Source organism: Neovison vison, chromosome 2 (assembly GCF_020171115.1).
Source record: "Neovison vison isolate M4711 chromosome 2, ASM_NN_V1, whole genome shotgun sequence".
Classification (NCBI taxonomy): Eukaryota; Metazoa; Chordata; class Mammalia; order Carnivora; family Mustelidae; genus Neogale; species Neogale vison.
The window spans coordinates 103,938,447-104,226,804 of NC_058092.1; the positions used below are offsets into that span (position 1 = coordinate 103,938,447).

Below are 288,358 nucleotides of genomic sequence, written 5' to 3' on the forward strand. Positions count from 1 at the left end.
TATTTAGAATGTCCATCTGTTTTTAATAAGTTCCAATTCTATAAATTACTTATCTTTTAGTATTTTCCCATCTTTTCCTCTTTTTTCTTAAGCCTACTAGTTATAGTTATTTAAAGTCATGTCCATTCTAAAGTCTGGGTCTGTTTCTATTAATTTTTCTTCTCATGGCAGGTGTCTGCCTGCATGGATCAGTTGGTTAAACATCTGCCTTCCACTCAGGTCATGATCCCAGGTTTCTGGGATAGAGCCCTGCATAGGGCTCTCTGCTCAGTAGGGAGTCTGCTCCCCCCGCTTGTGCTTTCTTATGTGCCACCTCTTTCTCCCCCCTCAAATAAAATATTAAAAACACACACACACACACAACTTTTTCCCTCATGTTTAGTCATTTGAATTTGGTTTTAGCATGCCTCTTAATTATATATATATAGGATCTTTAACACTGGGGAGGAAATAATTGTAGATGTTGTGGATGATGTTATCTACCTCCAGAATTAAGTTTTGTTCTAGTAAGCATAAAGATTACCAATGGATCACTTTGATCCTGTAAAGACTTGGCTTCAAGCTTTGTTAGATCTATCCTTTTTCAGGACTGTATTGTCCTTACTCTTTTTTTTTTCTTACAGCCTTTTTGGGTCTCAAATGAAAGCCACAGATATCTCTTTACCTTGGAGAGGCTTGAAGTCCAAGTTGTATTAGTGTTATAGGATTTTTCTTTCTTTTTTTTTTTTTTAAAGATTTTATTTATTTATTTGACACACAGAGAAAGATCACAAGTAGGCAGAGAGGCAGGCCGGGGTGGGGGGAAGCAGGCTCCCTGTTGAGCAGAGAGCCCAATGTGGGACTTGATCCCAGGACCCTGAGATCATGACCTGATCTGAAGGCAGAGACTTAACCCACTGAGCCACCCAGGCGCCCCAGGATTTTTTCTTTTCCTATGTGTTGGTGGCCTCAATTCTTGGACACGCTGCTTCAAAGAATGAAGAAGTAGACTGGACAGAGTGGTGGACAGCAAAGGAAGGCTTATTGAGAGATAACAAAATGACAATTCAAAGCCCCCACCAACGAAAGAGTTGCCACTGGAGTTTCTAAGTATAAGGGTTTTTATGGGCTTGTTGGTGGGCCGTTTTGATAATGATAAACCTTCCATGTGCCTGTCATCCTATCAGATTTTTGCCATCTATCTATCACATCGGAAAGGGTGGAGGGCTCCTTCAAGGGCGGTGTAAAATCCTTCTAAGGGTGGTTTCCTCCTAGGTTGGGGGCCTCTTATCCTTGCTTTGCCAGCCTTCCAACTATCCTTCATCTTTAGGTGCTGAAATCTCTACTTAGTTCATTAGCCTCTAAACTGCTGTTTTCTGGTGTGTGTGTGTTTAATCTTGCTTTGTGCATTTTGGGCTTCTGGCCACTACTCTGAGGACAATTTGCTCTAGATTTTTTTTTTACACTTGATTTTTTTTTTTTTAAAGATTTTATTTGTCAGAGAGAGAGAGAGAGAGAGCGCGCACAAGAAAGGGGAGTGGCAGACACAGGGAGAAGCAGTTCCTTGGGAGCCCGATGTGGGGCTCAAGTTTAGGACCCTGGGATCATGATCTGAGCCAAAGGGAGATCCAGCTGAGCCACCCAGATGTCTCTGCACTAGATTACTGAACTGCATCTTTGCCATTCTTCTTGCTCTGGAAGTTCTCCCTCAAGTTCCGGCCACCTTAGCAGCTCTGAGTTTTGATCTTTGGCTCTTCAGCCCAGCAATACTGCTAGCTTTTACTTTGCCTTTATATTCTAGCACTTGATGTGGAAAACTCCCTCAGGAGATAAATTTCAGGGTGAATATGGAACTCACTTCATGTTCTTCTCCTCTTTCAGGATCATAGATTCAAGCCCTGCCTGCTTTGGTTACTCTTCAGTTTCTTCAAAGAGTTGTTTTAATGTTATTTATAAATATTTATATATTCTATTCTATTATATTCTATTCTATCTTACCCTCCACCCAGGGGCTTAGTCTGAGGCATACTCTTTCGTCCTGGAGGGAAATGGAAGCTTCAGCACTTTTTGCCGCTTGAGTCTGCAGTAATTTCACTGACCTATTTATTCGCCTGAACAAATGAAGATGGCATAGTCTCTTCAAATTAAGGAACCTCAAAAAATTAATTTAGGAACCTCATTCCTTTTATTTTGTATATTAGATTAAGTCTACTACTTTGGGCAAAGCCAAAGTCAGTGGACTGTGAGACCAGCTTCTAATAGGATTAGAAGACTTAGAACAGAGAGACATGGTAAAGAATGAATGGAGGAGCACTTGGGGGGCTTGGTCAGTTAAGCATCTGCCTTTGGCTCAGGTTCTGATCCTGGGGTCCTGAGATGGAGCCTACCCTCCCCCGCCATTGGGATGCCTGCTCAGTGAGAGTCTGCTTCTCCCTCTGTCTCTGCCCCTCCACCTGGTGGTGCTCTCTCACTCATTCTCTCAAATAAATAAATAAAATCTTTTTTTAAAAAAGAATGAATGGAAGTCAAGAAGTATAGCTATGGGATATATACAGTGCATTTAAGCAAATTGGTTAATCCAGAGATATGAGGGCAATTAGGGGTGGAAGGACGTTTGAGTTGAGGAGACTTGAATATGTTTATAAGAGCTAGTGTGGGCCATGGGGCACCTGGATGGCTCAGTCAGTTAAGCGTATGTCTTCGGTTCAGGTCATGATCCCAGGACCCTGCTTGGTGGGGGTCAGGCTCCCTTCTTGGTGGAGAGCTTGAGTCTCTCTCCGTCTGCCCCTCCTCACAGCTCAGCTCTCTCTCTTGCTCTTGCTCTCGCTCTTTTATTTATTTAAGTAAGTAAATAAATAAATAAAATCTTAAAAAAAAAAAAAGAGGGGGCTGGACCTAAAGGAGAAGGTGAGGCTGAAGATACAACAAGAACAACAAAAGATAATTAAGAATCTCTAGAAGATGGGCACCTGGGTGGCTCAATTGGTTAAGCGACTGCCTTCAGCTCAGGTCATGATCCTGGAGTCCCAGGATTGAGTCCCGCTTTGGGCTCCCAGCTCCATGAGGACTCTGCTTCTCCTTATGTCCTTCTCCCATTTCATGATCTTACTCTCTCTTTTAGATAAATAAATAAAATCTTTAAAAAAATCTCTAGAAGAGATGGGAGTGGTAGGGTAAATTGCCCCGGTAGAATATACTGGCTTTCAGAATGAGCATTAAGTGGAGAATTTATTTGACCTATGAACTTTTACTTAACCTTGAATTTATCCCCTTTACATGATATTGGATACCAAGCTGTATATACTTTACTATGAATTCTTCATGAAAAATGAAAGAAAGTCTTAATGGAAAGGAAAACTGAGGTTATTTAGGAGAAAGGTTTTTGTTTTTGTTTTTGTTTTACAACTAAAGGGAAAATTTGGGGTGGGATATTTTAAGAGGGGAAAGGGTTAGCCAGCTGCCTGGAGTAGTAGTGATTCTGAGCAAAGAATAATGTAAAATAGAAGAGGGTGGTTGAGTTGGAGGGAGGAGGAAGACAAAACCCAGGAAAATACCGGGAGAGGGAGGGAGAAAAGGAGAAACTTTTTAAGGTTAGAAACGGAGGACAGTGACAATGGAGAGGCTAGGAAGACAAAAAAAAAAAAAAAAAGGAGTGCTGTCTAGGAATGAAAAGGTTTCCAGGTTGAGAGAGAATGGGTTGAGGAGAGGGTGAAGAGGCGGCGGCGGGTGTCTGTGAGCGAGGGACAGAAGCAATCTGGGCGGAGCAGGTGGCAGAGGCAGCCGCGGAGGAGGCCTGGTCCTTCCGGGTTTCCGCCACCATCCGTGCCCGGAGGATGCTCCTTGGCAGTACGGGAAGACCGTAGGAAAGCCAAGCAGGCACGGTAACCGGGACTAGTGAGGCCGGGCCCAGAAAATCCATGAAGAGGACCGACAGCGGGTCCTGCTGCCACCGCCGCTGCGATTGCAGCTGTTGCTGCCGCGCGCCCAGCTGGGCGCACCACGCACCTTACTGGTCCGGGGACGCGGCGCGAGCCCCACAGCCCTCGCGGCAGTCTCCTGGCCGGGAGCGACGGCAGCCGGAGCCGGCCAGGAGCTGGGCAGCGGCGGCGGAGGAGGAAGAGGCAGCCGCGGCGGCCGCACCCTGGATGAGGTAAGAGCACCGCAGGAGCACTGTGGGAGCCAGGGAGGCTGCGGTCTGCGCCGGGAGCTGCGGCGCGCGGTGCGCTGGGCAGGAGCACCGCTCCGGGAGCTGGGACCTAGGGGGCTGGAATCCCCAGGCGCCTGAGAGGGTTGGCGCCGAGTGTCCTTAGTTTGGAGAGCGTTGGAGGGCACCGGGGAGACTGCGTGGGATGATGCGGATGGTGGTGGGGGAGGGAGGGAGAAGAGCCAGAGGCGGACTTGCCTAGAAATAAAGGTGTGACGCTGGATTGTACGGCGCTAAGGCTTGGGAAACGCGTCTCTCTCCCAAGGTCTTTGCTTGGTGTGTGTAGACACCCGCTTTGTTGGTGCAGATGAGGTTGAGGCCATGCTTGTTGGGTTGAGTCAAAGGAGAGATGAACACATGATGCAGAAGGCCATACCAGGGTGGAAGCCTAAGGGAAAGCAGAAGAGGACAGAGGATCAGGAAATGCGCGCGGGTGTCCAGTTGAAGGAGTACCCATGGCTTTCTCTTACACACACCCACCCCTTTTTCTATAGGTATAGTTTTTATTTATCCAAGATACACACAAGGGGGGCCAGGGGGAGGCATTGGTGATGGTTCTTTCTTCCTAGGCTACCTCTCTTGCCCTGCAGAGCTGGAGCCATGCCTGTTGGCCAATGAGGCGGTGCAGGACAAGCTCCTCTTAAACCCTGCCCCTCCCTTTGCGCAGAGATGGAAGACTGGGTAGATTAGGCCTGCATTTTCTTCATGTAGCCTCGGTAGGACAAAAATCTGCCATGCATATGATTTTTTGGAGAAGAGACAGATTGTGCTACTGCCTTCTTTGAAATAAGCCTTTCTTGGCTTAGCATTTTCAGCTTACTCTTTTATGGGAACCCAGTACTCATAAATCATACTACAAGGCAATGATGTCTTCGGTCTCTAAGCTGCTGTTAACCAACTGGGATGTGAAAAAGTAACTTCATTTCTCTAGACCTCAGTTTCCTATGCATAAAATCACAATCTTTTTTTTAAAGAATTTATTTGACAGAGAACAGTGAGAGAGGAAACACATGTAGTGGGAGTGGGAGAGGGAGAAGCAGGCTTCACGTTGAGCAGGGAGCTGGATGTGGGGTTCAATCCCAGGACCCTAAGATCATGACTTTGAGTCGAAGGCAGATGCTTAACTGACTGAGCCACCCAGGCACCCCTAAAAATCACAATTTTTTGAGGATTACAGAACTAAATATTAATGAAAACTCTTTTCTATGTTTAGGACTCTGTTATTTGTGGACTAGGAAACTAGTTTATTCACACTTAATTGTATTTATTCATTACACTGTCCACTGTGAGAAAACTGAGTCAAAGGCAATCAGTTAGTAGTGCTTAAAGAAATTAGATTTCTATTAAGAAACATAAAAAAGGGTGGCTGGGTGGCCCAGTGGGTTAAGCCGCTGCCTTCGGCTCAGGTCATGATCTCAGGGTCCTGGGATCGAGCCCCACATAGGGCTCTCTGCTCAGTAGGGAGCCTGCTTCCTCCTCTCTCTCTCTGCCTGCCTCTGTCTACTTGTGATCTCTGTCTGTCAAGTAAATAAATAAAATCTTTAAAAAAAAAAAAGAAACTCGTAAAAAAATTACTGCTTTTAAGAAGGAATTGAGGCAACACGTAAAACTAATATAACATTGTCTTTTAATCAGAATTAAAATAAAAACTTAAAAAAGGGGCGGTGTCTGAGGGATGCCTGGGTGGCTCAGTCACTGAACGTTAGCCTTCAGCATGGGGTCATGTCAGGCTCCCTGCTCAGTGGGGAGTCTGCTTGTCCCTCTCCCCTTTCCCTTCCCCCATGCGCATGCTCATGCTCAACCTCTCGCTCTCTCTCAAATAAATAAAGTCTTTTTTTAAAAAAACTATTTATTTATTTATTTGACAGACAGAGATCACAAGTAGGCAGAGAGGCAGGCAGAGAGAGAGAGAGAGAGAGGAGGAAGCAGACTCCCCACTGAGCAGAGAGCCCAATGTGGAGCTTGATCCCAGGATCCTGGGATCATGACCTGAGCTGAAGGCAAAGGCTTCACTGAGCCACCCAGGCGCCCCTAAATAAAGTCTTAAAAAATAAAGTCTTAATAAAGTCTTAAAAAACAAACAAACAAACAAACGAACGAACGAACAACTGGGGCACCTGGGTCCCTCAGTTGTTTAAGCATCTGCTTTTGGCTCAGATCAAGATCTTGGGGTCCTGGGATCTTGCCTGGCCCTGGGTTCCCTGCTCAGTGGAGAGCCTGCTTCTCCCTCTCTCTCTGCAGCTCCCCCTGCTTGTGCTTTCTCTCTCGTACACTCTCTCTCTCTCTCAAATAAATAAAGTCTTTTTAAAAAAAGTTTTTTTTAAAAGATTTTATTTATTTATTTATTTTTTCAATTTATTTATTTTCAGAAAAACATTATTCATTATTTTTTCACCACACCCAGTGCTCCATGCAAGCCGTGCCCTCTATAATACCCACCACCTGGTACCCCAACCTCCCCGCCCCCCGCCACTTTAAACCCCTCAGATTGTTTCTCAGGACAAGGGGCGTTAGAGAGGAGTAGGGAATTTGGGTAAATTGGAAGGGGAGGTGAACCATGAGAGACTATGGACTCTAAAAAAAGTTTTTTAATTAAAAAAAAAAACAAAAAAAAGAAGGAATAATGAGGCAAGAATTATTCATTATTTGATTTTTTATAATATGGAATTTTAGCTCAACAATTACTTTTTTTTTAAACATGTATACCTCTGTGGTATTGAATATTTTCTACAGACTACTTTGGACTTTTTTTTTAAGCTTGAAACAAAAAAATTTCATCTGCATATGAATTTATGACATAAAGTCTTAACTGCTTTATATGCACTGAAGTGAATTCTTTTCATCAAAAGGAGCATTGCTATTGCAAATTTAAAATGGATTAGGGCTGTGCTCGCTTCGGCAGCACATATACTAAAATGGATTAGGGCTCTTTTATAAAGATGTGATTTTTCTTACTATCTTTGGTAACAAAAAGTTTATAGGGTTAGCATTTGGTTCTCTACATTGTGGTTTAATTGTTAAAGTACATAGCACACTTTCATTATTTCCTTAGTGGTTATTCATCTGACAAACCTCTACATTCTCCCTAGCTGATATAGTGACAAGCCTTGAAATGTTTTTAAATATTTCAGGAATTCCCAAACATAAACAGTGTCAAGAACTTCATTGAGGTTGGTGCTACTCTGGCCCTCATTTAAAAAATCAGTTCTTTGGGGGCGTCTGGATAGCTCAGTTGGTTAAGCATTGGACTCATGATTTCGGCTCAGGTCGTGATCCCAGGGTCTTGAGCTTGAGCCCTGTGTCAGCTCTGCATTGCCCCTACCTATTTATTTATCTATAGGCTCCACACCCATTGAAAATGGGGCTTGAGATCAAGAGCTGCATGCTCTACCAACTGTGTCAGCAGGGCACACTTTTAAAACTTTCAAAAACATACCTGTGTTATCTATATTATTAGAGGTTTATGAATCTAAGAGGCTTGTACTGGGGAAGGTCTGGTTTTGGTGTCCAGTTTTGTAACTATCAAATCAACTAAAAAATGGAAGAAAGCACCTCTACACATTATCTGGATTCAGATAGTTCTGTGATTGATTGAACAGCATGGTGGACACCTGTACAGAACTGGATAAAACTACCCTCAGGTAGCTCAGAATCTAGAGCTTGTAAACTGTGCTCTTCTAACTGTAGTATGGAGTAAATGTAGCAGAAAGATAATGGTGGAAATGATAAATAAATAAACAAATAAATGAAAGGAAATTAAACTTCAGGCAAAGCAGACTGTGTCCCAAGAGGTCAGACAAAGTGACATTATCTTGGAAAATATGTCAGAATCTGGTCTTTACCTTGTTGAGTCTGTTTTTTAGGCTGGTATTAAATTCACAAGACCACAATATAAATCCAGAATGGCAAATTATTATAATGAGGATTTATTATCAAAAATTAAAATGAGGATCCCTCACATCTCAGGGAAATAGACCCTATTCTGTTACTTAGTGAGTTCTCTTGGCGTACACGCTGTGTTTGAAAAACAAATTATAAGCAAAAGGCTGTTTGTAAAATGAATTAAGAACAAGGGAAAGTAATCAGTGCATTCCAGATTTTAAAAAATTTAAAGCTTTAAACAGAGTTAACAGGGTATACACACAGGTTCTTTCTTCCCTGGATGGTGATTGTCATTCATGATCAACCTCTCTTCTTACGTACTTCTTTTTTTCTATTGCTGACACGCTAGTATTTTCAGTTAGGTAATGATAATTTGTTTGACCTGGGAATCGTGTCCATTTCAAGTGATGGTGCATCTTTTCTCTGAATCAGTTTGTCTTAATGGTAAAGTTTACATTTCAGACATCTAAGCTCACTTTCTTTTAGGTAAAATTCATGATAGGAGTAGGTAAGTGGGGTGGGCATTTTGTTAGAGCCCCTACGTGCTGGCATTATGAGCCAGGTAATTAATGGCTACTGAATGTGATACTAAGAAGAAGAGGACCAGCGAGAGCTTCACATATACACAAGAGGCAAATTCTGTCTGGCCCAACAAAACAGTGAATCCAGGGTTGGATGGGAGGCAAATTTTAGCAGAAGGACAAAAACAAATGTACCGCCCTGGGAAAATGCTTTCTCGAAATGTGGCCCATGCTGTGATAGAATTCAATGAGGATTTAATTCATAAGTGATTTTCTTTTAAGTATGCAGTTGTTTAAAAGGAGGAATTAAGTGATTGCTAGCTGATGGCAACCTGCTTCAGGTGCATTTTTGAACCCTAGCAGATTTCATGTTCTAGGTAGATAGCCTAGAACCAGCAGACAACTGTGGGGAGGAATCATGTCAGAGAAGGTTACATTTCTAACATCAGACTTCAACCAGTATGCCATTAGCCATCTCTCTTTTTGTCATTATTATTTTATTGAGAGAGAGAGGAAGAAGCAGACTCCTTTGCTTTATTGAGATATAGTTGACATAAAACAAACTGGGCAAATTTATAGTGTACAATTTGAAAATTTTTGACATATGTCTCTATCTGTGAAATTATCACATGCTCATCATCCCCAAAAGTTTCCTTCTTTTCTAATATAATCCTCCCTCCTGGCTTTTCTTGCCCCCACTAACACACAGGTAATAAACCACTGAATTGCTTTCTGTCACTATATGTTAGTTTGCATTTTCTAGAAATTTATGTAAATGGAATCATATAGTAGGTACTCCTTGTTTTTGTCTAGCTTCTTTCACTCAGTATAATTATTTTGAGATTTATCCATGATGTCATGGGTATCAATAGTTCATTTTCTTTTGTTGCTGAGTGGTATTCCCTTGTATGAATATGCACAGTTTATTAATTCACCAGCTGTCTTGTTGTTTCCAGTTTTTGGCTATGAGGCTTCTAGGTGCCAAAGACCTTGAAGTACATCACAGGTGAATGTGACAACGGCAATCTCTTCTTTTGTAGAGGATGGGGGAGGGGACACGCAAGGCAAACTCTGGAGACTCAATACTGAGGTTAGGAATTGGGGGCCCATCCAGAGAGCCTCAGGACGAGGCCTTGCAGCACTCTCAGAAGCAGTCCCTGGACTGCTTGGCGTTGGCACCACATGTGTCCTTCAGCCATTTGCAGGAAAGATCTTCATCTTTCTTTAGCATCAGAAACTGGCCAAGGACTACATAGCCACATAGGACCATAAGCCCATTTCCTCCAGCTTCTTGCCCAGAACTTCACCAATCCTGGCCAGGCTCCCCACTGGCTTTCCTCTGTGGGCTTTCCCACAAAGTCACGGTGCTCTGGGGAAGTTGTTATCTTGACAGCTTAATTAGCAGCTCCTGATTCTGTATGGATGGCTCCTCCTGCCACCCGAGTGCTCCCACAGATACCTCTTCCCACTCTATACTGCCTTGATCACAGCTGTTCTTTTTAAGTTTTAAGATCATGTAGTGTAAGTCCTCCAGTTTTGTCCTTCTTATTTAAAATCATTTTGGCTCTTCTAGATCCTTTGTATTCTCATACACATTTTAGAATCCACTCGTCAGTATAGACAAAAATCCTGTTGGTAGTTTGAGAGGAAGTATATTGAGCCTCTAGATTAATTTGGAAAGAACTGATATATTTTTTCAAAGATTTTGCTTATTTGACAGAGAGAGTGAGAGAGCATAAGCAGGGGGAGCAGAAGGAGAGGGAGAAGCAGGCTCTTTGCCGAGAAGGAAACCCAATGTGGGGCTCCATCCCAGGACCCTGGGATCATGACCTGAGGCGAAGGCAGACACTTAACCATCTGAGCCACCCAGACGCCCCGAGAATTGATATCTTAACAATATTGAAGAGCTCCTGGATGACTCAGTTGGCTTAGCAACTGCCTTCACCTCAGGTTATGATCTTGGAGTCCCGGGATCAAGTCCCACATCAGGATCCCTGCCCAGCAGGGAGTCTTCTTCTCTCTTCCCTTCTCATGCTTTCTCTCGCTCTCAAATAAAAAACAATATTGAGTCTCCTGATCCATAAACATGGCACATATCTCCATTTATTTAGGTTAGTGGTTCTCAATTGTGCCTCACAAGGGACATATGACAGTATCTGGACACATTTTTGTTTATTGTAACTCAGGGCAAGGGTAATGGGGCATCTAGCAGATGGAGGTAAAGAATGCTGGTAAGCATTCTACAGTGCACAATAATGGTTCCCACAATGAAGAATTATCCAATCCAATTGGGTATTTGAAATTATCCAATCCAAAATAATAATGATAATAATAAATAATAAATAATATACTATATTACATATATTAATAATAAATTATATAATATAGTATAATATATTATATGTGATATACTATATTATATATTATAATTATAACTAATTATTATTATGTCTTTAATTTCTCTCACCAATGTTCTATGTTTTTAGTGTACACTATTTATGTATCTTAGAGACACTTACGCCTAAATTCTTGATATTTTTAATTCTGTTATAAGTGATAACATCTTAAAAATTTCAATTTCTGATTATTCATTGCTGCTTTATATTGCTCTTTTTATATTGATTTTGTATCCTTTAGCTTTGCTAAATCCACTGTTTAGTTCTAATAGATTTTTTTAATAGATCCATAGAATTTTCTACATGATGATGTCATCCCTCCATAAAAGAGATAAAATCTTATTCCTCTTTCCAATCTTTATGTCTGTATTTATTTATTTGTTTGTTTGTTTTTCCTTGTCATACTAGCTAGAACCTCCAGCACAAAATTAAGCTGAAATAGTAAGAGCAAAGATCTTTGTCTTGTTCCTGATCTTAGGAGGAAGGCATTCATTCAGTCTTTTACCATTATGAATGATGTAAAAACCTGTAGGTTTTTCATAGGTACCTTTTATCAGGTTGAGGAAGTTCCCTTATATTCCTAGTTTCCTGAGAGTTTTCATTAGGAATCAATGCCTAATTACACATCTGTTGAGATTACTGTATCATTTTTCTTTTCTTATATTGTTGATTTGGTGAATTACACAGATTGACTTAAGAATGTTAAAATCAACATTGGGCACCTGGGATAAATCCCACTTAGTTATGATATACTATACTTTCTATATATTGCTGGATTAGATCTGCTAAAATTTTGTTAAGAAGATCTGCATCTCTGTTCATGAGCAATATTGGTTTGTGTTTATATCTTCATTTATATCTTTGCCAAATTTTGAATAAGGATAATGTTGACCTCCAAAGCTGAGTTGGGAAGTATTCCCATCCCTTCAATATTGGGAGAGAGTTTGGGTAGAAATTGCATTATTTCTTCCTTAAATCTTTGATTATATTCACTAGGAAAGACTTTTAAGCCTAGTTTTTCTTTGTGCGAAGGTTTTAAACTACAAATTCAATTTCCCTTATATTTATATTTACTTATTTATTTGTCAGAGAGAGAAAGAACACAAGCAGGGGAAGTGGGAGGCAGAAGAAGAAACAGGCTTCCTGCTGAGCAGGGAGCCTGAGATGGGCTCAATCCCAGCACCCTGGGATCACAACCTGAGCCGAAGGCAGATGCTTAACTGACTGAGCCACCCAGGCATCCCCAAATTCAATTTCCTTAATAAATATAGGATGATTTGGTTTATATCTTTCTTCGGGGAAAAGTTTTGCTAATTTGTGTAGTCCAATAAATTTATTCAATTTTTAAAAGATTTATTTATTTTAGAGAGAGTACTTGAATAGGGTGAGGGGTAGGGGAGAGGGGGAAGCAGACTCCCTGCTGAGCATGGAGCCCAATTTGGGGCTCAATTCCAGGACCCTGAGATCGTGACCTGGGCTGAAACCGCGAGTTGGATGCTTAACCAACCTAGCCACCACGGTACCCTGAAATGTGTTAATTTTATCTAAGTTGTCAACTTTATTGCCATAAACTCTTCAGTTTTGAAAATTGAAATATGAATTTATATGTTTTTTTAAAAAGATTTTATTTATTTATTTGACAGACAGAGATCACAAGTAGGCAGAGAGAGAGAAAGGAGGAAGTAGGCTCCCTGCTGAGGAGAAAGCTTGATGCAGGGGTCATGAACTGAGCCGAAGGCAGAGCTTTAACCCACTGAGCCACCCAGGCACCCCACGAATTTGTCTTTTTTTTTTTTAAGATTTTATTTATTTGCTGGGACGCCTGGGTGGCTCAGTTGGTTAAGCCGTTGCCTTCCGCTCCGGTCATGATCCCAGCTCCCTGGGATCGCATCCTGCATCAGGCTCCTCGCTCGGTGGGAAGCCTGCTTCTCTCTCCGATTCTGCCTGCCACTCTCTGCCTGCTTGTGCACGCTCTTTCTCTCTCTCTCTCTCTGACAAATAAATAAATAAATAAAATCCTTTTAAAAAAAAGAAACTTATAAAAAAGAGATTTTATTTATTTGAGAGAGAAATCGAGAGAGCACAAGAGGAGGAGGAGGGAGAGAGGGAGAGGGAAAAGCAGACTCCCTGCTGAACAGTGTCACAGGGGCTCCTTCTCACAACCTTGGGATCATGACCTGAGTGGAAGGCAGACACAGCTGACTGAACCACCCATGCACACCAAAAATACAGTTTTCTTATTAGTCCTTCGATATTTGTAGACTCTGTAGTGATATAATCTTTCTCATTCCCAATAGTGTTTGTGTCTTCTCATTTTGTTTTGAAAAATTTGACTAGAAGTTTACTAGTTTTATTTACCTTTTCAGAAAACCGGCTTTGCTTTATTAATTTCTCTAATGTTTTTCTGTTTTTAGTTTATTTGCTTTGCCCCTGATCTTTATTGTTTTCTTTCTTCTACTTACCTTGAATTTCATTTGCTCCTCCACTTCCAGTTTCTTAAAGTGGATGCTTGGATCATTGATTTAAGAACTTTCTTTTCCAATACTGGTGTTTTAGTGCCATGAATTTCATTCCAAGTACTGCATTAACTCTAACCCACAAATTTTGATATATCATGAATTCATCTTCATTCAGTTTAAAATGCTTTCCCATTTCACTTTTATTTTTTTCCTTGCTCTTTGGGTTAGAAGAGTGTTTAATTTTAAGACATTTGAGGATTTTTCAGACTTCTTTCTGCTGTTGATTTTTAATTTAATTCTGTCGTGGTCTCATATGATTTAAATTCTTCTTCTTTTTTTTTTTTTAGATTTCATTTATTTATTTATTTGTCGGGGGCGGGAGAGAGAGAGAGAGAGAGATCATGCAGAAGCAGGGAGAGTGGCAGGCAGAGGCAGAGAGAGAAGCTGGCTTCCTGCAGAGCAAGGAGCCCAATGCGGGACTTGATCCCTGGACCCTGGGATCATGGCCTGAGCCGAAGGCAGTGGCTTAACCAACTGAGCCACCCAGATGTCCTGTATGATTTGAATTCTTTTAAATTTGTTGAGAGTTGTTTTATGGCCCCGATTATGATCTATCTTGGTAAATGTTCCTTGTGCACTGGAAAAGAATATGTGTCCTGCTGCTGTTGAGGGGTGTGTTTTATAAAAATCAGTTAGATCAAGTAGATTCATTATGTTATTCAAGTTTTCCATATCATGTGTCTATTTTTTAAAAATCATTATTGAGAGAGATATATTGAAATTCATTAATACGAATTTTGAATTTATTTCTCTTTGATTCATGTCTTTTGCTTCTTGTATCAAGCGAGATTTACTAGGTACATAGCTTCTCAGTGAGTTACTATTCTCCTTTTTTATTTTTTATTTATTTTTTTAAAGATTTTATTTATTTGACAGATATATATAGAGAGAGAGTGAGAGAAGGAACACAAGCAAGGGGATTATGAGAGGGAGAAGCAGGCTTCCCACCCAGCAGGGAGCCCAATGCAGGTCTTGAACCCAGGATCCTGGGATCATGCCCTGAGCAGAATGCAGCCGCTTAAACATCTGAGCCACCTCGGCACACTTCTCCTTTTTATTTTAATTTTTTTCTTTAAAATGCTAAACTCAATGACTTTATCTTAAGTTGTGTGAATTATTATATTCAAGAATGATGAAACTTGGGCAATCCTGTTGGGACCCCTCTCACTCTTGAGAGCTTTTTCTGTATCATCACTTAATAAACTTCTATCACTTTACTAAAAAAAAAAAACAAAAAAAAAAAACAAGAACACTGAAACTTTTTTTTATGTCACTCAACTGTTAATTGAAACATCTGAGGGCGCCTGGGTGGCTCAGTGGGTTAAGCCACTGCCTTCGGCTTAGGTCATGATCTCAGGGTCCTGGGATCGAGTCCCGCATCCTGCTCTCTGCTCAGCGGGGGGCCTGCTTCCCTTCCCCTCTCTCTGCCTGCCTCTCTGCCTACTGTGATCTCTCTGTCAAATAAATAAATAAAAACTTAAAAAAAAAAGAAACATCTGAAAGGAATTGATATTATAAAAACATTAAAATATTAATTGTTACAGAGCAAATAGATTTTTACTTTATATTATATTATGGAATATAATATATTTTATATTAGCTTATTATATTTCCATTTTGAAAATAAAATGTAACCAGAAGAGTCAAAGTAGGTGGTTTTGGCATTTCTAAAGCACAAAAAGTTTTTTAATGAACACATCCCAATACTGTGTTAGAGGCAGAGTTAATCCATTTCTAGATAAGCTGGTGTCCTCCTTAAACTTTGTGGCAAACAACTAGGGCACCACCCACAGTTTTGAATTCAATCTGTAATACCATATTCTTCCAGAAGGTTGGCTCGTAGAACTGGTGATGTAAAGAAAAGAAGTAGCTGTATGAACCTTTGGAGGACTAAGCCTTGGGAAGATAAGCAATAAGATAATAATACTTGTCTAAATTGGATCAGCATCATTTGACCTGCCATGGACATGAGTTTAAAATGGTTTTTTGGCCCTGTTCCTGCAATGTGGTGATTCCATTTATATTTTACCAAATGCAGCTACCATGGGTCATATCTCCAGTGCCCATTGTGGTTTATAAATCCTAATATTTTCATTAATCTGAAAGGAAAATCTTTTAACTTTGAAGGATACCCAAGAGAGCTTTATTACACTTTAGAATTTGAAAATGCCCTGAAATTTGTCCTTTAAAAACTTTTCTGTACTTTTTCTGTACTATAAGATTCTTTGAGGTGTTATTCTGTGATTAAATCTCCAGCTTAATAGAAATGATACTTAAATTTTAAAGAACCAACTCTAGTTAATACCAATATGACATTAAGGAAAAGTGAAGATATAAACTTTTTTTTTTTTTTTGCCTATTTGCTCGAGTGAAGGAAGATAGAAAGTAAAGAAAAAGTCCTAAAGCTTTCCAAAATGGAAAATTAATTTTAAGTATATAATCATGTTACTATCTCCTATTACTGATACTGTTTTTGTGTAAATGAATACTGCTGCTACCTGTAAACTCTCTTTGGACAATAAGCAAGGGCTCATTTTGATTCTCTTGTCTCTGGGATCACTGTCTATGTTGCCTGATCACCTAAAAATCATTGTTTAATATATTGTTTGATTTTTTAGTTATTTCTGTCGAGAGTGAGGGGAAATAAATATGACTTCATGCTGTTACTTCATGCTGTCTGGATGTAGCAGTATCTCTTTAGGTATTTTTCAGATTAGTAGTTTTCAACCCTGACTACACATTAGAATTACCTGTGGTTGGGGAGGAAGTTTTAAAAATGGATGTACAAGCTCTATTCCAGAGCAATTCAATAAGATTCTTTTAGATTGAGGGGTGCCTGGGTGGCTCAGTTGGTTAAGCAACTGCCTTCGGCTCAGGTCATGGTCCTGGAGTCCTAGGATTGAGTTCTGAATCAGGCTCCCTGCTCAGCAGGGAGTCTGCTTCTCCCTCTGACCGCACCCCCCACCCCATGCTTGCTCACTCTCTCTCTCAAGTAAATAAATAAAATCTTAAAAAAAAAAAGGTTCTTTTAGATTAAGACCCTAGCATCAGTATGCCTTAAAAACACTGATTTTTCTTATGTACAGCAGGGTTAAAGAACACTGCATTTTAAAAAAACTATTGCATTTAGGGACCTGGGCAGCTCAGTTGGTTAAGCCTCCGACTCTCCATTTTGGCTCAGGTCACGATCTCAGGGTTGCGAGATCGAGCCCCACATTGGGCTCCACACAGTGCTTGAAACCTGCTTAAGATGCTCTCTTCCTCTCCCTCTGCCCATCCCCCCAGCTAGCACACACACACACACACACACACTCTCTCTCTCTCCTTCTAAAAAAAAAAAAAGGAAGAAAGAAAGAAAAAAAGAACTATTGCATTTATAAACAATTCTGAAAGACGTTTGTGTTCTGTCACTCCAACCAATACATGTGGTGGGGGGGGCAGTTTGGTGCTATAGAAACTTTTAAAGCAGAGAACTGTCATATTTAGATCTTTGCTTTAGAATTGTAAGTGTAAAAAAAGATAATAATAAAAATATAAAAATAAATAGAGTTGTAAGTGTGACAACTGTATGGGAGATGGGGTTAGGTGTGTTGAGTGAAGACACAGGGCATCATTGAGAATCTACTCAGGGTCAGAAGCAATGATGGCCTATCTGACCTTGGGCAGTGGTAGTGGGAAAGGTGAAGAAGGGATGCATTTGAGAATTTCTAAAGTAGAATTGATAGGACTTGCTGATCAAAAGGGAGGAAACAAGAGTTACTCTTAAATTTCTAGGTCATCATGGCAGGAATAATAATATCATTAACTGAGATAGATAATATGGTAGGAGAAGCAGGTATCAGGGAAATGAATTACTCCAGTTTGGGACATCCAAAAGGAGGTGACTTGTAAAACCATCTCTGACGTTTAAGTTTTTCTGAGCCTTAGGAGAGAGAAAACATTCAGAAGCAAATCTTCTGAATGTGCTGTGTGATTTTTACTCTTTTATTTGATGTAGGTTAATATTAAAATCTATTTACATTTCTTGTAAATGCATCAGTTAACATTACAATAAAGTAGATGTAGATGACAAGGTCAAGGATTTTTGCAAAGATTTGTTAATGCCTTTTTTTTTTTTTTTTGCCTTTGGGGACATTCATTTCTCCCCTTTATGGACAATAACCCTATATTTCTTTTAGAGAATTACCTTTTTCCCATTGTTTATTAAAGGAAAAGGCAATTAAGATCTCCTAACTACATAATGCTGACGAGACCCAGACTAAGACAATCTGACTCTCTTCATAAGATCGTGTCTTCAGTGAAGCCCATAACGTGGAAAAATGGCAAGAACCAGGTATTCCCTGGGTCCTTATTGTTTCTTCTGCCCTTTCTGAGCCTATTCTTTTGAGTCTTCAACCCTCTCTTTGATTCTGTGGGACTTCCCTTCCAGTAATCTTTTTTTTTTTTTTAAAGATTTTATGTATTTATTTGACAGAAATCACAAGTAGATGGAGAGGCAGGCAGAGAGAGAGAGGGAAGCAGGCTCCCCGCCGAGCAGAGAGCCCGACGCGGGACTCGATCTCAGGACCCTGAGATCACGACCTGAGCCGAAGGCAGTGGCTTAACCCACTGAGCCACCCAGGCGCTCCCCAGTAATCTTTTTTAAAGGAAAAACAAAACAAACAAAAAAACAGGGTTCTGGGTGGCTCACTCAGTTTAGCATCTGCCTTTGGCTCAGATCATGACCCAGCCCCTTGTGGGGCTCCCTGCTCAGCGGGAAGCTGCTTCTCCCTCTCCCTCTGCTGCTCCCCCTGCTTATGCTCTCTGGCTCTCTCTATGTCTCCATCAAGTGAATACATAAAAATCTTTAAAAAAATAAATTTAATTTAGCCAAAGTTGGCCCATTCATCTTTTCAAAAAAGTATGTCTGGAATTCCAGGAATACTTTTGGGTTTTGAATGAGAATGAAGAGCAAGGTTCCCAGATAAAGGCTCCACCCTCACAAGCTCAAGTCTAGTGAAGTCGTAGGAATGGTGAGGAGATACACAGTAAACAAGTGAATATAAATACAACAAAGTGATTTCTCAAGGAAAATTTTAAAAAATCATTAATTGGTGAGGGATCGAGCAAGTGGTAAGAGAACTGCCATTGTGAACCCCTAAGTCCAAAGAAGCTGGGGGTGTTTGAGCAACACAAGGAAGACCAGAGCAGCAGAAGCATGCTGAACAGAGGGAGAGTGGCAGGGGATGAAGGCAAGAGGTGAGCTGAGATCTTGTAGGCAATGGTAGGAAGGTGGTTTTATTCTAAGGACATTGGGAAAGCATTGTAGGGTTTGAAGCATAAGCATAATGTGATCTAGAAAATGTTTAAAAATACCCCTCTGCTATTGTAGAAGAGACTTTAGGAGGCCCAGAGCGGAAGCAGAGGAGGCTGCTTTGAAGATTGTTGCAGGAAGTAGACCAGATATGAGATAGTGGTGATTCATATTGTGGTGGTAACAGTCAGGCTGGCAAGAAGTGAACAGGGTCAAAGTAAGTTTTGGAAGTGGAGCCAACAGAATTCGATGGTGTATTGGATGAGGGGAATGAAGTTTAAAAAGGAGGTATCGCAGAGTACCTGGGTGGCTCAGTTGGTTAAGTGTCTGCCTTCTGCTCAGGTCATGATCCCAGGGTTCTGATATCTTGAATCCCACATCGGGCTCCCTGCTCAGTGGGGAGCCTGCTTCTCCCACCCCTCTGCCTGTTGTCCCCACCCCCCAACTTGTGCTCTCTTTCTGTGTCAAATAAATGGATAAAACTTTTTTTAAAAATCTTTAAAAATTTTTGTTTAAAAAAAAAGGAGATATCACAGACCTTTTTAAAAAGAATAATTTAAACCTAAAATTGCTCTAAGAATATTAAGTCTATTTAAACAAATAATTTTTTTATGTTGATGAAAGAAAAGATTAGTTTTCCCCCATGGTGTCAGGAATTAGTTCGGAGATAGGCATGCACTTGGCTCAAACAGGATTTTTTGGGGGCCTCCTGAAAGACACAGCCTCTCTTCTAATGCATGACAGCCTCAGAGAGAATGTAGGGTCTCCTGGAAGGTAATTCACTACCTTGCAGATGCTGAAAATAAAACCAGAACAGAAAACGATGGAGATGGAGGAAGACGACTTCACTGTTGGAGTCTCTGGATTAAGCTGTATTTGAAACCTCTGGTTGAAGTTTTTTGCTTAATCTTAATTGAAGTTTTCCCCCCACTCGTTATGGGGGTGGCAGTGGTTAGGTGATGTGGACAGGGATGGAGTTCTCTTCAACAATGAGGACTCTGGATGGTAGAAAAAATACCTTCTCAGAGGATTGCATACGATGACCAGATGGAGAGCCTCATAAATAAAGGGGATTAATACTAGATCTCACAAGAGTTCTGAACAGAATTCTGTGAGTTAGATTTTGATCACCGACATTCATGGCAGCTGCAGTATCATTGTTATGATTATTGTGTATATAATTTACATCTCTAATAATTTTTATCACTCACTTGCTACATGCCAAACCATATCTGAAGTAATTTATCAGCATAATCTCAGTTTGTCCTCAGTACAACTCTGTGAGAAAGATATTATTATTATCCCTGTTTTTTATAGAAAGTTTAAATACTGAGACACCATGACACAGTGAGAAAATGGTAGAAGGGCTGCTTAACTAGGTGCTCAATGTATGTTTCATTTGCATTGCTGTAATTATTTTTGTCCATCTTGCTTTTAAAATGCTTATTTTCAATGACCCTAGATTTTGTTTTTCTTCAAAAACAAACCAAAACAATAACAAAAAGCCTTTGCTAGAGTTTTGACAAAAATGGTCTGGTCTCCAAATTAGCGTTAAGTGTAAAATGTCATCTGTTTTGATATAATAAACTCCATTATTAACATTTGACCTTGTGAGGATTTGCTTTCTAATTCATATGGTATAAGTCCTGAAAGCAACGAGAAATGAAGGACCTGTTTAAAACAACAAAGGAGCATACCTGGACGTGACTGAAAATCTATCAAAAAATCATCAGAGTTCCATATTCAGGTTAATAAAAATGGGTGAATTGTACATTTCAAAGGAGAATCTGGGACACTGTTCAAATAACAAAGACTTAAAGCAAACTGGGCTCCCTGCCCAGAACAATAGGCACATGAATTCACAGAGCGGGGTGGGGAGGGCATTTTGTCCACTGTGTATGTCATTCAACTGTACAACATTAGCTCACAGAAAGTGGAACCAATAAAAGAAATGTCAACATGAACCAGTGACCTTTGTGTACAAACAGAAACAGGACCATATTTTAGCATCCTTCTTGTCTCCATAATATTCAAATCTGCATAGCATCTTTTTGCCTCCAAGTTACGTAAATCTTGACTTTGGAATCTCCAACTGCAACTCAAATGTACAGCTTTATTATAATCTCACCAAGAAAGGTTTTCATAGGGGCACCTGGGTGGCTCAGCCGGTTAAGTGTCTGCCTGTTTTCGGCTCAGGTCATGAGCTAGGGATCTTGGGATCCAGCACCTGCATAGAGCTCCCTGCTCAGCGGAGTGTGCCTCTTCCTTTGATCCTCCCTGCCCCCCACCCCTGCTGTGTGCTCTTGCTCTCTCTCTCCAATAAAATAAAGTAAAATAAAATTAAATAGAAAGGTTTTTATGAATTGCATCTATCTTCTAAAAGAAAAAATATATTCTTCATCATAATTAAAAGCACATTCTGGAAAGAGAATGCTTAGGCAATGTATTATACAGAATGGTCTTATACACGTACTATTTATTGCTCCCTTAATTTTCACCATAAATCTAGGCCCTACTGTGCAGCCTTAAATAAGTGCTCCAAGAATAATAACTTCTTTGTGAATGGGAGGGCTGGGTCTCTAACTCTGTAGCATCACCTTGGATTGAGGGTAAGTTTAGGAGTCTGTGTATCAGTTGTCCATTGCTGCATAGCAAATTACCTCAAAACTTAGTGGCTGTGATGGTGAATTGTATGTGTCAACTTGACTGTCACTTCCTGGGGTGCCCAGATATTTGGTGAAACATTATTCCTGGGTGAGTTGGTGAGGTATTTCCAGAAGAGATTAGCAATTAAAATTGGCAGATTGAGTAAGGCAGATTGCCTTCTCCACTGTAAATGGGCACCATCCAATCCCTTGAGGGCTTAAATAGAACAAAAAGATGGAGGTAGGGAGAATTTGCTTCCCCTGCCTGAGTTCAGGAGTGGGCACCCTGGGTTTTATACCATGGGCACCCTGGTTCTGAGAACAGCATCAGTTTTCCTGGGTCTTCAGCTTGTAGACAGCAGATAATGGGATTTCCCAGGCTCCACAGTTGCATGAGCCAACTCCTTATAGTAAATCTGTTTCCAATACCAAGAGTGTGATTACCAGGGATCAGTAGGGGCTACCCTAGAAAGTGCCTACACATTGTACATCCATTAAAGAAACTCCTGGACATTAGAGGAACATCAGGATTTATTCCTTTCCTTCCTTCCTTTTTTAAAATATTTTATTTATTTATTTGACAGAGATCACAAGTAGGCAGAGAGGCAGGCGGGGAGAGAGAGGAGGAATCAGGCTCCCTGCTAAGCAGAGATCCCCATGCGGGGCTCGATCCCAGGACCCTGGGATTATGACCTGAGTCGAAGGCAGAGGCTTTAACCCACTGAGCCACCCAGGTGCCCCTCTTCCTTCCTTTTGTAAGGAAGCCTATTACAAATCAAGCACAAAAAAAGAAAGGATGAATGGAACCAGAGCTGAGGCCAAAGACTATATCAAGCTATTTCCATCTGTATCCACAGTATAAAAAACATCAGACTCTGCTTGCTCAGTCAGCCCTCCAAGCATCCCTGGAAGACATTGCCAGCAAGGACTGCTTCTGGCTATCTTCTTGGATGGCTTAAGGATTGAGGAGGTCAATGTCTGGACAGTGTAACCTGTTTGCAGCACAAGAGGTACACTGATCGGAAAGCTCTGCCTTAGATAAACTATTGGGAAACCACCTTGTATTTTTGAAATTTATTTTTATTTTTTATTTAATTTTTCTATTTTTAAATATTTTATTTATTTGAGAGAGACAGCAAGTGAGAGAGAGAGAGCATGAGCTGGTGGGGGTGGCAGAGGGAGAAGCAGGCTCCCTACTGAGCGGAATCCTGATGTGGGACTCCATCCCAGGACCCTGAGATCATGACCTGAACCAAAGGCAGACGTTTAACTGACTAAGTCATCCAGGCACCCCAGGAGACCATCCTGTATATGTAGTTTATAGTGATGGTTCCCATTCCCAACCACTATTTGTTTATCAAAGTTGGACCAAGAAAAGATCCCAACTGGTGTATACATTGTCTCTCCTATGTATTACCATGTAGCAGTACTTGCCACCGAATTGGAGTACGTTTCTAATATAAATCATCAAAACAGGGCTCATCCTAGTCAGAGCTTAATAGAGCCAGAAACTGGGGGCATATATGCCTTTAAAATAACTATGAATAATGTTGCTTATGTTATTAATAAAACTAATAACTCTGGATTTTTAAATTCAAAGTTTCCATAATTATTTTTCAGTATTGCATCATTTCACTTTTGAAGTAATACTTAAACTTTTATACTTTGAAGGATTGACAGAATTGCTACCTATAAAACATATAAGAAGATTTTTCACTCCAAATTGCACTTAGAAAACTTGCCTGTATTTGAAGGTGAGTGTTCCGATAGTAACATGCATCTAAGTAGCACACTCTACTTGTATCATGGATGGTAGGCTCATCCGATATTATGGTACCCACGTAAACACAAGTTCAGGGTGTAAGAAACCACATGAAGTCAGTGTTCAGCTATTAGGTTTTCTAAAACCGAAGCCAGGTGGCAGATTTTGGCTCACTGGCAATGCTGAACTTTGGTGCATCTCTCAATTTTTTACCCTCTTTTTACTCTTCTGGTTTGACACAGAGGCTAGTTTTTCTTGGCCTTCACCTTAGCTCTTCAGTGGCTGCAACTTTTTTTCACTCTTCCTTGTTTCAGGGAGACCTTACCTTTTGCGTCTTTTAAGACTTTTGTGTATATTACCTCCCTTCTGTCTCAGCTGGCCCCCAGGACATCCTTTCCCTGTCTTCTCAGGACTTGGTCTGTTCTCATCTGCTAGGCAGAAATTGGATGTCGTGGAAGACCAGGATGAGGGCCCAGTTCCTGAAAATAAAGATGTCAGAAACTGAGGTAGACACCTGGGGCTCTGCTTTCAACTGGACTGGGTCCTTACAACAGTACACTGGGTTATACTGGGTATACTGGGTATACTGGGTAAGAGAACACGGGACACCGAGTCTGGCCTGAGGTGAAGGGACTGTCAAGAGCCTGGCAAATGGGTCAGCTCTTCCGGCTGAGGTTCTGAGCTGTGATTCCCCTGACTTGTCCAGAGGGTGGATTAAGAAAAAGGTAGCACAAAGGACTCAAGTTTCGAAAGGCGGACTGATCCTGTGAGACAGATTTAGGTACAGAGGCAGAAAGCAGGCCTCGGGTGCCCCACCACTAGGAACCAGGCAAGTCCTGAAGGGATATGCAAATGCCTAGGGCCTGCAGACAACCAGGCAGGTAACATAAATGAATGCAGTAGGTCAGGTGTAAGACCATATGGGGTTGTGTTGGTGACTGTGAGTACCCGGAGCAGGGATGACCCATCTAAGGGCCAACCTACATCTGTGAGCACAATTCTATAAGGTTCTGCCAGCAAGGGGGACCTCTAGATGGTTAGCACTAGCACAAGGTCAGGTTCATGGTCTTATGGCCAGGCAGCTCTTGCCAAAGGAGAGGCTCCCGTCTGATGAAATCTCCTAAGCAGCTGAATACAGTAGAACCTGCATGGAGGATATAGCATGGCTACTTTGATTTTCAGAGCCAAGTGTAGCCCAAATCATGCGAAGGCTAATGGTGAAGTGGATTTCACCTTTGAGTTGAATGGATAGGCGCTACAAACTGAGAGTTAGGGCTCAGGGTTTTCTTCAAAGGACAGGTTCTTGAAAATTTGCATTCTGGTGTAATTGCCTTAGCAGCAATTTGTAAGATAAATTGTTCTTTTTACCTTCTCCCACCATCTCCCCTTCCCACCCTCTTCAGCATCTTCCCAGTGCCCTATAAATCACAGTGACTTGCTTTTGAGCCTTGCAGCTGCTTGGGAAGGAGTTTGGGAGGAGGTTGGATAGTCAATATTGCCTTGTGGTATCTTCGAGGTGCCACTAATATGTGGCAGTTCATGATACACAGAGAGCTCTTGCCAACAAGGTCAGCAGAATGCCACACTAGAGAATACCAGCAGACGCATCTAAGAATTTGGCTTTTGTCACACCATCTGGAACGAGTAACCAGGCCCCCGACCGGAGGGCAAATAAGGCACTCACTCCCCAGGTCTTGCAAGTGCAGAGACAGATCCTGCCTTTACTTAAAATTTTGATATTTCATTTATCATGGATTTTTCACAATAATTTTGTTTTTGAAAAATATTGCCATAAGATGGACACCTGGGTGGCTCAGTGGGATAGGCCTCTGCCTTCGGCTTGGGTCATGATCTCAGGGTCCTGAGATCAAGCCCTGCATTGGGCTCTCTGCTTGGTGGGGAGCCTGCTTCCTCCTCTCTCTCTCTGCCTGCCTCTCTGCCTACTTGTGATCTCTGTCAAATAAATAAATAGAATCTTTTAAAAAAATATTGCTGTAAGATATCAGTTATCTTGATTACTGAATCTTTGGTGTCCCTCAAATTTTGCACCACAGCTAAGATGGTACCCTTCTCCCCTTACCTGAGGCCCAGTCTTGAACAACTTCACAGTTGAATCAAAAGCTTGATGGAGCACCTGGGTGACTCAGTCGGTTAAGCATCTGACTCTTGATTTCAGCTCAGGTCATGATCTCAGGGTCCTGGGATCAAGCCCTGCTGTTGGGCTCTGTGTTCAGCAAGGAGTCTGCTTGAGATTCCCTCCCTCTCTCTCTCTGCTCCTCCCTTCATTCCGGCTCTCTCCATCTCTCTCTAAAACAAAATAAAATAGTCTTTAAAAAAAAAGAAAAGCTTGGACTCTAAAAAACAATCTGAGGGGTTTGAATTGGCGGGTGGGTGGCAGGTACCAGGTGGTGGGTATTATAGAGGGCACGGATTGCATGGAGCACTGGGTGTGGTGAAAAAATAATGAATACTGTTATGCCGAAAATAAATAAAAAATAAATTAAAAAAAAAAGAAAGAAAAGAAAAGCTTGAATCAGCACCAGGATCACCTGGGTTTGGTTTTTCCCTCTATCTCCTGAGAACTTACCAAAGCCAATAAATATAGGATGCAATCATTCTTCTCTGTATATCACAACTCCCACTTTAGAGCCAGCTAGTATTTCTGTGTCTGTTGCTGTATCACAAACGTAGCCTAAAATGGGGATACTTTCATCTCATAAAAGATTATTTTAGTTAAAATGAATCATAGTGGTTGAACTACGCAAGTGTGGGACTTTGCAAGGGTGAAAGACTATTGAAGTATGCTAATTTTTTTGTCTAGGATTGCCAGATGTTTGATACTGAAAACCACAGCTCAGTATTTCGGCTTCTTATATGCTAAAATAGAAATTAAGACAAAAGTGAATACACACATGTGGATCTTTTCTCATTAAAATTTTTTCTTGTTTGTGTGAGTCTTTCTGAGGCTACATGTCAGTATGCATGAATCCTTGCCAGCTGGAAGACAGGACAAAACAGCTGTTCGAAATTGGCAAGAAATTGGCTTCCAGTAATTCTAAGTGTAGGAGAGGGAATTTATCTTTCTTGTATATTTACCTTTGTCCTGGGAGTGATTACTTTGATGAGCCCCATTAGTTGTGCAGATTTGAGCCAGAAATCTACCAGGGATAGCTCCTGATATTAGTTAAGTAATTCAGTACAAATAATTCAGATTCTATTTAATAGTGACAAAAGTGGACCTGAGAGAGGTGATGTATTCTTTTACATAATCACAATAATTTAGTGATTTTAATTATTCTTAGGCGATGCACACTGAAATATAGGGGTCTGCGTCTTACTTTCAAATGGTTCATCAATAATTGTGTGTGTGTGTGTGTGTGTGTGTGTGTGTGTAGAGAGAGAGGGAAAGAAATGTGGCAAAATGTTAGTGACTGGTGAATCAAATGAAGAATTTACAGGACTTCATTGTACTATTTTTGGAGCTTTTTCATATGTATAAAATTTTTACATTTTTGGGACCCCTGGGTGGCTCAGTCAGTTAATCGTCTGTCTTCATCTCAGGTCATGATCCCAGGGTTCTGGGATTGAGCCCCACATTGGGCTCCTTGCTCAGCAGGGAGCCTGCTTCTCCCTCTGCCTGCTGCTTCCCCTGCTTGTGCTCTCTCTTTATTTCTCTGACAAACAAATAAATAAAATCTTTAAAAATAAATAAAATAAAATTTTTACATTTTTTCAAGATGGCAAGTTTTAAAAACTGATTTATGTTCTTAATAAACAAATCTATATACATATACTTATATATAAATGAAAATATATATACATATATATGAAGTATAACACTGAAGTTTTTTAACTTTAAATATAATATCTATATATCCTTAGGTCCAATCTGTAGAGGGAACAGAATACCAGGGATTTTCAGTATCTGCCAGAATTTTAAATCCAGAGAAATCCATCTTGGTCGATCTGAGGACAAGCTAGTAGGTGGCATGATACAAGAAACAAAAGCGGAGACCATAGCTGGCTGGCTGCCTTCTCCTAAGCAATATGTTTTCTAATTCAGAATCTAACCCAAGCTCTAAGCCAGGATCATGAGCTGTGTTTAGTTACCATCTCTATGGGTCTTTGGAAAGGCGTGGATTTCCTGAAACATGCTCCATGGCCTCGGACTGGAAGTGCTTGTCCCTTTGCTGGAAAATGACTCAAGTTTTAGTGACGGTGCAATTGTCATAAGTGCCTTCAAAGCTATTTGTCAATTTATTCCCATACTGTTTCTGGTTCCAAAAATTTATTTATTAACCCTCACATCAATCACTTTAATTTTTAAGGCTCAGTTTCTATGTTTAAAGCAAGGAGAGTTATCCATGTAATTTCACACACATCCCTCCTCACTGTTCCTAGAAATTTGCATACCACAGTTCTTGCATGATTCCCCCTCCCCCAGCATCAGATACACATAAATAGTGGGTGTTGAAAGAATGAGGGGGTTTGTAGGAGTAAATTACCACCAGCTGTCTGAAGGCTTGGTCATAATTTCTTTCCTTGTGGTTTTTGTTACAGCTGACAGACAAGGCTAACTAATGATCTGAATAAACACACACACACACACACACACACAGTCCACAAGACAGGGGAAGAAGGTTGGGAGACAAAGGGAAGAATACATGATGGAGGAAATAGCCACTTTCCCCCCCTAGTTCTCCAGCCAGGGAGTGAAGGAAGCAGCTTATCCAACTTGCTTGTCAGTGCTTTGGTCTCATATGATAAATCAGAGAGCTGAAAAATGGAAAATCTGGGTCACTGGCCTAGCCCTAGAGTGCAATTTGGAGCAGAACTGAAATTAAAATTCACAACTCCTATGGGGGGTTGGAATCCTGCCTGGTATGCAAACATTAATAAAAACCAGCTATGATTTATTGAATGCTTAAAATGTGCTGGGCAATGAATTAAGCACTTGTCATATATTACCTCACTCTGTTCTCACAACTACCCTATTAGGTAGTTATTATGATTGACCTTATTTTACAAACAAGGAAGCCAAAGCATAGAGTTTGACTTGTCAAAATCACAGGGCTAGAAACTGATGGGGGAGGGGAGATTTTCAAATTTCCTTGATTCTAGAGTTAGGAATCTAAAGTTGTGACGCCTGTCAGTGACAGGCTTTTCCAGATGAAGGGGACCCCAAGCAGCCAGTCAGGGGAGGCTGAGGCTATTTCTTCTACCAGTGGAAATTTATTTTTTAAAAAATATTTATTTATTTGAGAGAGAGAGAGAGAGAGAGCACTCATGTGCAAGTATGAGGCAGGGGAGGGTGAGAGGGAGAAGCAGGATCTCCACTGAGTAGGGAGCTGGACGAGAGACTCTCCATCCTGGGACCCTGAGATTATGACCTGAGCTGAAGACAGACGCTTATCTGACTTAACCACCCAGGCGCTCCTACCAGTGAAAATTTAAATTTTTAAATAAAAGCACTGCAATCCTAATGTATGATAAAGTTTTGAATTACTAGCATCCTTGTAATGGAAGAAGTAACAAAGAATTTTCCACTACCCTTAATATAGCACAGTCCTGCACCTTTTGGTCACAAATGTTACCACATGCATAACTCCTTCCCTCCCAAAGTTCCCCAAAGTTTCATAACATTTACTGTAGCAGTTGAGAAATCCAGAATCTTACCATGTAAATCAAGTTCAGGAGATGAGATTTCTAGGGTATAGCTCCTTGAGTTCGGTTCCTTTTTATCTGAAGACCTCTTGACTTGCCTTCTGGGGTTTTGGTTTCAATTCTTTGAGTTATTCTTCTTTTTCCGTAAGAAAAAGTCCTTGTTTGCAGTTCGGTGACTTTCTCAACTTGTTTACTCTCGTTGACAGATTAAGGGTCCAAAAATATTGTTTCATTCTGTCCTGTCTTAATCCCTTTCAGTCCATGCTGGTACAATTTGCGTAAAAACATCGAAGGCATCTTTTGTACTAATTATAATCAACTCCTCTAGGCAAAAGCTATGCCCACATTTCATTCCGGAACAAGCTCTGCTCTACCTTGGGCATCTGTGAGGCTGCTGTGAGACAAAGGGCCCTTCAGATTCTTAGAAGCTTCTTTGTCTAGTAGAGAGGCACACCCTCAAAATTCTTACAGGCCTTTTTGTGTAACTGAAATGATACATGAGGCTCCTTAAATATTTTGAGGTATTAACCATGGGTCTAACAGTCACATCTTGGATTGGTTTTTTTGCCCTGAAACTACTTGTTAATTTGAAAACTTTTGCTATCTGGAGAGATTCAGGTAAGAGGCAGCTTAATTTTTGAACATAGCAAGTCCTGACTCTATATTTCCCCTAAAGTCTGCTTAAAAACTGCAGTTTTTAACCCAGCTTTTTCTATTCCCAATCCAGCTTTTTCTATCCATACCTTGTCATATGTGGTTACAAAAAGCCAGTTAAGCACTTTTAAAATTCTGTTTAGAAATTTCCTTGGCCAGATCCACCCATTCATTAGGGATATTTTCTTTTTTCCACATTCCCAAAAGTGGCTAAATTTCTGCCATGACATAACACAGGTCATTTTTTTTTTAAAGCCGCTAGTATTTTCTACACTGTCCGCAGTCTCCGTAGTAGTTCCCTCAGTGTCCTTCCAGCTTTCACTAACTGTCTCCGTAAGGCCTTTCCAGGTTCTGCTGTATCCAGGTCTCAAAATCATTGCCACTTGTTTTACGTTTTTGTTATAGCAATACCCCATTTACAGGGACCAAACTGTCTTGGTTAACTACTCCCCCTTAGTAAACTACTCCAAAACTTATGGCTTAACACAAGAAAATCATGTTTTTATATCTCATGATTTGGGGGTCAGTAATCCTAGCATGACTCAGCAGGGCAAATCTACTCCATATAGCCAGAGTCGGGGCTGCTCAATTAGGGCCAGTAGATGATGGGACTGATCTCGAAGCTCCAACACTTCATTCACATGCCTGGCACCTTTATGGTAAATGCCAGGTGGCAGGTTCAGTTAGGCACCTCCCTTTCTCTGTCTAGGCTCAGGGCCTGTCTCCACAAGGTTTTGAAAGAAGACGTCATCTATTTCCATTCTGACCTCAGTTTTTCTTTTCTTTTCTTTTTTAAAGATTTTATTTATTTATTTGACAGAGAGAAATCACAAGTAGATGGAGAGGCAGGCAGAGAGAGAGAGGGAAGCAGGCTCCCTGCTGAGCAGAGAGCCCGATGCGGGACTCGATCCCAGGACCCTGAGATCATGACCTGAGCCGAAGGCAGCGGCTTAACCCACTGAGCCACCCAGGCGCCCTCAGTTTTTATTTTCTAATTGGTTGGGTTCTTCTTACCAGCTTGTCTCCCTCTTTTTAAAAAAATTTTTATTTATTTATTTGTCAGAGAGAGAACAAGAGAGCATAAGCAAGGGAAGTGCAGCAGGCAGAGGGAGAGAAGGAAGCCCAATCAATGCCAGACTCCATCCCACAACTCTGGGATCATGACCTGAGCCAAAGGCAGGCACTTAATTGACTGAGCCACCCAGGTATCCCCAGGCATATCTTAACTCAGTTAAAAGACCCTGCAGGTGGGACACCTACAAGGCTTCTTAATGACTTAACCTTGCAAGTTCCAGAACATCTCTTACTACTACACTCTATCAGTCAAGTAAATCTCCAAGGCAGACCCAGATTAAAGGGAGGAGAATTAGATCCCATCTCTCAATGGAAGAAGGAGGAAAGAATTCCTGGCCATCTTTAAGACACTCTTATCCTTAATATTGGAATGATTCCTCTCTGTCTGGAAAGGACATTTAAAAACAACAAAATAAAACCCCAAGGTGAGAGAGATGGATGTGGAGCGATGAGGGACAGAGGGGACATCTGTTGACTGACCAAGTCAGCTGAATCAACTGCAATGATCACTGGAGTGAAAGAGTCCCAGACAGAGTGTCCTCTTCCCTAAGTCTCAGTGACTTCTGGGTGTCAGAATTAGGGGAGCAGTGTGCATAGTGAGTGGGTGGGTGTGACATTCTGGAGTGAAGCTGTTTTACATCTCAGCTTTGTGAAGGGAGGCAGTATATTCATCTCCCTGTGCTCCACGTTAGTCATTTACAAAACAGAGGTAACTAGAGCCCAGCTCGTCAGGTTTTGGGGAAGACGAAAGGAGTCAGTAGCTATAGAACTCTTAGAATCTGGAGAAAGTATGTTAGACATGTGTATGCGATCCATAATCTTCTCTAACCCAAAATGGAAGTAAGAAATGTGTCAAGGTAGGCAAGGCTACACTGCAGTTATTATTTCCAAATCTCAGTAACTTAATACAACAAAAATGTATTTCTTGGTCAGTCCACATGTTCAGTTTGGGCCAGTAGGAACCCTTGGATCATCAGAATCACTCCGAGACCCAAGTGGATGAACTCTTCTTCTTGACACCTCTTAATCTTCAAAGGTCCATACAAGTGTGGAAACTGACAGTTGCTGATTGTGTACCGACAATTGATTGTGTAAGTTTTTTAAACTTTTACATTCTGCTTAGAAGTGGACACATGAGACTTCCTTTCATATTTCAGTGACCAAAACAAGTTACCTTTCATTGACCAAAAGCCACACCTAACTTTAAATGGGGTGGGGAAGGGTGAAGTGACCATTCATGCACCAGGAGAAAAGTTGAACAAAAAGCCAGAAAGCACAGCATACAGGGACTGGGAGATTGTAAACTGCATTATTGTTCTATAGCTACTCACCTTCCTGCAGTCTGTGGGCAGAGTGCACTTTTCTGCACCAATGACTTTGGATTTAGCCACGTAACTTATTTGGGGAATGAAATATTACAGAAAGGGCAAGGTCTCAGTTCTGAGAGCAGACATTAAGAGTCTGTGCCAACTCTCCTACAACCTACCTCTCCTGCAACCGACCATGAGAAGAATGTTCCCCAGGTAGCCACTGCTTCTTCAGTGTGGGTTCTGAAATGAGAGCTACTTGGAATAGTCTTGAACCCATGCTCAACCAATCCATCCCTGAAGTCCAGATCCTTGAGTAAGGAGTGGATGTTTGCGGTATGATACTGAGATTTAGCAGGTCTTTGTTAAACAGCATTGTTGCAACAAAAAGATGACTAATACAATGACAACACAAGATGGATTTTAGAATGACTAGCTACTAGAGATAATGGTTTGCAAGAAAGCCTATGAAAGGGGCTCTTGGAGGCTCAGTCAATTAAGCATCTGACGCTTGATCTCAGCTCAGGTCTTGATCTCAGGGTCATGAGTTGGAGGACTGTGTTGGGCTCTGCTCTGGCCTTGGAGCCTACTTTTTTAAAAAAAGAAAGAAAGCCTATGAAATAGGATTTTACTAGTTAGTATTCTAAGAAATATAAAGTAAAATGAGATTATGTTTAATTAGTTATATACCATATAGATAAGCGTATATATATATATATATATATATATATATAAAACTATTAAATAATTTCTTACCTATTAAAGAGAACAGTTAAAGTGATAAACCCTAGTGTTACTCAGGCTGTGTAAAATGATAAATTTGGAAAGTCCTTTCTTTCTTTTTTTTTTGAAAGTCCTTTCTTTTTAAAGATTTTACTTTATTTTTTAAAAATGTATTTATTTACTTTAGAGAGAGGGAAAGAGAGCAGGGGGGAGGGGCAGAGGGAGAGGGAGGGAATCCTAAGCAGACTCCCCACCAAGCACGAAGAGTTGGTGGGAAGTCTGTCCTACAACCCTGAGATCATGACCCAAGCCAAAACCCAAAGTCAGAAGCTCAACCACCTGAGCCACCCAGGAGGAGCCCTAAAGATTTTATTTTTTTTAAGTAATTTCTACACCCAATGTGGGGCTTGAATTTATGACCCCAAGATTAAGAGTCATATACTCAACTTACTGAGCCAGCCAGGCATCCCTGGAAAGTGCTTTTATCCTCGCATTCCTTTGTCTTAAGAAGTTACCCTAGGGAAACAATTCAAAAGAATAAAATAATGGAGGCATTGTTTATGAGTCTAATATTAGAAACAGTATAACTATTTCTAGTAGAAATAGTTACTGTTAACAGTAACAAAATATTATTAAGTAAACTATAGTTTTTTTTTAAAGATTTTATTTTTTTTAAAAGATTTTATTTATTTATCAGCGCCCTGAGACCGAAGGCAGGCAGAGGCAGAGGGAGAAGCAAGCTCCCTGCTGAGCAAGGAGCCCGATGTGGGACTTGATCTCAGAATGCTGGGATCACGACCTGAGCTGAAGGCAGCTGCTTAACCAACTGAGCCACCCAGGCGTCCCAAACTATAGTTTTATCATTACTACATAGTATTATACAATATTAGGATAATAAATAATAAACACTCTCTAACAACATGGACAGATATCTAATAATGAGAAAAGGAGGGCATAAATTTATGTCTAGGCTGTAATTATAATTCTAGAAATAGATACGTAATATGTGCAGATAATGAGGAGATGGAGTGTAGAGAAATTTAAAGTTGTGTTGGCAGAGTGGATATATAGCTGTTTTTTTTTTTTTTAACAATCTAACACAAAAACTTTGTTCTTTTGACAATAAATATAATCCAGAAAACAACAATGAAATCCCTTTACAAGAATATATTCTTGGGTGTGTAAGAAAGAGTCGGTATTTTGGGTTAAAAGATACATTTTAAAGAGACCGGAAAGAAATTTCAACAAATGTTTAACATTGATTGTCTCTGGGTATTATGGGTAGTTTACTTTCTACATACTTCTTTTTGTATTTTTCAACTGTTTACAAAGAATGTACTATGCTTTGTAAAATAAACTACCGTATTTTCTTGCCTCACTTCTGAAACCCCATAGCTCATCCAGTTAATGCTATCACTTCTTGGATGCAGTGTATGTCTTGCTGTAAATACAGTTCCTCTCCAGACTCAGTAGCCCATAATTTGATTTGAGACAAAACTAAATATAGCACCAACTTTGGTATGGAGGGTGGAAATCTGACTCTTCTCACCCTTTTTTGCTTATTGTGTTTGCAGTACTAGATTCTTTTCAAGACAAGTGGCCTGTAAGCCTTGTCACAGGTGAAACTGGGCCTTAATATGTTTCCTAGAAACATGCTAAGCTCAGGAACAGTGTGGCCTTAGATCCAAGCTTAGTGCTTGGGTTCGGGAATTCTAGATTAAGGGCCTATTAGACAGTTCCTCTGAACCCGCAGATGTTTTATTATTATACTGCCCTCCCCAACCCTATTCTGTGCTGATAACTAGAGGAAATCATCCAAAACATAGTAAGCTCAATGACAGCTCCAAGAATATGGGTTCCGCACAGTTTCGCCAATTCTCAGGCATGCTGGGCCCTTCCTGAGTTAGTCCTAGGTATCCTAGGATACCTAAAAGAATCAGTTCTCTGTAGAGACATTTTGTTGGCTTTATTTTCAGAAATTTAGAGAGTAACTATCTGGGGTCACACCATGGAGAAGATAACCTGTATCAGAGCCTTAGCAGAGACTTTGAGCTTTTTAAGATCTCAATTCTATCATTTGTGAAATAAGTATAACTAAACCAACATTGCCACATGTGGGCACTATAAAGCTTTCTGCAAATTAAAAAAAGGTCATTGGTAACACTAATAATAACGGTGATCATGTCACTTAATAAAAAGGTTTTATTTTAGAGCTAAGAAGGGGCTTGGGGCTGTAAGCCCTTTAATTATAGCATGTCTGACTTGTTTAAACCTCATCACATAAATAGATGGTACAGAGTCTCAGGCAGTGCCGTCATCAAAGGGCCCTTTTCCATGATCTTAGAATAATTAAGGAGGAGATTCTAGCCCTGTCCGCTACTGTCTTGAAAATTTTCTAGAGTTCTGGGAAGTTCAGGAACCCCCTGCCCTCCTCTGAAGCTAGAGCCCAGCTGCCTCTGTGCTTGGGATACTCAAGGTAGAACAGTATCAAATCAGGGGCTGGCCGAGATGGAGGCAGCTAATAAGGCTGCAAGGTTCCGTTAGGATGCTGCTTCCCTTTCCGAGGAAGGTTCATGTCCCCCAATCAATTCTGAGACTGACGTGTCAGATCTCTAGGAAAATATCATCATGGCCGATGACCATCTAGTGTTGCGCATCTGCCTTCAGCCAGGACTGACACCTCCGACCCTCCTAGAGCCCAGCTCTGGTGCCGGGTTTACCTGTGGGTGGGGTCGTGCAGGCACACACGAGGATCTTCGCTCCAAATTCTACCGACAGTTAGTTGTTTTTTGTTTTGTTTTGTTCTGTTTTTACAGCGCCCTCAGTGGCACAGGGGAGGAACTCGGTCCAGCGCCCTGGGAGCCCTCTGCCCTTCCGCCACCATCACCGCGGCGGGGAGGCGTGTCACCTGGGCTGGCTGCCGGGAGCCCCGCCTCCGCTCGCGGTTGACAGCTCAGCTGGCGCGGAGCAACTCGTGCCAGCCAGTCGTGTCTCAGCCTGGGAGTGTGTGCGCGCCCTGCCGGGCCGCCTCGGGCCCCAGTTCCCCAAACAGCTCCGGGCGCCTCTCAGCTCGGCTCGGCTCCGCGTCCCGCTTCCTACCAAGAACAGTCCCTCCCTTGTTGCCCGTCGCCCGGTTAGCTGGGGGGAGGTTCGGCCACGTCAACTCGGTCTTCTCAAAATACAGGGAGCCGAGCCCTCTCTTCGCCAACACAGAAAGAAGAAGCTGGGGAGGGAAAAGCTGCCGCTCTTTGCACTGGAGATTCGTGGGCAAGGGTTCTCGTTTTCCCAGGCTGCTTCCACTCCCGGGTGAGGAGCGCCCTGAGAGTCAGGGAAGCGCCTGGAAAATGGAGCAGACGTGGATGAGGTAGGTGAGCTGCCGCTTTTCCCCCGCATTCCGGATACGCCCCACCCTCCCACCGCGCCCCCCCACCCCCGCGCCCTTAAGGAGAGGTCGCCCCTCACCTAGGGGCCTGGGATATCTTCTCTTTTTTAAAAAATACCCTTCTAATTCCAACTTCTCTCGATCCTTCCGCACATGTTCTGTTCTCTGGCGTTTTCCTTGCTGAATGTGTCTCTCTTCCACCTAGTCTTGATAGTAAAAATACCCATTGGGGCTTACCTGGAAGTTTTTGTAGAAATGGTTCTCTGTCTTTTCTCAATGAGAGAGATTGGTGTAAGTCATTCTTCAGAGATACCTAGGATTTCAGATACCTTGAAGAATATCAGATTCCTCCTCCTCACCCTGCCACGTTTTCCTTAGCCTCATCCTCTACCAGTCACACAAAAGGCAAAGCCCTGAGTGAGCAGAGCCTAGCATTGCTCATCTCCAGAGTCTCCAGTTGGAGTGACTTTGGAGAGGGAAGAAGGAAGAAAGAGACCACGGTGCCCTTCGTTGCCCAGGCTTTGTTGAGACCCCGGTGGCAGTGAGGTTTTAGGTCAGATTTTGGAGATGCCCAGCGGAATTGTGTTTTCTCCTTCCCCTAATCCTTCCCCTCAGTGTGCTTTAAAACAGACCCATTCAGGGATAAAAGATAATGTGTTAGGATAAAGACTTCATTTTTGTCAGTGGGAGGGTGGATGGAGAGGCTGTATTCCAGAGGTGTCTCTATAATATCACTCCATCTCCAGGATTTAGCTTTGGAGATTGGAGTAAGGCCAAATGTGTGTTGACTCCTAATAGAAGGCAGACTATACAGACACAGAAAGGAAATTAGGCCGTGTGAAAAAGATCTGAGGGACTTCAGCTGATTGTTCAACAGAAGTGATCTACAACGTGTCGGTTTTTAAAAAATGGAAGCTTTGGGTGTGTTGGTAGACACATGCTTTCTAGGTTTACAAATAGTGATTCTACTTTTTGCTCTTTTCTGCTCTTCTGAGGCCTCTCCTACAGAGCAATGCTGTTGTGGGCATCACTAGATAGAGGAATGCAATCAAGAGACAGCAGGGGACTGAAGACCACACCTTGGGGGGTCACCAAAGGATCTGTGGTTCTTTAGTCTGAGGAAGTGAAGATGGGGCTGGGGTGGTGGTGGATATGGTGGTTTCCTTCAAATATTTGAAGAGCAATTGGTGGAGTGGGACTAGATGGATTTGGAATCCCTTAGGAGGACAGAATACATTATGGAGGAGGCAAGTTATGGCTTTGTGTAAGGGAAAAGCTTTTTTTCTTTCTTTTTTTAATTTTTTAAGATTTTTATTTATTTGACAGAAAGAGAAAGAGAGAGAGATCACAAGTAGGCAGAGCAGCAGGCAGAGAGAGAGAGGGAAGCAGGCTCCCTGCTGAGCAGAGAGTCCAAAGTGGGGCTCGATCCCAGGACCCTGAGACCATGACCTGAGCTGAAGGCAGAGGCTTAACCCACCGAGCAACCCAGGCGCCCCAGGGAAAAACTTTCTAACAAGTGACCTACCTGGTACTAAATTGATTCTGGTCCCTGACATTATTTGAGCAGAGGCTAGATGACCACTTGATGGTAACAAGAGTGAGCAGTGTTGTTCACTGTATCTTAAAAAAAAAAAAAAGATTATTTTTTTTCTGAACTGTATATTTACACGTGTATTTAGACTTCAGATAAATTCAGAAATAATTTAGAAAACCACAAATAATATGTTCATTGTTCTATTAATGTCACAAACTGAGTATATCCATATTTTAGACATTCATATCAAAAAGAGGACATAACCAGCACCCCTGAAGCCCTGGTGACCCAAGAATAACCATTATCCTAATTTCTCACACCACAGATCAGTTTTGCCTGTCTTTGACCCCTTATGTCAGTGCAATTATCCACTGTGTACTCTTGTATATCTGGCTTCTTTCATTCCATCTGATGCCTGTGGGATTCTCCCATATTGTTGTGTGTAGTTGTAGTCCATTCATTCTTGCTTCTGCGTGGGATTCTATTGTGTGTAAATATATCAAATTTATTTATCCAGTCGATTGTTAATGAACATTTGGGCAATTTCTGGTTTGGAGCTATTACAAATAGGTTGTTATCTATGAACATTCTTGGGCATGTCTTTTGGTGAACATATGTACATATTGCTGTTGGGGAAATGCGTAGACGTAAAATTTCTGAGTAATAGGAAATGCATGTTCAGCTTCAGTAGATACTGCCAAATAGTTTTCTAAAGTGGTTATAAAGAGGATAGACAATGGACTGAGATATAGTGAAAAAGTGCTCCACATCACTAGTCATCAGGGAAATGCAAATTAGAACCACAGTGCCATACACTGTATACCTACTGGAATAGCCGAAATGAAAAAGACAGAATATACCAAATGTTGGTGAGGTGGAAGAATCAGGATGTTCTTTTTTTTTTTTCTTTTGCCATTACTCACAGTGAGAAATGTATTTACATTACAACCAGGCGTACTCCCATGTATAAATGAAACAAGAGTATCACCTTACTGTGTGTTTTGTACTCTGATCTTTTCTGCCCTGCTTCTTTTCTTCAAAAAAGAAAAAATGCTAGTGTAACTCAATTTACTTCACCGCCTAGTGGATCATAGATGGAAAAATCCTATAATCATATATCATAACTGATGTCTCAGTTGTTTCCTAATGCACAGTTAAGATCAGTTCCTAACCATTTATTTTAAATGTGAAAGCCCACTACAGGCAAAACACTGTGCTAAATGCTAAGGGTGAAGCAGTGAATGAGACTGGGCTTCTGCCTTCCAACATTGTACTTTCTCTTTGCCTATAATTCTAAGAGAGGCTAAAGCAGACATATGCGTGAGAGCACAGGGGAGAAGCACAACTTGAGAAATTCAAAGAGTAAATATTAAGTGTAAAGCAACTGTTTATGAGGGTTGCATCCATTAATTTGTGTGTTGACCCCTTCGCAGACTTCATGTCACCTAATCCTCACAACCCTTTGAGGGACGAGGGAAATGTTATTAGAGTCATAATTTTTAAGACAAGAAAAATTGAACTTCAGGGATTAAATAATGTGCCCTGGGAACACACACAACTGAGAAAAAAATACTGAGAAGAAAATGAGGTTGAGTTTGGCTGGTGATTCAGTTTCTGAGTTGGTTCTGGAGCTGTCTCCTTATCCTGATAACTCAGGCTTATGAATAAGTTGAAGACTGTGGTTCTACTCCCAAGTTTCATTCTTGGCAGCTCTGGAAACCTCCTGTCTGAAAGGTTTTTCACATGAGCCTCCATACTCTTTATCTTGCTCAGCCTATCCACAAAGAACAGGGTGCTGAGTATTTGAGTTCTCACAGCAGAATACCCCTACTGCTAACTGTGCACCATCTGCCCTGCTAGAGGTTAACAGGAGTGTTTTTCCTCAATGATGTGTCCTGACCTTTGCCAAGACTATTTGGTTAAATCCTTTGGGGAGAACATCGTTGGTTCTGGAATAGCAAATTTCCTATGAATACCCTGGCCTTACAAAAAAGCTGGTTTGGTCACTAATCAAGCTAATGGCCATGAATAAGGTAAGAGTTATCAAAGGAGTAAGCTCACGGAAATGATGAGGATAATTTTGCTCACCTTGCAAGTCTTGTATCTATCAGGCAAATGGCTTCTACAACTCTGAATTTTTAGCATTCACTTATCAGAGCTAGCAGCTCACTAAAGAAGGTTGTGAACATATTTCAAATTCCTTATCTGGACTAACAACTCCCTGAAGAGTGTGTATTTCAGATTCCTTAGATTGTATTAGTTTCTTTCTGCTGCTAAAACAAATTACCATGAATTCAGTGACAGAAAAAACCACAAATTTATTATTTTGAAGTCCTGGAGGTCAAAAGTCTGGAAATTGGTCTTCTAGGCTAAAGTGAAGATGTCTGCAGGAGTGTGTTCCTCCTGGAGGCTCTAGGGAAGAATCTAGTCCTTGCCTTTTTGGGCTTTAGGGGCTGTCCATATTGCTTGATTCTTGGACCCTTTCCAGCAATGGCAGCACTCTAGTCTCTGCCCCATTATTTCATCTCCTCTTCTAATTCTGACTCTCGGGTATATCTCTTACAAAGACCCTTGTAATTACCTTGGGCCCAACTGGATAATCTAGGATAATTCTGCTATCTCAGAATCCTTAATCCCATCTGAAAGTCCCTTTTGCTATGTCAAGTGGCACTTTGACAGGTCTCAGAGATTAGGGATGTGGACTTCTTTGGAGGGCAATTATCCAGTCTATCACACTATGAAATGCTGGAAAAGTCATTACTAATTCTCTTCCCCTTTTGGGTGGAAATGCTCTTGTTTGTAGTATATGGAAAAGCTGAGCAAAAGTCGGGCAAATCATATGTGAACCTTAGTCAACTTCCCTAAACAAATAACTCGAGGAAAAGTGAACTTGAACTATGTGAGGGCTACCTATAAGATTAAAGGTTAGGAAAGGAATTTAATAGTCTGTTTTATTTTGTTTTATGTAACCTTGTGATTTAATTTAACACAGTGCAAGCATTGATTGTATTTGCCTGCTGTGGCTGTGCAAACTTGAAGAAGGGAAGTAACATCCAAGGAAAATAGTGGTTCAGTCTCAAAATTCAAAAATTTGATTTTGTTTCTTCTCCCCCACATAAAGTTCAGCCTTCAAGTAGGACAAGAAGCCCATTTACCATGGTTATATTGCACTAAAATGATCCCCATTGATAGCTATTTGCATTTATTCTGCTCTATATTAACTCTTAGCTTAACTCTACATTCACTCCTTCTTAACTGTAGAGAAAGCAAGACATTTATTTCTCTTTGAATTCATAGTAAGTTGGCAGAGAGTCCCATTTACTACCACATAGTAACAACCAGAAATCTCAAATTTCTTTCTATTTTGCAGGTGAGGCAACTGAGGCCAGAGAGGTTGATTAAGCATTGGAGCATGAAGTCCTGGTTGATTCCAGTACCTTTGCCCACTGTGCTGCTGCTGCTTTGTATATAGCATTTTTTAAAATTAGGAAAATGCTCTTTCTCATAATCCTATTACTGAAACATCTTTGGTCTTTGAATTTCTCTTTTAACATTCAGCATCTTTGGCAATTAATTTTCTGCATTTGGGGAAGGAAAAATCTCTGCCCTTGAAACTCTGAGCTACTTTTAAATAGGCCTGTACTTGGTTTTTGGCTTGAGGAATTTATCTCAATCAGTGCTTTCATCCCCACTTGCTTATTTCTGGCATACTAGATCAGACCGGATACCCCTGTAGTTCTTTCAGCTTACATGCTAAGGTGGATTTCAAATACAGGAAGACTAGGAAGGGGTCGTTTTGTCTCTGAAAGGATAAATTGGGTGACTGTCATCATTGTGCCCTCTCCTTTCAAATAGCTCAGGGATAATTTATACAAAGCTGTGTAGAGCATCCATCCATTCAGTGGATGCCCTGGGACACTACTCCTGTTGAAGTTGATCCTATTTTATAAATAAAATTCCAAAATAAGCCCAGAACATTCCACAAGTTGTCTCTGGCAAAAATCCAAATAGCATTTAAAGTTAGAAGAAAGTCCAGAATAAAAGAGATGTCATGATGACCCAAGGTGGCTCTATCCAAATTCTATTTAAAAACATTCAGACATACCGAGGACTTGTTTTCCTTAGTCTCAGAACATCTTCTGAGTTCTGTGGTCAGCAAGACAAGCATGATCTGAATTTTTTTTTCTCATGGCTGAAGCACTTTATTATCCATAGACTATGCACCATCATTGTTGTCATCAGCATCATCAGCATCACAATTGTATTTTCATGGCACTTTAATAGTTTCCAATACATTTTCCCTTAATGAGCCTCATTATCTCCAGTCCTCCTCTGTTTGTTCCACTCTCCAGAAACTTCTTTCTCCTTTGTCTTCTCCAATGCCAACTAGGGACAGTAGCTACTTGTATCTTCATTATGGGCAAGATGGAAGGAGTATGAAGAAGCAATAACTGCTGACATATAGAAAGCATTGACTGACAAAAAAAACTGAGTAATTTCTAGCATTTTACACAGGGGAAAAATGTATTTATTTTCCATGTCATAATGTGGAATACTGTTATTTATGATGTAGAATATGTGGAAATAAAAACCTTTACTCCATAATTCCCTTATAATGAAGACTTTAGGGTTCCAGTTTTTAACTATTATAAATAATCAGTGATAAACGTCTTGGTACATAAAGCATTTTCTTCCATAGGATTATTTTTGAATGATAGATGTTCAGAAGTAGAATAATTATATCAAACATTTGTAGTTGTTGAATATATGTTGCAGATTGCTTAGCATTTAGACTCGTATAACTCATAAATATATAGAGGATATTTCAGTTCAATTTAAACATCTTTTTCAAGACCTGAGTCCCTATACTGTAGAAGGGGAAGTAGAGGTACAGTGACCTCTACTGTAGAGTAGAGGTGTTGTATCCTAGGTGAATGTAGTGATGTATCCTAGGTGAATCAGTAGCAACATTCCCAACTTCTACTCCGCTCTGGAGTAAAGTGCTTTGCTCTTGCTAATAATATCTGTTACAATCTTGAAATGTTTCCTGAAATGGTAATAGACAGAAAATTTTAATGTAATAAAGTAAAAGTGGATATAAAATACATCAAAATTATGCATCCTGGGGAGCCTGGGTGGCTCTGTTTGTTAAGCGTCTGGCTCTTGATTTCAGCTCAGGTCATGATCTCAGTGTCCTGAGATTGAGCCCCACATGGGGCTCTGTGTTCAGTGGGGAGTCTGCTTGCAGATCCTGCCTCTCCCTCTGTCTCTCTCCCCCCACGCACATGCTCTCTCTCTAAAATAGATAAATAAATCTTTAAGAAAAAACTCCCTCTCTCCCTGACCCTCCCCCCCCCAAAAAAGAAGAAACCTCAAACCAATAAAACAATTTTTAAAAATTATCTATACATGTTGGGATATCTATTGCAAGGAGAGGAGAAAAGAAAATAGATGCTGTATTTGGTAGTGGGATTATGGGCAATATCATTTACATGGTGCCTTAAAACTCAGTCAATATATGTTTTTATAGCAGGAAGGAATTTACATCTATGTGTATCAAGTGACAACATATAAAGCTTGGAACTGAGTTGGTCTGACAATGCTTCTTCCTATATTACTTAAAGATTTCCAGGTTATTGCCACCATGGGAACAGCACTATTGCCAGACCACCTAAGGAGCTGATTGTAGAGTGTCATTTTACTCTTCCTGAGCTAAACTTATTATGTGGGCCTTCCTATACCAGCTGTTCCCACCTACACATGTAGCCTTGCCTTTGCTAGGATAGCTTTACTCTTCAAAGATTAGTTTCAGCATTACCTCCTTTTGCAATTATTTTTGGAACCTAATTCTGGGTGTTCTGCTGTCTATCCTGTTGTTGCTTGCAGCTAGTTAATTGGTTTACATGGTATTCTCCATTCTCTAAGCTTATTGGAAGAAAGGACTTTTGTTTTCTCTAAATCTTCAGCATCTAACATTGTTTCTAGCACTTAGAAGATCCTCAATGTAGAACTTTCTAGAGAACACTCCCCACAAGGCTGATATGAACATCTGTTTGGTAGGTGTCTCCCTATTATGGAATGGACACAGCAGGTTACCAAAGCTTGATGACACTATAGATTCAAATTGCATTTATTTGTAGTTTAAGTTATATGCATCAAGTTCCTGCTATGATCTAGGCTTTTTAAATGCTGGCTATATAATAGTGAATGATATAAAAACTCTGCCTGCAAGTGACTGATATTCCAGAAGGGTCACTAGGCATGAATATATATTACTATTCTGCCTGGGCTTCACAATTCCCTTCTGCCAATCCACTGCCATACACCCTGAGCAAGCCAGCTTTGCAGCTCATCCTCAGTCCAAATTCCCCTTAGGATCCTTAACTCTGAGTTTATGTTTCCTGACCACAAGGTCAAGTCCCCCCATCTTCTCATTCTTTCTGAATGTTCAGTTCACCTTATTGCATACTCCAGTTCCTCTATCTTCCAGGCTACCTGCTCTTTGTCCATCTCCCTCCTGAGCCTGGACCTCGGGGGCAGCTCCTTCAATCACTCTCAGCACCGCTTCAGAGTCTCTTACTGCCTTAATAACCCCTAAACCTTGGTAACCCTCTGTCAGTTTTATTATCCTCTAGGAGTCTATAATCTTTGTTTTATTTTTTTAAAATTTATTTTCTTTGGTTGAAGTGAAATTGACATACTATCATGTTAGTTTCAGGTGTACATCATAGTGATTCAATATTTTTATACATTATGAAATGATCCCCATGGTAAGTCTACTTATCATCTGTCACCATATGGAATTATTTCTGTATCACTGACTATATTTTTTATGCTGTACCTTATGTCTCCATGACTTATTTATTTTATGTAAGATTTTATAAATTTTGTGCTTCCTAAATCTCTTCATTTGTTTCACCCATACCTTCAACCCCTCCCTACCTCTGGTAACCCACCAGTTTATCTTCTGGATATATGAGTCTGTTTCTGTTTTGTTTTGTGTGTTTGTTTTATTTTTTGGATTTCACCTATAAAGGAAATCATATGATATTTGTCTTTCTCTGCTTGACTTATTTCCCTTAGCATAATACGCTCTAGGTTCACCCATGTTGTCATGAATGGCAAGATTTCATTCTCTTTTTTTTTTTATAGCTGAGAAATATCCATTGTGTATATATGCCACATCTTCTTTACTCACTCATCTATTGATGAATACTTAATTTGCTTCCATATCTTGGCTATTGTAAATAATGCTACAATGAACACAGGGGTGCATATATCTCTTCAAATTATCTTGAGGTAACTACCCAGTAGTGGGAATCCTGGTAGCTCTAGTTTTTTTTTTGTTGTTGTTGTTTTTTTTAAGTAGAGCTTTAAAAAAGTAGTGCTCCAGGATGGAGCTCAACATGGGGTCTGAACTCATGACCCTGAGATCCTGAGCTGAGATCAAGAGTAGAAGTCTTAACTGACTGAGCCACCCAGGTACCCTAGTAGCTCTATTTTTAATTTTGTAAGGAACCTCCATACTCTCATCCATAGTGGCTACACCAATTATATTCCCACCAACAGTGCACAAGGTATAAGCTTTTTTTAATATAAGCTTTAATATAAAGCTTTAATATAAACTTCTTTTTAAAATACATCATGAAACTATACTGAAAAAGAAGACTCTAGATACATTCTACAGATCTTTAATATTAAGAAATATAATATTAAGAAATTCTCCTCCTCCTCCTCTTATGTGCCTCCTCCACTCTCTTCCCCTAAAAATGCACTCCTCAAAACCTTTGAGTTCAATAATATAAATAAAATCAAGATACAAAGTTGCACATGCAGTATTATTTCTATTTTGTAGAATTCTCATGAGCATATGAACTAAAGAACAACTGGAAGTAAATACGTTAAATATCTTCATGGATGTGGTCTTTAAGTGGTAACATTTTTTATTACTTTTCTATGTACATTTTTTTTCCTTTCCACAATTTTCTAGAAGGAGCATGTCATTCTTTTTAAATCATTAAAAATAGATGTGATAAAGATAGGAAACAACAAAGGATTATGTGAATAAAAAGGTAGATAGAAACAGGAAAAAAAATATCTATCTCCTGGTGCTTGGGCTAGGGCTCCAAGATGGACTTTGTGACAGCTGCCTTGGCATACCATAGTGCCTAGTGAGTAGTGGTTGTTAATGAAGACTGAGGACTACAGAATGCATCGTCAGGGCCAAAATTTGAAAGCACAAGCTAAGTTTGAGAAGTGGGTGGAGAGACCATACGCCATCCCCCAGTGGATGTGACTGAATCTGAAGCAGATCATTTTTCACATCTCTTATGAAAGAGTGCTATCAGTGTCCTGGCTGATTCGGGGTGAAGGGAAGAGAATTTATTAGCTATTTGGGTGTCTGATGAGAAAAAATTACTTGAACTTCCTTTACCTTTTTATGTCATGAAGTGGTTTCTCTGAGCCTTGATGGCTAAGAGCAAGAAATAGAATGTTTGTTCCTTTTAGGCCAAAGACTTAGTACAAGGGTGAGAAAGGTCATAAAACGTGGATCAGTTGTTGCAGGTGCACAGTGATTCCTGTAGCTCCCAGTTGCTGTTGAGGACTTAGTAGCACTACGGAAACCTGTCTCAAGAGTTCCCATTTGGCCGTGGTCACTCACAGTGAATAGAGTCTGTTGAGTGAAGGGTGTAATTTCAGGATGTACTGGAGAAAAGTGGATGTTGCTGAAGCAGTGCCAAGTCAGCCCACACTTGGTCAGCATGCAGAGGGGGTCTCACGAGCGAGGCTCTGTCTGTTCTGAGGGGGCTTTGCCAATTAAGTATCCTAGCTTGCAGAGGTTATAATGATAGGTCTTGAGATGAGAAAAAATTATAATCTCTTGGTATTTGTGCTCTGCATCTATGACTTCTACCCTATTTGCATTCAAATATGTTTTTGCCGTTCTGGTGCCAGATGGGGGTGGGATTTGGCAACGTGTGGAACGTAGACCACACACTCAATGTCTCTGTTGGCGAGAGCAAAAGATCTGAGGAGAAGTCTCATAGTTTGTTCACTATTGGCCTGTCCTGTTTTGATTGTGTCTATCCCATCACTTTCTCTGCCTTTTAGTTTCTTCCCTTTATCCATTGGGGATGGTGGCAAGGGTTGGCAACAAAGAGGTTCAGGGAGGGTTTGAACAGTTAGAGAGATTTGGGTAGAGTTGGGAAGTGTAAAATTATGGATGACTCACTTTTCAGGATAGAACCTATTTTAAAAAAAAGTCATACCAGGCACTTCCCTTTTAGGATTTTACTCATTTGTCACATGTCATCTATTACACCAGTATTTGAATACTCAAGTGTGAGCTATGTCCAGCGGGGATGAGTTGGCATCTCAAAGAACATATCTGTGTCTGGATTTGAGTCTAAATCCAGTCTTGACACAGCATCACTGTCCACCCTTCCTTGCCCTTCAGATTCTCAGGGGGTCACTTCCCAGGAGTCAAGCCAGATACAGAGGAAGATTCTGGTAAAGGTGTAGGTGGGAAGAGTAAAGGTTTGGAGTCAAGTGGCATTTTCAAGTTCAGGCTTGACACTAACAAGCTGTATGATCTTGGGCAAGTCACTTCATTCTTTAGGGCCCCTGTTTCCTTATCTGTGAACAGGATCTACTGGACAGGATTTTGTGAGGACTGAATGAGATGCTGCCTGGAATGCATCGGGCACTTAATGAATTGGGGCGGCATTGGTGGTGGCTGGTGGTGGTTGTCCACAGTAAAGAGGATATTTAATGTGAGATTAGTGCTGAGGAGAATTCCACTGGGAGAGAATGTGAACTGTGAAGTTGGGCCCAGGCAGTCCGGAGACAGTCGCCTGTAGATGTCTCTGTTCCTAGGCCGCCTCTGCTTGTGAAACCTTACCATTTAAAAGTTCTCAGAGCCAAAGCTTCACACATTAGAGAAAGTAGGCCATAGTTGTTCTCCTTCCAACCCTTTTCAATTTGCAAGTGTTGAATATGGATACAAATAAAAAATATTAAAAAAATGATCTCTGAACATCAGAAAGATTGCTTTTATTTGAACCAGAATTTAGTTACTTATGTCAAATGTGCTTTAAGAATATAGGAATTAGGGGCACCTGGGTGACTCAGTCGGTTAAGCCCCTGCCTTCAACTCAGGTCATGATCCCAGGGTCCTGGGATCAAGCCCCACAATGGGGCTGCTTAGTGGGAGCCTGTTTCTCTCTCTCCAACCCCCTCCCCAAACCCCTGCTCATGCTTTCTCTTGCTATCTTTCTCTCTCTCTCAAATAAATAAATGAAATTTTAAAAATATATATATATAAATATATATATATAGGAATTAGAATGGAATGTGAATTTGGTTCAGTGTCTAGTGCTAAGCAAACTTCCAACAATCTTCCTGTCACACCACATAATCCGCACTGTTTGAGGAGGTCAGACCAAGCCTAATCTCTTACACTGTTTATCTTTTATTGAGGGCTTCATTAGAAGGGCAGTGTAAATTGGATCAAAATAATTATCTTCTTTAAAAAACAAAAATTAACCTTTAGGGGCGCTTGGGTGGCTCAGTTGGTTAAGTGATCTTGATCTCGGTTCAGGTATTGGTCTTGGGGTCATGATTTCAAGCCTTGCATTAAGCCCCATGCTAGGTGTGGAGCCTAGTTTAAAAAAAAAAAAATAACCCTTTAGTATAAAATAGTAAAAAAAGAAAAAAGGGAGATTCACATGTATTTTCCACCATCCTAAACCTCCAGTCTTTTTTTTTTTAAGATTTTATTTATTCATTTGACAGACAGAGATCACAAGCAGGCAGAGAGGCAAGCAGAGAGAGGAGGAAGCAGGCTCCCTGCCGAGCAGAGAGCCTGATGTGGGGCTCAATGCCAGGACCCTGGAATCATGACCTGAGCCGAAGGCAGGGGCTTTAACCCACTGAGCCACCCAGGTGCCCCCTAAACCTCCAGTTTTATCTCTTGTGCAGATTCTCTTCTAGTCCATATCTATAGGCATTTTTACTATAGTACAAATCTTAGTCCTGATCCTTCCTTGCTTGACATTTTAAATCATCTTTGGAGGTTCTAAGTAGTTAGATAAAGCTAATGGGTTTGAGGAAGAATAGGCAAATGAAGAACCAGTTTCCACCCTTAACTTCCCCTAATACTCTTACCTGAGGGTTAGAACTTAGAGAAGGAAGGTTTGAGAAGAGGGAAAGGTAAAAACATTGCCAGGGGATAGGGTGGGGGTCATGGGGGCAGTTTATGCTTACTAAGATGGACAAAAATAACTGCTATCACATTTATGTTCTGAAATATGTTTTATTTAATTATTTATTTTTTGAGTTGTAAAAGTTCTTGAATTCGGTCCTCTCTCCAAATCTCTGTTTTAAATCTCATTTTTCTTACGGTTATCTCATTGAGTGCTAGCTGCCTTCCCCAGTAGACTCTGAACACCTTCATGATGGAGTATATTTCTTTTTCATCTTCTTGTTTCCAGGGCTTATCATATAAGTCACTTTTCAATAAATGTTTATGAAAAGGAATGAAAAAACTTAAAAATGTCAATCATGGCCCAGTTTTCGCTCTAAGTACTGCGATAGCAGATTGTTTTTCCCCTTTCTGAGTTTTTGTTTATGAACAAAAAAACTACGTAAAAAGATAGAAAAATGAAAGATAGAAAATGCCTCCAAGAGATGGCCTTTGTCCACAGGCTTAGAGATCTTCAGCAAGAATGGTGGTAGGTGTGAAGAGGTGTGAAGGAGGGGACCCAGACTTGTGGCCTCCAACAACCTCCATAGATTTGATTGCCCTGGGGAGAGGACTTGCAAATAACCATCCCTTCGGGAGTTTGGACACTCATATGGGTAGAAATATCCCTCCGTTAAAATTGTTAATAGGTGAGACCAAGAAGAAGGAAGTACTGGGGACTGAGCTCCCTAGAAATAATTTGAAGATGTGGGGTACCTGAGTGGCTCAGTCAGTTAAGCAGCTGTCCTCCTCTCAAGTCATGATCTCAGGGTCCTGGGATGGAGCCCCATGTTGGACTCCCTGCACAGTGGGGAGCCTGCTTCTCTCTTTCCCTCTGCCTCTGCTTGTCACTCCCCTTGCTTGTGCTCTGTCTCTGTGCCAAATGAATAAATTAAATCTTTTTTAAAAAATAATTTGGGATGACTTCGGTCCTGGGATGCCACTATCTCATAACTGTTCAGATTTGTTGCACAACCCGTTTGTAATATAAAGTTGTGTGGTTACCACCTTGCCATTGCTCGTGAATAACACGGTCTGATAACACGGTCTGATATAAGACAGTAACACCAAATGTGCATTTTGCAGAAGAAGGCCAATGGCTGCTTTGTAGAAACTGTCTCTCTGCAGGCGCCATCGTGGTGTTGCCGTTTGGTAAGGAAGGGGGTTTCTACCCTCTCCACAATGTTAGGAGAAAAGAGACAAGTGGCACCACTGAACTGCATACATTTTGGAAAAGAGCTACATCAGTGTAGCCATTTTCAAGCAAAGCAAAATTGAATGCTTGGATATTCCTGACATAATTGGAACTACTAAAGTTAGGAAGTTACTGGAAAAAAATCATCAGAGCACAGTCTGACAGCAGCACAGTATGAGAGTGTAGCAGATGGCTTTGGGGAAGTCAATTATTTTCTGATTAGTCTCAACCTAATCACCCTGGAAAACTGTAGGAAAAGCTAGTAATATGGGATATTGAATGTCGATGTGTTGTTTGAGTCCAATATCTTCTTAGCTACTTATCAGCAAATCAAGAAATCGTGGGCAAGATCTCATGCAGCAATAAGTGGGCAAGCAGCTTGTGGGTGGATTGTACTTGGAAAACGCTTGGTTCCTCAAATTAGGCCAGAGAGTGGTTTGGCAAAATTTAGTAAGTGTAACTTTAGTGGAAGTCGTATCGGTACCGACAGATTGATGAGGCCAAGGGAAAAAGAATAATAAGGCCCCTTGAGGTATAGTTCATTTATACAGGAAAAGCAGCATTTTAAGGTAAAAGTATCTTGCGAGAAAGATTATATATGTACATCTAGCGGGAGAGCTGTTGCCTGCCCTGGTGAACCATATACTAGCGGAGCATGAGTCATTCATGGACTGATATTAAAAAATAAATCTATAAACACTTCAGTTTCAGAAACTAGGACAAGGTCGTACGAGTGTTTTCTGATCTTGGATAATATGGAAGAATTTACCAACCTATATTACTGCTTCACAAGGCCATGTGCATGTGTGTGTGTATGTGTGTGTGTGTGTGTGTGTGTGTGTGTCTGTAGGGCCTAGCTTGGAATATGTCTCTCAGATACCTCAATTCTCTTTGCACTTTGGTTTATCAGACGTTGTTGCGAATTGCAATCCCCTAGACATATGCCCTGTGTTTCTTCACTATGAGCCCCTTCCCTGGGGGAGCATCAAATTCCTTCTCAACCTTTTGGAGCAGATGATGAGCCCACTCTTGGGCAATAAGAGAGGGAACTTGAGCTGTTAATAGAGTTAAAGTGATTTTTAAAAAATCTCCCGAGACTGTATAAGTATGTCCATTGACTCGGTACCCATCCAAAGTGACCTCTCTATCCTTCCATTTATTGATTCCTAGTGGGAAGACAGCTGGCTCAGCGTGGGTGTGGTTGGGCTTCCAAGGTGAAGTATCTCATGGGGTGTATGTAGCCTGTGTTGTAACCGGCTCTGGATCTATACTGTAGAATCTTCAGAGCAAAGAGGATTGAATGAGGTCATGTCTGGAAAGTTCCCTGGATCCTTGGAAGGTATCAAAATGAGTTTTATGGTTCAATGTTTGTTGGAGTAGAATGGCACAGTTACTGCGAGGGACCTTAGAAAAATCCATGTACTTCTTCTACAAACATTTGAGGAAACTGAAGCTGAAGAGTGATTTATGAACCAGTTTTAGTAGTTTATCATCATAGATTAGTGAGTTGCATGCTGAAGCAATTAGGTTACTCAAGACTGTGGGGTTTTTTTTCTTTTATTTGAGTATGGTTGATACACAATGTTATGTTAGCTTCAGGTATACAACAGTGATTCCACAAGTGTAGGTATTATGCTGTGTTTATCGCGAGTGTAGCTACTGTCTGTCACCACACATCACTGCTATAATGTCATCGATGATGACATGCTGTACCTTCCCTAAGCTGTACCTTCTCTCCCCCTGACTTATTCATTCTGTATCAGGAAGCCTGGGTCTGCCACTCCTTATCACCCATTTTGCCCAACCCTCCTCCCTCTCCTCTGGCAACCATCAGTTTGTTCTCTGTATTTATAGGTCTGACTCTGCATTTTGTTTCTCTATTCATTTGGGTTTGTTTTTTGTTTTTTTGTTTTTTTTTTTTAGGTTGCACATGTGAGTGCAATCATGTGGTATTTGTCTTTCCCAGTCTGTCTTATTTCATTTAACACAATATCCTCTAGGTCCTTCCCTGTTGTCTCAAATGGCATGATCTCATCTTTGTATGGCTGCATAATATTCTGTTGTGTATATATACCACATATTCCTTATCTGTTCTCCAGACTATGCATTAAAACAGAAATGAAATTTTGTCTGCCCTGGATCTGTACCAGGGTAACAGCCTCAGAGACCTACATGGAGTCAGGTGGGTATCATAAGTGAGTGTGTGAGCTGGGACTACAAAGATGGGGAGGACAGGGACTGTGATGAACTGGAGATCACGTGTCTGTTCTGTTGAAAGGAGGCAGGTTATCCCCCTAGGCGGAAAGGCAGGCCCAGTGGTGTTAGACCCATTCATTTTCTTTCTTTCTTTCTTTTTTTTAAATTTATTTGACAGACTGAGATCACAAGTAGGCAGAGAAGCAGGCAGAGAGAGAGGAGGAAGCAGGCTTCCCACTGAGCAGAGAGCCTGATGTGGGGCTCAATCCCAGGACCCTGGGATCATGACCTGAGCTGAAGGCAGAGGCTTTAACCCACTGAGCCACCCCGGTGCCCCGACCCATTCATTTTCTAAGAGAAGTGGGTCAGCCTTGTGCCAACCAAAAAAAAAAAAAAATTCATGTTGGCTGGGCTGAATTTGGCCTAAGGAGTGGCCCATGTTGCTGATGGCAGATGCACAGTCACCTACCCAAGTCTACAGGCTGAGTCTAAGGGAATCCATCCAATAGCTGAATAGCAGCAGCTAAATGTAAGTTTTCTCACCACAAATTTTTCAATACATTGGTCTGGCTGATAGCTTCAACATCCTTCCCCTACTTTAGCTCAACAGAGGATTCGTGAGTGCTACCTTCCTCTCTTTAATTGCTCTACTCTCAGGGAAAGTTTTTAATGGGAAGTAAAGAAGGGAGAGAGGCAGATGACCTGGAAGAACCACAGGTTGGTGATCTGCTTTTGAATAATAAAAAACCACCAGGTGGTGTGTGTAGTCCAATGTGCCTTGTCTGCTACTTTGATGTCCATCTGGAACTTAACAAAGTGAAGATTCATGCCAGCAGCCAGCCCTGCGGCCCAGAAGGAAAAACAACAATTTCTAAACAAATGCCAGTCTCTCTTCCGCTTCCCTGTGAATGGGTTCTGGTTTTTAAAAAGAGAAGCCCTGTAAACCTCTGACTACAGAACCCTTTTTGGAACAATAAACCGGGTGTACCCAAGTGTTTAAGGAATAAACTAAATGTTGAAAGCATCTCTCTGTAGGATTCTTGCTGTCTGCTCTCTGTGTTGCCTTCCCTGCCCAGATAGTCTGTTGTCAAAACAGTAGCCGGTCCTTTTAAAACATTCATCACTCGGTTCAACCCTCTTTTTGACTCACAAGATTCCAGTAGCTCAATGCTTCTCAGTGGCCTGAAAGGCCTTGTGCCATCTGATTCTTGCCCAGCCTTCCCATTACTTCTTTGACCTTACCTCCTACGACTTCCTCACCATGTGCTCACCCTCTCTGCCCAGCAGACTGGCCTCCTTTTTGCTCCCAAACACTCTGCATGCTCCCTCCTGTGAGCCTTTGTGTTTGATGTTCTCTGCTTAGAAGACTCTTTCCCAAATACCCTCATGATTACGCCATTGCTTCTCAGAGAAATGGTAACCTACTGAAAACTGCAATCCCTTCCTCCTCCCCATACCTCCAACACTCCCTCTCCCCATTCCCTACTTCAATTTTTTATAGTCCTTGTTTACTTACTTGTTTCCCCTTTATCTAAGTTCCATGTGTGTAGGCATTTCTGTCTGTTTTATTCACTGCTGTATTTGTGGTGCTTAAAACAATGCCTAAAAACATAGTAGATGCTTGACAAGTATTTGTTGAATATATTTTGAAAATTTTTTCCCTTCTGTGCTAGGGACAGTGACTTTTACTGTGCTGGGCAAACATACCTCTTGCTACTGAGCTGTGGTATTTTTAACGTTACCATTAATAGACTTTATCTGGTTTCCAAGTTTTCTGAGTCAGTTCTACTTCCTACACATATCTTGAACTTTTTTGCTTATCTCCATCTCCTCTGTCTTTTCTCTTAGTTAAAACCATCACAACTTCTTCTTGCTTTTCCCATCCACTTGTATTCCCCTCCACACTGTCTCACTCAGCAGCTGGAATCACCTATTTAACATCTAATCTGGTCATTTACTACACTCCCCCATTTAAAATCCTTCAGTAGTTTCCCACTCTCCTCCACATAAAACTCAGTCTCCTTACCCCATCCCACAAGGTCCTGCATGGTTGGTTGGCAACACTGGTTTTCTGTTCTTCTAAGAGATGAATTTCCTCCCCAATTCGGGGTCTTTGCTGTTCCCTCATGATGGCATTGTTTGTTCAATAGTTATCTTTATATGTCCTTATTGAGGATGGGGACCCTTCCTGTGGTGTTTGTCTTTGTATCTCCCACACTTAACACTGCCTTTGATACATAGTAGGAGCTTAATGAGTACTTGTGGAGAAAAAAAAGAAAACAGAACATGGTGTCTTGCTGCCGCAGGGATGGGGGACCATGTGGGGTGGTATCTCGTTAATTAACAATATGTTTCTTTCCACAGAGATTATTTTGCAGAAGATGAAGGGGAGATGGTACCTAGAACAAGTCATGCAGCAGGTAAGAAGGCCATGGGCCTTACCTTGAAAAATTATCGAGTGCTTGCTGATCATAATTCCCTTAAATTATGACCCCTTTAAAGTCATTATGGCAATATTCTCAGACAGTCTGTGAATTTCCAGACTTGCATGTATCACTGTAACATATAACTCCCCACCTTTCCAGCATAGTGCTGTAAATCATAATTGAAATACTATGTGAACTCTTCATGCTTTTAATGATTCTGTAATTGCAAGGTTAAAGTCACTTGTAAAAGGATTAAAATAGACTTTGACACCAAAACGAAATTTCTACTCATATACCATTAAAATGGGTACAATAATAGTGTCAACCTCATAAGTGAAATTAAGTGAGAGAAGCGCTTAGTACAGTTTATCGAGGAATAAAGCACCCAGTAAGTATTATTGTTATTAATATTGTAGTTATAATACTATCGTATCATTACTGAACTAACATTAGCCAGGGATCTACCTGAATTATGAAACCAAGGTGAAGATAGTTCTCCTTTGGGGAGCATTTTTCACAAAAACTTTTAATCACTTAAGGGTTTTAGTTACTTTGCTGAGTGATTTGCCTTTTTCATACCAGCCTTGAGCACAGATGGTTCATATGCACAACATGAAAAAAGGTTTTAATTTGAATGTGTTAAGGATTTCAGTCACTTAAAATTAGCATTTATAATTGTGTATGTTAAGTCTCCAAATTCCAAGGGTCTACCATACTTATTCTGAACTTCAAGATCCTCCATTTTGAGGTAAAAATCAAAGGACTAGGGCAAAAATGGAAGAAGGGTAGAGATGATATGTACCATAGGCAAGATATTAGGTTGAGTACTTCAGTTTTTATTTCCATTAATTCATATAGAAGCTCTGGGAGGTAAGTATTGTTATTTCCATTTTTACTAGGCAGTGAGGCTCAACCAAATTAAGAGATTTGCCTTGGGGCATCTGGGTGGCTCAGTCTGTTAAATCTCTGCCTTCCGCTCAGGTCATGATGGGGAGGGGGGGTCCTGGGATAGAGCTCCCCACCCATTCCGCTGCTCAGTGGGGAGCCTGCTTTCCCCTCCCTACTCCTGGTCTCTCTTGCTCTCTCTGTCTGTCCATCTCAATGTCAAATAAATAAATACAATCTTTTTTTAAAAAGAGAGATTTACATTAGTGTCGCCAATGGTTTATCGATCTTATTGATTCTTTCAAAAAACCAGCTTCTAGTTTCATTGATACGTTCTACTGTATCTCTGGTTTCTACCTCATCGATCTCAGCTCTAATCTTGATGATTTCCCTTCTTATGTGTGGAGTTGGTTTGATTTGTTGTTGATTCTCCAGTTCTTTAAGGTGTAGAGACAGCTGCTGTGTTCTGGATTTTTCAATTTTTTTGAGGGAGGCTTGGATGGCTATGTATTTCCCCCTTAGGACCGCTTTTGCTGTATCCCATAGGTTTTGGACCAAAGTGTCTTCATTGTCATTGGTTTCCATGAATTGTTTCAGTTCTTCCTTGATCTTCTGGTTGATCCAAGCATTCTTGAGCAAGGTGGTCTTTAGCTTCCAGGTGTTTGAGTTCCTTCGGAACTTTTCCTTGTGATTGAGCTCCAGTTTCAAAGCATTGTGATCTGAGAATGTGCAGGGAATAATCTCAATCTTTTGGTATCAGTTGAGTCCTGATTTGTGACCCAGTATGTGGTCTATTGATATCCAGGATCTATAATGAACTCCTCAAACTCAACACACACAAAACAGACAATCATATCAAAAAATGGGCAGAAGATATGGACAGACACTTCTCCAATAAAGACATACAAATGGCTATCAGACACATGAAAAAATGTTCATTATCACTAGCCATCAGGGAGATTCAATTTAAAACTACATTGAGATATCACCTTACACCAGTTAGAATGGCCAAAATTAGCAAGACAGGAAACAACATGTGTTGGAGAGGATGTGGAGAAAAGGGAACCCTTTTACCCTGTTGGTGGGAATGCAAGTTGGTGCAGCCTCTTTGGAGAACAGTGTGGAGATTCCTCAAGAAATTAAAAATAGAACTTCCCTATGACCCTGACATTGCACTCCTGGGTATTTACCCCAAAGATACAGATGTAGTGAAAAGAAGGGCCCTCTGTGCCCCAGTGTTTATAGCAGCAATGACCACGGTCGCCAAACTGTGGAAAGAACCAAGATGCCCTTCAATGGATGAATGGATAAGGAAGATGTGGTCCATATACACTATGGAGTATTATGCCTCCATCAGAAAGGACGAATACCCAACTTTTGTAGCAACATGGACGGGACTGGAAGAGATTATGCTGAGTGAAATAAGTCAAGCAGAGAGAGTCAATTATCATATGGTTTCACTTATTTGTGGAGCATAACAAAAAGCATGGAGGACATGGGGAGTTAGAGAGAAGGGGGTTGGGGTAAATTGGAAGAGAGACTATGGACTCTGAAAAACAATCTGAGGGGTTTGAAGTGGCGGGGTTTGTGGGAGGTCGGGGCACCAGGTGGTGGGTATTATAGAGGGCACAGATTGCATGGAGCTCTGGGTGTGGTGAAAAAATAATGATACTGTTATGCTGAAAATAAATAAATTTAAAAAATTATATAAAAAAAAGAAAAATAAATTTTCTTTCTTTTTTTTTTTTTTTAAAAAGAGAGATTTGCCTAAATTCCCACAATTTGCAAGTGGTCAGGATTCATATCCAAGTTTCAAAGGCTCTTATCTTCTATCACATCCCACTAATTTAACTATAGTGTATTGTTCTGTTTCATCAAATCACCTTCCATTCAATAGCCCGTTTAATTTCATCTAGATGTGGGAGAAATAATTCTTTCCAATTTCTCTTTAGTAAAGCATTTACATTTACTTAGAAATAAACATCAACAAAACAGGTGCAACATTACTGTATTATTATTAATTTACAATCACAGAGTAGTATACAATTAACAGAACAACAGTTATTTGTACAAGCTGAATCAAAGACAGCTGAATATGGAAAAAAATACCACCTCTATCCATAACTAATTTGTGCTGTGCACCAGTAAAACCTGCTTTAAATTTCTGTTCTAATTTAAACCTCTATCTTCCACCAGGCAAGTTTTGTGGCTTCTGAAAATACCATTAAGGCATGCCTGATACTGTGTTAATTTTACACAATTGAAGACACTGTACAATGTGCAGCTTAAAAACAAATTATATGGCCTTACATTTCAACATTTTTTTTCTTTAAAATCAGTGGCGTAATGGGGAGTTAAATACGTTTAGACAAGGGAAACAAAGCTATAGTAGAATCATCTTATTTCTCATGATTATTTTCTTCATCATATTTTATCTTCTGCATTTTTCTCCTTACCATCATCTTGCTGATTCTTTCTGTCTTCCTCCTCTTTTTCTTTCTTAGCAGAGAAAAAAGTCTGAGTTGATTGCAATATCTGGAGACTTCTTGTGTTCATTCTGGCAAGTCTGCCCAAAGAAAAGGAGGGAGGGAGGGAAGGATGTTTGCTCCATCCCGTGGCTTGCCTTTTCATTCTTAATGGTTTCCTTTGTGAGCAGAAGCTTTTTAGTTTGATGTAGCCCCACTTGTTTATCTTTGCTCTTGGTGCCTTTGCTTCTGGTGCCCATGCGTATATGGTCAATTAAGTTTTGACAAAGGAGACCAGAATGTACAAGGGAGGAAGGAAAGAAAAAAGAGAAAGAAAAATAAGGAAAGGATAGAAAAAGTATATGATGACATGTTGCTTCTTGGCTCCTTTGTTCATAAGCACATGTCGAGTTAATCTTTCCTTCGTGAGGCACACTGACCCTTTTGCTCTTACACTGGTGCTGGCTATGGAGCTCAGTGGATTGCAATGGCTGTGATTTTTTCTGACTTAAAAAAAAAAATACATAGTAATAAGGGGTCATTGATTCCTTCTGTCAACCAAGAAAATGTGTATTTTTTTATATCTTCTACCTGAATCTACAACCCTAAGCCCACCTCACTCGGATGTCTCCGAAGACTAGAGAAAGAGACTCTACTTCTCGGTGGAGTAGCAAGAGGATCAAACCACAGAGGGGCACAGAAATAAACCAGTGCATTCACTGAGGACCATTATTATTATTATTTTTTAGATCTTGTTTCCTTGACCGAGAAAGCGAGTGCAAAAGCAGGGGGAGTGGCAGGCAGAAGCAGAGGAAGAAGCAGTCTCCTTCAGCAAGGAGCCTGATGTAGGGGATGTGGGGCTCGTGGGGCTCGACACTGGGACTCTGGGATCATGACCTGAGCTGAAGGCAAATGCTTAACCAACTGAGCCACCCAGGCATCCCTCTGGGGACCATTATTTGTAAGGGCTTACTTAGCCAGAGCGACCCCATCTCAGTAGAACAGCCATTTTGTTGTTTATGCAGTGATCTTAGATTGACCCTGCCCCCTCCAGAGGAACTTACTTAAAAACAAGTCTGGGAAACCAGTAAAATATGGCCGACCAGTCCCTGATAAAAGTGCCCAGATACCAGGAGGTGTCAGGCCAGGCGGAGATAACAGAGCCCAGATGCAAGGACAAGTCAGGCCAGGTGGAGGCATCCAATCAGTAAAGCGCACCTACTATCTTCCTAACCACCAAAGAATGTAATCCCCGCGTTTTGGGCACTAATTCTGACCAGAGGGCTAGGCTAGTTCAAACAGCTACTATAGGGTAAATTGTAATTCAATTGGCCACCTGCGTGTGACCTAGCATGACTATGCAACTTTCTCTGTGTGTTACAATCTCATTGGCCACCTGTGTTTGGCCAGGCTCAACCACATGGCCTTTGCCCTATAAAAGTTGGTCTGTAAGGCTGGGAGGGGTCGCACTCTCTGTGAGAGGCAGCCCTGAACGGTTGGTTTGATTCTCGGAGCTGGCGTGAAATAAAGCTTTGCTTGACCTTCCCTTTGTATCAGTCTTGCTGCTTTGATCACGGACCCCAACATTATTAATATGATCAACAACAGGCTACTTTATGCAGACTGTTTCCATGTGGCCCAGAATTGGTCTGTAATTTGAGGAAACGGAATTCTGCTGGATTGTGCCAGCTAGAATGATCATAGTGCTACTGTTATAGAAAATGTTTTTGTTGTTCTCTTTTCCTGGTAGCTTTTCTTAGTGACACTAAAGATCGAGGCCCTCCAGTGCAATCACAGGTCTGGAGAAGTGGTGAAAAGACCCTCTTTGGACAGCCGCCTTCCTTGAGAGCATTTGAAAACCCCCCTCAGGTGCAGACCCAGGCTCTTCGAGACTTTGAAAAGGTAAGTCATGTGAATGGATAATTGTTATGTTGATTAGAAGGAGCACCAAGGGATAGTGATGTCTCACAAAAATATGACTCATGGCTTAGTTTGGACTGTGGGAATTCTTCCATAATGATGTCTCTTTTAAGAGTTTTTACCCCAATAAATGTATATATGCTGAGCACTTTGATTCATGGACAATTGCCTGTACCAATGATTCTGTCTTTCCATTTTTACCCCTGGTTAACTTCTTGAATAAATTAGGGAGTCTTGTTGTTGTTGTTTGGGCGGGGGCGCACAGAAGGAGAGAGAAAAATCTTAAGCAGGCTCCATGCCCAGCATAGAGCCCAACGCAGGGCTTGGTCTCATGACCTGAGCTGAAATCAAGAGTTGGACACTTAACAGACTAAGCCACCCAGGTGCCCAAATTATCGAGTTTAAATGGCACCCTGAGAATCTGTAACTGGACCACAGTGGGTCCAGGTGACCTAAGCATTATATTCTCGGTGGCTGTAGAGATCTGGGTACTGTCTGCAGTATAACGTATAAAGATCTGGGTACTGTCTGCAGTATAAAGTATAAAGATCTGGGTACTGTCTGCAGTATAAAGTGGCCTCAGCCACAACCATTTGTTTCTCAAAAAGAATCTGGCCTTGTTGCCTGAAACTTCTGATTGGACTCTTGAAGTACTCAGTGTCTTGATAGGTTTATTCTTAGATTTGGCCAAGAACCAAATTACTGATAATGTAATTCAAGTCCCTACCTCCCTGCGCCCTGGATTGATCCCAGGAAGTCTGCACAATAGAACCCATCTACTGGGATTTATATGGCCTGGAAAGTGTACCCGGATTTCTTACATCCCAGTGTGCTAAAAAAAGAAACGGCTCTTTGGTGCCCCCTGGGGGTTGCCCACGAATCAGGCCACACACATGAGTAGTGTGTAAATATGCCTTCAGATATGTGGCTTTCTTTCATTCTTCGATTCATAGCTTTTGATGTAAAAGAATGAAATTCCATGTCCAAAAAAAGATGAATAAAGCACTGTTGACATGGGCTTACTCTTAATTTGTGAATAGAAATGTTTCACATGGACCTAATGTACATCCTACCAGATAATCCTGTGGACAAAAAACAGGCTCCATATATAAACCATGGCTGAGAATTAAACAGCCTACTTTTTTTTTTTTCTCAGTTGTCATGGATACTGTTGTGGGTTTCCCCCCCCTCTTTTTTTTTTTTTTTTTTTAAGATGCAGAGAGCTTGCAGGAGTATTAAGTGGTTTTGAAGACTAAACCTCTGAACAGCTGTGTGGTGCTGGTGGTGGGAAGAGGGGTGCTAACAACCCCTCCTCTTTTTTTCACCTTTTGCATCTGCTGCCATGCAGAATGGGTGAGCCGAGCTGCAGTGCTCCTCAGTGCAGTGCGGGGTGCTTTCTGAAAGACAGTCTGCAGACCTGTTCCTTTTGGTCAAGAGGTAATTTGTAACAGAGAAATGAGGGAGTCACTTCCCCCTGATAGAATGAACGGCCAGAGACCCCTGGGTGGCTCAGCCAGTTCGGTTAGCCTCTGCCTCCAGCTCAGGTCATGATCCCAGTGTCCTGGAACCCAGCGCCACATCAGTCTCCTTGCTTAGCAGGGAGCCTGCTTCTCCCTCTGCCTGCCACTCCCCCGCTGCTTGTGCTCTCTCTCTACCTCTCTCTCTCTCTCTGACAAATAAATAAAATCTTTAAAAAAAAAGAATGAGTGAGGGTTATGGACATTGGGGAGGGTATGTGCTTTTGGGTAAATTGGAAGGGGAAGTGAACCATGAGAGACTATGGACTCTGAAAAACAATCTGAGGGGTTTGAAGTGGCGGGGGGGTGGGAGGTTGGGGTACCAGGTGGTGGGTATTACAGAGGGCACGGCTTGCATGGAGCACTGGGTGTGGTGCAAAAATAATGAATACTGTTTTTCTGAAAATAAATAAATTGGAAAAAAAAAAAAAAGAATGAGTGGCCAGAGGTGGAGGGCAGAGGGAAATGAACAGGCTGAGTTGGTCCTCAGGCAGAAGTTCGCTGACTTCTCAGGTGTGGCCTTCCAAGTCCTTCCTCTCCACAGCCTGGTCTAAGATTGAGAATTGGTCCTCCCTTCTCAGGGCTAGAAACCACTGACAGCAACCAAGAGAGAACACAGAGAAAAGACCAGTAATTTCTCCCCCTCTGTGTCAAGTAATAAATAAATAAAAACAAGGTGACCACACACTTTTTTGGGTGAGAAAGGAGATTGCCAGGGCTCATAGAAATTATGACTTTTTTAGTGTCATAGACTTTATGTACTATAATCATAAACCCTGGACAGGCTATTGAGTCAGAATTATTTTCGCTTATAGGCTCCTTGCCATGTGCTTTCTTGTGGGTCCTCGCAAACTGGCCCCCCGCCCCGCCCCCAGCATATCTGGGATGAGTGAGACCACAGCAGCACGTGGATAAGACCTGCTAGCATATGCCAGGCAATTTCTACCTTGTGTAATGCTCACCACAGCCCTATGAAAAAATATAACTACCATCCCGATTTAAAAGTGAGGAAATAAAGGCTCAAAGAGTAACAAAGGAACTTAACCAATGTCACCTAATGTGGGCCTTAAAAAAACTCCTTATTTTTGTGACTTAAAAGAGTGAGTCCCGGGGCGCCTTGGTGGCTCAGTGGGTTGAGCCGCTGCCTTCGGCTCAGGTCATGATCTCAGGGTCCTGGGATCGAGTTCCACGTCGGGCTCTCTGCTCAGCAGGGAGCCTGCTTCCTGCTCTCTCTCTCTCTGCCTGCCTCTCTGCCTACTTGTGACCTCTTTCTCTGTCAAATAAATAAAATCTTAAAAAAAAAAAAAAAAGAGTGAGTACTTTCTAGGCTGGGGAGCTCCCCTGGTAAGAGTGTGGTGGCCAGAGGACTGGAAACATTAGCTCCTCCTGCTTAGCTGGGCAGAGTGTGGTACCCATCTTCTCTAAGTAAACTGTGAATCTTCTTTATTTCCCAATGTTTTCCATCACATGCTTTTTGCTCCATTAATTCTGAACTGCTTGTAATTTGAAGCTATTTTATCCTTCTGAGGTTTTGTTCTGGTGGTTCCCTTTGCCTAGAATACCCTTCCTCTCCTCTTCCCTACCAGCCAGCCTACTCATCCTTCAAGTTTCAGTTCAAGTACCATTTCCTTTTTTTTTTTTTTTAAGGTGCCTTCCCTGATTCTTCAGTCTCAAAATATGACCCTGACTATAAGCTCTTGAAGGGCAGAAAACACCACGTGTTCATGCTTTTCTAGTTTCTAGCATTTAGTGTAATATCAATATGCAGTAAGGGCTCAATAAATGCTCACCAACTAAACTAAACTTGTTGGACTTGGATTTGGATTTTCCCGACCCTATTTTCCTCCAGCCAATTCAAGTGAATTTGTGTTTCCGCCAGCCTCCACTCAGTAGTCACTGGATGTATTCATGGTAAATTGAATGATTCTAGGGAGGCTACTAGTGTATTAACTGACTGGTTAGGATAGGAAATTGAGAAGTCAAGAAAAACATGTTTGTTTTTAATGATGATTTAAAAAACATTTTTTTTTAATTTGACAGAGAGAGAGAGAGATCACAAGTAGGCAGAAAGGCAGGCAGAGAGAGAGAGGGGAGGAAGCAGGCTCCCTGCGGAGCAGAGAGCCCGATGCGGGGCTTGATCCCAGGACACTGGGATCGTGACCAGAGCCAAAGGCAGAGGCTCTAACCCACTGAGCCACCCAGGCGCCCCTTTAATGATGAGTTTAAAAGAAGACAATTTTTCCCCTAAACTGGGATGATAAAATTATAAATGTAAAGTAAAAGACCTTTTCTAATATTTGACCAGACTTATTAAGATCATGGTACTAGCTGATAATAATAAATAATAAATAATATTTATTATTTATTATTATTTATTATTAGTGTTTATTACATACTGAACACCCTTTTAGATGCTTAACATATTTTATTTCAGCTGTTTTTCAGTTCATTTTTCTAACTGATGAGATGGGTATTATTATATCCATTAGGCCTGTGAGGAGACCAAGACTCAAATAACTTGTGTAAAGCTGTGCAGATAGAAAGTAGCAGCCAGGATGACTCCAGGGATTCTCAAGATTCTTGGGAAATGAAAGGACCATTCAGAGAAGGAGAGGTTACATTGGTGGAACGTCTACAGTTTGGTTTTATAGATACAATCAAAATGGCAGATCCTACACAAAATCCGTGGAGGGGTGGGGGTGTGTGACTGCCAGGTGTAGAGGGGTCCTCCACTGCCTTCTCCTATCTGCACATTTTCTAATAATGTCGTCTGTAGCACATTGCTGAAAATGCAAGCAAAACCAGCTGCGGTGTTTGCCTAGTGATAGTCTGAAGCCAGCTTTCTTGGGCAGTGTCAACCTAGTCACAGTGATTCAGCCTGTTGAGGCCCCACCCATGCTGGCAAATTTTCCCACTTGGATCTTGAAGTCTGTGGAGAGGGAGTAGGGGAGAAAGCCCTAAAAGGGTTTTTTTCTGCCTTTATGGAACTCTGAGTTAGCACAGTCTGTGTTTCCTAGCCTAGATGAGGTGACTCTTTGCCACGTCACGGTTGCCTTTAGGTCCAGCCATTCCCAGAGCCTCTGCAGTGTTTCTCTGTCCTTACGGCCTGGGGAAAGGAATGCTCCCAGAGAAGTATGCTCTCACTTAAAAAAAGAAAAGGAAAGGAAAGGGAAAAAGTGACATCTATGCTCCCCAAACCACAGTGCCCAAGCTTACTGGTTTTGTTTTCCCTGGTGTCTTCAGACATTCAAAAAGTTGTTAGATGAACAACAAAAGGCAGGGGCAATCCTAAACTTTGAGCAATCATAAGCCTGAAATTTTTTTTTCTTTTTCATTATTTATTTATTTGAGAGAGAGAAAACAGGCACCCAAGGAAGGGGGGAAGGGCAGAGGGAGAGGGAGGGGGGAAAGGCAGAGGGAGAGTGAGAGAGAAAATCTTAAGCAGTCTCCACACTAGCAGGGAGCCCCATGTGGGCTCCATCTCAGGACCCTGAGATCATGACCTGAGTGGAAATCAAAGAGTTGGAGGCTTAATTGACTGAACCACCCAGGCATTTTCTCTTTTCTTTTCTTTTTAAAGAAACTTTAAACTTTTTCTCTTTTCTTTTTAAAGATTTATTTATTTATTTGACAGAGAGAACACAGTCTGGGGAGTGGCAGGCAGAGAGAGGGAGAAACAGACTCCGCACTGTGCAGAGAGGCTGATACAGGGCTGGATCCCAGCACCCTGGGATCATGACCTGAGCTGAAGGCAGACACTTAACCAACTGAGCCACCCAGGTGCCCTTTCTTTTGTTTTAAAGATTTTATTTTTATTTTTATTTATTTATTTTTAAAGATTTTATTTATTTATTTGTCAGAGAGAGAGAGAGAGAAAGCACGCAAGCAGGCAGAGAGGCAGGCAGAGGCAGAGAGAGAGGCAGGCTCCCCGCTGAGCAAGGAGCCCAATGTGGGACTCGATCCCAGGGTCCTGATCCACCCGAGCCGAAGGCAGCAGCCCAACCCACTGAGCCACCCAGGCGTCCCATAAAGATTTTATTTTTAAATAATCTTTTTATCCAATGTGGGACTCAAACTCATAACGCTAAGGTCAGGAGACATGCTCAACGGACTGAGCCAGCTAGGTACCCTGATTCAGCTTAGAAAGAACCTCACTAAGTTAATGCACCCTAGGGAGTGGGTTCAAGGAATGCAGAGAAGTGTTAAGATTGGAGAAAGAGAGAAGCCAACATGCTGGGCCTTACAATTTTGTAAAGGCTTTTAAATGTTAACAGAGCTCAGTGGGAAACTGTGGAAAGTTTGTGAACAGGGTGGTGACTTGACCAGATTTTCCTTGTAGAATATTCCCTTTGGCTTCTGCAGGGACTCTGGATTGGAGGAGGGAAGTCTAAGGCAGAGAGGGCAGTCAGGAGGCTGTGGCAGTGTTCTGGGCAACGGCTGGTGGTGCTGACAGTGTAGGAGCGGGAGAGATGGACAGATGAAAGCGAGCAGGTGATTTTAGAAGCAGAAGTGACAGGGCTAAGCTGTGGATTGAATGCCGAGCCAGTGAGGGAGAAGAAGCCAGCAGATGACCTCCCACCAACTCATCTCTCCATTCCCATCTCAGCTAGGCTTCCACCCTTGTAAACTTCCCACTACCTTGCACTTTTCGCTTTAACATTATGAGTTCTTTGTTCAAGGTCTGCCTTTTCTTTAGCATTGGAGCTCTGTGATAGCAGAAACAGGGTTGTCTTATTCACTACTAGATGTAGTGATTAGTATAGTGTCTGATAGAGACTAGGTATGCCTCTTTCTTTTTTATTATGTTTTGGTTGAATGAATGAGACCAGGCTTTCTTGTTTGGGCGACTTTTGGGTGATGCCATCCTTGGGGAAAAGGAGCAACTGGTATAATCACACGTAGTACTTGTATGATTACTAAAACAGCAACAAAAACCATTAAGATGATTTTCATTCTAGGGGGAAAAAAATGAGAGCCTTCCTCTTCTTGAAAAATCCTAACTCTAGTTGTCAAGACAGTCAAACAGATAATTCCAATAATAAGAGGAGGTCCCCAGGGGTGCCTGGATGGCTCAGTGGGTTAAAGATCTGCCTTCGGCTCAGGTCATGATCTCAGGGTCCTGGGATCAAGCCCCGAATTGGGCTCTCTGCTCAGCAGGGAGCCTGCTCCCTCCGCTTTCTCTGTCTGCCTCTGCCTACCTGTGATCTCTCTCTCTCTGTCAAATTAAAAAAAAAAAAAAGGAGGTCCCCAATATGCTGTGGAAGCACTTGGGAGGGGCCCTGACCCATGCCTTGGGTCAGATAGGCTTCCTTTACTAGGTGATACCCAAGTCAAGTCCCAAGGGCAAGTTGGAGATAGTTCAGTTAGAGCTGAGTGTGAGGTGAAGAACAGTGACTTTCCAGGCTAATGCTGCCACTCAAGAAATGTCCCAGAGGCAGCAGAGAGCATAGTGAGTTCAGAAATGGGCTTTTTGTCATGGCTGGAGCACTAGAGTGTCAACGTTTGAGTTGGCTGTGTCTTCCCCCACCCACCCTTCCTCATGGTCAAAGCCTTCTTGTTACAACCACAATCATTCATGGTATCCCTGTAAACTCTCAGCTCTTGTGAATTTGAAATCACCTTCTTTCCTAGAGAAGGATGGAGGAAGAATTATTGAAAAGCTAGAAAAAGAACTGAGGCCACAAACTGATGTCACCCCCTGAATCCTAGGACCTCAGCAAATAATCTCTCTGGGTTGAACCAGTTGTGAACAAAGAGCACCAAGGCCCACTGGTGTTGGTTGAGCCAGATGAATAGAGGAGCGAGTCTGGAGCCTAGGAGTCCTTGGGATCTCCTAGTATATGTGCAGTTCAACTGTCCTTTCTGCCATGGAGCTCATCTCAGTGTCTCTGACAGCACTATTTCTGGCTGGCCCATTTATTTTTGGTGTCCAAGGGAGTTGTTATTTGTTTTGTTTTGGTTTTATATAGTTCACAGTGCTCTAATGTGATGGTGACCATGACACCTTGTTATTCTAGGATCGGGGGTGGTGTGGGTGTGTATCTATGATGGGGGAAGACAGCAGGAACATCGTCTGAATCCCTGTCCTTTATCCACATGCTGCTGCCGCCAAAGATAGGGTTTATTTATCAACCTGACGTAGTGACCCTGTTGTTAGCTCTCTTGCCATCACGTCAGTTATATCAAGAAAAAGCTCTGTGGACGGTGGGTCTCAGTATGCTTCTGAGTTTTAGGGGAGAAAATGGAATGATGTTATTAATATTTTAGCATTTAAAAGACTTGCAGACTTCAGGTTGAAATTTTAGAAGCAGAGTTTTAGAAGAAAGATTTGGTTATTGTGGAACTCAAAACAAACAAACAAACAAACAAACAAACAAAACAACCAGGTCTCTATAGCATTTGCTGTCTGCTCTCTGAGGCGGGTACGAATAGTTAACTTCTGGACGATTAGGCAGAAACCCTGTGCAGAAGAGAAAGTGAAAGCTGATGAGTGGAAAACTAAGTTTTGATTGACTTTTTAAAAAAGATTTTATTTATTTATTTATTTATTTGAGAGAGATTTATTGAGAGAGATCACAAGCAGGCAGAGAGAGAGAGAGGAGGAAGCAGGCTCCCTGCTGAGCAGAGAGCCCGATGCGGGGCTTGATCCGAGGACTCGGAGTTCATGACCTGAGCCGAAGGCAGTGGCTTAACCCGCTGAGCCACCCAGGCGCTCCTTGATTGACTTTGATTGGCATTTTCCTTGTTAAAATGGTGTGCAAAAGTTATGCATGTTCTTTAGGATAGCCTAATGAATATGTTTTTCCTGTGTCAAAATATGGAGTGGATTACATTTCTGTTTTATCTAAAGGTTATGTAAAACATTAACTTCATAAAACATGGGAACCCATGAGTTTCTGGTAGTGAGGGCTACTGATAGGGTACTTCCTCAAGCCTTCATGTTAGGGCCTCATAATCTAAGAAAGATTAATGTAAAGAACATTTAGAAATGATCAGTTCTAAACCATTGGCTTTTAACTGAGTTGAGCTGAATTGAACTTTGAATCTCCATCATTAAAAATCCTTTGTAGGGCACCTGGGTGGCTCAGTCAGTTAAGTGTCTGACATCGACTCAGGTCATGATCTCTGAGTCCTGGGATTGAGCCCCGAGAATTGAGAATCAATCGAGAATTGAGATCTCAGAATCTTAGATCCCTGCTCCTCGGGGAGTCTGCTTCTCCCTCTGTCCCTCCTCCCACTCATGCTTCTCTCTCTCTCTCTCTCTCTCTCTCACTCTCAAATAAATAGATAAACAAATCCTTAAAAAAAAGTCCTTATAAAAGGCAAAGCACTGAGCAAGTTACCTCTTCCAGCTTGGGTTTTTTTCTTCCTCTTTTTAAAGTAACAGCTTTATTGAAATTTAATTTGCACACAGTGAAATTCACCCTTTTAAAGTGTACAATTCCATGATTTTAGTATATTCACTAAGTTGAGCAACAATTACCATTACCTCGTTCAACAGCATTTTTATCTCCTCCCACAAAAAGCCTCGTACCTCTTAGCAGTCTAGCAGTCACTCCCCATTTGCTCTCTCTCCAGCCCTGGAAACCATTCATCCACTTTCTGTCTCTGTGTATTTGCCTTTCCCAAACATTTCATCTAAAGAATCATATTATATGACTTTTTTGTGCCTGGCTTCTTTCACATTAATATAGTGTTTTCACGGTTCATCCATGTTGTACAAGGTATCACTATTTCATTCCTTTTTATGGCTGAAAAATACTCTCTTGTATGGTTATACTCAACTTTGTCCTTAGCATTCATCAGTTGATGGAGATTTGAGATGTTTCTACTTTTTTGGCTCTTATTAATAATGCTTTTATTAACATTCTTATACAAGACCTTGTGTGGACACACACTTTCAATTTCCTTGGGTGTATAATGAGGAATAGAATTGCTGGGTCATATGGTAACTCTGTTTAACCTTTTGAGGTTCATCTTGAAAATGGGGAAAACTATGTTTTATATAGGTTCAGGGAGTCCAATCACGAGGAAGATTATTTATAGTGAGGAATACTTAAAATGTAGGAACGTGAGGTAGAAGTGGAAGTACTTTATCAGTCACAGGGATTCTCAGGTTCACAGGGGTCATCTAGTGTTGTGATTAAGATCCTGTTTAGTATACAACATGGGTCAGACTCTTGGATGACTTAGTCTGTGTTTCTCTTCTTTCTCAACAAGCAAGGCAGCTAACTTCTTGATGTTTCTTTGTCTTGGATAGTAATGGAGATAAAAGTATCTAATCTGCTTACTTTTTCACAAAATAAAATGAAATCATAAAGGATCATGGACATCCTTTGTACATTGTCAGAGTCTATGCAGGGGATTGTCATTATGAAGACAGCTTAATTGTATCCAATTAATTTTGTAATACAAGTTCAAGTCATTCAAAACAGCCAGGAATTAAACTTTTTTATTTCTTCAGCTTTGATTTTATCAGAAAAGCATAGGAATTCCCAGGCACATAAATATTTTACAAAGAAAATATTTATATGTGATAAAAACCTACCCTCCTCCTTCTCCCTGCCATGTCTCTCCTGTCTACTCCTAACCTCCAATCCAAAACAAGCTAGACTCCTGGAATGAATTCCACTGGATGTTAAAAAGCAGGAAATGGTCTCCAGCTATTTGTATGCCCCTCCCATGGGGCTGTCTCGGAAAATATGACAGTCAGAAAAGTTATAGGTTAAATCATCTATTGGGGATCATCCTTGGGTCCCAGCCATTGTTGCTGCTTTTGTCTTGGAAATTTGATGTCCTTTATGCTCATTTCTCCTTTACACCTTGCTGTGAAGGCAGCCTGAGCTCTGTTGGAACAGGTCGACTCCCACCACATTTTAGGGTTCTACTCCCAGAGAGCTAGTGGCGTGTTCTGAGATTTCTTCAGAAACTTGTAGCTTGGGGTGCCTGATGTGTGAAAACTCTTAACAAAATCCCTGACAAGTGGTCCTTTAATTTCAGTTGTGTCCCTTTGGTGACAGTAAATATACTGTCCCTTATAATGTAAGTGCTCAATATATATCTGACGAATGAATGTATGGATGGTGTATGCCAATGAGTTCATTATATCCAACTCTACTAGAGAATTTATCCTTCTATCTAATTCATAGCTGCCTCCCTATAATTCCTAGTTTCATTCCTTTTGAAATAGTTTTTAAAGATTATGACCTATTTCACAAACAACAGGAATATACAAAGAACAATAAAATACTTACCATGTACCTAATATCTAAAAGTTTTTTAAAGAGTCATTTACTTATTTTAGAGGGAGAATGGGAGAGCGTAAGTGGGGAAGAGGGGCAGAGAGAGTGAGAGAGAGAGAATCTCAAGCAGACTCCCCGATGAGCACAGAACCCCATCTCACCACCCACGAATCATGACTTGAATGGAAACCAAAAGTTGGAAGTTTAAGTGACTGAGCCACCCAGGGGCACCCTTCTCATATCTAAATTTTAACAAACACTATTTTCACATTATTTGTCTCAGATTAAAAAACATACAGTTGCAACCCTCTTAGTACCCTACCCAGATCCCAGTCTCCTAGCTTAATTACTACTAAGAATCTTTCCCAGAGATACACAATTAAAAAAAAAATTGCAGAACTGGGATTTGAACCTAGATCTCTTTAGTTCAAAATCTATTGCTTTTTCCATAATGCCATGCTATCCCATCTGGATAAATATGTATAATATTGATAATATTTATTACCTATTTTGTCAAGGATTACTGAAAACACTACTCCTCTATTTGCCATATTAAGTTACTAAAGAATAATTTTATTTTCATGAATTTTAGATATGAATTATCATAGATATCAAGCTAACAGAGCTTGTTGCAGAAGTATTATATTTGAAAAGAATGTCAATAAAAATGATTAATCATTTTGAGTGGAGTGGACCTTTATTTTTAGGAGAGAGATTGGAGGGCCATTAATATGTCTTTAGCCATTTCCATTCTGAGAACAATCTGGGGGGTCTGAATATGATTAAGGAAATGTGAAGCTGAGTTTTTTTAAAGTCCGGCTTGCCAGTTGGTTATGTTAATGGGGCATGACATACAACAGCTGGCTTGTAATCCTCCTACTATTGTTGGCATTGATTGAGTCCTTATTAAAGTCTTATTTCCACAGTGAACTAATACATTAAGAAACGGTGGGAAGAAGAAATTTAAAAAAGAACAGGGAAGAGCCATTAATGTTTGAAAAAAGTATTTTGAGAGAAGAGAAAAGATTTTCCATGTTCTGTGTAAGAAAGGAGGAACAAAGACAATCCTGCTGTCCTTGCTTGGGAACCTGCAGTGTCTCTTTATTTCCCCAGAGACGCAGAGTTTATAAAAACATACAGACCTGGGGACTGCCCGCAAGAGGCCAGGTAGAGTAGTAGGTGGGTCTAGCGTGAAGCCCAGGGATGCACACTTTTGTTTGTTAAAGCTACAAGATGCAAACAAGTAAAAACAGAAACAACAAACCAACCAACCAGTCTTTCTAATAAGCAGCCCCTGGCCCTCCTCCATTGCCTTTTTTTTTCACTCGTGCAAATCGAGAGCCAGGATCTGCCTGTAGGAAAAATTCAGGCTCCTCACCCTGGCTTTTAAGATCTTCCTAAAATGGGGACACTTGGGTGTCTCATTCTGTTACGTGACTGCCTTTGGCTCAGGTCACGTTCCCAGGGTCTTGGGATCAAGCCCCCCACCAGGCCCCACATGGGGCTCCACATCAGGCTCTCCTCTTGGTGGGGACCCTGCTTCTCCTTCTCCCTCTGCCTACCACTCCCCCTGCTTGTGCTGTCTCTCTCTGTCAAATAAATAAATACAATCTTCCAAAAAAAAAAAAATAAAAAAGATCTTCTGAAAATCATTGTGTACTTCTGAAAACGGTTGTGTATTTCCGAAAATGGCTGTGTACTTTCCCCCAGTTCTGTGACATCATGGGCTCTTTGTTTTAGTCCATTTGGCCTTCTGCCCTTCTGCTTCTGTTCTACCTTCCTGGATTGCCTTATGTTCTCCCTGGAGCCTAGCCAAACCTGATTCATCCTTTCAGGAGAGCTATAATGCCTGTTCTCTGTGGAACCTTCTCTGACAGCCTATCTTTCCTATTTTCTATAGTTTTTACTATTTGTATAGTTCATATTGTCCTTTGGTAGTAATGTGTCATTCTCCATTTGCTCAGAACTCTTATTCAAAGTTCACATTCTCTCCTGTATGTTGAAGTTAGTTTGAAAAGTTTATTTTAATTATAAAAATAACATTCTAGGGGCACCTGGGTAGCTTAGTCAGTTAAGTGTTTGCCTCCAGCTCAGATCATGATGTCAGGGTCCTAGGAATCAAACCCTTCACCCAGCTCCCCACTCAGCAGAGAGTCTGCCTCTCCCTCTCTCTCTGCCCCTCCCTACCCTCTTGTGCATTCTAGCATGCCCCCACCTTCACTCTCTCACAAATAAATGAATAAAATCTTTTTTAAAAAATGACATAAAGAGGAATGACTTTAGATAAGCTCTTCATCCTGAAACACCTGTGTTATGTTGTATACAGATTGAGTTCTGTTAGAATTAAATCCAGAGTGACGCCTGGGTGGCTCCGTTGGTTAAGCATACATCTCTTGGTTTCCATTTAGGTCATGATTTCAGGGTGGTGAGATTGAGCCCACTTTTGGGGGGAGCGGTGCTCTCTCTCCTTCTCACTCAAATAAATAAAATCTTTTAAAAAGAAAAAGAATTGAGTCCAGAGAGGTCAAAGTCAGCAGGTTAATTATTCATCAATTTTTTAAAAAAAAATATTTTATTTATTTATTTTAGAGGGGGAGAGCACACAAGCAGAGGGAGGGATAGGGGCAAGCAGACTCCACACTGAGCGCAGAGCTCCATCCCACTATCCCGAGATCATGACTTGAGCCAGAATCAAGAATTGGATGTTTAACCCAATGAGGCGCCCAGGTGCCCTAATTCCTCAATTCTTTTGTTCAACAGATATTTATTGAGCACCTACTGTATCCCAGGCTCCGTTCTTGGTACTAGTGACATATAGCCGTGAACAAAATGGGAAAAAATCCTGCCTTACTTATGGGGTTCACATGCTAGTGGGCAGAGACAGATAAGTAACAAAATAAACAAGGAAATACAATATTTTAAGCACTGAAAGTGTACAGATTAAAAAAAAACAATGAAGGGATTGCTGAGGTGAGGTCTAGGGAGAGTTACACTTTTAAATAGGGTGGTCACTTCCTTGAGGGCATGATATCTGATCAAAGGCCTAAAGAAGGTGAGGAACAGAATCTGCTAGAGAGAGAGCATACCATACAGGAGCATCACCAAGCCTCAAGACCCCGAGGAAAGAAGGTGCTGGCTGTTGGTGAGAAGGAGCAAAGGGAAGCCTATGGCTGGGGAAAAGTGTGTAGGGGGAGAGTAGTAAGAAAAAGGGAAAAGACAGGGCGAGGAGCCTGGCTCCAGATTAGGGCCTTGGGCCTTAATGGGCTGGTGAAATGACTTAGCATTTCACTTTTAATTTGATGGAAAAATTAAAAAGTTAAATTAAACAGTGGGGGTTTCCAGCAAAGGAGTAACCTGATGTATTTTAAAGGGTCCCTGTGGCTGCCGTGCTAAGAATACATTATAGGGGAGCTATGGTGGGAGCAGGGAGACCAGTTACCGGGACTATTCAAGTAATTTAGGGGAGCATTCAATCGTAGCCTCTTGGGCCAGAGTTGGGGAAATGACCATGCAATGGTAGTAGATGGATTCTCTCTCTGTAGAAAGTAGAAATAATAAGATTTACGGACAGATGCAATGATGTATATGAGAAAGAAGAGACAAGAATAACTCAAAAGGTTTTGGCCCAAACAACTGCACATACTGGGTTGTTACCAATTGAAATGGGATCCACTGGGGTAGGAACACGTGTGCTGGGAAAGATCAGGACTCCAGTTTCAGATGCCACAAGGATGACAGGTCTCTATTCAAGTCGACATTTCTACTGGGAGGTTAGGTGCAGACTGGAGTCCAAGAGGAAGGTTTAGATAGGTATGTAAACTTAGAAATTTTCTACAGGAACCATTCCAGCAAATGTAGTCTCTTTGGAGCTATTAAAATAAACTTTTCTGTATCATTGGAAAATTGTGAGAATAATATAAGCAAGCTAGATCCGGTCAGATCAGCAAAAAGTAAAGTATATGTGGAATACTTATCTATTCATTAATTCAACAAATATTTAGGGAGTGCTTCCTAAATACTACTCAGTGAGAGTGCTAAGACTCCAAATATGCCTTGTCAGCCCATAGAAAAACTCTCCAGTGTGGTGGAGGTGGTTGTAAGCCCGCTGTGTGTCACTGGGGAGGGCTTCTTGGCTGTTGTGGAGGAGGAGAGAAAGATGTGTGCGTCATTGACCCTTTCCTTGGGCAGCTCACAGACTAGCTGGAGAGACATAAACACAGGAAAAGTTCAATAGCTCTAAGAGGCATAAGTAATCTCCCCCCAGACAACATATAAACATTGTCATGAGGCCCCCTAAGAACACTTGCCCAATGTTGTATTTGCCTGAGGAGTTCAAGAGAGAGAGACATCTTTCCTTTCTGGGCTGGGATACCAGAGAAGGCTTTGTTTGGGTGGGATTGGAATTCAGGACTTGAAAAAAAGAGGCGGTGTTTCTTGAGGGGATATGATGGCATTTTTCTTTATTCTAAGAGTGATGAGGTACCTGTAAAGAGTTTTAAGTAAGGGAGATGTCAGGATAAGATCTGAGTTTTAAAAACATTACTGTGCCTATAATATGAGAACAGATGACTGGAATGAAGTCTGGCAGACATGACAGGCTGTCGTAATCTTTGCTGTGAGGTTTGCTGTGAGAAGGTCATATTCAAGTTGAGCTATCTAGCAAGAACCTGGATATGGAGGGCTAGATCTTGGGGGAGAAGGCTCAGGTGAAGGTTTGGGGGTTGTTTGGGAGGCTACAGTGACAGCTCTAAAAGTGGATAAAATCTCAAGGGAGAAAGTATGGAGAGAAAAACATGAGAAGGGGGTGAACTAACAACCATTGTTTAAGCACTCACTTTAAGGAGCTGGCAAACAAACAAACAAACAAAAACAAACCAGATAAAGGGCCAGAGAGATAAAAAAGCAAGGTATCACTGGGAGTAAGATGAAACAGGCATTTATATGTAGAAAGAAATATCTAGGTTACGTAAGAATCCCTGCATTCATTTGCAGTTTTACTTTCCATGAACTTTTATTAAACAATCTTATGTGACTTTTATGTGAAAAGAATCTAAGTAGACATCGAAATGATGATTAAACACTAATCTAGAATCTGGCAGCCCAGTTCCCCTTGTGCAAAATGGTAGTAGTAGATAATAAGGAGATAGTTAAGTAGGTTATTTCCTCTAGGAGCTTAGGCCAAAAAAGGGCCTTAAAAATCACCTACTTTCCAACCACTTCATTTTATAAATGAGGACACTTAGGCCTCTGGAGAGGTGCATTTCCAAGGTCATACAGTTATTTTAGTAACAGAGCTCAGACCAGAAAAGGATCTTTTGAGTTTTTATTTAGACTTTCCTCTTCCTCACTCTCTCTCAGCCTAAATGATACTCTTTAATTTCAAGAGCACAGATTTAATGAAAACAGATAAATGAGTTTTAAATGTGTACTTTTTTTTTAGAAAGGAGGAATATTTTGTCTTTGATTACAGTTGACAGTAAGAAACGTGTTGCCCACGTATAATCCAAATCTATTTGAGCGAATGCTCAGTTCCAATTATGCCCGCCTGAGGCCATTTTATTCATTTCAACTTTTTCCATCTTTCAAAGGGCCATGCAAGTCTTAGCGAAGCTTTTTTCTCATCATTCCAGTAAGAATGAATCACTCTTTCTTCTGGGTTCTCATACATGCAGTGTTTTTCAAACTTACGTGTGAAACGTCTTAGTGGATCATGAAATCAATTCAGCGGGTCACTCCCAGGAAGAATAATAGAATAGAAAAACACCAGTATATACATACATAGTGCTCCAACTGTACCTGTGTACAAACTAAAGCTACTGCTCATTCATCCGCTGTCCAGGAAAGCATTCCTGCCTTTCTACACACTCAAAAAAAAAAAAAAAAAGTACAACTTTTGGAATTTTCTGTAATGAAAAAACAAGGCATATTCATGTACTACATACCATTCTTAGCACTAAGAGGTGGCCTTTTCACTTTAGATCTATGTAAGAAAGTGGTAAATATTTTCTCCTTTTGTGCAGTTGAACCCATCCTACATTCAAATGCTCTCAAGCACTGATAGAAAAATACTTATTTGGTTGAGGAAGATTTAAGGCAAGTTCTGGCCCTTTCCAAAGGCACTGTGAGACTACTTTGACAGAAGTAGGTTTTTGAATGTAACAAGATAAGTCAACTTGAGTTGTAATATATTTTGGGGAATCAGTTCACTACAAATTGTGACTGTAAACATTGTACTGTAAATGTTTTGAAGTCTTCCCCCAATAAAATTTTTGGGAAAAAACAAACAAAGAAAAACAACAACAACAACAAAAAAAAAAAAAAAGAAAAGAAAACACCAGCATAGAATAGAAAATCACACGTAGTGATAACACTACTTTGTGAAACTTTTACTTTAGTTATGTCTGTGTGCGTATGTGTGTGTGTTTGTACTGGATTACAGTATAAAATGTAAAACGTTTGACTAACACAAACCTGGAGGATTGCAGTGGAAACCACATCTCTTCATCTGTACGGTCACCCAGCTCTTTGAGAGTTGGGAATGCCTTCATCTTTGTATCTGTCATGCCCAACATATTACCTGGTGGATACTCAGGAGATGTTGAGTAGAATTATTATGAAGAATTAAGATAGAATTAAAAGAGTGAAGAGCTGGTAGGTTAGGGAAGAAGTAAGTACTTGATTTAAGTATAAAGGTTTTAGTTTTCTTTACTTTACCTGCCAAGATTAACATTTTTTTCAACCCCGTTTTACTGGAACTAAGAACTGGTGTTTCATATATGTGCTGTGCGATGGTCTCCCCGTCACCTTCAATGTTCCGGGTGATATGGTATAAATAATACTTCCTGCTCATGTTGCAGCTGCTATTCAAGGATCTTAAATTGCTCTGTGAGCAGGATCTGGTGATGAGTGCCTGGCAGGTGCCAGAGTTAAGAACCAGTGACTGGCTGAAATCTCTGGGCTCCAGACTGACGCCTCCCCACCCCCCTCAGCCCTCTCTTTCCCTCATCCCTTGGAGGAAGGAGTCTTTGGCCCAGCCTCTTTGTGAGCTTGTCCACCCTGGGAACTAGATTTACTCTTACTTTGGGGGTGGCTTTGGTGTGTGTGTGGCTGGGAGGCACATGGTAGGGAAGGCATTTATGTAAGTGCTTTAGGACTTGAGAAGTCCAGGGAGGAAAACTAGGAAGGAATTGGCTAGAGATGAGTTCTGGATCATCAGAGAAACATTGGAGAGGCCTCCTGTTATAGGTTTTTTAAAATCTGCACCTGATGGAAAGGGGATATTTGACATGTGCTCTTTCCTATAGCAATCGATTTCTTGCTCTTGGCCACACTCCTTTGGTTTATTTTTTGTTTGTTCGTTTGCTTATTATTTATTTATTTATTTATTTATTTATTTTTAAGTAAACTCTATCCCTAGTGTGGGGCTGAAACTCGGGATCCTGAGACCAAGAGGCTCAAGCTCTACCTGCTGAGCCAGCCAGGTTCCCCCTTAGGTTTTTTACTGTGCAGCTCGCCACTGGAGACTTAAGTGCCCACTCACACGCATGCACAGCCCTTCATTTTCCTCCCTTTTGTGCAAGCCCCCCAGCACCTTGAAGTATTCCTGTTCTTCATTTCCTGGAAGTGTGTGGCTGGGGGGTGGGGGGAGTCAGTTCTCTCTCTTTTCCAAGAAACTGTGAACTGCCTACTGTTGGGCCCAGGAGGCTTGGGCAGGGTGACAGCCCGGTCCCGGCTTGGAGTCGGGTTACACCACTTGTGTCTGAGTTCACGCAGCATGTTCCTCTGTCAGGGATTCCGCAAATATCTCCCAGAGGTAAAAAAGGAAAGTGCACTGCACTCCAGCACCCAGAGCAGTGAGCCCAGTCCCAGGTCCCCGAGAGAGCGCCAGCCCCGGGGGTCATGTCGCCATAGCCCCAGCAGCATCCCAGCGGCTCGCTTCATGCCGCGGTGCAGCCGCACTATGTTCCTAGGGTGAGGGGGCAGCTGGGCATGCTGCTCCCCATGGGTTGCCCACCATGTCTAATGGATATCGCACTCTGTCCCAGCATCTCAATGACCTGAAGAAGGAGAACTTCAGCCTCAAGCTGCGCATCTACTTCCTGGAGGAGCGCATGCAACAGAAGTATGAGGCCAGCCGGGATGACATCTACAAGCGGGTGAGTGCAGGAGCGGCGTGCTCCGGGGGGCCGCGGGCTGGTGGCCCACTCTCAGATCCTCAGGCTCTTCCTACCCGCTAAGGTGCTAACTAGGGAGGGAGGCAGGTTCCACACCAGGTCTGGCCCCCGGAATGTGGGGTGACCTTGGACCAGCCCACTTTGCCTCTTTAGTGCCTGTTTTGTGCTCTCCTTGTGTGTAAGGAGAGGGAGCTGGGTTAAATCAGAGTCTGCTTTGCAGCGGAACTGTTCAGAACAGTCACCTTGGGGAACTGGTTTGAAATGTAGATTCCCTGCCTTACCCCCCAGGGATTCTGACTGAGTAATGCAAGGGAAGGTGTGCTTGAAAATTTGCATTTTTTAAAAATTTATTTAATTTTTTTTTTTTTGGTCATCTCTGCAGCCAGCATGGGCGGGAACTCAGGACCCCAGGAGGCACATGCTCTTATGACTGAGCCCGCCAAGGCACCCTCTGGAAATCTGCATTTTTTAAAAGCCACAGAAGTGACTGAAGCAGGCTATTTCCAGGGTAAATGTTCAGCTAGAGAAGGGCCCCTTCTAGCTCTGGCTCAGTGACCGCAGGGAATGAGCCGTACGGAGCAAAGGGCAGGGCTGCCCAGGGTTCTGCCCCTGAGAACTTCGTGTTTGTTTTTGAAGATGATGCAGATAAGATTGAACGGCGAATCTTCGGTGTCTTAGGTGTTTTCAGGTTTAGGACTAGTTCACCTAAGAATGAAGAAAAGGGTGCTGCTGGCCTGAGGGGTGGGAGGGAGTGGTGCTTCTCTGAGAGGGAGGGTGGTCTGGGTTGATGCAGGAGTGACTGGGGTAGGGAAGGAAGAGGGAGGGGGATTGTTTGAGGGGAGGGTGAGAAGAGAAAGCGCCTTGGTAAGAGGATTCAGGGCTTTTGGGTTAAGTTTCCTAACTGGTTACCATAATGTTGGCTTCCTTAGCCTTCTTAGTGTCTGGACAATCTCTAAAGGGGCCCGAGTGACCCGGAGCTGGTGGCTTCTGAGTTTTTCAGAGTTTCTAAATCTCTTACCTGTTTACACCAGCAGACTATACTTTGTCAATGTGTGCCCTGTCCTGTCGAGAAGAAGGTTTGGGAAGCTTTTGCAGGTTGCTAGATAATAGGTTGGATCAGAGGAATAACTGGTGTCTTTGAAATCCAAACAGTTATTTGGTAAATTAATGTGGGCAGCTAAATCTGGGGGATTAAGCCCTGTTTTCTGTCTTTCCTGGATTTTCATTATTTAACCTGCATCTTCCTGCAATTCGTCCAGACTTATCTGTCATCTCTTATGTGGCTATAGAGTAAGCATGCCTGAATAGAGTGGCCAGGGGTGATGTCAAGGAAGCTGTTCTCAAGGGAGGGTTGGTAATGCAGTGGGATGGAGAGGAGGTGGGGAGGAGGAATGGCAGTCTTTGTCTTAGGGTAGAAATAGTGAATGAGTTTGCTCATTGTACAGAAGGAGGAGCATTTTTCATTAGCTGTCTCCAAAGCAAGGCAGAAGGAATGGGCAGTGTCTTGGATTATTTAAGGGAAGGGAATTTTTAAAGCTTTAATCAACTGACTGCTTTAATCATTTGGTCTCACCTTGTGCTCTACTAACAAGACTGTCCTTAGGCAACGTTTTGGGTGGGGTGTGGGAGGGCACGTTACATTCCTAGAGAAGTGTGGTTAAGAAGGTTGGGGTACCAGGTGGTGGGTATTATAGAGGGCACGGCTTACATGGAGCACTGGGTGTGGTGAAAAAATAATGAATAATGTTTTTCTGAAAATAAATAAATTGAAAAAAAAAAAAGAAGATTCTTTAAAAAAAAAAAAGATTCTAGAGGGGCAGTTTGGGAGAGCAGTCACAGGACATTGTCACATGCCAAGGTGCTAACCCTTTTATTAGCCTAGTGTTGCCACTAAGCCCTATCTGTTCTGGTCTTAAGCCAGAGTCATCAGGCACCCACTGGCATCCTATGATTTGAGGAATCGCAGACTACTGTGTCCCCTCCTTTCCCTTCTTACCAAGTCTTTATTCAATCCATCTGTCATATTACTCATCCCATTTGGCTGTGATTTTTTTGGGAAGCTCTGAAGGTTTAAGTTAAAATGCTCTTCTTATTTGGGAAGCAAAACCCATAAAGCCATGATTGATCATTAACATCATAGTTGAAATGAATTTATCATACTATGCAGTGATGAGGGATTGATAGGAACAAGGGCAGTTCCACTTTGATGGAAGGATGAGGCATCAGAAAACCATCCCAGCCCAAGCCCTGGACAACCAGGGGATCTAGGCAAATTATTTAACCTTTCTGAGTCTGTGCCAGCCCCTGTAGAATTGGCATGCAGAATACCACACAAGTTCCTGAGCACTGAAGATTATTTGCTGAGAGTATGAATAAATAGCAGTCATAAGGCTTAAATGAGAAGACTTCTATCACAGCACATTGTAAACTTCATAGCTTATTATGTAAATGAGGGGGTAGTAGTTATACGTTTACCAATGGTAGTAGTTATTATGAGATTTTAAAATGAGAAAGAGGCTCTTTTAATCTCACCTGCAGATATTCCCATGAATATGCCTTACTGAGGTTCCACAAGGTTAAGACAATGGATTAGTAGCAATGTGGGTGAAGAGACACCGAGGTGACAATGCAGGGCATCACCTGGTAAGTCAAGTGGTTCAGATGTGAATTTAGAGCCCTGTTGTGTAAGCAAACTTAGCTTGATTTTTCTTCAGCGTTGAAAGTTCACTTCTTTTTTTTTTTTTTAAAGATTGTATTTATTTACTTGACAGAGATTACAAGTAGGCAGAGAGGCAGGCAGAGAGAGGAAGGGAAGCAGGCTCCCTGCTGAGAAGAGAGCCTGATGGGGAGCTCAATCCTAGGACCCTGGGATCATGACCTGAGCTGAAGGCAGAGGCTTTAACCCACTGAGCCACCCAGGTGTCCCAGAAGGTCACTTCTTTAAATAAAGTAAATATATTAAATCACACCCAGCCAAGTCAGAACCCACACTAACTTGGGTGATGGATGCATGATTTTTTTTTTAAGATTTTATTTATTTATTTGACTGAGAAAGAGAGCACAAGCAGGGGGAGCAGCTGAGGGAGAGGGCGAAGTAGAGTGCCCACTGAGCAGGGATCTAGATGTGGGGATTGATCCCAGGACTCTGGGTTCATGACGTGAGCTGAAGACAGATGCTTAACCGACTAAGCCACCCAAGCACCCCTGTGCATGATTCTTTTCAATAAAACACTGTAAAACTTACATAATGTAAGTCTTTTGTGAATAGTAATTATTTTATCATTTTACATATTTTTGCAACAGCAGATTCTTGTTAAATATATGTACCAAAGAGTAAAATACTACTATCTTAGTGAGAGACAATCAAGTATTTTGCCATGACTGCAGGTAAGGGAAATATGGGAAACTTTAGGAGAAAAGGACTGGAAAAGGGTTCAATCTTTCTCTCACCAAGTGGCAAGTCCTTAGTTAGGTAGCTGAGTGAGGGAGAGACTAACCTAAATTAGACATAATCCTTAATTGTAATGGCAGCTATAAGGATGTTTAATTGTATGAGAAGTTAATAAAAGTTAGAGGACTATGTAAAAACCTAGAAGAATCAACTTCAAAGCAAATAAATTAAAGGAGTTTAGGGTTTCTGTCTTTTGAGATGTTCAGAGAATTCAAAAATAATCTTAAAACTCATGCTAGCTACAGATTAATAAAATAGTATTAAAGTATACATAAAAATTGGTTCTGTGAGACTGGAGGCTTTTCTGTTGTGTGTTTCTCCTTTAATCTTCAAATTCTGTAAGCAATTTAAAAAGAAACAACAGAAGAGGCTGCTTACCTTCAGCCCAAATAAACTGGGGCATAATCAGGTACCACTGCCCCCTGTTGGTAGCAAATATTAATTGTAGGTTCAGGTTTTGTGGGAACACAGTTTTGAAGGTCTAAGCACTAAGGGGAGAAACCACTGCAGTACATAAGGCTCCTGATCATGGAGCAAAGTTAAGTGAAAAAATGCCATAAGTGGTCCACAGCTGAGTATGGCCCACTCCTAGGGAGACTGGCTGGGAGCATTTCTGGACTGCAGCTGCTCTGGTAAATAGTTTCTGGATGGCCACTTGGCTGACTTCCTGGTTGTTGTTGATTATCTAATCCTGCATCTTCTTATGATTGCTGAGTGTGCTGCCACTAGAAATATGCCCAACCCTGGAATTTATGAAATCCACTGCTATGTGGTAAACATCCAGTCCACAAAGAGCATGCGAAACCACTATCAACTGTTTCTGCCCCATGATGACTACTTACTTGTTCAACTTGTGTGAATTTATTATTATCTAAGGTTTCTTTCTTTTTTTTTTAAATATTTGTTTTGTTTGAGAGAGAAAGAGAGAGAGAGTAGGGGAGGGGCATAGGGAGAGACTCTTTAGATAGACTCCCAGCTGAGCACAGGACCTGATGCAGGGCTCGATCTCATGACCCATGAGATCATGACCTGAGCAGAACCAAGAGCTGGACCCTTAGCAAACTGAGCTACCCAGGCGTGCCCCTCCCCACTAAGATTGCTTTAAAAAAAATTTAGGGTTCCCTTTTAGGAACAGAATTTAAAATCTGGCCAGATCAGATAAAAACACCATCAGGAAAAATTGAATGGTGTCTTCCTGGACCAGATAGAGTCAATGTTTAAGTGAGACATTATTGATATTAGAAGGTTAAATTGGTTTTGGCCTTTATATAGGAACTGAAAGCATTATATTTCCTTATATGTCAGCGTCTTAAACTGCCTGACTTCTCTAAGCTGTGCTTTCTCATCTTTGAGACTGGATGATACTTCTCCTGAGCAAACTTTGGAGTTTATACATAGCATAATACGTCTGTAGCAGGTTTTAAAAATCACGATAAACATAAGCCTATTGACTTTACTTGCATCTGAAATTTTCATCATTTCTTCTATTCTGTGATCACTGGAAGTAGTGGTTAAGAGATGAACCCGGGGCGCCTGGGTGGCTCAGTGGCTTGAGCCGCTGCCTTCGGCTCAGGTCATGATCTCAGGGTCCTGGGATCGAGTCCCACATCAGGCTCTCTGCTCGGCGGGGAGCCTGCTTCCCTCTCTCTCTCTGCCTGCCTCTCTATCTACTTGTGATTTCTCTCTGTCAAATAAATACACAAAATCTTTAAAAAAAAAAAAAAAGAGATGAACCCAACAGACCCAAGAAAGAATCTTGGTTCTACTACTCACTACCTGTGTTAATTTGGGAAAATACTGTAATTTCTCTGAGCTGAGATTGGTGATAGCACCAATCTTTTAGGATCTGAGGGAGGATTAAATGAGCTGATTAGTTGAAATCAGCAGAATTCCTGTTATATAGTAAGCCCTTAAGAAATATTTGCCATTATCGTGGTAAATTGAGGGATGACAAAATTGCCCATATAAATCCAATTATTTTTTATTTCAAGTTAGTTTTTTTCCTCAGTAGTGGATTTGGGACCATTTGTCCTTTTTGTCTTAATTCTCCATTTTAGTTTGCTCATAAATAAATAACATAATACAATCGAAGTGCCCGTATTGCAGCAAATCTGTCACCCTCAAATACGAATGTTCCTTCAAAGAGAATAAAGAAGAAAGGCTGGGTTTGTTAAATTTCTGGGTTTTTTAAAGAAAATATTTTATTTAGTTATAGTACAAAGTCCTTTATTTTCACAAAAATTATTGACTGTGATTGGCTTTAATTCAAAAATTTTTATCATTTTGATTTAATACTTTGTAATATAGCTTGGTCTGGTTCTTAATTCATTTTATTTTTTTAAAAAGTTTTTATTGTATTTTTAAATTTTTTAAAAAATATTTATCTGCTTATTATAGAGAGAGAGAGTACAGGCAGGGTTGGGGGCAGAGGGAGAGGAAGCGTCTCAAGCAACGACATGCTGAACGTGGAGTCGGATGTGGGGCTCAATCTCACGACCCCAAGATCACAACCTAAGCCCAAACCAAGAGCTGGACGCTTAACCGATGGCGCCACCCAGGCCCCCCTTATTTTTTCACTTTTTAAGAACTATCTTTTTTTGGGATGCCTGCGTGGCTCAGTGGGTTAAAGCCTTTGCCTTTGACTCAGGTCATGATCCCAGAGTCCTGGGATCGAGCCCTACATCGGGCTGTCTGCTCATTAGGGAGCCTGCTTTTTCCTCCTCTCTCTCTGCCTGCTTCTCTGCCTATTTGTGATCTCTGTCTGTCAAATAAATAAATAAAGTCTTAAAAAAAAAAGAACTATCCTTTTTTAAAATTGAGATGTAGTTGACATATAACATTAAATTCATTTTAGGCGTACAACATAATGATCTGCTATGTGCGTATGTTGCAAACGCAATCACCACAATAAGTTTAGTTAACATCTATCACCACACATGGTTACTAAAATATTTTTTTCTTGCAACAAGAAATCTTAAGATCTGTTCTCTTTGTTAAATTGCTCTTTGGTTCACCAACTGATTTTCTTTAGTTCTAGCCTGAGTTTCTCAGGCTTTGGACAATATAATGAGAACAGCCCACGTGCAGCGTTACTGTGCTAAGCACCCAAAAGTTCAGTGAAGTCCCAAGGAAATCTGTCAGGCTATACAGTTTAGGAACTTTGACTTAAACCAATGGAAAGCAATTAGAGAAAGACCTTTATCTTTGAGGGATAGAAAAATGGACTCAATCATAAGACCTGAATTCTGAATATTCCTTGCTACGTGACCTTGGCCATATCCACAACTCCTTTGAGCCTTTGTTTCCTAAAATAGGGGCCCGAATTCCGGCCCTGCCGTCCTCCCCACAGGCAAACCTGTTTTAAAGTGTTAGGTGTTAAATCAGTGTGAAGGACTGTTTTATCCTGCATATCTGGGGACACATCCTGGAGCCCGGATACACCTTTTGGATTATTGCATATGGGATGCAGTGAATGGTTTTCTTCTTATATTTAACAGAGTTGACTCTTGTTGCAGTGAATGGTTTTCTTCTTATATTTAACAGAGTTGACTCTTGTTTTCTTTGTACAGTTTAGTAAACCTTTAAACCCTTGTTTAGTTAGATGCTAAGGTTTTTCTCTCCTTCTGTGTTTCACTTTCGGGAAGTCTAAGAAATGTGCATAGTAGGGAAGGGAGAAATACAAGTAGAGAGAAGGGAAATCAGGACGACTTTGGCCAAACTAATTTTAAAATAGTTCTCTGGAAGCCTGGGGTGAACATAGGCCATGTCTGTGCACACTGCGTGTGTGATTCCTCATTCTCACCTTCCTGAGATCTGCAAAGGCATGCTTGCCTATTTCCTCTTCTTTTCGGAATAGAAGTAGGAAGAAAGTAGGGAGACCCTGTCCTTAAATCGTTGTAAATGGTATTTGTGTTCTTGGTTTAAAAAACGTTTAATCTTCACAGCTATTATATGATTGCTATAAAAACAAAACAAAGAAATAAAAAACTGGAAAATAACATATGTTGTTCAGGGTGTGAAAAAACTGTAAACCCAGTATATACCTATGAAGCTTCTGTGGAAAACGGCATGATGATTCCTAAAAAAATTAAACATAGAATTGTTGTATGATCCAGCATGTCCTCTTCTAGGTATATACCTGAAAGAAGAGAAATCAGGAACTCAAGCAGGTATTTGTACACCCATGTTCATAACAAAGTTATTCATAGTAGGCAAAGGGTGGAAGCAGCCTGAATATCCATTGACAGGTGGACAGACAAAATGTGATACACACATGCAATGGAATATTGTTCAGCCTGAAAAAGGAAGGAAATTCTGAGACATATTATAACATGGATGAACTTTGAGGACATTATGCTAAGTAAAATAAACTAGCCACAAAGAACAACTATTATATGAGGTACCTAGAATAGCCTAATTCATAGAGACAAAGAGTAGAATGGGGGTGGCCAGGGGCTGGGGGAGGATTTGGAAGGGGAGTTGTTTGTTTGTTTCTTCCTCTCTCCCTCCCTCCCTCCTTCTTTCTTCCTTCCTTTTTCTTTTTTCTTATTTCTCTCCCTCTCTGCTTCCCTCCCTTCCTTCTTTCTTTCCTTTCAAATATTTTATCTATTTATTTGTCAGAGAGAGAGAGCACAAGTTGGGGAGCGGTGGGCAGAGGGAGAAGCAGGCTCCCCGCTGAGCAGGGAGCCAATGCAGGCTCCATTCACTGACTGAGCCACCCAGGTATCTTGGGAAGTTATTGTTTAATGGGTACAGTAGGTTGGGGAAAGCGCTCTGGAGATGGATGGTGGCACAACAATATGAATGTATTTAATGTCACTGAACTGCATGCTTAAAAATGATTAAAATGGTAAATTTTGTATTATGTATATTTTACTACAGGAAAAAAATTCTTAAGCAACTTTCTCATAACTGTTATAGTTACTTTAAAATGTTGTGGAAGCTTCGACCAAAAACAACTTGTTTTCTGTTTTTGCTTGATACAGCATTTCTCATTTAAACATTTTTCTTACTTATTTGAGAGAGAGAGAATGCATGTGTGAGAGAGGGAAGGAAGAGGAAGAGAAGAATCCCAAGCAGACTCTGTGCTGAGCATGGAGCCCTATGTGGGGCTCCGAAACCAAGAGTCTGATGCCCAACAAACTGAGCCACCCAGAGAGAAAAGCCACCCACTTTTCTCATTTTTAAGAGCTTTTAATTAGAAGTCATAATACTTGCCTGTTGGAAAGAAGAAATTTTTTTCTTTGAATATTTAAGACCTTTTCTTCCAATCACTAGAAAATAAATCTAAAACTTAATTCTGAAGTCTAATTTAATTCTAATCCATTTCTGATTATCTCCTTAACTATGTCTACAAAATTTGTATTGTTGTATAAACTTATTATAAAGCTATTTCCTCTTTTTATTGGGTATATACATCGAAGTTTACACACTGATAGAAATAACATGATATTATTGAAAGAGTTGGCATTCTCAATATTTCCCTTGTTTGCATTATCACCTTGGCCATTCAATTACTCAGGTTTGTACACATGCATTCATTCACTGAAGCAGCTGTTGACTATCTGCTACATGCCAGAGACTGTGCCAGATGCTAGTGGAGAAAGATATAGAATAAATAAAAATGGCATAATAAAGGTTACCATGGGGGCATCTTGGTGGCTCAGTCTGTTAAGCAACTGCCTTTGGCTCAGATCAGGTCTGGGGGTCCTGGGTTTGGCCCTCTGTGGGGCTCCCTTCTCAGCAGAGAGTCTGCTTCTCCCTCTCCCTCTGTCCCTTTTCCCTCTACCCCCATTTGTGTGCTCTCTGTCTCAAATAAGTAAATAAAATCTTAAAAAAAAAAAAAGAGACATGTAAGATTGCTCTCAAGTCCTAAGGAGAATGACAAAATCCACCAGAAAAGGCTTTGCAAGTGAGTGAAGTTTGAACTGAATCTTAAAAGGACACAACAAGGAATGGGAGACCATGTTAGACAGTAGGAACAGCATATACAAGGGCACAAAGTCATGAGAAATCATGTTGTGTTGGCATGCTTTGAATCATTCTATTGGGCTAGAACATGGTCTCAGGGGCTTGTGGCAGCTGTAAGCTGAGAACTGGAAAGATAAGCAGGGATAGATCACAGAGGGCTTTGGATTTATCCATTTGCTCATTCATCAACATTTATTGGGTACCTACTGTATTCTGAGTACTGTGCTGGAAGTTGGGGCTTCAAAGATGAGTAAAGCACGAGTGATAGAGTGTGGTAAAAAGCAGTAAAAAAGTAAAAAGGATGTGTACAGAGAATAAGTGAACTCAAATGAGGCAACTCTAATCCAACTGAATAGACTAGAGGGAAGGAAAATCCACAAAGGATTCTTTGAGGAGATGATGCCTGAGTTTTGTCTTCAAAGGAGAGTAATCATTAGTTAGTCAGTGGATGGTGAGGTGGAAAGAAAAGGCTTTTGCCAGAAGCAAATGCCAAAGACAAGAAACCACATGGAATGCGTGGAGAATTATAAGTGGTTTTGTGTTGCTAAATTTAAGTGCTAGACACAGAATGAGGCTGTAGAGTATGCGGGCCATAATTCTTTGTGCCATTAAAAAAAAAACACTGTAAACTTTATCCTGAGGATGATAAGGAGCCACTGATGGGTTTCAAGCAGCAGGGAAAGTGCTAGATCCTTCTGGTGGGTGGGGAGGGTGGATTCCAGAAAGATAAGGCAGGAAGTCTGCAGGACAGGCCAGACAAGAGATGATGAGGGCCAAGGGAATAGGAATAGAGGGGAGGGATCTGATCTGCGAAATATGGAGGTAAAATATCTGTAGGACTGGGTGATAGATGGGGTGGGAAGATTAAGAGAAAGACCTCAGAAGACTGCTAGATTCCTGACAAAGACAAGTCACTTTTTCTGGGCCTCTGGTTACTTATGTATGAAATGAGAGGGCTGGACCGGGGTGGTCACTAGCATCCCTCCCGGCGCTGAAGTTCTGTGTTTCTGAGCAGCCTCTGCATTCTCTCTCCTAGCACAGGTCTCTGCATCTCCCGGCTCCTCTGATACTTTCTCAGTAAAGGAGGTGCCAACAGAGCTGAGACAGCTTTAAAACTGCCAGCCAGTGTCAGGGAAATCTAGTGCTGTTACCAGGTAGCTGGAGTTATAATTAGCCCAGTTGCTAGGGAAAAACTGAGATTCGGTAAACATGGACTGCCAGAAACAGCTTTTCCCAACTTGATGAATTCGCTTGTTTACAGGAACAAAGTGGATATGGATGGAGTGTTTTTAATGTGCTTTTGGAGAATTCAGGTTTTGCCTAGACTGTAGGATATGTTAAAAGCAAAAAAATAGATTTGAGCTGGGGCTAATCAATATCTTGTCTGCGGTAGGAAGAGTGGGCACAAATATATTTGGATAGATGGAAAGAGACTTACTTTCACCTGAATGGGTGTAAACAAGAACACAGAATGACAGGTTGGAGCTAGAGGAGATCTTGGAGATAATTTATATAACCCCTTTCCTTTTTTTTTTTCAAGTTATATTTTATTTGCTAGAGAATCAAAAAATCTATTCATACTTTATAAAAGTAAATCATTTTTTCAATAAAAACAAAATAAATAAATAATCTACATATAATAGAGAAAGCTTATTAGTATGCAATGTGCTAGAGAGCAGTTTTTCTTGTTTCTTTTTTTTTTATTTATTTTTATTTTTTATTTTTTTTAAAGATTTTATTTATTTATTTGAGAGAGAGACAGTGAGAAAGAGCATGAGCGAGGAGAAGGTCAGAGAGTGAAACAGACTCCCCATGGAGCTGGGAGCCTGATGTGGGACTCGATCCTGGGACTCCAGGATCACGCCCTGAGCCGAAGGCAGTCGTCCAACCAACTGCGCCACCCAGGCGTCCCTTGTTTCTATTTTTTTTTAATTCCCTCCCCCGCAGCCTCTTAGAGCAGTTTTTCAGTTGCTACTATGGATGAGACACTGCATGTAAGAAATTACAGAAAAATTAGAAGATTATCAGCATAACCAATCACAAAACATTTTGTTGATAAGAATAATTTTTAATAGCAAAAATAGATTGTTCTATACTTTGAAACTAATAGTGGTATGATTAATCAAAAGTTTTTGGATACTATGATACATCTCCCCAGATATATTTATCTGTAAATTCAGTGTGATTCCAAGAATAATTTTTTTTATTCAAGTGTAACTAACATACGGTGTTATATTACTTTTAGGAGTACAATATGATGATTGATTTATGCATTTCTCAGTGCTTTTCATGATAAATGTACTCTTAATCCCCTTTATCTCTTTCACCTATCCGTCCACCTACCTCTCCTCTGGCAACTACATTTTCCCTCTGTATTTAAGAGTTTGTTTTTATCTCTTTTTTCTTTCTTTGTTTTATTTCTTAAATTCCACATATGAGTGAAGTCATTTGGTATTTGTCTTTCTCTGACTGACTTATTTCACATAGAATTATATCGTTTAGATCCATCCATATTGTTGCAAATGGCAAGATTTCATTCTTTTTTATGGTTGAGTAATATTTCAGTGTGTGTGTGTGTGTGTACTGCATCTTTTTTTTTTATCTTTTTATTTATTTATTTGACAGAGAGAGAGAGAGAGATCACAAGCAGGCAGAGAGGCAGGCAGAGAGAGAAAGAGAGGAGGAAGCAGGCTCCCTGCTGAGCAGACACCCCCCCCCCCATAAGGAGCTCAATCCCAGGACCTGAGCCGATGGCAGAGGTTTTAACCCATTGAGCCCCCAGGCACCCCGTGCACTGCATCCTTTTATCTGTTCGTCTATAAATGGATGTTTGGGCTGCTTCCATATCTTAGCTATTGTAAATAATGCTACAATAAGTAAACATAGGAATGCATATATCTTTTTGAATTAGTGTTTTCATTTCCTTTGGGTAAATACCGTTGATGGAATTATTGGATCATATGGTAACTCCTTTACTTTTTTTTTTTTTTTAAGATTTTATTTATTTATTTGACAGACAGAGATCCCAAGTAGGCAGAGAGGCAGGCCGAGAGAGAGGAGGAAGCGGGGCTCGACGAAGGGCTTGATCCCAGGATACTGGGATCATGACCTGAGCCAAAGGCAGAGGCTTTAACCCACTGAGCCACCCAGGCGCCCCAGCCCCTTTACTTTTTAAGAAAGATTTTATTTTAGAATAATTGTAGATTCACAGAAAAGTTGCAAAAATAATATAGTTTCTATATACCATTCACTTAGCTTTCCCTAATTTATTTTCAAGATAAGGAAATTGAGGTCCAGAATAGTAAAGTCACTTGCCTAAGGTCACAGAACAAGCTAATGGTCTATCTATTTCTAGATAGAGGCCTTGCTGCCTGTCTCCATATTTGCAGTGACTTCCTTGGTCTTCCGCAGAAGTTCAAGGGATTTATATACTTGTCAGATGCTTTCTTCCCCTTTGCACTACTGAGCTAAAATAGAATATTATACAGCAGGAGCTAGAGCAATTCCCAGATAAGTGATTCTCTACTCTGTGTGTGCTTCCAAAAGAAAATATATATTTCCTCAGCCTACATACCCCTTCTCCCAGGAGTTTCATTTATGTCATTTATATTTCCAAAAGCCATTATGAACTTCTCTCTCTCTCGCTCTCTTTTTTTTTTAATTTTTTTAATTTTTTTTTTTTTATTTTGGTTCTGCTTCCTGCTCCTGGCCTTTGCTGTCTCAGGTAAGCAAGTTCAACTTCACAGAAAAATGCAGCTCTGTTATACACAGAGAAGGTGCATACTGAGGGCTGGTGCAAACTGGAAAGGAGCCCACCCTATCATGTTAAATAGCAGCTAATCCACCCACACATCAAAAGACAGTGCTCCAACTTGGTACATGCTGTTCTGTGGAAAGCTAGTAATAGTCAGGTGGCCCTTTGCCAAACAGCTTGAGAGCGGACTTTGGGCTGCACTGGGCAGTTACTGTCCCTGTTATTTGGAAACTTGGCTTGGAGAGGTTGGGAGCAAATGAAAGGCACTGGCTGTCTTGTAATGCCAGTTTTTCATCTCCAGACCTCAGGAAAGGCCCTGCTGCTGTGAAGGGTAGGAAACCATCTCTCTGAGCACAGAGCGCTCTAGAAAGCCTGCATGGAGGCCTGAGGGGGAAGCCCTCCTCCAACCCGCTGTGAAAGTGGAAGGAGACTGCCAGAGGGGGACCATGGCCTGGAGCTGCAAACAGAGAGTCTAGGTCCTGGCTGAGGGCCAGAAGGAAGCAAATCCTTCTGGGCACTTTTCTTGACAGATTTCAGAGCTTCTGTCTGAGGCTGTCCCTTTCAGAGACAGGGCCACAGGCCTCCCTATCCAGATCCTCCCTAGTCAAGCTGAGTAAATGCTCAATACAAACCGTCTCGTCCCGCCCACCGGCACAACTTGGTTGATGACAAGTGGTGCTGCCGTCAGTCCACTCCGAAGTCGGGAACGTCTGTGTCCACAGCTGGAGCCTAGGGTCTTCTCACACAGAAATCAAATGAAGATAGCAGACCTCAGAGCTCAGGGGAGCAGATCTCTTAAAGGTGGGGAGCAGTGTCCATTCGAAGTCTTCTTTCTTGCTGATCCCTTCTAGGCTGTGGGACTGTGGAGAAACTCACCTCGCTGCCAAACCCGTTAGAGCCTCAGAGGACCCAGGGAGAGTCAGGATAGTAGTAACTGGGGTGAGAGCAAGCAGTTAGTTCAGCTGGAGAAAGGTTGGTCATGCAGAGGCCATATGGGGGGGGCTGGTGTGAATCACTGCAGTTAGTGATTGAACTGGAACTCCTTCTGAGGTGTTCTCTACTCTCAAGGGCTAGCTTCCTCCTTTCCCTCTCCCTTCTTTCCTGTGTTTCCCCTGCTTCTTCAAGGTGCCAGAGTATGTCCCCAGGGCCTACGGTGCCTCGATATAAGTGGGAGGAAAATAAGCGGTCGTGAGAAAAACAGCCTGATAACTCCTCCTCTATCTATTTCTAGATAGAGTTTCTAGACCCAGGTCTGGTCCTGTCTCTGGTGTCAGTGTTTTCCCCTCGTGTAGGCCGTTTCTGTCCTTCTTTGTCCCACCTTCTCTCTGCCCTTTCCCCAAACTCACACAGACACGTGGAAAATAGATGCTAAATGCTTCCCATTTAAGCTTAATGTCCATTTAGCGTTCACTACATGCCGGGCACCATTCTCCGCATTTTACACATATTTTAATCTCAGCCATGTTATAGATCCAGGAAGTTGATGTCTTGTCCCCATTTTTCACAGGACCAGATGTGCCATGAATAGCCTGAGGGCGTGTACCTGGTAGACCAGAAGCTACATGGCCTGATTCCTCAGTTAATAAGCAAGGCCGTGGCACATTCTTTAGAATTTAAAGTTAGTCACTCTTTCAGATGCAAATGATGCCTTTTAGTGAAGAACTCTACATTGTGTTAAGGACTGACCAATGAGAAAAGAAGGAGTTCCAATAAAATGCTATCTACTTTCATAGTGGCTTTCACCAAGATTGTGGCAGGAAGAGGTGGCATTGTCTCATGGGCATATCTACACTGAGAGGCAGAATCAACCTCTATTTTTACTTGTGAAACAGGTGCAGATTGCTGTGTGGAATGTAATAGAAACCAGACTGTCCTTTTGTCTGTACACTGCCCTGTCAGAGTTATGTGGAAGTACAGAGAAGTACCAGTAGTACAGAGGAAATCAGAAGAATGAAGCTTAAAAATCAGAAAAAGGAGTTTTATGAGAAAAAGGCAATGGAATTGGATTTTTTAACTTGGGGAAGAACAGACTCAGAGGTGACCTAACAGTAGATTTGAGATATCTCCGTTTGTGACTGTTGGTGATTAGTAGTACTCTGTTTCTGCTAACAATGAGAATAGATTGATCCTCACTGAAACCCAAGCATTAGGCTTCATTCATTTAAAACTATTTATTGAACACATACTATGTTCCAGATGCTATTGGAGGTGGTTTGATTATATATCAATGAGCAGAACAGACTAGCATTCCTACCCTCATGGAATTTGTATTCCGGCATGAGCAAACAGACAATGAGTAGTAAATATTATAGTAAGTTATAATAGTAAATATAAGTAAATATGTACAATATTTGAAAGTAATAAACCTTCTTGGGGAAAAAGAGAAAAAGATAGAGCAGGGTGAGGGAGTCAAAAAGTGTAAGAGGAGAGGGAGGTTTGCAGTATTAAAAAGTGGTCAAGGGGGGCACCTGGGTGGCTCAGTTATTGAGTATCTGCCTTTGGCTCAGGTTGCAATCCCAGGGTCCTGGGATCAAGCCCCACATTGGGCTCCCTGCTCACTGGGAAGCCTTCTTCTCCCTCTCCCACTCCCCCTGCTTGTGTTCCCTCTCTCACTGTGTCTCTCTCTGTCAAATAATAAATAAAATCTTAAAAAAAAAACCAAAAAACAACTGGTCAAGAAGTTGCTTGGGTGGCTCAGTGGGTTAAGCACCTACCTTCAGCTCAGGTCATGATCCCAGAGTCCTGGGATCAAGCTGCGCATCCGGCTCCCTGCTCAGTGGGGAGCCTCCTTCTTCCTCTGCCCCTCCTCTGCCACCCTGCTTGTGCTCTCTCTCTGTCAAATAAATAAATAAAATCTTTGGGGAAAAAAAAAAGTAGTCAGGAGGCCATTTTTTAGAAAGTGATTTTATTTATTTATTTTTAAAGATTTTTATTTATTTATTTGACAGGCAGATCACAAGTAGGCAAAGAGGCAGGCAGAGCGAGAAAGGAGGAAGCAGGCTCCCTGCTGAGCAGACTGCCTGAGGCGGGGCTTGATCCCAGCACTCTGGGATCATGACCTGAGCGGAAGGCAGAGGCTTTAATCTACTGAGCCACCTAGGCGCCCCAAAAGTAATTTCAAAAAACACATATGTATTTATTATCTCACCATTCATTTGTGAGCAGTAAAGGCAGGACTTCACTGAGTTCTATGCTGAGAGTTTCACTAGGCTACAACCAAAATATTGGCCAGGCCAAGTTCTCATCTGAAGGCTTGACTAGGGAAGAATCAGCTTCTGAAGTCATGTGGGTTGTTGGCAGAATTCATTTCCTTGTGGTAGTAGGATGGAGGGTACTGGCTTCTTGCTGGGTGTTAGCTAGAGGCTGTCCGCAGTTCCCTGAAGCCACCTCTGTTCCTTGGCATGTGAGCTTGCCCCATATGGCCACTTATCTCATCAAGTCAGCAGGCTCTAGAGCGAGTCTGCTAGCAAAAAGGAGTCTCAAAACTTAACATAAACATAGGAGTGACATTCTGTCACCTTTGCCATGTTCTGTTGGTTAGAAGTAAGTTATGCAAGGGGCATCTGGGTGACTCAGTTAAGCGTCTGTCTTCAGCTCAGGTCATGATCCCAGGGTCCTTGATTCAAGCCCCCATTGGGCTCCCTGCTCAGCGGAAAGCCTGCTTCTCCCTCTCCCACTCCCCCTGCTTGTATTCCCTCTTGCTGTGTCTCTCTCTGTCAAATAAATAAATAAAATCTTAAAAAAAAAAGAAGTAAGTTATGTGTCCTGCCAGTGCTCAAGGGGGAGGGATTACACAAAGGTGTGAACACCGAGAGGCAAAGATCATGGGGAACCATGTGAGAGTCTGTCCAAACCTCCCACTTATTTTGCAGAAAGAAGATGGAAAGGGAAGTTAGTGGCCAACAGAGGAAGACTCATTACTGGGTTTTACCCTCACAATATTTATAGTCCTCGAGGCTGACCTGACCCTGAAGGCATCCCAGACTGGTGGTCTCTGCTGAGCTCCGTGCTTACCCTTTGCACTTGGTTGTTTGCGTTGCCACTTGCTTTTTATCATTTCTGTTTCCCTTTGATCTTTTTGTTTAAATCTATTGTATTAAGTGTACAGTTTGGTGAATTTGAACAAATGTTTATAACCATGCCACAACCAGCACGCAATTGAGAGGTGAAACATTTCCATCATCCAAAAAAGTTTCTGCATGTCCCATGGGTGCCAATTCTCTCACACCATTGGCTCCAGGAAACCATTGATCTACTTTTTGTCTGTAGCTTAGTTTTGCTATTCTAGAATTTCACATAAATGGAGTAATATGGTATAGATTCTGGTATTTAACTTTTTGACTTACCATGATTTTGAGGTTTATCCATGTTGTCATGTCAGTAGTTCATCCCTTTTTATTGCTGAATAATATAATAATATTCCATCATAGGAATACAGTGCGATTTGTTTTTCCATACACCTGTTGATGAGCATATGGGTTGTGTCCAGTGATTGGCTGTTGTGAATTAAGCTGCTGTGAATTTTCATGTCCAAGTCTTTGTTTTATCTCTCCTGGGTAAATACCCAGTAGTGGAATTGTTAGGACATATAATCATCATGTATTTCAACTTAGAGGATGCTGCCAAATGTTTTCCAGAGTAGCTATGCCATAGGAAACTATTTTTTAAGAGTGACTTGAAGGAAATGAGGAAGTTAGCCAAACAGATAACTGGCAGAAGAACATTCCAGGCAGAGAAAGTGCAGGAAAACCATTGTGGCCAAACCAACATGAGAAATGATGAGAATGTTGGGAGGTGAGGCCTTAGAGGTAAAGGGGCTGGTGTAGATCAGAATTGCCCTTGTAGATAATTTTAGAGACTTCAGTTTTTACTCCAAGTGACAAGGGAAGCCATTAAAGGGTTTTAAGCAGGGGAATGATCTGATGAATAACAGTCCTATCTGACTTTTGAAAAGATCGTTGTGGCTCTGGTATTGAGAATAGGCTGTAGAAGGAAGGACAAGAGTACAGACCAGGACAGTGACTAGGAAGCCATTGTAGTAGTTAACATAGGAGCCGGTGGTGATCAGACTAGGGTAATAGCAGTCAATGACGCTGGGATAAGCAGTGAGGGGAACATCAATGAAACTGCTGATGGATTGGCTGTGAAAGGAGCCAATGAGAGAAAGAAAGGAATCAAGGAAGACCCCAGGGCTTTTGGCTTAAGAAGATGGAAGGATGGAGTTGTCATACTTGAGATAGGGAAGGCTATATACAGAATAGGTTTGAGGGTGGAGAGTGGGAGTTAATTTGGGGCATTTTGTGTTTGAGATATTTGTTGAACATTGCCAGTGGCAATATCAAGTAAACAGTTGAGTATGTAAGTCTGGAGTTCTGGAAAAGCATTGTGCTGGAGATATAAATATTGAAGGTATCGGCATATAGTTGGTATTTAAAGCCATGAGACTGGATGAGATCACCAAGAGAGTTTGACCTACCAAGGGGGAGGAGAAATGGACCAAAGGCTAAGCCCTGGGTCATTCTAACATGAACAGTTGGGGGAAAGGAGGGAGAACCAGCGAAAGAGAAAGGGATTGATACAACCAGTGAAGTAAGAGGAAAACCAAGAGAATCTGGAGTTGTGGAGGTCAAATGAAGGAAGGGTGTAATGGAAGGGGAGGGGATCAACCTTTTGAAATGCCAGATCATAGTCAAGTAATATGATGACTAAGAACTGACCTTTGGATTTAACAACACAAATGCCCTTCGTGATCTTTTTGAGTCATTTTGGTGGACTGGTAGAGGCAAAAGCCTGATTGCAATAGTTTAACAGCAACCAGGAGGAGGAGTTGAATCAGTGAGTATGACCCAGTATGTTGAGGACTTTTGTTGCAGAGAGCAAAGAAACAGGAAAGTAACTAGCAGCAGTGTGGGGTCCGTAGAATATTATTTTTTAAAAGACAGATGAATGATAGCGCATTTATATAGCAACAGAATCTTCCAGTAGAAAGTGAAATATTAGTAGAGGAGAGAGGGGAGACTTTCTGGACATTATTTTTTTTTAAGATTTTATTTATTTATTTGAGAGAGAGCACAAGTGGGGGAGTGGCAGGCATGAAGAAGTAGGCTCCCCTCTGAGCAAGGAGTCCAATGTGGGACTCTTTCCTAGGACCCTGGGATCATGACCTGAGCCGAAGGCAGCCACTTAACCAATTGAGCCACTCAGGTGTCCTTGGATTTTTTTTTTTTTTTTTTTTTTGAGCAGTAGAGAGAATGAGACCTAGTGCATAGGTGGGAGGTTTGGCTTTAGACAGGAGCATGGACAGTTGATCTGTGGTCACAAGTAGAAAGACAGTGTATGAGCACAGATGCTGGTGAATGGATTGATGTGGCAGAAGGAGACTGTCAGTTTTCTTCCAGATATTTCAATAATCTTAATGAAGTTGGAAGCAAGCTTTAGTCTCACACTGTGTATTTGCAAACATGTTCCTGGAGTGAGTCACTCCTCCTCATGTGTGCTCATTCCTGCCGACATATCCTTGTTCATACCTGGAACGCCTGTATCCTTTTTCTCTGCCTATCTGAACCCTACGTGGGTTTCAGAGTCCAACTCAGAATGCATCTGCTCGGGTGAGCCTTTTCTCATCACTACTGCCTGAAATCATCTTTCATTCTGCTCTTCCCGCAATTATAGTTCAGATGCATTATTTGGCACCAGTTATTTATTTATTTATTTATTTATTAAAATATTTTATTTACTCATTTGTCAGAGAGATAGAGAGAGTACACACAAGCAGGTAGAGTGGCAGGCAGAGGCAACAAGAGAAGCAGGCTCCCCGCCGAGCAAGGAGCCCAATGCGGGACACTATCCCAGAACCCTGGGATCATGACCCAAGCTGAAGGTAGCAGCCTAACCAACTGAGCCACCCAGGAGTCCCGTGGCACCCATTATTTAACCCCCAGTTGGCAATCATCTTTCCATGATTGTATTTCTTATCTCCTTCTAGATTAGAAACACTCTGTGGGTTGGATTGATCTCAAACTTCCTCTGTAGCTCCAACGTAATCTTCAACAGGGTTGAGCCCATCATGGAAACTTAGTAAGTTTGCTGATCAATTTCAAATGCCCAGAAGTTGCCAGTGAGGGCCATCTCATCTGTACAGAAAAGGTGGAAAGGGGACTTCCTTTGCTGCTTCCTCTACCTGAGAGATCCAGAAGCTGGTGTTGCAGGTGAACATTTTAGAACTGAGCAGTCTCTCCAAGGATTGCCCGAAGTGGAAATCCAGTGAACTGAGAAAAGAGGGTATAAGACAAGGAAATTCTTGACAGTGAGAATTGAGTGGGTTGTATTTCTATTTTGAACATCTTTTCATTTGCTAAATATATAATATTCTTCTGTGTATGGGCACTGTGCTAATGATGGGTGAGAAGACAGAGGGGGTCCTCCTTCCTGACATGTGTTGTTCACTGTCTGAACATAGTTTGAGTAGTACTGTGATCTGCCCTTTTTTTTTTTAAGGTTTTACTTATTTATTTGAGAGAGAGAGATAGTGAGGGGGAGCACAAGTTGGGGGCAGAGGGGGAGAGGGAGGGGCACAAGAGTAAGGAGCAGAGGAAGAGGGGGAGGGTGAATCAGGCTCCCCACTGACCAGAGAGCCCAACTCGGCTGGATTCCAGGACCCTGGGATAATGCCCTGAGCCAAAGATGCTTGACTGACTGAGCCACCCAAGCGCTCTGCGATCTGACTTTTGTTCAGTCATCTGGTATCACCTCTTATCAACTCCCTAGATAGTTTTGCTACACTTATAATTATCTGGAGTCACTTGTATTACGTTGGTTGATGAATGCCATAAGCCCATGAAAACCTTGAAAAGTGCTCTTACACTGCTGAGCTAACCGTGATGCAGGTCAGAGCATGTCTTTGTGCAATGTACTTGAAACTAGTATTCCTTTCACTAGAATAGCTCTAACAGAAATGTAAAAGGAGCCACAGATGTACTTTACAGTTTTCTAGTGGCCACATTACAAAAAAAAGTAAAAAGAAACACATGAAATGAGTGTTAATAATATGCTTAAAATATTATTAACATGAAGTCAATATTTAAAAATTATTGAGATTTTATATATTCTTCAGTTGTGGTTAGTTTTTGCAACCCACTGTGTATTACGTCTTTGAAATCCTTACAGCACATTTCAGTTTGGACTAGTTGCATCTTAAGGGGTCAGTAGCTCCATGTGGCTCGTGGTTGCTATCCTGGACCACACAGCTTGGAGTCTACAGTCCAAGCACTGTCCCTGGCCGCAAGCAGAGGTATTAATTCAGAAGAGTTGCCTGACCAGAGCGCCCGGCTTCAGGGCACAGTGAAACTTTGGAGAAGTGACTCAGGTTGTTTGAACTTTGATTCCAGTTTGTAATGCAAGCTCCAGGGTGAGAAATGGACTCTGTCCTGCACTTTGCAGAACACTGACGAGTGGCTTTGTCCTTTTTGGAGAATGCACTGAAGCAAGTGTCAATCCAGAATTGAGAGCTGAATTTGGACATGAATGTCAGATCATGTTAGATTAAATGCCACAGGTAACTTTAGAATATTTAGTAAGCCGTCGGTGTCCTGTGCACCAGTGTAGCTACAGAAAAATTAATATAGATTTTATAATTTTAACTCCAGAGTAAATTTTTACTTATCCCAATTCTCCCCCCCCTTCTTGTTTTTTAGTTAGTGAGATTTTATTTATTTATTTGACAGGGAGAGAGATAGGGAGAGGGGGACACAAGCAGCAGGCAGAGGAAGAGGGAGAAACAGGTTCTCCGCTGAGCAGGGATCCTGATGCAGGGCTCCCCAGAGCGCTGGGATCATGACCTGAGCCGAAGGCAGACGCTGAATGACTGAGCCACCCAAACAACCCTACTTATCCCAATTCTATACTTGCTGGCCGAAGAGAAGAGCTGAAGGAAACAGATCATTCTGGGTAATCCTTTCAGTCCCTTCGGTGGGGCTACATTCCTGTCTCTATACAAGGTGTCCTGGGGATTGCAGGGGCGCTAGCCTCAGCCCTGGCTCTCACAAGGAGGCCTGCACTTCGCTAAATTAAGCCCAGCCGAGCCTATTTGTGAACAGAGAGGCTCCAGCTAAAGTGAGAGAGATTTCGTCCTGCTAAGGAATGTGCTGGGAGGGGGAGAGAATCACTGAGATCATTGGTATTTCTGTGTATGTTTTCTCACTTGCCAGCTCAGTTGGGCCACATCAACAGAGGCTTCTGGGACTCCACCAAGATTTTTAAAGGGTGGCTGAGAAGGGTTTAAGTTACAGATCAGTGTGAACACCAAGACAGTGTATATATCGGGATCTCTGAGCTCAGAGTCTAAATAAAACAAGCCCGAGACACCTCTCCTATTTCCCCCCATATTTTAAAATAGACTTTGTCTTTTAGTGCAGTTTTAGGTGTAGAGCAAAAATGAGCAGAAGGTACAACGGTTTCTTGTATACTCTCCCTCTTCCCTCCCCCACAGGGCCTGCACCATCAAAATCCAAAAACACCTTTTTTTTTTTTTTTTTAAAAGTAGGCTCCATGCCCCGTGTGAAGCGCAGTGCAGGGTTTGAACTCACAACCCTGAGATCAAGACCTGAGCTGAAATCAAAAGTTAAACACTTAACCAATTGAGCCACCCAGGTGTCCTAAGACATCTCATTTTCATCTATCTTTTCTTAGGTTCCTAAACTCAGGGTTGGCCAGAAAGAGTATTCTCTCTTTTCTATGATTCATGCATCTTACTCCCTTTGGGGAAACTAATGCTTATTGAACACCCACCGTATGTTAAATATTTTCACTTACGTCTTTTCCTTTAATTTCTCAATATCTCTGAAGTGCTGTTAGCAACGAAAACTTAGATTACATGTTTTAACTCTAGAATGCAGAGGATGAGCTATGTGAAACTGTAAAAAATGGCTGAATATTTGCACTTTCATGTGATTCAACCTAATAGAATGTGAGAGAGTTTCCATTTGAACCCAGGACAGTTTCGTTCTAAAGTCCAAACAGTAGTATCTAAATGGGTGTCTCTTGACCGGACAGGGGCTTCCAAATGTGGGGCAATGATTGGGCGGAAGCCGGTGGCACAGATGGTGTTAGAGTTCACTTGAGGCAGAACAAAGTAGATAGTAGCTTATTGAATACACCACAAGGGAGCAGTGGGCGGGACAGCAGAGGAGAGACTGTCCGCAGGGAGGCAGTGGGTGGGGGCTGATTTAAAGTGGGAAGGTGAGGAAGGATGGCCACAAATGGAATCTTCCCTTTTTTGGTAACTGTGCCTGGTTGTAAGCAGCCCATTGGTCAGTGAGGGCCTATGGCTGTGTTGAGGGGGCTTCTTTAAGGGTCTGTCTGTATCCAGCCAGGGAGTCCCCATGGGTCCTTTCTACATTCCATCCCTTAAGCCTACAAGAGGCCTCTACAGACATTGCATTGTACCCCACGCTGCCCTGAGTACCCTCTTCCTTTATGTTCCCTCAGCAGCTCTGTGGTTTCTGATTTATAGGTCTTCTTCCTGAAAGATTAGAATGAGGGAGCTGAGAGGAGGGGCAACCCAAGGTGGGGCATACCTGAGTTGAGTCTAGGAGTTATTTCTTTGGAGGTTAAAGCTAGAAGTTACAGGATTTATCTATGTGCTGCCATTTATACCTCCCACCTGCATGCATTTCCATTCAGCTGTCTGGTGCTAGGTTTCCTCAGTTTCTGTTTTGTTTTTTAAGATGTCATTGGGGCTCGAACTCACAACCCTGAGATCAAGCATGCATGCTCCACAGACTGAGCCAGCCCAGTCCTGTTAGGTCTCCTCTGCTTACCACACTCTGTTATAATTGTCTGGTTAATGGCCCCTATAGGCAGCAAGTTCCCTAAGGACTGTGGTTGGGACTGCCTTGCTCTTTCTAGTACCTATTAGAGTACTAGAATTAGGTGAAAATACAAATCTCACAAGTCAGCTACCCTGTCTTCTTTCTAGTGAGCACCCTTTCTGTCTCTGTCTCTCTCTCTCTCTCTCTCTTTCTCACACACACACACACACACACACACACACACGAACCCTAGCTGCATCTGTCCAAATACCCAGTCACCTGAGAACCCATCCACGGCCTCCATGTGGATTCAGTCTGTGTTTGTCTAACCAAGGTAAACTGGGCTAGGAAGGAAATGGTGTAGTTTTCAGGCCTCTGCTAAGGACTGAAAGTGTAGGGCTTGAAAGAGTGATCTGAATAGAGGAGTTTTGTTATTTGAATGTGGATCCTTGTATTTTGTACTGTATAAGTCGAAACTTTTCCACTTGGTTTTTTCCATCTCTTTGGGGGACTGGACGCTAAGGCAGTCTCTGGCAGAAGAGTGCCCTTGTCTTGTAGTCTTCTGGTTACTGAAGTTGAAGACACTGCCGTATTGTCCTTTCCAGGACAATGAAGGACACTTGTCACATGTTGGGACAACGTATGTTTCTAATTTGGGGCTTCACTGTGCTAGTAGATGACAGGAGAAAGAATAAAGTCTGTCCTCTACCCTAGGGTCTAACAACTTTATGTTTTGCATTTGAACACATTCTGGCTAAGTGTCTCACATCAACTGAAATGAGCAATGGGGGTTGTATTATAATTCTTATGGGCAAGAGGGGGAGGCTCTGATTTATTATTTTTTTTTAAAGACTTTATTTATTTATTTGACAGAGAGAGATCACAAGTAGACAGAGAGGCAGGCAGAGAGAGGGAGGGAAGCAGGCTCCCTGCTGAGCAGAGAGCCCGTTGCGGGACTCGATCCCAGGACCCTGAGATCATGACCTGAGCCGAAGGCAGCAGCTTAACCCACTGAGCCACCCAGGCGCCCCGGAGGCTCTGATTTAAATTAATTGTATAAAAACAGAAAATTTGGAGGATGATTAGTTCAGCGTCGCACGGTTAGTTAATGACAGAACCAGATATTTAGACCCACTAGAGTTCTATTTTTGCTTTAAAACTGGGTGAATGGAAAGTAACTTCATCTACAAATAACTCACTTGGAAGCTACTCAAATGTATTTCTAGGGATTTGTAGGGACCAGTCATTTTTCCCTTGGTCAGGACACATAGAACCCCTTATGAAAATAGTCAATACTTCACCCTGTTTTATAGAACTATGGCTTTGCCCCAGTGGTATCAGAGAGGTCTGGAAAAGAAATTTACTCTGTATGCAAAGGTATTTATGAGCTACACTTTTTCTTGAATGTTACAATTCTAAAAAGAAAAAAATTTAAAATAAAACCCATCCACTTAGAGTTAGTTTTCACTTTGAATAATTACACATTACAAGAGGGTCTGCTCATAAGATCTGGAGACTCTTTCCTGCTAACCTATTTCTTCTTGAATCATTTTAGTTTACAGAATTGATTTAAAGTGAGATCTGGCCATATTTATTTTTGTCACAAATAAGGATTCTTCTGTGGAAGGCTGTGCTCCTCTCTGGCATCTAACCTACTGTCTTGCAAAGATGTGATATCCATTTCCTTCACTCACTGATCCCAATTCACATCTTGTGACACAGAGAACTTCCTGAGGTCAAGAACGGCAATGGGAAGAACTTTGGTTCCAGCAACCTTTAATCTCTAACACATACTTTGCTTGCTGGTTTTATCAAGGACTGTATGTGGTCAAGCTTTTTTTTTTTTTTTTCTCTTTTGTTTTAAGTGTCTGCTCTTACCCCAGCAGCAAATTATGAGAGATATAAAATAAGACATAGTCCCTGTTCTCAAGGTGCTTGAAGAGTAATTGAAACACACACACACACACACTTGCATGAATATGAAGTTATGAGCAGTGGATCGATTTGTAGAGTTAAAATGGAAGTCTTGGGGTGCCAGGGTGGCTCAGTTGGTTGGGCAACTGCCTTCAGTTCAGGTCATTATCCTGGAATCCTGGGATCGAGGCCTAAATCGGGCTCCCAGCTCCATGGGGAGTCTGCTTCTCCCTCTGACCTTGCTTCTCATGCTCTCTCACTCTGTCTCTCTCTCTCTCTCTCAAATAAGTAAATAAAATCTTTATTTTTTTTTTTAAGTGGAAGCCTTGGAGAGGAATTAGGTAATTAGTTACCATTGGTTGCTTTTAACCCAGTTCTGTGTTGGACCCTGCAGTAAACACCACGGTGGAAATCAGTTCAGGAGAATCCTGTATTTAACACAAATTGCTGTCAAGACTCTGGTCATGCAGTTTTTCTGGAAACAAGACAAGTTGTGACACAGAGAAAGTCTGATTAAACACAGTTGATCTACAAGCTCATCATTAGCCCAGTTCTCAAGCTCTAGGTACTAACGTTATAAGGAAGGTTTATTGTATTTCCAATCATTTAATTTTAGCTTCATCAGTGAAATTTTTCTTCACTTAGATGGGTGAATACTCCTCTGGGGACATGTAGAAAAAGAAGCTCTCTCCCCTCGCCAGCCCAGCTGCGCCTTTCTTGAGTACAAAAATTTCCTCAGCTATTGTAACCAAAAGCTGACAAGACTTAGTGATAAGACAAGCAAGCAGATGGGGTTAATTTGGAATCCACTCCAGCTGTACTTAGAATTGGACAATTTACATATGAATATTTGCTAATGGAGAATGAATAAATGGGATAAATCACACAGAGATTTTTCTGCAGAAAGAGGTTACAAGGGTGAGACCATAATGCTGTCAGTTGGTTATGAACTCAAATTTCCATGTGGTAGATTTTGTTAACACCCGTGAAAGTACTTTGATCCCCTGGAATAACTGATAGAAGATTCAGGCTCTCATCTTGTGGAGATGAAACTCTTTTATTATTATTTTTTTAAAGACTTTATTTATTTGGCACACAGAGGGAGAGATACAGTGAGAGAGGGAGCAAAAGCAGGGGGAGAGGGAAAGGGAGAAGCAGGATTCCCACCCAGCAGAGAGCCCGATGTGGGGCTAGATCCCAGGACTCTGGGATCATGACCTAAGTCAAAGGCAGACGCTTAACAACTGAGCCACCCAGGCACCCTGAGATGAAACTATTATAGCAGTTCTATCTGAACTTTATAAACTTGATTGTCTGTTTGATTCAGTGGACTCAATACCAAAGCCTGGAGAAGTAGCTCTATTTTTCATCTTCCCTCTTTCTTCTTTTCTTTCCCTGTTTTTCTTTTGTCTTTTCTACTTATCACAGGAGGATAAAGCTCATGGGAAGGCTGTTCAGATTGGGTGTGTATTCATGTACAGGTGTCTGGGATAGCCTAACTTTGGCGTAGTAACTTTCTTTCCTTTCCATGACATAATGTTAGTTTAGCACAGGATTGGTTGAGAAGTTCAGCTGTCCCAGTCAGAGAGGGTGAATTTTTGTTTTTATGGATAATAATAGCTAACATTTTCTGAATGCTTACTGCATGCCATGGATTGTGTAATGTTCGTTTTGTGCATTATTTCATTTAATCTTCTTAACACCCTAGTAAGATTTATGGTCCTCCTTGGATAGATGAGAAGGTTGAGGTTTTTCTCACCTTCAGGGCCTGTGTTCTTGACCACTATACTTACACTTAACTGCCTAATGTAGCACATTCCCTAATTCTATAATTTACCACATTCTACTAAATCAAGCAAAAATTGGCAGTGTTTCCTGGGCTGGTCTCTGGCTGAAATGCTGGAGCAAAAGTTGAATGCTACATTCTATTATTATTTTTATCTTAGAGGAAGTCTTCAAGTTTCAGTTTCCTTATCTTTAAAATGAGGGACCTGGAATCTTTTGCCGAATTAATTCAAGTAGTGGCTTCATTTTCTTATCTAGGATTTGGAACAGAGAAAGCCCACAGAATTTGCATCCTCCATTTTTTCCCCTTTTTTCTTTTTTTCTCTATTAATTCCAGGGTAGTTAACATTCCATTTTTTCTTCCTTCAGATTTAGATATTTTTCCTGGTGGGGCAGAGATCTCTTGACTGGCACCTGTTAGCCAGTGAACATAAGGTTGTTGAGCAGCCGTGTGCAAGGCAGAGTTCTAGGTGTATTATGTCCCTTATCCCATTGACTCTGCACAAAGCCCCCTGTGGAATAGACTTCATTATCTTCATTTTTTAAAGAAAAGCAACCGCACTATACCTGTGGGAAAACCGAGGTGCATGTGATGGAGTCCATAACATACACTGATGAAATGCTTCCAGCTTCATATTATGTATTCAGGGAAGGGACTAACTTTGTGTACACTCTCTTGTGTGTGTACTAGTGTATACACTCTCTAGTGAGTACATTCTCTGTATACGCTGCTCTAAGCCTTAATAAAGCAAAGCCCTGACTAGTATTTTTAGACTCCTCATTAGGTTCCCCGACAAACCTGCTCCTTTTTTTCTGTTCCCTATTTTAGTTAATAGTATGCATTACCACCCACATGCTAGAAATCTCAGCATTGTCTTTGCTCCTCTCTCTCTCTCTCTCTCACACACACACACACACACACACACACACACACACACCAGCAAGCCCCATGGATTTCCCCTTGGAAATGCCTTTTGAGTCTTGCTCCCTCTACGTCTTTGACCCCAGACAGTCCCTATCTCTATTCTGAGCAGTTGCTTCCTGACTCATTCACCTTTTTTACATCTACTGTAAACTCCTCCCTCAACTCAGACCTGATCATGGCAATATTTTGCCTAAAGCTCCCTGATGAGTTCTTGTTGTCTACTGACTACTATTCAGTTGTCTTAGCATGGCTTTCACAAATTAGTTGTAAACATTTCCTGCACTGATTTCCCACTCTTCACCATTCACCAGGCCATTCAAGCTGCATTGGACATTCTGTGGACAACATTACACCAAATCTCTGTTCATACTTTACTTCTCCTGGGATGTTATTTCCCTTTTGTGTTTGTCAAGTTGTAATTTGTTGCTGTTTCACCTCAACAAAAATGGTCTCCTTCATAGATTTACCATCAGACTCCCTTACCACCTTAGGCAATTGCAATTTTTCAAAATCCAATTTAATGGTAAGGGCAGTGTATTGTTTTCAAAAACGTTTGCAACATAATTTCTTTAAATAATTAAGTCCCCAGTTATATTTAAGTTATAATTCTATATATAGCAATTTGGCATTCAGAAGCAGATTTACATGGGTAAGAAAAATTATTTTTAATATACACGCTACCCTCTGATGCTTCAGAGAACAGACTTTGGTGGTGTTCTTCATCCAGGGGCAAGAATGAATGGCTTGTGAGAACAGATAAGTAGCTCCAGGGATATCCTAAAGCTGCATAGTCCATTCATCCTTGACTGGGTTACTGATCCATCTGAATCTCGTTTATGTCATGGGTTGTGAAGAGGGCTGGGTTAAGATGAGAAGCTGTAGACCAAGGCAAGACTCAAGTAGGAACCTGGTTCCAGGACAGAGGGTGTGGGACAGTCAATGACAATTAATACCTGTGTGCTTTTCAGAACATCGAGCTGAAGGTTGAAGTAGAGAGCCTGAAACGAGAACTCGCGGACAAGAAACAGCATCTAGATAAAACATGGTGAGTTGCAGTTTAAAGCAGTTGAACTCTTGGTACTTTCAAGAGTCTGGTTTATTAATCTGAAAACAGTAGATTTGGAACCAAATTCCTTCATCTTAACTCTGGTATGTGATTGTTGTGGACAATTTAGAAACTCAGACAATGTGCTTTCTTTCCCTTTCGCTTTCCCTGTTACTAGATCTGACAGACCTTGAGGTAGATTGGGAATTTACCTGGTTTAAGATTATAAACTTCATATTCAACAGTCAGCTGATAACATCAAGGGCTGGCATAGATTTGGGGAAAAGTGGACACTCTCATACACTGCTGGTGAGAGTGAATTATGGCAACATTTTTGGTCCGTAGCACTACCTACCAAAGGGAAAAATACACATTACCTTTGACCAGATAATCTCTAAAATGATTCTATCCCTCAAAAATAAAAGCACGAAGAAAAATAAAACAAAATAAAAGCATGATTATGAAAGAATAAATGCAGAAGGATGTTTACTACAAAAACATTATATGGCAAAAAACTAGAAATAGCTATCCATTACCAGGGCAATGGTTGAATACATTTTGATATAACCATACTGTGGAATATTTTTCAATCATTTAAAAGAAAGAGTTAGTACTATATTATTGTCTTGGTGGGAGGTCCCTGGTAGACTAAGCAATGTGGGCAACAGTGCTGGGTGATATTTACGATATAAGCCCCTTTGTGTAAAGATAGTCTCCTCTGTGTCTACATGTGTTTGCTTGATTATGCTTAAAAACAAACAAACAAACAAACAAAAAAACAAACTAACAAAAAACCTAGAGGTTTACATACCAAACTCTTAACATTACTTGTATCAGGGATATGGGATTAAGAGTTTTTGTTGGCCATCTGTACCCCAATGTTTATAGCAGCAATGGCCACAGTCGCCAAACTATGGAAAGAACCAAGATGCCCTTCAACGGATGAATGGATAAGGAAGATGTGGTCCATATACACTATGGAGTATTATGCCTCCATCAGAAAGGACGAATATCCAACTTTTGTAGCAACATGGATGGGACTGGAAGAGATTATGCTGAGTGAAATCAGTCAAGCAGAGAGAGTCAATTATCATATGGTTTCACTCATTTGTGGAGCATAACCAATAGCATGGAGGACAAGGGGCGTTAGAAAGGAGTAGGGAATTTGGGTAAATTGGAAGGGGAGGTGAACCATGAGAGACTATGGACTCTGAAAAACAGTCTGAGGGGTTTGAAGTGGCGGGGGGGTGGGAGGTTGGGGTACCAGGTGGTGGGTATTATAGAGGGCACAGCTTGCATGGAGCACTGGGTGTGGTGAAAAAATAATGAATACTGTTTTTCTGAAAATAAATAAATTGGGAAAAAAAAAGAGTTTTTGTTGGGGAGAAGACTTGTTCATTTTTTTCTTTATATTTTTTTGTATTGTTAAAATGGTTACTTTTATAATTTATTGATTTTGTCATTAAAACCCCCTTAGTTTTCAATAACAAGTATTGTTAAAATTGCTATTAAAATTCTATTCTGGGATCTGTATGCATTAATCTCATCTGGCATTCCTTCTGTCTCTACAGTATTGCTTTTTTTTTTTTCTAAGATTCTGTTTATTGATTTGACAGAGAGAGAGAGAGAGACAGTGAGAGAGGGAACACAAGCAGGGGGAGCAGGAGAGGGAGAAGCAGACTCCCGGCTGAGCAGGGAGCCTGATGCAGGGCTCGATCCCAGGACACTGGGATCATGACCTGAGCTGAAGGCAGATGCTTAACAGCTGAGCTACTGAGGTGCTCCTCTGTAGTATTTCTTGATATTTAGAATGACAGTCAATCAAGATCAGAATACTCAAAATCAGACTCAATTGTACACATGATGCTGGTATTACTAAAGATTTACTAAGTCATTAAATGAGCTAACAGACTTTAGGAAAACTTACAACCGAGAAATTAATTTTGAGATTTGTATAATTTTTTTAAAACATGTTTTATGTCAGTTTAACTTCTAATTGGATGGCATTATCCTATTTTTAGAAATAAGAAAACTAAGGTACATTAAAGTCTTCTCAAATGAGTGGCAGAGCCCACATTTCTGGCATCAAGTTCAACGCCCTTGTGAATTTACAACAGCTGTAGCCTATTAAATCAGGCATTCCCTGCCAAGTTACTCTGAAAATATGTAACTTCTATCCTCAAGATATTGTAGTTAGCTGTCATCCGTTGCATTTATCAAGGAATATGAAGTCAAAGTTAAAGTTGATGATTCTTGAAGTCTGCCTTTTTTGCAGGTCTCGAGTTATTTTCTTGAGTTGTGTCCCTTACAACCAAGATCCTCTACTCCCACCCCCAATCTGTATAATGATGTATGAACTCCAGAAAATAGAGCCTCTGAGATGGTACCGAGTAGTGTCCATTATCAACCAAAGAATCCCATAATTTGGGAAAGCCCCCTTTGGTTTTTATAGACACAGACTTGTGGGTCAAACATTAAAGAACCACTGGGCTTGGTTAGAGCAACTTTGATTTATCATGAACCTATGAAGGCATAATATTGTTCTCTGCTTTGAGAACAAGAAGATGGTCCATGGTTCTCAACAAATGGCTTAAAACAGGAATACAACCAAACCGGAATTAAGATCATTCAGCACCTGATATTGCCTCCAAATTGTTAATCCTCAAATATCCAAGGGCAGCTGTCGTTAGCTATAAATAAGCTTGTGACACCTTACCCGCTTCATGCTAGTGCCTGGACATTCATTCCTAAGGACATCAGAGAAGCAAAGCTGGGTCAGAGCCCTGAGCTTCATAGATTAAATGTCTGTTCTCTGCATGGGACCATGGGGAAACTGGATAGGTAACCCAAATTCAGGACAGCCTGTAGGTTACTGTTTGTAAAGGAAGAGAGCATTTCTGTGCCTGTCCAAATGGATATTCTGTCCCAGCACCCTAAATGGAAGACACACTTTAAATTCAAATAGCAAGAAAGACAGGGAATTAGCAAAGCACTCTGGGAGAACAGTCTAAATGGAAGAGACCAGGGACAGAGGAACATGGATGTTGAATTCTGAACCATTTGATGCCTGCCTAGCTCCCAAATGAAAGATTCTCCTCTTGAAGTGATAGCGATAATGAAGCCTCTAGGAAGTCAAGTGTGTTCTGATTGACAAGCAACAAAAAAATTAGAGTTCCTGAAAGATTACCTGAAAAGTTTGAAAAAAGTTCCACAAGTAATTGCAGAGGGAAAAACGCTCCATTTTTTTTTTTTTTCTCATCAGTGTGACTCTGAATTGCTGAAACAACCTAAATGGGTCCATTAGGTAAATTATATGACTAGATCTGACTGGCAAATGCTCTGTGGTTTCAGGGCTGATGTGGAGAATCTCAACAGCCATAATGAAGCTGAGCTCCGGCGCCAGTTTGAGGAGAGACAGCAGGAGACGGAGCATGTTCACGAGCTCCTGGAGAATAAGATTCAGCTGCTGCAGGAGGTGAGCCAGACTTTCAGAGATCCATGGCTCCGGACCCCTTTTCATCCATTTCCTGACTGCTCTGCCTCCCGGCACTCACCTTTTCTTTCCTTCCTTTCCTTCCCAGACTCATCCAAGTGTCCACAGTCTTGGGTTCCTAACCTGGGTGGGACTTCGCAGCCTCTGCAAAAAAGTTTTCATTCTTTTTTGCAGGAATCCAGGCTAGCAAAGAATGAGGCCACGCGCATGGCAGCTCTGGTGGAAGCAGAGAAAGAGTGTAACCTGGAGCTCTCTGAGAAACTGAAGGGAGTCACCAAGGACAGGGACGAGGTACCAACGGACCGGGTTGATCCTGACCAATACACTGAGACGCTGGCCCAGCGGGACAAGTAAGTGCCTCTGGTGCTCTGTTTGTCACTTGTCTTTTGCTTGTTTTTGAGGTGACAAAAGCATATATCAGCTGTGCTGGTCCATTTTAAGGCCCTAGAATAGACCTTCATAATGTCCAGGATTTTATGGCCACCACAACCAAGGATTTTCTTTTTAGTGTTGAGTCTTCCACAGTATCCATTAACAGAACTCACTTCTTAGCTGTCAAGTATTAGTAGAACAATGGTCAGATGGTGGCAAAAAAGAGACATGGACTCACTTAGTTACGTTTATTGAGCACCTCCTACATGCCAGACACTGGCCTAAACACAAAAGTTATAGAGATGAAAGACCCAGGTCCTCTCGGTGAAAAACATGCTATGTGATTTTAAGAAGTTCTCTGATAGAAGTAGCATGGGATGCTCTTGGAACATAGAGGATTCTCATCTGTTCCAGACTAAAAGAGTAAGGTGCCATTGAAAGTTTCCTGGGGGCAATGAAATCTGAGCTGGGTTTTGAAGAATGAATAGGAGTTCAAAGAAATAATATAGGAAAGGGGTAGAAAGGGAACAACTCTGTGCCAATGAGAAATTACACAAGGGAGGCAGAGGGAACGGCATGTTTCAAGACCAGCAAATAGTTCTACATAACTAGAGCAGAGGGTCTGGGAAAGACTAGCTTCACTGGGAATAAGGTCTGATTGTGCTGGCTTTGTATGCCATAAGGAAGTTGAGTTTTCTTCTAAAAGTAACTGGGCAATTATTGAGTTCACCTCTGTGTAGGTTAATGCAGCAACTTCCCAATTATTTCTTTACTTCCTGTCCTGTCACTCTCTATTTTATTATAATCTAACAATTCAGAAAAGTTCTGAAGTGGAAAATTCAACAGTATCAAACTGACACATAATTTAGGCCCTTAGATACATGGTACTATGTGGCATAAAAAGCATTCAGTAGTTTTTACTGGATGGGTGAAAAACACACAGTGTACCTACAATGAGTAATGTGATCTTTTTGAGCCACAGATCTGAATACTGACATGACAGAGTCATTTAAAATGCTCTCCAGAGGTGCCTGGGTGGCTGAGTCAGTTAAGTGTCCAACTCTTGGTTTTGGCCTAGGTCATGATCTCATGGGGTCATGAGATCGAGTCCTGTGTCAGGCTCTGCGCTCAGCAGGGAGTCCACTTGAAGACTCTGTCTCTCTGCCTTTTATCCCACTTACTCTCTCTCCCTCAAATAAATAAATATTTAAAAAAATTAAAATAAAATGCTCTCCAACACCTTCAGGAGGTAAGATCCATTCTTCTTAGCATGGTTGTCAAAGCCTTTTATGATCTGACCCCTGATTTTTCCCAGACTCATCCCCACCATGAACCCTTCACACTTCACTAGTTCATGACTAGTAATAACAATGATGATTAAAGTTTGGTTCACTCTTACAATACTGAGCTGAGCACTATAATGTTGTTTAATTCTCCTAACAACCCTAGAGGTAGGGATTATTATACTTTATAAATGAAGAAACTGGCATTGAGAAAGTTGTGTAACATGGCCGCAAGCATTGTAGGCATCTAAATCCTGAATTCACACATTGCCTCCAGAAGCAAATATTGCTATGTCAGGTCTCCTGAATTTTGCTTATGCTCTTCCTTCTGTGGAAAGCATCTGCTGTGTTTTTCCTTCCTGGTGAACTTCTATTCATACTTCAAAACTCACACAGGCATCACTTTTGTGAGTGCTTTTGTGACAGCAGAATTAAGTCTCTATATTTATGCCTTGTTTTATGTACACAACCATTATTGTACAGTTCTCAGTGTCACATTATATTTGATTTCAGATTTTCCCTGCTAGGTTCCCTGAAATTCATGTCTCATGTTCGTGTCCCAACAAACACTTGTTAAACAAACAAAACATGTGACCAATAAGTTAGGGAGTTTATATCAAATGGCCTTATCAACTTTGTACTGTAAAATAGGAGAATAGATCATCTATAGAGACTGAGGGTCAAAGGGATAAGTAAGGTTGGAGGCTTGAGAAAAAAAGGAATGTTCTAGCATAGATACCATGGGGAATTTGATATGGAATCCATATTCATCATCATAATTATTCTTTTTTATTTACCTATTTATTTTATTTACCTACCTAGAGAGAGAGACACTGAGAGACAGCATGAGAGGGAAGAAGGTCACAGGGAGAAGCAGACTCCCCGTGGAGGTGGGAGCCTAATGTGGTACTCGATCCCAGGATTCTGGGATCATTACCTGAGCTGAAGGTAGTTGGTTAACTGAGCCACCCAGATGCCCTACTTTTTTTTTTTTTTTTTTTTTTTTTTGAGAGAGAGAGCGAGAGAGAGCACAAGCAGGTGGGAAGGGTAAGGAGGAGAGAGGAAGAAGGAGAGAGGGAATCCTAAGCATGCTCTACACCCAGTATGGACCCTGACTCAGGGCTTGATCTCACCCCTGAGATCACCCTTGATCTCACCCCTGGAGCCAAAATGAAGAGTCGGGTGCTTAGCTGACTGAGCCATCCAGGTGCCCCTCATCATCATAATTACTATTATAGCTTGCATTTGCATGATATTTTTAAGTTTTTAAAGTTCTTTTAAAGTTCCTACACAAATCTTAGCTAATCCTCAAGCCTTAATTAATTTATAATTTATAAATTATAGCTAATCCTCAAGCCTTAATTAATTTATAATTTATAAATTAATTTATAAATTTTAAATTTTAAATAAATTATAAAATTTAAATAAATTTATAATTTGTCTATGTGCTCCCTATTTGACTTTTGGGCACCTCTCACAAATCTTAGCTAATCCTCAAGCCTTAATTAATTTATAATTTATAAATTAATTTATAAATTTTAAATTTTAAATAAATTATAAAATTTAAATAAATTTATAATTTGTCTATGTGCTCCCTATTTGACTTTTGGGCACCTCTCACATTTCTCCCAACTATTTCCCTCCCAAGGTATTATCCCTACCTTACACACCTACATAAGAATAATAATGACAATTGGAAATATTTCGTTTAGTACCAGTGTGTTTTCCAAGGACAGGTATCTCTAGTACTCTAAGACTCAAGAGAAACAGCAAGATATACTTTGCACATAGCAAATGAGGAATAGCTGTTGATTGGAAGCTGTAGTTTGTATACTTCAGCACGCTGTGCGTGGTCTGATAATCTAAATCCAAGTCTGAATTTCCAGCCTCTTCTTTAGCCCTCACCTCTCCCCTGCAGCCTTTGTTTCAGTGACTCTTCCCCCAAAATATCTTGTATCTTTATGACTTCGTTCCTTGATTCAAGTTCCTCCCTGTACCTGGAAAACAGTGCAGTTTTCCAAATCTTGTCTCCTGAAGTCCCACAGACTATTTCAAGTTCAGTGACTCACTCTTTCTTCCTACAGTTCCATGCCAGCGCTCAGTGTACTCTATATAAGATGGGCACCTGTGTCATGGTAGCACTCCTTACATTCTGTTCCTGTTATTTGTTTTTGTAGCTGTGTCTCCCCACTCCCCAAACCCCTGACATAACACACACACACCAAAAGAATTTAAGTTTCGACAGGACAGAGGGTTGTCTGGGTGGCTCAGTCAGTTGAGCATCCGACTCTTGATTTGGCTCAGGTTATGAGATCTCAGGATTGTGGGACTGACCCCTGCATCAGGCTCTGTGCTCAGCTGGGAGTCTGCTTGAGATTCTCTCTCCCTCTTTCTTTGCCTCTCCCTCCTGCTCTCTTTCTAAAATAATAAATAAATAAATCTTGTAAAAAGTTTCTACAAAGCAGAGATTGTATGCTTTCCAACTTTATATTCCCGGTATTGGGTAGGGTATGTGAGTTTATATAATGGTTATCCAGAAATTATTTCTTGAATGGAACAATAACAACCAGAAACATGGCTTCTGGGCTCTTATTATAAGAGTTACACACCTATGGTCTGTAGATCCATGGGTCAGCTTCAGGAGGTCTGTGAACCTAGTGAATATGTAAGCAGAAGGTCATGTGTGTACATAGTAGGGGGCTACAGCAGAGAATATGTGGCCTTCTGAGAAAAAGTATGAGTTCCGTGACCCACAAAGGTAAAAACTGACTGGACTCGATTATGCTGTCTTTGGAATGGGCTGAATAATAAAGGCAATAATAGTATCATGACTGTAAGTGTTGTTCTGACTTTTTCTTTGCTCCAGAAGAATTGAAGAACTGAATCAGAGCCTGGCTGCCCAGAAGCAGCTCGTAGAACAGCTGTCTCAAGAGAAACAACAACTGCTCCATCTGTTGGAGGAGCCAACTAGCATGGATGTGCAGGTGAGGTGTGGGCAGAGCTTTTTGCCTCCATGTTCATCATCTCTTGCTGCGTAAGAAATGACTACAGATTTAGTGGATTAACATGACATACATTCATCATCCCACAGTTTCTGTGGGTCAGGGGTCCAGGCATGGCTTTGCTGGGTTTTCTTTGCCAGCATTTCACAAATCTGAAATCAAGGTATGAGCAAACTGCTTTCTTATCGGGAGAGTCACTTAGGGAAGGATTGTCTTCTAAGTCCCCTAAGATTGTTGGAAGAATTTATTTCTGAGTGGCTGTAGGGGTTGTGGCAGCTTGTTTCTTCACAGCCAGCAGCAGAGAGAAAAGGGGTTCCTTTGCTTCTCTACCTCTACACAGTCTTTTAAGAGACTTACCTGATTGGGTCAGGTCCACAGTTATAACCCTTTTGGTTAACTGAAAATCAACTGAGTAGGGACCTCAGCTGTATGTACAAGATCCATTCACTTTTGCCATGTAACGTAGCACAACTATGCAACTATATTCCCTCATCTTTGCCATGTTCTATTCCTTAGAAATAAGTTGTCGGTCTCACCCACACTCAAGAAGTAGGGATTATGTGAAGATGTGGTACCTACCAGGGGTGGGAAGCACTGGGGCCATTAGAATTTTGCCCACCACCCTGAGTGATTTATAATTGTACAGAATGTTTAATGTGGGTTCTTTCTCAGTTAATGTTGTTTTTATTTATTTATCATTTTAATTCCAGTATCATTAACCAACAGTATTATATTAGTTTCAAGTGTGCATAATGCATAATGCTGTTTTAATATTGAAGAATTCTTACTGTGGTATAAAAATTGTGTTAGTATATATTGTTGCCCTTGAAGTTACCTCAGAGTAAACTCTCCTCTTCCCCTCAACTTTTAATTTTGTAAAAAGGTATTTCCTAAAAGAACCCTAGAATATATCTTTGCACAAGCAGCATAAACAATTACTGAGTATTCTTACAGGTCTTAGAGCAGTGGGGTTTAACTTCTTGGTTCACATCTAGAGAGCTGGGAGTCAGGATGAAAGGAGCAGGGAGAAGAACTAGGCTAAAGCAGTGCTTCCTATCTTTTCTGTGTCATGGCACAAACAGGAAATGATAATATTTGTAAGGTACAGTGGTAAGTGGATGGAGCTTCTTACTTGGAGGTCGTCAGTCTGGGCACTTGGGCCATGACAAGGCCAGAAGAAATCACTATTTCAGCTATACTTATAAACTTCTTGGACTGTGACTCCACTTTGGTTAGAAATCTCTGGTTAACAAATTCGGGAAATGATGCGTATACATGTAATTATGGTTCAGCACATATTGTAGCATTTTCTGCGGGCTCAGTGCTGCTCTACCAACCTTATATATTAACTCAAATTAATATAAGCCCTTAACATATGAGATATAATAAGAATAATTTATAATAAAATGGTGTTTATTTAAAAATATACATTGCACATGTATATATATACACACACATGAGTATATACATATGTATAGTATGTATATGCATACACACACATACACACACATACATGAGCACAATTATATTAGCAGACATAAAGAAAGAGTCAGGTGTTTGTATCTGTAGGGAAAACTAAGCGACTGTCATAGCTTCAAATGTAGCCTGATGCAGTCATGTTATACTGGTGATTCAAAAACAGCAAGGGGAATGCGATTAGTAAATGAGGGTGACAATGCCAAGGTGCAAAACTCTTGGTAAATTTCCAAACAGTAGAAAAATCAACTCTTTCTTCATTTTCACAGCAGTTCCAGTCATGGAAAACTCACTGTATATTAACATTGTGTATATATATATATAAATATATATAGCAGAATTCCATTGTAGGTTCAGGGGATTATATAAAGTTGTATTACCTCACCAGTGCCCCCATGGAACATTTAAAAGTCATTCAGTAATGAAAGCACAAAACAAAACTTCACATTTTAATCCTACAGAGTTACCAATAATACTAATACTGTTTCTACTACAATCAAAATGGTAACATGTTGGTAATGGAAAGCAACATAATTTTATTGGAAGTGGAAAAAAAATTTTTTAAGAGTGAGAAAATGCATGGGTATGCATGTGTGCATACTTAAGTGTGCAAGCAGGGGAGAGAGGGAGAGGCAGAGAGGGAGAGAGAGAGAGAGAATCTTAAGCAGACTCCATATCCAGCATGAGCAGGTCACAGGGCTCCATCTCACAACCCTGAGATCATGACCTGATCTGAAATCAAGAGTCAGACGCTCAACCCAGGGACCCCTATAGTGAAAATACATTTTTAAAAGATTTTATTCATTTATTTGAGAGAGAGAGAGAAAGAAAGTGTGTGCAAGATTGGGGGAGAGGCCATGAGGGGAGGGGAGAAGCAGACTCCCCACTGAGCATGGAGCAAGATGTGGGGCTTGACATGGGACTTGATCCCAGGACCCTGAGATCATGACCTGAGCTAAAGGCAGACGCTGAACCAATTGAGCCATCCAGGTGCCCCTGGAAACCCAGCTTTTATTGAGTGTCCATGAAACCGTGTGATGCTGCTAGCCAGTGAAGGGAAAGAGGAATGGAAAAGAGGAAGGATCCATTTTTGAGTCCTGATCCTGCTCTAAGCACCATGTGGAGGCCTGAACATTCAGTTTTTTTCCAGCTTTCATTACAACCTGTGAACTAGGTAGGATAAAGCTCCCTTTGCAAGTAGGGAAACAAATATTTAGATTAAGTGATGTAACCCAAGTTATTAAGGCAGTAGGTGGTGAGGTAAGAATTTGAACATAGGTTTATGTGGGTTCATACCCATATTCACACTGCTGTTCTGAAGAGCTAGTCTCACAAATGTACATGTGTGTGACTGACCAAAAGAGATCTATTGACAAAGTTCAAAACCAGCTCTCAGAATATCAGTGAACCAAAATTTCTGGGATTTTTCAGTGAAACTACCCATAAAACAATAATTCCTCATTCTTCCCTTTCCTAGTTCCTGATAACCTCTGTTATAATGAATTAATGAATTTGCCTTAATGAATTTGCTTGTGTTATGCATTTCATACAGACTGGAATCAGGTAGATGATAGATAGATAGACAGATAGATAGGTAGACAGCTGTCATTAAGAATTTGGAACAATGCTTTGCCCGGCTCATTGCAAATTACATAGCACCCATTGCTCCAGTCATCATGGTGATGACAATAAAAACAAGAAACACCCCATGAATTTGCAAAATGCAGTTTAGGAGATGGTATAGTCACTCAGTAAGAACCACTAGTCTGGGGGCTGTAGCTTCCAAAGGGTTTATCGTCCAATAAGAGATTGGCATGTAAACAAAGAACAAAATACAGAATGATAAATGAAGAGATAGAAATATATGTATAGTGGGAAAGGAACCCACAGATGGCAGGGATTAACTCTACCTTTGAAAGTCAAAGAAGCCTCACCTGGAAGTTGCTCTTGACCTGGACCTTAAAGGCGGAGTACTCCAGGCAGAAAATAGAAATACATCATAGGCAGGTACAGTATATACAGTGATATGGAACATAGTGAAGGAATTGGGAGAAACTGATATTACCAGGTATATACTAAGTGTTATAGAATGATAGAAGACATAACTGGGACATTCCGTAAGTGTCAAGCTAAGGACTTCCTGTTATAAGAAACAGAGAGTTAAAGAAAAAAAAAAAAAAGCTAAGCTGGGGGAATAAAAGCATATGATTTGCATTTTAGAAAGACAATCTTTTGGGCTCTTTAGAAGGAGGACTAACTGAGCAGATAATTGATGTCATCTCATGAGAGCAAATCATGGTTTGACGCTGCTATTAACTGCTTGATCTAATCCATTCTTGAATTAGGGGCCAAGAACATTAGAAAACCAGTTATAAAGTACTTTGTCTCCCCCCTCTGTCTACAGTCATGTGTGACAACTCTTGCTATCTGTGACAACTGAAGCCTGCGTTGTAGGCGTCATCCTTGTCTGCCAGGAGTAGCAGCATCTTACTCCCACTGTATCCTCAACCTTTGTCTGCCAGGCCATCTCTCACCACAGAAGCCACACCCCCACGATGTGGAAGGCCCAAGTTCATTTTCTAGGCTCTGGGCCTGCTCTGCAAAGACTTAAGAATTCCCTCATCTCCAGCAAAGCCATCCCTAGAGTTCTGGAGACTGACTCATTTCCTCTACCTCCTCTGACCCCTCACAGCTGAGAATACCACAGTTGGGCTTTAGAAGAAGGGAAGCTCACAGACGTTACACATCTAGGTTTGAGTTGTCCAAGTGAAAACTCTTCTCTTAGGCCATTTCCCATAGATGAGTACTTCTCATGTAATCTCAAATCTGAAAGTCTGGACTGAGTATAATCTCTAAGTACAGGAAGTTTCATTTCAGAGCCTTCCATCCCTCCAAAAGAGACAGTTTTGATCAAGATTATTTAATTTAATTGATTTTACTATCCCTCTAGTTGTTTTCTTTTTCCATTCCACCATAATATTGTACATTCATTTTAGCATACTTCTACAGTAGTATGACCTTCTATCATATAATTAACCCCACAGAACAGCAACAAAGAAAGCCATAAACTTGACACGCCACCAATTGACATCATTCCATGTTTGCTTCCAGTCACCCCTTGTCCATTCAGATCGAGAGCATGTCATTGTGAGCAGAGAACTCAGGAGTTTTTGGATATAGCTGCCATGCTGAAGCAACACGTCCACATCTTTTTTAGTAAAAAGAAAAGCTAACAAAGTGAAGTTTTACAAAGCATTTTTCTCTTCCTTCGTGAGTATATTCACAAAGTTGCAGATGAAAGACCTGCACTCTGAAAAGCTGGTGATAGTTCCAGTTACTGACATGATTCCCTTTTTTGGGAGAGTAGAAGCTTCATTTCAAAGAACCCTTTAAATGAAACCAGACCTACAGGGTATGAATGCAAGGAGCAATGATGTACTTGCAAAGGAAGGTCTGGAAAAATTCTTGTTTTATTTCATTTTTCCATTCTCCAGTGTTCCCCCAGTGTAATATTTATTAACATGTAAATAAATGTTGCCTTACAAAATGAAAGAGGACAACAGAATTAGGGTAAGCAATCCAGTAAACAATCAGGACCTCCCACTCATACAAATCAGCAGACACTCAAGCCATTGCATTTATGCCTTGTTTAGAACCTAATGCAAATAACACTGCATGCAGTGAGGCGTATTCTTAAAATAGCAAACATTCCAGTGTTACCATGGAGAGATCTGATGTGGAGGTTAAGGCAAGAACACTCACTGCTCAAGGCAGAGACTGAAAACCTTGCAGGGATTAGGAGCTTGGGCAGCTCCAACTAACTTCATATAAGGAGATCTTTCAAAGCAGTTTTACAGTATCTTCTTCTTAAAACTGATGAATGTTGAAGGTGGAGACTCTTATAAATCCTCATTCAACCTCACTGTCTCCCAGACATAACCTTTACTGGTAACGTGTCTCAGCAAAAGGCCTCATCATCTAAGACAATTATAGTCCTGACCCTTTAGAGCAGCAAAGGTGGTGGAAAAATAAGGGATTTTATTACTGCTTCATGAAAATTATTAACTGAGAATTTACAATGCACAAACTACTGTAACATGAAGGAATAAAGAACACAAAGATGCATAAGGTTTAGTCTCTGCCTTTAGAGATGATAGTCTGATTGGAAGGTAAGGAAGCCACTGATGGAAACAAAATATAAAGCAGTAGAGAAAGAACAAAAGGTCATGAGCTGGGGTAGGCAGTGAAGATTTTGATCTGTAAGAAATGAGTAGAATTTTAATAAGAGATGAAAAGGAAAGGCATTGATTTACTCATTTAGTCATTCAATGACTATTTATTGATATCTAGAAACATACTGTCCAAAGTACCTCAAAAAAAAAAAAAAACAATAGATGGATGAAACCAGGAGCTGGTTCTTTGAAAAAGTAAACAAAATTGATAAACACTTAGACTCATTAAAAGAAAAAGAAAAAGAAGACAGAGAGAGCAAGAGCAAGAGTTGGGGGAGGGAGAGGAAGAGAGAGAGGACTCAAATAAACAACTGATACCACAGAAATACAAAGGATTATAAGAAAATATTGAGGGGTGCCTGGGTGGCTCAGAGGGTTAAAGCCTCTGCCTTTGGCTCAGGTCATGATCCCAGAGTCCTGGGATCAAGCCCCGCATTGGGCTCTCTCCTTGGTGGGGAGCCTGCTTCCACCTCTCTCTCTGCCTGTCTCTCTGCCTACTTGTGATCCCTCTGTCAAATAAATAAATAAAATCTTAAAAAAATATATTGAAAATTTATGCCAAGAAATTGGATAACCTGTAAGAAATGGATAAATTTCTAGAAACATATAATCTTCCAAAACTGAATCAGGAAGAAATAGAAAATTTGAACAGACCAATTACTAACAATGAAATTGAAAATACTGTAACGCTGAAAAGAAATTTAAAAAATAAAATAAATAAATAAAATTCATAAAAAAGACACTGATGAAAGAAATTGAAGATGACACAAATGAAAACATACTCTATGCTCATAGATTGAAAGAACCAATATTTTTAATTTATTAATTAACAATTAATTAATAATTACTATTAATTTATTAAATTCACAGTAATTTATTTTTATTGTGTTATGTTAGTCATCATTAGTTTTTGATGTAGTGTTTCATGATTCATTGTTTGTATATATGGGCTCCATGCAATCCATGCCCTCCTTAATACCCATCACCAGGCTCACCCATTCCTCCCACTACCCTTCCTTCTAAAACCCTCAGTTTGTTTCCTGGTAAGATATAGTCTGGCAGGTACAATCTCTCATGAAGAAGAATAAATATGGTTAAAATATCCATACAACCCAAACCAGTCTACACATTTAATGCAGTGTCTATCAAAATACCAACAACATTTTTCACAGAACTAGAACAAATAATCTTAAAATTTGTATGGAATCACAAAACACCCTGAATAGCCAAAGCAGACTGGAAAAAGAAAAGCAAAGCTGGAAGGATCACAATCACAAATTTCAAGATATGTTACAAAGGTGTAATGATCAAAACAGTATGATGCTGGCACAAAAACAGACACCTAGGTCATCATTGGAATAGAATAGAGTCCAGGTAATCTGTGACAAAGTAGGCAAGAATATACAGTGGGGAAAAGATAGTCTCTTCAGTAAATGATGCTTGGAAAACTGGATAGCTATATGTAAAAGAATGAAACTGAACCACTTCGTTACACCATACACAAAAATAAACACAAACTGGATTAAAGACTGACATGTGAGACCTGAAACCATAAAAATCCTAGAAGAAAACATAGGCAGTTATCTCTTTGACATTGGTCGTAGAAATATTTTCCTAGATATGTCTTCTTACTCAAGGGAAAAGAAAAGGAAAATTAAACTATTGGGACTATACCAAAATAGAAAGCTTTTGCATAACAAAAGAAACCATCAACAAAATAAAAATATCAACCAACTGAAGGGGCAAAGATACTTGCAAATAATATATTTAATAAGGGGTTAATATCTAAAATATATGAAGATAGTATACAACTTAACACCAAACCCCCCAAATAATCCAATTTTAAAAAATGGGCAGAAGACCCGAATAGAGATTTTCCAAAGAAGATAGACAGATGGCCAATAGACACATGAAAAGATGCTCTATATCACTGATCATCAGGAAAATGCAAATCAAAACCACAATCAGATATCACTTCACATTTGTTAGAATGTCTAAAATCAAAAACACAAGAAATAACAAGGGTTGGTGAGTAAGAATTTGGAAATAAAGGAACCCTTGTGCACTGCTGGTAGGGATGCAAGCTGGCAGCCCTTGTGGAAAACAGTTTGGAGGTTCCTTGAAAAATTAAAAATAGAATTACCTTGGGTTATGAACATTGGGGAGGTATGTGCTATGGTGAGTGCTGTGAAGTGTGTAAGCCTGATGATTCACAGACCTGTACCCCTGGGACCAATAATACATTATATGTTAATTAAAAAAACATTTTATTAAAAAAAAATCATCATATGACCCAGTAATTCCGTTACTGGGTATTTATCCAAAGAAAACAAAAACACTAATTTGAAAAGATAAATCACTTCTTTATTTATGGTAGCATTATTTACACTAGGCCAGATGTGGAAGCAGCGCTTGGGTCCATTGATAGATGAATGGGTAAAGAGAATGCAGTATATATATACAATGGAATATTACTCAGCCATAATAGGAGTGAAATCTTGTCATGCAACAACATGGTGGACCTAGAGCATTTTATACTGCATGAAATAAGTCAGACAGAGAAAGACAAATACCATATTATTTTGTATATATGTGGAATCTCAAAAACAAAACAAAACAAAACAAACAGACTCATAAATACAGAGAACAAACTGGTGGTTGCCAAATAAGGGTGGTGAGGGGAGGGCAAAGTAGGTGAAAGGGATTTTGAAGTACAAATTTCCAGTTATAAAATAAGTAAGTCACAGAGATGAAAAGTTTGGCGTAGGGAATATAGTCGATAATACTATAATAATCGTATGGTGACAGATGGTGACTGTACATATTGTGAACATTGAATAATGTATAGAATTGTTGACTCATTATGTTATGTACCTGGAACTAATAGACTATTACATGTCAACTATATTTCAATAATAAATACTTTAAAAATACTTAAAAGAAGAAAGGCAAGAGCCTTTCCCCTTAAGGAGCTTGTATCTAATAAGGAAGATAAATAGCCAAGTGATCAAACAAATAACTAATTGCAAATTATAATAAGTACTTTGAAGAAAACAAAGAGCAGGGATTAGCCAACTGTTTCTGTAAAAGGACAGATGGCAAATAATTTAGACCTTGCAGGCCATAAGGTTTCTGCCACTGTAGCACAAACATAGCCATACACAATACATAAATGAGTTGGCATGGATGTTCCAATAAAACTTTATTTACAAAAATAGGTCGGGGAGAAATTTAGTCCACAGTTCATAGTTTGCTGACCCCTACCAGAGAATTAGGGAGAATGAGTGTGGGGTATTATAGGTAAGGAAGATGGTAAATTTTTTTTTTTTAAGATTTTATTTATTTATGACAGCGAGAGAGGTAACACAAGCACAGGGGAGCTGGAAAGGGAGAAGCGGGTTCCCTGATGAGCAGGGAGCCTGATATGGGGCTCAGTCCCAGGATGCTGGGGTCATGACCTGGGCCAAAGGCAGATGCTTAACAACTGAGCCACCCAGGTGCCCTGGAAGATGGTAATTTTGAGATGTCTCTGACCTATCATATGCAGATATGAATAGGTAGTTGGCTATTTCAGATTTGAGCTCAGAGGAAATTCTGGGATAAAGATATAAATGGAAAGTTACTGGTATAAAGATGGGAAAGGATAAGATGATATGGAAAGAAAATAAAAATAGGTAAAAAGGTCTAGGACTGCGCCTTAGTGAACACCTACCAAAAGTTCGAAGTGGGTATGACTCTTAGTTCACAAATTCAGTTGTGCAGGAAATACCACATTTCTTCACTTTCTTTCAATCGATTGAATGTTACCCTGAGTCCTTATCTTAATCAGGCTAGCAGGAAGTTCAAAATCATCCATTTGGTACATATATTCCTCCCTATTCTCTCAGTTACATGAAAGTGAAGGTTTTTATCAGGTGCCAAAGAATCAAGGGATTACTCTTACCATTGGTCTGCCCTGGAAGTACCCTTCCCCAACAAGCATGGTTCTGCCAACTCTAACAGCTTGCTTTATTAGAGTCTTTTATGAAGCCAGAACCCCATGATATAGAGTCCAGCCTCTCCAAGTCACCCACTGCCTTCTCACCCCAGGTCCTGCTGCTTCTCTGCAGCACTAATATGGAATGGAGGTGGCTCCCTGTTATTCTCTGATCCCCAGTCTCTTTCTGAAATGAGTGAAATCTAACCCCCTCCTTTTCTGTTGACCTCAAAGACCCTTTCTCCTCTTCCCCACTGGGACATCTGGCTTAATCTTCTCACTTGGTTTAGAATTTTTATTAAAGTCAGGAAATGCATTTGACTTCAGCTTCTGCTCTTTGCTCTGCAAAAATTTCCAAGTTAAGGGCCTGACCATCAGATTATAAAAGAGGAAGGTGGGGCATACAGTTAATAAAGCAGTTTAATATCCTGTCATCACGCCATAGGATTAGGGAAGGAGTATGTAGTTGAAAGATGAGATGTAGTTGAAAAGTAGATTAGGATCTTGCTGTAGAGAGATTGAAATGCCATGCTGATGAAGTTTTGGACTTCATCCTATAGTGGATAATGATGAATCTTTACTATAAATATTCTGGAAATAGTATGGAGGATGATTAGAGGGTAAGCTTCTAAGCCTAGTGACATGGTTCAGGTTTTAGGTTTCAAGAACCTGAAATAGAAATGTAGTGAAAATGTGAAGCAACATTTCTGAACATGCTAGAGATGTTCAGAGAAAAAAATCCCAAATTTAGTGTTTAACTTGATAGGGAAGGATTCTGAGGAGTTAAAGGTAACAACTCTAAAATTTACAAGTCACAAGTTTATAAGTTACAGTTACAGAAAGTGATATGCCTGACCTTCTCTTTCCTGCTAATCTCTCCCTAGCTTTTGACAAATGTTAACCGTCTCTCTCATTCTTGAAACTCTGTCCCCATCTCACCTGTGCTTTGATTGTAGAAGAGTCTCACTTGGTTTTTTTTTTTCCACTTAGTTTTCTCAGTCACCTAAACTCAGCATGTTCCTGATCAAATTTTTCATTGTCTTTTTGTAGATGGACTCAACTCTCACATTTCTGCTCATTTAGACCATGTTTTCTACCAGTCTTTGAGACCAAAAACCTAATCTTCATCTTTTTTTTTTCTAATCTTCATCTTTAATCCTTTTCCTTCATCCTCTATAGTGTTGTCAAGTCCTGCTGTTCATTCCTTCAAAATAATTCTCATATTTACCACTTTCTATTTATACACAAGACTAATTTTTTTAACTTAAATTCAAATATTTAACATATAGTGTATTATTTGTTTCAGGGGTACAGGTGATTCATCAGTCTTATAAAATACCCAGTGGTCATTACAACACATACCTTCCCCAATGTCCGTCACCCAGTTACCTCATCCCTATACCCCCACCCCTTCAGCAACCCTCAGTTTGTTCCCTTTGATTAAGAGTTTCTTATGGTTTGTCTCCCTCTCTGTTTCATCTTGTTTCATTTTTTCCTCTCTTCTTCTATGATCCTCTGCATTATTTCTTAAATTCCACATATTAGTGAGATCATATATTATCTTTCTCTGACTTATTTCACTTAGTGTAATACCTTCTAGTTCCATCCACATCATTGCAAATGGCAAGAGTTCATTTTTTGATAGCTGCGTAATATTCCATTGTGTGTATATATGTGTGTGTGTATGTATGTATGTGTGTGTATATATATATGTATATATACACATCTTCTTTACCCATTCATCTATTGATGGACATCTGGACTCTTTCCATAGTTTGGCTATTGTGGACATTGCTGCTATGAACATTGGGGTGCAGTTGCCTCTTCGGATCATTACATTTGTATCTTTGGGGTAAATAGCCAATAGTGCAATAGCTGGGTCACAGGGTAGCTCTATTTTCAACTTATTGAGGAATCTCCATATTGTTTTCTAGAGTGGCTGCATTAACTTGCATTCCCACAGACTTTTTTTTTATTACCCCACATATGAATAACTACAATGACTTTTTAGCAGGTTTTCTTATAACCATTCCAAAGTCTTTCCCTGAAATTCCAGTTCATCCTGTTCTCTGGCTAATCTTTCCAAGGTGAAGTTTTCACCATGCCATTCTTTGTTCAAGTTCATAACATTAAGTCCAAAATCTTTTGTCTTTTCTGAATATTAAATTCTAGTTGCCAAAACTTCCATAGCACCACAGCATAGCATCTGGCTTACAGTTGGCTCTCCGTATGTATTCTCTGAATGAGCAATTATAGAGGATAGGTTTTATAAAGTAGGATGAACCAGGCCATTCAGATGCTCCTCAAAATCCCCAACATCTGCCTTTACCTACAGGCTAGCACTGTATCTAACCCACTTCTAAGAGTATTGATGATGCCCTTTTCTTTTAATGGAGTCCCTTTCTTTGTTTCCATCATCCTAAGACCCATCTCAAGTGTCACTCTTGCCCTTTCAACTATTTCTCAATTTTTTCTGCACTCATACTGACTTCATCAGTACCATTTCACTTACCAATCAATTGTACTAATTTTAGCATGCATATTTTCTCCCTTCAACTAAACTAAAAGTTCACTAAAGACAGAGAAATGACATACTGAATTCGTGCAAATTCTTGCTCCTTGGTTGATTGACTTACATGTGCTTTAAAATTCACTTGGGGTGCCTGGGTGGCTCAGTCAGTTGAGCTTTGGAGTCTGGCTTTCCGCTCAGGTCATGATCTTGGGTCCTGGGGTGGATGGGGTCATGGAGTCCCATTCAGTGGGGGAGTCTGTTTGTCTCCCTCTCTCTCTGCTCCTCACCCCACTCTCTCTCTCTCTGAAATAAATAAATCTTAAAAAAAATAAAAGTATAAAATTCACTTAAGCAGCTACTGGTATTTAGCAACTTTACTTGAAAGACTCTTTACTATTTTAAGATGGATTCTGCTGATGTGGTCATCACATGGCAATCTGCAGCTAAACTGGTAATCTCCTGGTTTTAAACAAGTCTTTCAAAATGCTGTGTTATTAATTAATGCAAAGCATGATTGCTTCTGGCTTCTTAAAAATTTCCAGCCATCACAGGGGAGTCATGCATATGCTTGTGTTTCCATAAAGCCTAACTGGCTTTACTTTGATATTCTTGCATTTCCTCATCTGTTTTAGCTTCTCTGCCAAAATCACTTTTTTTTTTTTTCATTTTTGGCATAGTTTTTAGTAATTAGAACAGCTATTTCCAATGTCATAACTAGGGCAGTGAAACCTAACACAACTGTTCGGGACGTGGGGATTTTCCATCTCTAATTCTCTTGGAAACGCCTTGCCAGCCCAGAATTAGGTCTTAGGAGCACTACAAGATAGTGGTTACAAAAGTGGCTTTGGTTCTAAGAGATACTTCCCAGGCCCCAAAATCTAGAGGTCAAAATAGAGATAGTGCAAAATGTCTTTAACATAACACTACTTAGGAATTTTGATTCAAATGAGAATATAGTTCTCTAAATTCAACAATCTGTAAGTAGTTCTTCACTGAAGGGTTTTTCTGTTTATCTGCAGTACTTTTAATCTTTAATCTTTTGACTGAGATTTTTCAGAATAGTTTAGGACAGCTCTAATTCAATGGTTTTCGAAGTGTGATTGCCCAGACAGCAGCATCAGCATGATCTAGGAATTTGTTAGGAATGCAAATTCTTGGGCTCCACCCCAGAGGACCTGAATCAGAAACTCCAGGAGGTAGGTCCCAGCAATCTGTTTTATCAAGCCCTCCCGGGGATTCTGATGCCTGGTAAAGGTTGAAAACTACTGTTTAAATTCAACATGTTTACTTTGTAGATGAGAAAATTAAGGGCCAGATATAAATGATTTAACTAGCACATATAGCTAATAAGTGCTGTGAATGGGTTTATCAATACATTTTGAGGGCAAACTGCTGATATATAAAATTAACAATTTAATTCATAACAGCTTATAATATGAAACCTGTTCTTAGTCGAATTTTCCTTTAATATGTAACTTTGGTAAGTCTTAGAAGTAATTACCCTATTCTAAATCATCTCAGAAGCCCCAAGTCTTACTTTATCAGCATGCCTTGCTTCAATCATGTATGTGTGGTGTGCATATGCATATAAAATGTTTTTCAGGGGCACCTGGGTGGTTCAGTGGGTTAAAGCCTTTGCCTTCGGCTCAGGTCATGATCTCAGGGTCCTGGGATAGAGCCCCGCAATGCATTGGGCTCTCTGCTCGGTGGGGAGCCTGCTTCCTCTCTCTGTCTCAGCCTGTCTCTCTGCCTACTTGTGATCTCTGTCTGTCAAATAAATAAATAAAATAAAATAAAATGTTTTTCAAAGCTCCTGTGGTTAGGAAATATAAAGTTTTGAATCTGCAGTCGGGAATTTTACAGAACTTTTTCTAGGCCATATTTTATCTTTCCAATTTTCAAAGCTATTCTTAAGATAAAGTGGGGGTTACTTCCTAACCCCCCCCCACAAAAAAACCTCTCAGATTAAAAGTTTTGGGGTAATACATAGTTTATATTTATTTCCTCTTTGTTACTCTTTATTGAACTATTCTAACATAAAATCTACAGATCTAAGCATTCAGTTCAATGAACTTTGAGAACTGTACACATCCATATACCCATCACTCAAAACAATACATAGAACATTTTCATCACCCCAGAAAATTCCTTTGTGTTCCTCTGCAATCAATTCTTACACTATCTCATCTCTCATAACCACTTTCTGTACTTCTGTCACCATGGATTCAATTTTTCTTGTTGTTAAACATAAATTAGAAGGAATCACACGGAATGTACTGACTTGTGTACAGCTTGTTTCACTTAACATGCTTTTGGGATTCATTCATGTTGTGGGTGTCAGTTTTGTTTGTTTGTTTGTTTGTTTTTTTACTGCCAATTAGTATTGTACAAATATATCAAAATGTGTTTATTTTACCTATTTCTTAGTAACAATTTTTATCTTATCACAAAAGCAATTCATGCTTAGTATAGAAAATTATAGAACATAAATGAAGAAGAAAATAAGTATTCATAATTCCACTCTCCAGACATAATCACTATTTACTAACTTGTATATCCCCTCTGAATCTGTTTATATAAGTTGTCCACATATATAACACATGTAGTTATCATATATATTCCACTTTAGGTTCAAATGTTACCACTTTGACTCTGATTAGTGTGTTAAATAGGCACAAGTCTTAGTTTTCTTTTTTTTTTTTTTAAGAGTTTATCTATTTATTTGACAGAGATCACAAGTAGGCAGAGAGGCAGGCAGAGAAAGAGGAAAGGAAGCAGGCTCCCTGCCAAGCAGAGAGCCCGATGCGGGGCTTGATCCCAGGACCCTGAGATCATGACCCGAGCCGGAGGCAGAGGCCTTAACCCACTGAGCCACCCAGGCGCCCCACAAGTCTTAGTTTTAATTATTGAATATTTTCTAATTTTTAAAAATAAATTAAGATACATGAATACACATTTATTTCCAAAAATTCAGATGACACATAGTATATAAAAAAAGGTAAATGTTTCTATTCAACCCCCAATTTTACTCCCCTCCCCATAGGTAGCCAGTATTAACTAAATACAAAATCTTGACCAAGGTGATATTGATAAGGACCATGAAGTTCTGAATTCATTATCACCTGATTTTTCTAAGGTGTGTTCTTTTTTCTTTCAAAAGTTTTATTTATTTATTTTAGGGAGAGAAAGTGTGTGTAAGAGCAAGGGAGGGGGCAGAGGAAGAGAGAGAGGGGAAGCAGGCTCCCCACTGAGCAGGGAACCAAGTATGGCTCAATCTCAGGACCCTGAGATCATGACCTGAGCCGGTCAGATACTTAACCAACTGAGCCATTCAGGCATCCCTATAAGTTTTATTTTTTAATTTTTATGTTCCAGTTTTGTTATCTATACACCAGTGATCTTTTAGTTGGGATGACAGTTAGTTGGAATGAAATTCTATAATACCAAATAATCGTATTAGGACCAGTTCTAGTACTATAATAGTTTACTATCCACTTCAAAATAATGTTTTTTAAATATATTTCCTAGGAGTGAATAGAGTGCTATCTTCAAATTTTCTTTGATTGTTGAGTGATTTATTCCTATCAGTTCTTGGAAGCCCAGATACATGTAGTTCTCTCTGTATATTGATCTTTACTTATATCTAGCAAACCTATTCTTCAATGATAAACTACCTTTTCTCCATTTTTACTGATTTGCACTTCTACACCAAGCTACCTATATACTGTCATTAAAGTTTAGAGACTATTAATTAGATGCAAAATCTTAATAAGGAATAGAGAATACTACAAAGTATTATTTAATTTGCTCCTGAAAAGCACTTTGTTTCATTAGCCTTTTCCCCAGCAAGAAAATGTGACTTGTATTGATAGTTGAGGATGAGGACTTGGTTAATGTCTCAATTTGCACTTTTCTGGAACTTTGAGTTCTTTTAGCTCTTTATACTAAACTTTATACTATACTTCAGACAGGGTACAGCAGGGTATAGTCCTGACAGGCAGTCTGTTGGTAGGTGAGTCCAGAAACTCCTTGCCTCTCTATAGATCCCTACAGATTTCAAAGATGATTGTTTACTTTCTTATGACTTTGAAGTTCATATACCTAGAGGCAGGCAAAAATGGAGCTGTAATGAGTTTTACTTGGAAGTCTATTTTACATTCTTGGTTTCACTGCCAGAACATGAATATTTAGGTGAAATAACATATGCAAAGTTCTGTAGCCTCCCAAACCCAAAGATCAAAGGACTGTTCTTCTCTCACATTGGAGCTACCAAGATTTTGTTTTGGTGATTAAGTAAGAGAACAATACAGTCTTAAGTGTGTAGAGCTCCATAAAGTTTTAATATTATCTGGGGCACCTGGGTGGCCCAGTGGGTTAAGCCTCTGCCTTCCACTCAGGTCGTGATCTTGGGGTCCTGTGATAGAATCCCGCGTCCGGCTCTCTGCTTGGCGGGGAGCCTGTTTCTCTCTCTCTGCCTGCTTGTGATCTCTCTGTGTCAAATAAATAAAATCTTTAAAAAAAAGTTTTAATATTATCTTAAAATATTCCCATTATAATATTGAAATAACAGTATAAGCTATTATTCAGTGAGTCAAACACTGTTAAAACACTTCTAAATCATTTAATTCTCCCTAGGAATTTTTTGGTTTATTCTGAATTCTTATTGAAGGCATTTTAATGTCTTCCTGCTTAGAGGAGTGTGGGCTCTGTCCTAGAGATGAGGTTCAGATACTTAAGACTGTTACTGGCCTTAACCTCTTCCAAGGACAAGCCAGTAAAATTTAACATCTTTGTAACCAGGAAATGTCCTGCTCTGGGAGACTCCAGGTATTTGCTGGGGCTCTTTTCCTTCCTGTCCCGTGTCTGCATGCCACTCAAGCCAAGAAGGGAATTCTTTATTATAAATCGAAGTTGACACCTGGATTCCTCCTACTCAGAGCTCCTGCTTCCCCCCAGTTTGTGTGCATTCCAAGTTCTATACCTAGCGGCGGGGTGACAACTGTATATTGTTGAATAAGACAGGGTACTAACTGAAGTCACTGAAATGTCCAGGCCTGGTTCTGCAGACATCAGTACCCCCGACCCTCTACTCTTGCTCAAAGAAGCTAGGTCTTTTGTTCTAAAGTTTGTGTACTCTCCCACTCCCAAAATAGGGACTGCAGTCCACCTGAACCTGAAAGAGAATTTGGTGATGGTAATCTACTCTCAGGTGTTTACATTCTTGAAAAAGCCCATTTTCTCTTATTTTAAAAATATTGGTTAACTAGCAGCAACCTCGTGGTATTTGCCATACTCTTTCTCAGGTGACTGGTTTGTGCCTCTCTTGATTTCTTTTATTTAAAAAAGGGCAAATCGTCTAGCAATTGCTGAACGCACGCCCACCCCAACACTGCAAGGAAGAGAAAAACTTGTCCTCTAGATAATCCCAGTTGTCGAGGGAGAGGTTTGAAGCACCCTTCTAAAACCCGCGGTACCACCACCTCTGATTTATTAACCCTGCTTACCCGCCCGCAGCTACAGCCCCAGGGCCTTTTAATCCCGGCACCGGCCTGGTAGGGAGAAGAGGTGGGGCTGCAGGCGGGAGGGAGGCGGCGCGCAGCGGTACCTAGTGGCGCTGCCAAACTGCTCCATCCAGAGTACGTGGCACTACCGTGGAGAGACGGGGAGGGGATTCAACTTTCTCCTCCCCACGCAGATCCTTGGGTCATCCCGTTAGGGCGGGCGGGAGGAACCACGAGGGAACTGGTGCATTCGTCAGGTGAAATCTTAGCAGATGAAAGCAGTCTGGCAGTGGCCAGCGCTCGTCCTGCTGTCCGCCGGTACCCACAGCGGGCCAGGTCTCGAGTCCACTGCCAGGAGCCGCTACTCGTTTTAGGACGAGCGGGTGGGCACTCGCCGCCGCGCATGCGCAAAGCGGGGAGCGGCCCACTGGACTACAGCTCCCAGAGGAACCCGCCTCTGGCCGCAGGCGCCGAGCCGCTGGCGCCATCTTGAAATCTGATCCTTGATCTTCGAGTCTTTGCGTCAGCCGCGGGCTGGTGATAGTGTACCGCGAACTCAGCTTGCTAAAAGGGAGGACGTTGGGGAAGCGGCGGCTAGTGGGAGAGACAGCTGGAGGGGACATGGCAGGTTGCGAGCGTGGCCTGCGCTGCTGTCACTCAGCGTCCCCCTAAGGCGTTTCTATTCCCGCCCCCTTCCTGAGGGGCGGGGCTGCCCACTCTGGTACCCAGAACCAGCTCGCGGGTGGCGGAGGTGAGCCCCGGCAGAGTGGGGACCCACCGGACTCTGCCATGCTGGCCGGAGGCCTCCGAGGCGGGAGACGGAGCGCAGCCAAGAGCCAGTGACTGAACACCAAGCAGCAGCCGCCTCAGGGAAGCTCGGCAATCGCTAGGGGAGAAGATGAAGGAGATTTGCAGGATCTGTGCCCGGGAGCTGTGTGGAAACCAGCGGCGCTGGATCTTCCACACGGCATCTAAGCTCAACCTCCAGGTTCTGCTTTCGCACGTCCTGGGCAAGGATGTCGCCCGCGATGGCAAAGCCGAATTTGCTTGCAGCAAGTGTGCTTTCATGCTTGATCGGATCTATAGGTTCGATACCGTTATTGCCCGGATCGAAGCTCTTTCTATCGAGCGTTTGCAAAAGCTGCTGCTGGAGAAGGACCGCCTCAAGTTCTGCATTGCTAGCATGTATCGTAAGAATAACGATGACTCTGGCACGGAAACCAAGGCGGGGAATGGGACGGTTGACATTTCCGGCTTACCCGATGTACGATACTCTGCACTGCTCCAGGAAGACTTCGCCTATTCAGGGTTTGAGTGTTGGGTAGAAAATGAGGATCAGATTCAGGAGCTACACAGCTGCCATGCTTCGGAAGGTCCTGGAAACCGACCCAGGAGATGCCGTGGTTGTGCAGCTTTGCGGGTTGCTGATTCTGACTATGAAGCCATTTGTAAGGTGCCTCGAAAGGTGGCCAGAAGTATCTCGTGTGGTCCTTCTTCTAGGTGGTCCACCAGCATTTGCACCGAAGAACCGGCATTGTCTGAGGTCGGGCCACCGGATTTACCAAGTACAAAGGTACCCCCAGATGGAGAAAGCATGGAGGAAGGGACACCGGGATCCTCTGTGGAATCTTTGGATGCAAGTGTCCAGGCTAGTCCTCCACAACAAAAGGATGAGGAAACGGAGAGAAGTGCAAAGGAACTTGCAAAGTGTGACTGTTGTTCAGATGAACAGACTCCACAGCCTATGTGTAACCACAAGCTGGAGCTAGCTCTTAATGTGATTAAAGGTCTTGATTATAAGCCTATCCAGAGTCCCCGAGGGAGCAGGCTTCCTATTCCAGTGAAATCCAGCCCACCTGGAAGCAGGCCTGGCCATATCATGACAGATGGAGTTAGTTCCGGTTTCCTTAACCGGTCTTTGAAACCCCTTTACAAGTCACCTGTGAGTTATCCCTTGGAGCTTTCAGACCTCCAGGAGCTGTGGGATGATCTCTGTGAAGATTATTTGCCACTTCGGGTCCAGGTATACAAAATGGCTACATAGTGTCTTTCTGATTATAGTTAGCTGGCTGCAGGCTTCACATGATTTCTGTATAGGTCAAAGTTAAAATTCTATACCTGAGGAAACTAATATCGTTGAGCCCATTTTTCCTGCACTTCTGCTTGTGTCTCATTTTAGTAAACGTGATTCACACTCAAATAATTGACTTTTCACAGCCCTTCTTGTAACATTATCTATTGGCCTTCCTGCTAATGACCAAAACAACAGAATTTTTTGGGCAAGAAGAGATTTTTAATTGACTTTTACCCTATTAGAAAACATTTAATCTTGTATCTGGCACTAGAACTCTTTCCTCTTATCTCCTCTTTTGTCCCCCACCTCCTTTTTTGGCTTTGTTTTCATTTTTAGATTTGCAGATGTTTTCTCACATTCCGTGAGGTAGTTCTCTAGTTAGTTCTCCCTAGAGCATCATGTGTTTTCATCCCAAAGGTGTGTCTCCAAATGATTAGGGCATAGGGCAGAGGTTTGGGGAAAACCTATTTATCAAAGTATTGTACTATCTGAGCAATATTGTAGTAAGTCATTTGAGGACTAATGATGACTTGTTCATAAAAGAAACTGGGAATTCAAGTGTCATCATTTTAAACACTAAGACAAAAACTGTTCACAGCCAGTTTGCCTACAGAGCTCTGTTAAGAGGATGTTTGATATTAAGAAAGGTTGCCTCTGTTATTGGGTGATAGGAGTTTCATCCATTATACTCTTGAATTTCTTAGTGACTAGAAGATGGCAGTTAATCTTAATTTGAGCTATTCATTTCTGCCCAGTTGATTTCATACCAACCTTTTAAATTCAGCTACATACAGGAACCTGCAGATGCTATTTTGTTTCTGCAGCAACAGTGAGTGCTGAGTTCAATTAACTTTGTGAAACATCTGGCATCTTCTACTTGATACAGATTATTAGAATTTAGCAGAAAGGTTGGAGAAATAGTTTTAAATTTACATAAAGTTGTCAGAAACACATTTGAAGTGTTAAGAAAAAGGAGAAATAACAAAAAGTTTAAAATGTGAATAGAATGTTTAGAAGGCTTAATGCTCCATACGTCTTTTCTTTTGCTTCCTTTTCTTTCAGTGGAGCATCACAGTTGAATTTGAGTCTTATGGTATATGTCACAAATTAAACATGGTGTTTTCATATTAGGATCTATAGGTAGTCTGGACAGTGTAGATGGCAGATAAGTGCCCCCCCCCGCCCCAATATGGACAATATTGTAAAAAGGTAAAGAAAATTAGGAAATTACAGGCAAAACAAGAGTTTGTTTTTGTTTTTGTTTTTCTCCACACTTAATTAAAAATACTGTCATTTGGTGCCTGGGTTCAACAAGTTTGAGGACTGGGAAGGATTTTAAATGCCGTCTCATGAAGGGTTTCAATTTAGAGGTAAGGAAAGCTCATGATTTAAATGACTCAGAAAGAGCCAAAGATTCTTAACCATTCTCAGCCAAAACTTTTTTATTCTGTATATGAAATCACATTTCCTGATATATATTGAATTAAATAATACTTATTTTAAATAAAGAACCTTCTTTCTGCAACCTAAGGATTCCAAGGAGATTCTTTAGGGAATCAGTGAAGAAAATTGCCATCCTAATGAGCACATTTAAACTATAATAACTCTGCCTTTAGGTCAAGTCCCTTTGCTTCATTACATTTGGACACTGGAAAAAAATAGACCTTTAGAACTTTAGTGTGTGATCTTTCTGCTGTCACTTGGCTTACAATCTTTTTACTGTTTGTAGAATAATGAAAACAGAGCATTGAGAATATGAATAATGGCATTTAATTGCTATGCCATTTTCTTCAATAATTAAGGATGTGGGGGATAAATAAATTAAATTGGACTCAGAGTGTTTGGAAATAAAATTTGTATTGGGGGCCCCTGATCTGTTGTTTTATGTCTGGTTGACTTTTAAGCTCCTTAACGCCTGTTGTGCTGTATGTCTGAACCCCAGCCAACTGGGACAAAGGCAGACTGGTTTTTGTCTATTTCTCTGAACAAATGTGAAAAGAGTAGAAATAAATGTGAATTAATTTTGGTATTTCTGTTTTTAGTTTATAGAAAGAAAAAAACCATGAAAGAAAAAACATTTTCTTTAATTAAGTTCAGCTACAAAAACAAAGAAAAGCTCCCATCCTAAAGAGGAAGATTATTCTGGAAGGTCATTTTGATTCCTTTGTTTAATCCTCCACGTACCCATTCTATATACTATTAAATATCATCATCAGAGTTCCTTCTGATTGCTGCATTTCTTTCTCTTCTTATATTAAGGAAAAACAACAACAATGCAGTATTCCTGCTTACTGATTTTCTGGAATTATGCAAATTGACTTATTTGCCTTCTACAGAATTTATGCTTGAAAACCCAAGGTAGTTTAAATATCTAAAGAAAGCTGTTGAAGCCTTATTCTAGCTGGTAATTTACTTCTTTATTGTGTGGCCCTGAACTAGAAAAGTGATAGCAGGGGTGTGGTTGATTAGTAAACATCAAATCAGCTCTGGCTCATGTGCAATTTTCTATTCCATCTAAATTCACAGAGCAGATTTTTGCTCTGAGCCTTGCAACACTAGGGTCTGGCCCTGTGTAGCTATGGGAAATTTATTCCTCTCATAGTTTAGCTACTTAATCTAGATAGGCCCTTTGGAAGGTGTAGGCATTAGGTGCCGCTCAAAGATTAGGCCTTTAATTTTATGCTAGTTGATAACTCTTTTGTATTTCCTGTTTTTAAAACAATAGGATAGAAAACCACAGCAGTTCCAGATCTAAGACTTGCTCTTATGAGGACTAGGAAGTGCCAAGGAAAATGCTGTTAATACAGAAGATCTAAATAACTGCCTTTTTAGCCTAAAGGTCTCATCTTATGCAGTATCAGGCCTGGAAGCAATTCTCCTTTCTGATACTGGAAAGCTTTTTGTCCTATTTTTAATTAAGTGTGGAGAAAAACTCCTAACTGGAGTTGGTGTCAGGGGTGAGTAGGAAGGGTCAAGGAGAAAGAAGATGGATTTTCATGTCATAGTGAATTCCTATGGTTTTATTTTAGTCAGTTTATTTTCTATTGACTCTTTTTGTCCTAAAAGAGTCAGAGTCTAATTTAAAATTACATTAGTATTGTAACATGATTTTATTAACCTGTAGTCTGGAAATTAGCACTTATTCAGCCAAATTGCGTATTACTGATTTCAGGTTTTATAAAATTGTCTTAGAGATGATTGGTTTATGTACTTGATACTTCTCAAGAATTCACTCTGAGCTATTAACTCAGGGAACTTTGTTAAGTGGTCTTTTGGCAGACTGCTATCTGAAAGGACATTTTTCTGAGATGTTCAATAATTAAGTGTTATAAATAAAGACAGAGCAAACATCTTCCAGCCTTTAGGTCAGTACATCACATTTACCGAATTAGAAGTTTCCTGTGATTTTAATGTCAAGATGGGTTCAGATTAAATCAGATTCATCACGTACTATTCTGTGGCAATTTTTGGGTTTAAAGTTGCTGTTAAAATGTCCTTGTTAAATATCTATCTGGTCTTATTTCTAAAGAGCCACTGAAGGATTAGAGCACTATAGACTGGACATTAGGACGTTTTTATTGGTTTTTGTTCTTGTTCTCTTATTAAACAGAAACTTTTGGTCCCTACAATATTCCAGGCATTATGGTAGGCAATGGGTTTATATGGAGATTGAAATATTGAATACTACACATTCCCAGCTTTAGTGCATCTGGTTTAACAGGACTCTTTTCCTGATTTCCTGTGTAGTTTGGGACCTTCCTTATTCTAAGTCTCCGTTTCTTCCAATGCTATGACGGGATTATTCCAGATGGTTAGTTTATAAAGTTTCCTTCACAGCTCTGAGATTCTTTGGTTTAAAGTGAATCGGGGAGCCTGGGTGGCTCAGTAGGTTGGGTGTCTGCCTTCAGCTCAGGTCATGGTCTTGGAGTCCTGGAATTGAACCCTGCATTGGGCTCTGTGCTTGGTGGGGTGTCTCCTTCTCCCTCCCACTCTACCTCTGTGCCCTCTCTCTCTCAAATACATACAGAAATAAAATCTTTAAAAAAAGTAAAGTGAGTATTTATTCCCTGCCATTTTAAACCTGCAGCTATTTTCTTGAATTCTGCTTGTTATGAAAAATATTTATAATAGACATCACTGGAAAGGTGTTTTACATTGAGGAACTGAGAAACAGAGTTTTGTAGAGTGTTTTATCATTAAATCAAGGATAAAATTATTTATCAGTTACAATTGTTTTGAATATCTGTTCATACAGTTACCGCTCCCACGGTGTGACATAATTCACAGTGCTTCAGGGCAAGATTCCCTGTAACCCCCCCAACAACAAATATCCAAATAGATCTATTTCTCTCCCACTCCATTCCTACCACTATCATCCCAGCCACTATTCTCTTTCACTTATGCTACTGAAGCAGTCGCCTGTGTGGTCTTCCTGTTCCTACTGGCTTTCCCCAGTCCAATCACCACGGCTATAGGGCCTTTTAAAAATATAAATACAACTGCATTCCTTTTCTAATTTCAGTGAGAATGAATTCCAGCTTCATTAACCCCACTGTAGAAGCTCTGTTTGGCCTAGCCCCTGGCTTCCTCACCCCTGTGCTTAGTCTGCCTTAGCCCTGGGCTAGCCAGCAAGGTAGCCACCAGCCGCACAGGGCTATTGAGCCCTTGAGATGTGCTAGTTTGAATTGAGATATGCTGTGTATAAAGGACACCATGAGTTTCAGAGATTGAGTATGAAAGAAAGTAAAATACTTTGTTGGTAATTTTTCTATTGACTACCTGTCTGTGATAATTCTTTGGATATAATACATTGGCTCAGATAGAATATTTTATTGAAATTGAGTTCATCTATTTATTTTTTACTTTAGTCAATGAAGTTACTACAAAATTTTAAATTACATACATGGCTCACATTGTATTTCTATGGGGAAGTGCTACTCTAACCGCATAGACCTTTCTGTCCCGGGCTCATAGCCACTGTAAACCTTTTTCATTAGCTTTTCCTTCTGCCTAGATTGTTCTGCAGGATTGGCTTTCTTTCCTGCAGGTCTCCATTTAACCAGTTTAAAGTAACTAACTGGTCAACCAACTTAGAGTAACTTTACTATGCTATAATGCTTCTCAGTTTTACAACATAGGGTGTGTCACTATCTGGTATTTTATGTATTTCCTTATTCCTTTATTATATTGTTCCTCACTCCCAGCTCCCACAGTGCTTTGAATATTATGATACTTAACAGATGTTTTAAAAAATTGATAAATAGCATTGGAAGAATAAAAAACTTTTTTTTTTTTTCCCCTGAAATCTGTACTTTCAGTTAGTTGCTGGAAGGAAGGGATTTAAGGTAAGCTCTAACCCCACTGTCTAGAAGGTGGTGTTAAGGGTTTGGAAGTGTGAAGGAAAGGGAAAATGAACAGTAGTTGCCCTTTTCTTCTTTCTAATGGATTTAAATTTTTCCTAACTGGAGTTGGTGTCAGGGGTGAGTAGGAAGGGTCAAGGAGAAAGAAGATGGATTTTCATGTCATAGTGAATTCCTATGGTTTTATTTTAGTACATTTATAATGAATATTAGGTTCAGTTCATTAGGTTTATCTAAGCCTGATTCATTGTTATATTATATAAATAATATGTGTTTTTTTCTCCTGAATCTCTTTGATGAATTGATATTCCTGTGAAACATACCCCTTTCCCAGACCATCATGGATTTTGAAATTTGTTTTTAATTTATTTTTAATTTTTATATCAAAATCAGTTTTAATTTGTAGAGAGGTCATGAGAGAAATACAAAGAACTCCCACATTCACATATGCTAACATTTATCCAGATTCACCAGTTACAAATATTTTGCTACATTTGCTGTTCCACTCCCACTGTCTATATAGACATATTATTTTCTTTACTCCTAGACCATCTGCAGATATTAATGAGTCTTTATACTAAATAAGCATATATTTCCTAAAAACAAGAATATCTCTTATATAACTACAATATAATTACCAAATTTAGGAAATATAGTAGTGATAAAACATTATTACGCATAGTCCATGTTCAAAATCTGCCCATTTTCTAATAATGTGAACAGGCATAGTTGAACTATACTTTTTCTAGCTCTTAGGGATCGTAGAGATTTAATTATTGAATTCCCTGATTAGAAATAGCATAAAGTGTGTATTTGGTTATCTAAAGCGTTTTCTTTTTTCAATCCTCTTTTCTCTTTAAACTCTAAATTATTTGCTTAGGACTGTCTTTACGAATTCGTACTGATAAGCCATGCAAAAACTTTGGTTTTCTAAGTCTCTGCCAAAGGACGCTAGAGACATTTGAAGATAAAATTTGTTGTTGGCTACATTTAACTCAACTTACTTGTCTTGCTGCTTCTTCCTAGCCCGGGACTGAAGAGTTACTCAAACAACAAAAGCTGAATTCAGATGAGACCATTATAACTCAGCAGTCTGTATCTGATTCCCACTTGGCAGAACTCCAGGAAAAAATCCAGCAAACAGAGGCCACCAACAAGGTATGATTAGTCCAGTCTCTTGGAGATGACAGGTCTTCCTGAGGGTGTGACTGGCTCTAGCTGAGGATGTTAACCTCTCTGAGTGGGACTTGGGAGGTGGGTACTGTGTATTCCCGTTGCTCTGAGGAATACTTTCAATTAAAAGTGTAGTTCTTTTTTTTTTTTTTTTAAGATTTTATTTATTTGTGACAGAGATAGCAAGAGAAGGAACACATGCACAGGGGAGCCGGAGAGGGAGAAGCAGGCTCCCCGCTGAATAGGGAGCCTGATGAGGGACTTGGATCCCAGGATTCTGGGATCATGACCTGAGCTGAAGGCAGATGCTTAACATCTGAGCCACTCATATGTCCCTAAAAGTGTAGTTCTTTCCTTTAGCTCTCATCAAGATTTTAGCCTGCTCTGCACAGATCAGAATTTCTGGTGCCTTTTAGATCTGTAATTAAAACTTGAATGTGGTCTTTACCTGTATAAGGCACCAAGACAGGAGGTTTATGCTTTTGATTTTAGCTTAACTTCTTACCCCTTAGAGCCCAAAGAGGCATTTGCTTAGGAGGAAATTTTAATCAGTGCCTGCAATTTGAATGCTGAGCTTCTGGTCTGTTGTACCCTTGTAGTGTTCCATCCTGTCCTAGATAGCAGAACTCCTTGGGCTTTGTTTAAAGGACCTATGGTGAGGGATCTTTTTAACAAAGAGTTAAGGGTTAAGTGTCCAACTCTTGATTTCAGCTGAAGTCATGATCTCTAGGTCATGAGATCGAGCCCCGTGATGGGCTCTGTGCTGGGTAGTAGCCTGCTTAAGATTCTCTCCCTGCCCCTACCATCCCCCCCCACCCCCGCTTTCTCAAAAAAAAAAAAAAAAGAGAGAGAGAAAAAGAATCCACAGTGACTCGTGTGGACAAGTGTATAGCTGCCCATTATAGAGAAAGCGCAGTACATGAGAATTGAAGCAATTGAATATTGAAGGAAGTATTTCATTTTCCTTCTACTTTGCCTTAATGGATGATTTAAGGTTTAATGGTTACTACATGTGGGGAAACCTAGACTTGAGGAAAGACTTTCTGGTTGCATTTGAAATTAAAAGAAGTTGACCTAACAAACTTTTTCTTTGCTGAAATCAGATTCTTCAAGAGAAACTGAATGAAATGAGCTGTGAACTCAAGTCTGCTCAGGAGTCATCTCAGAAGCAGGATGGTACAATTCAAAGCCTCAAGGAAACTCTGAAAAGCAGGGAAAATGAGGTAAATATTGGGCAATCAGGGATCTGTGAAGAAATTTTTTGTTCCATCAAAGTAGGTAATCTGTATTTTTGTCGAAACAGATCATCAGACTAACAGATGTGAGCCTAGAAAAACCGTAGTGTAATCTAAATTGGTATTTCTAAAATATGTACAGGTGAGATCATGGAATTTATTTTTAGTTTACTAATATGGCTGGTACTCCCTGTCTCATCTTCAGACCGAGGAGTTGTACCAGGTGATTGAAGGTCAAAACGACACGATGGCAAAGCTTCGAGAAATGCTGCACCAAAGCCAGCTTGGACAACTTCATGTACGTGAGGGTCATATAGGACGGGAGGCAAGACTGCAGTTGAGAAAGTGCTGTGTTCGGTCACGGTTTTGATTTGATTGGTCTTCTCAGCGGCTCGGTGCTTGCCCTCCTTGTGAGGATGATTTTTCCTCTTTTTTCAGAACTCAGAGGGTACTTCCCCAGCCCAGCAACAGGTGGCTCTGCTTGATCTTCAGAGTGCTTTATTCTATAGCCAGCTGGAAATACAGAAACTCCAGAGGGCAGTGCGTCAAAAAGAACGCCAACTGGCTGATGCCAAACGATGTGTGCAATTTATAGAGGCCGCCGCCCATGAAAGAGAACAGCAGAAAGAGGCATCTTGGAAACATAACCAGGTAAATTGGCAGTCATTTTGTGGTCCGAGATGCTGACTTTGCCCTGATAATAACTTCTTATCAGTACGGTTTGAGTTGAATCCTTTGTTGAGTCACTGGCTTAATCGAAGAATTCAGTACGTATATTGCCCTCATACCGTGTGCCAGACACTGGGCTGTGTTCTGGAAATAACAAGAGTCAATATCACAAGCTCTTTCCTGTGAAGTTACCTGTATTTATTATGAGACAGTCACATAAACAGAATTTTTGTGTAAATACTGAAATGAGGTAAAGGAGCTGTATTTTGGCCCTACAGGAATATATAGGAAGTGCTGAGGAAGAGGGAAAGCTTCATGAAGGAGGAGCTATCTGGGGTTATTCTTGAAGAGTGGTAAAATTTAGCAAGATAGAATAGTGGGGAACAACAAACAAGGTCAGAGGAATGGCATGCAAAATTAGCTGCATCTTTAAAAAAAAAATAAAACATTCTTAATTGGTTCCTTTATCTTGTTAGGTTAGAGCATATGCTATCAGTTTTTTTTTTTTTTAAGATGTAAGTGGATGATAGAAATACTCTATTCTTGAGCTTATCCAAGGTTACAGTGGAATAGGGTTCTGCTTAGTAGTTATATAGAGCTATCATTTTTAAACTAGAGAGTAAGTATTGAACTATATAATATGAAATTTACATCTTCCTATCATTCACAGTTCCCATAATTTCCCATGTCCTATTTGATTCGTGTATAATATTTCTAGAGTAATTGTAAGAATGGAACTTTTCTGCTATTTTATATTTATTTTATTCTGTATGCCTTAAAAGTTTTAAGGCCTCCCTATTAACCATGTGAAAATTTTAGATAGTTTGAAAAAGGGAATCTGTTTAATTCAGGAATTACGAAAAGCCTTGCAGCAGCTCCAAGGAGAATTGCAGAGTAAGAGCCAACAGCTTCGTACCCTGGAGACTGAAAAATACAATGAGATTAGAACCCATGAGCAACACATTCAACACCTAAACCACAGTCTGAGTCACAAAGAGCAGCTGCTTCAGGTGAGTCTACGTAATGATTTTAACTGAAACGGGGGTCATAGAACTCTGAAAGTTCCATTCACATGATCTCAGATTAGTTCACCTGTGTTGAGTACCTGTTAAATGTAGAGCATTGAGAGGTGGGAACCAGGAGGATTCAAAATAAATAGAAAGTACGATTCACGAACCACAATGCTAACCAGCAAGTGTACGAGATAATAAATATAGACCTAAAAGACCTAAGCAATATTCAGGAAGTAGTTATTGAACACCTCTGTGAACCAGATACTATGCTAGTGCTGGGAAGACAGAGGTGTGACCATTGTTCTCAGTCTAGTAGATGAGGACATCTGTATAGAAGTTTCCAGTTACTTACATAATAAATGAATGAGGGAAAATATGGAATACTGAAGAAGACTGTAATTGGTCTCCTGCTCTAAGCTTCAGTCCCATTGAATCCTGTTCATTCTGCTGATCATGCAGTTTTTTCATAGTGTATGTGTATTGTGTATACATTTTTTTCCTCTGATTAGAAATACCCCGCCAGCTCTTCACTTGGGAAGCTCCCAGTTCTTAAGGCTCACAGAGCAAGTATAACCTCTTTTGTGAGATCTTTAGTGACACCTTCAGGCATATTTAGACAGTGCAGCCTGTATTCCCAGGAGCTAGCTATACAGACATATACACTTCATATACATAATGTGTACATATATTTATACAGACATATACACTTCATATACATAATGTGTACATATATTTATACACACACATGTGTACACATGTATACAGTAGTTAACGATTTGTATATCTTTTATCTCTGCTAACCAGTGTTTTCCTTGAGTGATCACATTTTGTTTTTTATCCTGAATAACAAATTGTTTGGCAAAGTGTAGGAATTCACTGAATATTGGATATATGATTAAAGAGAAGTATGTTTTGGTCTCATTAGGAATTTCGGGAACTCCTGCAGTATCGAGATAAGTCAGACAAAACCTTTGAAGCAGATGAAATGTTGCTTGAGAAACTTCGACAGCGAATACAAGATCGAGATGTTGCTCTAGAGGTATGCACCTTAATTTTGTTTACAGCGCTATGAATTATTCTCTTCACATAGGTACTCAGAAATATGTGTCTCCTTAATTTGCTGCTTTTTGGAGTTGGTCTTCCCTTCCTTTATATTTTTATTAAGTGTGATCACAATAGTGAATCCTAAGGCGCTCTAAGATCCTTACTTTCCTTGCAGCGGGCTATAGATGAAAAGTTCTCCACTCTGGAAGAGAAAGAAAAAGAACTGCGTCAACTTCATCTTGCTATGCGAGAGCGAGATCATGACTTAGAGAGACTGCGTGGTATTCTCTCCTCTAATGAAGCTACCATGCAGGTAAGAGCACAGTCTGCCGTGGTTGGATGCTAAGCCTGAAGCATCAACCCTTTCCCTCATTTTCTGAAAACCAAGGTATTTGCTTTATAAGAAAGAAAATATGAAAACAACAAAAATAGTTATTCATCATTGTAGATTAGGAAGTGAGAAGTGTTCGTACTTATGTTGTGGAGTTCATAGGGGGAAGCAGTGATTATGGATTTCCAGGCACACTTTCTGATTTCTTTCTAATCCTCATCAATATCTGAATACTTTTATGTAAGCATTGCCCAAACAGCTGTTTTACTGTTGTTTTCTCATTAATATTATATGCATATCCTTGTATAGCCACAGTCAGAACACTTGATTATAGAAGCTTTTATATAAAGCTTATATATTTAACCATCTGCCACTTCTTAAAAAAGTTCTTCACTTCCTCTGTAGCATAGCCTGCCTCCTCAAAAAAACTTCATTTTTCATATACATTGTATTTATTTCTCTAAATAAATTAGATGAGAGTTTCTAAAACCGAAGATTAGTATGGCATTGTTAGATCAGATATAAAGTTTTCTCTTTTTGCAAAAAATTGATACTTTAGAAGATAATTTGAAGGCGGATCAAGTATCTTATTTATCCTGCTGAGTTTGGGGTGGTCCTTTGACTTATCCTTGTTTTCTTTGTTACTATAGAGTATGGAGAGTCTCCTGAGGGCCAAAGGCCTGGAAGTAGAGCAGTTATCTGCCACCTGTCAAAACCTGCAATGGCTGAAAGAAGAAAGGGAAACCAAATTTAGCCATTGGCAGAAGGAACAAGAAAGTATCATTCAGCAGTTACAGACATCTCTGCATGATAGGAACAAAGAAGTGGAGGCAAGACTTTAGTTAATTAAAAGCAATTGGTTTAGTGATTACATAATCTCAGTCCTGGATTGGGACTCTTTAGGTCTGGGGGTGCCAGTGACCCAAGTCTTAAATACCATCTTAAATACCTGGGCAAGTTAGAAAGTGACAAAGCCAGTAAGCCTCCCAGGCAGTGTGGTTCCACAGTTTTAACTGCCATCTACAGCCTCTCAGTATAGAAGTAGGAACCTCATCACCATGCTAAGAAATATAGTGCTCATTATTCTTTTTCAGCTTATCATTTTCTGTTGCCTTATAAAAGTTGTACTGGGGAAAAAAAAATACATGGACTGAATGTCCATTTATCTTCATCTGTTATGTATCCTGAGCAAATAGGGAAAGAGCCTACTTCAGAAAACAATATGTAAGTTGACATTATGAGTGTTTTTCTGGATTGTGAGTGTTCATTCATTGAGCATGTATTTACAGCCTTCTGTGTACCAGGCCTGTGCAAGATCTGGGGAAACAAAGGAGAATAAAACATGATATTTGCTCCCCAGAATCTCATAGCTCTTTTTCCTATAGCAGATTCTTATAAACCCCTTGATATGTAGTAGAGGGGATTCTTTCCTCCAGAACTTACACTGTCCCTTCTATATTAGGATCTTAGTGCCACGTTGCTCTGTAAACTTGGACCAGGGCAGAGTGAGATAGCAGAGGAGCTGTGCCAGCGCCTACAACGAAAGGAAAGGATGCTGCAGGAACTGCTGAGCGATCGAAACAAACAAGCAGTGGAACATGAAATCGAGATTCAAGGCCTGCTTCAGTCTATGAGCACCAGGGAGCAGGAGAGCCAGGTAAGGACTAATGTGCAGACCAGAAGAGTGTCAGTGTGTTTCTAGTCTGTGAATAGGGAGTGTTTGAACATTGTAGTGTGTACGTATGTGGGATTTTACAGTCTGCTCTGTTAGGAACAGTCTGTTTCCTAGATTACAGTTTTACATCTGTTATGCAGAGCATGCTCTACCTATTGGTAGAGCACTTTGCATTGAGAAGGGTGCCTAAATAGTACATGTACCCATTAACTTCATTACACATTTTCTTTCCTTAATATTTGATAATTTTGACAGAAGACAATACAAGGTTCTGGAGTATTTTGATTCTACATTCTCAAGACTTGAGTGATATTTTCTATTTCTAGCCAAGCTGTGGGAGAACTTATACTTGATATATTTTTCTTAATTCTCTATTTTTTTTTTTAAGATTTTATTTATTTATTTGTCAGAGAGATGGGGAGAGAGAGCACAAGCAGAAGGAGCAGCGGACAGGGAGAAGTAGGCAGAGGGAGAGGCAGGCTCCCTGCTGAGCGGAGTGCCCAATGTGGGGCTCGATCCCAGGACCCTGGGATCATGACCAGAGCTGAAGGCAGATGCTCAACTGACTGAGCCCCCCGAAGGCTTCCCATTTTTAAAAATTCTTATAAAATATGAATTATCTTGGGGCACCTGGGTGGCTCAGTGGGTTAAAGCCTCTGCCTTTGGCTCAGGTCATGATCCCAGGGTCCTGGGATCAAGTCCCGCATTGGGCTGTCTGCTCAGCAGGGAGCCTGCTTCCTTCTCTCTCTCTGCCTGCTTCTCTGCCTACTCGTGACCTCTGTCTGTCAAATAAATAAAAAAAATAAAATCTTTAAAAAATATGAATTATATTAAGAGGAAAAAAGATGGTGTTCTTTTCAAAGGCTATGATGAGAATAAATAATTTATAGTAACATGGGATATATTAATCTTACAGTACTGGTACACAGGTATTTCATATACATAAGAGGTCTTATATGTTCTCTATTATGTTTTTTCCCATAATAGCTTCTACAGATTTTTATTCAGGCAAATTAATAATGTACTGTTACCTCGGTTATGTCCAAATCCCTGAAGAGCCCAAATTTTACTTACTAAAAATGTAAGGTTATTTTTTTATTTCCCTTAGAAATTGTGACAAGAGCTCAGCGTCTCATTAAAGCAGTAGTAATTGTCCCCAGAAACAGTGGATGCTGGTACAGCTAGTATAGTCCTGATTTATCATCTTTTACCCCCAGTAATTTTAGTCTTAATTTGTTGTTTCCAGATTTTTTTTTATTAAATGCAGACTTTCAATGTGGTAATGGTCACAAATAATGTTCTAAATCTTTTCCTTACTCTGCCGTCATCTGTCTTAGAAAACTGGGATTTGAAATTAAATAAAGTGGGTTTGATGGTTTTGAGGTTCAGATTCTCCTGATTGTATGGTTTGATAAAAATGTTTCTGTGTAATTGATGCATTCAATAAATGTGCATTGAGTCCCTACTATGTGCCAGATACTGTTCTGGGCTCTTGTGATTCAGCAGAAAACATCATAGAACCTGCCCTTAGGAAACTTATATCCGGTTGATGGACAATGAACATATATCAGATAATGATAAGTGCATTGTAAAAACTTAGCAGGACAGGGAGAACTGGGAGTAGAGAAAGGTGGATGTTTTAGACAGGATATGCAGAGGAGGCCAATCCGATAAGGTATCAGTAGGCAAAGATGTAAAGGGAGCAAACCAAACAAATGGGTGGGTAAAGAACATCCAGGCCACAGGCACATGTTTCCCAGAGTAAAGGACATCAAACCAGAATCTAATAACTTAGCCTGATAGAGTTCTGGCAGAGCCAATTTCAGATTGTTTGATCCATAATAGGTATGTTATATTCAGTTTTTCCAATGTTCTTCCTCTGAGAGACTTTCTTTCTACTCATCTGCTGTTTTTTCCCTATAAACTGAAAGCAAGGGAACTATTATAGGGAGGCCCACTGGCTTTTCATAAACAACTGTCTTTTAACGAATAACTTCAGAACACAAATTTTGTTTTCTAGAGTATCTTTCTAATGGTGTGTGTGATTTCCTTACTAGGCTGCTGCAGAGAAGATGGTACGAGCCCTGATGGAAAGAAATTCAGAATTACAGGCCCTGCGCCAGTATCTAGGAGGGAAGGACTTCATGGTGTCCCAAACCCTCATTTCTAACCAACCCACCGAAGTTACCTCCAGCCTCCCCCATCTTGGAGAACAGACTGATCAAGTAAGAATTACATGCTTATGTAAATGTTCATGCTAACTGCCTTTTTGTGTTAGAGGCCTAAGTTTGGTCATTTTAATACCAAATTGTGAGAACATTCCAGGTCCTTGTCATTGTGATTGTGGTTCCGTGCCTTTCTAAATTCCTTGACTCTTCTGATTTTTAGGGTTCAGTGCATATACCCTCCAAAGATGATAGCATTTCATTGACTGCCAAAGGGGATACCAGTATACCCAGGTCCTCATTAGGTAAGTATCAAATTTAATTTCATTAAGGAATCTTCTGTCTTTTCTTTCTGTAACTTTGTTAATAGGTTTGGCCAAGGCTCTCTTTTCCTTCCTTAATGGAAAAAAATAAGTTTAGATTCCCCCTGAAAGTCTGAAGACATGTCTCTTCTAGAAGGAACTACCCTTATTTTGTTGAAATGAAGCTGTTGTTTTGGATACACAGTTTGGTCCAGGGAAACTGCCTCCTGATTATTCTTAATAGATAGCTTTGCAGGGATTCAGAAATGCAAGAGCTAGTTTTTCCAGACACAATAGGACAATAGGACACAATAGGACCACGGGGCTGACACCTTCTCCTGGGTATCTTTCAAGCAGGCTGAGGCTACTCACAGTAACTTGACCTAACCTGTATTATAGTGTTGGGAGGGGGAGGCAGAGTACATTAAGTTATTTGCCAAGATCACAGCCATCTAAGAGATGATTGTAGGCCTTGAACTCCAGAAAACAAATGAATTTTGGGAAGAGTATGAGCAAAACCTAAATGAGTGCTGGGTACTAGAGTCTCTGACTTTCACAGAGCAGAAGGTTGGGATCTGGGGTAGCTTCAAGGAAGAGATTTACCCCGTGAATTGTAGAAATAGGGGCTCACCATTATTAGTGAAATGGTAATTATAATGCAATAAGAAAGGTTGTGGATTTGGAGAATTAACTTATGATTTTTTTTAATGATACTAAAAAATACAAGGGGGTGCCTGGGTGGCTCAGTCAGTTAAGCATCCAACTCTTGATTTTGCTCAGGTCTTGATCTCAGGGTCATGAGTTCAGGCCCCATGCTGGGCTCCATGCTTGGCTGGGCATGGAGCTATTTAAAAAAAAAAAAAAAAGAAAAAGTTTGTGTCTTTGTTATAGTGTAAGGTATTATGGAATTCCATAGGTAAGTCATGCAAGTAGTTATTTTTTCTCAGGAAAACTTTGTTAGTTAAAGGTAAAGAATGCTGGATTTATTTAATTCACTCCCTATTTACCTTTTTTTTTTTAAAAAAAAAGTACCTTTCCGCAATTTTTTATTTTGCAAATTTCAATCTTCTAGAAAAGTGGTAAAAATCATACAGTGAATATCCACAAAGACTTTTATTAAGATTCACCCCCTATTAACATTTTGCCACATTTGCATTGTTTCTTCCCATGCACACACACGAATGTTTTTTCTAAGCCATTTAAAAATTACTTAGATACCATGACACTTTATCTCTAAATACTTCATTTTGTATTTCCTAAGGGCAAGGGCTTTCTCCTACATAACTATAGTACAATTATCACATTCAGAAAATTTAACCTTGGTATAGTCCTCGTACTTGACGTACAGTTCATATCCAGAGTTCCTGTTGTCCCACGAATGTTCCTGATGATTGGGTCTCCCCCTCTGGGACCATGTGTGCATTTAGTTGTCATGTCTCATTAGTCCCTTTAGTCTAGGACAGTTTTCTAGCCTTTTTTGGTCTTTTTAGGCATTGGCATTTTTGAAGACTCTGAGCCAGCGAATGACCTTCAATCTGGCTCTGATTGTTTCCTCATGGTTCAATTCAAGTTCAGCATTTTTGGCAAGACTGCAAGGGTGAGGTCTTTCTCAGCACCCACATCAGGAGCATATGATAGCAGTTTGTGTTTTCCTTAGTTAAGATGGTATCTGCCAGACCTTTGCATTATGAAGACTCATTTCTCCCATTTCTCCCTGCCACCCAGCAGCCCGAGAGGTTGACTGTGTCCCCATGGCTACTCACCCAGGGCTTCCAGCATCCTGTCAGCCTTGCCTGAAGCAGCAGTTACATTTAAAAAAGTGATTTATATTTCTAAAATTTCTTCCTGTGTATTAGCACATGTTCTTTCATAAAGAGGTACCCTTTCCCTAGTCTCCCCCACTCCATTTTTTAAAATATCAACATGTTCTAGTATATTCTTTTAAAAAAATATTTTATCATCTGTTTCTGTCTTTATTCCATTTGATGCCCAAATTACCCCCAGTTTGGCCAATTGGGGCCCCTTCAAGCTGCTCCTTTGTCCTTTCGGTATGTTGTTATCAGTTTTTCGTCCCTTCCACACTTGCTGCTACAATAAGGTGTCCTGTGATCACCTTTCCCTTTCCCTGCCTCAGCCCTGGAACTGCGCGTTACTTCAAAGAGCTCTGGTTCCTTGAAGTTGGTTAAGTGGGAAATGGCATTTAGGTACTAATACCTGGGTATGAGATGGGCTCTTGGCCACAGGTTATCATTTGCTTTTAGGCCCTTTTAGGTGAACAGAGCTAAGGGGTCTGTGTTTGCATTTGATACTGATTTCTCTCATTCTAATTTAACACCACAAGTTCTTTCTTTGCCTGATTTTGTATTTGTATCTGCCCTTTTTCTGCCCTTGAGAAACCTGGTTACCTCTATCATGAAATATTTACCCACTTGCATAATACATAGACGTAGTTTAGAATTGCTACATGAGTACCACTATCAATAATAAGTCTATAAATAATGTTTAAGATTTTTTAAATTTTTTTTAATCTTTAGACTATCTCCCACTGAGGGTATACAGTTAGAATAGTGATAGTGAGTTCAAAAATTATTTGGATTAATTTTTAAAAATTTTGGGTGCTTATATTATCTATTATATAGGTTCATTTAACTTATGTTAATATTCAGTTTTAGGTTTTTTCTTCCCCATTGTTATTGAACTAACTTTACACATTAACTGGTTCAAAATTCAAATATATAAAAAAGTATGCTCAGAAGACCCATCAACTTCCCTAACATATCCCTTTGGTTTTCACCCCTCCCTTGAAGGCAACCAATTTAATTTCTAGGTTATCCTTCCTATGTTTCTTTTTGCAAAGTAAGAGAACAATCCTGTGTCTATATGTGATGTGTATGTGTATGTTCCTATTTCCCCCTTTCCTAATATAAAACAGACTACACTAGATGTATTCTTTTGTACCCAACTTGTTTTCCTTAACAATGTTTCTTAGAAATTACTCCATACCAGTTCATAAACACTTTCCTCATCCTTTCTTAAAGTTGTATATAGTACCTTATTGCATGGATATACCGTGGTTTATTCAGTCTTCTTTTTATAGGCATGTTGATTGATTCAGTGTTTTATTATTACAAATAATGCTGCAATGAACAATCTGTGCATATATTTTTGTTGTCATGAGATTGTGTATTCAGAATAGATTCCACAGGAACAAAGCAGCAGAGGTCAGCGATGTTATGGTGATTAAAATGAGTGCTATGTGGTCATTTTTAGGAGACTTGGACACAGTTGCCGGGCTGGAAAAAGAATTGAATAATGCCAAAGAGGAACTTGAACTCATGGCTAAAAAAGAAAGAGAAAGTCGGGTGAGTGTTCTAGTGACCCTAATTTTAAAATTCCTATTATTTTCTTCCAAAATAGTTTATATTTAAAAGAGTATAGTTGTCCAAATATAATATCTATGTCCAGATGCAGAGTTTCCTTTCTGGAGAAAAATAGAAATTGCTTTATGTATACATTTTCTCAATAGATGCTCTTTGGTAAATGGAGACCATTAAACTTTTAAGTGCTGAAAAGGCAAAGGCTGCTTTCTCTGCCCATTGCAGACTGGAATAATTCTAAAGAACTGGTGAAAAAATGACATACTATATAATTGCTGCTTGGACTTATGACATTAGATCCATGAAATTACTTTAGAAACATGGAACAGAGGAATTTTGGGAATGATCGATAATGTTCTTTGAGTACTTGCTATATGCAGTGTACTATTCTGAGTACTTAAATTAGCACTAAAGCTTATAGCTCTGCAAACTAGATGGTATTATTGGCCCTATTTTATATTTGAAGAAGGTGAAACACTGATTTTTTTTTTTTTTTTTAAACGTGGAGGTAGGAAGGGACCCCTGGGTGGCTCAGTCGGATGAGCGCCTGACTCTTGATTTCAGCCCAGTTTATGATCTCAAGGGTATGAGATTGAAGATTCTCTCTCTTCCTCTTCCCCTCTCGCCCACCTGCTTATGCATGCTCTCTCAAAAAAACAAAATGAAAGCAAACCATGGAGGTGGGGAACTGTCATGTAACTAACACATACCAAAGCAAAGATTTAAATTCAGGTCTTTTGTGACTCAAAATACTTGCCAAGAGGTCATTACTTGGAGCAGATCATTTTTCCATTATTCTGTATTTCTAGCAATAGAGTTTTCATGAATTTTCTTAGAAGAGGCCTCTTGGCCTTACAGAAGCCCTTCTCCTTCTCCCTCCCTTTACAGCAATTGTATGTCCAGCTGTGGTTTGGAAGAAGTATTAGGGCCACAGGACAGAGTTACCCACTAAAACTAAAAAGCTTTATGTTGCCAGGGCATCTATTTTGGAGGATCAAAAGTACATGAAGTTTACCTGGCTAGTCACTTGGCTTCTCAGATTTGTTCCACCTCTTAGCCAGAGTTAGATCTAGAATATAAAACCTGTGTTCATATTCATGGTGAAATTATCTTGCTGTACCTCTTAATTTCTCTTCTCATTACTATATTTCTTCTTACAACCAGCTTCCTGTTATATGCCTCAAGTTTTGAGGATATGAAATTGTGTGGCATTTACAAATACCAGTTTTAAAAATCCCCTAGCTCCCCTCCTTTTTTGGGATTTCTCCCTAGCCATTATCTGATAATTCATGTCAGGAGATTTTGGTTTCCATGTGCTGGTCCTGTTTTTCTCATGTATACTTGATTCAGAATAGTGTTACTTTTTGGTTCTGTCCTGTTTGGGGGATCATAAAATTAATAAGACTATGAATGGTTATTTTGAGTGAGTTATATTTGGCTGTGTTGCTTATTTTTGTGTCCTTAATTACCAACCTCTTAGTTCAATGTGTGTGTACACACACACATTATCACATGCCCTCTGATACTAGATGTATACCAAAAGCCAAGTAGATTTTCTTGATTTTTTTTAAGAAAAACTTTTTTTTTCTACTGTCTTGAAGTCATAGTAGTAGTGGTAGTAGTAGTTAATTAACATTTACTAATTGCCTGCCAGGTGCTTTTAAATCCATTTTCTTTATTCTCACATAGCGCTAAAAGGTAGGTATTATTTCTGTTTTACAATTGAGGAAACTGAAGCTCAGTTTAAATGCCTTATAGGGAGATTATGCCAAGATTTAAAACCCAAAACCCACGTCTGCCTGACTGCAGACCTTTATCTTGCTATAATAATGTTTTCTTCCTTGTGTTTGAATTTTTCTTCTATGGAGCAAATACCTGGCTACATAATGATAGAGGTCTCTGAAGAGGCCTACTAGTAGCACTCATTTCCCATGCCCAAGATCTGAACAAATGGAGAGATAAAACAAGGTCATGCAGACAGTTTGGTATTTTATCGACTGCATTACTGATAAAGTAGAGAATGTAATCCAAGAATCAGCAGGTCTGCTAGCCAATTTCCCAGAAGTGGTAGACTTACCTGCCTAATCACAGATGACACTGGGCCTTGGTAGCCACTCCAAGAGCAGGCTCTTGGAGAAGCAGTGGCAACAACAGGCTTGCTGTAGGCAGGTGCCTTCCAAAAAGAAATCTGGAGCTAAGTCAAGCATGCCTGCTTTATTCTTCCCCAACATACCATTCAGATAAGTCCTTTGCCCTGCCTGGCGCTGGCTAAAGGGAGTGGAGAAAGGTCAGGAGTTACATTAAATGAGGTCCTTCAACCTGGAAAGAAACCGGAGAAGCATTTCTTCCTAACATGCCGCAGGAGCCCAGAGCATCAAATACTTTGAGTAGTTATAAATTATCACCAGCCCATATAGTGAACTATCAGCATCGGTGGAATTCGAAATAAAATTTTTACTGCTTATAACTTACATTTTATATCTTAAAGAAACAGGTGCTGCTTTCTTTAGGAAGCTTGGCTATACCTTAAACTAGCTGTGTGTTATATCTCTTCTTTGTCACACCTATTTCTTTAATTATCTCTAGCTAGTTCCTTACAGGGGGCGCCTGGGTGGCTCAGTCAGTTAAGCTTCTGCCTTCGGCTTAGATCGTGATCCCAAGGTCCTGGGATCGAGCCCTGCGTCGGGGTCCCTGCTCAGCGGGGAGCCTCCTTCTCCCTCTGCCTACTTCTCCATTGCTTGTGCTCTCCCTCCATCTCTCTCTGACAGATAAATAAGTAACCCCCCCCCACCAAAAGTTCCTTACAATGTGTACTTACAAATAACTTACCCTTACTATAAAGAGTATATGGATCTGTAGAATCTGCAGGAAAGTCATTATAACCTCGAGTTCTGAGTCTGCTTCCTGGGGAGTTCACTTTCTGGATCTCCCCCTTTCTAGCTCTGTAAATTTGCACAGGGTCCTTAATTTCTCTACACCTCAGTCACCTCCTCTGTAAACTGGAGAATAGTAGAGTAGTGATCCTGTAGGGTTGGTGGGAGGAGGATTCACCCATCTGCTCATTTTTGAAGCAGCATAATAAGCTCATTAATTAAGCAAATTTGAAATATTTTCTAGTGCTAATTAAAGTGGAGGACATCCTTAAATCTACCATTACTCCCATGGAACACCCTTTGGTACCTTACTGTGTGGTTTATTGATCTGACCCGATCGAGCACTATTCATCTGGTAGTTGGCACTTGCATGATAGGCTGATGGTGATACAACATGGAAGAACCTTGGCCTCAGGGTTAAAATGTGAATGTGACAGATGTTGCTTCCTCTGCACACTGACTTCCAGGATCTCTTCTCTCCACAGATGGAACTTTCTGCACTACAGTCCATGGTGGCCGTGCAAGAGGAAGAGCTACAGGTTCAGGCTGCCGACATGGAGTCCCTGACCAGGAACATACAGATTAAAGAAGACCTCATAAAGGTCCTTCCCAGCTTTCTCAAGATCCTTGGAAGTGATTACAGCTCAGAATACCTGTAGGGCATCCTCAAACGACACTTGGATACCCTGAGTCCCTTTGGCCAGTCCTTAGTTCCTTGATGCACTGTCAGTTTGAGCCTCTTAATATCACCATATTCTTTCTGACTTACATTGGCATTGCTGAAATTTCACAAAGAATGTACTGTTTCATATGGCTTATCCATATTCCGCTGGCATGTACAGCAGACTGTTTCAGGGACATCTGCTCCTTTTCTCCTCTGCTAGATAGCCATCGACAGCCCCAAGATTGAGTCGCATGCTCCACTGACTGAGCCAGCCAAGCACCCCACATTTTTATTACTAGTTTTTTTCTTGACTTTTAGGATCTGCAGATGCAACTGGTTGATCCTGAAGACATACCAGCTGTGGAACGCCTGACCCAAGAAGTCTTACTTCTTCGGGAAAAAGTCGCTTCAGTAGAATCACAGGGTCAAGAGACTTTAGGAAATCGAAGACAACAAGTAAGTCATTAGAATATAAGCATTTTTATGGTGGAACAAATGGTGGAAAACATGTCAATCTCAGTGATCTCTGAAAGGGTTTGTTAATGGAGCTTCATAGAGAATCTCTGCTCTGAAGTTGCCTCGCCTTGGTCAGCCTCAGCAAGAAGTGCCCCTAACATTTGTAATTCCTTTCTAGCTACTACCTTGTAGCTGACCTCTCTTCAGTTGCCAGACTTTTTTTTTTTTTTTAATTTATTTATTTTCAGAAAAACATTATTCATTATTTTTTCGCCACACCCAGTGCTCCATGCAAGCCGTGCCCTCTATAATACCCACCACCTGGTACCCCAACCTCCCACCCCCCCCCCGCCACTTCAAACCCCTCAGATTGTTTTTCAGAGTCCATAGTCTCTCATGGTCACCTCCCCTTCCAATTTACCCAAATTCCCTACTCCTCTCTAACACTCCTTGTCCTCCATGCTATTTGTTATGCTCCACAGATAAGTGAAACCATATGATAATTGACTCTCTCTGCTTGACTTACTTCACTCAGCAGTTGCCAGACTTTTAAAAAAGACCTGCTTGCCTGTGCTCCCTGTCTGTTATCCTCTCTCTCACAAACTACTCGTTTCACTCCAATCCTGGCTTTTAAGTCAAGCAGTTCACTTACACAGACCTCTCTGCTGGTTGTGTTACGTCATGGCTCATTTCTGTACAGCACTTATTGTAGGGCTCACTGCGACACAGGTCTGTGATTGATGGTGTCCCCACCACCCACTACACATAGTACACTTATCCCTAAAATAGAGCCTGGCACATAGAATGTGCTCAGTAAATATTTATTGAATGAATGAAGAATACCAGTAAGTCCTGCTTTATGTCTCCTCCTGCCCTTCCTCCCTTTCCCTTGCACTCCCTTCTCTCAGCTCTTCCCTCTGCTTCTGGCATCTCTCTCCTTCTTGCTCTCATGTTTGACTTCTGCCCTATAGTTTTAAAGATTAGAAAAAAAAAAGATAATGTGCCATTGATTTGAAAATTGTAAAATATAATAGAAAGTTTTAAGCAAGTAGAAGAGAGTGAAATTTTTTGGTCCTAGTGCATGCAAGTCCATTCCTTTGGCTGCTTTCTCAGGATCCGCTGTGGCTTCATGTCTCATGTCTGTCTGCGTATTGCTTCTGCTGTTTCTTCAGTTACTGCTGATGCTCGAAGGGCTGGTAGATGAACGGAGTCGGCTCAATGAGGCTCTGCAAGCAGAGAGACAGCTCTATAGCAGTCTGGTGAAGTTCCATGCCCATCCAGAGAGGTAGGAGAGTGACGGCAGTGTTTACCCTTCTATTCCTCTTCAGGTTCAGATGCTTATGATTTCAAAGAAGGGAGGGAAAAAAATCAGACAATTACTAAGAATACTCAGTTTGTCATTTGTTGTTTGTGGACCTCTCAGAGCCTAGTGTTTAAGTCTTAAGTCAGAAATAGTGCCTATCTTGTACAGCTACACACTGATCAAATGAGACTTGTCAGGTGTCTACAGCAATGCCTTGTGTACAGTAAACACTCAGTGTTTTCTTTTCCTTCCTCTGCTTCATGTCCTGGTAAGGGCTGTTCCGTTCCAAGAGTGGGATATAAAGGGTATTGATACCGAATCTCATTGAAGAAAATGTATTTATCATGATGACTGATATCAACCCAGAATCACTGATAGCCATCATGGTGAATATATTTATTGTACTTCTTGATTTTTGATCATATATATTATATCATCTGGTTCATTTTCATTTTATATTCCCCTTTTTTTTTTCCTCATTCTGCCTTCTCCCCTTGTCCCTTTTGCTTTTTCCTAATTTTTGTTTTTTTACTATTCATTTTCTTCTAGGTGATTGTTCAGTTTAAGCATTCTTTTTCTTTCTACTTCAGGTAAATAAAGGCAGGGGAAAGATACAATAAGGACCAGTTGATTATATTACTTTTTAAAGAATCTCTGGATCTTTAGTCTCTATGAGTCAGATTCCTTTTCAGAGCTCTGTCCGGTCTGGTTACCAAATGAGAGAACACAGATCTTCAGTAGTGCTTGGCTCAGTCCTACTTGGCTCAGTAATGTTTCAGTTTGCATTTAGTTTTTCCGATTTTGTTTTTTCAGAAACTAATACTCCTCAACAAGTGAAATTTCTCCTATGTTGACTATACAGACATAAGTCCTAGGATCTATAATTTTACATGATACTGGCCCACAATCTAGCATAAAGAGGCAAGCTTTAAAGAAAGGAGCTGGCCTTGCTAATCTATCTGCAGTGAAGGATAACAGTGCCCAAACACAGACTGTTTACTTCTTGTGTCCTAGAGAGCATCCTTTAGAAAGTCTCATGGCTCTTTGGAAGTATATGCAGATTCATTTTAGTTGGTGGCTAATCCATTTTCCTTCCATGTGGCATGTTTACTCAGCTCTGAGAGAGACCGAACTCTGCAGGTGGAACTAGAAGGGGCCCAGGTGATACGCGGTCGGCTAGAAGAAGTTCTTGGAAGAAGCCTGGAGCGCTTAAGCAGGCTGGAGACCCTGGCTGCCATTGGAGGTGGGGAACTGGAAAGTGTGCGAGTTCGTCACAAGCATGCCTTCTGAGCACTGGCGGGTCAGCCTGCAGCCCAGGATGGAAAACCTTGTTTGCACTAACCCAAGAGCTTTGTCTGACTCTGGCAGAATTAAATGATGACTTGCTAACGGTAGAACTGTTACAAGTAGCATCAACTACAGAGTGAAACTCACTTTAGTCTACCTGAATGGCACTGTACATACCATCTTGGAGTTGAGTGGTGGAGGTTACAAAGTGTATGTATACCTTTTAAAGCATTCCATTTCAGTTTTCCCACCCATATTCACCTTTTCCTCGGCCCCTCCTTGTTCCCCCATCTCTTCCCCTGGGCCAATAAAGTTTATTCCTCCCCTGCTCTCACCGTCCATTTCATATGTTCCATATCATGTCATAAATGCATGCATGCGTATTATTTTTGCCATCAGCCAACTCCTGCTCTTTGAGTGAGATGATTTTTTTAATCAAATAAAAGTTTCAAGATGAAAGAGAAAGAGATTAAATGTCTTTATAGGAATTACTTTGCAGAAGTGGTATAATCCTTATCAGAAAGTAATCAAAGCCAAGTCTTGCCATAGCAGACTACAAGTATTAGAAGGGTCAAGTCAGTGAGAGGAGGCAAAGGCAGTTCAGGTGCTTATAGGAAACCTTCTCTGAGAGTGTTCCAGAGGTTATAGTTGAATAATAGTGATAGTGAAATTAGATTAGGTGCAGATTAAATTCCATTAATATTTTTCCTTTAAACCAAGGGTGTTATGTAGTCAGAACATGATTTCAATAAAAATTCGTTTCAGTTTTCAAACATGGAATTTGGGGAACAGGGGTTGAGGCTTTCCCACATGTATTTCAGAGTCATGATTCTTTATGTAAAAAGCTCATTTCAAATGTAATGTTCCCTTTTAAATTCATCATTTCACCAAATTACTTATTGCAGCTAGAGATTTGGTAGTGGCACGAGATGGAGTCCTATGTTTTTTCATGTTTTACTGCTTAAACATTACTCCATTAAAATAAGTAATAGGCTTTGAAGTGTTGTTAGAATAGTTTAGAAAGAACTGTCGTCGACTGGGTTCATAGGTTTCGGTCATTGAGTGCTTTCTTACAACAGCATGACAGGCATGAGGAAGGGTGCTCTGGAGTTTGCGTTTCTGCTTGCTTAAATGTCAAGAGCATAAAAAGTAGTCAGGATTACTTTGGAGCTTCACAGGTTCAACACCATGAGGTTTCATATTTCTGTTGGTTATAAATTTCCTAGATTAAAAGCTGAGATTTCAGGTTTTTAACATGGACTTCAGTGGACAGGGAGTGAGGCTCTCCAGCACCATAAAGGTGACAGAGTACTCTTTCTCAACGAGGGGGCACACTATGAATTTTCTGTTTTCCCTCCATTATTCACATGACTCTTTAATTTCTTTCACATTCATGTGTTGACATGGGTTGCTTTATATTCTAAATTCTGTCTAGCTTTCTGTAACCTTAGCCGTGCCTGTAACAACAGATAGAACATCATCAGTCAAACCAAAGTGGACAGGGAAGAAAATGTTCTACTGGAGAAACACCCTGGGATTTTCTGATGAAATATTTTGCAAAAGATTGATAACTGTAAGCCTTCCTCTTAATGAGATGCTTTCCACTTTTCTTGGCCTTTAGGGTAGGGAGTCATTTAAGGAAGCAATAGGAAGTGTAAGCAGAACCACCCACTTTCCTAGTCTTCTAATCTTTAGAGACCTTTTCCTGCACAAAACTTTCTGTAATTTTCTAGAAGGAAAGAGGGGGTAATTGAACTTACAAAAATGTCAACCCAACAAAGACTAGTCTGCCATATGATTATAAGACATTTAGGAAGTGTTTTTCCTTAATTTTGCTAATAGACCAAGGAAGCTTTCTAAGTGTCCCGTTAAGATTCAACTGTGGGTGATTCTTGGGTTCTACTGGCTTATAGTGATTACAGTAATTTCTAATTACTGCCTATTATCCTCCAAGAGTAGGAATTTCCCTTGGTATCTTGGACTGTTACTAAGTGTTAGAAATACTAAGGTGGCTGGATGAATATTGAGAAAACCAACTTCCTATTGAAAAATGATTGAAATAGATTAGTGGGAAAAAGTAAGTGAATTCTGATTCTAATTTGGATCCTGAAGAGACAGACTAACTTGTGCTACAGTTACTCACCCTTAATATTGGTCCTTGGGAAACATTTTAAATAATTAAGTGATTTTTGTGGCAAAGGATAAACTAAGCGGTTGATCCTGATACTCTAGATGTGACTAAAATCTGCTGCTAACGTCCTAGAATGAGGCTTGCCAACTGTGCTTACCTGAGAGAGTTTGCTAGTCTAAAAATTTTGTATGATGATTTGGCATCTTATTAGAGAACTCTGCTCTGATGAATTTTCTTCTGTAAACCCACATATAGATGATGCTGTTGTTGGCCACGTCATTCATGGAATTCTACTTACCATGATACAGTATGATTCCGTTCTCTCTCCAGGAGCACAGACCCTTTCTCTTACTGGATTATTCTACCTTCGTCAGGCATTTTTCAGCCTTACAATAATTTTAGAGAAAGCATCATGGGCTTGTAGAACCTTGTATTTGAATTAAAAAAAGAAAATCATCTTGAAATGAATGAGTTAAACCTAGGTCATGATTAATTAGAAGCACAGAACTTAAATTGAGAAAAATCCATATTGATAGATTTGCTTTTACTTATATTTCCTTTTTGAATCATAGCAAATATACAAAGCAATGGTTGTAAGAGTCAGGGGAGATGAAGTCTATAGTTCTAAGAGCTGAGCTGAAGAGTTGAAAAGGACCTACAGGAACATTTATTTGAAGAGTGAAATGGAAGTCCTTTTGATCGGTATTTGCCTTAAACGCTTTTCTTTTGCAGAAGTCTGATGATTATTAGTGCCTAGTAAAAGTCAACGTTTTTCTGTTGTTTTCTTGTAAGCTATTTAGCCAAGTTATTATTTTGGAAAGGAACTACTGGGCTATTTTAATATTGGTCAGCCTTTTGCTTTGGTAGGTGTGCTCTTATCCTGAATCTCACCCACACCTGCTTCTCCATTCACTGCGGACAGCAGCATATTTTTGGTACCTCTACTTCCTTTTTCATAGTTTAAAAAGATTTGTCAGTGTCATTTTATATACAGTAAGAGAGCTATAAAGATTAAGAGAATTGTGACCTTTCCAGGATATTAGATCCTAGCCACAAAAAGTTTCCTGGAGGGCTCTTTAGTATATTCTCCTTGCACAGTTTATACCTGAGATGTCTGGGACAGATAAAAGACCTTTCCTAAACCTAAAAGACCTTCCACTTTGATGCTTATTTATGCTAATTTGGTATGTGGGCCTGGGAAGTTTGGTTCACAGATTCAAAACAGTTCAAGAAAATTGATGTTAGTTCTGTCTCTCTTCCAGTTTGATCTAGGATTCTCTGATCAGGGAAAGGAGAAACAGATCAGACTATACCAAAAATTGCTCTTTTCATTGAGGAATAAAAGTTGACTTACCTACGGTCACTTCCTTTTGGACTATAAACCTTAAAGGGACAATATTTCAGTTCCTTAGCTTTTCTTGGGCAGCTGGTATTAGCAAACCCTAGTTCCTGTTTGTTAGGATAAGGGTGTTGTTTTCTGATTCCGTGGTCCTTTATTTATTTAAAATTTTGGAAGATTTTTATTTTTATTTATTTGAGAAAGAGCACAATCAGGAGGATGGGGGTGGGAGAAGCAGACTCCCCACTGAGCAGGGAACCTGACTCAACTTGAGCTTGATTCCAGGACTCTGGGTTCATGACCTGAGCTGAAGGCAGATAGCCAACTGGGATGTCCAGGCGCACCTCATGGTCTTTTAATATGAAAAATATAAGTTTGATGTCCCTGAAAAACTCAAGTTGCCTCTTCAACTAGGGCCTCAGTAGTAATTCTACAGGTCTGGAGCCAGTGCCCTGCAGGGAAATGTGACAATCAGTCCCATGAAACTAGGAAGAAATGGTAGGAACCCATGCCCTGACAGTCCCCTTTCCATCTTGCCTTGTAGAAATAGTACTACAGGCAGACTAAATGAAATTGGCTTTCTTTTTCAGAAACTAACATCATTTGAGACCTGAGCATGTAGAATATTTTCTCTTTTAAGGTTAAAATTTAGAGAGCTTTTTTCTCCCTTTGGTCATGAAGAACCATCGGTACTGTAGGAAGAGTAGCTAGGAATATGGAGCTTATATGAAGCAACCTGGTAATAAAACTTAGAAGGAATGAGTGAGTGGGACAGTATATCAGAGTGATTTCTGTAGGTTAATAGTTTTTGAGTCTTACAACATTTTGGAATATAGATTTAAGACATCTTCTCACTAGACATTCAGAGTAATAACTTTGTTGAACAACTTCATTATAATTAGAAGACAGGAGTGTTGCTTTTAAGTAGTTTGAGTATTGACAAAAGGTAAGTCCTCAACTTCTTTATATGTAATCACATGAGCCAGGCCGAATTTCCCAAATAAAAATTTTGCATTGTAATTTGCTTCCAGTAGAGGATGAGAAGTGGAAAGGAAACAACATGTAAAGCTGACAATATGAATTTTAACAGATTTCAAAAAAGAATGATTAAACTTACAAAGTGATGTACTGATTCTTTTTTGCATTACTTTCCCTTTACGTTGTTTAATGTCAAATTCCAGAAATAAACTTTTTTTTTCCAGAAATAAACTTTTTAATTTATCATATGTTTCCTTTTGCCAAAGCTAGAAGGATATAACCGGAAGCTCGGCAAGAAAATCTTAGATAGAAAATAATACAAAGAACAGGGGTGTTGAGTAGATGAGCTAAATTGGTTTCGTTGTTCCCTTTAAAAACTCATAATTGTCTAGTGCATGCATGTAGCTTTGCTTTTAGTCTATAACATAAGTCTGTAGTGCTTCCTTTTGCAATTACCAAAACCATTGCTCTAAAATACCAACCTCTCAGTCTGTAAACTTTAGAGGCATGTGTGTGTACAAGTATGTCCTAATAGTCATGAATTTCTGTTTCCACGAAGTATTCAGTTTGATAATAAAAGCAGTTTTACTTTTATCAAAATTTTCATCGTAGGGCTCTTGAGAAAAAGTAAAGCGATTTCATAACAATTTAAATGAAGAAGGAAGTGAAATGTTAAATGTCCAATAACTTGGTGTTAGATTATTTATAGGACCATTTTCCCACCCAAATAAGCTGTATATTTTCCTCTGGAGATTCGTTTCTCTCAATGTTAAACTGTGTTAACATTTGTGCTAAGTGGAGAGTGTTCTTTTTAATACATAAGTGTTAGAATTTCAGCTACTTTAGTTGAGACACAGGAAATTGTTACTGATCCAATAAAAGTATCAAAGGCCAAACAGTAACCATTTGGTTTCATTCTTGAAAAGATGGATGAGAAGAGAAGTAGAGAAAACTCATGTCTTTTTTGTTTGTTTTCTTATAGGAGAATCAGTATTAAAAATCCAAGTCAAAGTTAAGGCTCTGGAATGAGTGGATGCTTTTGTGATTTATTTAACTAGAGGAGGGAAAAGGAAGAAACCTGGATTGTTCTTTTCTCAAGGAAGTGAGACTAAAGAAACAGCATTTCATTTCCCCTCCAAATGTGAAATGAACTCCCTTACCTTAAAAACTCTTTCTTGTTCTCCTTGCTGAAGGAGAGCAGTAGTAAGCAGGATAGAGGTGTGAGGAGTGAGCTTTTAATGGTGGGTGGTGCTCTCCCCTAAATGTTCCTGGAAAGGTCTGCTGCTTATGTTCTTTGAAGAAAAGAAAAGAAACCACGAGCAGGAGGAACTCCTTGACGTTACAGAATTATAAGTCCCCTGGAAAACTGCTTTCTGAATAAAATACAAGCTACAAAGCTGCTTGAGAGGTGTTGCCATCTATAGACCAAGCTACGCCATAAAGGGGCTCAGCAGACAGCAGGGGCTCGGCCGCAGACACCAGTTTTCTTTCCTAGCTACTTCTGTCCCATGAGCAGACTCTGTCTAGTGGAAGACTTCTACTTCTCAGCAGAAGCTTATGGAGGACTATGTGAAACCTTCAAGTTCTTTTATGGTCCTGAAAGGAATGGATGCTGAGTTTGACAGGAGACCTTTTCTGTTGGATTCTGTCATACAGCATCATCCTACTTAAGTCAGGGACAGTTAGTTGGCTCATGACATGAACATGGAAGAGTTCTCGTAATACAGGTGCCTAAGAGTGAAGGTGAGATGTCCCAGAGTATGAGCGCCTGGTGCTCAGGGAAGACCAGCCAGGGGCTTGGCACCGCATGCTTACTCATGCTTTACAGTTTTTGTTCTTTGAATCCCCTTTCAAAATTAGTCAAATAGGATTTCTGTTATGTTCTGAGTAACGATATGGGAAATACCATTCCTCTTCTGTGGGTTGAATATAAATAGCTTAAAGGGAAAAAATAATGACTGTATAGTAGAATTTAGAGAAAATGGTCTTGTCATAACCCAGTTCGGGCTCATTACTGAAGAATTAACAGTCTATGATTTTTCCTCTAAGGCTTATTCATACATGATGGAGTTTTAAGGCAGTTATAAATGTAATAATGATGAATCCTATTTGTAAAAGCACCTGTCCAAAGGCATTCATCCTACTTTACTGACAACTCTGTTTTTTCAACTGTCCTATGAAGGAGAGAGACCAAAAGTATTACTTCAAGCCTCCTGTTGGGGGAAACAGAAATTTATAAGTAAGGAAGTGCAGATAAGTGCTATCAAGATCATCCAGTTATAACATTAAGTATAAAATTTATCTCTGCAGGTTACACTTAGGTTCCGTGGCCACCTTTTTTCAGCCCACAGACCATGTCAGTTTACTAATGATAATAATGCTTAAAGGCAATATTTAATGCATATACATTGTATGCCAAACACTGTTCTAAGCACTTCAAACACAACAAATCCTTTGAAGTTCACTAGTGAACGCCTGTATGGAGTGGATATCACTGTTTCCCCTACTTAGTAAGTAAGGAAACTGAGTTACAGAAAGGTTGTGGCTTGCCTAAGTTCACAGAACTAATGATAGAAGCAGAAACCAAACCCAGACAGTTGGGTTCCATGGTCCATATTCTTAATAATTAATGCCATCCTCAATTTAAAAATCTCCACAAAACCATCCATTTCTGTTTCAATGATTAAAAGAATTACATGTGCATGACACTTAGATTTTCACAGAAGGGTTTATGATATTTTATTTCTGTGTACTTTATCAAGTCAGCTGGTGAAGAATAATTTTCTAAATCTAAAAGGGAGTTTGGGGCATGCCCCCTATTACATAAATGGGTCTGAGTGTAGAAATTTGCATGAACCACAATTTGGGAACCGCCATCAAAGCCTCAAATAAAAAAAAAAAAAGTTTAATGAAATTTCTTCTAACGTGTAAAACTTAACCTGGATATAAAACCTGGAGAAGAAAGTTAAATTTGAAGTGACAGACTCTCACTTTTCAGAGTATCTCAAATAATAAGCAGTAGGTGCACCAATATAAAGTATAGTAGATTTAAATCAGAAATTTAGAACATCACTAGTTAGTTCAGAAGATAGCATTTTGTTGCCTTGTAAAAGCTTAGAAAAGGATATTCCCTCAAAAAAGAAAAATTATTGTCATTGATTTAAAAAAAATGGTAACAAAGGTGTCTAGTGTAAACCTACAGGGTTTTATGTGGAATAACTTACTCATTTCAATTTTTTTCTATAAAACCTTTTCACCTTTATTCTAGCCCCCTCTCCCCACAGCCTTCAGCATTCTAATTCAAATTGGTAAAAGGCCGAGCAACTGTTGAAGCTATTCTAAAGGAACCACAGCAGACTAAACTAGCTAAAAATAAATAAGGAAAGCAAAACTTCTATGTAGTAGAATGCTGGGATGAAATGGGCATGCTTACTTTGTCTCCATTTAACTCCTGATGAAGTCAAAACCATAGTATTGTGACCCTGAGTGAATTACAGAGAGAAAATTACCTAAAAATACAGGCGAGGCATCAGAAAGGCCAACAAAGGTAAGTGGAGGACAGAACATGTGAGGTGAAAGCCTTCAAGACCAGTGACAGTCACTTTTTCCAATCGTCCCTCAACCTTACTCCTGGAACCTAAGCCCAGGAATCCCTCTGGGATGTGGGGCAGCGTGGCCACAGAAGCCCCCAAGAATAATAATGGAGATGAGTTCAACTCATCCAGCTGAGCTTTCTTCAACCACAGGAACATTCTCTAGCCCGAAGCTCAGAGGAGAAACAATGTGAGAACCATGTTTTCTTAATTTGTCGTTGAGTGGGACATTCATTTCCTTTACAAAGAAAAAATACAAGATTCTGATCTCTACTGTTGTACAGGGAATGATTTTCCAAAATAAGCATAGTAAGATATGGATGTCCACAAGTGAATTAGCATCCTGGATTTCAGTGAGTTGCCAAAGCGTAGGGAGTCTGTTCATCCATCTCTCTGCAGCTACTATTGTGAATGAGATGGTTCTGGGGCTGGTTTGAAAGAGTAAGTATTGGAAATCCCTCTTGTACAATGTCTGCCAAGGAATCCCTAACAATCTGAGTAGTGGAGTTACCTCTTGTAGGTAGGACATTACTGAACAGGGCACAGAAACTTGGTCCAACGTTAATACAACATTCATGGAATGAGTCATAAAATTAGGTTGTTAGGGCAACATACTTACTACCTTCTAGTACTTTAATAAGATTGGCCTGGGTCATTGCAAATACTCTGGCATGAACTTGCAGATGACAAGAGAGGGAATGAAGGTGTGAGATGGTCCTGTTCACCTTATCTGCAGAGAGGATAATGGATGCTCATTATTTATCCATGGATGTCTGAGCTCAGGAGCAGGTTCTTTGGTCTTGGAGGAAGAAGCAAAGATAAAGAAATGATTTGTCACCAGAAGGAGCAGTGAGTTGCCTCTGTCTGAAAGTCCAGAGACCTGACTTCTTGGCACAGCTCTTGTCAGGACCATCTGTGTAACCGTGGACAAACCACCTAATCTCTTTCAGGCACAGGTTACTCGGTGGCCATAATCGTTTTAATTGGTTGGTTGCTGAGGCCAGAATCAGAATGCCATCTCAGGTTTCTCTAACTTAGGCAGTTTCTATAAGACCTGTTCTGTAGACATGGGGAGTGTCATGGTAGATTTTCTTTGGTGTTAAAATGAATTAACCATCATAAATTCCCCCAACTTCAGAAGAAATCAGTAATGGGGGCCACAGGTCTTAATCTAAAATTGGATGGACAGTCTTTTATTATAACAGCTATGGAGAGGAAGAAATGCCCCAGATTTGTTCTGTCCAATATGGTGGCCATGAGCTCTGTGTGCCTAGCTAAATTTAAATATGAATTAAATAAAAAAATCAGTTCCTCAATCACCTTAGCCCATTTTGAGTGCTCAGTAACCACATGTGTCTACTGTATTGGGCAGCACATGCATAGAATTACAAAAAGTTCTATTAGTCAACAGAGTCTCAGATCTTTGCCCAGACCACAAACTGCAGCTATTGTCCCTCCCTTAGTGCAAGACATGGATGTTTGTGTCCTCAGATGACTCTGTCTATCTTTAAGAAACAAAAGAATGTATTAAAACTCACTCGGAAGTATAAGAACTATAAGAAACCCGTCAGGCAAAAGATGCTGGAGGCATTGAACAAGAGTTTGAGAGAGAAGGGGGGGGGTAAAGGAAGGAATTAGGAAACACCAAAACTATTCTGTACCTTGAGTTTTGACTGGTCCTGAGCTTCTGTAGAGTACACAGCCCCTAGAGGGGTGTTCCTCAGAGGTATGGTCACTCCATGATCCCAGAGATGGAAAAGGATGAGAAAAACAGGTCTCCCTTAATCAGGGACCCTCTCAGTACTTGATGGTGGGGAAAAAGTTAGTCATGTTGGGCCCATGTTTCAAAAGACAAAGTTGTTACATAGCCAGGCTGACAGGACAGGAAATAGTTCAGGCTTTCTCGAAACAGGTGAGGGGGTAACCACTCTATCTAACAGCCCACTCTTTAGGTACAGGTCTGCGCAGTCAAAGTCAGTGAATGTTTTAAGGCTTAAGCTTAAATATTAGAAAATATCAGTGATGAAAGTCTTTTCTGCAGATTTGGTACAGTGGTTCTGCCTTCAGCCCTGCTGGCCAGGGGTCCGTGCATATGGGAAAAGGAAGAAATCAGAGGCAGATGGCAAATAGTGTAATTTTAGCTGCTGTCTGAAAGCCACTTGCGAAGGGAATCATCTTTCTCTTCTGGACTCACTTCCAGGTGCAGCCGCAGGGGATGATACTGAAGACGCTAGCACCGAGTTCACAGACAGCATCGAGGAGGAAGCTGCACACAGTAGCCAGCAAGTAAGTCCAAGTCAAGTTCTGGGTTCCCAGGGTGGCAGGTTCATAGCCCTTAGGGGTCTGGTAGTCTCCTGCAGCCCGTGTAAGCCTAGAGTAAGAAGATATCTTTTTATAAAAACCACTTCCCAGACTTCTTTCCGCCCTCCTTGAGCTTCCCAGCCACGTTGCCAGCCAACCCCTACCCTCACTCCACTTTTCTCTCCAATCCACCTTTTCTCCCCCTCTCCTTCTATCTCTGGCTCCTCCTTCCCACCTTTGCCCCTATGTACCACCTATAGCTCTAGCTTCAGAAGAATGTTTACTTACAACAAGACCATGGACAGTTCTGCTCTTGGGTTTTTGTATCTGAAACACACCACAGAAGACAGGAATTCATCGGAGGGCTGCTGGGGGAGGTGGCAGGCCCAAGATCCACTTCAGGAAAGTGCTGAGAACCTCCAAGGGGATCGGAAATGCTTCCAAAGCAGGGATCTGTCTTGGTGAAATCTCGTTACACAAAAGAGAAGTCTGTTGGATAACCTGACAGACCACCCAGGTTGGGACACATCAGTGACCAGCAGGTGACACTTCAAGAGCAAGCCCCTATCAAACTCAGAACTTGGTACCCAGGGCTGAAATACTGTTCATACCAGCCGTCACTGAAGGTACAACCAGCAGTTTGCCAGCTCAAGAGTTGAATGCCTTGGACCTGAGAGATTAAGTCACTGACAGTGATCCCAGTGCACTCACTGGCACTCCTGTGTGTCTCCACCTTGCCCAGTGACATTAGCAACCACACCTCCTACATAGACTGTGCCTGTGAGTCTCTGAGTTATTAAGGAGAAAGTAGATCATTTGTTATCTGTCCTTCTGCAGAAGTAGCTGGGCTTTTCCAGGGACAGCTTCCTTGGAGCTATTAGAGTAACTGCTGGGAAAATGAGGTCTGCCTCTATACCTCCTGTATAAGAAAAAGAGGAGACCAACAAAAAGAACCTATATGAGCGTTCCTCAGATCTCACTGGACGTGGCATAGTCTTTGGCTCTTGAGGACATGAGTAGTTGGCTGTCTGGGATACCTCATGCCCTCAACACCATTTCTTCCCCTTCTACCAAGATCTCCTTTTTGTTGCTCTAGCTGTACCTGACCCTTACTTCTCCCTTAAATTCTTGCATGAATTCCACTTCTCCTTTTGCTTGAGCATCTTCTTCTAACTTCTCCTAACCAATGCTTGTGACTTTAATTATGTACGGTATTGCCTCTCTGGACAGATCCCTGTGCTTCCCACTCCTTAAAGTCACTGAGGGGCTCTGAGGAGAAGAGAGGGATCTGCAAGATAAGCAAATGTCCATTCTAAGACTTAGATTGGGGTATCAACTGGTCATGTGGTTATTGTTGCTGTGGACAGGATTAGCTCCAGAAAAAGTGAACAAGAGACACAGATGTGAAGACAGCCAGATTCTGATTGACACAATCTTAACTATGAGTAGTCATGTGAGCCCTTCGCTCTAGTTCTCAGTTGTAGGCAAACTGGTTTGTAAAATTATTCCTTCCTCAACCTTCCTTCCTATAGCCTAGCATGGGGCAAATAACCAGATCACATTTAGTTCAGCCCTGGACTAAACATTTTGCATTGGGGCAAGTATATTTCCCTTGCAATGGCTACCCTATTATTTGGCAGAGATACTTAATAAATTGTTAGCCTTTGGATAGGGCTCATGATAGACAAATTTATATACCTGCTGGATGGAGAATATCTTGGGTAAGCATAATTTTCTTTCCATCACCTTTCCTTGAAAATCAATGTCTAGTTTTGGGTAGGAGGAACCTTGGTGTATGAAATCATTGTAAATTCACTTCAGCTTTTCTGGAGTTTGAGGGCGTGACTGTCTGGCTGCCAAATAAATAAAGCTTGTTTTGCCATAACTGTTGTGTCCAGATTCTCAAAACTGTGTTTGCTGGTTTCCGGTGAAATAGTCTCTTACAGTTAGGCTCTGAGTTCCTCTTTGCCACATCCTTGGAAGGTAAACTTTATTCAACACCAAGCTACCTTCCTACCTCCGTTATACACAGACTTCCCCTAACAAACACATCCCACATTGTGTTCCTTCCAAGGCAAGAGCTATCTTTTGGCCAAAACAAGTTGCTTCATCCTTATTTTTAGACTCATTCACATCTGAAAGTCTCAGGTCTGGCTATCTTGGTAATTTTCTCCAGGTATCTCCCACAAAATCCCATTCTCAAGCAAATGTAAGGTCTCTAATAAATAACTAGGAAATGCCTGTGAAATGAATCAAGCATTGACTTTCTTCATTTGAATGTGTGCAACAGAAAAAAGATATCAAGTATCAAATGCAATGAAGGAGAAAAAAATCAGTAGATGTCATGTGAAGAACTTGAAAAAAATCATTAATGCCTTTCACATGTGTGAGAACTGATTTACATTGTGAAACATATGTCATAGGGTAAAAACAAAACAACGTGATTCAAACAGGAGATCAGACTTGCATATGAATTTCTGTAGGGTAAAAGGAAACCCAGCACACACAAAAGAGGTTTAATTTTACCATGGAAGCAATAGAACAAATGAATTAGGAGCTGGCCAGTAGGGAGGATTCTGTATGAGATATGATAAACAATAGACCTAGAGGATTCATACTAACACCACACATACTGAAAGCCCTGGCATTTTATTTGGGAAAATTTATAGATATGTCAACTTTCCATAGATGAGCAAGAAAAACTGATTAAAAAGCTAGATTCTGAGTCATTTTTCATGCATTTACATTTCAATTTTAAAGATAAATTAGCCTAAAGTAAGCTTCCTCTGACACAGAACCCAAATTAGCTGGGAAACAAATCATAGCTCTATTTTCTAATTTTAAAGTGGGAAATTAGACCAGGTGTACCTTCATATCCTTTCTGGTATTGACATTCTGTGGTTCTTTTTTATTTTTAAAGAAACTAGGTGTATTTAAATCAGTGAAAGATAACATGCATTCAGAAGGCAGTTTAAAATAGATAGGTATAGATGGGGCACCTGGGTGGCTCAGTCAGTTACTTGGGCATCCAGTCTTGATCTCAGCTGAGGTCTTGATCTCCAGGTCATGAGTTCAGGCCCCATGTTGTGCTCCTCCCTGGGTATGGAGCCCACTTAGAAAAAAAGATATTATTAAAATGAGATTTTTTTAAAGATTTATTTATTTGAGAGAGAGAGAGCACAAGCAGGGGGTTGGGGGAGAGGGACAATCAGACTCCCTGCTGAGCAGGGAGCCCAACACGGAGCTCGATCCTAGGAACCTGGGATCATGACCTGAGCCGAAGGCAGACACTTGACTGACTGAACCATCTAGAAGCCCCAAAGTGAGTCGTTATTTTTAAAGAGAAAGAACACTTAGGTTTTAGCGAAGAATAAAGTGCCCATATTCAAAGCTGATGGTAGTGTTTATTTATTTATTTTTTAAAGGTTTTATTTATTTATTTGAGAGAGAGAGAGCACAAGCAGGGACGGGGCAGAGGGGGAAGCAGACTCCTCACTGAGCAGGAAGCCCAACGTGGGAGTCAGTCCCAGGACACTGAGATCAAGACCTGAGGCTGAAGGCAGATGCTTAACTGACTGCGCCCCCCAGGTGCCCTGCCTATGTTTATTTTAGTTAAGTTCGTTGAAAAGGGCTTATATAGAACCCCTCAGACTGTTTTTCAGAGTCCATAGGGAGGTTGGGGTACCAGGTGGTGGGTATTATAGAGGGCACAGCTTGCATGGAGCACTGGGTGTGGTGAAAAAATAATGAATACTGTTTTTCTGAAAATAAATAAATTGGGAAAAAAAAAAAAAAGAAAAAAGCCGTAAAATATAAATGTAATGTTAAGAAAAAAATACCAACTTAAATTCTAATAATTAAAAAGCTTTTAAAAAAAAAAAAAAAGGGCTTATATAGAAAGGTAACATCTCATAGTTTAAATGAGGGGTTGAGGTCCTAAATATTCAAAAGTCATTTTATCCAGTCCCCCTTTATTTTGTCCCAAGTGCTTGGTGGCACATATGGAGATAGGCCAATCAAACTGAGCCCAGTAGGAGAACAAGAGAAGCAAAAGTCAGGCTCAGAACCCAAGGAAGCCCTGGGAAAGGAGCAGCTGTGTCTATGCATCTTTTTTCATTCTTTTCTTTGCAACCTCAACGGCTGTGCTACTGGCAAATTCATGCTGTGAACTGACCCCACCCATGCAGCCTAGGTCTTACAGAGCTCCATTACGAGCAGAAGTCTGTGGCTTTGTGCCAGGCCAAGCAGCTCTGTCAGTCATTGTTCCATTTAAGCGGCTCGGACCCTGTTCTGTTCTATATATTTGTGACCTGAATTAAGGTATAAAGCATGTAATTAATTCTACAAATCATGCCCAATCAAGTGGCTACTACTTGATTTATGAAGATGCACATAAAATATTTTGAAGACTGATCATTGAGAAATGATTCTGGATAGCCAGAACGAATTTACCAGCGACAAGTACAAGCCACACTGTTAATACAGATAGAAGAAACAGCATGAGCCCCAAATAGCTGTGGCACAGAGGTGGGAAATTGGGAGGTCAACATAGACCTGAAGCTAAGTAGAACCCCAAAGTGCAGTCGCCGAGAGGAGAAAGAAGCAACATAGCATTGGGATGTATTAAGATTAATATTGGATGGATGGACAAAAAACCCTTGCACAAAAATACTTAGTCATACACGGAGTGGGTTGTCATACTCAGGTTTTGGTTTCTATACTTTTAAGAGTGTGGGGGAAACTAGAGAGGGACCCAAAATGAACAATAAGAAAGTCTTTAAACAATTCTTTGAGGAAAAGCTACACGATCTGCTTGAGTTGACGCACTGAAGAGTAACTTCAGGAGTATCCATGGAATATAGAAAGGTGTTGGGAAGTTGTTTCCACCTTGTTTTCTCCTCAGGTGCCTCGATTTGTAGACAGAGTTTGCCTGTCAGCATCAGCACAAGAGTGATAAGCAACAAGTGGGCAGGTGGCCTCACTTTAACTTCTCTGTAGTTATGGGGTGTGATTCTCCTGCTGCCAGTGAAATTAAGCTGCTGTTTTACCTGTGGCTGAGTGCCTCCTGTCTCAGTCTTCCTTTTTAGGGCAGGGGGTGCAGGCTTGGCCTTAGGCTCTGAGAGCTGGTGTCTCAAGCTGAGATCTTTATAGTCAAGGACTTGGATATTGTGGCATGAAGGAAGTTTCCTGTCTTGTAAGAAGCCTCTCAGGAGACTTGGTTCCCCAGGGAGAGAAGAAATCAGCATCTACACTCTGATCCTGTGTAAACCTCAATGAACAATAACATTGGGTTTTTATTTATGATGGACTTGTGTTTTTTTCTCACCCACATCTGGATGCGGCTCTTCCTGCCCATGGCAGCAGTTCCGAACACTGGCTGTCTCGTGTCCTCCCCATCCAGACCAGTCTCGAGGGTGCTTATGGCTGAGAAAGTCCTTAGGGAGAGCTCATTTTAGGGCCTTTTTGTTCCCATTAATGGCTGCCTTTGCAATCTGATGTTCCTCTTGGATCATCTCTCATGACCTAACTTCTTTAAATTATGATTTTCTTTCAGCTCATCAAGGTGGCCTTGGAGAAAAGCCTGGCAGCTGTGGAGACCCAAAATGTATGTCTTCCTCCTCCTTCCTCAGCAGGAGGAGACAATAACAGAGGTCTTCAGGAGGAAATGCTCCACCTGAGGGCCGAGATCCACCAACACTTAGAGGAGAAGAGGAGAGCTGAGGGGGAACTGAAAGAGCTAAAGGCTCAAATTGAGGAAGCAGGATTCTCCTCTGTGGCCCACATCAGGTAGGACACCACCCAGAGGAGGAGAGCCTGCCCATCGGGAGGTCACCATAGGCAAAGGAGTTCACCTCGCTGCAACGAAGGCATTTGTGCTGCTTTAGGGCTTCCTGATCCACATCCCAAGCTCCGTGCATTAATGGTTCAAATTCTTAGGAGAAAACTCAGTATTGGTTAATGGTGATCCTTCAGATTATTTAAATCTGGTCTTAATTCCGTGTAATAATGCCCATTATTAGCCATTGAGTCACAAGTGAAAATCTCCTGGTATATGACAGGTATTGCTCTTTTCCATTGACTGGAACATTTTGAAGAACGTCCTACTACCCATGATGCTTCACTGCTGCGTGTGGAACCAGAAGAGTCCCTGAGGGAAGATGATGTATACTGGGGCCCCTTTGCTTCCACTCAGCTCTCTCTTAGCGGCATGAATCCCTAAATCATGGAATAGCACTTTTAACAATCTCCGCTGTTTTGTTAACTTTACAGAAGTGGTATATAGCTGATTCATTGGTTAGACTGACCACTGTGGTTTTTATTTTTTTTTAATATATTATTTATTTATTTAAGAGAGAGACAGAGATAGAGAGAGCGCACAGATGGGGAGGAGAGGGAGAAGCAGACTCTCCGCTGAGCAGGGAGCCTGACACAGGGTTTGATCCCAGCATACTGGGATCATGACCTTAGCCTACGGCAGACGCTTAGCTGACTGAGCCACCCAGGTGCTCCTGGCCTCTCTGTTTTTCATGGCATTTTTCAGAAGATGCTTGGGGAACAGACTGATAAGGTAGGACTAATCCATTCATTCGTTCATCCCTGAGGGTCATAATAATCGTGGGGCCTGTTGTTTAGAGCACAGCAGTACGGTTGTACAATTTCTAATTCATGCCCTATAGATTCCCTGCCTATTATGTGCCACTTAAACGTCCCCAAGTCATAGAATAATATTAGTGCTGAAGAGGACCTTGGCATCTAGCCTAATCCTTACTTCATAGTCAAGGAAACTCCATTCTACAATGATCTAGCAGTTTGCTCAAAGTTGCATTTTAGTCCATGGCTAGACCCCTGCCTCTGAATTTTTAATATCTAAGCCTTTTCTTTTATGCTATATACTTTTTAGAACAGTCTTGGAAATATTCTTGTGATCATCCTTCATGCTGGTTCTTTTACTCTGAATTATGATATTCCTTCCTTTTTTTTAAGATTTTTATTTATTTATTTGATAGAGATATACAGAGAAAGTGCAAGTAGATAGAGCAGTAGGCAGAGGGGGAGGGACAACAGTCTCTCTGTTGAGCAGGGAGCCCAATGCGGGGCTTGATCTGAGGACCCTGGGATCATGACCTGAGCTGAAGGCAGACACTTAAGGGACTGAGCCACCCAGACACCTCTTTTCCTTCCTTTCTTTCTTTCCTTTTCTTTCTTTCTTTCTTTCTTTTTTTTTTTAGAGAGAGTAAGTGTGAGAGTGTATGCACAAGGAGGTGGAGGATTGGAAGGAGAGGAGAGAGAGAATCTTGAACAGCCTCTATGCCTGGTGCAGAGCCTGATGTGAGGCTCAGTCTCGCAGCCCTGAGATCATGACCTGAGCTGAAATCAAGAGTCAGATGCTTAACTGACTGAGTTACCCAAGTGCCCTCATGATATTTCTTTCTACTGAAGTGAAATTCTACTTAAGTGAGAGCATAAGTTGTTAAGTAATCTCTCTGCTCACCGTGGGGCTTGAACTCACAACCTCGAGATCAAGAGTCACATGCTCTCCTGACTGAGCCAGCCAGTTCAGGAGTCTAAGAAACTCAATCTAGGGGGAGAGCCAACTGCTAATTCTTCAGGTGTGAATTACTAGTTTCCCATGCCTCTTCTAGTCAGCAGTTCTCAATATAGTGTGCTTACGGATCACCTGCAGGACTTAAGTAAAATGTAGATCCATAGACCTTAGCTCTAAAGTTGTGGGTTTTTGTTGTTGTTTTGTCGTGTTTTTTTTTACAAGTACCTCATAGAATTCTGATGTTAGTACTTTTCAGGTCTGCAGCTGGTATAGCAGAATAAAATGACTCCTCTGTTCTAGACCCTGAACTGACTAGACCATATATGCAATTCCATTTAAGCATCCAGTAGCTTTACTAGGTATGAGTTATCCTTATTTTATGTAAAAGGAGACTGTAGCTCAAAGAGGTTAAGCAAACTGCCTATTTAAATGAATTGCTTTGTTAAAGCAATGTTATTGTTGTTTTTTTTAACAGTTCCATCCAACCCTGGCGAAGGGTTCGGTGTGAAGAAAGGATGGAGTCTAGAATGTCTTGGTGAAAATTAATTGTTTATCCATTTTATGTCTTCTACATATGCATGTTTTATGTGGCATGCACTGTGGAGGCCCTGAGAATACAGGGTGAATAGGACAGGACGAGTCCCTGACCTCATGAAGATGATCTATTGAAAGAGCCAGACATAAAGCAAATAATTACAGAAGTACATTTGATTGTAGTTCTGACTGGTATTATTTATTTCTTGTTTTCCTAGGTCCCAATTTCTCATCGAGTGGTTGAAAACTGACCAATGATAATTAATAGAATTGTAGAACCCATAATAAATTTGTCCCAGGAAAGGTCTTTCTTATTCTTTTTTTTCTTAACACTGTAAGTACCGTTGTTTATTCTGGAGACCAGTGAAAAGTAGAACATGAGGCTGAGCCAGCACCTGGGTAGCTCAGTCGGCTCAGCATCTGCTTTTGACTTGCGCCATGATCCCAGGTTCTGGGATCAAGTCCAGCATCCAGCTCCCTGCTCAGTGGGGAGCCTGCTTTTCCCTCTTCCTCTCCTTCTGCCTCTGCCACTACTTACTACTTATGCTCTCATTCTCTCTCTATCTCAAATAAATAAAATCTTAAAAAAAAAAAAAGAACATGAGGCTAGATGACCAGGGTAAAGACAACTAGACCATGTGTGTTGAGTGCAAGATTTTTAGGGACTGTGTTGCCACCAAGTAGCTGTGGTAATGCGGGAGTCTCTCCTCCTGAGTCTATCCAATAAGGGAGCCCTTGTCCATCTCTGAGGTGGCTTCCTACTTTTGGGTGTCTCTGAGTCTCTGCTGGGCTGAGATGGGGGCTACGGGAACTGAGGCTGAGAGAGGAGCCACCCCCTCATGGTGTGTGTGTGTGTGTGTGTGTGTGTGTGTGTGTTTCCTGCAGGAACACCATGCTGAGCCTTTGCCTTGAGAATGCAGAGCTGAAAGAGCAGATGGGAGAAGCAATGTCTGATGGATGGGAGATCGAGGAAGACAAGGAGAAGGGCGAGGTGGCAGTGGAAACTGTGGTAGCCAGAGGGGGTCTGAATGAGAATAGCCTTCAGGCTGAATTCAGAAAGCTCCAGGGAAAACTGAAGAATGCCCGCAACATCATCAGTCTCCTCAAAGAACAGCTTGTGCTGAGCAGCAAGGACGGGAATAGTAAGCTTAGCCCAGAGCTCCTTGCACGCCTGGTCCGGGAGATCGACAGAATGAACACAGAGCTGGTCTGTTCTCCTGAGAAGACCCAATGCCAGGAGGAGGAGCACATGACCATAAGGCCCTGCCCCAGGCCCCAGAGTCTTGATCTTGGGGCTGCTCTCGCCGTGGATGGCCACCAAGTAAGTGTGGGTTTAGATGGAAATAGAGACCTGTGGAGAAGGCCTGGAGGTAACAGTTTTTACCCAAAACAGTTCTGCTCCATGGGTCAGAAGGACTGAGGGAAGGGCTTCTTTGCCCCCCAAGCAGTGGTAATAATATTCCTCACACATTCAGCCTTTGGAAAAGCTTTTACAACATTGTCTCACAAACATTACTTGGGTAATTAATTTTTCATAAATAATGTTTCATTTTCCAGATGGCACACTAGGCATTGGGCAGCAGGCAGAAAGACCCGGTCTCTGCCCTTAAGTCTGCTCTTGGTGGGGAAAGATGGCATAAAACGGGTCATTTCAATAGGATGTCATATAGGGATGCTTGGGACTTAAGGCAGCCCCAACAAGTGGTGTGTAATGATATCCTTCCTTATCACTGCCATTTTCTTCACAGCCCATCCTAGGTGCCTGTTCATGGGCCACAGGATTGGGCTGTTGGGATCCTCCTAAGGGGAGGGACTTTGCTGACTATTGAGTAAATGGAGACTAGAGAGGATTCGGGGTGGGGGGAGTGGAGGACAAGGCTGGGACAGGAGCATGAAGATAGATGAGGAGAGGTTTCTACTCCTCCTCTCTTTAACTGCTGAACCAAACTTTACTGAGAGCCCCTCAGTAGACTCTAGTGGCACTGTACTTTGTGCTGAAAATACAGAGATGAATAAAACATTATCCTAGCTCTGTAGGAGCTTGGAACTGGAAAGCAAGCTACTACCAAAGGGCTTGAGGAATGCTGAAACAAACCTATGAATATAGTCCACCGGGGGTCAGAAAGGGAAGGGGCCAGGACTGCCCAGGGCTGTTACTGCCTGGTCCCTATGCTGGCTCTTTTCACAGCTGGATAACCGGCCCCAGGCCCGAGACCCCGGGACTCCATCGGAATTTAGCCTTCCTGGATCCACCAAGCACCTGCGCTCCCAGCTGGCCCAGTGCAGACAACGCTACCAGGACCTCCAGGAGAAGCTGCTGATATCAGAAGCCACGGTCTTTGCCCAGGCCAACCAGCTGGAGAAATACAGAGTCATGCTTAGTAAGTCTTAGGTTCACCATCACTAAGACAGCTGCCTACGTGCTTTGTAGACTTCCCTTTTCTTCCCCAGCCTCAAAACAAATTTAATCCCGACCAGGGTCCTAGAATTGTGGAAATGGTTATTTAACTTCAGTTTTCGCACCTGGCAGAGAAGAATAAAAAACAAAGCAAGTTTGCAGTGAGCATATAGGGAAGAAATGGGCTAACACCTATGTTTGCTGATTTCTGCTATAGTCAGCAAAGTGCTTTACATCTCTCAACATATACTAATAATTTCTCTCCTCCTCTTGGCCCCAAATCACATTCTTCAAAAATATACCATCATCGTTGGTTTAGAATCCATGCTTTCTCCTAGAACTTCCTATGGTGATTGAAATGCTTATGGAGCACATGAGATGTGTCTAGTACAGCTTCAGAATTTTGTTTACTTAATTAATTTAATATGAGGTAGTCATGTGTGGCTAGTAGCTATCTCTTTTTAATTTTAATTTTGATTTTTTTTTAATTTTTCATTTTTTAAATTTCTTTTCAGTGTACCAGAATTCGTTGTTTATGTACCACAACCAGTGTTCCATGCAACATATGCCCTCCATAATACCTACCACCAGGCTCACCCAACTTCCCTCCGCCCACCCCTTCAAAACCCTCAGATTGTTTTTCAGAGTCCATAGTCTCTCATGGTTTGTCTCCCCCTCCAATTTCCCCCAACTCCCTTCTCCTCTACATCTCCCCATGTCATCCATGTTTTTCTTATGCTCCACAAATAAATGAAACCATATGATAATTGACTCCCTCTGCTTAAACTTATTTCATGCAGCATAATCTCTTCCAGTCCCATCCATGTTGATACAAAAGTTAGGCATTCTTCCTTTCTGATGGAGGCATAATACTCCATAGTGGATATGGACCACATCTTCCTTATCCATTCGTCCATTGAAGGGCATCTTGGTTCTTTCCACAGTTTGGCAACCATGGCCATTGCTGCTATAAACATTGGGGTACAGATGGCCCTTCTTTTCACTACATCTGTATCTTTGGGGTAAATACCCAGTAGTGCAATGGCAGGGTCATAGGGAAGCTCTATTTTTAATTTCTTAAGGAATCTCCACACTGTTTTCCAAAAGCAACTGCACTGACTTGTATTCCCACCAACAGTATAAGAGGGTTCCCCTTTCTCCACATCTTCTCCAACACACACTATTTACTGTCGTGTTAGTTTTGGCCATTCTAACTGGTGTAAGGTGGTATCACAATGTAGTTTTTAAAAATTAATTAATTAATTAATTAATTTTCAGCATAACAGTATTCATTGTTTTTGCACCACACCCAGTGCTCCATGCAATCCATACCCTCTCTAATAACCACCACCTGGTTCTCCCAACCTCCCACCCCTCGCTGCTTCAAACCCCTCAGATTGTTTTTCAGAGTCCATAGTCTCTCATGGTTCACCTCCCCTTCCAATTTCCCCCAAATCCCCTCTCCTCTCTAACTCCCCTTGTCCTCCATGCTATTTGTTATGCTCCACAAATAAATGAAACCATATGATAATTGACTCTCTCTGCTTGACTTATTTCACTCAGCATCATCTCTTCCAGCCCTGTCCATGTTGCTACAAAAGTTGGGTATTCATCCTTTCTGATAGAGGCATAATATTCCATAGTGGATATGGACCACATCTTCCTTATCCATTCGTCCACTGAAGGGCATCTTGGTTCTTTCCACAGTTTGGAAACTGTGGCCGTTGCTGCTATAAACATTGGGGTACAGATGGCCCTTCCTTTCACTACATCTGTATCTTTGGGGAAAATACCCAGTAGTGCAATGGCAGGGTCATAGGGAAGCTCTATTTTTAATTTCTTAAGGAATCTCCACACTGTTCTCCAAAGTGGCTGCACCAACTTGCATTCCCACCAACAGTGGAAGAGGGTTCCCCTTTCTCCACATCCCCTCCAACACATGTTGTTTCCTGTCTTGCTAATTTTGGCCATTCTAATTGGTGTAAGGTGATATCTCAATGTGGTTTTTATTTCAATCTCCCTGATGGCTAGTGATGATGAACATTTTTTCATGTGTCTCTTAGCCATTTATATGTCTTCATTGGAGAAGTGTCTGTTCATGTCTTCTGCCCATTTTTTGACATGATTATCTGTTTTGTGTGTATTGAGCTTGAGAAGTTCTTTATAGATCCTGGTTATCAGCCTTTTGTCTGTACTGTTATTTGTGAATATATTCTCCCATTCCGTGGGTCGCCTTTTTGTTTTGTTTACTGTTTCCTTTGCTGTGCAGAAGATTTTGATCTTGATGAAGTCCCAAAAATTCATTTTCACTTTTATTTCCTTTGCCTTTGGAGACATATCTTGAAAGAAATTGCTGTGGCCGATATCGAAGAGGTTACTGCCTAGGTTCTCCTCTATGATTCTGATGGATTCCTGCCTCGTGTGGAGGTCTTTCATCCATTTTGAGTTTATCTTTGTGTATGGTGTAAGAGAATGGTTGAGTTTCATTCTTCTACATATAGCTGCCCAATTTTCCCAGCACCATTTATTGAAGAGACTGTCTTTTTTCTACTGCATATTTTTTCCTGCTTTGTTGAAGATTATCTGACCATAGAGTTGAGGGTCCATATCTGGGCTCTCTCCTCTGTTCCACTGGTCTATGTGTCTGTTTTTATGCCAGTACCATGCTGTCTTGGTGATCACAGCTTTGTAGGAAAGCTTGAAATCAGGCAACATGATGCCCTCAGTTTTGTTTTTCTTTTTCAACATTTCCTTAGCAATTTGACGTCTCTTCTGGTTCCATACAAATTTTAGGATTGTTTGCTCCAGCTCTTTGAAAAATGCCGGTGAAATTTTAATTGGAATGGCATTAAAAGTATAGATTGCTCTAGGAAGTATAGACATTTTTGCAATGTTTATTTTTCTGATCTATGAGCATGGAATTGTCTTCCATCTTTTTGTGTCTTCTTTGATTCCTTTCGTGAGTGTTCTGTAGTTCCTCGAGTACAGATCCTTTACCTCTTTGGTTAGATTTATTCCCAGGTATCTTATGGTTCTTGGTGCTATAGTAAATGGAATTGATTCTTTAATTTCCCTTTCTGTATTTTCATTGTTAGTGTATAAGAAAGCAACTGATTTCTGTACATTGACATTGTATCCTGTCATATGACTGAATTGCTGTATGAGTTCTAGTAGTTTGGGGGTGGAGTCTTTTGGGTTTTCCATATAAAGTATCATGTCATCTGCAAGGAGAGAAAGTTTGACTTCTTCCTTGCCAACTGAATACCTTTTATTTCTCTTTGTTGTCTGATTGCTGTTGCTAGGACTTCTAATACTATGTTGAACAAGAGAGGTGAGAGTGGGCATCCTTGTCATGTTCCTGATCTCAGCGGGAAGGCTCTGAGCCCCACTGAGGATGGTATTTGCTGTGGGCTAGTAGCTATTTTATAGAACTGTATGGAATTTGATGTTTTAGGACTCTAAATTAGTTCAGCCCCATTTACATATTTACTGAGCCTCTGTGGATAAAGCACTTGCTAGTTTCATGGGGGCTTCTAGGGTTGTTAATATATATAATACCCAACATAAAGATATCTGGTCCCCACAAAGCCTCAGTTGTTGTAGGTGAGATCAGCAGTGGCACACAGAAGCTCATTCTGGTGGAAGGAAGTCCTGCTTGGAGTGAGTGGTCTCTTCTCCCACTTGGGTCCAAAGAAGCATCCATTCCACTTTGGCTGTAAACTCCCTGCCCCTTGAGGGCTAGGGCATGTGCCCCTGAGGTTGAGTGGGTACGTGGGACATTCTGAGAGCCTCTGTGACACCGTCTGTCTCTTCCTGAACAGGTGAATCCTTGGTGAAGCAGGACAGCAAGCAGGTGCAGGTGGACCTCCAGGATCTGGGCTATGAGACCTGCGGGCGAAGTGAAAATGAAGCTGAGCGTGAGGAGAGCACTAGTCCTGGTAGGAACACAAGGGCAGGGCTCACCTGACCTCCCTGGCTTCAGCCTTCCCATTCAGTAGCTGCTGGCCAGTCCCATACCTAATGAGGAGTAGGGCCAAGGGGTATGGTAGACAGAAGGGGACCCAGGACCAGTGAGTCATAGGAAGTTTGGCAGAGAACTCTGGTCCAACACGAGGCTGAGTGTGAGTGGGAATGTCTCTAATTAGTTTATACCATACTGCTGTTGATTAAAAGAAGGAAAGTTCTGTCCAACTGGTGATCATCTAAGGCTTACTTTTTAATGAAGAGACCAGATGAGTTTGTGGAGACATGTAAACCCTAAGCTAAAAAATCTGTTTTTCCATCCTAGAAGGACTTTGTAGGTACACCCACCAAACTGAAATTGAGAATAGAAAAAACACTCAGGGAAGTGGGAGGTGACTGTACCTGGTTTCTGACCTGCAGGGCTGTTGAGTGGGTGGAAATGCCATGTCTGAATGCTGGTTAAAGCATGGGGCTGAATAAAGTACCGCCTCAACTTTCACTTTAGTGATTCCTATCCCCAGCACCAGACCTGTCTCCAAGCCTCAGCAGCACGTGTAGTTTTATTCAGGAAGATGTCTTTGTCTTTTCTCAGAGTGTGAGGAACACAACAGCCTCAGGGAACGAGCCCTGGAGGGGCGCCTGGGCTCCTCAGCGGCTAGCCCCCCAGGGAAGAAGCCCTTGGAGAGCTCTCGAGGGAAGCAGGAGGAGTTCCGTGCATATGGAAAGTCAGAAGACATCTCTCTCCTGCAGAAGGACATCAGAGACCTGAAGGCCCAGCTGCAGAATGCCAACAAGATCATCCAGAACCTCAAGAGCCGGGTCCGGTCTCTCTCGGTTACAAGTGATTATTCATCTAGTCTGGAGAGACCTCGAAAGCTGAAGGCCGTTGACACCCTCGAGGGATCTTCACCTCACAGTGTCACTGATGAGGATGAGGGGTGGCTGTCTGATGGCACTGGGGCTTTCTACCCCCCGGGGCTTCAGGCTAAAAAGGATCTGGAGAGTCTGATCCAGAGAGTGTCCCAGCTAGAGGCCCAGCTCCCGAAAACTGGAGTAGAAGGGAAGCTGGCAGAGGAACTGAGATCAGCCTCCTGGCCTGGGTAAGGGGGACAATCTTTGGACCCTGATAGGATTGAAAATGTCTAAGTTTGTGTTGGAGGTGGGCTAGCCCAGGCAGGTAGAAGAGAGAACCCAATAAGGCTATCAGAAGAGTGCCTATTTCAATGCTAGGCCTAGATCCAAAAAAAGGTCAGTAGGCCTTGCTTGGGAGACACGAGGTCTCTGGTATTTCCTCTCAGGAATCTATTAGTAAAGTGACTGGTATGTGGTGTAGTAGGAAGACTGGAGTCAGATTGCCTGGATCTGAATCCTAGCTCTGGCACTTTCTAGCTGTTAAACTTACTTAGACTTTCTGGTCTCTTTCCTCACCTATTAAATGAGGAGACTAAGAGAACCTATCTCAACAGGTGGTTACTGGGTTTAAATGAATTAGTACAAGTGATCAAAATTGCCTAACATATATTAAGCTCTCAGTATGACTTTGTGTTGGAATATAATACTTTGTGTTGGAAGACACTGGGTATCTGTCCTTGTTATGTGCACTGAGTATCAAACCATGCAAAAGCTTAGTGGCCTCAAACAATAATTTATGTGGATTTACAGGCCTCAGCAGGGTGGCTGTTGCTTGGGGGTCTCTTCTGGGGCAGCCATCCGATGGCTTCACGTGTCTGGTGATATGATGCTCCTTGCCTTTTCTCTTTCCCCCCTTGGCTTCTTGTCTTCCAGGGTTTTTCTTCTTGGGGTGGGCCTCTCAAGTGGTCTTAGGTTGTTCCACTTCTGCATGGCAGCTGGCTTCCAACAGAGCGGAAGTAGAAGTTGCCAGGACAGTTCAGAGCAACTCCTGGACTTAGCACAGTGTTGCTTCCCTTATTACCTCGGTCACAGTGCTCACAGAGCTTGCCCAGATTTAAGGAGGTGGAGAACAGCCTCTACCTGCCAGTGAGAGAAGGAGCAAAGGCACATTGGCAAAACAACGTGGAAAAGGAATGTAATGGCCTTCTTGGCAAAACAGTCTGCCATAATAGAGATGATCTTCCAAATAGAATAGAATAGAAATGAAAGGTCTTATCTAGACTTAGGATTGATTCCTTCCCCCCCCCAAGTTTATGTATTTATTTATTTTATATAATGTCTCAACCCAACGTGGGGCTTGAACTCCCAACCCCGTCATCAAGAGTCGTGAACTCTTCTTACTGAGCCAGACAGCCAGGTGTCCCAGGATTAAGTAATTCTAGTCACTGAACTTATTTTTATTTATTGTGTCTATTAATATCTACTCAATAAATACATTTAGTGCTTCTTGAGTATCAGCTGTGAATCTACACTCTACTAGTCCCATGAAGAATGTAAAATTGGGCACCATATTTACCTCCACAGGACCTACGATTCTCCTGGACATAAGGCTAACATGCACAAAACACTGTAAGAACCACTAAATTGCTAAACTGACATCATGTATCAGAGGGGGATTTACTCTTATATACTTTAGTTTCTGTGCCAGAATCGAGCCTGGGGAGCTCCTTTGAAATGCTCTCACGGAAATCTCTACTGAAGGCCCGTAATTTCACTTTCAGTCCTTTTCATTCTTACTTTTTCCTCTTCTCTCGTGTATTAGGAAATATGATTCCCTGATTCAGGATCAGGCCCGAGAGCTGTCGTACCTACGCCAGAAGATACGAGAAGGGAGAGGCATCTGTTACCTTCTCACCCAGCATGTGAAAGATACAGTAAAATCTTTTGAGGACCTTCTTAGGAGCAATGACATTGACTACTACCTGGGGCAGAGCTTCCGAGAGCAACTTGCCCAGGGAAGCCAGTTGACAGAGAGGCTTACCAGCAAACTCAACACCAGTAAGTTGGCCACAGGGCTTTGGCACACACTCAGTCACTCCCATAGCCCCAGGCCCAGGTGGCCACCACACCTCCACCACAGTCTTTTAACCCAGGTCCTGTTCCATTTCATTTCCTGGGGCCATTACAGGATCAGGACTGGTTGGTGGGGAACACTGAGGAGAAACACAGGATTTGGAGGTCATGATTGCAATGGCAGAAACTGGAGCACTCATGGCAAGTGACCTTTAGGGAAGCAGGCTGTGTCCATCCAGTGCTAAGGGGGAGAAAGGGAGAAGAGATCGGAGGATGTCATCATAGTGAAAAGAACCTGACCTGAGAATTGCAAGACCCCAGTGGTAGCCTGGATGCTGTCATTAATTTGCTTTGGCCATAGTTTAGCCTTTCACTGTCTCTTTGTTTATCACATGGTGTCATACCTAAATATAATTCCAGTATAGTTAAAGCATCCTGCCCTTTGGACGTAGTTTGGGCACTGAATGTCATAATACAAGGGCTAAGAATATGGTTATTATTGAGTTCTTTACTTAGAAGACATTTCCTGAGAGTACCAAGAGATAGTGGCATCAGTCTTGGGGGCCAACCATCTCACACACTGGTGGCAGGTGCAGAGGTGAGACAGGATGGTTTGTCATCTCTTAGAGCAAGAGTGGGCTCTCCATGAATGCTGTGATGGGACACAGAGCATGCATCTGGGAGTGAGTCTGTGACAGGCTTGGAAGGTGGAATATTCCAGAGAGAAGCTGAGCAAGTTTGATTCAAACTTCTTTGCATTTATTTAGGGTAGAGGAAGTCCTGAGGCTGATCACAAGGTCAGGGGAGGTCTGCCTGGTGAGTTCAAGAGAGCCCACAGGTCTACCCTCTGAGGATACAATCTGCAACCTCCCCAAGTAATTCTCCTACATGTCTTGGACATACACAGAGGAATCACCATTCTGTACCCACAGATGCTTGCATTCATAATGTAGGAAGTGGAATCTATTTAATTTCTTACCATGTTTTTCTAAATTTGGCTTACAGAGGATCATAAAAGTGAGAAAGATCAAGCTGGACTTGAACCGCTGGCCCTCAGGTAACTTGAAATAGGATCTGATAAAGGAATCAGGAACAAGGCCCAAGGAGTCCAGGGTGACTGTAACTTTACAAATTGGGGCAGGGAAATGCTGATTATAACATGTTCATTTATTCATGAGACACTTTAGCCTCTCTTTTGCTATAATTCTGTTGATTTCTATTGTGTAATTATGCTCCAGGCTTGGTAACCTAGACTCAGTCTGATCTGACAGTAAACTAACCGGATTCCAGGGGTCCTTGGCACCCCCAAGGCTCTCCTCTGCTTTCTTCCTGGGTGTTTAAAGATGAGGCTGTGCTGCTGAGTTGGCTTACCCTAAGCTACGTTGGCAGCTCATTTGGTAGTTGTCCAGTTCCCCCGGCGGGGAAAAAGAATTGAAGAACCATAATGTAGTTCCTCGGGGGTGGGGAGGTGGGGGAAAGGCCTGGGTGTTGCAGACTCCTGGGAGGCTATGGTCTTTCAGGAACCAGTTTTCAATGAGTCACTGCAGAGAATCTTACCATGTACAGTAAAATATGGGCTCAAAATCCGTAGCTGTAACCTCTAGTCTAAGCCCCTCTCTGTCAGAAGCCTGCTTTAGACCACGTGGTGCTGCTCCAAGTCCCTGCGGTGAAGAGCAAAGCATTTTGGTTTTGTTTTCATTGCTAATCCATCCCAGACACATACCTGGGCTGTACCTCAATCATCCACATGATTCCACGCATCCTGCTCTTGGTTGTCAAGGGCAATGCCAGACTGCTGTGTGTGTGTCACCACTTACCTTCAGTTACTGTACTTACTTTCTTGGAGACTGGTAACCAGCAGTTCTTGGGGCTGCACTTGGAGCAGCTGTGCCTTACAGGGATGGCTGAGTCTCTGCTAGTTCCCAGCGTCTCCCGTGGCCAGTGCCCTGGATGGTGATTGCCCTCTTTCTCCCACTGCACCCCACTTACTCTCCGCCCCTAATCAGTGATAGGTTATTTTGATGGTTCTTCACAGGAATGGTTCCCTTGACTTTGGTGGCTTTTCCCGTGTGCCTTGGTCAGGACAAGTTGGGCCAGTGCCCTTGGCTTCACCTATTGTCTCCTTCCACCCCACTAGGCTCAGCAGAGAACTGCAGGAGAAGGAGAAAGTGATCGAGGTCCTGCAAGCCAAGCTGGACGCCCGGTCCCTCACGCCCTCCAGCAGCCACGACTTGTCGGATTCCCAGCGTTCTCCCAGCAGATCCTCCTTCCTGTCCGATGAGCTGGAAGCCAGCTCTGACATGGATGTAGCCAGCGAGTACACACACTTCGAAGAGAAGAAGGCTCTGCGTGGTCACTCAGGTAACCTCCTGTTTCTCTTGCCAGGCCTTGCAGATCCTCCCTGGTGTGTGTCAGGCTGAACGTGGCCCTGGGACCAAGCACCAAGTACAGGCCCCAGTGCCTCAGGATCTTTGCTCTGCTCCTGACTCCAGGGGTTGTTTCAAGGTCTCCACTGGATTTGCAAGCTGGTAGACCCAAGGGGAAGCACAGTGGGAAGAGTGAGAACACCCAGGCAGGCTCTTCCCCATTATCTCATGAGCACAGACTGTCTGTCTGACTTCCTTCTTCAAATGGGACATCATCTCCCTCCTGCAGAGGTCTTGCTCACTGCATGTACTGAACTAGTGTCCCCTGGGTATCTGTCAGCAGTCACGGATGCTGTCGCTCCCACCTGGTACATTTGGAAATGCCATTTTCATGGTTTCTGGGTCTGGACTCCACTCTCCCCTCTAAGGTGGTTTGCCTCCCTCAAGAAGCTATCTGCAAGCAAGGAAATGAACACGGCTCACAGTGTTTGTGCTTGGTGCTTTCCCAGAAAGACAGGTTCTGCCCAGGTACCCCTAGCTCAATAGAAGGCCAGATTCCAATTCTTTGTCTACCATCAAACATTTTCTTTCATTCATGGGTTTTGTAGATTCCATCCATCATTCGAGTCATTCTGCTGTACTGTCTTCTAAGCCATCAGCAACCAGTGCACCTCGGGGGGTTAAGGCCGAACCCAGCAGCAACCCCATCAGCTTGCCAGCTCCCCAGAGCCCCCCCCAGGAGGCCAGCCAGGCCCATCCAGGTATGCGACAGCCAACACAGCGGGAGGGCTGTCTCCTCTCCCTCAGCAGCCTGTTTGACTTTTCTTCAGGGACGAATGTTTCCACTGTCAGAGGCTTCTAGGCATCAGATCCTAGATGAAATCAAGAGGCCTTCCTAGTCCACCAATTGTGTCTGCATTTTCTTGGCTCTAAATATTTTAGGCAAATCAGAGATCTGCAGTTGACTTTGATCAGAATACCAATTTTGACCAGTAGTCAGCGAATCCTCTTAAAGTAAACATTTTCATTTCTTTCTTTCATTTCACTCTGGGGAGCAAAGAGGCAAAAGAGGTCTCTCCCATGATTATAGTCACCACAGAACAAAAAGAAAGTCACTTCATGGCTAGCCTGGAAGCATTACCCATTTATCTTCAGGGCAAGCCTCTGCAACAACTCGGGATGCTTCAGGATCATGCAAGATTCTGTTCACATTACATCGTCATTCATTCATGGATTTATGAGCAGCTGGGCAGCCCTTGATATGTATGTAGTGCCTGTCCTGCAACCAGTTGGAGGGGTACATTTCATTTACCTGCCCCAACCTAATTGCCAGGAGTGTGTTGTTCAGTTAGAGCCCCACACCAGCGATGGCAAGAAGAAGGCAAGCCTTCTCCCTGCCTACTACCTCTTGCCACAACCGGCTGGCTGCCCTCAGTGTGGTTTGTCTTATGGTGCCCGCAAAAGGCACAGTGCTGTCCTTCTGTGGCTCCCATTTCTCCTGAGATCCCATCAGCCAAAATCTTAAGAAGGGGATGTTTCTGATCCTTTCTGAGCTGGGACTCGAAGTTTCTGGGCCAGAGTAGGCAGCAGCTGGCCCAGGAAGTCATGGGGAATAGCTGTGTGCCTAGCGCTGTAGACATCTGTGCAAATGCTCTGGGGTCAAACGGAGCAGAAGGCCAGGGGTTTTAATATCAGAACGCCTGCCTGAAGGATGCCTGACCTGTGTCACTGGGCAATGTGGGGGTCCTCACAGTTTTTCTCTGACAGTGTATCAGCATCCTGGGGCGATGGATGTGATTAGAGTACTCGTTGTTTTCCACGGCCAGCATTCTTTACAGACCAGTCTTGGTTTCTGCTCCCTCCACAGGCTTCCTGCCATATAACTGTTTTTAGAAAAGAGAAGATAGATTCAGACATCAGAATGTCCCAGGGTCCCTAAAGACTTGTCCATAGATTGGCTACATCATGGTCATCTGTGGAGATCTACTTTAAATGCAAGTTTCCAAGCCCTCCTCCCAAAGTTTATGACTTAGAACAGAGCCTGAAGCAACTGAACACCTTAAGAATTTTTCCTAAGTGATTTGGATGCCCGGACCGGCATGCAAGCTATTGTGTCTGAGTCACTTTACCAAGACCTTGATTTTTCTTTTGGTGAATGAATGCGTTGATTTGAGATTCTCAGGTTTGTGTCCCTGAGACTTGAATGACACGCATGAGGAATGCACATTTCCCCACAGTCCTAGCCCGCTTCTGCCCTCCTCAGAGTGAGCCCTTATACTCTCAGAGGAGTTCCAGGTGTAGGGAGTCTTGCCACAGGGGCAAGGACCCACTCACACCCAGGGGTGATTGGGAGCATTAACGTGCGGACGTCCTGACCCTTCCGTGCCTGGGACAGCTGGGAGAGGCTATCATAGCTGCCTGGGATACAGCTATGCCACCTTGCCTGCTTTAGCCGGTTGTTTCCAAGATGAGCATAGAGTATGTATGCCAGAAGTCCCCGGCAAGGAAGAAGGAGGAGGGGTCCACTAAGCCCGGCTTTTGGGTGGCAACCCTGGCCCTTCACCTTGTTGGCTGTCACCATGCTGAATGATAGCCTCCCCCAAAGGAGACATCAGGGCAAGACATAATTTCATTTTCATCTTTTCCCCATTCCTTTCTTTCTAATGACGTGTCTCCTTTCTTCTCAACTCTGTGTTTCTAGGCCTTCACTTTCCCTCCATACCCACGCTGGTTAGCCTTCCCCAGGCATCACTGCCCTCAGCAGCACCCAGCTTCCTGCCTTTCAGCCCCACTGGCCCTCCCCTCCTTGGCTGCTGTGAGACCCCCGTGGTCTCCTTGGCAGAGGCTCAGCAGGAGCTGCAGATGCTGCAGAAACAACTGGGAGAAAGTGAGCACTTCCTGTGGCCTTCATGTGCTTGGGCCAGGCTGCCCTGCCCCATGTGGCCCTGCATGGCTTTGGCTTGGTGGCGGAGTTTTGAAAAACGGCCTAAGGTGTGCACGTTGCCAGCAGGGGACTGGCGGGTGGCCCTGCTTGCTTTTTTTGGGAAATACCTTTACTGTTGTCTTTCTGGGGTGTGTGTGTGTGTGTGTGTGTGTGTGTGTCTCATCGTTGCGTCAGGCCCTAAACCTGCTCCTGTCCCACTGCTGCTGCCAGTGTGGGGTACCACCAAGTGTGCTGAAAGCCTGACACAGCGGTGACATGTCGGCAGGCAGGGCACGGGTGAGAGCTTTTGTGCCTTACCTATATAGGCGAGACAAAGTGGCCATTTCCGGTGAGTCCTTTCCATGCCTATGATAGTCTCCTGCTGTGAAACACGCTCTTCATCAAGCTCAGCTCCTGACATCATTAGGTTGAGGGTGTGAAGGGTAGTAGCAGTAGAGGGATTCAGAAGAGGTGACAAAGCCCCCCTTCCTAGGGCACAAGGTTCATTTCTACCCCAGGACAGGTGACAGGTTGGTGGCTCGGACCGGAAGCACGGGCTGTGATACCTGATTGTAAATTCTGTTCTCTGACTCCCAGAGATCATTGATTGTATTGATCGTAACTGTTACAGGCTCAGTATGGTCATCTTTTTGGAAAGGCTTTGATATATGTCTGAGCTGGATGACTCATTGTCAAAATTGTTGGTGGGGTCATTTATAGCTTAGAAAAAAAGAAGAAAAACCCTCAAATGAGGAATTTGCTCTCTAGTTTTTCAATGCTTAAATGCTTGATGCTCTCTTAATGCTTAATGCTCTCTTTTTTTAATGCTTAAAAAAAACTTAGAAATCAGTTTGATGTTACCTTAAAACCACATTCTGTGCATTTTTAAAATAAATAAATAAATAAATAAATAAATAAATAAAGGCTCAGATGAGCCAGAGATTGATGGTAAGGGAAACTAGTCACCGTGTCCAGTGACCTAGGACCACAGCTGAGAATTCATATACCTGAAGTCCCCATCGTCATTTAGCCCAGCTTGTTTCTTATGTCAATCCTGAAAGTGACCACACTCTCTAGTCTACTCTGTCCCAGTTTGATTCCCAGAACCAATTAGATAACACCCTTTTTAGAAGAGTTTGTACAGCTCCCCTTTTTGCAGGCAGAAACGTCTAGAAGACTGCCTCCTGCTTATCACAGCTTTACCCAGGTGTAGCAATCTAGGCTAACCCAGCAACACAAACCTGGTCTTCCTGAGCCTCACACCACTTGTGTGATAGGTAGAGCCCGGGCGGAACTAAGGCTCAGAGGAGTAGAGCTACTTGTTTAAGGGTACTAGTAAGTGGGAGAGATGGGCTTGAGTCCAGGTCTTCTGCTCCCAGTCCTGTGTTTCCATGATACCTTTTCTGGCTAGAATGGCTTTGTTACCATCCTGCTCAGAGCTAAGCTCAACAAATTCTGGAAGCCCCTTGAAACAATCTTTTCTCTGTCTCTTTAGAGATCAGTAGACAGTTCATCAGAACCTCTGATCTAGAATTTGATATTTGACGGATAACAAATTTGTCCCATATCAAAATGGCAAGAGTGATCTCTAGCTGACTTTTCTTTTCCTTTACCTTTCCACATTTGTCAGTTTCTCTTTGTCCAAAAGGAGAGATAGGAGACATCTGTGCATGAAAAAGGGTCTGTTGATATGGGATCAAGTCATACTTAGTTTGAGCCATTGACCAGAGTTTGGATGGTCCCAGCTTTGGTGAGCAAGATGACAGCCCTGTCTTTTCTGTCCTCAAGCACAGGCCTCTCTGAGGGGTGGCAGCTGACCAGTGTTCCTTGTCCACTTGGAAACAAGCTTCCACATGGGCAGTGGTGCATGGCGGCTTCTTGGGGCAGCGTGGGGAAACAATTTTGTGTTAGAGTCTGTCTGGCATCTTTGCATGGTTTAGGGCATGTGCTCTCTGTTGTGTGGCCTGGGCAACCAGGAACGTGAGAATGCTGATCGCTGTTACTGATAGACTTGGAACCTTCTATAGCCTTGGTTAAAAAGTAAGCTGTCAACAACCCCTGATTTCCCCCTTTGCTTTGTTTGGTCTGGGGAGGAAGGGGGTGTGAAAGAGGAAGGAAATCACATCTTTTCAAATCCCAACTAAAATCTAGATGTTGAGGGTCAAGTGGGTAGCTCAGTGACTCTCAGTGAGTTAGGTATCTGACTCTAGATCTCAACTCAGGTCTTGATCCAGGGTGATGAGTTCAAGCCCCACATTGGGCTCCACACTGGACATGGAGCCTACTTTAAAAAAAAGATTCAGATGCTGACACAGTTTATCCCCCAGTGATCCTAATGAACATCTATTATTTTGCAGATTGAGGAAGGAGAGACCCATGATGGGTACTTCTCAAACTTTGCTGCCATTAGAATCACCTGGGATGGTTTTAAAACATCCAGTGCCCAAGCTGTATCCCCAGTTAAGGCAAAATCTCTGGGAGGTCCAGGCATCAGTATGTGTTTGTTTACATTTTCCAAGGTGACTGTAGTGTGTGGATAAGTTTGAGAATCAGTTACAAATGGAGATTAAATTTGACAAGTAGCCAATTGCATTATCCCCTCAGAGGAGTTTGGCTTGGTTGGAGGGAATGATGACCTCTTCCTCTTTGCTTAGGTCAAGCTACCTGCTTACTATGCTGCCCATGCTGATAATCCCTGAAGGAAAGCAGTCTTCTGAATAGGAATATCCTAAATTACAGCCCTGCCCACCTCTCTCTGTCTCTCCCACAGCCTGGACTTCTTTTCACATAGAAGCAGAGATGATTTGGCTCAGGGGAAAGCCCATGATTTCCTAAGATCTATGAGAGCATCAGCCTATGTTAAATGAAAGTTCCCACATCCCTCCATGGATGCTAACATTGAGCACATCTATGAATAGGAATGTACTATATCCTCCAACTTTGGGACTGAGTTCTCCTTCCAGAACTTTCCTGGACTGTATCGTGAGGAATTTTAATAGAAGCCAGGAATGCAGCCTCTGGACTTTTCCTTTGTGTACACTGGTGACTTCCATACTTTGTCCATCCTCCACCTCTTGGTGTCTCATGCCCGCAAACACATGAGGTGAAAGTTATGGCTTCTAGGTTATGGTCTTCATTAACTGGTATTCCACAATGGACCAGGATTTCTGACATCGCACATGTCCCCTTTGGTGTCCACTCTTAGCAATCCCACACTTCATTGCTGGTCCTTCCTTTCCAATCCTCTCTTCCTCACTCTGGTTTCTTTCTGCCCAGGTGTCAGCACCGTCCATCCTGCTTCCCCAGCTGCACTGCCAAGCAACCATTTAGAAGCCGGCTCTTCTCACTATCTCAACCCCGCCCAGCCCCACTCTCCTCTGAGGGGCGGCCCAGAACTGGGCAGAATCCTGGAGCCCAGCTATCTGGGCAGTGGTGGCCAGTGGGATGTGATGAGGCCTCAGAAAGGGAGTGTATCAGGCGACCTGTCCTCAGGATCCTCTGTGTGTCAGCTTAACTCCAAACCCACAGGTAAAACATAAAGCCCAACAGGTCGGTCTGTGAAATGAAATCTCATTTAGAGTCTCCTAGCTAGGCAGGGGCATTTTTCATTTCTCTAGTCCCTGGCTTACAGAGTGGGGGTAAAATGACAGGGTCCTATCTGTGCTGGACCTTTCTAAGTGCCCCGCTTCAGCCTCCCTGCCCAGGGCCTCAGTGCTGTTCAGGGAATTGGGAAAGTCAGAGACACACGTTGTGCTCTCATGTTCATGTCATTAACCACACAGGAGAAGTTTATATCCATGGACTTCTACCTTATGCCTCCTCTTTGAGGCAGGAGGAAGGGCTTGATGCCTCGTTAAGGACTATTCCATCAAGTATCCATAAGAATAATGGTATCAGGCTAGAGTGAAGTCTTCCCTAACACACTCAGGAGAAAGTCACACTCGGCTCACCACACATTTCCCGATACTTCAGTTATTTTTCTAAACCATGTGGAACTCGTCACCCTCACCGGTTACACTGGTCACCGTACACTTACATTTAAAACTCCCTCATATTTTGGGGCACCTGGGTGGCTCAGCTGGTTAAGTGTCTGCCTTCAGCTCAGGTCATGATCTCTAGGGTCCTGGGATCGAGCCCCGCATCGAGGGCTCCCTGCTCAGTGGAAAGTCTGCTTCTCCCTCTCCTTGTGCCCTCCCCCAACCTGCTCATGCACTCTCTTTCTCTCTCTGTCTCTCTCTCAAATAAATAAATAGTCTTGAAACTCCCTCACACTTAACTGTGTGTAGGAGGAGGCCCCTGGGGCATGCTTCATGCGGTCTGTCCTGGGTTTGACAGCCCATTTCCTCTTTAAGCAAAGTCGCTGTGTTCCTGAGTGCCCATGTGAGAGAATGCAGTTGGTGGAAGGGTGGGGATGTTTAGGGATCCTGCTGAGGAGCCACTGGCTGTGCCCCACTTCCACCTGGGCCCCCCTGGTGACCAGGATTCCTCATCTCGCACCTCTCCCCGGTCCTGACGGGATGGCTGCAGGGGCTGACCTGCTGGAGGAACATCTCGGAGAGATCCGGAACCTGCGCCAGCGCCTGGAGGAGTCCATCTGCATCAACGACCGGCTGCGGGAGCAGCTTGAACACCGGCTCAGCTGTGCAGCCCGTGGGAGTGGTAGGAGAGGCCCAGAGCTGCCCACACTGCCACGATTGGGGAGCCTCTGGAGGCTGGGCTTCACGCTTTCCAAAGCATGTGTTGGGCTTTTCTCTACTTGCTCCTTCCAAACAGTCCGGCAAGGCAGGGGGGGCAGGTGCTCTTATCCTCACTTAGAGCTAAGAGAGAACTTTCCTCCTGGCAGAGCTAATGAGGCGTGTCTGCAGGACGTCTGACTTCCCAGCCCGTCCTTAGTCTGCTCATATATGTCCTGCTGACCTCTCCACCTTGTCATGGGATTGGCACGTGGTGGAGCCCGCTCAGCGGGTGCCCTCCCGCAGGCACTCACCAAGGCGGCCGTTCTCCCAACACTCTCCTCTTGGGCTGGGGTCCCTTGGAGGCCAATCCTTCTACATGCCCTTGTCCTGCCCCCGGCCCTGCAGTGGCTCCTGCGGGGACAAGAGCCTCTGGGACAGCTGCAGCTAGGGCACATGGTGGGGCCCGCACAGAAAGCAGGCACTTGGCCCACCAGGCTTGGGGTCCAGGCGTTGGGGACCCAGACACTCCTGCTGGGTTGGGACAGTATTTCTGGAGGGACAGAATGGGTAGTTTTTGGAAAGCATCCGTTACCCTAATGTGTAACGTGTCTGCTTACACTTTCTGGGACAGGATCTACCTCCAATTTCTACAGCCCCAGCCTGGAACCCACACCTCAGCTCTACAACGAGAACAGAGTCCTTAAGGAAGAAAACCGGAGCCTTCAGGCTCAGCTGAGTCATGTTTCTAGAGGTGGGTGGTAAAAGCCACACACTGCGCTCCTTCTGGGTCCCTTTCGTCCTGGCCACACCAATTCACCTTTGAAGCCAAGAGAAGGTGGAGATAACAACTAACCAGATCCACCAACCCAAAGTCCCATGTGGTTCTCAGTCTAGAAGGGACTACTTCCTGAGAGGTCCCAACCATGGGCCCTCACACTCCCAGGTGCTCAGGACAAAGATAGTTCTAGGAAACCCACCACCTCTGTGCAACACAGATACTCAGTCATTAGTTATGAACTGGATACCAGTTAGGTGTCTGTCCTCCCTGTCCAGACGCTACTGCAGCATCATGTGTCTCTCCCGGTACTGAGCTGCCATCCCCATCTCCTCACTGCTTCCGCTCACTCACCCAGTTCGGGTTCCTCTCTGCTCAGTAATCCTCAGGACTCTGTGCCTGGAAGCACCAGCCAGATGTCCTCCAGAGCATTCCCAACACTATTTGATGGACATCCAAGGGAGGGGGGCATCATTTCCTCTGTGACCAGGGGGCAGCTGACCTTAGTGTCAATTGACTTGATCAAATCAATATATGGTCAATAAAAATTATATTTATCTGCAAATATTTATTGAATAGTCATGAAAGACTAATACTTTCCTAAAGGATTAAGCCCAGAATGTTGTGGAACGGGAAGAGACAGCAAGTGGTGTTTTTAAATCTGCCTCTTCAGAGCAGGAAGATGTGAGGGGAGAGGTCACTGATGGGGAAGTAACGAGACATCACAGAGAAGAGAGAAGACACAACTGCTAAACCACCGTTGCATGCTGGGACAGGCTAGCACAGACCTCAGTGGGGAGAAGTCACTAAGATGTGGAAAAGCACGGTCAGCCAGGCCCAGGGACTTACCCCTGGTAGACTGACAGCTTCTGCAGCCTGGTTCTCAGAGCCCCTGTCCTTAGTCTCTGGGAAATCATGCAAGTTATTGAGATTCCACAAGCCCAGAAAAGGACAGATGTGCCCATTTTCAAATTGATGAATATAATATATTCTAAAAATTGTAGACAAGAAATCTTGATGTTGCTCTTTGGAAAAATTAAAGAAAGGATTATCACACAGAGGGTGTGTGAACTTAGAAAATAGTGAGCATTAGAAAACACAGCGTTTGGGGCACCTGGGTGGCTCAGTGGGTTAAGACCTCTGCCTTCGGCTCAGGTCATGATTCCCCGCTCTCTGCTCCTCGGGGAGCCTGCTTCCCCCTTTCTCTCTGCCTGCCTCTCTGCCTACTTGTGATCTCTGTCTGTCAAATAAATATACAGAATCTTTGGAAAAAAAGAAAAAGAAAGAAACACAGCTTTTGGGGCACCTGGGTGGCTCAGTTGGTTAAGCACCTGCCTTTGGCTCAGATCATGAACCCAGGGTCCTGGGATGGAGCCCCCTGCTCAGCAGGGAGAGGAGTCTGCTTCTTCCTCTCCCTCTGCTTCCTTCCTGCTGCTCCTGCTCTGTCTCTCTCTCTCAGATAAATAAATGAATTCTCAAAGAAAAGGGAGGAAGGAAGGAAGGGAAGAAGAAATGAAGGAAAGAAGGAAGGAAGGAAAGGAGGAAAGAAAGAAACCGCAGCGTTTTCTCTAATAGCAGGGTAGACCTTATGAAATCAGAAGATCAAGGGCAATGTAAAGATGGAGGCTCCACATTCCCCAGGGTGTGTGGATGTAATGAGCTGACACCCTCTGTTTTTCTGAGCAGATGCAGCATTGGCTTGCATTCCCATTGCCTTAGTTCTGCGCGTCAGGATGGAGGAGCTTGGGCTCCTTGTCCTGCCAGCCTCTGCCCCCACAGTGTAAGTCGTCCTGTGTTCTGCTCCCCAGAGCGCTCCCAGGAGACGGAACGCCTGAAGGAGGCCCTGCTGTCTTCTCGATCCCGGCTTCAAGAGCTGGAGATGGAGCTGGAGCGCCAAAAGGGGGAACGGCAGCAGCTTCGGGAAGACTTGAAGGAGAAGCAACAGGAGATCTTGCATTTCCAGGAGGAACGCCTGTCCCTCCAGGAGAAAGACTCCAGGTAAGGGGGAGCCTGATAAGAAGGAAAAGGGCCCTGTTTTCAGATTTAATAGGATATTGACAAGACAGGTATTGGAGCCTTTGGGGGCCCTCAGTTTCCCCTCTGCTATTCCTGATTTATGGATGAATTTGAGCAGAAGGAAGGACTTCTCTGAGAATGCCTTTTCACTCCAAAGTTGGGAGAGTAAAACCTTATTTTAGAAGGCTTCAGCATATGAGGGGCGCCTGGGTGGCTCAGTTGGTTAGGTGTCCAGCTGTTGATTTTGGCTCAGGTCATTATCTCGGGGTCATGAGAATGAGCCCTGCACTGGGTTTGGTGCTCAACTTGGAGTCTGCTTGGGGTTCTTTCCCTCCTCTTCTCCCTCCTCTTCTGCTCCTCCTACCGCTTCAGGCAAGTGATCTCTGTCTCTCTCAGATCAATCTTTAAAAAAAAAGGGGGGGGTGTTCAGTGTATCAGATCATGGAGAAAAAAATGTTCTCATCCTTCCTATTAGTTTAAGGATATTGGTCTCACTGTAATGTAGGAAGCATCCCCACCAGCCATTATGCACATCCCCGACATAAACCCTATGACTGCCTGTCACCGGGAATAGAGCACCATAGGGGCAGGAAGAATACGGAGCTTGTGTGTCTGCTCCCAACTAACATAGCTAATGGCATGACATCAAGCAAAGTTACTTCACCTCTCAGAGCCTCTGTTTCCACATCCATAAAGTAAAAGTAATGGTCTTCACGACCCCTGGGTTGACATCTAGGGCTAAAGCCCCATGATGCAAAGGCTGGCTGACAGCAGGTGGCAGGGGAGCGCCAGGCGCTCAGCGGGCCCTTGCCTCCCCCGTGCAGGCTGCAGCACAAGCTCGCCCTCCTGCAGCAGCAGTGTGAGGAGAAACAGCAGCTCTTCCAGTCCCTCCAGTCGGAGCTACAGATCTACGAGGCGCTTTATGGCAATTCCAAGAAAGGGCTGAAAGGTATGTGTTCTCCCTCTCCCCTCCCCAGTGAGCTCCCTGCCCTTGCTTAGGATTCTGGTGTGGTCCTTACCCTGGGAGTTGTAGAGCTCTGGAAAGCTACAGAGTTCTGCCTCAGCCAGGTCTGGGGCTCCCAGTAAGAACAAAGCGGTTCTGTCATGTAAAGCCCAGAGGTTGGTGACATGTGCAAGATCCAGCCAAGACATCCTTAAAGTAGTTAGATAAGAGTCCAACTCTGCCTGCCTAGGTGGCCAGAGAAAAGTTGAGCAAAGTCCAGGTTATATAGGGACTTAAAAAAAATTCAAAGAACTGTCCTGATGGCACCATCATGTGAGAAGTTCTTGAATATTGTGAGTTATACATATTGCCCCCACGCAGCCAGTACGGTGGGTGCCCTGCTCCTACCCTGACGCGTTCCCCAGGGAGAAACAACATCTACAGAAATACCTCTGTTAGGATCTAAATTCCAAGCCTGGATTTAAATTTTAAACTGTTTTATTGAGGACTTTTTGCCACCTGCTAAAATACTGATCTAATGTTGGAGAATCTTCTTCTATTTCCCCATTGTTGTTCAAATGGGGGAGGGTATTGTGAACATCAAGTTAGTAATTCCAACCAGGCTGGAACAGAGTACTGATGTCAATATGATGAAATTTAGAAAAGATTGGGTCGCCTAGGTGTCTCAGGAGGTGAAGCCTCTGCTTTCGGCTCAAGTCATGATGTCAGGGTCCTGGGATCGAGCCCACATCAGGTTCTCTGCTCAGCGGAGAGCCTGCTTCCACCTCTCTCTCTGCCTGCCTCTCTGCCTGCTTGTGATCTCTGTCAAATAAATCAATAAAATCTTTAAAAAAATAAAAGAAATTTAGAAAAAATAAAAAGAAACCCTGAGCTTGATTAAAAATATCAGAGGTACAGGATCAGAAGGTCTGGCTCTCTAGCCATCCACAGACTTGAGAATAGGGAGTTACTTAGAAACCCGCTGGGACAAGGAACTTGTAGGCAAAGGTTGCTACAAAAACCAGTTCAACCTGAGACCACAGTAGGGTGAGAGACCATATCAGAAATATTGTTAGATTGTGGGACACCATCTTGTAAAAGGGACTTTGGCAAACCAGGGAGTAAAGTGAAGACAGGAGCCACCATGCCGGGTGACCAGAAATCTTGAACTGTCAGAGAAACAACAATTTTCAGCCTGAACAAGATCACAAGGAGATGAGAACTGGTTTTAAATATTTGAAGAACTATCAGGTGAAAAAGAGCTCTTGTGTTTGGCATCTCTTTAGAGGTCTGAACAAGGGTCATCAAAGAATAAAGGGCAGTAGAATTTGGACTTACATCATTCTTATGCCTTCCTGACCACTAGAGATTTCGAGTGATGGAATTGTTAGTTTGTGAAGGAATAAGTCTCCCATCCAAGCCCCTTTAAATAGAAAGGAATGACTTGTCAAGGATCCCATAGAAACAGCTCTTGCTTTGGATGGGATGTCTAAGCCTTTCAATTCTAATTTTTTAAATTATCTGTTTAAAAATTCCTTAAGCAATACAGAATTTTCAATATTCAGCCAAATTTGAATTTTCATAAAACCTGATTGGATTTCCTAAGTTGCTGATGAGAAGGTTAACCAGAACTTGAAGTATCAGGGACACTGCAGGCTGAGAGAATAGCCTCTGTGCACTCCTGGGAGCATCGGGTCCAGCCTTCCCCGTGGAGAGCTTTGTACCAGGGAGTGTGAGAAGTCAGTCAGTTGAGAAGGCTGTTGGTATACAGAGCTATGAAGTACCATGAAAGTTTACATTCTACAGAGTGGGCCATGGAAAATGAGTACATTTTTCCAAGCAAAACAGATACTTGATGGGAACAGAACTCTCAGACTAGTGGGACACACTGGAGTTGGGAGACACTCAAATAAGGGAAACCCACTGAATGGGTGTGGTTATGGGGTATTTACATGAGGAGAGTTTGATCTAAGGTGCCGTTGGGAAGATAAAGAGGAATGGATAGAAGACAACATTTTTAGAAAGAAGCAAAACTTTGTGAGGATTTGGATATAGAGAAAGAAAGATAGGAAGGAGCTTCATGGAGCTTTGGGGTTGGTAGATACTAACCATAGACTGCAGGTGCCCCATGAGGACTTCTCAGGGGGAGTTGCCTCCAGCCTCCTTATAAGATGCTATAGCAGTACTTGGATACTATGGTGATTATAAAAACATAATGCAAATGAGTAAAAATAGAAAATATGGGATGTTTCCAGAAAATTTCTCATAGTAAACTCTTATCCCTTATAACTTGTAGTAACAACTTGGAGAAGCCTTTCTCTACGAACTTCTTGGGAACAGTTTTTCATTTGTAAATTTAGGATGATTTTTTTTCCTTTCAATTTTGTTTTTATACGACAGAGGAAAAAGAATCCCTTCATCCTGACTACATCCTCTTTCATGCCTTTCTCCCTTCTTATAGTTGTTTTAGGAGTCATTTCAAAGCTCCTATCTCTGAAGCCCCATAGATTCTGATCCTTAATTCTGTAATCCCATGAGAACCATGAATTCTTGTGGTAGCTCTTTCACATACTCATTTGGTCACAAAACCTGTCTGAAGAGACCAAAGTGGTATCCACAGACTTGACTTAACCCCACTCAGTGGTAATGTTCACCTGGCTCGTGATGGAAATATGAATGTATTTGCCTAAAGCCCTGTGGCCCAGAGGCAACCTGGTATGTAGGCTGCATGAGGGATGGCGTACGGATCCTACGGCCTTCCTAAACACCAAAACAGATTCTACTTTTTGAAATCTATTTGGCTTCAAGCTTTCAGATAAGATATGTGGTTTAGTAGAATATTTCTTTGCTGTCTTCATCCCTAGTACAAAGAAACAGACTGTGGTAGCAAACAGAGATTTAAAACAAAACAAAACAAAACAAAAACGTGGTGAAGTAGAATAGTTCAGTGAGTTGTGACCCCGGGCCTCTAGAGAGACTCCCGTTCCTCCATGCTGCGAAAGGCCTGGTGCCTCCTCACCTCTCCCTGGTGACCTCCTCCTCCTTTCTGCTGTGACTGCTGAGCACGGAGGCATCAGCTTTCCTCCTCCCGAATCCCCAGGCCTTCTCTAGCCCAGTGCTGACCCTCCTATCTCTGAAGACCCTGCTCTCTGGCCTGTAGGACTAGGGTGACTGTGGAAGTCAAATAATAATAGGCTTTGACCCCACCTGCTCATGGAAGGCTCTCCAGATGCAGGTGGGTCATGTGAGCCTCGAGGCAGTTCCAGTGTGTGGTATCTTGCTCAGTGAGTGCGGAGACCCACGCAGGAAAAGGAGGCAGCTCCATCCCAAATGCATTGCCTGGGGCCCTAAGAGGACAGCAGGGTCCCAAGTAGAAAGGAATGCCTCAGAGGAGTGTTCGACAAATGCTTGGAAAAGCTTGGATCTGAACCACCAGACCCCTTCTCTCTCTCTTCTTTCAGCTCCCACCTGGGAAGCCTGTCTCCAGGTCCCTTTGAGCAGTGAGCTGAGCCACCTGGTGGCAGAGATCCGAGCTTTGCGAGGGCAGCTGGAGCAAAGCATCCAGGTGAACAGCTGTCTGAGATTGCAGCTGGAGCAGCAGTTGGATGGCAGGGGGAGCAAAGTCAGCCTCAGCCCCTCCTCCGCCCACCAGGAGGACCCTGGAAACAAGCAACTGCTCCTCCAAGGTAGGAAGGGCAGGGGGACCATTCCAGTGGGGCAGTGGCCAGGATGTCTGTGGTGGAAGGGATCTTCCCTCTTCCATACTCCTTAGGGTCCAGGTGAAATCAGAGTTGTTTCAAGCTCCAACCTTGGGTGAGAGGGTGGGATTGAGGGTCCCAGCTGGCTCAGGCCCCAGATTCTGAGTTTGCGGGTACAGGTTGCTTGCCTTGGGCAAGGTGTTTAAAGTCCCCAGGTACTGAAGCCTTACTTTCCTCATCTTCAGCGTGAGGACAATAATCATATGTATCTTATGGACAATCATATGTATGTTATATGGTAATATGGTAATTAAGCCTTAAGTGCAATAATTTATAAGTGCCTGACACGGTAAGCATCGCTCAATAGTTAATAGCTTGTGAGTTAATATCTATTCCTTGTATTTGTGGAGTGCTTTAAAATTTACCACGAGTTTTCAAACAATTTTCCAAACTGTTTCATCTGAGGTAAGGGAGGTTTTACTTTCATATTTCAATGTGGGAAAACTTTGAGACATTAACCAGCTAAGACCCAACCTAGGATTCGAACTGGATGTTTTTATTTCCAGCTGCTGGCCTTCCTCCTCATGTCCTTCCTCCTCACCAGCCATCGCTTGCCTTCCAGATTCCCATTCCCTGATTGGAGGAGAGCTCAGCTGAGTGGAAACCATTCCTGTCCCGCAGGCAATGCTGGTTGTGGAAAGCAGGGGGATGATAGCCCTCTTTATTCCCAGTGCTGTCATTCCCTCCCTCTCCCCTCCGCATCTGCCCTTCCAGATACTGCCTTGCCTGCTCTCTCCCTCTCTTCTCAATGTCCTTCATCCAGCCCCTTCACCTAGCTTAGTCTGAATGTTAGTACTGTCCCCCTCCATCTTGACACACTCATTTCAACTCATTCTTTTCTTTTTTAAATTAGCCATCTTCTCTCACCTCCAGGATCCTATTTTCAATTTTATTTCAGTAGGAGCCATTTCTGCTCAGGATTCTCTAAAGATGAGCTTTCAGACACGTTCCTGCCTGCTCTTCCTGGGACATGTTAATCCTTAGCTTTTCCCCCTGGTCCTGCTAGACTTTCACCAATTAGGCACTGACCTCACCTGTCAAATGAAGGTGACACTTCCAAGATCCTGTGTTGTGGCCATTAGATGAGAATGTGTCACGTGAACTGTGTCCCATAGTAACAGCTCAGCCACAATGGGTGAATGCCTGGCTCCCCCTGGGGAGCCGTGATGGTTGTAGTGTTCAGTTATAACTTCCCACTCTGCCCTCCTGGCCAGCTTTCCTGCGTCACTGCGTCCCCACGACCCTAGCCAGGTCTCAGCCCCAGTGACTCCGACACTGTGCCTGCTCCTTACCCACCACAGTGGCCTGAGCTGGAGATCTGGCTCTAGGTCACCTCCTGAGCAGGATTTCTTGCCTTCTCTGATATTTTCCAATTCTTTCACTGTAGGATTGCTACCTGGTCTCCAGGGGGGTGTCTCTAACCGGCTGTGCCTTCTGTCTCTACCCTTCTCATCCTGCTACATTTTTCCCATCACTAACTCATCAGAATGATGATTGGAATGCTAGTTTAGGGGCGCCTGGGTTGCTCAGTGGGTTAAAGCCTCTGCCTTTGGCTCAGGTCATGAACCCAGGGTCCAGGGATGGAGTCCCTCATCGGGCTCTCTGCTCAGCAGGGAGCCTGCTTCCTCCTCTCTCTCTCTGCCTGCCTCTCTGCCTGCTTGAGATCTCTGTCTGTCAAATAAATAAATAAATAAATAAATAAATAAATCAATCTTAAAAAAAAAGGGAATGCTAGTTTAATTGCCCACGAGTCCATTCATACTTTGATTCAGTATTTTTGACACATATACTACACATATTGATGTGGAAATATTGGGGTTCAGAGCTCAAGAAAGAATTCTTGAGACATTTTCAGTGCAAAAAGGTATTTTTATGATAGCACGGGGATAGGACCAGTGGGCAGAAAGAGTGGCACTGGGGCTGTGAGGAGCCATAGATTATATAGTTTGGAATTGGGGGAGCTACAGGCAAAGGGAAGTTTCCAAAAGGACTTTAATATGCTAAAGAAGACTCATGAGATCCTGGAGGCCTGGCTTTTGTCAAGCTAGGACTGTTTTTCCCTCTAGTAGGTCATTAAGTTTAAGACAGTTGGGGTTCCTGTAATGTCTTATTCTTCCTGCCTCAAATGTGTATCAATGGACTGCAGGTTATAAGGAAATTTAACTTTATGTACATTTCCTTCTGCCTTTGTTCTCCACATCATAGGTTTAGTTACAAGGCAGTGTACTAAAAATTGCACACATAATTATATTCAAAACGCAGGCTAGAAAAATGCTCCTAATAATCTTTCAAACCAGAAGTCGCTTCTCATGGAGCTCGCTTCCATTAAAGGGACATGTTCTTGTTCCAAACTAAGGGATTTGTTTGCTGTTGCTTACCGTACAGTTGGGGTGTAATGAGGACCAACCACGCTGCCTTAGGTCTCCGCTGGTGACTAGACTGTGCGTGGGTTTGGTTAGTGGTGATTCCAGGGTTGCCGAAAATTGTTGTTGTCTTTACGTCCTAGACTCCAATGCTTCCCCTCCAGTCCGAGATGTTGGCATGAATTCTCCAGTGCTCACATTCCCTAGCCTTTCTGCTGCTGCTCCTGGCTCAGAGACCACCATTTTCAAGAGGACAAATGGTAAATATGGCAATGGAAGGATTCAGGGATGATGGAGAATTCCCAATACAAGTAGCCTGTGGTTACTAATGGGCACATTACCTGAATGTAGAGATTTTTCTCCTCGGGTCCCAAAGTCTTTAGCCCTACTCATTGTACCTTCTGTGGCCACCTGTTTTGCCATTATTCTTCCTCCTATGGTTTTCCTATTGCTCTGTTGTGCTTCACTGCACGGTGATGTCTCCATCCTTGAAAGGGCTCTCTGTGTCCGGCTTAATTTGTCTCTGTCTTCTTTTTAAAAATGGGTTTATTTTTTATTTATTTTATTTTATTATTTTATTTTTTCAGTGTTCCAAGATTCATTGTTTATGCACCACACCCAGTGCTCCATGCAATATGTGCTCTCCTTAATACTCACCACCAGGCCCTCCCAAACCCCCACCCCCTCCTTTCCAGAACCCTTAGTTTGTCTGTGTTTTCTTAACTGGAAATTTAAAATTTTTTATTAAAATAATATTTGTCCTGGATATTTCATTTGTCAGTAAGGATAAAATTTTTCCTCCTGGCAATTTGATCATTATGAGATGATGTAAGAAAGATCATAAAAACATAGAACCCAGAAATCTATAGACTTCACACCTGGCTTGTACTTTCCCAGAGTGCCTTTCCTATTCCTGGCCTCTTTCACTCCTTGATGTCTATTTTAGAATGAAGTGGACTGAGGATATCCTTATCACTGTGTTGTTCTGGTCTTGTTTTTCAGAGTTGGATTTGGATGTTTCTCCAGTGAGGAAGAATCCCAAGCTGGAGGGCGAGGCTACTGATGGCTCCTTTGCCAATAAACATGGCCGCCATGTCATTGGCCACATTGATGACTACAGTGCCCTAAGACAGCAGATAGAGGAGGGCAATCTGCTGGTCAAAAAGATAGCAGATCTTGTGAGATCAGCCCGCACCTTCCCTGGCCTTGAAACTCAGGGCACAGAGGTAATCACACTGTAGGTCTTAAGTGTTCCTTTTCCTTGTGCTCTTTTTCCTTCTGATCTTAGCTCCTTCTCCCACTGCATATCTCCCATAGCTGAGTCTACATCTTCTGCTTACACCCAGCTGGGCCTTTCTTTTCCATCTCCTGTTTTCACTATAAACTCTGCCCTAACATTTTTTTCTCAGAAACACAGAAGAGCCAGAAGAAAATTATCATCCTCATCTGTAGGGGATTTGTCTTAGGTGTCGTGCTCTACAGAGCACCCTTTCCTCGCTTATTATCTGGTCCATGGCCTGGCACATGGTCATCCATTGGCGGAGTAAAATCACTTAATCAGGTGGCTGGAAATTCAGGATTTGCATCCGCATGGGCCACATGTTATGGAAGGGGCGAAGCCTGGCAGCCATGGAATTTCTCTGGGCAGACTGAGCAGGTCAGGGAAGCAGGCAGCGCACCTTCTCAGAGCGCTTCCATATTCAGAGACCGGTACCAGCTGCAGTGCTGTTTGAGGCACTGGAGGTGCATGGATGTGCAGGGACAGCCCTGTCTTCAAGAGCCTCCACCCCAGAGAGAAGGCCACATATTCAAGTAAATAAGGACAACAGAGGATCTGGGCTCAGTGTCGGAAGCCATCCTCTGAGTTGGGAGGGTGCAAACACAGAAGGGGTCCTTGAGCCAGGCAAGGAAAGTCACAGGGTCCTAGAGGAACCACAGGTGAGATACACAGCTTCTCTGGGTGGTGGAGGATAGCATTCCAGGTAAAGGGAATGGCATCACAGTCCTTGGAGCTACAAATGGTTCAGCCCAGTTGAAGCAGAGATATGATTTAGAGATACACATGGGGGTCCCAAAGCAAAAATCAGGGACCTTAGACCCAAGAGCACAGAGCAGGACTAGCAGCTTACAGAGAGTATGAGAGAAGTCAGAATCTAGTGATTCTTACAAGTTGGGGGTCACTGCTGAAATGGAGATCCAGGGCTTCCAGGTTTAAAAACGGTTTCACACGTTCAAGCAGGCCCATGCTTGTGCCTCACTCTTGAGGGAAACCTGAGCCCTGTGCTGGGGGAGTCGGAGCAGGGGGAAGAGAATGATCTCTCAGTCTTGGTGCCCAGGGCAATGTCCCCCTTCTCCCAGGTCCCGGGCAGCAAAGGCATCCATGAACTTGGGAGCAGCGCCCAGGCCCTGCAGCACACCCTGGACGAGTCGGCCTCCCTCCTCACCATGTTCTGGCGAGCGGCCCTGCCCAGCTCCCCCAGCCCTGTCCTGTATGACAGCACAGTGAGTGGCAGCCTCCTTCATCGCTTCTGCCCCAAATGCCATTCTGCCTTCTCAGTTCCCAAGTCCTAAACGTCAGGGGCTGGACAGTTGAGATGAGACAGGGAGGCCTTAGGGGAGCATCCCCGGGGGAAGACCTGTCATCCTTGGTGGCAGCTGGCAGGGCAGGTCCTACAACATCCCTTCTCCTCCCACCGTGTTTGGGTTCTTTCACTTTCTGAACTTAGCTGAGCCAAAAAATGTAGGGACCTGTGAAAATGTCAACATCTCCTTTACCCACGCCATCCCCACCGAATGTCACCATGAGATGAGCAGCTTCCTGGAGCCACCCACTGCATCCCACACACGGCTTTCCTCCACCTCTCTGGGCCAGGCCTGGAAGAGTCAGCCGCCCCACCACCAGGTGCTCTCAGATATGAGGCCCGGGCTCTAGTCGGGGGGGAATGTGGACAGCAAATTTTCTCCATCTCCCCCTACCAGCCCCATCTAGGAGCCTGAGGCCAGATTAAAGCACTAACACTTATGGGCCCCAACTATGCTGGTTCTGAGGCAGAAGGTGTTCTGTCATCTTGAAGTTGTTCCAAAGATTTACAGAATCGCACACTGTCTCCCTAGGCAAAACACGCCCAGCTAGCAAGTCTTATCTGTGAGGCCCGGTACTAGAACCAATGTCAGCACTGAATGTGTGCTCTTGGACTCATTGAGCCCAAGGAGCCCATTGGACTCCTGAGCACTGAATGTGTGGTCAGGACTCACCGCTGGGAGTCGTGGAATTGACCGGGGTTCAAGGCCTCTACAGCCACAGGAGTGGAGGCCTGTGTTCATGTGCATGGGGGCTCCCGGGGTCTCAGTGTGCTGACCTAACACCCTTAGTCTAAGTTGGCCTCAGCTGGAGCCTTCTAGTGTCTCTCCTGGAGGGACTCCAGTCCAGAAATCATTGAGAGGATTATAGAATCCTGCTTTTGATTGTCAAGAGCCACAAAGTGTCGGGTTCTTGAGGCCTTCTGACCCGTGACAGAGAGCCTGTTTCCCTTCCCCAGGGACAGTCCCTGCAAAGAGAACTTCTGGAACTGAGAACCAGACTGTCCAAACAGGAGAGTGTCCTTCAGAGCACAGTGGAGCGTCTGAAGACCACCAACCAGCAGAAGGAGAGCATGGAGCAGTTCATCTTCAATCAGTGTGGGTGCCCCTGAGCCAGGGGATGAGAGAGGAAAGTAGGGGTGGGAGGACTTCCAGGCTCCCCACTTGTGCTGCCGATGGATCAGGACCAGACAGACTGGGTGGGGTGGGGAGGAGGGCTGCAGACCAGTGTGATGTCCCCAAACCTCCTGTGCCATGAGTAATTGGGGATGCGGAGGGAGGGGTACATGGGGGCAGCTGGAGACCCTGATCTGAGCTGCCAGAAAGACACCCTTTGGAACACGCTAGGCAAGTATGGCCCCAGATGGTCACTTCTACCTATTGGGCTGTTTTGTTGTTTTAGTGACCAGGACACATGATGTTTTGAAGAAGGCAAGGACTAATTTGGAGGTAAGGACACCATTGCACCTGCCAGAGCCACAGAAAGCAGCCCAAATCCATCCCCACCTGTCTCGAGTCTGCAGATGATCCCCGACCCACTCTGACCTTTCAGGAGATTTCAGTCCATTCCTAGGACTCAGGTCCTCACTAAATGTCCTTCTAGCTTTGCTCCCCATCACCTCTCCCAATCCAGTCCCTTCCCTGCCATCTCATCTCCCTGTGACATCGTGACCCTCTTCTCTGCTCACCGAACTTCTTCCCTCCTCTAGGCCAAGTCAGGAGTCCAAGGAAAGCAAGTGAGTTGATTCCCAAGACCAGAGGACATGGGGAGTATGCCTCTGAATTAGCTTCTAGGAAAGGGGATCTGGGGCCAGCTTTAGTGTTTCCTGTAGCCCTTTTCACTTCATGAAAAAATAAACCGTCAAATCGGTTGATTCTGTTGCACACTCTATTGGCAGAGAATAGCCATTCAATCTTGGTCTTTCTGTTTCCAAAAGAAACCAACCATTGGGTCTTCTTGACCTAAAAGAGAATTTGATAATAAATAAAAATGAAACTTGAAGGGAAACATTTTATGTATATGGCAGGTATTCTGTACATTTACTTAAAATACTAACCCGATCCCTAGCAAGTAAGCTGAAGTGTACCAAATGGCTTGTAAATCAGAAACTAAACCCTAGGGGAACCAGGAGGCTCAGTCAGTTGAGCCTCTGACTTGATCTTGGCTCACGTCTTGACCTCAGGGTTGAGGCTTCACGCCCTGTGTTGGGCTCCACGCTAGCCAAGGAGATTCCTTAAAAAAGAATAGGGAAAGAAATTAAACCCTTCTTTGGACATTAAATTTCTTCCATAAGCAATTGGACCTTTTCCTAGGAATGTTCCTTATGTAGCCCGAGAGAATATTGATCCCATGGTGTGAAAATGGGTCAGGCCATGACTTCACCCACCCCCCCAACCTTTTTTTTTTGTTTGTTTGTTTTTCTAATTCCCTTTTTTTTTTTCTCTGATGATTCCTTTCTTTCCTGAGCCTCTTTAGAAGAACACATACAAGATGGCCTCTATAAAGCCTTATTCCTGTCCCAGCAAAGGTAACCCAATGGCCCCACACACCCACTGGCTTCCCCATCTTTGGAAGTTTCCTCTGCACTTTCCAGAGACCAATGGAAAGGCTTGAGGCCTGCGTTCCAATCCCAGGCTTGTCACTAACAGGCTCTGTGGCCTTGGCCCATCCATCTGTAAGAGGTGGCAGTAGGGGCTGTTGGAGCTCCCTGCTGACGGGGCCCCTCCCTCTCCTCATTAAGTACATGGGACATGAACTGAACAGGGTGCTTCCCTGTACAACGTCCTCTCCTTCCTACAACAGGCTGTTTCTTCATGGGCATGTTTCATACTAAGTGCTTCGGTTCCCGGGAGGTCACAGAAGCCATCGTTTTGCTCCAAGTGAACTAGGGAGTGGACTGGCCTGTGAATTTTGAGCACCTCATGTGCAGTGGCTCTGAGCAGGGCTGTCACCCGCCCAAGGTGGTGGGGAAGCTTCCCTCTCACGTGGTGGCATGAGGGGCTCCACAGTTCCACACCCCCTCCCCTGGGCTCATCCTTTTGACAGGCTCTCACTGAGCTCCTGGCTCAGCCCCCACCCAGTGCTCACTACAGCTCAGGGAGCCACCAGCAGAACCTGATACTAGGTTCTCACCTTGTCGCATTTCTGTCTCCAGGTGAAGTCCCTAAGGGTGCTGCCGTGCACCCCAGCCTTGTGACCCTTGCCTTCCAGGAGCCACAGAAGAAAAGGAGCCACCAGAGGTCCTTCAAACAGCAGGAAGCCTGGGCCTGTCCCCCTTTGGTGCAGATCCCAATCTGCTGAGGAGACCTGGAGCCCATCACCTCCACACCTGCCAGAGGGTCCCATCCTCTTCCCAGTGGAGGAGGATGAAGGGCAGACAGCCTCTCCTGTGGCTGAGGAACACCACCTGCCAGGGGCTGCTCATCCCAGCACTGGTCTGTAGAGGAGCTCCTGACACTGCTTCTGTGCACCTCACTGGCCTGGGAACTGACCACAGCCAGTCCTCGCTCCAACGCCTACCCTCAGGCAGTCAGCTCAGGGGACACAGCACCCTGCTTCCTAGAGATGGGACCCCTGATCCCCACATAAGAGCTCCTCAGCCCGTTCCAAAGCCCACGAGTGACAGCAGTGTCCTGAGGGCCAGTGGGGCGCAGCCAGTCCCAGTCCCAGATCCACGCTTCCCTGGGCCTGGCTTAGCCCGGCCGCCATCAGCTGGGCATCTGTCTACACCGAGGCTCCTGAGTGCTTCGAATGCTCCTGGTGACAGCGGTGGCTTCCCATGTGCCATCTCCTGCTTAGCCCAGCACCTCTTAGTTCCCTTCTTTTATGATCTCCGAAGTGTGGCCGCCTCACTCTGAATACGCCGTTCCCTTTCATCACCCTAACTCCTCTCTGGGGAACTCAGGCTCAGGGCCAGCCCGAGCCCATTGAAAGTCCTATGAGACAAACCAGTAATCATTTTTAAGAGGCACCTGAGAAGCACCAGTTGTGGGAAAGCCTAGTCTGTGTCCTGACAGTGCTTTAGAAGGCGTGTACGCATGTATAAATGTACGATAGATATTTATATATGTTGCTATAGTAATTAGTCGAGGGCAACATAACTGGCGGACAGGGTCTGTTAGAGGAAATGAAACACAGTCCTTTTGGCGTCTATGAAAGTAAAATGTGTACAAAGAAATAAAAGGTTTTCCTCACCTGCTCTGTTTCTGATTTTGGCACCAGTCTCTAGGCTGAGCGTGTAAGAGTAGGAAAGACACTGTCCCTAAGAAGGTCATAGACTACTGTTGAAGTCTAAGTTTAAAAGGAGTTTTGCCTTCTCTGTCATTTTGTAAGAATCCGCAATCTAAAAATATTAGAGAGTGGTTCTTAGGTTTGGAGAGTCTTAGAATCAGCAGTGGAGATCACAGGAGCCACTTCCTGGGCTCCAATCCTAAGTATTTCATTGGTGTGTGGCCCCGGAATCTGCGTTTCTTACACAAATACCCCCAGGTGATTCTTTTTTTTTTTTCCTTTTGGGTTTCACAGTTTTGTATGTGTGTGTGTGTGTGTGTGTGTGTGTTTAGCTTTTTTTTTTTAAGCATGCAGTTTTTTTAATCTTACACAATCTGCATTTTAATCATTTTACAATTTTCCCTAAGAATCATGTAGTGAATTATTAATATTTGGGTAAATAATCTGTTGTTGTTCATAAAAGCACAAGCACAGTCTGAATTCAAGTTTTTCTTTCTTGCTAGATAGAAATCATTTGCAGGTACATTTGAAGTCAGAATTTGCTGTAACTTCTACCATCAACAGAATGTTATGTTCATCTAGTTCATTGGTTGATTTTAGGAACTGAGTTCTAATTAAGACCTCTTGCTACACATGTGAATTTCACCCTTTTCTGTTTCTTTTTTTTTCCAATTTATTTATTTTCAGAAAAACAGTATTCATTATTTTTTCACCACACCCAGTGCTCCATGCAAGCCGTGCCCTCTATAATACCCATCACCTGGTACCCCAACCTCCCACCCCCCCGCCACTTCAAACCCCTCAGATTGTTTTTCAGAGTCCATAGTCTCTCATGGTTCACTCCCCTTCCAATTTACCCAAATTCCCTTCTCCTCTCTAACGCCCCTTGTCCTCCATGCTATTTGTTATGGTCCACAAATAAGTGAAACCATATGATAATTGACTCTCTCTACTGACCCCTTTCCTCCAAAGAAAAGAGCGTCCCTCCCCTTTGTTCTCTGGACTCGCCTATGGATTTGCCAACGCTGCTTTATCCCAGATCTCCTTCCCCTTTTATTCCTGACAAGTCCCATTTTTGCTGGTAAAATATCCTGAAGTTTCTATTTTTTTAGGTGTGTCTCTTTGCCTGTTCCAGCTTTTAGAGGCCCCTCCTCCACGCTCAGCCCCAGCCCCAGCAGGCATAGTCCTCCTCACACAGCATCCGTCTGACCTCTTTCTCTGCCTCTTCCACTTTTAAGACCCCCTGGTCTTTCCAGAGGTTGCCTGGAGAATCCAGGATCATCTCCCCCTCTCAAGGTCCTTAACATAAGCACCTCTGCAGGGTCCCTTTTGCTGCTGATGGAACACGTGCACAGGTTCCTGGTGATGGGTTTTCGGAATACAAGTGAGGTTTGGTGGAGTGAGGTTGGGAGCCAACGATGAAGAAAGAATCCTTGCAACGTCTCTGGTGCAGAATGTTGGTTTTAGTAAAGCATGGGGACAGGACCCTTGGGCAGAAAGAGCTGCTGCATGGGGCTGGGAGCCAAGGCTCATTATACACTTGGGCATTAGGGGTTTGGAGAAAGGGAGGTTTTCAAAAGAATATGCTAAAGAGGACCTTCAAGATCCTGGAGGCCTTTGCCATTGTCAAGTTAAGGTTGTTTTTCCCTATAGTTCGCCATTACCAATAACACAGCTGGCAGCTTCCTGGAACTGTCCCAGAGATCTCACCCAGGAATGGGAGGTCAGGGGCTCAGGGAGTCAGCCTGTGCTTTGTCCTTTAGCTAGCCTGCTTCCTCCTCACTGGCATTACCATGGGCACCCCCTTGGGACGGGGCATTATTCTGCCTCCCACCACACTACAAACTAGGTGACAACTAAAGTTAGACACCCTCCGCCCCCCAATCTTTTCGAATTTCAACAATCTCATAAAAGAAAAGCACTCCCTCAAGGCGTCATCTAGACAAAGGCAAATCAGGACCCTAGGACACTCCATCCAGGGCCATACAATTGCCCAAGTACTGGTTTCTTGGGAGTATTTGTTTTGCTTTGTTTCCCAGACCTGGCATTTTTCCACCAACTTTGATGCAGAAATCTCATCCAAGGGGAAGAGCACCATGGTGGAGGAAGAGGGAAGGTGGTGGCAGAGCTGGCACCCCACAAACCCCCTGCTGTGAACTCTGAGCCCTGTCTAAGGGAGCAGAAGGGATGGTTTCCTTTGACCCTGTCCTCAACAGTGGGATCCTTGGTCGTTCTCTCCAGGGCAGCCTCGAGGGAACTCTGCATCACTGCCCTAGGAGCCGGCCTGGTAAATAAGCTGTCCCCCACGTTTTTTTCAGGGCCTGGGATGTTGCCAGCAGGTGTCAGCCAGAGGGCCAGCCCAGAGGTTGCTGACTTTTGGTTCCCTTCTCCATCCCCCAAGGTATCCAGGCCTGGGGGGATGCTTGGGGGACTGGCTAGGAGGCTGAGTTCCAAAGGTGTAGCCAATGCCCTCTGTCTCCTCAAAGCAGATTTTAAGGAGAGGGAGAGAGGGAGAGAGGAAGAGAGGGATCTGCGCTTCTCTGTCTGCTGGAAAGGCCTCCCTCATGTTCCTCTCAGGCTGGGGCAGCCTTCCCTGTGCTGAGTGCTCTGTATGCCTGCCTGTGTGTGGTGGCAGGGAGACCCCCTGACGTCATGGACAGAACACGTCTGATGTAAATCAGTTATCATGAGGCGGAGGTTCTGGGCCAGAGAATTCCTCAGACAGAGGATGTAGCAGTGCTGTAGTTTCCATTGTATTAGGAAGACTCCTGTGGAGGGTGAAGATGTTTGGGGCAGGAATGGGGGCTGATGGTATTGGGGTGTTGGTTGGCAAGAGAGCTTGTGTGCAGGGTGGACGGCGGGTGAGGCTAGTGTGGGGCAGAGGCGGAGGCAGAGAGGGTCATACTTACCCAGCAGGGGAGACACCATGATCAAGCAGGTCGTTTTCCCAGGATGAGGCTTGTCAATTGCACTACGGACATGTGACCCCTGCGATTTCCCCAAATGTGGGAAACTCTACTCCATAATTTATGGTAGTGGGGGACTGTATTTGCCCTTTCCCCAGGTAATAGGTGTTCAATAACAGAATGCTCTGATTTTTAATTTTCTCTTACAGCTTTATCTTTTAAGAGAAGGTTTGCTGGTGTTGCTGTTTTAGTGGTACCACTCACTCAGTGAATGCGTGATTTCTAACCCACTTAACTGCATTGCTGGTTGATGGTCTTTCTCACCGGAGACACGTGGGAGTCCTCTATGCACAGTTTTCAGGAAAAGATTGGGCCTCTTGTTTTTCTTGAGGTCTCTCCTGGAGCAGTGTGCTGCGTTCTCCAATATTTTGTGTGATTCTGCTTACGTTTTGGTGTCTTACAGTCCCAAGAACTAGACCTAGAAGGTGCTTTCTTTCACTCCCCACGGAACACAAGCCAGAGTCTGTCCCCCTCCGCTGCCCTCTGGCTCCCTTTTCCCACCAGCACCCTACAAAGCCTCATGCAGTCCACAGACTCCCTATCCTTAATCAGGCCACTTCTTACCCTTGGCAGTTTTCCTCCAGAGGGCCCTTCAGAGAATATAGACTTTGGAACTTGACATGCTTTTGTTTATTTATTTAAGTTTTATTAAAGCAATCTCTGTACCCAGTGGAGGTGAGGGGATCCCGAGCTCAGGACACCTAGATCCAGACTCTGGTGTTCTCTGGACTGAGCCAGCCCGAAGACCCTTGATAGGCTTCTAAAGAGGCATGTCTGCCTACTTGCAGAGTTCCGTTCAGTTGGCACCATAGACCTTTCCCAGACAGTGGGTTAGCTCTTGGGCAAGGGATGGTGGGCCTTCTCCTTGCTCTCAGGCTCAAGCAAAAGCTGTCCTCACAGCTGTGTTGCTTTGTAAATCCAAGCTTGAAGGGGTTTCTGGCTTCGTGCTTTCACTGGAGCTGGGGCTTTTTCCCGTGTAAAAGCCTCTGTTCGGAATCTACATTGACGCTTTCCAACTTTGATTTTTACTGGGGCCGGCACACCAATAGGGACTCACAGGAAGTGGTTTATTCTTCTGGACCATTTAATAAATCATTAAGGATACACCGGAAATGTTTCCAAGTAATTTAAATGCATCACTAAACAAAGCTTAATATTACAGAAAACAAAAAATATGCAGCAACCAACATGATAGCATTCACATTGTGTGGCATCCCATCTGACAGTTTGAGGTCTGCAGACAAGCAGGGGAAATGAGTCCTCATGAGGAGATGGGTCACTCATCTGAAAATGACCCAGAGCTGACACCAAGGTGAGAATCACGGGGAGGACAAGAAAGCGTTTGTTATAACTGCATCCCATCAGTTCAAAACACTCAGCAGGTACATGGAAAATGTAAAACAAAACAATCCCCCAGTCTCAATTTAAGAGATGAGAACCACAGTGTCGGGGGTGCCTGGGTGGCTCAGTGGGTAAAGCCTCTGCCTTCGGCTCAGGTGAGGATCCCAGTGTCCAGCATCCTGGGATCGAGCCTGGCATCAGGGTCTCTGCTGAGCAGAGAGCTTTCTCCCCCTGCTTCTCTTCCTACTTGTGATTTCTGTCTGTCAAATAAATAAATAAATAAAATATTAAAAAAAAAAGAAAGAAACCACAATGTCTGAGAGGAAATGTATTGCAACGTGCTATAGGGAAGGCAGAAGAAAAAAGTTTGATAGGAATCCCACGGAATCTGCGGATCATGGTGTTGCCTTCTTAGCCACATGGTGTTGCCTTCTTAGCCACTTCAGTCCTTCCAATCGTTGAATACGGGATGTCTTTCCACTTGTTTAGGTTTTCTTTAATCTCACGCAGCAATGTTTTGTAGTTTTCAGTGTACAGGTTTTGTGCCTCCTTGAATCAATTATTCCTAGATACTGTTCTGGTGGGTGCTGTTATAAATGGAATTGTTTTCTTAATTTCCTTTTCCGATTGTTCACTGCCAGGGTTTAGAAACACTTGATTTTGTCCATCTTATATGCTGCAACTCTGCCGATTTAAGTTATAGACTCTAGTAGGTGGGGTGTTTGTGGGTTGTACTTAGTGCAACAGCCTTACAGATAACAAAAACAGTTGACTAACACATATTTTATGTTGTTTGTATTACATACCTTATTCTTTCAATTCAGTGAGTTCGTGTAAAGAAAATGTCATTGAGAAAATCACAAGGAAGAGAAAATACGTTGACAGTACCATACTATATTTCTAAGAAAAGAAATCACCCCTTAAGTGGACCTACATTGTTCAGTACAATTCAAACCCTTGTTGTTCCCCAGCCAACTGTAGTTTTATTGCTTCTTTTTCAAATGTTTCCCCTCACCTTCAGGTTATTTAAAAACTTGATTTATAGTTGATACACCATGTGACATCAGCTTCACATGACAAGATAGGGATTGGACAACTCTATAAATTATGTTATATTCACTACAAGTGTAAGCTACCTTCTATCACCACGCAGAGCTGTTACTGTATCACCGAGTATATAATCTGACATCTATCCTCTTAATATTTTTTTTTAAATCTTCACTGTGGACGGCCTTCTGACAGAGTGTAGAATTCTATCCCTGCCTCTCCGTCCACCACTACCATCGGCCTCCTTCAGACTCTGCCAGAAAGAAGCAGTGACATACAGGATGTTGCCCACTTTAGGTCACTGCAGCACCTGATCTTGGATGAGGATGCTCAGCCCAGGCCAGGGAAATACAGATTAGCAGGAACCCTTCTTCACAAGCCCAGCTCCAATGTGAAGGACGAGGGTGCCCCTTCTAAGTCCCTGCAGAGATGGCTCAGCGCCCAGAATCTGGCCATATATAGATGGCCAGAAATGGGGAGGTTCCCTCTATACCAGCCCAAAATGTTCCATTTAAACTTAGAAGAATTTTAATAGCAGCACGGGCTCTTTTCCCTATTCTGATGTGGGTAGGGGAGCCTCAGTGCCAGTGCAGGAAGAGCGTCAATTATGTCATTATGTCATTGGCTGTTAACCTAATGGTTGATGGGTAGAGCCCAAACAGCGGACTAAACCTACTTCAGATCTATCCAGGGGCACCTGGGAGACTGAGTAGGTTAAACATCTGCCTTCAGCTCAGGTCATGATCCCAGAGTCCTGGGATGGAGCCCCCATCTGTCTCCCCAAACTGGCTTGACCCTCTCCTTCTGCGGCATCCTCTGCTTGGTCTCTCTCTTTCTCTCTCTCTGTCAAATAAATAAATATATAAATAAATTTATAAATAAATCTGAAAAAAAAAAAAACCCAAAAACCTTTCCAGATCATGCCAGCTGCTTTCATGTGTTCTACAGCCCTCACTTCCTCCCCAAATCTCCAGGGAGCTGGTTCCCCAGCTCTTTGCCTCCTGCCCCCTGATCTACTTGTGCCACCTGGAGGTCTTCCCCCTTAAGTCATCTGCCCCCTTGTGGAGTCCAGGGGAACTGCGGGGGACAGAGGCTGAAGACACAGGCCCTGAATCCCTCACTCTGGCTGTGACCTCAGACACCAGGCTCTAAATCACCAACTGCTGGACCCAGGATGTGGCAACTCAACAGCCAGTGTTTTCCTGGGGACCCCAGGACACCCTGAGGTGGGACTGTCACCTTCTTTCTTTTTTTTTTTTTTTAGGTGAAATTTACATATAAGAGTTTCACCCATTGTAAGGGTATTCCTACAATGACAGCGTTGTTCAGCTAGGACCCTAGTTTGTTTTAGAGACCTCCTTCTCCTCCCCACACCACCTCCAACCCCTTTGCAGACAATTTTCACTCTCTCCTCCAGCCCCAAGCAACGCTGATCTGCTTTCTGTCTCTATACATGGCTCCTTTCCAGACGTTGTACATAAATCAGATGAGACAGTATATAGTCCTTGGCGACTGGCTTCTTTCATGTAGTATGCTTTTCAGGGTCCTCCATGCTGTAGCTTCAGTCAGATTTCTCTCCTGTGGTTGCCGAGTAGCATTCCATGGTCCAGATGGACCACCTTTTGTTCATTCACCAGTCAGTGGCCTTTTGTGTTGCTGTCAGGTTTTTCCTGTTGTGAGTCATGCTGCCCCAAAGGTTTCTGAACCAGGCTTGAGTCAACAAATGTTCTTGTTTCTCTCAGAAAGATGTCTGGTTGTGGAATTGCTGGGTCTACGGGAAGCTTGTGTTGAACTCTTAAGAACTCTCAAAGTGGCTTCCAATGTGGCTCTTTCATTTTCGTTCCTCCTAGCAGTCTAGGAGGGTCCACTTTCTCCATGTTCTCAGGAACACTTGGTATTGTCTTTTGATCAGAATTGCACTTGTTGGTGTAAAATGGTCCCTGGTTTCACATGTGCTGCCCTGCGGACTAGTAACATTGATGACCTTTGTCTGTGCTTATGAACCATGCATGTGTCTTCTTCGGTAACATGTGTATCTTAGTCTTATACTGGCTTTTTATTAACAGTGTGTTCTTTCTGCCCATTCAGTGAGTTCAAAGTACTCTTATATCTTGTAATGGGCGTTCTCATTTGGGTATTTAAGCAGCAAATATTGTCTCCTTATCAGTGGCTTCTCTATCCTTTTTCTCAGTGGTGATGTTTGATAAAAAATCATGGTCATCTTCCATTTTTCTCTTAACATTTTTCAAATGGTTTTATCTTGCTGTAGCGAGACAATGCTTTACTTAATACAAAGTCTTGAATACTTTCTCCTGCGTATCTTCTTGAATTGTCATTTTGGCTCTTCCACTTAGATCTGTGACTATTTTGAGTTCATGGCTGTGAAGGGTGATTTTCAGCAAGAACCATGTGGGAGCTTTGCCCTGAGAGGGACAGGAGAACCTGGAGGTAACTTGTGTTTCTGAGTTAGTCTCCCCCAGGCCAGGAAAGGGGATTTCACCCTCCTGTACCTATCAGTGATGGGCTGCGTGCCTTTGTGGAGGGAGTTCAAGGGGGCTGGTAGTCATATATGGCACTTACTCCTCATTCTCTGGGACTGGGTACAAAGTAGCTCCAGGAGCCCTGGGCAGTCCTAGTCAGAGATGTCTTTAGGAGCACAAGCACAATGAGAGCCAGAGAGGATTACACAGAAAGGATAAAAGAGATCCCATGGGATGTGGTATGGTTTCCTACAGGGTCTTCCATCAGTGGGTGGGAAACAGGGCTCCCACACAGCAGGAAGTCAGGAAACATGCCCAGAGGGAGGAGAGCAGATCGAAGGCAATCCCCAGAGTTTGATTTATTTTTGCGAACATGGGAATGTTCACAAATGGGATATCAAAGGTGCCTGAAGGGACACATGGCTAGCTCAGTTAGTAGAATGTTCAACTTTTCATCTAAAGGGCCCCATGTTGGTGACAGACACTAGCTAAAAAACAAAAACAAACAAACAAAAAGCAATAAAGAAAAAATAAACAGGTGCATGAGTCAGGAATATGGAATTACTCCCCTTAAGGAAAGGATGGGGCAAGGGTGATGGGTGGCTCAGTTGGTTAAGCAGCTGCCTTCAGCTCAGGTCATGATTGCAGGGTCCTGGGATCAAGCCCCACACTGGGACCCTGCTTGGCAGAGAGCCTGCTTCTCTCTCTCTCTCCCTTTGCCTGCTACTCTGCTTACTTGTGCTCTCTCTCTCTCTCTCTGCCAAAATAAATAAAATCTTTTAAAAAATAAAAGAAAGAAAGTATGGGGCAGCTTGGCCCTTGCAGATCAAGAGCCATTCTGAGCTATACATTTCCCAAAAGAAACCGGAGACCCTACCTTTTTAGTATTTTCTGGGTTTCCCATGTGTGGTCAGATGTCCACTGGCCGACTAAAATTGGCACACTAAGAACAGAAGAAGACCAAGAAACAGAATGTTCCCTGGATGTACCGCATTATTGTCTCCCCTCACTGCAGTCTCACTAGAAATGGGTACGGGCAATCAAAATCCCTGGTATTCAACACAGGTGAGGAAAAAAATGGGAAGTTTGGGTTAACAGATTAAATTACTGTGTCCTCAGATTAAACTTGAAGCCAAATGGAGACTCCATTGAACGTTTTCTAGCTTCTGTGGTGGAAATGAGGGCTAACGGACAACACAGTTCTACAAGTTAGAGTGACTTTGGTAACTTAGTATTTTCCCATTTGACAGTTTTCTTTCAATCTTCTTATCCCATGGTCTCATGCTTGAGTCTAAACATACTTGCACGAGAAAGTTGATGTCATCACCACACGTCAAATCTGTACCACTGAATGTCACAGTGCCCATTCCTAATGGTGCTTTGGGCTCGTTTCTAACTGCCTGTAGCTCCCTTGTGGCTGACTCTGAAGGCAGCAAGTTGTACCATGTGTGCTCTTCTCTCTGGCCCCACCTCCAGGTTAAGCAGTGCATCTGAGCTGTCTCCATCACTGGGGAAGGATGGAGGTCAGACAGGTACTAAAGAGACATGGGCGTGGACTAGGGGGCAGCAAAAGGAAAATAGGGTTATAAGTGGGTTGATTCCAGAGAGGACCATGGCATTGTTTTTTTTTTGTTTGTTTGTTTTGTTTTGTTCTGTGTTTAATATTTATTTATTTTTAAAATTTCTTTTCAGTGTTCCAGAATTCATTGTTTATGTACCACACCCAGTGCTTCATGCAATATGCCCCCCCATAATACCCAAAACCAGGCTCACCCAATTTTTTTTTAAATTTTATTTCCTCATTGGAGAGAGAGTGGCTGGGGGAGGGTGAGTGAAAGGGAGAAGCAGACTCACCCCCGAGCAGGGAAATGGACATGAGGCTTGTCTCAGGACCCTGGGTTCCTGACTTGAGCCAAGGACTGACACTTAAACAAATGAGCCACCCAAGTGCCCCTAGAAAATTAAAAAAAAAAAAAAAGGAATTCTTCTACACTTAACATACAGCATATATTAGTTTCATGTAAGATTGTGATGTTAAATTTTATTTCTTTTTTAAACATTTTCTTTATTATTTCTAACAGGGTTGATGGGCAGAGGGAGAAGGAGAAAGAAGGCAGATAGAGAGAAAGAAAGGAAGGATGGAAAGAAGGAAAAGAAGGAAGGAAGGTGGGAAGGAAGGAAGGAGGGGAGGAAGGAAGGAAAGAGAAGGAAGAAAGAGATAGGAGGGAGAGAGGAAGAGAGAAAAAAAGAAAGAAAAGCTAAGAGTAGAAGGAAGGAGGGAGGGAGGCAGAGAGGAAGTAGGGAGGAAGGGAGAAACAGAAAGAAAAAGACAGAAAGAAAAAAAGAGAGAGAAAAAAAGATAAAGAAGAAAGAAGAAGTAGCCTGGTCAATTTTCCTTGTTAACGTGTAGTGAAGACCCTGTTAGCAAAATGCGAATGCTGGTGACCCCTGGAAGGGCCCCTCTCTGGCATGCTCTCAGGACGGTGTATATGATGTGTTTAGAGCTATTTAAGGAATCAAATTTAGAATCTATCGATCAACATGGCTGCATTCCCTAGGAATGGTCACATGAGGTATGTAAGCATGACCATGGGACATCACCCCAGACAGCTCCATTGTGTGCACCTGGGTGGCTCAGTCATTAAGCCTCTGCCTTTGGCTCAGGTCATGATCTCAGGGTCCTGGGATTGAGCCGAACATCAGGCTCCCTGCTCAGCGGGAAGCCTGCTTCTCCCTCTCTCATGCCTCCTGCTTGTGTTCCCTCTCTCCCTGTGTGTCTCTCTGTGTCAAATAAATAAATAAAATTTTTTAAAAAGTTAAAAAAAGAAAACAGAGATAACATGTTTCGTCTGGCTCAGAGCATGTCATTCCTGTGGGAAGCAGGTTCTGGCAGTTAGTGTTGATGGGGTCTCAGGTGCTTTGCTGGTACCTCAATATTTGACCCTTGAAAATGTGAGTAAAACTTGATACTGGGTACGATTTATAATTTGGGGGGACTGATTTGGCAAAACAACCCTTTATGTCATCCCTATATTGGTTGGATGTGCTCTTATGCAAGTCTCTGATGTTTTCTGAAATACTGATTGGCCAAAGTTAAAGCAGGATAATCTGTGTACAGAGTGACTGATGGGTCATAGATTTTGTGGCCATGATGGCCAAGTTTGTTGCTGAGCTATCTTCCAAAACCATCTGTCATGACTTTGCACGTGCCCATATGCAACTCAAAAAGCCCAAAGGCATATTGGCCTGCTCTTTTGTGGTCCTTGTCATCAATTCCCTGGAAGTTCAGGATCATGACAGTTCTCAACCTATCTTTTGAGATTTTACTTATGTAATTAACAGAGGCACACAGAGAGAGAATACAAGGAAGGGGAGCAGCAATGAAGAGGCTGAAGCAGGCTCCCCACTGAGCATGGAGTGCAACATGGACTTGATCCCAGGACCCACGGATCATGACCCCAGCTGACGGTAGATGCTTAACTGACTTAGCCACAAGGCTCCCCCCACCTCTTACTAAATCCCAAACCTCATCTATCATATCTCAGTATCTTGTTTTGTACAGTTTCTAGTAGGCAGGGTCTGCAACTCAGGGGCAATTATTTGAAAGCAGTAGAGGGAACAGGGCCTGGAGCTCTTGCAGAAGAAATGACCCCTAATCAGGAGGCGGATCAGTCAGCTGAACAGAACCCAGAGCTGATGCAGATGGGAGAACCACCAGAAAAGGACAAGAAAACATTTATTATAACACTTTTCCATCACTTGAAAATGAAACATAGATAAATGGAAAATATAAACCAGACCCTATCTTTAAGAGATGAGAATGACAGTGTCTGCAAGGCAGTGTACTCCAAGAGACTGACAGCATTAGACAGTGCAGAGTAAAAATATTGATAGAACCATATTGACTCTGAAGAACTGTAGTATTGTTGTAGGAATACAGTCGGTCATCCATACATGCACACAGTGGCTTTTCCCATTAGGTCATTAATCTCCTACAGCAGTGTTTTATACATTTCAATGAACAAGTCTTACTTCTCCTACAATGAATTTATGCCTAAACATTTTACTGTTTTCAGTACTGCTATAAATGGCATTGTTTTCTTAATTTCCTTCTCAGATTGTTCAGTGGTAGTGCATAGAAACACAAGTGATATTTGTATATACAAATATATACTATATTTGCAGGTACAAATATAGTACCCCGCAACCTTATGGAATGAGTTTACGGACTCTAATATTTTTGTGAGTGGATGCTTTGAAATTTTTATATATTTAAGCATGTCCTCTGTAAATAGAGACTCAGGTTGACCCTTGAAGAATACAGGGTTAAGGGTGCTGATTCTCAAGTTCAAAAATCTGTGTATACCTTTTGACTCCCCCGAGGCTGAGCTACTAATAGTCACCTGTTGACTGGAAGCCTTACAGAAAACATAAGGAAATGATTAACTGCTAATTTGCAAGTTATTGGATTCTACACTGTATTCATAAAATAAAGTAAGCTAGAGGGAAAAAAATGTCATAATGAAGAGAACATATATTTAGCATAGTCTGCTTTGTTTGTAAAAGATGCACCTGTAAGTGTACACCTGGTGTTCCAACCTGTGGTGTAGAAGATCGACTGTAGTTTTCTTTCTTCCTTCCCATGCTCCTTTTTTCTCACTTTCCATTTTGAAACATATTCTGGCTGGGCATAGAATTCTATCCTTCTGCCTCAGGCCACCCTGTATTTTGCCAACAGACAGGAGCAGTGACAGATGCTGAGTCCCAAGTCTCAGCCCCGGAGTCTTGGATCCAGCATCCATAAGGATAGAAAGAATAGTAGGAGCCCTTGCTCTTTTGCACACCTGCTCTAACTGGAAGGACCACAGAGTCCCCAGAGGCCCTGGCAAGGAGGGCTCAGGGCTCTGGAGCGGCCCCAGCAAGAGGCCAGAGGCAATCTCTCCCTCTCATCTTCCCAACTTCCCTCTCTCTTTCCCCCCACACTCCATGTCGCCGACCTCCCCCCCCCCCACCATCCTCTTGCTCCTTTTCAGCATTCCATGAGTGCACCTCTCCCTGCCACCAACATCCCAGGCTGAGGCCTCGAAGCTCTTCTGGGTAGGGAGCTCATTGTTGTTGTTCCAAGTGTTGCCCTCTAGATATTTGTCCACACTTGCTTAAATCTAAGTCAGCTGCATGTCACAGACTTGTAAACATTTTTGCCAACAAGAAAATAGTTGGGGGGGTGTACATCTGTGTGTGTGTGTGTTGTCTTGGAAATCGTAAGGTGCTGCATCAGGAATCTGGAGTTCCTTCCCTCAGGAAAGGAGAGGGGGAATTATCTTGGTCCTTGCAGATTAAGAGTCATTCTGAGCGCTGAGAGAATTCTAAATGTTGGCTGACACTTCCCAAGATCAACCCAGAGACCCTATACTTGTTGGCTTTCCCACATGTGGTCAGAGGTCCACTGGCAGACAAAAGTTAGCACACTAAGTACAGAAGTAGACCAAGAAACAGAATATTCCCTGGATGGCCACATTATTCTCTGCCCTCACTGCAGTCTCTTTGAAAATGGGAATGGGCAGTCGAAATACCTTGCATGCAGTACAGGATAGGACAAAAAGTGGAACAGTGGGGGAAGAGTTCAAGTTATTATATTCTTAGACTCTATTTGAGGGCACGTGGCAACTCTACTGAAAAGTTTTCCGGGCTATGTCCATGGGTAGGAGGGGTTAATGGAGGCTGCAATTACACAACTCAGTATAATTTAATAACTTAGTATCTTTCCCACTTCACAGGGTTTTTATTTCATTTGTCTGATGCCAGGCCTGAATCTAAACATATTTGTATAAAGAAGTTTATATCAAAAAAAGTGTAAAAAGGCCACACCACTAAATTTGATGGTACTATTTCCTAATGGTGCTCTAGGCTGACTTATGACTGCACGTAGCCACATCATGGCTGACTCTGAAGGCAGCCCCTTTCTAGGCATGTGTATGGTTGTCCTTGGCAAGTTCAGTTTTGGGCAGTCAAATATTTTACAGATTTTTTACTTTGAGAGTCAGCACCCTTAACCCTGCATTCTTCAAAGGTCAACCTGCGTCTCTATTTACAGAGGACATTCTCCTAAACATAGAAAAATCTCAAGTCATCCACACAAAAATATTAGCATCCGTAATCTAGTTCTGTAAGGTTGTGGGGACCATGTATAGACACATCAGTTGTGTTTCTATGCGCTAGCAACGATCAATCGGAGGAGATTAAGGAAGCAATTCCATTGACAGTAGCACCCAAAACAGTAGACTATGTAGGCATCAGTTCATTCAAGGAGAAGGAAGACCTGCTCACTGAATAGTAGAAAACATTGCTGTAGGAGATTACAGACCTAATGGGAGAGATAACTGTGTGCATGTATGGCCCATTTACTGTAGTTGCTATGGCGATACTACTCACAGGGATCTACAGAGTCAACACGATTCTATCAGAATTTCTATTCTACGTTTTCTAATTGCTGTCAATCTCTTGCAGTACTTCCTTTCAGACGTCGTCACTTTCGTCTCTTAGGTGGGGTCTTGTTTATATTTTTCATTTATCTATTTCACATTTTCTATTGATGGTAAACACACTAAATGTTCTCATGTCCTTTTCTGGTGGTTGTCCCATCTGCATCAGCTCTGGGTTCTGTTCAGATGACTGATCTGTCTCCTGATTAGGGGTCATTTCTCCTGCGAGAGCTCCAGGCCCGGTTCCCTCTACTGCTTTCAAGTAATTGCCCCCGAGTTGCAGACCTTGCCACCCATGGAGGCCCTGAGCAGGACCGCGCTTCACGTCACCCCAGAGCCTGTGCACAACTCTGGCTAGGTGACTTTCTGAAACACTGTCCTCCTGGGGACAGTGTTCTGGGGTCTCACAGCTCAGTGTCCTCAGCTCCAGGAGGTCCATGGGCCTCCTCCTCAGGTTCCCCTCCCCCGTGGCCTCGCTTGGAAACTCTCTGGAGCCAGTTCCTTGGAGCATCTGTAGGGCCCCGCTCACCTGTGTGCTGCCCTGTCTTGGAAGGTTGTCTTCTTTCCCTGATGCCCAGAAACTTGGAAATCTGCATCTCAGGCATCTAGTGTGTCTTTGCAGTTGCTTTGTTGTTTCAGGCAGGAGAGTAAATACAGTTGCCCTGTATCCCTATTGGGGTGGCTCCCATATTTTAAAATCAAGCTGGGAAAGGTCATCTAGATTCTGAATACAGACTTGTACAGAATGTAGAGCCAGAGCCAGGATGCAACCTTGAAGTAAGAAAACCCTTACAAGTTTGTATTTACAAAGCGCTGAGCCAGACCAAAGAGCAGCTTTTGTTGTGTGTTTTTTTTTTTTTTCTTTTTAAGAGAAGCCTGTGCCCTTATGGGCCCAACAGCCTACTTGAGAAGGATAAAGCAGGAGGACTGAGTGGACACACATGCAGGGCTGTCCTGCTTTCCAGGTTGGAGGTGATGGAGACCTCACCCAGGTAGCAGCTTGATTTTCACCTGGTTGAACGTCTAGCCATTGTAGGCAGTCTCCCTGCTGCCCACCATTTCTGGCAGGAGGATGGGGTCTGGCAGCTGCTCCTTAACTGCCTGGGGCTTGTCCATTAGGGAGCCTCCTTCCAGGCAATTGATGACAAGGACTGCAAAGTAGCAGGGCAGTATGCCTTTGGGCTTTTCGAGTTGCAAATGGGCACTTGCAAAAGAACGATACATCCTTTTGGAACAAAAGCAACAAACTTGGCCATCACAGCCATGAAACCAGTCACTCTGTACACAGATTATCCTGCTTTAACATTGGCCAATGGCGAGTATTTCAGACATCAGAGACTTGCATAAGACCACATCCAACCAATATGGGGATGACCTACATGGTTGTTTTGCCAAATCAGTCCCCCCAAACCATAAATCGTCCCCAGTATCAAGTTTTACTCACATTTTCAAGGGTCAAATTGTGAGGTACCAGCAAAGCATCCGAGACCCCAACAACACTAACTGCTGGAACCTGCTTCCCACAGGAGGACATGCTCTGGCCCACAACCTATATGGTCTCCCAGTGATGTGTGAGCTCAGCACACAAAGTGGAGCTGTGTGGGGTGATGTCCCATGGCCATGCTTACATACCTCATGTGACCATTCCTAGAGAATGCGGCCATTTAAATCCCGAGATTCTAAGTATGGTTCCTTAAATAGTTCTATAAACATCAGATACACCCTCCTGAGAGCATGCCAGAGAGGGGCCCTCCCCATGGTCACCAGCAGTTGTGTGTTTGCCAACAGTTTCTTCCCTAGAGGTTTACAAGGCAAACTGACCAGCATCAGATCTGATCTGATCTTATCCTTCCCTCCCCCTCTCTTTCTCCCTCACTTCCTTCTTCCTTCCCTGGGTTCTTTCTTTCTCTCTTCCTTTATTCTCTTTCTCTCTGCCCCCTTCCTTTCTCTTTCTTCCTTTCGCTTTTATTTTCTTTCTTTCTCTATACCTTCCTCCCACCCTCCCTCCCGTTTTTCCATCTCACCTCCCTCCTTTATTCCTTCTTTCTTTCTTCTTTCTCCCTCTCCCCTTTATCTTTCTCACTTTCTTTCCCCTTTCTTTCTTTCTTCTTTTTCTATCCTTCCTTCCTTTCTTCCCTTATTCTCTCTTCCTTTCTTCCTTCCTCTTCCACTCCCTTCCCTTCCCCTCCTTTCCTTCCTTCTTCCCTTCCTCCTTCACTCCTACCTTCTTTCCCTTTCTTTCATTCTTCTTCTTTCTCTTTCTCCCTCCCCACTCCTTCCTTTGTCTTTCTTCCTTTCTTTTACTTTTTTCATTCCTTCCTTCTCCTTCCTTCTTCTTTTCTTTCTCTCTCACTCCCTTCTTCCCTCCCTCCCTTTCTTCCTTCTTCCCTTCCTTTTCTTTCCTTTCTTTCTCCTCTTTCTTTCTTTTTCTGTCTTCTTTCTTTCAGTCTTTCTCCCACCCTCCCTCTGTCTTTCTTCCCTCCTTCCCTCCTTTCTCCCTTTATTTTCTTTTCTCCCCTTCCATCCTTCCTTCCTTCTTTCTCTCCTTCTCCCTACCTCCCTTCCTTCTTTCCTTCTTGTTTTCTTCCTTTCTTTCTTTCCAGGTCAGCTCCACTGAAGTGAAATGAGCAACACCGTTTCCCTTCTTGCCCCAGCCCCACATTGTGTAGGTAGACCTTGTAAATTAGCAAGAATCCTATTTAATTTCCTTTGGAAAAGGTATGCAAGAAAGGAAAAGATCCTCCCTTACTCTTTAAGGTCTCCCAGCTAAACTAAGTAAGTTTACCTGAGACATTGAATACGCATCAATAACCAATATCGAAATTGAGACCATTATAGAAATATAAAGGATGAAGGCAGACAGCTTTTATGCATTTTAGACAAGGAGACAATACATCTCTGAGGGCTGTTTGGGAGCTTTAATTTGCAGGGAGTTCTAAGCAGAATTTAGAATCTCTGTCTTAAAGTCCCTGGTGAGAAGGATATCTTTTTACTTCTTAGCACAGGCAGTGCTTTTTTCATATGAGAGGTTGGTTTCCTGCTATCAGGAAGACAGAGGAGGGTTTAAGTGTCCTTGCAACAGCTGCTTTTCAAGTAGCTTCAATTCAAAATAATCAGTGTGCTACAGTGGTCCATTTGGGGCAATCTGACCTTAGTGTCTACGGGTACCACGGTTTCTCTCAGCATTGCTCATTACTCAGTGCCTGTTCCAGTAGAAAGCTAAACATATGATTATTAGAAATACAAATGGGCACCCAGGTGGTTCAGTTGGTTGAATGTCTAACTCTTGATATCAGCTCAGGTCATGAGCTCAGGGACATGAGAACAAGCCTCAGTTCTGGCTCCATGCTCAGTGTAGCATCTGCTTGGGATTCCCTCTCCCTCCACCCATCACCCCTTCTATAAATAAATAAATATGAAATTAAAAAATAAACACTATGATCTTACCTGAAACTAATACAATGCTGTATGTTATGTGTAGTGGAATTTTTAAAGAATTATTTTTAGGGACTGCTGGGTGACTCATTTGTTTAAGTGTCAGTCTTTGGCTCAGGTCAGGATCCCAGGGTCCTGGGATAAGCCCCATGTCCAGCTCCCTGCTTGGTGGTGAGTCTTCTCCCTCTCACTCACCCTTCCTCCACAACCACCCCTGCTCTCTCAAGCACTCTCTCTCCAATGAGGAAATAAAATAATTTTAAAGAACATTGGGTGAGCCTGGTTGTGGATGTTATGGAGGGGCCATATTGCATGAAGCACTGGGTGTGGTACATAAACAATGAATTCTGGAACACTGAAAAGAAATTTTAAAAATAAATAAAAATTAAACACAACACAAAACAAACAACAACAACAAAAAAACCAACAACAAAACAATGCGATGGTCCTCTCTGGAATCAACCCACTTATAACCCTATTTTCTTTAGCTGCCCCCCAGTCCACCCCAAGTCTCTTTACTACCTACCTGACCTCCATCCTTCCCCAGTGATAGAGACAGCTCAGATGGACTGCTTAACCTGGAGGTGGGGCCAGAGAGAAGAACACACATGGTACAACTTGCTGCCTTCAGAGTCAGCCACAAGGGAGCTACAGGCAGTTAGAAACGAGCCCAAAGTACCATTAGGAATGGGCACTGTGACATTCAGTGGTACAGATTTGAGGTGTGGTGATGACATCAACTTCCTTGTGCAAGTATGTTTAGACTCAAGCATGAGACCATGGGATAAGAAGATTGAAAGAAAACTTTGTCAAATGGGAAGATACTAAGTTACCAAAGTCACTCTGACTTGTAGAACTGTTTTGTCCATTAGCCCTCATTTCCACCACAGAAGCTAGAAAACGTTCTACAGAGTCTCCATTTGGCTTCAAGTTCAATCTGAGAACAAATTAATTTGACCTGTTAACCCAAACTTTCCATTTTTTTCCTCACCTGTGTTGAATACCAGGGGTTTCAATTGCCCGTACCCATACCCATTTCCAGTGAGACTGCAGTGAGTGCAGAGAGTAATGTGATGCATCTAGGGAACATTCTGTTTCTTGCTCTACTTCTGTACTTACCGTGCCAACTTTTGTCTGCCAGTGGACCTCTGACTACATTAACGGGAAAGCCAACAAATATTAAAAATGTAGGGGAATACATTGGAATACAATGTATTGGAATACATTCCAATACAATGTATTGGAATACAATGTAGGATACATTGGGAAATTTAGGGTTTCCCAAGGCTCATTTAGGATTCTCCAGGGCTCAGAATGGGTGGTGATCTGCAAGGACCAAGGGAACTGCACCATCCTTTCCTTAGGGGGAGTAATTCCAGGTTCCTGATGCATGTATCTGTTTATGTTTTATTTATTGCTATTATTTTTTTAATTTTATCTAGTCTCCATCACCAACGTGGGGCTCTAACTCATGACCCTGAGGTGAAGATTTGCCACGCTCTAACGACTCAGCAAGTCATGTGTCTCTTCAGTCACCTTTGATGTCCGGGCACATACCATGATTTTCATGTTGGCAAAAATAGTTCAAATTCTGGGAACTGCCTTCATTCTGCTCTACTCCCTCTGGGCACGTTTCCTGAGTTCCTGCTGAGTGTGAGTTCTGTTTCCCACCCGCTGATTGAACACCCTCTAGGAACCCAACCCAGATCCCTTGGGATCTCTATTATGCTTTCTGTGCAATCCTCTCCTGCTCTCAGTGTGTTTGTGCTCCTAAAGACACCTCTGACTAGGACTGCCCTAGGCTCCTGGACCTACTTTTCACCCAGTCCCAGAGAGTGAGGATTAAGTGCCTTATATGACCACAAGTACTATTGAACTCCCTTCCCCAAAGGCACTAAGCCCTTCACTAATAAGTACATGAGGATGAAATCTCCTTTCCTGGTCTGGGGGAGACTAACTCAGAAACACAAGTTACCTCCAGGTTCTCCTGTCCCTGTCAGGACAGTTGTTGCTGAAAACCACCCCACAGTTGTTGCTGAAAACCATCCCTTTCACAGCCATGAACTCAAAATGGTCACAGACCTATAGATGAGCCGAAATGACCATTCAAGAAGATACGCAGGAGAAAATGGTCAGGACTTTGCATTAGGTGAAGAGTTCTCAGTCACTACAGTAAGAACAAAACATGTAATAGAAAAACATAAGATAACCATGTTTTTTTGCATCAAACTTTACCACTGAGAAAAGGAACAGAAAAGCCACTGATAAGGAGATGATATTTGCTGATTAAATACGCAAAGAGGACTCCCATTCCCAAGCCATAAGAGTACTTTGAACTCACTGAATGGGAAGAAGGAACACACTGTTAATAAAAAGCCAGTATAAAGACTCAGATACACATGTTACCGAAGAAGACACATGCATGGTTCATAAGCACAGACAAAGGTCATCAATGTTACTAGTCCGCAGGGCAGCACATGTGAAACCAGGGACCATTTTACACCAACAAGTGCAATTCTGATCAAAAGACAATACCAAGTGTTCCTGAGAACATGGAGAAAGTGGACCCTCCTAGACTGCTAGGAGGAACGAAAATGAAAGAGCCACATTGGAAGCCACTTTGAGAGTTCTTAAGAGTTCAACACAAGCTTCCCGTAGACCCAGCAATTCCACAACCAGACATCTTTCTGAGAGAAACAAGAACATTTGTTGACTCAAGCCTGGTTCAGAAACCTTTGGGGCAGCATGACTCACAACAGGAAAAACCTGACAGCAACACAAAGGGCCACTGACTGGTGAATGAACAAAAGGTGGTCCATCTGGACCATGGAATGCTACTCGGCAACCACAGGAGAGAAATCTGACTGAAGCTACAGCATGGAGGACCCTGAAAAGCATGCTACATGAAAGAAGCCAGTCGCCAAGGACTATATACTGTCTCATCTGATTTATGTACAACGTCTGGAAAGGAGCCATGTATAGAGACAGAAAGCAGATCAGCGTTGCTTGGGGCTGGAGGAGAGAGTGAAAATTGTCTGCAAAGGGGTTGGAGGAGGTGTGGGGAGGAGAAGGAGGTCTCTAAAACAAACTAGGGTCCTAGCTGAACAACGCTGTCATTGTAGGAATACCCTTAAAATGGGTGAAACTCTTATATGTAAATTTCACCTAAAAAAAAAAAAAGAAAGAAGGTGACAGTCCCACCTCAGGGTGTCCTGGGGTCCCCAGGAAAACACTGGCTGTTGAGTTGCCACATCCTGGGTCCAGCAGTTGGTGATTTAGAGCCTGGTGTCTGAGGTCACAGCCAGAGTGAGGGATTCAGGGCCTGTGTCTTCAGCCTCTGTCCCCCGCAGTTCCCCTGGACTCCACAAGGGGGCAGATGACTTAAGGGGGAAGACCTCCAGGTGGCACAAGTAGATCAGGGGGCAGGAGGCAAAGAGCTGGGGAACCAGCTCCCTGGAGATTTGGGGAGGAAGTGAGGGCTGTAGAACACATGAAAGCAGCTGGCATGATCTGGAAAGGTTTTTGTTTTTTGTTTTTTTTTCAGATTTATTTATAAATTTATTTATATATTTATTTATTTGACAGAGAGACCAAGCAGAGGATGCCGCAGAAGGAGAGGGTCAAGCCGGTTTGGGGAGACAGATGGGGGCTCCATCCCAGGACTCTGGGATCATGACCTGAGCTGAAGGCAGATGTTTAACCTACTCAGTCTCCCAGGTGCCCCTGGATAGATCTGAAGTAGGTTTAGTCCGCTGTTTGGGCTCTACCCATCAACCATTAGGTTAACAGCCAATGACATAATGACATAATTGATGCTCTTCCTGCACTGGCACTGAGGCTCCCCTACCCCCATCAGAATAGGGAAAAGAGCCCGTGCTGCTATTAAAATTCTTCTAAGTTTAAATGGAACGGTTAGGGCTGGTTTAGAGGGAATCTGCCCATTTCTGACCATCTATATATGGCCAGCTTCTGGGCGCTGAGCCATCTCTGCAGGGACTTAGAAGGGGCACCCTCGTCCTTCACATTGGAGCTGGGCTTGTGAAGAAGGGCTCCTGCTAATCTGTATTTCCCTGTCCTGGGCTGAGCATCCTCGTCCAAGATCAGGTGCTGCAGTGACCTTTGTGGGGAACCTCCTGTGTGTCACTGCTTCTCTGGCAGAGTCCAAAGGAGGCCCATGGTAGTGGTGGGGGTAGAGGCAGGGATAGAATTCTACACTCTGTCAGAAGGCCGTCCACAGTGAAGATTTAAAAAAAAATATTAAGAGGATAGATGTCAGATTATATACTTGGTGATAGAGTAACAGCTCTGCGTGGTGACAGAAGGTAGTTTACACTTGTAGTGAATATAACATAATTTATAGAGTTGTCCAATCCCTATCTTGTCATGTGAAGCTGATGTCACATGGTGATCAACTATAAATCAAGTTTTAAAATAACCTGAAGGTGAGGGGAAACATTTGAAAAAGAAGCAATAAAACTACAGTTGGCTGGGGAACAACAAGGGTTTGAATTGTACTGAACAATGTAGGTCCACTTAAGGGGTGATTTCTTTTCTTAGAAATATAGTATGGTACTGTCAACGTATTTTCTCTTCCTTGTGATTTTCTCAATGACATTTTCTTTACACGAACTCACTGAATTGAAAGAATAAGGTATGTAATACAAACAACATAAAATATGTGTTAGTCAACTGTTTTTGTTATCTGTAAGGCTGTTGCACTAAGTACACCCACAAACACCCCACCTACTAGAGTCTATAACTTAAATCGGCAGAGTTGTAGCATATAAGATGGACAAAATCAAGTGTTTCTAAACCCTGGCAGTGAACAATCGGAAAAGGAAATTAAGAAAACAATTCCATTTATAACAGTACCCACCAGAACAGTATCTAGGAATAATTGATTCAAGGAGGCACAAAACCTGTACACTGAAAACTACAAAATATTGCTGCGTGAGATTAAAGAAAACCTAAACAAGTGGAAAGACATCCCGTATTCACCGATTGGAAGGACTGAAGTGGCTAAGAAGGCAACACCATGATCTGCAGATTCCGTGGGATTCCTATCAAACTTTTTTCTTCTGCATTCCCTATAGCACGTTGCAATACATTTCCTCTCAGACATTGTGGTTTCTTTCTTTTTTTTTAAATATTTTATTTATTTATTTATTTGACAGGCAGAAATCACAAGTAGGAAGAGAAGCAGGGGGAGAAAGCTCTCTGCTCAGCAGAGACCCGGATGCCAGGCTCGATCCCAGGATGCTGGACACTGGGATCCTCACCTGAGCCGAAGGCGGAGGCTTTACCCACTGAGCCACCCAGGCACCCCCGACACTGTGGTTCTCATCTCTTAAATTGAGACTGGGGGATTGTTTTGTTTTACATTTTCCATGTATCTGCTGAGTGTTTTGAACTGATGGGATGCAGTTATAACAAACGCTTTCTTGTCCTCCCGTGATTCTCACCTTGGTGTCAGCTCTGGGTCATTTTCAGATGAGTGACCCGTCTCCTCATGAGGACTCATTTCCCCTGCTTGTCTGCAGACCTCAAACTGTCAGATGGGATGCCACACAATGTGAATGCTATCATGTTGGTTGCTGCATATTTTTTGTTTTCTGTAATATTAAGCTTTGTTTAGTGATGCATTTAAATTACTTGGAAACATTTCCGGTGTATCCTTAATGATTTATTAAATGGTCCAGAAGAATAAACCACTTCCTGTGAGTCCCTATTGGTGTGCCGGCCCCAGTAAAAATCAAAGTTGGAAAGCGTCAATGTAGATTCCGAACAGAGGCTTTTACACGGGAAAAAGCCCCAGCTCCAGTGAAAGCACGAAGCCAGAAACCCCTTCAAGCTTGGATTTACAAAGCAACACAGCTGTGAGGACAGCTTTTGCTTGAGCCTGAGAGCAAGGAGAAGGCCCACCATCCCTTGCCCAAGAGCTAACCCACTGTCTGGGAAAGGTCTATGGTGCCAACTGAACGGAACTCTGCAAGTAGGCAGACATGCCTCTTTAGAAGCCTATCAAGGGTCTTCGGGCTGGCTCAGTCCAGAGAACACCAGAGTCTGGATCTAGGTGTCCTGAGCTCGGGATCCCCTCACCTCCACTGGGTACAGAGATTGCTTTAATAAAACTTAAATAAATAAACAAAAGCATGTCAAGTTCCAAAGTCTATATTCTCTGAAGGGCCCTCTGGAGGAAAACTGCCAAGGGTAAGAAGTGGCCTGATTAAGGATAGGGAGTCTGTGGACTGCATGAGGCTTTGTAGGGTGCTGGTGGGAAAAGGGAGCCAGAGGGCAGCGGAGGGAGACAGACTCTGGCTTGTGTTCCCTGGGGAGTGAAAGAAAGCACCTTCTAGGTCTAGTTCTTGGGACTGTAAGACACCAAAACGTAAGCAGAATCACACAAAATATTGGAGAACGCGGCACACTGCTCCAGGAGAGACCTCAAGAAAAACAAGAGGCCCAATCTTTTCCTGAAAACTGTGCATAGAGGACTCCCACGTGTCTCCGGTGAGAAAGACCATCAACCAGCAATGCAGTTAAGTGGGTTAGAAATCACGCATTCACTGAGTGAGTGGTACCGCTAAAACAGCAACACCAGCAAACCTTCTCTTAAAAGATAAAGCTGTAAGAGAAAATTAAAAATCAGAGCATTCTGTTATTGAACACCTATTACCTGGGGAAAGGACAAATACAGTCCCCCACTACCATAAATTATGGAGTAGAGTTTCCCACATTTGGGGAAATCGCAGGGGTCACATGCCCATAGTGCAATTGACAAGCCTCATCCTGGGAAAACGACCTGCTTGATCATGGTGTCTCCCCTGCTGGGTAAGTATGACCCTCTCTGCCTCCGCCTCTGCCCCACACTAGCCTCACCCGCCGTCCACCCTGCACACAAGCTCTCTTGCCAACCAACACCCCAACACCCTCAGCCCCCATTCCTGCCCCAAGCATCTTCACCCTCCACAGGAGTCTTCCTAATACAATGGAAACTACAGCACTGCTACATCCTCTGCCTGAGGAATTCTCTGGCCCAGAACCTCGGCCTAATGATAACTGATTTACATCAGACGTGCTCCGTCCATGACGTCAGGGGGTCTCCCTGCCACCACACACAGGCAGGCATACAGAGCACTCAGCACAGGGAAGGCTGCCCCAGCCTGAGAGGAACATGAGGGAGGACTTTCCAGCAGACAGAGAAGCGCAGATCCCTCTCTCCCTCTCTCCCTCTCCTTAAAATCTGCTTTGAGGAGAGAGAGGGCATTGGCTACACCTGTGGAACTCAGCCTCCTAGCCAGTCCCCCACGCATCCCCCCAGGCCTGGAAACCTTGGGGGATGGAGCAGGGAACCAAAAGTCAGCAACCTCTGGGCTGGCCCTCTGGCTGACACCTGCTGGCAACATCCCTGGCCCTGAAAAAAGCACGGGGGACAGCTTATTTACCAGGCCGGCTCCTAGGGCAGTGATGCAGAGTTCCCTCGAGGCTGCCCTGGAGAGAACGACCAAGGATCCCACTGTTGAGGACAGGGCCAAAGGAAACCATCCCTTCTGCTCCCTTAGACAGGGCTCAGAGTTCACAGCAGGGGGTTTGTGGGGTGCCAGCTCTGCCACCACCTTCCCTCTTCCTCCACCATGGTGCTCTTCCCCTTGGATGAGATTTCTGCATCAAAGTTGGTGGAAAAATGCCAGGTCTGGGAAACAAAGCAAAACAAATACTCCCAAGAAACCAGTACTTGGGCAATTGTATGGCCCTGGATGGAGTGTCCTAGGGTCCTGATTTGCCTTTGTCTAGATGACGCCTTGAGGGAGTGCTTTTCTTTTATGAGATTGTTGAAATTCGAAAAGATTGGGGGGCGGAGGGTGTCTAACTTTAGTTGTCACCTAGTTTGTAGTGTGGTGGGAGGCAGAATAATGCCCCGTCCCTAGGGGGTGCCCATGGTAATGCCAGTGAGGAGGAAGCAGGCTAGCTAAAGGACAAAGCACAGGCTGACTCCCTGAGCCCCTGACCTCCCACTCCTGGGTGAGATCTCTGGGACAGTTCCAGGAAGCTGCCAGCTGTGTTATTGGTAATGGCGAACTATAGGGAAAAACAACCTTAACTTGACAATGGCAAAGGCCTCCAGGATCTTGAAGGTCCTCTTTAGCATATTCTTTTGAAAACCTCCCTTTCTCCAAACCCCTAATGCCCAAGTGTATAATGAGCCTTGGCTCCCAGCCCCATGCAGCAGCTCTTTCTGCCCAAGGGTCCTGTCCCCATGCTTTACTAAAACCAACATTCTGCACCAGAGACGTTGCAAGGATTCTTTCTTCATCGTTGGCTCCCAACCTCACTCCACCAAACCTCACTTGTATTCCGAAAACCCATCACCAGGAACCTGTGCACGTGTTCCATCAGCAGCAAAAGGGACCCTGCAGAGGTGCTTATGTTAAGGACCTTGAGAGGGGGAGATGATCCTGGATTCTCCAGGCAACCTCTGGAAAGACCAGGGGGTCTTAAAAGTGGAAGAGGCAGAGAAAGAGGTCAGACGGATGCTGTGTGAGGAGGACTCTGCCTGCTGGGGCTGGGGCTGAGCGTGGAGGAGGGGCCTCTAAAAGCTGGAACAGGCAAAGAGACACACCTAAAAAAATAGAAACTTCAGGATATTTTACCAGCAAAAATGGGACTTGTCAGGAATAAAAGGGGAAGGAGATCTGGGATAAAGCAGCGTTGGCAAATCCATAGGCGAGTCCAGAGAACAAAGGGGAGGGACACTCTTTTCTTTGGAGGAAAGGGGTCAGTTGGGAAGATTGTTCTGAAAGTCCATTGGGGTGAACTGTGAGTCGGAAGAGTGTTGGTGTCTCCCTGGGAGGAAAAGCTAGCATAGTAGAGGCATAGGCCTCTATTAACCTGGCCAGGTTAGTAGAGGCCTATGCCTGTGCAATGTCAAGTCCCAGTAAGGTCAGATCAGTCCCTCCCTTGGGGCCACAACCCTAGGAGGTAAGGAGGGCAGAGGAGCTCTTTTGCAAAACCTCGGGACTGCATTTTAGTGTGGTTTCCCTTGATTAATTTCCACCCTCTCCTAGAGCCTCCAGAAGGGAAGGTACCCAGTGGACATCTCAATCTTTGAGATCCTTGCTGGGACTCTGCACCCTCAAAACTGTAAGATTAAAAATATATATATATATGTGTTCTTGTAATGCGCTCTGTTTATGGTGACTTGGTAACACAGTAAGAACCATCTAGCTCATTCACCTCAGTGGTAATGAGTTCTGGGGAATGCGATAAATTCTGTACAAACTCTGCAGTTTTTCTGTCTTAGATCCACAGGTCAAGAGCTAGTTTTATTCGGGTTTATGTCTTACTTTTAGGTACCTGCTGATGTGATGTGAGCCAGGAGCAAATGGCCAAGAAAGAATTCTTGAGGCGTCTTCAGGGCAAAAAAGGTGTTTTTATTAAAGTTCAGGGACAGGACCCCTGGACAGGAAGAGGTACCCTGGGATTGTGAGGAGTGATTTATCATATACTGTACATTGGGGGTGGAGGGTGGAGATAAAGACGTTTCCAAAGGGATTTTTAGGTGTTATAAGAGACGGTAAGGAAATTTACTTTTATTTACATTTCACTGGCCTTTGCTGTCCTCATCACCTGCCACCTGTTTTCTTTCCATTCTTTTCTGTGGGATTCACAGTCCGCTCCCTGCATGGGCTCAGCCAGGTTCTTATGGGAATTATGCCAAGTGGAAGCCATTGGCGGCCACACAGAAAGATATTTCAAGAGTGGGCTCTGTTACTCTCACAGGGAGGGTTAGGACATAACTTACAAAGAGGTGAATATTGGACAATATACCCGTCAAAGGTACATCTTTGTTGCAATGAGTTCTCTTAAGGCACAAAGCTACTTTTCAGCCTACAAAGGGTGGAAAGCAACTGATCTGTGACTGAATCCTGAGCGGTGTGAGGTTAATACGACACCATACTCTGTTGCTTTCCTAAATGTTATGTACTTAAAATGAATTTTGTAGAAGCAGTGTCTAAGTTCTTCACTGGTTACTGACTATCCCATCAGAGTGCAGCAGCCTTGGCGGCACAGGGATGGAGGAGGAATCGCTGGGATGCTGGAATAAGCACAGGGCGACATGGTCTGGTGCTTGGTTTCTTTGCCTTAATAGCTTACCGACTTTCATCCATTCAACCGATTGGGCCAGCGAGTTCCTCTGTATTGACAGCCAAAGGCCTTCATGGAAATACCTGAACAACAGAGCAGGAGAGCAGATGTGGAGTCACTCCATTGACTAATAAAATAGGGGGCATCCCTACCTCAGGTGGGAGTCTTTTCTTGGGTCTTTCTGTTATTGGTTGCAGTGGTGGTGATGGTTGTGAGATACTATTTGAGAATTTTCTTTGTTGTTGTCCGTGCTTGTGACTCTCTAGGAAATAATTGTGGAGTGATAGCTTTATAGTAATTCTTGGAAAGCAAAAGAACATAACTAACGATTCTTCCCCAGGAATATTTGCAGATCTCTGTGCCAACATTTATGGAAGGACTTATACACTTTTCAGTTAACGGTTATCAATCGAAGTGAAACAACTCTATACTTTTGGGTCAATGTTGGAGAACAACAGTTTTAAACTGAGGTCTGCATCAGAATCACCTGGGGTAAGATACAGATGTAGTGAAAAGAAGGGCCATCTGTACCCCAATGTTCATAGCAGCAATGGCCAGTCGCCAAAGTGGAAAGAACCAAGATGCCCTTCAACAGACGAAGGGATTAAGGAAGATGTGGTCCATATACTCTATGGAGTATTATGCCTCCACCAGGAAGGATGACTTGGGACAGGACTGGAGGAAATTATGCTGAGTGGAATAAGTCAAGCAGAGTCAATTATCATATGGTTTCACTGATTTATGGAGCATATGGAATAACATGGAGGGCATGGGGAGCTGGAGAGGAGATTGGAGTTGGGGGAAATTGGAGGGGCAGAAGAACCATGAGAGACTGTGGACTCTGAGAAACAATCTGAGGGTTTTGGAGGGGAGAGGGGTGGGAGGCGGGGTTAGCCTGGTGGTGGGTATTATGGAGGGCGCGCATTGCATGGAGCACTGGGTGTGGTGCATAAACAATGAATTTGGAACACTGAAAAGAAGTTTGTTTTTTTTTTTAAAAGCTAAACACACACACACACACACACGCACACAGAAAACTCTGAAACCCAAAAGAAAAAAAAAAAAAAAGAATCACCTGGGGGTATTTGTGTAACAAATGCAGATTCTGGGGCCACACACCAATGAAATACTTAGGATTGGAGCCCAGGAAGTGGCTCCTGTGATCTCCACTGCTGATTCTAAGACTCTCCAAACCTAAGAACCACTCTCTAATATTTTTAGATTGCGGATTCTTACAAAATGACAGAGAAAGCAAAACTCCTTTTAAACTTAGACTTCAACAGTAGTCTATGACCTTCTTAGGGACAGTGTGTCTTTCCTACTCTTACATGCTCAGCCTAGAGACTGGTGCCGAAATCAGAAACAGAGCAGGTGAGGAAAACCTTTTATTTCTTTGTACACATTTTACTTTCATAGACGCCAAAAGGACTGTGTTTCATTTCCTCTAACAGACCCTGTCCGCCAGTTATGTTGCCCTCGACAAATTACTATAGCAACATATATAAATATCTATCATACATTTATACACACGTACATCCTACTAAAGCACTGTCAGGACACAGACTAGGCTTTCCCACAACTGGTGCTTCTCAGGTGCCTCTTAAAAATGATCACTGGTTTGTCTCATAGGACTTTCAATGGGCTCGGGCTGGCCCTGAGCCTGAGTTCCTCAGAGAGGAGTTAGGGTGATGAAAGGGAACGGCGTATTCAGAGTGAGGCGGCCACACTTCGGAGATCATAAAAGAAGGGAACTAAGAGGTGCTGGGCTAAGCAGGAGATGGCACATGGGAAGCCACCGCTGTCACCAGGAGCATTTGAAGCACTCAGCAGCCTCGGTGTAGACAGATGCCCAGCTGATGGCGGCCGGGCTAAGCCAGGCCCAGGGAAGCGTGGATCTGGGACTCGTACTGGCTGCGTCCCACTGGCCCTCAGGACACTGCTGTCACTCGTGGGCTTTGGAACGGGCTGAGGAGCTCTTATGTGGGGATCAGGGGTCCCATCTCTAGGAAGCAGGGTGCTGTGTCCCCTGAGCTGCCTGCCTGAGGGTAGGCGTTGGAGTGAGGACCGGCCGTGGTCAGTTCCCAGGCCAGTGAGGTGCGCAGAAGCAGTGTCAGGAGCTCCTCTACAGACCAGTGCTGGGATGAGCAGCCCCTGGCGGGTGGTGTTCCTCAGCCACAGGAGAGGCTGTCTGTCCTTCATCCTCCTCCACTGGGAAGAGGATGGGACCCTCTGGCAGGTGTGGAGGACTGGGCTCCAGGTCTCCTCAGCAGATTGGGATCTGCACCAAGGGGGACAGGCCCAGGCTTCCTGCTGTTTGAAGGACCTCTGGTGGCTCCTTTTCTTCCGTGGCTCCTGGAAGGCAAGGGTCACAAGACTGGGGTGCACGGCAGCACCCTTAGGGACTTCACTTGGAGACAGAAATGCGACAAGGTGAGAACCTAGTATCAGGTTCTGCTGGTGGCTCCCTGAGCTGCAGTGAGCACTGGGTGGGGGCTGAGCCAGGAGCTCAGTAAGAGCCTGTCAAAAGGATGAGCCCAGGGGAGGGGGTGTGGAACTGTGGAGCCCCTCATGCCACCACGTGAGAGGGAAGCTTCCCCACCACCTTGGGCGGGTGACAGCCCTGCTCAGAGCCACTGCACATGAGGTGCTCAGATCTTCACGGGCCAGTTCATTCCCTAGTTCACTTGGAGCAAAATGATGGCTTCTGTGACCTCCCGGGAACCGAAGCACTTAGTATGAAACATGCCCATGAAGAAACAGCCTGTTGTAGGAAGGAGAGGACGTTGTACAGGGAAGCACCCTGTTCAGTTCATGTTCCATGTACTTAATGAGGAGAGGGAGGGGCCCCGTCAGCAGGGAGCTCCAACAGCTCCTACTGCCACCTCTTACAGATGGATGGGCCAAGGCCACAGAGCCAGTTAGTGACAAGCCTGGGATTGGAACGCAGGCCTCAGGCCTTCCCATTGGTCTCTGGAAAGTGCAGAGGAAACTTCCAAAGATGGGGAAGCCAGTGGGTGTGTGGGGCCATTGGATTACCTTTGCTGGGACAGGAATAAGGCTTTACAGAGGCCATCTTGTATGTGTTCTTCTAAAGAGGCTCAGGAGAGAAAGGAATCATCAGAGCAGAAAAAAAGGGAATTAGAAAAACAAACAAACAAACAAACAAACAAACAAAAAAAGGTTGGGGGGGGAGGGTGAAGTCATGGTCTGACCCATTTTCACACCATGGGATTAATATTCTCTCAGGCTACATAAGGAACATTCCTAGGAAAAGGTTCAATTGCTTATGGCAGAACTTTAATGTCCATCAAAGGGTTTAGTTTCTCTCCCTATTCTTTTTTTTAAAATTAATTTATTTATTTTCAGCATAACTGTATTCATTATTTTTTCACCACACACAGTGCTCCATGCAATCCATGTCCTCTATAATACCCACCACCTGGTACCCCAACCTCCCACCCCCCGCCACATCAAACCCCTCAGAATGTTTTTCAGAGTCCATAGTCTCTCATGATTCACCTCCCTTTCTAATTTTCCCCAACTCCTTTCTCATCTCTAACACCCCTTGTCCTCCATGATATTTGTTATGCTCCACAAATAAGTGAAACCATATGATAATTGACTCTCTCTGCTTGACTTATTTCACTCAGCATAATCTCTTCCAGTCCCATCCATGTTGCTACAAAAGTTGGGTATTCATCCTTTCTGATGGAGGCATAATATTCCATAGTGTATATGAACCACATTTTCCTTATCCATTCGTTCATTGAAGGACATCTTGGTTCTTTCCATAGTTTGGCAACCATGGCCACTGCTGCTATAAACATTGGGGTACAGATGGCCCTTTTCACAACATCTGTATCTTTGGGGAAAATACCCAGGAGTACAATTGCAGGGTCATAGGAAAGTTCTATTTTTAATTTCTTGAGGAACCTCCACACTGCTCTCCAAAGAGGCTGCAACAACTTGCATTCCCACCAACAGTGGAAGAGTGTTCGACTGTTTCTCCACATCCCCTCCAACACATGTTGTTTCCTGTCTTGTTAATTTTGGCCATTCTAACTGGTGTAAGGTGGTATCTCAATGTGGTTTTAATTTGAATCTCCCTGAGGGCTAGTGATGATGAACATTTTTTCATGTGTCTGATAGCCATTTGTATGTCTTGATTGGAGAAGTGTCTGTTCATATCTTCTGCCCATTTTTTTATATGATTGTCTGTTTTGTGTGTGTTGAGTTTGAGGAGTTCATTATAGATTCTGGATATCAACCTTTTGTCTGTACTGTCATTTGCAAATATCTTCTCCTATTCCATGGGTTGCCTCTTTGTTTTCTTGACTGTTTCCTTTGCTATGCAGAAGCTTTTGATCTTGATGAAGTCCCAAAAGTTTATTTTCATTTTTGTTTCCTTTGCCTTTGGAGACATATCTTGAAAGGAGTTGCTGTGGCTGATATAGAAGAGATTACTGCCTATGTACTCCTCTAGGATTCTGATGGATTCCTGTCTCACATTGAGGTCTTTTATCTATTTTGAGTTTATCTTTGTGTACGGTGTAAGAGAATGGTCAAGTTTCATTCTTCTACATATAGCTGTCCAGTTTTCCCAGCACCATTTATTGAAGAGACTGTCTTTTTTCCACTGTATATTTTTTTCCTGTTTTGTCGAAGATTAACTGACCATAGAGTTGAGGGTCCATATCTGGGTTCTCTACTCTGTTCCATTGGTCCATGTGTCTGTTTTTATGCCAGTACCATGCTGTCTTGGTGATCACAGCTTTGTAATAAAGCTTGATATGAGGTAACGTGATGCCCCCAGTTTTATTTTTGTTTTTCAACATTTCCTTAGCGATTCAGGGTCTCTTATGATTCCATACAAATTTTAGGATTATTTGCTCCAGCTCTTTGAAGAATATCAGTGGAATTTTGATTGGAATGGCATTAAAAGTATAGATTGCTCTAGGAAGTATAGACATTTTAACAATGTTTATTCTTCCAATCCAAGAGCATGGAATGGTCTGCCATCTTTTTGTGTCTTCTTCAATTTCTTTCATGAGTGTTCTGTAGTTCTTCGAGTACAGATCCTTTACCTCTTCAGTTAGGTTTATTCCCAGGTATCTTATGGTTCTTGGTGCTATAGTAAATGGAATCGATTCTCTAATTTCCCTTTCTGTATTTTCATTGTTAGTGTATAAGAAAGCCACTGATTTCTGCACATTGACTTTGCAGAAGCTAAAGGCCACTTTGCTTAAGAATGCTTGGATCAACCAGGAGATCAAAGAAGAACTGAAACAGTTCATGGAAACCAATGAGAATGAAGACACTTTGGTGCAAAACCTATGGGATACAGCAAAGGCGGTCCTAAGGGGGAAATACATAGCCATCCAAGCCTCCCTCAAAAAAATTGAAAAATCCAGAATATACCAGCTGTCTCTACACCCTAAAGAACTGGAGAATCAACAACAAATCAAACCAGCTCCACACATAAGAAGGGAAATCATCAAGATTAGAGCTGAGATCAATGAGGCAGAAACCAGAGAAACAGTAGAACGCATCAATGAAACTAGATGCTGGTTTTTTGAAAGAATCAACAGGATCGATAAACCAATGGCCACACTAATCCAAAATAAAAGAGAGAAAGCCCAAATTCATAAAATTGTGAATGAAAAGGGAGAGATCACAACGAACACCAAGGAAGTAGAAACAATCATCAGAAGTTATTACGAACAGTTATATGCCAATAAGCTTAGCAACCTAGATGAAATGGATGCATTCCTGGAAAACTATAAGCTCCCAAAACTGAACCAGGAAGAAATTGACAACCCGAATAGACCGATATCTAGTAATGAGATTGAAGCAGTGATCAAAAACCTCCCAAAAAACAAGAGCCCAGGACCTGAACGGATTCCCTGGGGAATTCTACCAACTTTCAAAGAAGAAATAACACCTATTCTCCTGAAGATGTTTCAAAAAATTGTAGCAGAAGGAAAACTTCCTGACTCTTTCTATGAAGCCAGCATTACCCTGATCCCCAAACCAGGCAAAGACCCTACCAAAAAGAATTTCAGACCAATATCACTGATGAATATGGATGCTAAGATTCTCAACAAGATCCTAGCCAACAGGATCCAACAGCACATTAAAAAGATTATCCATCATGACCAGGAGGGATTCATCCCTGGGCTACAAGGATGGTTCAACATTCACAAATCAATCAATGTGATGCAACAAATTAATATGAGAAGAGAGAAGAACCACATGGTCCTCTCAATTGATGCAGAAAAAGCATTTGACAAAATCCAGCATCTGTTCCTGATTAAAACGCTTCAAAGTATAGGGATAGAGGGAACATTCCTGAACCTCATCAAATATATCTATGAAAGACACACAGCAAATAACATCCTCAATGGGAAAAAGCTTGTAGCCTTCCTGTTGAGATCAGGAACAAGACAAGGGTGCCCACTTTCACCACTCTTGTTCAACATAGTGTTAGAAGTCCTAGCAACAGCAATCAGACAACAAAGAGAAATTTAATGTATCCAAATTGGCAATGAAGAAGTCAAACTCTCTCTATTCCCAGATGACATGATTCTTTATATGGAAAACCTAAAAGACTCCACCCCCAAACTACTAGAACTCATACAGCAATTCAGCAACGTGGCAGGATACAAAGTCCCTATTCTTTTTTAAGGAATCTCCATGGCTAGTGTGGAGCCCAACATAAGGCTTGAAGCCACAACCCTGAGATCAAGACCTGAGCCAAGATGAAGTCAGATGCTCAACTGCCTGAGCCACCCAGGTTCCCCTAAAGGTTTAGTTTCTGATTACAAGCCATTTGGTACACTTCAGCTTACTTGCTAGGGATCGGGTTAGTATTTTAAGTAAATGTACAGAATACCTGCCATACACATAAAATGTTTCCCTTCAAGTTTCATTTTTGTTTATTATCAAATTCTCTTTTAGGTCAAGAAGACCCAATGGTTGGTTTCCTTTGGAAAAAGAAAGACCAAGATTGAATGGCTATTCTCTGCCAATAGAGTTTGCAACAGAATCAACCGATTTGATGGCATCTCCCGTTTATTTATTTATTTTTTTTAATGAAGTGAAAAGGGCTACAGGAAACACTAGAGCTGACCCCAGAACCCCTTTCCTAGAAGCTAATTCGGAGGCATGTCCTCTGGTCTTGGGAATCAACTCACTTGCTTTCCTCGGACTCCTGACTTGGCCTAGAGGAGGGAAGAAGTTCGGTGAGCAGAGAAGAGGGTCAGATGTCACAGGGAGATGAGATGGCAGGGAAGGGACTGGATTGGGAGAGGTGATGGGGAGCAAAGCTAGAAGGACATTTAGTGAGGACCTGAGTCCTAGGAATGGACTGAAATCTTCTGAAAGGTCAGAGTGGGTCGGGGATCATCTGCAGACTCTGGAGACAGGTGGGGGTGGATTTGGGATGGGTTCTGTGGCTCTGGCAGGTGCAGTGGTGTCCTTACCTCCAAATTAGTCCTTGCCTTCTTCAAAACATCATGTGTCCTGGTCACTAAAACAACAAAACAGCCCAATAGGTAGAAGTGACCATCTGGGGCCATACTTGCCTAGCGTGTTCCAAAGGGTGTCTTTCTGGCAGCTCAGATCAGGGTCTCCAGCTGCCCCCATGTACCCCTCCCTCCGCATCCCCAATTACTCATGGCACAGGAGGTTTGTGGACATCACAATGGTCTGCAGCCCTCCTCCCCACCCCACCCAGTCTATCTGGTCAGGGTCCATTGGCAGCACAAGTGGGGAGCCTGGAAGTCCTCACATCCCTACTTTCCTCTTTCATCCCCTGGCTCAGGGCCACACACACTGAAGATGAACTTCTCCATGCTCTCCTTCTGCTGGTTGGTGGTCTTCAGATGCTCCGCTGTGCTCTGAAGGACACTATCCTGTTTGGACAGTTTGGTTCTCAGTTCCAGAAGTTCCCTTTTTAGGTACTGTCCTTGGGGAAGGGAAACAGGCTCTCTGTCACAGGTCAGAAGGCCTCAAGCACCCGACACTTTGTGACTCTTGACAATCAAAAGCAGGATTCTACAATCCTTTCAATATTTCTGGACTGGAGTCCCTCCAGGAGAGACACTAGAAGGCTCCAGCTGAGGCCAGCTTAGACTAAGGGTGTTAGGTCAGCACGCTGAGACCCCAGGAGCACCCATGCACATGGACACAGGCCTCCACTCCTGTGGTTGCAGAGGCCTTGATCCCCGGGCAGTGCCACTACTCCCAGCGGTGAGTCCTGACCACACATTCAGTGCTCGGGAGTCCAATGGGCTCATTGGGCTCAATGAGTCCAAGAGCACACATTCAGTGCTGACATTGGTTCTAGTACCGGGCCTCACAGATAAGACTTGCTAGCTGGGCGTGTTTTGCCTAGGGAGACAGTGTGCGATTCTGTAAATCTTTGGAACAACTTCAAGATGACAGAACACCTTCTGCCTCAGAACCAGCATAGTTGGGGCCCATAAGGTGTTAGTGCTTTAATCTGATCTCAGGCTCCTAGATGGGGCTGGTAGGGGGAGATGGAGAAAATTTGCTGTCCACACTCCCCCCGACCAGAGTCCGGGCCTCATATCTGAGAGCACCTGGTGGTGGGGCGGCTGACTCTTCCAGGCCTGGCCCAGAGAGGTGGAGGAAAGCCGTGTGTGGGATGCAGTGGGTGGCTCCAGGAAGCTGCTCATCTCATGGTGACATTCGGTGGGGATGGCGTGGGTAAAGGAGATGTTGACATTTTCACAGGTCCCTACATTTTTTGGCTCAGCTAAGTTCAGAAAGTGAAAGAACCCAAACACGGTGGGAGGAGAAGGGATGTTGTAGGACCTGCCCTGCCAGCCGCCACCATGGATGACAGGTCTTCCCCGTGGATGCTCCTCGAAGGCCCCCCTGTCTCAACTCAACTGTCCAGCTCCTGACCTTTAGGAGTTGGGAACTGAGGAGGCAGAATGGCATTTGGGGCAGAAGCGATGAAGGAGGCTGCCACTCACTGTGCTGTCAGACAGGGACAGGGCTGAGGGAGCTGGGCAGGGCCATTCGCCAGAACATAGGAGGGAGGCCGACTCGTCCAGCATGTGCTGCAGGGCCTGGGCGCTGCTCCCAAGTTCATGGATGCCTTTGCTGCCTGGCACCTGGGAGAAGGGGGAGATAGCCCTGGGAACCACACTGAGAGATCATTCTCTTCCCCCTGCTCTGACTCCCCCAGCACAGGGTTCAAGTTTCCCTCATGAGTGAGGCACAGCATGGGCCTGCTTGAACGTGTGAAACCGTTTTTAAACCTGGAAGCCCTGGATCTCCACTTCAGCAGTGACCCCCAACTTATAAGAATCACTAGATTCTGACTTCTCTTATACTCTCTGTAAGCTGCTAGTCCTGCTCTGTGCTCTCGGGTCTAAGGTCCCTGATTTTAGCTTTGGCACCCCCATGCATATCTCTAAATCACAGCTCTGCTTCAACTGGGCTGAACCATTTGTAGCTTTAAGGACTGTGATGTCGTTCCCTTTACCTGGAATGCTATCCTCCACCACCCAGAGAAGCTGTGTATCTTGCCAGTGGTTCCTCTAGGACCCTTTGAATATCCTTGCCTGGCCCAAGGACCCCTTCTGTGTTTGCACCCTCCCAACTCAGAGGATGGCTTCCGACACTGAGCCCAGTCCCCCTGTTGTCCTTATTTACTTGGATATGTGGCCTTCTCTCTGGGGTGGAGGCTCTTGCAGACAGGGCTGTCCCTGCACATCCATGCACCTCCAGTACCTCAAACAGCACAGCAGCTGGTACCTGGTCTCTGAATAGGGAAGCACTCCGAGAAGGTGTGCTGCCTGCTTCCCTGCCCTGCTCAGTCTGCCCAGAGAAATTCCATGGCTGCCAGGTTTCTTCCCTTTCACAATATGTGGCCCATGCGGATGCAAATCCTGAATTTCCAGTCACCTGATTAAGTGATTTTACTCTGTTGATGGATGACCATGTGCCAGGGTGATTGGACCAGATAATAAGCGAGCAAAGGGTGCTCTGTAGAGCATGACACTTAAGACAATACTCAGCAAATACCCTACAGATGAGGATGATAATTCTCTTCTGGCTCTTCTGTGTTTTTCTGAGAAGAAATGTCATTCAGGACAGAGTTTATAGTGAAAACAGGAGATGGAGAAGAAAGGCCCAGCTGGGTGTAAGCAGAAGATGTAGACTCAGCTATGGGAGATATGCAGTGGGAGAAGGAGCTAAGATCAGAAGGGAAAAGGGCACAAGGAAAAAGAACACTTAAGACCTACAGTGTGATTACCTCTGTGCCCTGAGTTTCAAGGCCAGGGAAGGCGCGGGCTGATCTCACAAGATCTGCTATGTTTTTGGCCAGCAGTTTGCCCTCCTCTATCTGCTGTCTTAAGGCGCTGTAGTCATCAATGTGGCCAATGACATGGCGGCCATGTTTATTGGCAAAGGAGCCATCAGTAGCCTCGCCCTCCAGCTTGGGATTCTTCCTCACTGGAGAAACATCCGAATCCAACTCTGAAAAACAAGACCAGACCAACATAGAATCCACAGTGATAAGGATATCCTCAGTCCACTTCATTCTAAAATAGACATCAAGGAGTGAAAGAGGCTAGGAATAGGAAAGGCACTCTGGGAAAGTACAAGCCAGGTGTGAAGTCTATAGATTTCTGGGTTCTATGTTTTTATGATCTTTCTTACATCATCTCATAATGATCAAATTGCCAGGAGGAAAAATTTTATCCTTACCGACAAATGAAATATCCAGGACAAATATTATTTTAATAAAAAAATTTAAATTTCCAGTTAAGAAGACACAGACAAACTAAGGGTTCTGGAAAGGAGGGGGTGGGGGTTTGGGAGGGCCTGGTGGTGAGTATTAAGGAGAGCACGTATTGCATGGAGCACTGGGTGTGGTGCATAAACAATGAATCTTGGAACACTGAAAAAATAAAATGATAAAATAAAATAAATAAAAAATAAACACATTTTTAAAAAGAAGAGGGTGCCTGGGTGGCTCAGTGGGTTAAGCTACTGCCTTTAGCTCAGGTCATGATCTCAGGGTCCTGGGATCGAGTCCCGCATCAGGCTCTCTGCTCAGTAGGGAGCCTGCTTCCCTCTCTCTCTCTGCCTGCCTCTCTGTCTACTTGTGATCTCTCTCTGTTAAATAAATAAATAAAATCTTAAAAAAAAAAAAAAAGAAGAAGGCAGAGACAAAGAAATTAAGCCGGACACAGCACTTTCAAGGATGGAGAGATCACTGTGCAGTGAAGCACAACAGAGCAATAGGAAAACCACAGGAGCAGGAGGAAGAATAATGGCAAAACAGGTGGCCACAGAAGGTGCAATGAGTAGGGCTAAAGACTTTGGGACCCGAGGAGGAAAATCTCTACATTCAGGTAATGTGCCCATTAGTAACCACAGGCTACTTGTATTGGGAATTCTCCATCATCAATCCCTGAATCCTTCCGTTGCCATATTTACCATTTGTCCTCTTGAAAATGGTGGTCTCTGAGCCAGGAGCAGCAGCAGAAAGGCTAGGGAATATGAGCACTGGAGAATTCATGCCAACATCTCGGACTGGAGGGGAAGCATTGGAGTCTAGGACGTAAAGACAACAACAATTTTCGGCAACCCTGGAATCACCACTAACCAAACCCACGCACAGTCTAGTCACCAGCGGAGAACTAAGGCAGCGTGGTTGGTCCTCATTACACCCCAACTGTACGGTAAGCAACAGCAAACAAATCCCTTAGTGTGGAACAAGAACATGTCCCTTTAATGGAAGCGAGCTCCATGAGAAGCGACTTCTGGTTTGAAAGATTATTAGGAGCATTTTTCTAGCCTGCGTTTTGAATATAATTATGTGTGCAATTTTTAGTACACTGCCTTGTAACTAAACCTATGATGTGGAGAACAAAGGCAGAAGGAAATGTACATAAAGTTAAATTTCCTTATAACCTGCAGTCCATTGATACACATTTGAGGCAGGAAGAATAAGACATTACAGGAACCCCAACTGTCTTAAACTTAATGACCTACTAGAGGGAAAAACAGTCTTAGCTTGACAAAAGCCAGGCCTCCAGGATCCCATGAGTCTTCTTTAGCATATTAAAGTCCTTTTGGAAACTTCCCTTCACCTGTACCTGCCCCAGTTCTAAAGTATATAATCAATGGCTCCTCCCAAACCCAGGGCCACTCTTTCTGCCCACTGGTCTTGTCCCCAGGCTATCGTAAAAACACCTTTTGCACTGAAAAGGTCTCAAGAATTCATTCTTGAGCTCTGAACCCCAATATTTCCACATCAGATATGTGTAGTATATGTGTCAAAAATACTGAATCAAAGTATGAATGGACTTGTGGGCAATTAAACTAGCATTCCAATCACCATTCTGATGAGTTAGTGATAGGAAAAATGTGGCAGGATGAGAAGGGTAGAGACGAAGGCATGGCAGGTTAGAGATGTCCTCCTGGAGACCAGGCAGCAATCCTACAGTGGAAGAATTGGAAAATATCAGAGAAGGCAGAAAATCCCTGCTCAGGAGGTGGCCTAGAACCAGATCTCCAGCTCAGGCCACTGTGGTGGGTAAGGAGCAGGCACAGTGTCGGAGTCACTGGGGCTGAGACCTGGCTGGGGTCGTGGGGACGCAGTGACGCAGGAAAGCTGGCCAGGAGGGCAGAGTGGGAAGTTATAACTGAACACTACAACCATCACGGCTCCCCAGGGGGAGCCAGGCATTCACCTATTATGGCTGAGCAGTTACTATGGGACATAGTCCATGTGACACTTTCTCATCTAATGGCCACAACACAGGATCTTGGAAGTGTCACCTTCATTTGACAAGTCAGTGCCTAATTAGTGAAAATTTAGCAGGACTGGGGGGAAAAGCAAAGGATTAACATGCCCCAGGAAGAGCAGGCAGGAACGTGTCTGAAAGCTCATCTTTAGAGAATCCTGAGCAGAAATGGCTCCTACTGAAATAAAATTGAAAATAGGATCCTGGAGGTGAGAGAAGATGGCTAATTAAAAAAGGAAAAGAATAAGTTGAAATGAGTGTGTCAAGATGGAGCGGGACAGTACTAACATTCAGACTGAAGCTAGGTGAAGGGGCTGGATGAAGGACATTGAGAAGAGAGGGAGAGAGCAGGCAAGGCAGTATCTGGAAGGGCAGATGCGGAGGGGAGGAGGAGGGGATGGCAGCCACTGGGAATAAAGAGGGCTATCATCCCCCTGCTTTCCACAACCAGCATTGCCTGCGGGACAGGAATGGTTTCCACTCAGCTGAGCTCTCCTCCAATCAGGGAATGGGAATCTGGAAGGCAAGTGATGGCTGGTGAGGAGGAAGGACGTGAGGAGGAATGCCAGCAGCTGGAAATAAAAACATCCAGTTCGAATCCTGGGTTGGGTCTTAGCTGGTTAATGTCTCAATCTCAAAGTTTTCCCACATTGAAATATGAAAGTAAAACCTCCCTTACCTCAGATGAAACAGTTTGGAAAATTGTTTGAAAACTCGTGGTAAATTTTAAAGCACTCCACAAATACAAGGAATAGATATTAACTCACAAGCTATTAACTGTTGAGCGATGCTTACCATGTCAGGCACTTATAAATTATTGCACTTAAGGCTTAATTACCATATTACCATATAACATACATATGATTGTCCATAAGATACATATGATTATTGTCCTCACCCTGAAGATGAGGAAAGTAAGGCTTCAGTACCTGGGGACTTTAAACACCTTGCCCAAGGCAAGCAACCTGTACCCGCAAACTCAGAATCTGGGGCCCGAGCAAGCTGGGACCCTCAATCCCACCCTCTCACCCAAGACTGGAGATTGAAACAACTCTGATTTCACCTGGACCCTAAGGAGTTTGGAAGAGGGAAGATCCCTTCCACCACAGACATCCTGGCCACTGCCCCACTGGAATGGTCCCCCTTCCCTTCCTACCTTGGAGGAGCAGTTGCTTGTTTCCAGGGTCCTCCTGGTGGGCGGAGGAGGGGCTGAGGCCGGTTTTGCCCCCACCACCCAACTGATGCTCCAGCTGCAATCTCAGACAGCTGTTCACCTGGATGCTTTGCTCCAGCTGCCCTCGCAAAGTTCTGATCTCTGCCACCAAGTGGCTCAGCTCACTGCTCAAAGGGGCCTGGAGACAGGCTTCCCAGGTGGGAGCTGAAAGAGGAGAGAGAGAAGGGGTCTGGTGGTTCAGATCCAAGCTTTTCCAAGCATTTGTCAGAACACTCCTCTGAGGCATTCCTTTCTACTTGGGACCCTGCTGTCCTCTTAGGGCCCCAGGCAATGCATTTGGGATGGAGCTGCCTCCTTTTGCTGCGTAGGTCTCAGCACTCACTGAGCGAGATACCACACACTGGAAAGGCCCCGAGACTCACGTGACCCACCTGCATCTGGAGAGCCTTCCATGAGCAGGTGGGGTCAAAGCCTATTATTATTTGACTTCCACAGTCACCCTAGTCCTACAGTCCAGAGAGCAGGGTCTTCAGAGATAGGAGGGTCAGCACTGGGCTAGAGAAGGCCAGGGGGTTTGGGAGGAGGAAAGCTGATGCCTCCGTGCTCAGGAGTTACCGTGGAGAGGAGGAGGAGGTCACCAGGGAGAGGAGAGGAGGCACCAGGCTTTTGGAAGCATGGAGGAGCGGGAGTCTCCGGTAGAGGCCCGGGGTCACAACTCACTGAACTATTCTACTTTGCCATGTTGTTTTTGTTTTGTTTTGTTTTTTAAATCTCAATTTGCTACCACAGTCTGTTTCTTTGTACTAGGGATGAAGACAGCTAAGAAATATTCTACAAAACCACATACCTTATCTGAAAGCTTGAAGCCAAATATATTTCAAAAAGTAGAATTTGTTTTGGTGTTTAGGAAGGCCATAGGATCCGTACGTCATCTCTCACGTAGCCCATACACCAGGCTGCCTCTGGGCCGCAGGCCTTTAGTCAAATAATTCATATTTCTGTGATGAGCCGGGTGAACATTACCACTGAGTGGGTTTAAGTAAAGTCTTTGGTCAGTTCAGACAGGTTTTGTGACCAAATGAGTATATGAAAGAGCTACCACAAGAATTCATGTTTCTCATGGGATTACAGAATAAAGGATAAGAAACTATGGGGCTTCAGAGATAGGAGCTTTGAAATGACTCCTAAAACAACTATAAGAAGGGAGAAAGGCATGAAAGAGGATATTGTCAGGATGAAGGGATTTTTTTTTCTCCTCTGTCACATAAAAACGAAATTGAAAGGAAAAAAAAATACTGAATTTACAAACGAAAAACTGCTCCCAAAAAGTTAGTATAGAAAGGCTTCATCCAAGTTGTTACTACAAGTTATAAGGGATAAGAGTTTACTATGAGAAATTCTCTGGAAACATCCCATATTTTCTATTTTTACTCATTTGCATTATGTTTTTATAATTACCATAGTATCCAAATACTGCTATAGCATCTTACAAGGAGACCGGAGGTCATGAGGCAGGAGGCAACTCCCCCTGAGAAGTCCTCATGGGGCACCTGCTGTCTATGGTTAGTATCTACCAACCCCAAAGCTCCATGAAGCTCCTTCCTATCTTTCTTTCTCTATATCCAAATCCTCACAAAGTTTTGCTTCTTTCTAAAAATGTTGTCTTCTATCCATTCCTCTTTATCTTCCCAACGGCACCTTAGATCAGACTCTCCTCATGTAAATACCCCATAACCACACCCATTCAGTGGGTTTCCCTTATTTGAGTGTCTCCCAACTCCAGTGTGTCCCACTAGTCTGAGAGTTCTGTTCCCATCAGGTATCTGTTGTGTTTGGAAAAACGTACTCATTTTCCATGGCCCACTCTATAGAATGTAAACTTTCATGATACTTCATAGCTCCTCTGTATACCAACAGCCTTCTCAACTGACTGACTTCTCACACTCCCTGGTACAAAGCTCTCCACGGGGAAGGCTGGACCCGATGCTCCCAGGAGTGCACAGAAGCTATTCTCTCAGCCTGCAGCGTCCCTGATACTTCTTCAAGTTCTGGTTCACCTTCTCATCAGCAAGTTAGGAAATCAAATCAGGTTTTATGAAAATTCAAATTTGGATAAATATTGAAAATTCTGTACTGCTTAAGGAATTTTTAAACAGATAATAAAAAAAATTAGAATTGAAAGGCTTAGACAGCCAACATCCCATCCAAAGCAAGAGCTGTTTCTATGGGATCCTTGACAAGTCATCCCTTTCTATTTAAAGGGGGTTTGGATGGGAGGCTTATTCCTTCACAAATTAGCAATTCCATCACCAAAAGCTCTAATGGTCAGAAAGTTATAAGAATGATGTAAGTCCAAATTCTACTGCCCTTTATCCTTTGATGGCTCTTGTCTAAATCGATGACAAACACAGCAGCTCTTTTTCACTTGATAATTCTTCAAATATTTAAAACCAGTTCTCATCTCCTTGTGATCTTGTCCAGGCCAAAAACTGTTTAGTTTCCCTGACAGTTCAAGATTTCTGGTCACCTGGCATGGTGGCTCCTGTCTTCACTTCGCTCCCTGGTTTGTCAAAGTCTCTTTTATAAGATAATGTCCCACAATCTAACAGTATTTCTGACATGATCTTTCACCCTACCATGGTCTCAGGTTGAATTGGTGTTTGTAGCAACCTTTGCCTATAAGTTCCTTGTTCCAGTGGGTTTCTAAGTAACTCCCCATTCTCAAGTCCACAAATGGCTAGAGAGCCAGACCTTCTGATCCTGTACCTCTACCACGGATACTTTCAATCAAGCTCAGGGTTTCTTTTTCTTTCTTTCTTTTCTTTTTATCTTTTCTAAATTTCTTTTATTTTTAATTTTTTAAAAGATTTTATTGATTTAATTGACAGAGATCACAAGCAGGCAGGCAGAGAGAGAGGGGGGAAGCAGGCTCCCCACTGAGCATAGAGCCTGATGTGGGCTCGATCTCAGGACCCTGACATCATGACTTGAGCTGAAGGCAGCTTCACCCACTGAGCCACCCAGGTGCCCCAATCTTTTCTAAATTTCATCATATTGACATCAGTACTCTGTTCCAGCCTGGTTGGAATTACTAACTTGATGTTCACAATACCCTCCCCAATTTGAACAACAATGGGGAAATAGAAGAAGATTCTCCAACATTAGATCAGTATTTTAGCAGGTGGCAAAAAGTCCTCAATAAAACAGTTTAAAATTTAAATCCAGGCTTGGAATTTAGATCCTAACAGAGGTATTTCTGTAAATGTGCATCTTTTAACTTTCTCCCTGGGGAATGTGTCAGTGTAGGAGCAGGGCACCCACCGTACTGGCTGCATGGGGGCAATATGTATAACTCACAATACTCAAGAACTTCTCACATGATGGTGCCATCAGGACAGTTCTTTGAATTTTTTTTAAGTCCCTATATAACCTGGACTTTGCTCAACTTTTCTCTGGCCACCTAGGCAGGCAGAGTTGGACTCTTATCTAACTACTTTTAAGGATGTCTTGGCTGGATCTTGCACATGTCACCAACCTCTGGGCTTTCACATAAGAGAACCACTTTGTTCTTACTGGGAGCCCCAGACCTGGCTAAGGCAGAACTCTGTAGCTTTCCAGAGCTCTACAACTCCCAGGGTAAGGACCTCTTCAGAATCCTAAGCAAGGGCATGGAGCTTATGGGGGAGGTGAGGAGGGAGAACACATACCTTTCAGCCCTTTCTTGGAATTGCCGCAAAGTTCCTCGTAGATCTGTAGCTCCAAGTGGAGGGACTGGAAGAGCTGCTGTTTCTAGTCACACTGCTGCTGCAGGAGGGCGAGCTTGGGCTGCAGCCTGCACGGGGGAGGCAAGGGCACACTGAGAACCTGGTGCCCCTCGGCCCCTCCAGGCCACCTGCTGTCAGCCAGCCTTTGCATCACGGGGCTTTAGCCCTAGATGTCAACCCAGGGGTCGTGAAGACCATTACTTTTACTTTATGGATGTGGAAACAGAGGCTCTGAGAGGTGAAATAACTTTGTTTTATGCCATGCCATTAGCTATGTTAGTTGGGAGCAGACACACAAGCTCCATATTCTTCCTGCCCCTATGGTGCTCTATTCCCGGTGACAGGCAGTCATAGGGTTTATGTCGGGGTTGCGCATGATGGCTGGTGGGGATGCTTCCTACATTACAGTGAGACCCATATCCTTAAACTAATAGGAAGGATGAGAACATTTTTTTCTCCAGGATCTGATATGCTGAACCCTCCCCCCGTTTTTTTTTTTAAGATTTTATTTATTTATTTGAGAGAGAGAGACAGTGAGAGAGAGCACGAGCGAGGAGAAGGTCAGAGAGCGAAGCAGACTCCCCATGGAGCTGGGACCCTGATGCGGGACTCGATCCCGGGACTCAAGGATCACGCCCTGAGCCGAAGGCAGTCGTCCAACCAACTGAGCCACCCAGGCGTCCCCCTCCCCCCCGTTTTTTAAAAGACTGATCTGAGAGAGACAAAGATCACTTGCCTGCAAGCGGTAGGAGGAGCAGAAGAGGAGGAAGAAGAGGAGGGAAAGAACCCCAAGCAGACTCCAAGCTGAGCGCCAAACCCAGTGCAGGGCTCATTCTCATGACCTCGAGATCATGACTTGAGCCAAAATCAACAGCCGGACACTTAACCGACTGAGCCACCCAGGCGCCCCTGATATGCTGAGCTTTCTAAAATAGGGTTATACTCTCCCAACTTTGGAGTGAAAAGTCATTCTCAGAGAAGTCCTTCCTTCTGCTCGAATTTATCCATAAATCAGGAATAGCAGAGGGGAACTGAGCACCCCAAAAGGCTCCAATACCTGTCTTGCCAATATCCCATTAAATCTGAAAACAGGGCTGCCTTCCTTCTTATTGGGCTCCCCCTTACCTGGAGTCATTCTCCTGGAGGGGCAGGCATTCCTCCTGGAAATGCAAGATCTCCTGTTGCTTCTCCAAGTCTTCCAGAAGCTGCTGCCATTCCCCCTTTTGGAGCTCCAGCTCCATCTCCAGCTCTTGAAGCCGGGATCGAGAGGACAGCAGGGCCTCCCTCAGGTGTTCCGTCTCCTGGGAGCGCTCTGGGGAGCAGAACACAGGACGACTTACACTGTGGGGGCAGAGGCTGGCAGGACAAGGAGCCCAAGCTCCTCCATCCTGACATGTAGAACTAAGGCAACAGGAATGCAAGCTGATGCCACATCTGCTCAGAGAAGCAGAGGGTGTCAGCTCACTACATCCACACACCCTGGGCAATGTGGAGCCTTCATCTTTACAATGCCCTTGATCTTCTGCTTTCATAAGGTCTACCCTGCTATTAGAGAAAACACTGCGGTTTCTTTCTTTCCTCCTTTCCTTCCTTCCTTCTTTCCTTCATTCCTTATTCTGTTCCTTCCTCCCTCCCTTTTGTGAATTTATTTATCTGAGAGAGAGAGATAGAGCAGGAGCAGCAGGGAGGAAACAGAGGGAGAGGGAGACACAGACTCCTCTCCCTGCTGAGCAGGGGGCTCCATCCCAGGACCCTGGGATCATGATCTGAGCCAAAGGCAGGCACTTAACCAACTGAGCCACCCAGGTGCCCCAAACGCTGTGGGTTTTTTTCCCCCCAAATTCTATTTATTTATTTGAGATCACAAGTAGCCAGAGAGGCAGACAGAGAGAAAGGGGGAAGCAGGCTCCCCACTGAGTAAAGAGCCTGATGTGGGGCTCAATCCCAGCACCCTGGGATCATGACCTGAGGCCAAGGCAGAGGTCTTAACCCACTGGGCCACCCAGGAGCCCCAAACGCTGTGTTTTCTAATGCTCACTATTTTCTAAGTTCACACACCCTCTGTGTGATAATCTGTTCTTTAATTTTGCTAAAGAGCAACATCAAGACTTCTTGTCTACACTTTTTAGAATATATTATATTCATCAATTTGAAAATGGGCACATCTGTCCTTTTCTGGGCTTGTGGAATCTCAATAACCTGCATGATTTCCCAGAGACTAAGGACAGGGGCTCTGAGAACCAGGCTGCAGAAGCTGTCAGTCTACCAGGGGTAAGTCCCTGGGCCTGGCTGACCGTGCTTTTCCACATCTTAGTGACTTCTCCCCACTGAGGTCTGTGCTAGCCTGTCCCGGCATGCAAAGATGGTTTAGCAGTTGTGTCTTCTCTCTTCTCTGTGATGTCTCATTACTTCCCCATCAGTGACCTCTCCCCTCACATCTTCCTGCTCTGAAGAGGCAGATTTAAAAACACCACTTGCTGTCTCTTCCCGTTCCACAACATTCTGGGCTTAATCCTTTAGGAAAGTATTAGTCTTTCATGACTATTCAATAAATATTTGTGGATAAATATAATTTTTATTGACCATATATTGATTTGATCAGGTCAATTGACACTAAGGTCAGCTGTCCCCCAAGTCACAGAGTAAGTGATGCCCCATCTCCCTAGATGCCCATTGAATAGTGTTGGGAATGCTCTGGAGGACATCTGGCTGGTGCTTCCAGGCACAGAGTCCTGAGGATTATTGAGCAGAAAGGAACCTGAACTGGATGAATGAGGGGAGGTAGTGAGACGGGGATGGCAGCTCAGTACCTGGAGAGACACACGAGGCTGCAGTAAAGTCTGGACAGGTAGAACAGATACCTAATATGAACAGTTCATAACTAATGACTGAGTATCTGAGTATCTGTGTGTCCACAGAGGTGGTGGGTTTCCTAGAGCTATCTTTGTCCCGAACACCTTGGAGTGTGAGGGCCCACAGTTGGGACCTCTCAGGAAGTAGCCCCTTCTAGACTGAGAACCACATGGGACTTTGGGTTGGTGGATCTGGTTAGTTGTTATCTCCACCTTCTTCTCTTGGCTTCAAAAAGTGATTGGTGTGGCCAGGACGAAAGGGACCGGGAAGGAGCGCAATGTGTGGCTTGTACCACCCACCTCTAGGAACATGACTCAGCTGAGCCTGAAGGCTCTGGTTTTCTTCCTTAAGGACTCTGTTCTCGTTGTAGAGCTGAGGTGTGGGTTCTAGGCCAGGGCTGTAGAAATTGGAGGTAGATCCTTTCCCAGAAAGTGTAAGCAGACACGTTACACATTAGTATAACAGATGCTTTCCAGAAACTTCTCATTCTGTCCCTCCAGAAATACTGTCCCAACCCAACAGGAGTGTCTGGGTCCCCAAGGCCTGGACCCCAAGCCTGGCGGGCCAAGTGCCTGCTTTCTGTGCGGGCCCTACCATGTGCCCTAGCCGCAGCTGTCCCAGAGGCTCTTGTCCCCGCAGGAGCCACTGCAGGGCCGGGGGCAGGACAAGGGCATGTAGAAGGATTGGCCTCCAAGGGACCCCAGCCCGAGAGGAGAGTGTTGGGAGAACGGCCGCCTTGGTGAGTGGCTGCGGGAGGGCACCTGCTGAGCGGGCTCCACCACGTGCCAATCCCATGACAAGGTGGAGAGGTCAGCAGGACATATAAGAGCAGACTAAGGACAGGCTGGGAAGTCAGATGTCCTGCAGACACACCTCATTAGCTCTGCCAGGAGGAAAATTCTCTCTTAGCTCTAAGTGAGGATAAGAGCACCTACACCCCCCCCCCACCCGCTGCCTTGCCGGACTGTTTGGAAGGAACAAGTAGAGGAAAGCCCAGCACATGCTTTGAAAAGCATGAAGCTCAGCCTCCAGAGGCTCCCCAGTCATGGCAGCATGGGCAGCTCTGGGCCTCACCTACCGATCCCACGGGCTGCACAGCTGAGCTGGTGTTCAAACTGCTCCCGCAGCTGGTTGTTGATGCAGATGGACTCCTCCAGGCACTGGCGCAGGTTCCGGATCTCTCCGAGATGTTCCTCCAGCAGGTCAGCCCCTGCAGCCATCCCGTCAGGACCGGGGAGAGGTGCGAGATGAGGAATCCTGGTCACCAGGGGGGTCCAGGTGGAAGTGGGGCACAGCCAGTGGCTCCTCAGCAGGATCCCTAAACATCCCCACCCTTCCACCAACTGCATTCTCTCACATGGGCACTCAGGAACACAGCGACTTTGCTTAAAGAGGAAACGGGCTGTCAAACCCAGGACAGACCGCGTGAAGCATGCCCCAGGGGCCTCCTCCTACACACAGTTAAGTGAAGACTATTTATCTATTTGAGAGAGAGAGAGATAGAGTGCATGAGCAGGTGGGGGGCACAAGGAGAGGGATAAGCAGACTTTCCACTGAGCAGGGAGCCCTTGATGCAGGGCTCGATCCCAGGACCCTGAGATCATGACCTGAGCTGAAGGTGGACACTTAACCAGCTGAGCCACCCAGGTGCTCCAAGGTATGAGGGAGTTTTAAATGTAAGTGTACGGTGACCAGTGTAACCGGTGAGGGTGAGGGAGTTCCACATGGTTTTGAAAAATAACTGAAGTATCAGGAAACGTGTGGTGAGCCGAGTGTGACTTTCTCTCCTGAGTGTGTTAGGGAAGACTTCACTGTAGCCTGATATCATTCTTATGGTTACTTGATGAAATATTCTTTAATGAGGCATCAAGCCCTTCCTCCAGCCTCAGAGAAAGGCATAAGGTAGAAGTCCATGGATATAAACTTCTCCTGTGTGGCTAACGACATGAACGTGAGAGCACAAGGTGTGTCCCTGACTTTCCTAGTTCCCCAAACAGCACTGAGGCCCTGGGCAGGGAGGCTGAAGTGGGGCACTTAGGAAGGTCCAGCACAGATAGGATCCTTTATTTTTACCCCCACTCTGTAAGCCAGGGACTAGAGAAATGAAAAATGCCCCTGCCCAGCTAGAAGACTCTAGCTCATTTCGCAGAAAAGACTCTAGGTCATTTCGCAGACCTACCTGTTTGGCTTTATGTTTTACCTGTGGGTTTGGAGTTAAGCTGACACACAGAGGATCCTGAGGACAGGTCGCCTGATACACTCCCTTTCTGAGGCCTCATCACATCCCACTGGCCACCACTGCCCAGATAGCTGGGCTCCAGGATTCTGCCCAGTTCTGGGCCGCCCCTCAGAGGAGAGTGGGGCTGGGCGGGGTTGAGATAATGAGAAGAGCTGGCTTCTAAATGGTTGCTTGGCAGTGCAGCTGGGGAAGCAGGATGGACGGTGCTGACACCTGGGCAGAAAGAAACCAGAGTGAGGAAGAGAGGATTGGAAGGGAAGGACCAGCAATGAAGTGTGGGATTGCTAAGAGTGGACACCAAAGGGGACATGTGCGATGTCAGAAATCCTGGTCCATTGTGGAATACCAGTTAATGAAGACCATAACCTAGAAGCCATAACTTTCACCTCATGTGTTTGCTGGCATGAGACACCAAGAGGTGGAGGATGGACAAAGTATGTGGAAGTCACCAGTGTACACAAAGGAAAAGTCCAGAGGCTGCACTCCTGGCTTCTACTAAAATTCCTCACGATACAGTCCAGGAAAGTTCTGGAAGGAGAACTCAGTCCCAAAGTTGGGGGATATAGTACATTCCTATTCATAGATGTGCTCAATGCTAGCATCCATGGAGGGATGTGGGAACTTTCATTTAACATAGGCTGATGCTCTCATAGATTTTAGGAAATCATGGGCTTTCTCCTGAGCCAAATCATCTCTGCTTCTATGTGAAAAGAAGTCCAGGCTGTGGGAGAGACAGAGAGAGGTGGGCAGGGCTGTAATTTAGGATATTCCTATTCAGAAGACTGCTTTCCTTCAGGGATTATCAGCATGGGCAGCATAGTAAGCAGGTAACTTGACCTAAGCAAAGAGGAAGAGGTCACCATTCCCTCCAACTAAGCCAAACTCCTCAGAGGTGATAATGCAATTGACTTCTTGTCAATTTTTATTTCCATCTGTAACTGCTTCTCAAATTTATCTACACACTACAGTCACCTTGGAAAATGTAAACAAACACATACTGATTCCTGGACCTCCCAGAGATTTTGCCTTAACTGGGGATACAGCTTGGGCACTGGATGTTTTAAAACCATCCCAGGTGATTCTAATGGCAGCGAAGTTTGAGAAGTACCCATCATGGGTCTCTCCTTCCTCAATCCGCAAAATAATAGATGTTCATTAGGATCACTGGGGGATAAACTGTGTCAGCATCTGAATCTTTTTTTTAAAGTAGGCTCCATGTCCAGTGTGGAGCCCAATGTGGGACTTGAACTCATCACCCTGGATCAAGACCTGAGTTGAGATCTAGAGTCAGATACCTAACTCACTGAGAGTCACTGAGCTACCCACTTGACCCTCAACATCTAGATTTTAGTTGGGATTTGAAAAGATGTGATTTCCTTCCTCTTTCACACCCCCTTCCTCCCCAGACCAACACAAAGCAAAGGGGGAAATCAGGGGTTGTTGACAGCTTACTTTTTAACCAAGGCTGTAGAAGGTTCCAAGTCTATCAGTAACAGTGATCAGCTGTTCCTGGTTGTCCAGGCCACACAAGAGAAAGCACATGCCCTAAACCATGCAAAGATGCCAGACGGACTCTAACACAAGGAGATCTTTGCCCTACCATGCCCCAAGAAGCCACCAGGCACCACTGTCCATGAGGAAGCTTGTTTCCAAGCAGACAAGGAACACTGGTAAGCTGCCATCCCTCAGGGAGGCCTGTGCTTCAGGAAAGAAAAGACAGGGCTGTCATCTTGCTCACCAAAGCTGGGACCATCCAAACGGTCAATGGACCAGCCATGGTCAATGGCTAAGACTAAGTATGACTTGATCCCATCAACAGACCCTTTTTCATGGACAGATGTCTCCTATCTCTCCTCTTGGACAAACTGACAAATACGGGAAGGTAAAGGAAAAGAAAAGTCAGTAGAGATCTCTCTTGCCATTTTGATATGGGACAAAATTGTTTTCCATCAACTGTTGGTTCCAGAACTGCTAAAATGTCAAATTCTAAATCAGAGGTTCTGATGAACTGTCTACTGATCTCTAAAGAGACAAAGAAAAGATTGTTACAGGGGGCCTCCAGAATTTGTTGAGCTTAGCTCTGAGCAGGATGGTAACAAAACCATCCTAGACAGAAAAGGTATCATGGAAACACAGGACTGTGACCTGGACTCAAGCCCATCTCTCCCACTTACTAGTGACCTTAAACAAGTAGCTCTACTTCCCTGAGCCTTAGTTCCCTGCCCGGGCTCTACCTATCACACATATGGTGTGAGGCTCAGAAAGACCAGGTTTGTGTTGCTGGGTTAGCCTAGATTTCTACACCTGGATAAAGCTGTGATAAGCAGGAGGCAGTCTTCTTGATGTTACTGCCTGCAAAAAAGGGAGCTGTACAAACTCTTCTAAAAAGGGTGTTATCTAATTGGTTCTGGGAATCAAACTGGGACAGAGTAGACTAGAGAGTGTGGTCACTTTCAGGATTGACATAAGAAATAAGCTGGACTGAGTGACAATCAGGGCTTCAGGTATATGAATTCTCTCAGCTGTGGTCCTAGGTCACTGGACACTGTGACTGGTTTCCCTTACCATCAATCTCTGGCTCATCTGAGCCTTTATTGATTGATTGATTGACTGATTGATTGAAGGCACAGAATGTGGTTTTAAGGTAACATCAAACTGATTTCTAGGTTTGTTTTTTTTTTAAAGCATTACTAGGGAGCAAATTCCTCATTTGAGTGTTTTTCTTTTTTTTTTCTAAGCTATAAATGACCCCACACCAACAGTTTTGACAATGAGTCATCCAACCCAGACATATATCAAAGCCTTTCCAAAAAGATGACCATACTGAGCCTGTAATGGTTACGATCAATACAATCAATGATCTCTGGGAGTCAGAGAACAGAATTTACAATCAGGTATCATAGCCTGTGCTTCCGATCCAAGCCACCAACCTGTCATCTGTCCTGGGGTAGAAATGAACCTTGTGCCCTAGGAAGGGGGGCTTTGTCACCTCTTCTGAATCCCTCTACTGCTACTACCCTTCACACCCTCAACCTAATGATGTCAGGAGCTGAGCTTGATGAAGAGCGTGTTTCACAGCAGGAGACTATCATAGGCATGGAAAGGACTCACCGGAAATGGCCACTTTGTCTCGCCTATATAGGTAAGGCACAAAAGCTCTCACCCGTGCCCTGCCTGCCGACATGTCACCGCTGTGTCAGGCTTTCAGCACACTTGGTGGTACCCCACACTGGCAGCAGCAGTGGGACAGGAGCAGGTCTAGGGCCTGACGCAACGATGAGACACACACACACACACACACACACACACACACACACCCCAGAAAGACAACAGTAAAGGTATTTCCCAAAAAAAGCAAGCAGGGCCATCCGCCAGTCCCCTGCTGGCAACGTGTGCACCCTATGTCATTTTCCAAAACTCTGCCACCAAGCCAAAGCCATGCAGGGTCACATGTGGCGGAGCAGCCTGGCCCAAGCACATGAAGGCCACAGGAAGTGCTCACTTTCTCCCAGTTGTTTCTGCAGCATCTGCAGCTCCTGCTGAGCCTCTCCAAGGAGACCACGGGGGTCTTACAGCAGCCAACGAGGGGAGGGCCAGTGGGGCTGAAAGGCAGGAAGCTGGGTGCTGCTGAGGGCAGTGATGCCTGGGGAAGGCTAACCAGCGTGGGTATGCAGGGAAAGTGAAGGCCTAGACACAGAGTTGGGAAGAAAGGAGACACATTATTAGAATGAAAGGAATGGGGAAAAGATGGAGAAAATGAAACTATTTCTTATCCTGATGTCTCCTTGGGGGGCGACTATCATTCAACATGGTGACAGCCAACAAGGCAAAGGGCCACAGTTGCCACAAAAGAGCCAGGCTTAGCGGACCCCTCTGCCTTCTCCCTCGCCGGGGGCTTCTGGCATACATACTCTATGCTCATCTTGGAAACAACCGGCTAAAGCAGGCAAGGTGGCATAGCTGTATCCCAGGCAGCTATGATAGCCTCTCCCAGCTGTCCCAGGCACGGAGGGGTCAGGATGTACACACGTTAATGCTCCCAATCACCCCTGGGTGTGAGTGGGTCCTTGCCCCTGTGGCAAGACTCCCTACACCTGGAACTCCTCTGAGAGTATGAGGGCTCACTCTGAGGAGGGCAGAAGCGGGCTAGGACTGTGGGGAAATGTGCATTCCTCATGCGTGTCATTCAAGTCTCATGGACACAACCCTGAGAATCTCAAATCAACGCATTCATTCACCAAAAGAAAAATCAAGGTCTTGGTAAAGTGACTCAGACACAATAGCTTGCATGCCGGTCCGGGCATCCAAATCACTTAGGAAAAATTCTTAATGCATGCAGTTATTTCAGGCTCTGTTCTACTAAGTCATAAACTTTGGGAGGAGGGCTTGGAAACTTGCATTTAAAGTAGATCTCCACAGATGACCATGATGTAGCCCATCTATGAACAAGTCTTTAGGGACCCTGGGACATTCTGATGTCTGAATCTATCTTCTCTTTCCTAAAAACAGTTATATGGCAGGAAGCCTGTGGAGGGAGCAGAAACCAAGACGGATCTGTGGAGAATGCCTGCCATGGAAAACAACGAGTACTCTAATGCTGATACACTGTCAGAGAAACACTGTGAGGACCCTCACATTGCCAAATGACACAGGTCAGGCATCCTTCAGGCAGGCGTTCTGATATTAAAACCCCTGGCCTTCTGCTCCGTTTGACCCCAGAGCATTTGCACAGATGTCTACAGCGCTAGGCACACAGCTATTCCCCATGACTTCCTGGGCCAGCTGCTGCCTACTCTGGCCCAGAAACTTCGAGTCCCAGCTCAGAATGGGTCAGACACATCCCCTTCTTAAGATTTTGGCTGATGGGCTTTCAGGAGAAACAGAAGCCACAGAAGGACAGCACTGTGCCTTCTGCGGGCACCTTATGACAAACCGCACTGAGGGCAGCCAGCTGGTTGTGGCAAGAGGTAGGAGGCAGGGAGAAGGCTTGCCTTCTTCTTGCCATCGCTGGTGTGGGGCTCTAACTGAACAGCACACTCCTGGCAATTAGGTTGGGGCAGGTAAATGAAATGTACCCCTCCAACTGTTTGCAGGACAGGCACTATGTACATATCAAGGGCTGCCCAGCTGTTCGTAAATCCATGAATGAATGACCATGTAATGTGAACAGAATCTTGCAGGATCCTGAAGCATCCCGAGTTGTTGCAGAGGCTTGCCCTGAAGATAAATGGGTAATGCTTCCAGGCTAGCCATGAAGTGACTTTCTTTTTGTTCTGTGATGACTATAATCATGGGAGAGACCTCTTTTGCCTCTTTGCTCCCCAGAGTGAAATGAAAGAAAGAAATGAAAATGTTTACTTTAAAAGGATTCGCTGACTACTGGTCAAAATTGGTATTCTGATCAAAGTCTACTGCAGATCTCTGATTTGCCTAAAATATTTAGAGCCAAAAAAATGCAGACACAATTGGTGGACTAGGAAGGCCTCTTGATTTCATCTAGGATCTGATGCCTAGAAGCCTCTCACAGTGGAAACATTCGTTCCTGAAGAAAAGTCAAACAGGCTACTGAGGGAGAGGAGACAGCCCTCCCGCTGTGTTGGCTGTCACATACCTGGATGGGCCTGGCTGGCCTCCTGGGGGGGGGGCTCTGGGGGGCTGGCAAGCTGATGGGGTTGCTGCTGGGTTCGGCCTTAACCCCCCAAGGTGCACTGGTTGCTGATGGCTTAGAAGACAGTACAGCAGAATGACTCAAATGATGGATGGAATCTACAAAACCCATGAATGAAAGAAAATGTTTGATGGTAGACAAAGAATTGGAATCTGGCCTTCTATTGAGCTAGGGGTACCTGGGAAGAACCTGGCTTTCCAGGAAAGCACCAAGCACAAACACTGTGAGTCATGTTCATTTCCTTGCTTGCAGATAGCTTCTTGAGGGAGGCAAACCACCTTAGAGGGGAGAGTGGGGCCCAGACCCAGAAACCGTGAAAATGGCATTTCCGAAAGTACCAGGTGGGAATGGTAGCATCCGTGACTGCTGACAGATACCCAGGGGACACTGGCTCAGGACATGCAGTGAGCAAGACCTCTGCAGGAGGGAGATGATGTCCCATTTGAAGAAGGAAGTCAGACAGACAGTCTGTGCTCATGAGACAATGGGGAAGAGCCTGCCTGGATGTTCTCGCTGTTCCCACTGTGCTTCCCCTTGGGTCTACCAGCTTGCAAATCCAGTGGAGACCCTGCAACAACTCCTGGAGTCAGGAGCAGAGCAAAGATCCTGAGGCACTGGGGCCTGTACTTGGTGCTTGGTCCCAGGGCCACGTTCAGCCTGACACACACCAGGGAGGATCTGCAAGGCCTGGCTAGAGAAACAGGAGGTTACCTGAGTGACCACGCAGAGCCTTCTTCTCTTCGAAGTGTGTGTACTCGCTGGCTACATCCATGTCAGAGCTGGCTTCCAGCTCATCAGACAGGAAGGAGGAGCTGCTGGGAGAGCACTGGGAGTCTGACAAGGCGTGGCTTCTGGAGGCTGTGAGGGGCCTGGCCTCCAGCTTGGCTTGCAGACCTCGATCACTTTCTCCTTCTCCTGCAGCTCTCTGCTGAGCCTAGTGGGGTGGAAGGAGACAATAGGCGAAGCCAAGGGTACCGGCCCAACTTGTCCTGACCAAGGCACATGGGAAAGTACATCTAAGTCAAGGGAACCATTCCTGTGAAGGACCATCAAAATAACCTATCACTGATTAGGGGTGGAGAGTAGGTGGGGTGCAGTGGGAGAAAGAGGGCAATCACCACCCAGGGCACTGGCCATGGGAGACGCTGGGAACTAGCAGAGACACAGCCGTCCCTGTAAGGCACAGCTGCTCCAAGTGCAGACCCAAGAACTGCTGGTTACCAGTCTCCAAGAAGGTAAGTACAGTAACTGAAGGTAAGTGGTGACACACACACAGCAGTCTGGCATCGCCTTTGACAACCAAGAGCAGGATGCGTGGAATCATGTGGATGATTGAGGTACAGCCCAGGTATGTGTCTGGGATGGATTAGCAATGAAAACAAAACCAAAATGCTTTGCTCTTCACCGCAGGGACTTGGAGCAGCACCACGTGGTCTAAAGCAGGCTTCCGACAGAGAGATGCTTGGACTAGAGGCTACAACTATGGATTTTGAGCCCATATTTTACTGTACATGGTAAGATTCTCTTCAGTGACTCATTGAAAACTGGTTCCTGAGAGACTGTAGCCTCCCAGGCATCTGCAATACCCAGGCTTTTCCCCTCTGAGGAACTACATTATGGTTCTTTGATTCTTTTTTCCCCCGGAGGGAACTGGACTATTACTAAATGAGCTGCCAACGTAGCTTAGGTTAAGTCAACTTAGCAGCACAGCCTCATCTTTAAACATCTGGGAAGAAAGCAGAGGAGAGCCTTGGGGGTGCCAAGACCCCTGGAACCTGGTTAGTTTCCTGTTGGGTCAGAGTGAGTCTAGGTTACCAAACCTGGAGAATAATTACACAATAGAAATCAACAGAATTATAGCAAAAGAGAAGCTAAAGTGTCTCATGAATAAAGGAACATATTATAATCAGCATTTCCCTGCCCTGATTTGTAAAGTTACAGTCACCCTGAACCCCTTGGGCCTTGTTCCTGATTCCTTTACCAGATTCTATTTCAAATTATCTTCAAGTACAACTTGATCTTTCTCACTTTTATGATCCTCTGAAAGCCAAACTCAGAAAGACATGGTAAGAAATTAAACAGATCCCACTTCCTACATTATGAATGCAAGAGCATCTGCGGGTACAGAATGGTGATTCCTCTGTGTATGTCCAAGACATGTAGGACAATTACTTGGGAAGGTTTCAGATTGTAACCTCAGAGGGTAGACCTGTGGGCTCTCTTGAACTCACCAGGCAGACCTCCCCTGACCTTGTGATCAGCCTCAGAACTTTCTCTACCCTAAATCAATGCAAAGAAGTTTGAAGCATACTTGCTCAGCTTCTCTCTGGAATATTCCACCTTCCAAGCCTGCCATAGACTCACTCCCAGATGCATGCTCTGTGTCCCATCACAGCATTCATGGAGAGCCCACTCTTGCTCTAAGAGATGTCAAACCATCCTGTCTCACCTCTGCACCTGCCACCAGTGTGTGAGATGGTTGGCCCCCAAGACTGATCCCACTATCTCTTGATACTCTCAGGAAAAGTCTTCTAAGTAAAGAACTCCAATATTTCTAGCCCTTGCCCTACGACTTTCAGTGTCCAAGCCATGTCCAAAGGGCAGGGTGCTTTAACTATATTGGAGTTATATTCACGAATGACACTGTGTGATAAACAAAGAGACACTGAAAGGCTAAACCATTGCTCAAAGCAAATTAATGGCAGCATCCAGGCTACCACTTGGGTCTTGTAATTCTCAGGTCAGGCTCTTTTCACTATGTTGACATCCTCCGATCTCTTCTCTCTTTCTCCCCCTTAGCACTGGATGGACACAGCCTGCTTCCCTAAAGGTCACTTGCCATGAGTGCTCCAGTTTCTGCCATTGCAATCATGACCTCCGAATCCTGTGTTTCTCCTCAGTGTTCCCCACCAACCAGTTATGCTCCTGTAATGGCCCCAGGAAATGAAGTGGAAGCAGGACCTGGGTTAAAAGACTGTGGTGGAGGTGTGGTGGCCACCTGGGCCTGGGGCTATGGGAGTGACTGAGTGTGTGCCAAAGCCCTGTGGCCAACTTACTGGTGTTGAGTTTGCTGGTAAGCCTCTCTGTCAACTGGCTTCCCTGGGCAAGTTGCTCTCGGAAGCTCTGCCCCAGGTAGTAGTCAATGTCACTTCTCCTAAGAAGGTCCTCAAAAGATTTTACTGTATCTTTTGCATGCTGGGTGAAAAGGTAATAGATTCCTCTCCCTCCTTATATCTTCTGGTGTAGGTAAGACAGCTCTCGGGCCTGATCCTGAATCAGGGAATCATATTTCCTAATAAAGGAGAGAAGAGGAAAAAGTAAGAATGGAAATGAGTGAATGTGAAATTACGGGCCTTCAGTAGAGATTTCCATGAGAGCATTTCAAAGGAGCTCCCCAGGCAAAATTCTGGCACAGAACCAAAGTATTTAAGAGTAAATGCTGCTCTTTAAAAAAAAAAGAGGAAATCCTGCTCTGGTACATGATGTCAGTTTAGAAATTTAGTGGTTCTTACAATGTTTTGTGTAAGTTAGCTCTATGTCCAGGAAAATACTAGGTCCTGTGGAGGTAAATATGGTGCCCAGTTTTACATTCTTCATGGGACTAGTAGAGTGTAGATTCACAGCTGAAACTCAAGAAACACTAAATGTATTTATTGAGTAGATATTCAATAGACACAATAAATAAAAATAAGTTCAGGGACTAGAATCACTTAATCCTGGGACACCTGGCTGTCTGGCTCAGTAAGAAGAGCTCACGACTCTTGATGACGGGGCGGGAGTTCAAGCCCCATGTTGGGTGGAGACATTATGTAAAATGCATAAATACATAAACTTGGGGGAACAAAAGGAACCACTTAATCCTAAGTCTAGATAAGATCTTTCATTTCTATTGTATTCTATTCTATTTGGAAGATCATCTCTATTATGGCAGACTGTTTTGCCAAGAGGGCCATTACATTCCTGTTCCACATGTTGTTTTGCCAATGTGCCTTTGCTCCTTCTCTCATTGGCAGGTAGAGGCTGTTCTCCACCTTCTTAAATCTGGGAAAGCTCTGTGAGCACTGTGACTGAGGTAATAAGGGAAATGACACTGTGCTAAGTCAAGGAGTAGCTCTGAACTGTCCTGGCAACTTCTATTTCTGCTCTGTTGGAAGCCAGCAGCCAAACAGAAGTGGAACTACCTGGAGACATCTTGAGAGGCCCACCCCAAGAAGAAAGACCCTGGAAGACAAGAAGCCAAGGGGGGGAAGAGAAAAGGCAAGGAGCATCATATCACCAGACACGTGAAGCCATCGGATGGCTGCCCCAGAAGAGACCCCCAAGCAACAGTCACCGTGCTGAGCCCTGTAAATCCACATGAATTATTGTTTGAGGCCACTAGGCTTTTGCATGTTCTGATAGTCAGTGCAGATAACAAGGACAGATACCCAGTGTCTTCCAACACAAAGTATCAACAACAGTAACAGTTATGGTAAATTGTACTGAGAGCTTAATATATGTTAGGCAAATTTGATCACTTGTACTAATTCATTTAAACCCAGTAACCACCTGTTGAGATAGGTTGTCTTAGTCTCCTCATTTAAAAGGTGAGGAAAGAGCCCAGAAAGTCTAAATAAGTTAAACAGCTAGAAAGTGCCAGAGTTAGGATTCAGACCCAGGCAATCTGACTCCAGTCTTCCTACTACACGATGTATCCAATTGCTTTACTAATAGAGACCTGAGAGGAAATCCCAGAGACCTGGTGTCTCCCAAGCAGGGCCTACTGACCTTTCTTTGGGTCTAGGCCTAGCATTAAAGTAGGCACTCATCTGATCACCTTATTGGGTTCTCTCTTCTACCGCCTTTGCTAGTCAATCTCCAACACAAACTTAGACATTTTCAATCTTATCAGGTCCAAAAAGTGTCCCCCTTACCCAGGCCAGGAGACTGATCTCGATTCCTCTGCCAGCTTCCCTTCCACTTCAGTTTTCATGAGCTGGGCCTCTAGCTGGGACACTCTCTGGATCACTCTCCAGATCCTTTTTAGCCTGAATCCCTGGGGGGTAGGAAGCCCCAGTGCCATCAGACAGCCATCCCTCATCCTTGTCAGTGACACTGTGAGGTGAAGATCACTTGGGGGTGTCAACGGCCTTCAGCTTTCACGGTGTCTCCAGACTAGATGAATAATCACTTATAACTGAGAGGGACCGGATCTGGCTCTTGAGGTTCTGGATGATCTTGTTGGCATTAAACAGCTCGGCCTTCAGGTCTTCGATGTCCTTCTGCAGGAAAGAGATGTCTTCTGACTTTCCGTATGCACGGAACTCCTCCTGCTTCCCTCAAGGGCTCTTCAAGGGCTTCTTTCCTGGGGGGCTAGCTGCTGAGGAGCCCAGGCACCACTCCATCAGGGATGTTTCCCTGGGCTATCGTGCTCCTCACACTCTGAGAGAAGACAAAGACATCTTTCTGAATAAAGCTACACTGTGCTGCTGAGGCTTGGAGGCAGCTCTGGTGCCAGGGATAGGAATCACTAGAGCAAAAGTTGAGGCAGTACTTTATTCAGCTCCATGCTTTACTTGCATTCAGACATGGTATTTCCACCCACTCAATAGCCTGAAAGTCAGGAACCAAGTACAGTCACCTTCCACTGCCCTGAGTGTTTTTTCTTTTCTCAATTTCAGTTTGGTGGGTGTCTCTACAGTCAATGTCCTTCTAGGATGGAAAAACAGATTTTTTAGCTTAGGGTTTACATTTCTCCACAAGCTCATCAGGTCTCTTCAGTAAAAAGTAAGCCTTAGATGATCATCAGCTGGACAGAACTTTCCTTCTTTTAATCAACAGCAGTATGTTGGAAACTAATTAGAGACATTCCCACTCATACTCAGCCTCATGTTGGACCAGAGTTCTTTGCCAAACTTCCTGTGCCTCACTGGTCCTGGGTCCCCTTCCATTGACCATACCCCGCAGCCCTATTCCTCATTAGGTGTGGGAATGGCCAGTAGCTCCCAGATGGGAAGGCTGATTCCAGGGAGGCCAGGTGAGCCCTGCCCTGTGTTCCTACCGGGACTGGTGCTCTCCTCATGCTCAGCTTCATTCTTACTTCGGCTGCAGGTCTCATAGCCCAGATCCTGGAGGTCACCTGCACCTGCTTGCTGTCCTGCTTTACCAAGGATTCCCCTCCTCAGGAAGAGACACAGGGTGTCATAGGGGCTCTCAGAATGTCCCACGTACCCCCTCAACCTCAGGGGCACGTGCCCTAGCCCTCAAGGGGCAGGGAGTTTACAGCCAAAGTGGAATGGATGCTTCTTTGGACCCAAGTGGGAGAAGAGACCACTCACTCCAAGCAGGACTTCCTTCCACCAGGATGAGCCTCTGTGTGCCACTGGTGATTTCACCTACAACAACTGAGGCTTTGAGGGGACTAGATATCTTTATGTTGGGTATTATATATATTATCATGCCTAGAAGTCCCTGTGAAACTAGCAAGTGCTTTATCCACAGAGGCTCAGTAAATATGTGAATGGAGTTGAACTAATTTAGAGTCCTAAAACATCAAATTCCATATAGTTCTATAACATAGCTACTAGCCCACAGCAAATATCATCCTCAATGGGGCTCACAGCCTTCCTGTAGAGATCAGGAACAAGACAAGGATGCCCACTTTCACCACTCTTGTTCAACATAGTATTAGAAATCCTAGCAACAGCAATCAGACAACAAAGAGAAATAAAAAGTATTCAAATAGGCAAGGAAGAAATCAAAGTCTCTCTCTTCGCAGAAGACATGATTCTTTATATGGAAAACCCAAAAGACTCCACCTCCAAACTACTATAACTCATACAGCAATTCAGTTATGTGGCAGGATACAAAGTCAATGTACAGAAATCAGTGGCTTTCTTATACGCTAACTATGAAAATACAGAAAGGGAAATTAGAGAATCGATTCCATTTACTATAGCACCAAGAACCATAAGATACCTGGGAATAAACCTAACCAAAGAGGTAAAAGGTTTATACTCAAGGAACTACAGAACACTCCTGCAAGAAATCAAAGAAGACACAAAAATATGGAAGACCATTCCATGCTCTTGGATCGGAAGAATAAACATTGTTAAAATGTCTCTATTGCCTAGAGCAATCTATACTTTTTCATTCGAATCAAAATTCCACTGGCATTTTTCAAAGAGCTGAAGCAAACAATCCTAAAATTTGTATGGAACCAGAAGAGATCCCGAATCGCTAAGGAAATGTTGAAAATAAAAAATAAATCTGGGGGCATCACGTTACCTGATTTCAAGCTTTATTACAAAGCTGTGATCACCAAGACAGCATGGTACTGGCAGAGAAACAGACACGTAGACCAGTGGAACAGAGTAGAGAGCCCAGATATGGACCCTCAACTCTATGGGCAAATAATCTTCGACAAAACAGGAAAAAATATACAGTGGAAAAAAGACATCTCTTCAATAAATGGTGCTGGGAAAACTGGACAGCTGTATGTAGAAGAATGAAACTCGACCATTCTCTTACACCGTACACAAAGATAAAGTCAAAATGGATAAAAGACCTCAACGTGAGACAGGAATCCATCAGAATCCTAGAGGAGAACATAGGCAGTACCCACTTCTATATCAGGCACAGCAACTTCTTTCAAGATATGTATCCAAAGGCAAAGGAAACAAAAGGGAAAATAAACTTTTGGGACTTCATCAAAATCAAAAGCTTCTGCACAGCAAAGGAAACAGTCAAGAAAACAAAAAGGCAACCCACAGAATGGGAGAAGATATTTGCAAATGACAGTCCAGACAAGTACAGGATATATAGAGGATCTATAAAGAACTCCTCAAACTCAACACACACAAAACAGACAATCATATCAAAAAATGGGCAGAAGATATGAACAGACACTTCTCCAATGAAGACATACAAATGGCTATCAGACACATGAAAAAATGTTCATCATCAATAGCCCTCAGGGGGATTCAAATTAAAACCACATTGAGATATCACCTTACACCAGTTAGAATGGCCAAAATTAGCAAGACAGGAAACAACATGTGTTGGAGAAGATGTGGAGAAAGGGGAACCCTCTTACACTGTTGGTGGGAATGCAAGTTGGTGCAGCCTCTTTGGAGAACAGTGTGGAGATTCCTCAAGAAATTAAAAATAGTGCTTCCCTATGACCCTGCAATTGCACTCCTGGGTATCTACCCCAAAGACACAGATGTCGTGAAAAGAAGGGCCATCTGTACCCCAATGTTTATAGCAGCAATGGCCACAGTCGCCAAACTATGGAAAGAACCAAGATGCCCTTCAATGGATGAATGGATAAGGAAGATGTGGTCCATATACACTATGGAGTATTATGCCTCCATCAGAAAGGATGAATACCCAACTTTTGTAGCAACATGGATGGGACTGGAAGAGATGATGCTGAGTGAAATCAGTCAAGCAGAGAGAGTCAATTATCATATGGTTTCACTTATTTGTGGAGTATAACAAATAGCATTGAGGACAAGGGAAGATGAGAGGAGAAAGCAGTTGAGGGAAACTGGAAGGGGAGGTGAATCATGAGAGACTATGGACTCTGAGAAACAAACTGAGGATTTTGGAGGGGAGAGGGGTGGGGGAGGGTTAAGCCTGGTTGTGGGTATTGAGGATGGCAGACTGCATGGAGAACTGGGTGTTATACTTAAACAATGAATCTTGGAATACTGTATCAAAGAATAATCATGTATTTTATGGTGAATAACATAATAAAAAAAGAAAGAAAATAAATATGTTTCCCAGCTGTCCAAAATGGAAGAAATTTATGAGGGATTAATATTAGTCAACAGTGGTTCTTTCTCCCTATAAATAAAACTACATCATCATTAGCAGGTGATTGTTTAGTCTTTGTTCACATGGGTCAGTTGCATTTAGTAATTGATATATATATATATATATATGTATATATATACACATATATATTTATGTACACACAGAGATAAACATATATACACATGTATAAATATGTTTTTTATGATTTTTTTATTTTTTATAAATATATATTTTTATCCCCAGGGGTACAGGTCTGTGAATCGCCAGGTTTACACACTTCACAGCACTCACCAAAGCACATACCCTCCCCAATGTCCATAACCTCACCCCCCCTTTCCCAACCTCCCTCCCCCCAGCAATCCTCAGTTTGTTTTGTGAGATTAAGAGTCACTTATGGTTTGTATCCCTCTCAATCGCATCTTGTTTCATTGATTCTTCTCCTACCCACTTAAGCCCCCATGTTGCATAACCACTTCCTCATATCAGGGAGATCATATGATAGTTGTCTTTCTCCGCTTGACATATTTCGCTGAGCATGATACGCTCTAGTTCCATCCATGCTGTCGCAAATGGCAAGATTTCATTTCTTTTGATGGCTGCATAGTATTCCACTGTGTATATATACCACATCTTCTTTTTTTTTCCCAATTTATTTATTTTGAGAAAAACAGTATTCATTATTTTTTCACCACACCCAGTGCTCCATGCAAGCTGTGCCCTCTATAATACCCACCACCTGGTACCCCAACCTCCCACCCCCCCGCCACTTCAAACCCCTCAGATTGTTTTTCAGAGTCCATAGTCTCTCATGGTTCACCTCCCCTTCCAATTTACCCAAAAGCACATACCCTCCCCAATGTCCATAACCCTAACCCCCTTCTCCCAACCCCTCCCCCCAGCAACCCACAGTTTGTTTCGTGAGATTAAGAGTCACTTATGGTTTGTCTCCCTCCCTATCCCATCATGGTTTCTTCTCCTACCCACTTAAGCCCCCATGTTGCATCACCACTTCCTCATATCAGGGAGATCATATGATAGTTGTCTTTCTCCGCTTGACTTATTTCGCTAAGCATGATACGCTCTAGTTCCATCCATGTTGTCGCAAATGGCAAGATTTCGTTTCTTTTGATGGCTGCATAGTATTCCATTGTGTATATATACCACATCTTCTTGATCCATTCATCTGTTGATGGACATCTAGGTTCTTTCCATAGTTTGGCTATTGTGGACATTGCTGCTATAAACATTCGGGTGCACGTGCCCCTTTGGATCACTACGTTTGTATCTTTAGGGTAAATTCCCAGTAGTGCAATTGCTGGGTCATAGGGCAGTTCTATTTTCAACATTTTGAGGAACCTCCATGTTGTTTTCCAGTGTGGTTGCACCAGCTTGCATTCCCACCAACAGTGTAGGAGGGTTCCCCTTTCTCCGCATCCTCGCCAGCATCTGTCATTTCCTGACCTGTTGATTTTAGCCATTCTGACTGGTGTGAGGTGATATCTCATTGTGGTTTTGATTTGTATTTCCCTGATGCCGAGTGATATGGAGCACTTTTTCATGTGTCTGTTGGCCATCTGGATGTCTTCTTTGCAGAAACGTCTGTTCATGTCCTCTGCCCATTTCTTGATTGGATTATTAGTTCTTTGGGTGTTGAGTTTGTTAAGTTCTTTATAGATTTTGGACACTAGTCCTTTTTCTGATATGTCGTTTGCAAATATCTTCTCCCATTCTGTCAGTTGTCTTTTGGTTTTGTTAACTGTTTCCTTTGCTGTGCAAAAGCTTTTGATTTTGATGAAATCCCAAAAGTTCATTTTTGCCTTTGCTTCCCTTGCCTTTGGCGATGTTCCTAGGAAGATGTTGCTGCGGCTGAGGTCGAAGAGGTTGCTGCCTGTGTTCTCCTCAAGGATTTTGATGGATTCCTTTCTCACATTGAGGTCCTTAATCCATTTTGAATCTATTTTTGTGTGTGGTGTAAGGAAATGGTCCAATTTCATTTTTCTGCACGTGGCTGTCCAATTTTCCCAACACCATTTATTGAAGAGGCTGTCTTTTTTCCATTGGACATTCTTTCCCGCTTTGTCGAAGATTAGTTGACCATAGAGTTGAGGGTCTATTTCTGGGCTCTCTATTCTGTTCCATTGGTCCATGTGTCTGTTTTTGTGCCAGTACCATGCTGTCTTGATGATGACAGCTTTGTAATAAAGCTTGAAGTCCGGAATTGTGATGCCACCAACTTTGGCTTTGTTTTTCAATATCCCTTTGGCTATTCGAGGTCTTTTCTGGTTCCATATAAATTTTAAAATTATTTGTTCCATTTCTTTGAAAAAGATGGATGGTACTTTGATACACATTAAATGTGTAGATTGCTTTAGGTAACATAGACATTTTCACAATATTTATTCTTCCAATCCAGGAGCATGGAACATTTTTCCATTTCTTTGTGTCTTCCTCAATTTCTTTCATGAGTACTTTATAGTTTTCTGAGTATAGATTCTGTGCCTCTTTGGTTAGGTTTATTCCTAGGTATCTTATGGTTTGGGGTGCAATTGTAAATGGGATTGACTCCTTAATTTCTCTTTCTTCTGTCTTGTTGTTGGTGTAGAGAAATGCAACTGATTTCTGTGCATTGATCTTATATCCTGACACTTTACTGAATTCCTGTACAAGTTCTAGCAGTTTTGGAGTGGAGTCTTTTGGGTTTTCCACATAGAGTATCATATCATCTACGAAGAGTGATAATTTGACTTCTTCTTTGCCGATTTGGATGCCTTTAATTTCCTTTTGTTGTCTGATTGCTGAGGCTAGGACTTCTACTACTATGTTGAATAGCAGTGGTGATAATGGACATCCCTGCTGTGCTCCTGACCTTAGTGGAAAAGCTTTCAGTTTTTCTCCATTGAGAATGATATTTGCGGTGGGTTTTTCATAGATGACTTTGATGATATTGAGGTATGTGCCCTCTATCCCTACACTTTGAAGGGTTTTGATCAGGAAGGGATGCTGTACTTTGTCAAATGCTTTTTCAGCATCTATTGAGAGTATCATATGGTTCTTGTTCTTTCTTTTATTGATGTGTTGTATCACATTGACTGATTTGCGGATGTTGAACCAACCTTGCAGCCCTGGGATAAATCCCACTTGGTCGTGGTGAATAATCCTTTTAATGTACTGTTGAATCCTATTGGCTAGTTTTTTGGTGAGAATTTTCGCATCTGTGTTCATCAAGGATATTGGTCTATAGCTCTCTTTTTTGATGGGATCCTTGTCTGGTTTGGGGATCAAGGTGATGTTTCCCTCATAAAATGAGTTTGGAAGTTTTCCTTCCATTTCTGTTTTTTGGAACAGTTTCAGGAGAATAGGAATTAGTTCTTCTTTAAATGTTTGGTAGAATTCCCCCGGGAAGCCATCTGGCCCTGGGCTTTTGTTTGTTTGGAGATTTTTAATGACTGTTTCAATCTCCTTACTAGTTATGTGTCTGTTCAGGCTTTCTATTTCTTCCTTGTTCAATTTTGGTAGTTTATATGTTTCTAGGAATGCATCCATTTCTTCCAGATTGTCAAATTTGTTGGCGTAGAGTTGCTCATAGTATGTTCTTATAATAGTTTGTATTTCTTTGGTGTTCGTTGTGATCTCTCCTCTTTCATTCATGATTTTATTTATTTGGGTCCTTTCTCTTTTCTTTTTGATAATTCTGGCCAGGGGTTTATCAATTTTATTAATTCTTTCAATGAACCAGCTCCTAGTTTTGTTGATTTGTTCTATTGTTTTTTTGGTTTCTATTTCATTGATTTCTGCTCTGATCTTTATGATTTCTCTTCTCCTCCTGGGCTTAGGGTTTCTTTCTTGTTCTTTCTCCAGCTCCTTTAGGTGTAGGGTTAGGTTGTGTACCTGAGTCCTTTCTTGTTTCTTGAGAAAGGCTTGTACCGCTATATATTTTCCTCTCAGGACTGCTTTTGTTGTGTCCCACAGATTTTGAACCATTGTGTTTTCATTATCATTTGTTTCCATGATTTTTTTCAATTCTTCTTTAATTTCCCGGTTGACCCATTCATTCTTTAGAAGGATGCTGTTTAGTCTCCATGTATTTGGGTTCTTTCCAAACTTCCTCTTGTGGTTGAGTTCTAGCTTCAGAGCATTGTGGTCTGAAAATATGCAGGGAATCATCCCAATCTTTTGATACTGGTTGAGTCCTGATTTAGGACCGAGGATGTGATCTATTCTGGAGAATGTTCCATGTGCACTAGAGAAGAATGAATATTCTGTTGCTTTGGGATGAAATGTTCTGAATATATCTGTGATGTCCATCTGGCCCAGTGTGTCGTTTAAGGCCCTTATTTCCTTGCTGATCTTTTGCTTGGATGATCTGTCCATTTCAGTGAGGGGAGTGTTAAAGTCCCCTACTATTATTGTATTATTGTTGATGTGTTTCTTTGATTTTGTTATTAATTGGTTTATATAGTTGGCTGCTCCCACGTTGGGGGCATAGATATTTAAAATTGTTAGATCTTCTTGTTGGACAGACCCTTTGAGTATGATATAGTGTCCTTCCTCATCTCTTATTATAGTCTTTGGCTTAAAATCTAATTGATCTGATATAAGGATTGCCAGTCCTGCTTTCTTCTGATGTCCATTAGCATGGTAAATTCTTTTCCAGCCCCTCACTTTAAATCTGGAGGTGTCTTCGGGCTTAAAATGAGTTTCTTGGAGGAAACATATAGATGGGTTTTGTTTTTTTATCCATTCTGATACCCTGTGTCTTTGATTGGGGCATTTAGCCCATTAACATTCAGGGTAACTCTTGAGAGATATGAATTTAGTGCCATTGTAATTCCTGTAAGGTGACTGTTACTGTATATTGTTTCTGTTCCTTTCTGATCTACCACTTGTAGGCTCTCTCTTTGCTTAGAGGACCCCTTTCAATATTTCCTGTAGAGCTGGTTTGGTGTTTTCAAATTCTTTCAGTTTTTGTTTGTCCTGGAAGCTTTTAATCTCTCCTATTTTCAATGATAGCCTAGCTGGATATAGTATTCTTGGCTGCATGTTTTTCTCGTTTAGTGCTCTGAAAATATCATGCCAGCTCTTTCTGGCCTGCCAGGTCTCTGTGGATAAGTCAGCTGCCAATCTAATACTTTTACCATTGTATGTTACAGACTTCTTTTCCCGGGCTGCTTTCAGGATTTTCTCTTTGTCACTAAGGCTTGTAAATTTTACTATTAGGTGACGGGGTGTGGGCCTATTCTTATTGATTTTGAGGGGCGTTCTCTGAACCTCCTGAATTTTGATGCTCGTTCCCTTTGCCATATTGGGGAAATTCTCCGCAATAATTCTCTCCAGTATACCTTCTGCTCCCCTCTCTCTTTCTTCTTCTTCTGGAATCCCAATTATTCTAATGTTGTTTCGTCTTATGGTGTCACTTATCTCTCAAATTCTCCCCTCATGGTCTAGTAGCTGTTTGTCCCTCTTTTGCTCAGCTTCTTTACTCTCTGTCATTTGGTCTTCTATATAGCTAATTCTTTCTTCTGCCTCATTTATCCTAGCAGTGAGAGCCTCCATTTTTGATTGAACCTCATTAATAGCTTTTTTGATTTCAACTTGGTTAGATTTTAGTTCTTTTATTTCTCCAGAAAGGGCTTTTATATCTCCCGAGAGGGTTTCTCTAATATCTTCCATGCCCTTTTCAAGCCCGGCTAGAACCTTGAGAATTGTCATTCTGAATTCTAGATCTGACATATTACCAATGTCTGTATTGATTAGGTCCCTAGCCTTCGGTACTGTCTCTTGTTCTTTTTTTTGTGGTGAATTTTCCCGCCTTGTCATTTTGTCCAGCTAAGAGTATATGAAGGAGAAAGTAAAATACTTAAAGGGTGGCAACAACCCCAGGAAAATATACTTTAAACAAATCAGAAGAGATCCCAAATCATGAGGGGAGAGAAAGGGGATAAAAAGAGGTTCAAAAAAAAAGAAAGAAAAAAAAAAGGAATTAAAAAAAGAAAATGAAGAGAGAAAATTATGAAAAAGAAAAAATCTATATATTAGATAAACTAGTTAAAAAACGTTAAAAATGAAAAGGGTAAAAGTTAAAAAAATTTAAAAAAAATTTAAAAAATTAAAAAAATTTTAAAATTTAGCAAAATAGAGGAAAAAAATGAAAAAGAAAAAAATTACTTTAACTGCAAGACTAAAAAATCACAGGGAGAAAGCCATGAGTTCCGTGCTTTGCTTTCTCCTCCTCTGGAATTCTGCTGCTCTCCTTGGTATTGAAACCGCACTCCTTGGTAGGTGAACTTGGTCTTGGCTTGATTTCTTGTTGATCTTCTGGGGGAGGGGCCTGGTGTAGTGATTCTCAAGTGTCTTTGCCCCAGGCGGAATTGCACCGCCCTTACCAGGGGCCGTGCTGAGTAATCCGCTCGGGTTTGCTTTCAGGAGCTTTTGTTCCCTGAGCGCTTTCCGTAGAGTTCCAGAGGACAGGAATACAAATGGCGGCCTCCTGGTCTCCAGCCCGGAGGTGCTGAGAGCCCGGGGCCCCACTCCTCAGTGCGCCCTCAGAGAACAGCACCCAGTAACTCCTGTCTGCCTGACCTCCGGCCGCGCTCCGAGCTCACCGAGCTTGCAACCGGTTCAAGGTAACTCTGAACTGCGAGCTTACTGTCGGCTCTGTCTCTGCAGCCAGCTTTCTTGCTCCAATACCCGCAAGCTCTGAGACACTCAGACACCCCCGATCCTTCTGTGACCTTGCGGGACCTGAGGCCACGCTGAACCCGCGTGGGCTTCGCCCTGGTTTAGCCTCTGGAACGATGTCCCTCAGTGGAACAGACTTTTAAAAGTCCTGATTTTGTGCTCCTTTGCTCCACCGCTTGCCAGGAGCCGGCCCCTCCCCCCGGGGTCTATCTTCCCGTTCCTTTGGATTCACTTCTCTGCCAGTCCTACCTTTCAGAAAGTGGTTGTTTTTCGGTTTCTAGAATTGCTGTTCTTCTTCTCTTCGATCTGCCAATGGATTTGCAGGTGTTTGCAATCTTTAGATAAGCTATCTAGCTGTTTTCCTGCTAGCTGAAGTAGTCTCAGCCTGCTACTTCTCTGCCATCTTGACTCTTCCCTCTAAATATGTATTTTTTAAGGTTCACTTATTTTAAGGAGAGGGAGGGGAAGCTCAAGGGGGAGGGACAAAGGGAAAGGAACAGAGAGAATCTGAAGCCGACTCCTTGCTGAGTGAGGAGCCCAGTGCAGAGTTTAATTTCATGGCCCTGAGATCACAACCTGAGCCAAAACTGAGAGTCAGATGCTTAACCACCTGTGCTACACACTGCCCCTATATATATGTATTTTTAAAATGTGTATACTTTTTTTTTCAGTAATATAACAACAAAACAAAACAAAAATGAACTTGGGTGTAATTACAAGGACCACTGTGTGAAATTAGAGGAACAAGAATTTTAGAATTATTTTTTAAATATTTTTATTTATTTATTTGACAGACAGAGACCACAAGTAGACAGAGAGGCAGGCAGAGAGAGAGGAGTAAGCAGGATCCCC

General features: G+C 42.8%; 2 protein-coding genes and 2 non-coding genes across 24 annotated transcripts; 2 read left to right on the forward strand and 2 right to left on the reverse strand.

Annotated features, from left to right (window-relative positions):
• Positions 1-35,709: 35,709 nt before the first annotated feature.
• LOC122900399 (myomegalin-like) lies at positions 35,710-215,603 on the forward strand. Of its 21 annotated transcripts, none has more exons than XM_044239034.1 (49): positions 35,710-35,987; positions 54,537-54,592; positions 59,699-59,850; positions 78,673-78,783; positions 108,377-108,453; positions 111,805-111,928; positions 112,121-112,296; positions 116,471-116,585; positions 142,761-142,892; positions 144,011-144,130; positions 144,348-144,440; positions 144,581-144,793; positions 145,663-145,821; positions 146,750-146,863; positions 147,044-147,181; positions 147,850-148,029; positions 148,662-148,856; positions 150,932-151,099; positions 151,263-151,344; positions 154,612-154,703; positions 158,077-158,193; positions 158,574-158,711; positions 159,884-159,996; positions 161,130-161,257; positions 171,543-171,628; positions 177,198-177,430; positions 180,609-181,044; positions 181,912-182,104; positions 185,943-186,059; positions 186,677-187,184; positions 188,759-188,994; positions 190,015-190,066; positions 191,147-191,370; positions 191,984-192,136; positions 194,077-194,262; positions 197,575-197,826; positions 198,826-198,957; positions 199,606-199,725; positions 201,558-201,747; positions 202,590-202,714; positions 206,170-206,394; positions 208,973-209,089; positions 209,832-210,055; positions 211,188-211,331; positions 212,369-212,507; positions 212,812-212,858; positions 213,119-213,145; positions 213,886-213,937; positions 214,565-215,603. In XM_044239034.1, the coding sequence occupies exons 1-49, from the start codon at positions 35,968-35,970 to the stop codon at positions 214,708-214,710; spliced, it is 7,377 nt and encodes a 2,458-aa protein (XP_044094969.1). In that variant the 5' UTR covers positions 35,710-35,967; the 3' UTR covers positions 214,711-215,603. The 21 variants fall into 21 exon arrangements, with proteins under 21 accessions (XP_044094969.1, XP_044094968.1, XP_044094975.1 ...); XM_044239033.1 differs by having other exon boundaries at positions 35,711-35,987; positions 116,468-116,585; XM_044239040.1 differs by lacking the exon at positions 194,077-194,262 and having other exon boundaries at positions 35,711-35,987; positions 116,468-116,585.
• Positions 215,604-218,541: 2,938 nt separating this feature from the next.
• Positions 218,542-218,704, forward strand: LOC122901355. The gene has a single exon (XR_006383454.1). It is a non-coding gene; the product is annotated as a U1 spliceosomal RNA (small nuclear RNA).
• A 21,363-nt stretch (positions 218,705-240,067) lies between these two features.
• LOC122901354 lies at positions 240,068-240,230 on the reverse strand. Its single transcript, XR_006383453.1, has one exon. It is a non-coding gene; the product is annotated as a U1 spliceosomal RNA (small nuclear RNA).
• Positions 240,231-245,800: 5,570 nt separating this feature from the next.
• Positions 245,801-273,316, reverse strand: LOC122899190 (myomegalin-like). Its single transcript, XM_044236789.1, is given in 16 exon segments — positions 245,801-245,823; positions 245,826-245,944; positions 247,350-247,354; positions 251,370-251,498; positions 252,540-252,680; positions 253,829-254,052; positions 255,019-255,135; positions 257,488-257,709; positions 261,303-261,337; positions 262,395-262,581; positions 264,422-264,541; positions 265,201-265,332; positions 266,323-266,574; positions 271,973-272,050; positions 272,741-272,963; positions 273,251-273,316. Coding segments are annotated over 16 exon segments (2,073 nt in total).
• Positions 273,317-288,358: the final 15,042 nt, after the last annotated feature.

Coding starts and splice junctions, on each gene's coding strand:
- LOC122900399 (XM_044239026.1), top strand. CDS start 135,199: ATGAAGGAGATTTGCAGGATCTGTGCCCGGGAGCTGTGTGGAAACCAG. Junction 159,997..161,129: donor TTCCATGCCCATCCAGAGAG/GTAGGAGAGTGA, acceptor ATGTTTACTCAG/CTCTGAGAGAGACCGAACTC. Junction 181,045..181,911: donor TCGCCGTGGATGGCCACCAA/GTAAGTGTGGGT, acceptor CTCTTTTCACAG/CTGGATAACCGGCCCCAGGC.